We start from the raw sequence: 270,226 nt of genomic DNA on the forward strand, positions 1-270,226 counted from the left end.
GGGCAGGACAAAGCCTTGTTTTGTCACTTACCTGCAGTTTCCGCAGATGTTTCTCTATTTCACAGGGCAGAGAAATGACAGAAGAAATTCACACTCTTTTAAGATAACATGTAACACAGTTGGGATGAATCACACTAAGGAGATATCTCCTGCAAACAGGACAGAGACAGCCAGCTTATATTAAACACCCCATGTCTAGACAGAGATAGGCATGATGAATGTCATGTCACGTGTCAAACACTCAAACTAAAATTAGAGTGAAGCTGTGGAAAAACCTGTAGAAATTTTGATTTAATGATGGCATGGCAGTGCTGCAATAACGCTGTTTGCTCTTCCCAAAACCTTACAGGTTTTGAGTGATTGTCAAACACTACCAATTGCATGCTAACTGTGACTTCATACATCCTTACAGCTGTTTAAACAGGCCTGTGTGTGCTAAAACGGAGAAAAGATAGGCTAAAAAGAAAGAATCAGCGTGACCTCCAGTATGAGAGTAGAGAAAAAAAAGAGGATAAAGTGCCCAGCGCAACTTGGAGGTACTTTGTCCTTAACACATGTGACACCATAGGTAGGAAATATACTTTTTCTATAATGCAAAAGAAACAGTTCACACATCCAGGCACAATGGCTAGAAGTTATAGCTCTTCATCCATTTAGAGTTCATTTAGATATTTTCCTATTTTCTTTTTCTTTTTCTTTTTCTTTTTTTTTTTTTTTTCACTTGAAGAGACTGCAGAAGAGGCGGGGATTGGAACAAAGTGAGAAATCAGTATTTGATGTTAACAGTCAAGCCATATTCATGGATACTCTGTATGTATGTACACACAAAAATCCTCAATCCCTTTGCCAATAAGGGCTAATTGTATTAAACATCCAAAGGCTTTCCAGGCTTTTTGATAAACTGAATGTATCTCCTTCTTTTAATGGAATGGCTTCTAATTAGCAATATCAAAGGGAAAAAACCACTGGAAACACTAAAATATCCTTACTTAAACTATCACACCATTTTTCAAGGGATGTGAAAGAGACTTTTCAGTGGACATTTATTGCTTTAGGGAAAAAAAAGAAACACTTGTCAAATGTATATTTTTAAAAGCAATATGTTTAAGAAAAAATATAATTGGTCTTATTAATAGGGACATTTGTCAGTTATTAGCAACAATAAAGTACATTCCACATTAAAAAGAAAGTCCTACATTAGATGTTTCATTGAATTACTGCAATACCCTGGAAAAATCATGTCTACAGAAAGACTTCAGCTGTGAATCGTTTTATCATGAAAAGACAGAAAATAAAAATATATAGATAATGAAGCATTTAACATTTTTATTTTCATATTTTGATCAATCATTCCTACTAGAGGAATAATAATGTTTAATTTATTTACACTATACATTTATTCCATACTGGCTTCTGAATTTGTTAATGAAGTGGTAAAGATCCTACTATTTTAGCGTGCTTGGACCACGTTGGAAGTGAGATCTTGTATTTAAGAAGCTCCATCTTCTACAGTATTAAGATTCACTTGCAAAAAACTAGAGGACATTGCTTCCAAATAAATCATAAGAAGAGAAAGAAGAGATGATCTTCTAAAGGATGTCATAAAACAGGCTTTGACAGTCAGCTGATAAAGAGAGCTGAAGACAAGTGAAAACTAGGCCAAAAGATAAAATGTGCAAGGGGTTCACAGGAATACTGATGCAAAACAATATATTGAGAAGTCACTTAAACTGGAAGGAAACAGCATATGATGACAGAAACCATTAGAAAACCCCTTAGGCATACCAAAGACTTTCTGAAAAAGGAAATTAAATTTGCAAGTTATTGATGTTAAAGCCTAAAACTACTCAGGAGCTATCTCCAATTTTATATACAAAACCAACTGCTAGGGGTTATTTAATAATAATCTCTAACAGAGTATATGCTACTTTTGTGACTTTTTAGGGAGAAAATTCTATATATCATTAAGAAATGAGAAGAAAATTCTAGAAATAACAAACTTGCTAAAGCAATGTGAAACTTGGAAAGGAGTAACACAAAAGAAGTTCTCCTGAGTAAGACAAAGTATTCCTCTAGCCCAGTTTCTTGTCCCTGGCAATGACTAATGGTGAATGCCTAGGGAAGAGCAAAAAAGAGGACAAGCAAATAGTGATATCTCCTGTATATATTCTTCTCACATCCAAAAATAATGGATTAAAGGTTTCCTGAGCCAAAGGTGTGATGTATTTTATTGCTGTTTTTATTTAATAGTCCTGTGTAACTTTTTCTTCTGTGCATTTGTCTCACTTTTTTCTTTACCCAGCGTAAGCCTCTGCAAGTTGTGTTCCACTCTTTCTTGCACCAGAGGAATTTCACAGCTCTACCACTGCTGTATGAACAAACACTTCTCTTTGGCAATAATCACCTTCTGATTTCACTTCACTTTTCTTCAAAAATGCAGCAATTTTATTTTCTCTGTTTTTGTCATCTTTGTCACTTGTTATTTGAAAGAACCTAATTGTATTTTAACTTCCACACCTTTTACAAGGGGTAGAGTCTTAGTTGGTGAAGCTGTAGAAGCTTCTCTATAACTTTGATCATTCTTGTTCCCTCCTCTATGCTTTCACTAACAATAATTATTAACTTGAATCAAAGATGTCTTCACTATTGCTGAGCAACGAGCTAACCAAGGAAACCTTGAGGGAGTATTCAGTAAAAAGCCTGGCAAAACTCCAGAAACCTGTTTATTTTCAAGTAAATTTTAAAGTATTCTAAATAAAACAGTCCATAAATGGGTTTAATGGTATTATTATACTAGTGAAAAACAATTCTTATGAGAACCTACTGTTTTTGGATCCCTCATGCTACTGGGAAAAGCCTGAGACACTACTTGAAAAGGTCCTTTAATTAATCTCTCTGTTCAAAGACAAGGTGACATAATTTGGGATAAGAGATTTTAGTATAATCAATCATACCAAGTATATCAAGTACACCAAGCCAGCTCATCTGGTCCTACTGTGATTTGATTGCAAAAGAAAAGTTCTTGTAAACCAATAGGTTAGTCTGGAATTTCTCTAACCTGATTTAAATCATATTCTCAGAGTGCAGAAACCATGACTGAATCAAAATCATGAGGATCAGAAAAGGTAAGATCATATTGAATGATTATTAGAAACTTGCAGAATGACAGACCAAACAGAAATAATATTTTTTTCATAAATGAAGAAGCCATTTTTAAAAAGAGAGTTTTCTCAAGGACATTTTTTGCATTTACAGTCTCTTCAAAATTATTCCAGATAAAGCAAAGGATGCCATTGGGGTATTTAAAGGAAGACTGACACTGACTGAATAGAGAAGAGGATTTAAACACTATCTGACATTATCAAATCAACCACTTTCAAGCAATAGTGAATTGAAAGTACTTTAATCCATCTCTTAAATTTACAAGAAGAGAAAGGTTATGTAAAACTTGTAATATGAATTTTATTTTTTAAAACTGGATTCTTTGAATGTATCAACACATTATTAGACAAAAGTTATCTTTTCAATGTCAGTAAGGAATAGAGAGAAGAGTTATTATTCCAGGTGATTTACCTCAAGCTATAATTCCAGTATTTAAAAATGAGAGCAGGACAATAGCATGGGTTTGTGAGCAGTTCCAGGAGGAATACTGGGAGCAAAACAATTAATTCTGCTGTGGTAGAGGAGACATTTTTCTATCATTAGACATTTTTTGCTATTCCCTTGTCTGAGTTTTTGAGGTCAGTCTCAGTAGTCAAACTTCTCTTGGCATGGCCAAAATAAGGAAAAGATAAGCATTTTCTTGCCCTCAACTGATGCAGGACACCCAGGCATTCCCCTTCAGTCTCACCCTGTATGATCAGGCAATTTTGCAGCTGTAGCTGGTAGAAGTGAGTCTATGCCTGGCCACAACACATTCTCCTGGGGTGACAGAGGCCCAACAGTGTTTTCCAGGGCCAAGGGGAAACTCTGGCCTTTCAGTTTACATCTGCTTCTTTTCAGTGTGTCACTTCACCCAGCTTGGGGCTTGGGGTTCAACTGTGCCAAGTCTGTAGCTGGCTGCTCTTGGTGGCCTGCCCCACACCAAGGTCATCATTTCACTGTCTACTTGGTCTTTTAGACACCTCTTTTGTGTATCACCAAAGCAACTAGTTCAGCAGGAAGAGAAACAAGTCATAGAAATAATGCAGGTGTTTCTCACCTGTTATGGGGAAAATAATTGCCCATTCATATAATTAAATCACTATGGTTCTTGAGGTTGAGGTCAACAATTTGCTGGGGCAGATAAGCACATCATCAATGAAAGGAGATGTACTCATCAGTGTCAGCAAAGAATTTTCCTCTCAGTCTAGGAAGACAAAAATGGATCCAGCAAATAAGTGATAAGAAATGAAGAAAAAAGCTATCTATTACTAGAACAACCAAGAAATTAGTATAGAGGAGTTACATTATACTGCACCCTCTATTCAGCCTGATCCTTTATTATGCTGGGGTTCTCAATTACTGTTCACTTCAATAAGAATCTTGTAGCACATTCACAGCTCACAAAATCAGGATTGTGATAATGTGACTGGTATGCAAATTGGTGACGTGTGAGTATATTAAATATAAATTAAACTGTAAGGGGTTTAATCTTTGATTTGGAGGTGCAATGAGTGGAGGCACTTATTAATAGAGGCAAAATTCTTATCAGATACATACATGTATGCAAATACCTTCTTTTTTTCTTGCCTTGAGCCAATATAAGATTAAAAAATTCTATCAACCATTTTGTTTCCCAGAAGAGAGCTGGAGGAGCACAGTCTTCTCATCATCAAGTTTCCAAAGTGTTTCAGTAGGATTAAATGCTAGACAATGGGTAATGCTTGTCTTGCACAGAGTGGTGTTGCTACTCCCCACATGCATTGTGAGGCTGCAATGCCCAGCCTTTTCAGTCAACATTATTGCAACATTTCCAGACAAGAAGAAAACCTATGAATAATACTTTAGAATTAAGATAGATTTCGGAAATATTTTTTATGGTTAATGTAATTCAGAACATAAAGTGTTCACAAAATTAAAGTCTCCTGCTCTTGTGAGCTTCAGTGGACCTGACATTTCAAGCTCTGAGATGAAGAACTTTCTTGCTAGTTTTCAGTTTATTGAGCATAATGTGCTTTATTCCCTGCTATAGCCATGTGAGTAGGCACCCAAGTGGGCTTGTTAGAACAAATTCTGATAGAATGGAGATAACATTCATTCAGATTCCAGTGAGATCAGACTGAAAGTGCTACAGCTAATTCAGTCCTGATCCAGCTGAACATTTAGATGTTCAGTGTTCTTGTCCTTAAGACTTACAACCATGGACATAGGTGACTTTTTCTGGTCATGTGAGTGCCCTGGATTTGGAGTTCTCTAAGAAAATCCTGGAGAAAGACTTGTCTCAAGGCCAGACCATCTTTCTATTCTTTCTTAGCCATCTGGTCTACTGATGTAAGCATCAGTATTGTACTAAGACCACATCACTTAATGAGTCTTCCATATTTAACTGCAGTCACCCTCAGTTTTACATCTTCCTGCTGCACAAAAACTGACAACTTTGGCTGTTCATTTATCTTGGTGTAAATGTGAACTTTATAGTGTTACAGTTGTGAATATGGAAGTAAATACACACATCACCCAGAGCCATAAATTTTCTAGACCTTCAGCCACCAGCCAGCAAGGCTGCTCCCTAGGTTTACAGTGAAATTATAGAGTAATACCAGCCTGTTCTACTGAGAAAGGGAAGTACTGGGAAGTACTTAAAACCAGCCATTTCTTTGAGTCATCTTAGCTCTGTTACTGGTTTGCCATAAATATATTCAGTATTTAATTTCTACTGTGATTGCATCAGTGTTTATACTATAAAGCAAATCTTTGAGGAATGATGTTTAAATTACCTCTATGTCCATATGTGCAAGTAGAATAATCTTCACTTAAAGTTCCTCCAGCATTCTAACAGGTAAAAAGCAGAGTTACAAGCACTACAAGATTATTTACAAGGTAATACCTATTTTTGTTCTTTTGTCTTTTGGAAGTCCCTAACAACCAAATACCCTTATTTAGTGTTGAGAGAAAATTAGCAAGCCTTGGAGCAAGGAAGTAGCAGCAGCTTCTCTCTCTCCCTACTCCCTGTCCTTTGGCTTTTAAAGCCAACATGCCTGAATCACCTCCACTGCCTTTCCAGAGCTGGGCAGGTGACTCCAAGCCAGGTGTGCCTACAGCCCCTGGCAGCAGAGCCTAGGGTGGCATTTGGCTCTGCTTTGTACTCGAGCCACAACACTGTGCACTCACAGACTTTCACAGTACCTCCCACCACTGAGCACACACAACTGCACAGAAACATGGCACAGACCTGGCATCAGGAAAAAATGCACCAAGCCACTCTTCCTTTAAAGAAAAAACATATAGCTACTGTTCTGGTAATATGGCCATGCTGAAATAAGAGATAAAAGGGAAATGCAAGACAAAACAAGTTTCATGTGATGCCCCAAAAATAGCACCTGTATCCTCCAAAGTGACACAAAAAACCCCCAGAGATGTCAGAGGAAGCAGTTCCACCCACCTGGGAATGATTTTTCAATATTAAGAGGAGACGGAGACATAGAAATCAAAAGAGAAAATACAGAGATATGCAGAGGGACTTTGCTGAAAATCATTTAAAAATAAAAAAAATCTGTTTAGGAATTGGCTTAGCTTTATCTCAAGGAAATGTGGAGGCTGTAAATACATTGACTGGAAAAATACCCTGAATAAATCTACTTTTCCTGCTATTCTGGCTTGCTGAGAGTGACAAATCACTTGATATAACCCTTATTCAATTTAATACACCTTGAAGAATCTAATAAAGTCTTTTAAGCAGAGGAGAAGCTTTGAAACTTTTTCTCAAATTAAAGGGGAGGATGCCCCTATTACGCTTAGAGATGAGCTGGACAAGTTTAATTTCTCTTTATGATTAAGGAAAATACATGGATATGTGGCTGCAATGAGAGACTTCAAGTCTACTGTATATCACAATGGCATATTTATGAGTAACACAATGAGATGCTCTCATTCACTCACAAAGAGGATGACATATACAAGCCAACAGCAATCCCAAACTTCAGAGGAATCACACACTCCTTCAGCTTCCAGTTTGGTGAAAATAAATTATTTTAATCTGTAACAAGTGCTGCAAAAATTTAAATAAGTGAACAATAAATACATAATAGTAGGACTAATTATTCTTTTTCTCTGCCAAGATTCTCAGTTATGCTAGAATTCAATGAGGCTTTTAAAATAAAACTGTACTAAATACTTACTACCGTAATTTCCTTCAACAAACTAAAAAATAAAGAGGAGTAAAACCCATAGTGAAAATTAATGGGCCAGATACTATCTTTGATTCCAACCCTTTATACAATCCTGTCAAGTGTGTAAGGCTTGCCACCTGTGGAGTCCTTGTTCCCACATGATTCACTCAATCTGCTCTAGACGATTTCCTCAAACATCCCTTTCCTTATACACCTCCACCCCCTGAGCTGTACATCCTGTTCTCTCACTCTCACAAGAAGCAGCAGAGAATTTAATTCAATATTTCTTTGCTCCCTAACTTCTGATAAGAATAGGATTGATGACCCACTCAAGATTTTCCCTGCTTTCCCTTACTATCAACAATTCAATAAGTTACACTCAGAATGAAGGTTGGAATTGGCAAAGTTCCCATCCTAAAGCTCAGCCCAGCCAAGACTTGGCTGTCTGGCCTGGCGGGGCTTGCTGATGTTCAGCTCCTTAGGGCTCTGTCACCACTGTCTTCCTGTCCTCAAACAAGTACAGCCCATACTTTGGGTCATTTTATTGTGGTTTCAGCTCACATATCACAATTTAAATTCCCTTATATAACATGCATCCTCAAAGTAATAGATTTTACAATGGATAGGGCACTTGTAGACATCCTAACAGAGCACTCTATTTTTGCTATGATTGCTTTGGAGGACACCAGTGGATATGGGAAATGGAATGAAACACAGCTCTCAAAAAAGCAGTGAACTTCTGAAATCTGTTACCTTCACTTTGGAAATAAATTTCTTTGGAAAACTTGTCGAGGCCACTGCTTTTTAAAACTAATTTTCCACTTCTGTATCCTTGAAACACTTTAAAAATGTTTACTTGATTAAAAACTGACCACTCAAGCTTGTCAAATGCTTTTCCTGCATGTAAAGACAAAGGAATGCATTGAGCTAGTAAATTATAATAATCCCATAATCCTAAGAGCATGTTTACAGAGTTTTCATATTGCTAATTGCCAAGGGAGTTTGCATTTAATTACTTTCTACAATCTTCACACAATATTTCTCTTTTCTCCTAGCTTTTTAAAAAATGCAGCTTCTCTTTTTCTCAAATTACCTGAACGACCCTAAATAACAAAAGAATTTTTTTGTCCAGTGTGATGAAAGATTTTATTTGTCATATCTGAAATTTAAATACAGTTTTAATTTATTTTACATGTTGAGATTTCATACAAGTTTGCTCTTTGACAATCTTGTTTTTTATTTTGTATTTATTTTGTTTTCTTTCAAATTTATGCAAGAATAATAAATATATCTCTCACAGTATTGGCAGCTTTCCAGATAATTTTATTAATTTTCATTCTTACACTCCATAGTAGCAGAAAGTTCACCTTTTCTTTCCTCCTCCTTGGACCCTTGCCCAAATTTGTATTCAAACAAAACTCACATTAAAGCTAAGAAAGAATGACTGGAATATGATTTTAAAGATAAAGTCAAAACTCTTCAAGGCATAAATAAGCTGTCTGCACCAATATTGCTTCTCTGTTTACACATTTATTTGAAAACTAATGCTATGAAATATCTTTTCACATAAAATATGAGAAATACGAGAAACTGTTTAAATGGCTGAAAGGGGAAAGGAAGCCCCAACACTACATGAAAAGGTGTTCCCTGCACCATTTTGGAACATTTAAAATAAGCAAAAAGTAACTTTGCTGATGAAAAAGTATAGCATTTTATTTTCCAAATTAATGCTTGTGATATTTAATGAAAACACACAAACAAACAAACAAAACCACCAAACCACCTTTCAGTGTAGGGCCATACCAAGGAAAAAAATCTGTTTGGGAACTAATTCCTTACGATCCTGTGCTCTGTGTAAAGATTTTTATGACTTTACAAAGTGTTCAACAGATCTCAGCAAAATATTTGTTTGAAGTATACAACTAATAATTGTGTACAATTATATAAAGAGGAACCAAAAAATGTTACAAACAGTATTTGTTTAATATTTTCAGATTAAAAAAAAAAAAGGAAACATAGATACTTTAAAAATCTTAGCTGTTTTGTTTTGTATAATGTTTCTAATTTTGACATCAGCCTGACTAAGAAATTCTTTAAAGATAAGAATTTCAGGCTAAAGAATTTTTACTTCAACTCCTCACACAAAATATTTTTTGATCTTATTTTTGTTGTCTGTTGTTCATTTGTTTGTTTCTTTGGAGGGGGTTGTTCTTTTGTTGTTTTTTGTTGTTTTGTTTGGAGGGGGTTGTTCTTTTGTTGTTTTGTTTGGTCACAGAGCTGCAGATTCTGTCGTCTGCACAGCTCAACTGGCCACATGTTGCCTAAAGCAGTAGGGAAGCTGCAAAGAAAGCCAGCAGCATGTCCAATTCAGAATACTTTTGGTTTGATCTGTAATGGATAGGGCACATCTTTGATTAAAAACCTTCATGGCAGCAGTTAGTAAGATTCAATGACCAGGGAATATACACTATTCTCCTCAGAGAGTCTCCAAAAACTGTAGATGAAAATGAAAAACTTAAATGAAAATGAAATTTTACATTTTCATTCCATAACTTAACCCTCAATTAACTTCAATAAACCATAAAGCATTCATGGTTTGGAGGTGAATGATAACAAATAGCTATTTAATCTAATTGTGGTGTGTACATGTATAATCAGTTAACTCAAATTTTTGAATAGATCTTCTTTAAAGTAATTTTTCCAAATGACACTAGACAAAAAATTGGTAATCAAAATAGTATCTCTTCTTGCTATGATGTCATTTGGGAAAAAAAAATTTGTGCAACTGCCTCATCATTGAACACTGCAATGAACAATTCTCAGACAAATTACAATTTAAATTCCTTTTAAACTTTTCTCCCCTTCTTTAGTAACAGCCTTCTCAGCATGTAGAGCTTCAGCTGGCCGGTTCCTCACTCCCGAGCAGTTCCTGTCATCTACCTTGGAGCAAAGCAGAGCCATGGAGTACATTGGCAGTACCTGTGGCACTGATGTGACTTTGTCTCCAGACATCAGGGATGAGGGCCACCTTTATGAGCTAGCAATTTTTGAGTGAGACGGGCCACTTTTATAAAGAGGAGGTGAGAGCTCGAGGGCTTCTTCTCCTGGGCATCTCTGCAGGGATGAGATGCTGCTGGGGCAGCCCCTGTGTGCACTGCATCTCTCCTCACTGCAAGGATGGAAGAGAGATGAAGCCATCATCTTCCAGTATTTCCTTAGAAGTCTGATTTATTGATCTGTAATGATTTTCTGCTTCACAGGAACACGGAGCTGACGGCAATAACAGCTGTTGTTGTAGCAGATCACCAGAGATTTACAGAGTTCCTTATTTCCAAGGAGTATTGCTGCAGTGTGGAGGTCACAGGCCTGACAGAGAGCTGGCGCACAGTGTTATATGACTTTCACTGCTGTAAAACTTCGAATCTAAACAAATAAATGTGTCCAGGGCTCTTTTATGTCCTGGGCAAGACTGCAGTTTCCATGGTTACCAAGGGGCAGCCTAGTAGAGAAACAATCCACATTTTCTTTCAACAGATATTTTTTGGGAATATCCTTTTGAAAAGTTGCACAGAATAACTTTGTCGTAACACATATCCACAATACTTGGATTTGCTGTTAATTTAGAAATATATGCAAAAATCAATTGCACAATTTAAAACATACTACACAGGGCAACTTTGAATATTCCTTATTCAAAACCAGCATGTCTTATAATGTGCATAGTCTTTATTTACATGGTTTCTGTGTTGTTCCTTCTAGAACTTTTAAAAAATTACTATTGGTAATTTAATATTAATTTTAAATTTATTTAAATAAATCAAAACTATACTTTTGGAAATATTTCTGTCCATCAGGATCTGTCTTCATCTGAAAGCCAAATGTAATTACAAGTGCCCCCCACTCCCTTTTTTCTTAGTTTTTATTGCTGGGCAAATGCCATAAGTTGTGTAACATACCTAAGTACTTTGAGCTCACTATCCCATGTCTGTTTAACAGTCATATTGAATCAGAATCCTACTATACCAATAACAACAATAATGGTAATAGTGATGATGCAGGATGTTCATTTTACAAACACCAGGTATTGACACTGAATGTTGGGATCAAAGCTTATCAACAGCATTCAAATATATAATTCAAAGTGGCAACATTTTTACTGTTACAGGCGATCTCTCCAGTTTGGAATCTCAGACTGGGTTTTAGTCACATGTAGGTCCCAGTTTTGATTTCCCAATATATATTTTCCTTTTCATACGTATTACTTTTCTTTTTCTCTCAGATGCCCGTTTGAAAAAACTTTCTCCATCCTTAAAGAGCTCAGAGTGCTTCCCAATGTTCAGAGGGTTGTTGAGGGGTGACCAGGACAGAAAACCTTAGATTCTACCTCATCCCCATCCTAGTTCTTGCAAATCAGAGCAGGAGTAGTGCCCCCCATCAGATGAGAGCTGGTCTCACTAGATTAAGCTGTTTGTAGCAAAACATCCCAGACCTCTGGGCCAACCAATTAAATCTCACAGAGTCTTTGACCCCTTCTTTAACCCTCCCTAGTGGGAGAGGTGCTGGGCCCTGCCCTCTGCAGCACCATGTGCCAATTCAGCTGTCCAGTTTGGGGGAGCTACTAGCTGTGTCAGGTGCAGAGAACTGGAAAAGGAATTAATATTGTTCAGGAACCCAAAGGTATATTTTCCATGTGCAGCTGTCTGGAGCCCTTAAAAAGCCACATGCACAGATTCACATGTCTTACAGTGACCACATGTGGCTTTACTCCGCTGAGCCATAACCTAACACAGCACTGCAGATCCTGCCTCAGTAACCACCTGGCCAGCAAGAGCATAGTGAGTTCTTTCAGCAGCGCTCCTGTTGTAACAGCCTTTCCTCAAAGTTGTTTCTGAATTAATTTTAATTTTTTTACTTTACTCTTGTAAAGAAAGCCTCCAAAATAAAGTCAGAACTTGAGGAACTGCTCTAATGGAGCTGTGTAGCATGAGGCCATCAGCAGCTTACTGCAGGCTTAATGCAGCTGCACAGACAGTCTTCATCTATTTTCTTGCTGTATTGTGTTACAAATTAATATATCATTTGATGCCCTCTACTTCCTCTGCTTTTCATGTTTCTCTCATATTAACTATCACAGACAATTTTCAAGCAGATCTGTTAGCTCACATTTCTCTAATAAGAATTCTAGATTTTCATTTACTGAATATATTAGTACTTCTGTATTCTCATGTCATTTTTGCTTTCTTCTCTAAAAGTAAGAAAAGCTCTGAGATTGGTATCATCTTCACATTTAATTAATGAGATTTCTATTCCCTGAATAAGCTTCCCTGGCATATCTGCAGTTGATGCAAACTATATTCACATTGAGTAGACATTATTATTAATGTACTAAGTGACCATATACTCTTTTAATAATAGCACTAATAATTACTACACTGGTTCTGCCTACAAACATGGGTAACAGAAGAATATATTCAGTGTTTCCAATTCTTTAATACTGCCCAAAATATGTCTTCTTCTTTGCTTCTGAGAATTATTAGTTTTGACTGTTTTATTTTCATTACAATTGTCACTTTTAGCTCAGTCAAGAACGCCTTTACTCAAAAGCTCTGATAGCTACTTTTGAACTGTGAATCCAGTTAGGTGAAGAATATGAAGTTTGATTTTAAAGAACTCAAACTACTATTAAGTATTTATTTGGATCCATCTACAACAGATCTTATTACCACTGTTAACTTCATGGAAGTAAAACATTGATTTTAAAATTATAATGAACACCTAATAATGCAGTAAAAAAATAAAACCAACCAATATGGTATCAGATTTCAATGCCAAAATTTCTATGATCTCATTGTGAGCACTCAGGTATCAGAAACTTCTCTGAATCTTTTTCAGCCACTTTGAAATATCACCATTCCCTTCTTCCTGCCAGGAAAGCAGCTGAATGAACTGCCAGGTAAACTCTCCAAGCAAAGGGTATTTCCAGCATGTCTAGCAATGTAGGACATACTGCCTCATATTTTCATCAGGATGTTCACTTCTTTTGCTTTCTTGTGAAAACACAGAATGTACGCAGCACTGAGATCTGCAGAATATCAGTTGCTTTCTGATCACAGAAGAAGGCTACTATTCTTCTTTTTTTCCTGGAGTTTGTCAATTTTTAAATCAAGACTAATTTCAAGAGATGATGAAATTATTAAAACCTATTAAAAGGGCCCCAAATGGGTGTCTTTTGTTGGTGTCCAAGGCACCTCCAAAATTATATAGGGCTTCAGGGGTTTTGTGTCACCTTTTTGGACATGATCCCTACACAACATATTGAAGTAGAGGACACTTGACTATACTTTGTTTATGAGTGGGGTCAGCTGCAGGGGGGATGCTAGGGATACAGGACACTCTGGAGAGGGGCTGTGTGCCTGTGACAGCCTCACCTCCCTCAGTTCTCCCGTGAGCTAGGAGCTGGCTTAGCTCAGGCCTCCACTCGGTAAATGGCCACAGGGATCCAAGACATCTGCCAGGCTTGAAATTAGTTGCACATGTCACTTTCCAAGCAGCTATTTGAAGACATAAATGTTAGAGTTTAGATGTGGTACAACTCTCAGTCTGTGATCACAGAACAAAAGGTAAATTGCACCTTCAAGTTATACAGGACAGCATCTATTTTTTCCTGCCAACAATTAATATTTAATATTACTGATGGCAATATAATTAAAGGCCAAGCTAAGGCCCCTCTGGTATATTAGCTTATAAATTAACTTATGTATTTTGATCTGTGTAAGGATTTCAGGTTAAAATGTTTCTCTGCTGATAGACACAGCATAAAAAAGACACTATTTGGGATCCTCCCTTCAGCAAATAAAACCAACCCTTTTGGGGGGTTGGTTTTATGCCTGCAGTTTTTCTTTAGCAATGTATTACAATTAAAGGGCCAAGGGCCCTTAATTTTGAATTCTCTCAAAGATTTCTCAAAATGCCCTGTAAAATCTGAGATGGGACAAACTCTGGCAATTCCACTTGGATTAAATATCTAGAGCAGTGGGAGCATATTTTCCAAGTATTTAAACTCTGGAAATTTTTGTGAGATTTACCCAATATCCTCCTGAATTAAAAAAAAAATAATATTTTATTCTGCTGAGTTTAAGAGGAAACATGAAGAAAGGAAGCCTAGGGGTGATCTTATCATTGTGTACTGATACGTGTTGGGAGGGAATTAAGATAAGGGAGCTGGAATCTGCTCAGTAGTGCCCAGTGCCATTTCCCTCTGGATTCAAAACCCAACAAGGCACAGTCCTGGCAACCTAATTTATCTGACTCTGCTTGAGCAGGTGGGGATGGGCTAGACAATCTCAGGAGGTCCCTTCCAACCTCTACCACTTTGTGATTTTTGAAAACAATCTTTGGAATAAGCATCTTCTCCAAAGCGACTTCTCCTTATTCTGTTCTAAACATTGTGCAGGTTTTGAAGGAAACCCTAAAACCATAAAAGAAAAGCATGGGAGATTTAAGTAATTTAGGGAATTTCTTTATCAGATTTTAAAACTTCATTTTTGGCAGCTTATGATAACATCTTAATATATAAAAAATATTCTGTATTAGAGAGAACACTTTATTAGGCCAATACCAATTTCAATATCCGCATCTGACTATCAAATATATCTTTGCTTTAATGCTTCTTTGATAGATGTCTTTTAATGATGAGATAATTTGATCTGCAAGCTCACATTTCATTATACTTATAATGAAACTGTGAATTATAATTTTTTAAGATGATTCCACTGTTTTACAGGAAGACGGATTCCACAACTCTTTCTCATTTTATGACTAAAAGCTACTTATTCAATGAAAATTTTTTTTGTCATTCCTAGTCATTAACATAGAGTGTATTTACATTTTCTCTGAACTAAGGTTTCATTTTTAAACCTCTAACTCTACAAAAGAGAAAATTTTTTTAACCTTCAGCCTTAAAAGCTTTGTATAACTGTTCATTTCCCAGTTGTCCTGTTTACTTGTCCAAGTGATGCTGATGGATGTGCTGTCCCAGGTCAGGCTGTTGTTTCTGTTGCAATGATCTCTCTCTGTCTTTTCTCCTGACAGTTGTAAAGTGCTTCTATATTATAACTTACTATACTGCTAATACAATTACTAATGTAACTTTAATGTTCCAAGATTTTGATTTATTGCTCCACATTGCATTATCCTTGCCTCTCCTCATGACTGATATTTTTTGATCCTAAGATAACAGATGTTCATAGAGAAATATATTTTTTTATTTGATTGCTTTAGTAAGTATCATTTTTGCCAGCGTATTTGATGGTAATAGGATAAGCACATACCAGAACTGGCCTTAGCCTGGCTGAAGTGTTATTAATCAGGTCCACATAAAATAACTGTTTTTAAAGACCAGTGATCTGAAGCTGCTCATAGCCTTGAATCAGTCCCTCAAGGATAAGTTCTTGAATTGGTGCTCCTTGGGGTCATATATTAGTGATGCTGATTTGGTCTTTTTTAACTCAGGTCCCAAGTGTCATCTATCTGTACAAGAAACTTTTATTTATGGGTTCATGAATACCTTTAAACGACTTTGATCTTTTCCTCTCAGTATTGTTTTCAGAACTTTCGAGATTAGCTTAAAATTAATCTGGTAGCTATAATGTCACAAAAATACAGAGACTCAGTTTATCTCTGAAGAGCAATGTTTGGGTGCAGTGGCAGTTAGCACTTTTTTTGAAGGGCCTCACCCTGAGGCTGCTCTGTATCCTGAGTGCTAAGAGGATGTGTCTAAATGAAATCAATCTTTGACACTTGAACTTAGGTCTTGTGCTCCATTGTGGCAGGAGTACTCTGCAGCACTCAGATCTCCTTCTGTCTCTGACTCTGCAGTACATTGCTCATTGTGCAGCCCTGCAACTCAGTGGGAGAATTTTATTTATCCACAGGAGGAGCCTGGGCATCACATCCCACTGTGGAGCACACAGGAGCCTGAGTATCTCAGCAGTGATCACATTTTGCCTGCAAAGAGCACTCTGTCCTCATTAGCACAAAGGCTTTCAAGTGTTTCCAAATGCTTCTGTGATTTGAGATAGAGATATCCTGACACTTGATATTTTCCAGATTTGAATGCTACTTGCTGATACCACATAAGAAAAAAATTGGTCAGTACTTCTTTTAATGAATCACGTAGATCAAATTCTCAATGTACTCATCTAATAGGAAATGTCCAGAGTTTGTTTAAAGCTGGTTACTACATACAGTGGATAAAAATAAACAGAGAAAAAAACTCTGCTGGTGAACTTGATATACAATTTGCATTAAGTTTTGAATTAATTATTTTCCAGGAATGCCTACAAGCAAACTGGCAGTTTGTCTGTAGTTGATTGATTGATTGATGGATTAATTGATAACAACAGCATGAATGATAATAGTCCAATGGCAGTTACAGATTGTATTTTTTTATTATTTAGAAACATTATGTACATATTCACATTTCATATGTTTAAATCAGAAGCAGTTCTAGCAGAAATTTGTTGTGGTAAAGAGGAGTTGAACTGTTAACACCGGAGTTTCAAATGCACACAGAAACACACACCCTCTGCCTTTGGAGGAGCCTCAAACAGGCTTTGTCTGTGATTAGAAGTAAAATTTACATGCAGTTCTGTGATACTTGGTCCATGCATGCACAGAGCCTGAAATAACTACCTAGAGACATGTCCAGGTAGACAGAGACTAAGACTCAGCTGAACTCAACTCAATTTTCAAGGTAGTGTGAACACTTGGAGGTAAATGAGTTGTGTTGACTTCAATGGACGGGCCCACAGCTAACGCACCGTGCCGTACTTTGTAACCATGAAGTTTCAAATTGCTTTATCTTTCACTGCACAATCGTATCATTTTTCATTATATTTCTGTGCATTCCTTTCATGAGAATTATTACATTATCAAGCAGAGCAGAAAAATGAGACATCGGAGGTACAGTTTCCTGCAAAAGAAGTGCCAGATGTAATAGTTTTCTCTTTATCACATTCCCTTTCTTAGGCAGCCTGCCAGCTATTGTCTTTGAATGAACAAAGCTCTGGAAAGGTTTCAGTACCTGAATACTGAATACATCTTTTCCAAGCAACTTTGTTCATTTAAACTCTTTCTGAACATCATCTATTGCATTAACAATAATGCACTTTCAGATATTTGTCTGAGCATCTCATTAGGCTGTTCCTAAAAACTAGATGCTTGGTAAATGATCTAATTTTCCCCATATTCATAAGGCTACTAGTCCTTTAAGCATGATGCAAGACCTATATCACAGCTCCCGAGTGAAAAAAAGTAATTTGAAACAGACTTCTTCTCATTGGCTGTTTTAATCTGCTTGGTTTGGGGAAATTATTGCATCCACACACAACAGGCTACTTTTGCTCCACTAGAATATTTTTAGGATGTGAGGTTCTCATTGCTAGCTCTCTGCATGGACTTTTTCTTATTTATTAGATGTAGTAATGAATAAATTATCTCTACTTCCTTAATAGGATCAGTTTTTCATTTATCTGTTTAATGGGAGGAAACAAAGGCTCTAATAACACAGGTAAGCATCCTGTTAGAGATTTAGATACCTGGCTGCAGCAAAGCACATAATGCACTAGGCAGGATGTTTTTTGGATCGGCTAGACTGCAGATGACTAGCAAAATATTCCCAAACATCATCAAAATGCTTGGTCTCCCCACTTCTTGCTTTTCTCTGAGGCATCTGGCTCTGCTCTTTGTCCTCACAAAGCAGTTCTGAATACAGCAACACATTTGCTATGAGTTGAAAGCACCCAGACCTTCAGCAGCTGAAGCACTGATGTGAATGACAAGGGGAATGTGTGGCCCTTCACACCAGGTGCAAAGATGTCTTGGTAAAGCAGCTGTATCCATCCTTCCCTTGACTGTGGAGCTACAGAGATCTCTGCAGTTCCTGTGTTGATAGGCAGCCCATGAGGGAGAGGACTGTGAGGAGAAATAAAGGTCCTTTTTTATGGTTTTTTTTCAGATGATTAAGTTGCTTTAGCTGAATCTGGTAAAGCTGCATACATTCACAGCTGTTTAAGAGCACTTCACCATGGAGTCTGAAAGATCCCTTAGATGAGGCTGGTCTGAAACTTATATAGGTTTTCCGGCATGCATAATCAGATTCTTCTAAATTTTGATTGGTCTATAGAGGACAATGTCACTTCCAAACTGTCTTGAATTGTGAAAATTGCTCTATGCAGAAGAACTCTTAAGAATATGTAAAACAAAATTCAGGAATGATTGAAAAGAAGTCTTTACATAATAACTTGCATTGAATCACCTATTTCAAAGATGTGTTGTATTTTAATTTATAGCAATTGCTAGAGATCATTTGCAGCAACAAGAAAATACTTATTTCTTGTTTTGGAACATAAGAGTGTTACTTAAAACACTTGTTCTGAGAAAATATTTCTTGTTGAGTTGGATTTAAAACAAGAACACTGAGTAAAGAAATGCTCAGTATTAGTAAGGAATTATTTATCAGGCAGATTTTCAGAACCAGTCAGGCACAATCTGTTCCTTTGTGAATGCTTTTTATGTGTCTATTGGGTTTGCATGGCAAGGTTTTGGTAGTGGGTGGTTACAGGGGTGTCTTCTGTGAGAAGGTGCCAGAAGCTTCCCCCATACCCTACAGAGCCAATGCCAGCTGGCTCTGAGCCAGAACTGTCACAGACCAAGGCCAAAGCCATCAGTGATGGTGGTAGCACCTCTGGAATAACAGACTTAAGAAACGGTGGAGAAATAGCAGCAGAAGCTGGAGAGGGGAGTGAGAATATGGGAGGGAAACAGCCCTGCAGACATCAAGATCATGAATAAAGAGGGGCAGGAGGTGCTCCAGGCGCCAGAGCTGAGATTCCCCTGCAGCCCTTACTGCAGAACCATGGTGAGGCAGCTGTGCCCCTGCAGCCCATGGAAGACCATGGTGGAGAAGAGATCCACCTGCAGCCCATGGAGGATCCCATGCTGGAGCAAGTGGATGTCTGAAGGAAGCTGTGTCCCCATGGAAAGCTCACAATGGAGCAGGCTCTTGGTGGGACTTGTTAGCCTGTGGAAGGACCCACACTGGGGCAGCCTGCTCCTGAAGAGCCCACATTGGAGCAGTTAGTGAAGATCTGCAGCCTATGGGAAGGACTCAGGTGGGAGAAGTTCGTGGAGTTTGCAGTTTCCTGTGGGAGGGACTCCAGGCTGGAGTAGAGGACTGTGAGGAGTGCTTCCCTGAGGAGGAAGGAGCAGTGGAGACAACGTGATCAACTGACTGCAGCCACCACTCCCTGACCCCCATTCCCCCTGCACCACTGCTGGGAGGAGGCACAGAAGTCAGGAGTGAAGTCTGAGAATAAGGAAGGGGTGATGGAAAGATATAGTAAGATTTCATTTTGTTTCTCATTATCTTACTCTGACTTGATTGGTAATAAATCAAATTCATTTTCCCCAGTTCTGTCCATCATGGTAATTGGTGAGTGATCTCTTCTTGCCCTTATCTCAACCCATGAGATTTTTCTTTTATTTTCCCTCTCCGGTCCATCTGAGGAGGGCAGTGACAAGAGTGGCTTTGGTCAGCACCAGGCATCCAGTCAGGGTCAATCCGCCACACTGTGACTTCACAGTGTAGTGATTTGAATATCAGGCAAATGGATGTTTTATAGCCAGCATTGTGAAAGAACTGTAACTGAATTTGGGGCCCTAACACCCTATTTTGATAATTTCAGAGATATATTTGTTTCTTGCGTATTTGCATTTGAAAGCATTGTTTTTAATTAGTCAGGAATATAAAAATTAAATCATGTAGGTAAAAGTAATATTAATATTTAAACCCTTTAAGTGGACACTTTATTCCATTTATATTATACTTGAACCAAGTTTTTTTTTAACAAGGAGAAAGCTTTTTCTGTCAACACTTATTTTAATCTAAGCTATTTCATTAGTATAAACCGTATCAAGTTCTTTTTATTTTTGTGTTTTTTCTACTTTTGAGAGATCATTTTATTTTTGCAAACATCACCCCTGATTTTGGAACCTTAGGCTGATACTTACCTTCAAAGTATGCTGATGCTGCCACTGAGTGACATAATCAAGCATTTCATAATTATTTTCTCTTAACATATTTACAGGCTTCACTACTCCCTTTTTTATCCTTTTAGTTGATGATTCTTAGCACAAAGAAGACTCAAGTGGCATGAAATATTTCCAGAAATTCAGGCTGAAAAGAACAACACTTTGGGTATTCTGGTCTGAATGGCAAAAAGTGTCATTTTCCTCACATATCTACTTCATATGGAGCAAAACAACATACCTGGGCAGTGGGAGATGAGGCATCATAAGGAAATAATTTCACTACAAGAAGCACAGATAAAAGACAGTTTCTTTTCTAAACATTATAATGTACACAGGGCAACTTTGACATTCATCTTTACCAAAGTAGGTCAGGACTTAGAAGAGCACAGGACTACATTTTTAATCCTAAATACTTACTAGTATTTTCAAATAGTATTTTAGAGTGCATCCTAAAAGTGCATTGGACATGTTCAACTGGCCAGGAGAATAACGTGCCTGTGATCACCACAGAAGAAAGCACTATCCAGTAATCCACCTGAAAGAATTGTGTTTGCTTTTGTGTAGTATTCACCTGAAAACTAGATCCATTAATGTGGAGGTCATTCAATGTTGTTACATTTCTCTTCAGTGGTTGGTAGTTATATGGCCATTTCTAGTAATTTCTTACAGGTAGATGCTGCCTCTATTAAGCAGGACTGCTAGTCAGCAAGATGTTGGGCTGCAGTCTCAGGAAAAGCTATGTCTCAATGTGTGACCTTAGAGGGTTACTCAATTGCCACCCGCTCAGCATCAATCAGTCCCCCTGGAAAATGGACTGAATACCAGTCTCACAGAAAATCACATTTTGTAAGCACAGAATTTTCATGGACAAAATTACAGTATTTTTAGGAAGTAGAAAAGGATGTAATTTCAATTTTGTTGATTGTCCCTGTGTACAGTCAGTATTTTATTTTTGTACGTATATAAATATATATAAGTGATGGTTCCTCCAGGAAGAGAGGAATATAGCTCTAAGACCCAGGGTATGTCTATGCAAGTATCTAACTTTGCACTAAAGGGGTGGATTAATAGACAAAAAGAGGTAGTACTGAGACCCTTAATCCCACACAACCCACAGCTCACAGATATTACCTGGTTAGATATAATCTGGTCTACTGGATTGAACATGGCCATGAAAAATGCAACTTGAAGCTGCTTGAAGAGCTGTTTGAAGAGTTTGAAACTTCTGGTTTCATGTGCCTGTGAGCATTTGTGACTGCAGTGCATGTGACGTGCCCTGGATGGGAGATTCCCACTGAGTTTCCACCAAAAGACATCCAGTTCCCACTCCCAGAACTTCTTTGTAAGTTCTGAGCTGTGGGAAATGAGGATATTCAGGACTTCCCTAAAAACTCACACTGTAGTTCCAACCTGAAGCCCTAACGGAGACGAAGCCACATCATCTGAGTGGGATGGAGGCACTGGAAGTATCTCCCTTAGGTCTGAAAATAACAGAGACACTTTATTGGGTTATTACTCAGTGTGACAATACTATGTTTTGCTGTAAATCTTGAAAGTGTGAAAGATGCCATAGTCAAGAAATATGCTAGCACTACCCGTATGTCAAAGGTGAAAGGGAAGAATTAATCCAACCACCGAGAAATATTTCACAGACTGCAATATTTTTGCTGAAATGCTTTCCAATTTCTTGTATACAGACATCTACAGAGGAGGAATGCTGGGCTCCATGGCCCGGGAAAGGAGTCTGGTAATAAAACATTTCACGGTTAAATCCTACAGCCCTGATTCTTTCTTGTCATAGCAGACAAGCACATATATGGACCCTTCAACCCCTCCTCTGGTCCTCCACCCTTCCTTCTACAGCTTCTCAGCAAACACATGAAGGAGCCTAAGGCTGACTTTCTGCTGGGACAGATACTGAGACCTTCAATTACCACCATAGCTATTCCTCACCCATGGCTTAAAACATGAGACAGTATTTAAGACTATTCCTTTTCAACTGAGACTGAAAGGTTTGTTGAAAAGAATCAATTATTTTTTGCTTTTTAGATTGATTTTAGGAGTTATAATAATGTTTACCAGTGTTACAGTTCCCACGTAAGACTGCCAGGACAGTCATTATAACAAACAGTATGATACAATTTTAATGAAAATCGAGTTGCCAAAGGAAAAGGAGATTGGAGTTGAAGCTTCAGGGGCAGTTTTGTTCATGTGTTTATAGAGCAGGATTGACTGCATACCTTATTTTTTTCCCCCAAGTCTACTGTGCTTAAGGAAAATTACATATATTTGCATTGTAAATTACTATTCAGTGAGGTGAGACAATATAGCATTTTCCAGTGCTTCATATTAATTTTTCAGAGCAAAATGCCAGAAGGAATTAAATACTTACTCCATTGCTGGTTTTCTGTCTTTTCATGGTTATTTCACTAAAAAAAGTGATAGCCACTTTCTTAAAGAGTAGAAGAATTAATCTAGTATTTTAGATCACAAAATAAAGAATAAGACCAAGTTATAGTGGTACCAAACCTCTTGTTCCTGTGCAGACATAGGAAAGAGAGGGACACTACTTGACTTGAATGGTGTTCATGAGGCTACTTCTAGGTGTCAGAATTTAAATTTTCAAGCAGGATAAATCACCAGATCTTACTTATTTCACAGGCATTAGAGATAATCTCAAATTTGTCACTCTGAGTGTTTGAGTATCTTCTTTACAGAGCTTTCTCTTGCGCTTAAAAATAGAGGTATTAATTACAATTAAGTACTGTTTTGTTGGCAAAAGAAGATCAGTTACCTCTGAGGAGATTTTGTATTTAATCCTGAAGTTCCCCACTGGACTTGGACCATCTTTCTGTATTGTCAGTAGCCAAATGTGATTCAGTGACTGGACAGTAACACTTGCCCAGGTTTGTGGAGCATCCCAGCTACAAAGCCACTGAGACACACAACATCACACCCCACGTGCCTAAGGCAAACGATCAGGCCACCAGAAATAACTTTCCATTTAAAGCTGCTTCGCTATCAAGTTTCCCTGTCAAGGTATGTTGTGTCATTTGGAACTGCTGAGTCTAGAATTGTGCTTATTTGTGCGGATGACAAGTTACTGAACTTACCCTGTCTGTCATACATTGGTGGCTTGGCAGGTCTGGGCATTTGAAGGTCAGATGAGCCATCCAGAGCTGACCTCTCCAATACAGAAGATACATAGGTCAGTGCTGTATTTTTCTTGCCATCTCCCCTTCCCTGCAATAGTTGCTACAGACTACTACACTCAGCATAACACTACAATTAGTTTTAAGAGATTTTTGGGTTTGTACTTTGGTTATATTCAAGCAAATGAGAGTTTTCCTCATCTTAATCTGAGGAAATAGATCAATGAGAGTGGCTGTGCAGTGCAGGACCATAGTGACATTCTTGACAAAGGAAGTGGGGCCTAAGAAGTTGTTCTGGTGCTGCTGGGCAATTGCTGAATATTTGCATGGATCTGGGAGTGTGGCTTCCTTCTAGTGAAGAGGGTAAATTTTAATAAGAGGATATGCGCCGTTGCCCTGTACTTATGGAACAGTCTCTTGCAGCCCTCTGCCAAAGCTTCATCTATGTGTGGGTAAAATGGAGCAGGAACACAGCCATGGCCTTGACTGACATCTGGGACTTTGGGGAGGGTGAGGAGGAGCATGCCAGTGGGACCCCCACACCTTACTTCTGGGAGCAGGATGAGATCCCTGACTCCAGGAAGAAGCACAGTGCCTAACTCTCCCACTTGCTGTGAGAAGCAGAAGCTTCAAACAGTCCTGGTCCAAGAAAAGCTAGGCCTCAGCCTTCAGGAGCAGCTGGAGGCAGAAGGACATCAGTGAGGGATGAGGGACTGATTGTGTCAGGCTCACTCAGCCATGCATGGAGCACGCCAGTGCTACCACAGTGTGTGATGCAGACCTCTCAGGGGAGGGTCTGTTAAAAGGAACCAGAGTTGTCACGGCACAAGCACTACAGGGCAGACAAAGCAGAGACACCCACTCCTGTCATGTGTCACAGAAGCAAGCTGTACCTTCACCAAGCAGACCGAGGGTGTCAAGAGTGTACACAGAGAACACATCCAATGGCTTGTGAATGGCAGGACATCTCCCAAAGGCAGCACAGGGCAGTTTTCCCATATGTCATATTCACATCATGCCAGAAAACCCCAGAACTACACATGAAACTTATATCTCTGCTTGTGCATATTAGCTTTTAATAAAATTAAAGTTATTAGCTTTTAATAAAACAGCAATTTCAGTCCTGAGTTTGAGTTCCAGACAAGATGGAAGTTGTTGAACTAATGTCTTCTTTTCTGTGTCACTCTTATTCTATGCCAATGGATGGAGGATCAGTAACACAAACTATAGAGAATTGCTCCTGCTCTAAGGACAATACTTTAGCATCTCCTACATGTGTGCTGGTACTGGCAGAATAGTAATCTGTGCTCTTCATCCCAATGTATGCAGAGACAGCAAGTCTTCCCTTTATGTATACAGTCTTGGTAGTTAATCACTTTGTCTTCATATAACCTTGAGAGTATGTCAGATTCTCACTTTCTCATTTCTATACAGTTATTGCATTCTAGGAAAAGTCTATTTAGTGTTTATCCAGCTGTCAGAACCATCAAGGTATATATATTCTATGAGAAATACTGAGAAACTTAAAAAGCATTTTAAATATTCAGTTTACTGCCAGTGTTTATATATGAAACAGAAGTAAAAAATGCTGCCAGTATTAAAAGAGACAGGACATTTGCAGCTGGTTCCCCAGGAATAATCCAGAATGTAGAATCATGAAGCAGTATCTCATTTTCCAAGATGCCTCAAACTAATTTGATGGAATAGTCTTATAATTGTTAGTACAAACCCTTAAAAGAGTAAGTAGACAGCTTTGATATTTTCATTTCTTAATCCTTAAATATGATAATTTTTACCCATTTGTAATAAAAAAAAATTACCAAATTTTAGATAAACCATCATGTGAAAAGGTTACAAGCTGATAGATTGTAATCTTTGTATTAACACAAAACAAAAGTGTGAAAATGATAAATAAGGAACATGTTAGCAGTGAACTTACATGATCATAAGTACATATGGAAAGCTGCTTCTGAAAAAAATTGACTTTTCTACACTTGAAAATGCAGAAGGTATAAATTAGTAGTTCTTCATTGTATACAAAATGAGCCAACTACAAAAGATTTGTATTACGTGACTGACACTTTTTATATCCTTGAAAAGAATTTCAAAAATATCTAAATGACTTACATGAAGTCACTGGTAATTAACCTTCATCATTTCTTGCATGATTTTGAAAATACTTAAGGATTCAGGCTAGAATTTTTATGAGCTTAGAACTCATTCCTGGAGCTAGATTTTCTGAAGAGGTCAACATTCAACTCCCACTGAAATGCTAGAATAAACAACCATATATCAGGAGTTCAAGAGGACAGCAAGTCAAGCTCCGCTAGAGCTTTCAAAGGTTATTTGAAACAGTGGCAAATGTTTCTCAAATATTTTAATTAAAATAAAGCAAGGAAAAAGAAATTTGTTGAGAAGGTCAAGATTAAAGATAATCTTGAAAGGTCCTCAAAACTAAATGAACACTTGCTTCACTTGTCAACACAATTAATTATGTTGAATTTGGGGGCAAAGTAGGACCATAATGGGAATGGAAGTTATCTCAATGTAAGTGGAAACAAAACTCCAAGATACTAATGAATTTTGTCCAAAGCTTTGTTAGAGCTGCCATATCGACTTGCAGATTCTGCAGTCATGTTTCTCTAACATTGTATTTCTCACCTTGTTTAACAAATGTTTACTATGTTTAAAAAAAAAGGAAAACCCAGAAAATTAACAGTTTCATCTGAGTTGTTTTGTTGCACTTGAAAAACACTAACTTTTTGCCTCTACTGCAGGTTTTAACATTGTTATAGAGAATCATTCTGAGGAAGGGTGGTACAGATTGCATGGCCACAAGTGGAGCAACTGTTCTTCACGTCCTTCTGAAATGTGTCCCATGCTACTAACCAAAATTAGAAGTACTGATAGTGTTAACCATGTATCCCAGTGTTTCATATCCATTGTCTGGAGAGCGATGTCCCAGATGTCAGGAGGGCTGTAAAGGTACTACCCATACTTAAGAGAGAATTGCTCTCTAAACATGCCCCTCTCTGTCTCCTTGTATTGGCTCTGGGCAACAGAATTCCTCAGTAACTGAAGTGAGGTGCCTGAGCTGAAGGTGATAAATACACATCTGTGTGCATGGCACTCAGTCCATTCCCTGTGATCCTTACCACCGTATCACAGAATCAGCTAGGCTGGAAAAGATCTCTGAGGTCATTGAGTCCAACCTGTGGGTGAACACCGCCCTGTCAGCCAGACCACTGAGTGCTACATCCAGCCTTTCCTTAAACACCTCTAGGGATGATGACATCACCAACCCCCTGGAAGTCATTCCAGTGTCTAATGACCCTTTGTGTGAAGAAATTCTTCTTGATGTCAAACCTAAACCTCCTCTGGTGCAGCATGAGACTGTGTCCACTCATCCCATCACTTGTTACCTGGCAGAAGAGGCCAACCCCCACCCAGCTACACCCTCCTTTCAGGCAGTTGGAGAGAGCAGTGACGTCCTTCCTGAGCCTCCTTTTTTCCAGGATAAACAGTTTGGAGAAGCTCTCTCAAGAGGAACTTATGCTGTTAGAAGGTAATGAATTAAAATGATCATGAGAGGAGGTAAAAATTGTTCTTTTTTATTTATGAAACAACAAAATAGAACACCAGGAAGCATTAGCTGCACAGGTAGTGAAGCATCATCATTCCTGTTGTAGAAAGTGCTCATGACACTTTGTCTTTAATACGACACAAAACTTGTCCCCAATGCTCAAGAAGAGTGACTTTGACATGAAAAAAGTAAATAGCATCATCCAGAGTATGAAAGCCTTTTCTTGCTTGGTTTGACAAAATACAGGCTAATAAAATATATGGCTGCTAATAAATATGCGTTGGGTTAAATGCTAAGAGGAAATAAAACTGTTTATGCTAAAGAATAACACTTGAACAAGAACAACTGGAGGTAATAAACTGAACATGAGTATCTTTTGACTCTGATCCTACAGAAATAAACCTATCCACTGACCTGTCTGGAGCAACTTTCCAGAAAGGGTAACATGAACAAAATATTTTTTCATGTTTAGAATTGAATTGAAGAACTTTATAAAGGGTGTTTGTGCATCCTGTTTGCCTGCAAGGGCAGGGAGCTGTCTACAATGACTAAGGAGATCATACCTTTGGTGCTAAGCTCTTCTGAATGTCAGTGAACATGGGAATGAGGGTTGCTGGTTGCTGAAATATCTAGAAAATCTATTCCAGCTGAGTTGCTGAGCTGATTTTAAAAATCAGCCTGCAATTTAAAAATGAAAGTCTGTAATACTGAACTTTAATACTGAACTAATATCAGACAAAAATGACAGTAAAAAGCATAAAACCTCCTGTGTATGAAGCTCAGGATTTCTGTCTAGATTTGCCATTCTAGGGACTGCTTCTCATTCAAACTTGGGAACAGAAACAGTTTATCATGCCATTGCTGTATTGTCACTATCAGATGGCTAACCTGTGATTTGCTTTTGCAGATCTCTTTTTCAGGAGAAAACTTCCAATTCTTAAGTCTCTGGGAAGCGAATCATATCATCTAGGGATAACAAAAAATCTCCATCATTACAGGCAGCTCCTCTTTGCTTCCCATACCTATTGCCCTCCAAAAAGTCCATGTGTCCTTCATGGCATATGGCTACCATGTGAAGAAATGAGATTAATTTGAATTATTAGATGATAATATATTTTCCATGTTCAGAATAAAAATTAGTGTTGTGGTCTCTTTCTGATGGCGTTTTCTGGTTTTGCTTTTTTTTATTCAAAAGCCAGGACAATGTAGGGAAGATAGGATTTAAGGGAGTTGGAAAGCTGGGGATACATCTTGGAGAATAAGTCTGTGCTAGAAGAAGATGAGAGGTGCAGTCAAAAATATTTAGAATATATAAAAAAACAGGAAAAACTGGGAATCCACAGAAGAAACCATCATTACAGATATGAGTCATAGTGCTAATCACACAGAAATCTGCATGCTTTAATCCTCTTTGTAGTGTTCTGCCTTTTAGACCATAAACTCTTCAGGGCAGAACTTTGTATTTCTAGTGCTGCAGTCAGATTTTTCCAATCAGAGTACTGGAATGTATACAAAATAGGGAAAAGTAGCAGGAAACTTCATACTTGCCAAATAAATAGCACAGACAATAGATCTTTTATCATGACTTCATGATGTATGAGATCTCTCAACACTATTAAGGTGTATACTCTAATAATATGTTTCTTCTAACCTAACATTGTGTTCTATGTGTATTTGTTTGTCAACAAATTTTACTCCAACATTGATTTCATCTAGTAACTGCAGCATCAGAAAATTGAGAGCCTTTGTTGCATGAGTGAACAATTTAAAAAGAACAAACAAAATATTGTCCTGAGGTTTATTTGAAATAAGAGAAAATAAATATCTGTAATTTTTAAATTTGATAACTTTATAGCTAAAGTTTTGGCATTGAAGACTTTGTATCTATATTATGTTGCTATTTCATCGCAACGTCAAAACAAAAGCTCCTGTACTTATCTGGCCTTATGAGAAAACTTTGTGCTCTGCATATTTATTTTTTTCTGTATAAAATCCTGCCTAGGTCTGGTAGCTGAAGTGCCAAGCTAATCTCCCTTTTTCTGCAGAGATAATAACATGCTAATAGAAACTCCTGACAAGTGACTTGTATTATTTAGCAATTAGCAACTGCCACTGTAATAGAATTGAAACATCAGCAAGGACAAAATGTGAAAAACGGTCCTTTTTTTCTCCCTGGAACCATTGTTCTGTTGGAGTGTTGTGTTCCTGTGAAGTAAAACCTTTGCAGGGTTGATTTAATGAAGACATTTTGAAATATGAAATGCATTCATTTTATGTTTCCTCATCAGCAGCTTGAGATATTCCAGGAACATGACTGAATTTCTCCAAATTCTGTGCTGGTTAGGAAATACAACAAAGAAGATAATAAATATAACTTCGTGGCATAGAAAGCACTGTTTAGCTGCAAACTGTCTTTGTTTTGCTCAGCATGGAAATTCAGCAGTTTTCTCCCTTTTGCAGGTATGTTAGTTTAAATTAACCAGTACAAATGAATGGAGGGACAAGCACGGCACAAGAACACAATCCAAACGATGAATTTCCCTCACAAGTTCATCTCGTTTCCCAGAGCATTTTGTTTGTGCTGAAAGAAACATGACACACCAGCAGGGACTCGACAAGAATAGCAGAGACATCGTGGAGAAGGCTTCTACTTCAGCCAGTCACACAGAGAGGAGAAGCCGCTTCCTCCCAGCAGCTTTGTGCTGCCTTGGGACTGGGTATGAAGTACTAGATGCAAATGGCACAGAGCAGTACCACTGCACCAGAGTGCACCAAGCTGAGCAGGAACACTAGGTCAGCACAAGATAATGTGATAGAAGACTTTCATCTCTTCTTTTTAAATTGTCCAGCTGAATACATATGCCTTTTCTCAAATAACAATGAAGAATTTGGTGTCTATTGCTTATGTCAGCAGATGGATCACAACAAATGGGATCTTTGTCCCTATGGCTACTTAAATAATGACAGGTCAGTTCAACACTTCCCTTCAAAAAGATTAAGCCTTCTGATCAAGAAAAGAAAAAATCCTGTTAAACTCTCCATGTGTTTTTATCCTGACCCATCTGATCTACACAAATTTTTGCAAACTCTGCCACTATTTATGTATCCATGTATCTTAGACCTTACTTTAAATATTTCATAGTACCAGCAGATTTGCCCTTTGCTGATCAATGTGTTTTAAACTGGCTGCAGACTTTTGCAAGTGGAACATCTTGCTTTCTCCTACCTGGAAGGAGCTCCATGTAAAAAGCCACAAAATCACCTCCTTGTTCTCCAACAAATCCTCCCTTCAGTGCCATGTTTACACATTGAAAGTGCCAGACATGAGTTAGACTGCCAATGCACTTTGACCCCTGCTAAGGTCTATGATGAAGCAAGAGAACCTCAATGTTTCTATACTATCCTTTTAATTGCACTCATCTGCTGCCTTTCCTTCTATTCTCATAGAAATCTGGGGGTAGAGAGGAGATTTTTATTTTAATTTGTGTTTGCGGAAGGCCTAATATATGCAGGTGTCTGCTTATGGAGACAGATACTAAGTGGTACAGAAATAGAAGTAATTTATGGGATTAAAAATAATACTTGATATCAAACCATTTTTTTATCATTAATGAACGATTTCTATCCATAATTTCCAGTTTCATAAGCTAAAAAGGGTGCTCTGCTGTGAGGAAGGTAAATCCTCTGTTCTCTTCTATATAATCTAAAAGTATTATCTTCAGAGGCACAGGTTTACTGGTGCTTTCTGCACTGCCCTGGTTGGGAGCAAACACAGAGGTAACTGCTGAAATGAAGCAGAGCTTGAGTCACAGTGTCTCAAAGGATAGGGCTCATATATATATATATACACACACATATAAATAACCCCAAGAAGAGGCATTCTATCAGGTTTCACTAACACCAGCTGGAATGAGCCTCTCCAAATAAAGCTTGTAAAAAGGAAAGATGATGACAAGGCCTACGTACACTGAGACATCACTGCTGCTTATGGGAGTACTTATATAGAAAACTTCCAAACAAATGAACACCAGGGAAAACAAATTAGGCTCTTCTCCTTTTCTTATCCAAGCAGAGACATTAAAAAAGGAACCCCTGTGTTTTAGTTTGAGAGAAAGATTTTCCTAGTTACCCATTATTTAGTGCTGCCAAAGTAATGGCAAAAATGGAGATAAATGATGTGATATAAACTGACATGATATTAAAAACAGTGGATTACAAATAGGCAGAAAAAAAGGACTAAAGAGATCTTAAATCAATTAAATGCAATAGTTTGCAAACACATATAAAAGAGAAACAAATTTAACAGGTTTATTGTGTTGGCTCTTTGATTTTAAAAACAGGAAAAATGCTTCAATAATTATAACACATTTTGCTATCACTCCCTAATAATTTTAATATCAGTAATTTTTCCCAGTGGTTGAAATTATATGATGGTAGGGACACTAAAAATTTTCTTTACTAATAAGATACAAAAAAGATAATTGGAAAGGCAACAAGAAAGGAAAATATGTTATCTACAATGGTATATTTGGAATTTAAATTGCTCAGAATTAACTATGCCATAGACTACTCACTCATAAATGGAAAATAAATTTGCTAAGAAGTACAAAACTTCTTCTGGCTTGTGGATAACCAAGGGGGAAATCTCAGTATTTTCTTGAAATATTACATATCTGTAGGATTTTTATATTAGAAAATAATCAAATTTACACTGGAGCTTCATCTAGAGGAATTGTAGAAGTGATCAAGGAGAGACAAAACTGTATTGCATGTAGAAGTTCTAGGAGAAAAAAAGTGGAGAATCTGTTAATTAGAAAATGCCTCATCTATCCCAATGAATACAGATTATTTTGATGACTAAGTTGTTTTAAAGGAAAAGGCTGTTAATTCCCATATGACAACTATAAAAAGGGAATGATTTTGAGGAACTGTGCTGTCACAGCAATAGCCATCAGCTCAGAAAGTCTCAGATGCCCAAGTTTGTGGTGAGCAGGCTGGAATTTAATGTAGGTGGGACAGAATGAGTGACATTCACATTGCCCAACTTTAAATTGCTAAAACACTCACTTACTTCTGAACTACTTGCTGTTAGATCATTTAAAGTCATGAGGAAGAACTAAGGGCATTTAAATCACCCCAGATCAGCCAGGTCCATGTTTCTTCTTTGACAGTGAAGAAGGACCTCTGTGGCCAGCTCAGCTAGAGCCATCTGCATTTTATCACAGGAATCTGTCCTGTTCCGTGTCACTTTTACTTTGTTTTAAATCCATTTAAAACTCTGAGTCACATCTAAAAGTTCAAGTCACATCCTTTGGCAAGTAAACTTTCTTCAGTTTTGAGAATTCAGTGTAGTGCTCCATAGTTCCTAGGAAACCCATGCAGATGCTGATGTTAAGATTGCTAGCTCTACAACCAAGAAGAGGAGCCCAAATTTTTTGTAAGGTCAGATGGATTTCTGGATTTCTGTATCAACTGAAAGGGGTCCACTCGAGGGCTAGGAAGGATCTGGAGAAGGCAGCTGTCTAGTAGGAGAAAAGCTCTGTTCACCTATACAGCGGGAAAAGATAGCACAGATATCTCCTGGTGTATGAGTTTCCTTGCTAACAAAATTCTTGCCTTCCTTCTAGATCTCCAGTGAGTCAAGAAGAGCCACTGGGATGAATTATAGCTTAGCTACCGGTAAAGACAGCAACTGCATAACTTTCAAGCAGAGATGTGAAAACAAGCATCAAACTGTGACATGAAGTCAAAATTCCTTATTTAGAACTCTGAGGCTGCCCCCCACCATGCAATGAGGTTAAAACCAGCTATTTGTCTCTATATCCCATTTTAATATTCCATTATTATATTTGTATTTGCTTTTTTATTGTGTACATTAGTGTCTGATGAGTAGCATGACACATTGCTATCTTCTGAAATGTTGTTTATAATTTTATGTTGCTTTGTGTTATTTTTTGGACAGAAATACTGAAGTAGCACAAGACACTCAACAGTCTAGTGAAATAAAGGAGTTAATTTGTCACAGATCTTGAGCAACTAGACTAATCATCAAAGCAAATGAACGCAGAGATCACTCCACAGACCATTCCCCCACCCTGTGCTGTCCACGAAAAAATGAATATCAGGGGAAAAAAACACAAAGAAGCATCCTTTAGAAGAAGACTCTTGTCAAGCAAATAGATCACAGTACATAAAACTATCCTCTGCCACAGAGGAAACAGCAAGCCCGGCAGAGTCCCTCTGCTCCTGACTGTGATGTAGCGTTGTGAGGCATTTTCACAGAATAGACGGGGAAATTAACATATTGCCTAGGGTCACTCACGTTTAACACCTTACTTATTTCCCTATTGTAAATAAAGGATGGCAAGCACACACTGCAGCAGCGTGTGAACACATTCTCATATGTTTGTAAAAATTTTAAACTGTAGAAAGATCCTAAATTTCTGTTTCAAATTCCAATCAGTGTCACAGAAAGAGCACTGAGTCACAGGGCAGAGGACTCTGACTTTTAGGTCACTTTCCTCCTCTCAAGAAAATTTACACTGGCTGGCACAGGTTCTTCATCTCAGTGAGACCAGAAACAAATCAAGCAGTACAGGAGCAGTAAGGAAAATCTCCCCTTGTAGAGGTAGAAATAATGCTGTGTTTGCTAGACAATTTTTTAAAATCTTTTCCACATCAGTGTGAGAATATTATTTAGCAAAGATGAGCAATCCATGTTGAATACAATCAGTCCAACTTTCTCAGGTGGTTCTTCTTTTTTGGTTAACTTCTCTGATTCATTTTAGCCCCTCTTTACTTATCTTTGACAATTGCATTGATACTTTCTCCTTTGATTTTCCATTAAAAAGGAAATCTGCTTCACTTCTGGACCTCATTGTAAGAATACAGAAGACATGAAAAACTTTGTGACATGGTAATAAAATAAGATGTTGTTCATTCACTTCAACATCAGGGTCTTTGAAAATAGCAATGATATCAAAGCAGCATAGTGTGGAATTATAATTGGGAACAATTGATGACAATTCCAAACTTTCTTTCTTCTTTCTAGAAGAAGGACATTTATATAGAGGCATTGATACCTTAAAATAGCTCATTGTAAAAAATTTCATTCATAGAAGAATGATTGTGATGATAAGATAGATAAAGTATCTATTTTTTTGCCATTAAAACACATACACATTTTAAAATTTTATTTCTGATATCTGTAAATTTTTCTTTACTTGCCAATTTCTCTACTTGTAATGCAAAATAATTTTCAGGTCTTCAGCTTTTCTTAATCTCTACATGAAAGAAGGGGTTTTATAATTTGGATTTTTTTGCTGTTGCTAGTTAAACTGCCTGATAAACTGTTTTAGAGACCCATTCTGCAATTAATAATGTGTGAACAGACTGGTGCACCCTTACAGAGCTCCACAGATGTCTGCAGGACTTCTTGATGCTTTATCATTCTACAGCATGCTGTTAGATCAAGACCTTGAAAGGTTAAACTGCAGCCCAAACCATGTTATTTTGATAATGTGGACTACTTTAAAAACTGTGTTGAAAACCTGAAAAATGCTGAGTATGGGTCAGTTGCTGTATTTAATTGTCATTTAGAAGGGATACATATCAGTTTTGATTTCTTGGGGGTTTGGTTTGGTTTGGTTTGGTTTGGTTTGGTTTGGTTTGGTTTGGTTTGGTTTGGTTTGGTTTGGTGGAGGACTTGGTGTTCTTGTTGTTTTTTGTTTTATACTTTAAACATCAGAAGGAAAACCAAAATGCAGTATTGATAACACCTTGAATATGAAAAAGACTAAACTAAGAATATAGAATGCTAAATGTTCATACATTCACAGGAACCTTCCAAAAATGGAAAGGCTGCTACCAGAGCATTACAGTACTGCAAGAGGTAAGGCTAACCTTGAAGGTTACCAAGATTCCCTGGGTTTTGAAGTGGTGGGAAAACCTACAGTGTATGAAAAAATGAACAGATTTTATTGTTTCACTGAAGTTATTAGTCATTACTGCATTTGAAATCAGCAGCAAACTATTTTTTTGCTAGTAAAATTAATATATCTTTGATTTGTCTATGCTAAAGATCTGGAAACTTACTTGATTCTTGTAAAGAGGTGTTAAAACTTTTGGTTTTCTTCTGTTTAATTAAGACTGTAAGTTTGGACTCGTGTCTGTTGCAAAAGTTAGAACAGAAGATGACAGATTTTCTTTAGCAAAGGAAGAAAATTTAAAATCTATGATTAAAAAAATGTGAAGAAAAGGGAGATGAGGCTAGCACTTTCTATTATTGTATATTTTATAATTAATTAGTCCTATTTTGTTTACAAATATTTGATATTTCTTGCAGTATTTTCCTTGTCCAACTGGCATTCTTCTCTTTATTACTGAGCAACCCACCAGCTCTTTTAAAAAAACACTTTCTCACTTCATGAAACTTTCATCTGCTAACTGTAAATATAAATTCACATTATATGTAGCTATGATATTACAATCTGGCATTATTCTCTGGAGACCGTTTTCCCATATCTTGAACTTTAGAACACATTTCCAATATCTGTAATCCTACAGGAAGTCAAAATTACCTGAAGTGCAGAAAAAAATAACATTTTGACTTCCTTTGGGTTTTGCTCTTCACACATGACCAAAGCCTCAAATACTGACTGCAGACTTGCTTCCTATGTTATCAAACCTGAAAATAATTAACAAGTCTGAATAGGTGTTTTCAGGGGTGGGTCTCTGTTACTTGAATTTTGGAGATTGAAGCTGGTGATCTCTCTGGAAGGGATCTGTTTCCAATGAGAAATTATCAGTTTGAAGCAGGACTTGAGTTACAGCTTCAGAACTGCATGATGTGGGTTGGGCAGTCAGATCAGTGGAAAACATTCTCTTATTTGCCTTTGGATTCTATGGGGGAAACCCCAAACTTTATTAAAAAATATTCTGAGTTGTATACTATCTACTTAGCTTACTAAATCAGACAATTTAAAATATTTGAAAATTCTCTATTAAACTATTAATAAATTTTTTACTATTTATAAATCTCTTAATAGTACATAAGTTGCTCTGCTTTCAGTATGTGGTGTTATCAGTTTCAATATGCTTTGTCTGAATGACGAACTTAGCCACACTGCTTTGTTTTGCAATTGTACTAAATTAGCCTTATTTTCACAAGTGGTTCTGTGGAAGTCAGTTCTGACTCAGGTTATCTCATATGACATCAAGAAATTTAAGTCACAACTTCCTGCAAGAAGAATTATCACTTTTTCCTTGAGAACAAGGACATGCAGTGTTTGATTTCTCTTGTCTTTATTCATGCTCTATTTCTTAAGGAGTAGCAAAAGCTATTTATTTTTCTAACCCCTATGTAAGCAGCGTGATGATTCAAGTGTGGCTTCAGCTCAAGAAAACGAGGGAGAAAGAAAGGTGACAGGCCAGGTTCAGGGAAATACGCTGTTCTCTTGTATTTGTATTCTACTGATCCATCAGCAGACAACAATGCCACTCTCTTTGTGTGGACTTGAGGCAGTACAGCTGGCATCAATAAATGCTGTACTTCTAACAGCAAACAGAGCAGGAGGTAAGTATAGGTGAGAGAACACATTTAATCTGCAGAAGCAGAGCCAGAGACCCTTGGGAGATGCTACACAGAACACAATTTAAATTTTGAGGGATTCCAATAACTTCATGTAACTTTCTCATGCTAAACCTGCAGTTTCTGTTCTGTCCTACTCTGAGCAATATTCCTGGGCTCACTCTTGGCACATAGGAAGATAAGGGAGTACAAGGGCCAATCCTTATATTCTAGCCATGACAGCTGCCTAAAACATGTAGAAGGGATTCCCAATGCAGCCTTTCTACTCTACAGAAAGAGGCAGGACAACTATTTTAGGGTAGAATTGAAGGGCTAAGGAACTGGTCTCAAAACTCCCTGCTCCTAAGCACAGCTACATCTCAGAATGTAACTCTCTAGCTATGATTAATATAAACCTCACAGATGAAATGATAAAGAATCAGTAAGAACTGCAGTGAGAATAATTTAGCTATTTGAAAGCTTTGAAACAGTTTCCCTTCATCTTTGAAGTCTAAGGAAGCAAGACTATGTGAAGTCCTGCTTTTTAATTTAATTTTCTTTTTGTTCAATGAGTCATCTTTTCATAAGCCTTTACCATCATTCTGTAGCAAAAATAATGTATCAGACATCAACGTATGAGGTCAAAGATGAGCTTTGATGACATTTGAAATTTGAAAGCAGTCTTCAGTAATTACAGTTTCCATTTGGATTAGCAGTTTATTATATAATGCTTCATATTTCAGAAAAAAACTACACTTGGTAATTAATTTATTATATTTAGTGACAGCATATTTCAGAGAACTTTTAGCAAATTTTTCAAGCACATTTGTAACTTTCAAGTTTAAATCCCACAGAACATTATAGCTCTTATGCTACTAAATTAGAGATACTTCGTTTGAATTCCTCATGTTTAGTCCAATAGAAATTGAAAAACCCAGCTGGTTTTAGGTGACCACAGATCATGTATAGGGTATTTTGGTAATTTATTGTTGGGTGAGATATCCTTTCCAAATGCAAAGGTGTTTTCTGCTGAAGGCCAGCTAAGACCTATGCACCATGTTAAAAATCTCAAAATAGGATTGCTTTGGTAAAAGTATGACTTTCATCCAGAAATACTTTAACAGTTATTAGTTAGGATTTAGAATTAATGCAAGCAGCTTACAAAAATTCAGTAGGTCTAATAAAAAAGGAAAAAAAATCCCAATTATAATCCATTATTTCTCTACAGTCACATACATTAGGTGATCCACAGACATACAGCACGAAAGCAAAAGGCCAGTTCTGTCAGAAATGTGTTGGTAATTTGATAAATCAGACCATAAAAGGGAGTAAATGCAACTTCACTGGGATTATGCCAGAGGTAGCTTTTTGGGGGGATGAACCTTTCATTAGCTAAACAAAAATCAACACTTAAGCTTCTAAATAGACTCCTCTTAATAAGTTTTCTAAGTAGACCTGTCAAGGACGATTGTCTGGAATAAGGCTGGACTGGTCTCAGTTCAGTGGGTCACTCCCATCTCCTAACACAGCAATGTACTAACAATGATTCTTGCAGATTTTTCTGTCAGGTCCTCAGAGTATCCCTACTGATGACACAGCCTCCCACTGTAGTTTTTTATAATGATACTGTGAAATACTGCTCCTTTGCTGCTTGAGACTACAGCTCAGGCACTCAAACCACCTTTTCTGACATGCCCAGAGGAAAATGCACTATTTTTACAACTGTTTAGTTACACAATAATATCACAATTACCTTTTCCCCCCCTGAGACCATTGTACCTAAATCCTCCAAGCAACAGGCCTATTAGAATGAATCAGTTTCTTTTTAATGTGTAGCTAGCACACAAACCTAGACATAATGTAAAATTTGCTCTTAAAGTTGGATTCAAAATGATACCAAAGCTGCATAATTGAGTTGATTTTCTCTTCAGAGAATATTTTCAAACAAAGGGGTTTTTTTAATTTTAAATTATACAAACTAAAGCGAAGTCATTATGTAAAATTTCAGTGCACTGCACTAAGAAAAATAATCTTTTTCAGGAAAGAAGAAAAGCCACGACATTGTTCTGATGACTTTGAATATTGCAGACAAAGCCTTTGTATAAATCTACAGTCAGATAGTCAGAAAATGATTAGATAAATTAATAATAAAACACAAAAACTAATAGTGGTATTTTAAGAAAGTTACTGATTAATATGTTTACAGGATTATCTTGTTATATGGAAATATTTGGGGCCTGAAGAACCTGACCAGCACATGTAGACAAGGTCAACAAGAAAGAAGCAGTATTTTTTCTTGTTCAGTTCTTTGTACAGAATTGGGAACTGTTCCTCTGAGAGAAAGAGAATTGCTTACCAACAGTGCTAAAGAGATCTGGATGACCGCCCTATCTGACCTCCTGTAGAGGTCAGGCAGTAGAACCATGATTCTAGTGGGTATCATCAACAAAGGTAGAAATCATCCCCTGATTTCCCACCACACCTCTGCTCCCATTACACTCAGGAACTACACTCAGCCTCTATTTCTATGTGTTTCTTTTCCATTACCAAATTAGCACTTTGTACTCAAATATTTACATAATATTATGATTACGCAATCATTTCTGGAGGGAAAAAGCATTTATTTTTCTTACCAACTTTTTTGGTTTGGACTCTACCCATAGAACATCTTATTATAAACAAAAAAGCCGTGGCTGCTTTCCTTGTGGAATGCTGGCCATTTAATGGCAGTAAATTATTTTTTAAACAAGATCTATATTACCCTTTTTATCTGTTAGATAAAAGGGTCATATCTAAAGTCATAGAGTCAGTTTCCACACTTTCTTACAACTGATGATAAACTATGCAGTTGTATTGGGTTTGCATGGCCAAGCTTTAATTGCGGGGGTGGGCTTCAGGGGTGGCTTCTGTGAGAAGCTGCCAGAAGCTTCCTCCATGTGCAGAAGAGCCAATCCCTGTTAGTTCCAAAGACGGACCCGTTGCTGGTCAAGGCTGGGCTGATTAGAAATGGTGGTAATTCCTCATGAGATAACATATTTAGGAAGAAGAAGAAGAAGAAGGAAAAATGTTGCTGCACAGATGTAATTGCGGCCAGAGAAGAGCAGGGTGAGAACACGTGAGAGGGACAGCCCTGCAGACACCAAGGTCAGAGCAGAAGGAGAGGCAGGAGGTGCTCCAGGCATTGAGCTGAGATTCCCTTGCAGCCCTTGGTGAGGCAGCTGTGCCCCTGCCACCCATGGAGATCCACAGGGATGCAGAGATCCACCTGGAGCCCATGGAGGAGCCCATGTTGCAGCAGGTGATGAGAGGAGGCTGTGACCCCATGGGAAGCCCCTGGGGAGAGGAGCCCATGCTGGAACAGCCTGTCCTTGACGGGCTGCACCCCAGGGAAGAGTGACCCACGCTGCAGCAGTTTGAGGGGGACTTGCTCATGAGATGGACTCACATTGGAGAAGTTCATGGAGAACTGTCTCCCATGGGAGAGACCCCACGGTGCAGCAGGGGAACAACTACTCTCCCTGAGCAATGGCAGAAACAACATAACCCCATTCGCTGCACCACTGGGGGAGGAGGTAGAGCTCAGGAAGGAGGGAGGGGTAGGGACAAGGTGTTTTGAAGGTTTTATTTTACGTCTCATTATACTTCTCTGATTTTTTACCATTAAGATAAATTAATATCTCTAATTCAGGCCTGTTTTGCCCATGACAGAATTTGGTGAGTGAGCACTCCTAATCCTTAATCCATTAACCCTTTTTTTATATTTTCTCCCCACTGTCCAGCTGTGGACAGAAGCATTAGAAAGGCTTTAGGGGGTGCCTGGCATCCAGCCACAGTCAAGTCACTATAGCAGTTTATAATTTCCTGTTACATATCCTTAGGACACTTAATACATCGCTTGTGTTTGGACTTCTTCCAAAGTTCAGATATCCCTTCCTCCAAAATGGACATTGTCTCTTCCCAGAGAAGCCTTTTGTTCACTTTCAAAATCAAGATGAAGTACAAGCTAAGTTCCACAGAAAGTCTTGCAGGTTTTCCAAGGATACCAATAAGAGAATTCTTAGCAATAAGATTAAATTTGAATAATCCAAGAAAGTTCTGTATTACAATTCCTAAATAGCCTATTTAATCCTACTTAAAAGCACATAAATAAAATAAAAACTTATTTGCAAATTGTTTTCCGTAAAATATAAAGTAAGTATTTTATATATGTGTCTATATACATATATATGTTATCTAAAAAGGCTATGAATGTTTGAAGGTTTTTTCTCAACTCTCTGAGTTTTAAATGGAAAACTGTACACTCTATAAGCATGTATTTTGAAGTGTGAGGCACTGTCTTTTTCTTCCTGCTAAAAAAACATTCAAATTTGAAGCATTGGTTAAAAAATATCAAAAGAACAATATTCTAAATAGTCAAGGTATGAATGCAAAGTTTAGGAAGATATTATAAGCTAATTTATATTTTTCTACCTTGTTTAGATCTGACCTCTTGCAAGAATAATATGAAACTTCATTTTTCACCTGGGGTGGTCTTCCATGTCTGAACTAATCAGAAGGTTGAAAACTTGGTCATCACACTGATTTCTAACTTTGATTTCAGACAAAAGGGCACTGTCTACTGGGCCATTAATTTCATCCTATTTGGAAAGAGAAGTTTTCCTTGACACAGATACATACATTCCTAGGTTGTGTACCAATCAAATGTGAGTCCACCTATCAAAATGATAGGCAAGGCAAAACAGCCACAGGTAGCTCAGCAACTACATGGAAAACATCATTATATTAATAAAAGAAAGGGTTTGCCAAGTTCATACATTCTTACTGGTGATTGGCTTTAATTACTTTACTCCTTTAACTAGATAAAAACTGATGAAGAAAAAAGTGGTTCTTTGATTGGAGACTAAAAAAAATCATCAGAGACCTTTATTCTGAATTTCAGACTTTAACAAATTATATTTCACCTTCTTTTACACTACAACAAGAGATTATTATAATTTATGGTTAAAAAAAAAATAAAAAAATAAAAATAATTTCTTTTCTCTTCCTTAACCTGTACCACTGAGCTCATCCAGAATTGTGTTTCTTAGCCCTCCTGCGAGGTACCTGTGGGGTGGACAGGAGGACGACTGGAAAATGCATTCCAGCTCTGGTGTGGTCAAAACTGACAATGTAGGCATGCAAGGAGTATTACATACATTCAGAAAACTGCTGGTTTTTGTATTTGCTTTGCATTTATGACTCTTTAGCAGTAGTCAAGCTCCCTCACCGGGTTGTAAATTACTTTATTACAGTATTAACAAAGGCACTAGCATGTGCCAAATCCAGAGGTTTGTTTTCATTGTATGCTGTAATCAAATGAGAAATGCTTGCACACAGTTGAACAAAGCAGACAAGAAAATTTCGAGACCTTGAACAACTATGTTAGGTGATTTTTATAATGCAGGTAGCAAACAATTTAAAATTCTTTGACTACAGTAAGGACTTAGGGATGGTTATTATTTTATTGTCTCAAATTGTAAAGATTTAACATCTTATTCTAAAGCAAGATAATGGGAGTGAAAACACTGAAAGGCAAAAAACTATTTTTATCAATTACTTCTTCTCCTCTGAGTATGTAATCCTCATTTGAAAGAAACTCGTAAGTGGAAAATAAATCCTTCAAAACAATTTTCATAGCTACTCTCACTAGAATAATTTAGACTAAATACCTCATTATATTAATGCAAATTAGTTTTTATTATACAATGGATACCTTTAAATAAATCCTTGTCATTTAAATAAATTCAGGAACTATCAGACCACTTCAGGAATATATGAGTACCCTACACACAGGAAAGGAAAAATGAGCTTCATAAATAATTGGAACTGAGAAAAATATATACATAAGTGTAGCTTACATTTTGAATGAGGTTGTGTGTAGGTATCAATGCAGATAACAGGGAAATGGCTGTGGAGGTTCTGATATTTTCCTCAGCTCATGTTTTAACATGGATATTTAATAATAATTGCCAGTATAATTTTTAATTTCTATTTGACCATTAAAATATTCAAGGTCTGGTGTCACCTTAAATATATGTACAGTCCTGTTCTGAAGAGCTTGCTATAGAAGAGGTCTTGTTTGTCACTCATGTATTTTATCCCTAAATGAAATGCATTTGAAATGTTGATTTTTGTTCCAAGGGATTCTCATTTGTCTTCTGCTAAGGACTGATATCCATAAGAAACAAAATAACCTTGAACCCCTCAGGAATTTTCTTCTTGTATTGCACATGGGGATAATAGGAATAGCTTAAAGCCACTGCAATTATAATGTTTAATTTCAACACCATATCTATTCCCCTAGTTTATTACCTTTTTTTCAGTATTCCTGCTATATGATATAATCTTAAGTCTTTCATGAATTAGCCAAAGTACAATGTAAGTACTAAGTATACTGTCTTTTTTGTCTCCAAGATTAGACATCTTCTAATACAGTTAACATTCTTCCAATACTTTACAAATAATTACAAGCATAATTGAACTTGAGGAGCCATATAATACAGTTCTGTAAAAACAAACAGGCAAAGGAACTTTTTTGTTATTGCTTTAAGAGAGAGGATTCCTCCTGAGAAGAGGAAAATAGACAATTAGAAGACCACAGTCCTGGACTTCAGAAGAGCAGATTTTAATCCGTTCAGGAATTTGCTTGGAAGGATTCCCATGGCCATCCTGGAGACATGAGGGGTCCTGAAGAGCTGATTGAATTTCAAGAATCACCTCTTCCATGCTCAGAAGTGGTCCATCCACATGCACAAAATCTCACACAACTGCTGCAGGAGCAACTTGATCTCTTTGAAGAAGTCCCTGCTCACAGCAGGGGCATTGGGCTAAATGGCCTTGAAAGGTTCCTTCCAACCCAAACTATCCTATGGTTCTATGGGTCATTGATTGCAAAGACACTCGTGATCTTTGAATTGTGCTTAGATGAGGCTCATGTAAGAGAGGAAAAGTTGTTCCTGTCTTTGAGAGCAGCCTCAAATCCCTAGAAAAGTGATAGAATCGAATACTCCTGGCAGCCAGTTCCTGACATATGAAAGGCAAGATCACGACTGGGAGTAATCAGCATGGATTTGTGAAAGAAAAACATAGCTAACCAATATGAGAGCATTCTATCATAAAGTTTTGTCATAAAACATGCAGAATATATTTAACCTTGTCTTTAGCAAGCATTTTGTTGCTGTATGCTATAACATCCTCATGGATAATGAAGTACAGAATAGGGAAGTAGGCCATGAGGTGAACTGAAACCAGGCTCAACTGCCACTCTAAAAGCCTTGTGATCAGTGACAAAAAATCCATCTGGCTGCCAACCACTTACAGAGTACCCCAGGGGTCAGTGCTGAGCCAATGTTAACAGTTTCATTAATAAGCTAGAGAACAGGACAGAGTGCACTCTCAGGTATAAAACTGGGAGAAAATGTCAATACTCCAGATGGTTGTGCTGCTATTCAGAGGACCTCAACAGGCAGGAGAAATGGGCCATTGATGCTTCCTTTCATCAAAGCAGATAAGAAGTGTCCTGGCTGCCATTAGGGAGAATACCACCAGCAAGGTAACCACTGGTGAGGCCACCTGTGGAGTGCTGTGTCCACCTCTGGGTTCTCCAGCGCAAGGAAGGTGTGGCCATACTGGAGTGAGTCCCTTGATTCACCACAAAGACAGTTGAAGGCATTTTTAGCAACTGAAGCAACTAACACACAAGTGACTGAGAAAGGATGCTTAACTTCTAGAAGAGGGTGTTCATTGACAATCTTATCCATGTTTATAAGGACTTGATAGAGAGTAGTGAAAAAGGCAGAGCTCAGTGACAGGACAAGAACCAATGGGCATAAATTAAATTCAACAAAGTCCACTTGGACTTATGAAGAAGCTTTTTAATTATGAAAGTGGTCAAGTACTGGCACAGGTTGTCCAGAAAGGTTTTGGAGTCTACATCCTTGGAGATACTAAAAACCTGACTGGAGATGGCCCTGCTCTTGCTGACCCCTGTTGGACTAGATGTTCTCCAGAGGTCCCTTGCAACCTCAGCTATTCTGTGACTTGGTAACATTAACAAACACTGAGCCTCCTTTCAAACGCAATCACAAGTGTGAAAGAAAACCAAACTACATGGTCTATCTGAATATTTCACAGACTAAAATAAAGGGGAGTGAGTAGTCTCCTTTGTGAAAAGGAATAAAGTTCATCTGAAGTAAACTTGCAAACAAAAGTTCACAATTTGTTCTTTGTTCTATTCTTCTCAGCCTTGTTCTACCATTAAAAGGCAACAAAGCTGCCTGTTCAGATTTAAAATGTGATGTTCCTTTTGAAGGCTATTCACGAGCAGCAGCTGGTAAGGACAGTTTAGGGCTCAGTGAACATCAGGCAATATATATCACAGCTGTGAACCCTGGAAGACTATTGATCCAGTAGGCTCTTCTAATTGTTAATGGAGGTATGGATATCGTAACTGACATGACACTAAAACTAATAGCTTCAGGCACCTGGAAACCTCAGAGATTTCCACTTTAACTGTAGACTCAAAAATTTTATCACAAGCATGGGAGCAAATCAAATCTGTCATAAAAGTACTTAAAACCAGAAAGTGGCACTTGATTAACATATATATTATTATTTGTGGGACTTGCAGGTGCCTTTGAGAACCTAGAGAGGGCTCCTCTTCAGTAACACTTTACATTTTTCCATAATACTTTACAATCATAGACAATGGGGATAATCATGGATTAAAGAAAAAACAATTAGAAACTCAGTGCTTGGGTCTCCAGCTTTTCTCCCAAGGTCTTCATGCTACAATGGTTACTATGAGGATTAAAGATCAAGATTTCAAACTAATTTGGTTTGGGTTTCTTTTTGATAGTTGATTGATGGAAAACACTAAAATCTGGAGAGTTAATATATTGAGTCAACATTGTAAAGTACCCATGTTAATTGGAATACTAAGCCACGATTTTCTCAAAAGTGATTTAAGGCCAGATTTGCAAAGACATTTAGATAAAGACAGAGGCAGCCATAAGCGATTCATACATCAAATAATAAAATAGTATTAAATCCTCATTTACCACCCATAAATATTTTAGGTAATTATACAACTATTAAAATATGCTCCTCAGACATTTTGAAACAGAGATTTGGATACGATATCCAGACACATGCAAGGGATTCAAGAGCCTTAATTCCAACAACAGTCTCCAGGACTATGATTTTAAATCACTAAGTCACCTTGTAAAAATGGGACAGGCTTCAAAGTTACTTACATGCTTTTGAAAAGGCCACCCTTTTAGAAAATGAGTTAACATTTACCCAGCCTGGTCACAATAGCCTGGAGAACATTAGATTTCAGAACCACAAGGATAGTAGGATCTTATCTTAAAAATCTATTTAGATATAAAAATTAATGATTATATGTGGGGCTCAATCTAAACTCAATTTATGCAATTTCAAAGCAATGCTAAAAAATTAAAACATTAAGTCTGCAAAATCAACTATGCAGAGATTAGAAAATGTTAGATTTAAGATTTTGCTGTGTAACTTTACATTTGCTTTCAGGTGCTTGTGTGCCTTATTTAACTGTATGGTCATAAATACTTTTCTCTGAGGATCTACTTCATTCAGGGAATGACAGTGCCCACAAAACTAATCAAAGTTCTGTACTTAATGAGTCTATAACATGATTGCATGCAAATTTATATGCAAATGGCCAGTTGTGCATCTAAGTGGCTACTTGTATATGTCATTATCTGATTTGCATGCATAATCACTGTAATTAGACACAGATTTAAAATGTGAAACCATAGTGTGTGCTGCTGAAAAATATGACTTAATTCATGTATTAGTCATGCCTATTAATCAATCATTTACTTACAACATGTTTACATTAATCAGCTGCTCTATGCATAACTTACATTGCCTCCTTGCCTACAAGATTTATCCTGTTCCTTTTACCTAATCACTGTGCCTGTCATTCAGGAGGCAGACACTACAGACACCTCTGCCAAATAGCAACCTGCCTCTCTTATGGCTGCAGTCTGTGATCTATGGACTCCATACTCAGTTACCCCATATGAACTGAGAACAATCTTAAACTAGGACAGATCTATGCATCAGAATTAGGTAATATCCCCCTTTCCAATTAGTATGAGGTTCTATTCCTCCCACTGATGTCTAAGGAAATTTTCAAAAACTCTGTATCACATCTGAATTTGTATTCCTAACTGGCCCTTCCCCAGTGCAATCCAAGACTGAAACCACAAATTCTATAGGCCAGAAGCAGAAGAGTGCAAGAAAAGCATGAAGACATGTTACTCTTTATCAAGCAAACGTGTTGCATTCAATTTGGATGACCTGCTAACCTCATCTTATATTTTCCATTCCCTACATACTAAATCCTCAATATAGGCTAATCTATCTTCACTTTTATGTGAAATATTAATGGGAGGACCGGATGACCTCTATATTCTGCAGGGAACAGGCTGCTACTCTTTTGTGATCCATATGGCAGTCTGTTCTGCAATATTATGCACCATTACCTGTATAAACACCCACAGATGAAGGAAAATATATCAGCAAAACATACCATGCTCGTGATGTTCCTTAATCCAGGGAAGCAGATAAAGTCTGTTACATAGAGATTTTTGCCATAAGATAATTATTAGACATGCACGAATCAAAGGAAAACTGAAATGGAATAAAGATGTCAGCAGCAATTGGCACTATTTCAAGATCTCTGAAGGCACTGTGAAGCAGAAGAGTGTTCAGTGTTCCATTAGGAGTCTCACAAAAGAAGAGCTGTGCATTAAAATGGTTCCCTGAGGCCATGAAGCTCAGTAATCAGTCAGGTACTAGTTTTCATAATAAATTGAAGTTAATTTTTAAATTAATCTAGTCTCATATCAACAGACAGGTGGCAGCATGCTTCTTTGATGGCCTTTGGTGAGACACATCAGTGATACCACCGGACTGAAACTAACACTAAGAGAAAGACAAGGTGGTCTGGGAAAACAGGAGGCAACTGCACTGAGCACCACAGCTCCACAGTTCTCATAATTAAGCTGAGCCAACTTCAAAAAGAAACTATGGAGATGAGAGAGTTATTATGTGACCATTTGACTGTGACTATGCTTTTAGTGCATGTGTTTAATTAGATTGTTACAATTAATGGCATGCAGCTTCTGTCACCATAATTCTCATGATAAACCTTCTTCAGGATAACTGTATTAAGCTGAAACAGAGTTCTCTCCCTGTTCTTTTTAACCATTACTCAGAATGCCCAAATTACCTGACAATGCATATGTGGAAAAAACTCATCTGACTGAGAGCTTTCCTGTTCAATCATGGGAAAACAAAACTAGTGGGCTTGCAATGGGTCCCTTAAGCTAATACTGTTAGTACCACTAACATGATAATGTCAGCAATCTTAATCCCCACAAACTTTGTCTTGCTGGAAATGGGCATGACAGCACAAAATACTGTAATATGGTTTACACTTTTATGATACCTATGTAGGCCTTACAACATCAGTGTCTCACTGGCAGCAGCACTGCAAGTAAACACATTGAGGATTTGTTGTGGATGTCTTATGGAGCCACATGTTAACATACACACAAACTTCAGCCAGCATAAAAAGGTCTTGCTTTTTCAAATGTTACCACTCTAAACATTTTTTAAGAAAGCTTGACACGTTGCTTAGAATTCACATTTCCTTGTTTTATCCCCATTTATTAATCTATCCTTACTAAAAACCTTTATATAATCCAGGCCCTCTCTCTAATCAATGGAGAGAGATAATAATTTACAAAGCAGCAACTAATTCTGCCAGTTTAAGAAAAATGAACTATTTTGTATAATTCCACTTGTGCTGAGTCACAGCAAAATTTCAAACTGAAACCACAATAATAACCTGTTATTTCTGAATGATGGCTGTTTGCCACTCACCCTGAAATGACTGACTACATTACACACATCTACAGATTCTCTTGTATGCTGCTTTCACCCCTTTTTTATTGTTATTTCCTTTCATCTAAGTCATAAAGGAAACACAAACATTGTCTTTCTTCTCCACTCAAATTAATTTCCATTCCCATTATTCTATCACCAACCTGATGAAAACACTCCTTTAACTTGTGAAAAGATCTATGCAAAGCAGGAAGAAATAATAAATCTATTTGAAATTTAAAGATAAACTGAAATATACACATGGAAACCTCCAGGACTGATTCGTAAGGAACTGATGGAGGGACTGCCTAGCTTTTAACATCTATTATGTGAAATTAAATTTATTGTTTTATTCTTTACAAAGATATTCACAAATCCTGTAATGCAGAGAAACATCATGAACATACAGGTGAGCAGGGGGGCAGACAGACAGATCAAGAATAGCTATGTGTGTGTGTGTGTGTGTGATTCAGGGCTGCTGCCACTATTGAAAGCAGATGGGAAGCAAGGTGCAAGCATTGAAAGCAAGGTGTCTTTATCTGTCTGAACACTAAGAAGAAGTGTGTTCCTCTAACCACTTTTTCTGCAATCATCTATATTTGCATAAAGGCTTTTAAAATTTTTTTTCCTAAATGTTTCTTGAAAATGAACATTTCTTTCCTCTCCCAAAGATTAGAAATTTCCCAAGGAATTTTGAAAATGAAGTTCTAAAATACTACTGAATCCTGTTTTATATATCTTCCAAAAACAGCCTCCCCAAAAATTATTAATAAATCTAGCTGGTTTATTTTGCATAGATGTTTTATTAAGTTTATTCTGTTTTTTATAGATGTTTTTTATATTGTGAACACCTTAAGGTACTACTTGTATGTTTTACTACTCCACCAAACCAGGCGCCCTGGACAGACCCTTCTTACAAGAAAGTCTGCATCTTCTATTTGATTATGCTCCTAAAATATTGATCATAAAGCAAAATTAAAGAACCTTTTTCACTTTTCTAGAACATCATTAAGTATAGTTTGATTTTTGAATGCCCTAGTGTTATTGAAGACATCACCAGCTGAATGTTTTGCACTGAATGTTTTATAATTGTATGAATGTTTCCTCATGACAGTAAGAACTGTATTCATAATTATGCAGACTGAGGTGTGGCAGATTCCATTCCTTGATGAAATGAAGAAATAAACCTGTAAATGTTATCCACAGGCAATCAAGTTACAGTCAATCAACTAATGAACACTTTTCCTGTGAGCCTATTAAGTGCATCCCTGCATGAATGAGTATGAATAATACTGTATCTGAAGCAGATGACAGTTGAAGCAAGGGGAAAAAGTGAAGACAATTTCCCAAAAAAAGTATTTTCAGCTTCACAGTGCGTACTTTTAAAATAAACCAAGTGTGGTAGACAAACCTTGGTGAATTAAAACACAAGGTTCTTTACTTTTCCACAAATCATACAACAATGATAAGAATTTCATGTGGAGACCTTAAGGTGTGTTATGCCAGCTGAAGATTATTTATTTTAAATGAAGAATGATTTGAAATTATTTAAAATGAAGAATTTATTTTAAATGAAGGATTATGATAGGAATACATGAAAGGAAGGGTTTTCCTTTCTGGTTTAAGGTTCTATATCTACAGTCTATGGCTCACATTCTGAGCAGTGTCACCTCCAGTAGAAGAAAAAGATCCATGCCAGTTTATACCAAGTGATGATCTACTTCCTACTCTTCCTCCCAAAATGGTATTGGATATTTAGAAAGACTCACTCCATTTGCTTCTCCAAATAAATGCATTGTACAACACTTTCTATGCAATTTTCATGGTTTTAAATATCTCAATGCATATACTAAAAAAAATAGGTGGAGGTCAGACAAGGAATGTATTAAGTTACATCCCTTTACCTCATTGAAATACTATAAATTTATCCATTACTGTAATGCCTAAAGATTCAGCTTACCTTCCTTTAATAGTTAATATAAGTAACTATATCCTAGAACTCTATGTTCAGTTTGCTAAAATTAATTTGTTCTGTCACCAGGCTTTGATAAGATTGTCAGAACGTAATTTTTTTACTATACTTGCCATTGTTCACATCACTCTCGGAGGTTTGCACTCTCACCTCACCTACAGACCCTGATGAGAGCTGCATTAAAACCTTAATGCTCAATTAATATGTTGTTGCTAGTTGTAAACCACATTCTCAGATCAGGAAAGGGTTAAGAAGAGAGGCCTGCTTGCAGGCCAAGCAAGAGACAAACTAAGTTAGGCAGCACAAACTACAAGTAGGTAAGAGCATCCAAGCTCAGCCTTTCAGAAAGAATTAGGTGCCTCTAAGTCAGCTGAAGGAAAGCAGATGGGAAACAGCTTCAGATCAGCTCCTCTCTGATTTAAGTCACATATTTTATCCTCGTTCTACCACTAAAGAAAACACCTTATCCATAGTTAAATTACAGGTTAAGATCGAGAGCCATTAGTTCTTCGACTAAAAATGTCAGAATTTTTATGCTCTCCTGCCATATGAGACACAGAACTTTTGAATAACACTGTGTTTGTAACAGCCACAGAAACTACAAAAATTTTAGCTACCCTTGGGAAATGGAAAACAGGAAGGTTCAATCAAAAATGAAATCCCAGTAACGAGCTTACTACAAGATCCCAGCCTAGGACGTGAACCCCATGCAGACAGTACTCGTTTTACATGTATTTCTATTCTGCAATTATTCCCTTGCAAATTACTACATTTTGTGTGAAACCTCACATGCTCATTTGCACAGAAGCTGATAGGGAACACCACCAAACTCCAGGCAGTTGTGTGCATGCTGCAAGCACGCTGTGTACAGACTTCAGCTGGGGCTTTCGCTGCAAACTCAGACAGTGGTGGAGGAATAAGGATTCTGTTAACACCAGTGTGTTCCCCGAGTGTTTAAAGACAGCACCAAGGGCCTTCTTATACATGTAGCTTTTGCCTTTGTGGTTTTTACACTGGAAATGCAGATTCAGTAATGGCTGCATTCTCTTGCTCAGCATGGTGGCTGTTTTTCTCACATCACTGAGGGTTGGGTGTGGAGTGCTTGAAGTGAGCAAGCCTAATGTCCCTTCTGCCAACATTTTTTAAAATCCTCTCTATTGTGGTTATTATACACTACATGCAAGTATGTATTGCTGCAAGCAAGTGGTTAGTTTTCATTGTCTCCTACTATGTTTTTATTGTTCATAATTGTCTTGCTAATTCATGATGTTGTCTAATTGTTTTTGTATAACTGGAATGATTATGTAAAATGTTCCAACATGCATGAAATTTCCATGTTATAAAAATCTCACATAAAAAACAAAACCCAGATGTTAATTCAAAACTCAGTGTAGATTTCAGATATTTGCATTGCTTTTACTCTCTGAGCATATGGCCAAAACTTATTTTAATATACTCTGTTTCTCATACAAATTTTAGAAATTGAAAAGTAGCTATGATTAATAAAAACAATAAACAATTTTGAATGAAATTACGATGCCTGCTGAATGTCTTCTTGGGCATGTAGGCAATGACAAATCAATTTCTAGTATGCTTTGTGACAGCTGAAAGTAGCTGTGCAACCCTTAAGCTGAAGCAGTTTAATTAAACCTTGGCATTTTAACAGAATAAAAGAAAATTAGATATCCTATTTCATTTCCCTATAGTGTAAACAGAATGTATGACAGGCATCTGTGTAATATATAATTAATCCCACCAGTCAAAAAATTCTTTCAAGGATAGTTATGAAGACTTCAGCTCATGTATACAATAAAGTTTATATCCCAAAGTTGCTCATTATGTATTCTTCAAATTACTTAATGAGATGATTTATTGTTGTACCTACTGTGAAAGAGAAAATTATGGTTATATATAAAAGTAGATGCATTATACATTCATATTTGTAACTCCAAAGAAAGATAACTAGAAGCAACTGCACCTAACAAAACAAGAGAAAAAGATCTGCAAAGTACATTTCATGTGCTACAAAAACTTTCCATTACATTTTCATCACATTTTAATAAAATATATAATAAAATACTTATTCATTGGTTTGAAATAAGCATCAATGAAGTATGAAAAAAACATAGCATTTTTACTAATAACATTGGATGACATCAAAGTATATTATTGAACAGCAATTTATGTTTAAATTGATTTTAATAAGCATGCAATTCATAATCAAGCCAATTTTCAATTAAGTGATAATTGAACAGTGACAGCAGGGTGACATGCTGCTGCACAGTGGAGCAGAAGCAGCAGAAAGGGTAAAAAAGTTTCCACCTACATCCTGAAGGGAAGAAAGAAATAAGCACATAACAAGTTCTCAGCTAGCCAGAAAAGGTTTACTGCAATTTCAGATCCAGTAGGGTGTTTTAACTGGCTTCCAGCTGCTGCCCCAGAAGGACATTTGTCTCCTACAAATCCTATCTCACGCCATTTTGATCCCATTGCTGCTGTGGATATGCCAGAACACAGCTTGCCCGCTTGGTTGTGCAAGCAGGGGAGTCAAGTCCCAGGTCTCCCCTGACAATAATGGGAGTTTAAACCTTTATTCTATAGTTAGATATAGGTGGGAAGTTGTGTGAAGGTTTCTAAATCTCAAACTGAATCCTGTCCTTAGAGCAAGAGCCAAAAAACCTGCAATGGGGATAAGCATATATCCACATACAAGTGTCTAACGTCATTTGAGTTGTCTTACATTGTCCAAGAAACCCATATGGGACAAAGGACAAAGAGGGAAGGTGCACACTGCAGGGTGCCAAGTAGGATACCCTTAGGGCATATCAAAGAGCACTAGACCCTACAGATGATCAACTGACATGTTTTATAATATTTACATTGCTATAAGACAAAACTGCAGCTCAGTGGTGCACCTAATCTTACAGGGTTCCCGATTTGATGTAAAGCCCTCTATTCACAAGCAGTCCTGCACCTACACGAACTCAGAACAACTTGGCTTCCACAGCTCAGTGACACGATCCCAGCTGACCTGGAGGGAGACAGATCAAACAGCCCAAATGACCCAACATGCAAGCTCTGCACAGAGAAATACAAGTGCTTCTACTAGAGACACACAGAAAAAGTGGTGGCTCTGTTTCTCCCAGTAGCCTGTGGAAATAAATGGACTTCTGTCTCCCTCATCACTTAGGCATATATCCACTAATGCGTTTATGCAAGTCAAATTGAATTCACCAGTAGATACCATAAAGAGGGAGACATGCTCTTCTTGGAGGTGAACTGGGGTGGGAGGAGAGGAAACAGACACAGACTGGAACACAGAAAATTATGAGCAGATATTAAGGGGATAAAATTACCTTGAGAGTTATCCAAATTTTAAACAGAGAGGTTGTCTACAGACTCTGAGATGTTTAAGGCTCAGCCTGACATGACCCATACCAACCTGACCTAATTGGACCTGCTTTGAGCAAGGAATTAATGCAGATGGCATTCAGAACGCCTGTTAGAACAGAGCTACTCTATAAAGTAATAATTAATTAATTACTTCATTAAAAATAATGAATGAAGTAATTACTCTATGAAGGTAATTTTAAGAATATGGCTTCAGATATAGAGATACTTCATTGCCACTAGAATGCATCAGACTTCCGTTAATCTTCATAGCTAAAAGAGACTACATCTTGGACTGAAATACAGGAACTTGGCTTTTAGGTTCCACAAGACACACACAAATGTGCAATCAAAGACAGGATTCTCATAATGAAATCCAAAATTACACAGAGGTTAAGCAGAGAGCTAAGAAACACTGCCCACAGAAGGATATCTTTCATTCCTTCACTCTTCAGAAATTCTAAAGAATTAAACCATCATGCTCACAAACTCAGCAGTGGGAATGCTGATCCTAGAAATAAGAAGTTATTCAGGAACTACATTTATGCCTATGATAACACTGAGGATTGAAAAAGTGAACCAAAATTGGGAGTAGTGGGAGTTTATAGGAGATTTTAAAACACTTTTCCTACTTTATGTCTCTAGAAGCAACTCTCACCTCTATTACATTTATTCTAAGTGAATTTATATTTTGCAAAGAAAATTTATATCCTGCACTACTTACACAGAATCAGGATCTATTAGGTCATCTTTTCCAAAGCCATAACTGTGTTTTGTTTGAAAAAAAAAATTATATTTAATACTAAAATAAAGCCTGAGATAATTTTTTTCTTTTTTTTAACTGAGAAAATACACTAAAGAATTCTATGATTTCATAGTGCCTTTCTTCATGGCTATTTCATCTCAATTACTGTTCCTGAAAATTCTTGTATTTTCATGGAACTGGGCTTCAATTTTGCAAAGGTAGCCACAATTCCAAAGTAGCTATTTTATTTTGGTTGCCATTTACTATAATTCCCTCCTTTTCAATGCAAAATTATCTGTGCCTCTTCATCATGTTTCAGAATGGCAGAAACTCAGGACTGAGGGCTCTCAGAAGTCCTACGAGATCTGCCACACTGGTATCTTTTTCAGAATTCAGAATATTTCTGAACTTCTGTAAGAACATAGATTAGAAATTCTTCTATAAGCAGATAGGGGACAATTTGGGGTGCACTCTGTCACAACTCATGGAAGAATAGAGTTCCAAATATCATTATAGCCTCAAGACTGAAGAGTGAAATTTGCTTTAAATGGGAACAAGCAATTCTGAAAGACTCTAAATTGTTTGGGGATTTCATAACAGTCCAAATTTTTCTTTTTTGAGTTGGGACAGAAGCAGTGGCACAGCAAACAGGGTGTTATATCTACGTATATATATATCCATATATATACATATATATACACACATGTATATAATATATACATATTATACCACGTGTGAGATTGTGGAAAAAGACCTGAGCACTGATTTTCATGGACTATTCTAAATGGTTTTATCTATGGGTACTATTAAAGGACTTCCCTATGCATTACTGTACACAAAGTCCATGCTGTAAATATTTAGCCACATATAAAACTGAATATACCCAGTACAGCAGCTGAAATGGGTAGTATACATTCCTAACAGCCCACAAATAGGATAGAATTCATGGCCTGTTCATGATAGTGCTATTATATATTAATTTGTCTCTATATGGATGGTTGTAATTAGCATTATTTATTTCTTTATTGTTATTTACTTTCCTTGTGGTCCTTATTGGGACATGTGTTATCCATATTCTTAAAAGCAAAAAGTGAAACAAAGATACACATACTAATATAAACTAAACTTAAAATTTTATGAAAGATATAAGATGTGACAGCTGAGGTAATTCCAGCACAACTACTGCACAGTAAAAGAATGATGTAAAATAACATTTCAGTGTAGTAACACAGCTGAAGCACCAGATTTATTACTACCATTTCTTGGTACTCTTAAAAGACATACAGTGAGCATGAATTCATCTAGATGAAACAAGAACTAGTGGCTCAACAAAAATCATTCCTCTTCAGGGCTGTATGACATTCTTGCTAAAGTCTGAATAACAGCACTAAAGAAATTTCAAAAGTAATGATCACTATTACAAAGCTTCCAAGGAATTCACATTTCCATAGATAGTGTCATGAAAGGACATTATTCAGCTGACAGTAAAGATTTGAAAATAAAATTGTTATGCCGCATGCATGTTGATAGCAATTTGGCAAAAGATATAGTATAATTCAGGTAGAAGTAAAACCAGAAGCAAAGCAAAGCAGAAAACCCCTGTTAACAATATTCTAAACCCTTCTTTTCAGGAGGATATTAACACACTTGTTCATAACCCCTGCTAGAATATCTACAACAGAGATCCATCTTCTTTGTATGACTACAGAAAGAGATTCTGATAATTTCAGGAAATAGTCCTATTTTTTAAAAAAAAAGAAAAAAGACAAGTCTTAGTTGTCATTTTTAAAATATAATACACTATTTTAACATACACCATTGTGAGACAATTATGCTTATTAATTATGCTTATGAAACAAAGCTTCATGCTTATGAAACATCTTTATCATGATACTACCAAAACACTTATCCAGGAACATTGTATCACTGACTGATTTGAATTAAGCTGGTAAAATTAAAAAAAAAAATTTAAAAAATTGTTAAAATATTTACTTAGGGACAATGCATGGCCTACAAGACATTTTGTGACCAAATGGATCCTAATAAAAGGTTATTTTTAATGAGCAATACCTTATTTAGAACTGCAAGATGGCATTTAAAATCTAATTAGTTTAGCCCTTTCTCCACAGACAGAGGGGGAAAAAAAGAGATAAACTAGCAACTGAGAAGAAAATAATACAATATAAATTGGTACAGAACTGGTAGAAATTAGAACTGTGTTCATTCTGCTAAGAGTGCATTCATATTGGTCATATCTAAAGGGTACAAAAAGCCAAGCAAAATGTGTAGTCTGAATTAATTACAGTAAAATTGCATCGAAGCAAGAAATCTTTGGAAGTGTACATTCAAATATAAGAGGAAAAAAATCTTAACAGGGGTGAAGGAGAAAAAAGGAGGCACGGAAGGTATGGAAAAAAATACCAGCCAGGAAAGACCAAGGAAATTATCCTGTCTGTGTTTCCTCTTGGTTGGATCTAGCAGGTTCACACTGAAAAGAGCCTTGGACTGAACCAATACCAGCACTCTGGGACTCCTCAATGGAGAAGATGCCAGAAAAGGCTTCAGATCCCAGTTTACAAATGAATCCTGATATTATTGCCTAAGTGGCTGTAGAGTTATTAGGAGTAGCCAGAAATCTTCAAAACCAGTCTTCAGAATGCTCAGGATGCTTTCCATTGGCTATGTAAAGAGCATAAACAACTTTGAGACACAATCATGGATTCCAGATGCAGTACAAGGAATAAAATGGGCAACAGAAAAGCTGAAGAGGAACAGGTATGAATTTCTCAGGAGCTCAGGGTTCTAAGAGGCACAGCGTGCTTCACAACTGAAGGTTGCCCATGGGCTCCAGTTCTCTGGAGCTTATATGTAGGCTGGCCTCTTTTTGTGGACACTGAGTCTGAATGTGAAGAAAGGTCTTGTCAGTCTGTCCTTGGATTTCAATAAGGAAGCTATTACTGCTACCTGACCACAGAACTCAGATAAAGCCCTGGATTTCTTGAAGGGGCTAATAGGCTGTCAAGGGTTTGCTTTATGTTTTGTACAGATGCTCACAGAAAAAGCAGGTCATACAACGCATAGCCACAGAAAAGCTGTTGGATCCCTTAGCCCCGAGATAGACCACCTTCCATTTTCCAGACTTGAATTTACACAGTTGGATGGTGTCCAGGGAGATGGCCTCATAAAAAAAACTTAAAATTTTTCTTCTCAGAAGGAAGCTGAGAAGCTTCCTATCTCTCAGGCATAATCCCTGAAAATATTAAGAACTCAAGGGGGGGCTCTTTTGTTGTTAGGGGGTTTTTTGTTTGGCTTGTGGTGTTTCCTGGGGGGGAGGGGGGTGTCATTCCTCTTTTTTGAAGTGCTTAAACAATGGTATCAGACTTGCAGCTTGAGCCACAGAGATTTCCCAGAGACAACTGGGCTGCTTCACAATCCAGTACACAATTTTTGAAGGGTAGGGCTATGCTGGCAGATTTACATTTGTGTGGCACATGACAGCACAGTGAGAAGTCCCAGCATAACCCAAAGGATGCATCTTTGGAGAACAATGACTAAACTGCTATGAGCCAGCTCAGTACAGATGGATCCGTGCCGTCAGTATGAGCTATTCCCAACTCCGACCTTGAGTTTCTTTATTGGGAAAGCTTATTTAGCTTCTGCCACAGCTGAGTAGGAATCCAAAAAAAGACATAAGCAACACAGCCAGTGAAGGGTGGATGGGGGTGGGGACAGGTGAGGGAGGAGAAGGTGAACTCAACTGTTTACATGATGGCATAGATGCCACAAACCTGAAATTATCAACATGTTAGCCAGTTCACTACAAACCCAAATATCTTTACATTTATATCTCACTCACTGCTTATTCCACTGTACAAGCAATCTGTCTTCAAAAAGAAAAGAGAGAGTCACTCAAAATAAATGTGTTTTCTTCAGGGAGTTTATAGCTGGTATCCATAATACAATATTTCATTTTCTATGGAACAGATTCTTATGCAAAAGTTATTAATACCATTGAATCTAGGTGATCAACATATCCAATTCTAATGCTGTCTCAGTGATTAAAGCATACTGTTAGAATTTTACCCATACCAATAGATTTTAAATGATACTTTGAATTTACAAATCCATGTACATTATGGATTATGTTAACAAGTATAGAATTTGTTAACAAGTACATACTTTTAAGAAAATGACTGAATTTTCCACTAATTTTGATTAAATTTGCTAGTGTATCCAGGACAATAATTTGCAGTACATTATCTCAAATTCAGACACATAACAGTTCAGGAAACAAGAAGAGATTTGTTACACAAAATACAAACTGGTAGCAAACAGCACCTCTGAGAGTGGCTTTTCACAAAAGATTTCCTGATTAGCTACAGATTTTCACAATGAAAAAAAAAAAAAAACAAAAACAAACCAGAGATGAAAAACTCAGAAATAACTTGAAAATGCTGATCTCACCTTGTTTCATATATACAAGACTTTTACCAGTCCTGAGCAGCAGCTCCACAGGTAACTTCCAGAGAACTTTCAACTCCCATGAACAACCAGCTAAACATTTCTTTTTAACAATCTTTATTTTCTCCAATACTACAACAGCACCTGGAAGTCCAGACTGGCACACCATTTTTATGCAAGAGATGGCTACCAAAGTATCATTTGCTAGATCTCTGGTAACAACTCCCATAAAAATTTCTACATACATAAAATATGTAAAATTAGTTTTAGACATTAGTACAGTGGTAGGATTGATGAGCCACAAGAAGAAGGAAGATTCTGCACAATAAATGGCAGGAAGAAAAATGGAGAGAGAAAACCAAAGGGAAAGATATAGATTACACAGTCTTATCCCAAAGCAGGCTAGGATACTGTTTTCTTTTTTTTTTTTAATCCAGTCCATACTCTGACTAGCCTATTGTGCTTACAATATTTTGCTTATTGTAAATCGCTCATACAACACACGCCTTGTGCTGGACACTTAATTTACTACAGTTCACTACAGTTGTCTCACAATAGCTGAGATTCAAGGTGTTAAAATAGACCAGAATAAAAGTCTGACTTAAAAAAAACCCCAAATAACTACTTCAGAGTGTTGTAGGTCAAAAAGTTGGAGGAGGTCAATGAAGGAAAGTGTTATTCCAACAATAAATTGTCCTCTGAATGAAGAGGTTAATTTGATGTTCAACATTTTTTCCTCTCATTTCTAAAGTATATACTTCAATGACACATTTCAGTGTACACCCAGTAATTTCTACTCCAGTTGCACGTATCCCAGTTTATATCCCATCATATCTCAAGTCATTTTCCACATGAGAGGCAGTTAGACATTCCAGACACTAAAAGCAATGAATCTGCACGCCCATACATTCTTCAGACTGGACTGGCTAAAAGCTAAAGCTCAATTCAGTTCTCCAAGGACTAGGATGATATCACGTCTGTAGGGAATACTGCTTTTACTGCTAGTCCTAGTTGGTCAGGGTCCACTTTGCTACACTGGTTGTAAAGGTGAGTTTAGTTTGGAGAGCTTGAATCCAACTCTCCACCACCCATGTGGGACAGCACGATTTGCCAGAAAATGGTAAGATATACTGCACAATTCTTACAGAATAAGTTTTTGGACAGGGTGATTTCCATCCCATATAGAAGCAATACTCCCACTCATTTACCAAGAACTTTGTGCATTCTGCTCAGATGCACTAGCTGTTTCAGGCTGGGAATTGTTCTTTTGATCTCAGAGTTCCTTCTTACCCAGCAATTCCTGCAATACTTATTTCCTACTTTTCCAATGCTTCCACTTGAGAATATTTCCCCTAATTAAAATCCCTTCTAAGTTAAAATCATTCCTCAGTGACTCATATTTCTAACCTCTAGGATAAGGCTGCTAAACTTCTTCTCTGTACCCATCATCTAAGTGTCACATGTATTTCCAGCCAAGCCCAGTAAAATTTTGGCTTCGTCTGAATCTCTGTCTCCTTAGTCTCTTTGCCTCCCCGAAACCTGCCTTTGACTACTTACAGGACACATTTTCTCCTTTGTTGCCCGACAATCCTTTCCTACCCCTTTTTCCTCTTCAATTATCCCATTGGTATTCCCTCCTCCCTGTCCTTCTGAACACCCTCCCTGCAAAATTTATCAAGAAAAAGTGCATTTATCATTCATCTTCCCAATCTGCACATCACCCATCTCTGTCTCGATCAGTTCTCCTCTATTCCTCCCCGATCCCTTTTTCTGCTCCTGAACTGCGCAGACCTTATTCTCACGATCTCCTCCGGCATTCGCCCCCCAGCTCCTTTTGTGCTCTCCACCACGTCTGTTCTGCCCCGGCTCCTACCACACATCCCGAAGCCTCGCTAGCCCGTCCGCCCCACCCTGAGGCCGGCCCCAAACTCCATCCCCGGCAGCGGGCGAGGCGCGGCGCTGCCAGCCCAGCCCAGCCACCGACCCTGGAGCCGGCTCGCTCCGATAAAGCGCAGAGCTTTGGGATCGGGGCGCCCTCCAGAGGCACGACCGTGCCCGCCAGAGCCGGGGATACCCGGCAGGGACGCGGTGCAGCGAGGGCCAGGGGAGCCCTGGTGCTTCCCGCAGCAGGGGAGCGCGGCCCCTCCGCGGCTGCTCGATGTCCGCTCGGCGGCCGGGGCGGAGAGAGGGAGGGCACAGCTCGTCTCCCGCCCCCTGTTCGCCTTCTCCTTCTCCTCCTCCTGGCGCCCGCCCTCTGTTCCTCCTTCCCTCCCTGCAGCGCCGGCGAGACCGCGAGAGCGGCGCCCGCCCCGCCAGGGCGAGGGAAGGAGGCGCAGCCCGCGGGCAAGAAGCTGGATGAGGACGTGTGTGCGGGCAAGGCAGCCCCTCGGGCATGAAGGGGACCGCGGGGACGCTGCCCTGCCCTGCAGCCGAGCGGGGACATCAGGTAAGCGCCCCACACGCCTGCCCGGCCCGGCCCGAGCCGACATACTTCCAGTGCCGGGAGAGGGCAAGCGTCCCCTGGAAAGTTGTCCTGCCGCCGCCGGCCGAGGGGCGAAGGGCGGGGGAGGCGGGCGGGAGGCAGCCCGCGCTGTAGGGTGGCACATCGGGGTGTTCGGCAGGACCCGCTGGGTGCCCCGGTACCCCGGCGCCGTGCCCGAGGCTGTGCCGCCCCGCCGGGAGTGCGGCCCCGGCGTCCCGCGGCCCCAGCGGCTCGGCACTGGTGTCAGCGGCCGTGCCGCGCCCCGCGGAAAGTTTCCAGCGGGCTGAGGGCAGAGAGAAGCGGGAGAGGATCACCGCGGGACGGGAGCGTGGCGGGGGAGAAGCAGCCCGTGTTGCCGCGGGCAGTGGGTGCCGCAGCTTTCCCCGGGTGGCAGGAGCGGTGCTGCCGGCAGTTCGCTCAACTTGTTTCGTTGATTTCACTCTGGTTTGTTGCAGAGGAGTAGGATCAAGTATCCCTGCAAGTGTAATGTCGACATCTTTGATGGCTTACTCTTCTGTGAAATTTACGTACTTGCTTGTGTCAGTTTAGGTATGTTTAGGAAAAACAAACTGCAAAGTCTTACCAGAAAGAGACGCACAGCAGCGCGCCTGAGACTTCAGTAGGTTTGTTATGTTGCATGACGTAACAGTAAATGCAACTGCTGCTCTTTTTGATTCACATTTCATGGGGGCTTTTTAACTGAACATTTGTGGATTAAGCAGAAACTTTGAGTAAAATGTGTGACTCATCATAACGCTGTTGGAGATCAAATCCCAGTTTAAATGTTTTGCAATTATTTTCTTCCTCCTTTGCTCATAATTCATATAAAGGACAGACTCAAGTACTTTGCTTAGTTCTTCTGAAGTAACTTAAGGAATCAAAAGTGAGCAGAGTTCCACGCAGAGGTTCTAGGTATCTTTGCTGCAAAGCAAAACAAAACAACATTGAACCACTTTAAGGAAAAATAACTAATCAAAAAATCTGCACCTTGTGAAGCCTCCTTCCCTCCCAGCCTGAACAAAGAATACGTGCATTGCAGACTGCACTGAGAGTGGAAGGGTTCAAGCCATTTCAAATGAGGCAGTTTCCCCTTACAGAGAATGTTCCGCACTAACTCACTTGGTTTAACAATCAGAGACAGTCTAACTTAACTATCAGCTGCAGTTCTGTTTCACTTACATATTTTCAAATACGAGGCAATTCCACAATATTTGTTGCAAAATCTAAAAGGAAAACTTAAGTGCAGTGAACCTAATTTCATTAGATCAAAGAACTATGAGTAGCTTTTTGGTTTGGGGGTTTATTTTCTTGGTTTTGGGAGGTTTTTTTTGGTTGGTTGGTTTTTAATAAAACAAATTCGAAACCAAATTTAGGGGAGCATTCAAAAGTAGCATAGATTTCACAATGTACATCTGTTGCTGCAGGTAATGCCTGATTGTCGAACATTGATAAAGCACCATACTTAAGGTGATTTTCAGGTTGGGACTTTCCTTAATAGGCACATGGATATATCTCTTAAGAAGGTCTATCACAGTTAATGACCCAATGCAGCTCTAAGACTTCTTTGTATGTGCTCAGGCTTTTATTAATGGACTTTTATATCACATTAAGCTGAGAGAGGGCTGAAGAAATAAAAGAATAGACATGTATAAAACTTGAAATGCTTCCCACTTTTCTGCATTTTGTTCACTGGTTGTGTTTTTTGATTTTTTCTTTTTCATTGTCAGCTTCAAATACAGCAACTCTGGGCTTTCATGCAAGCGGCAGATTTTATTAAACACATGATACAATTTTCTATTGTAGAATGTTCTGTAGTTCTTACTTCCTTGGAAAGATAAGATATGACTAGGGAATTATCATTTTTCTTGACAGCATGACAGTTAAAACTTGGTTTGCATTGGAGTGAGCATGTGTAGTGTATTAAAGGAGATGTCATTCTAAACTATCTGACAAAGTTTTCAACGTTTCTTTTTTTATATGGAGGTGAATATATTGCTTGTAAAATCACTGCTGTGATGTAACTAAGATGTAAGGATGAATTGATGTAGTGATGTTGGGTAAAACTTAGGATTTTTAATATAGTTTTAATATTTAGAAGACTATGGATTTAGTGCTCAGTTCTGTAACCAGATATTTGAAGTAGTTTTATTCGTGTCAGAATCTTAGTTAAATTCACAGAGAAATACTGGTACTTAAGCTATGCAGAGGTAGACTATGGATAGAATATACTGAAGCAAAATTCTTTGTTTGCTAATAAGATATCTGTTCTGATAACATGTCCAAATGGTATATAGGAATTGCTATCAAAAGCTGAGCTCATGTTGGAAGTCAGAAGCTTAAATGTGGCTGGGTGTCCAACAAATCTTCTTTTACAGAATGCAAAATCTTAAGCAATGAAAATGGCCAGGTGAAGCAAGGAGAGCATATAAAATGCCATTAAGGTTTGGAAGTTTGGGAAGTTAGGTAAAAGGAGAAAAAAAAAAGAGGAGGAATTTAGGGTTTGGGGTTTTATTTGCTGTGGCTTTTTTTTGTTTGTTTGGGGGGGGGGCTTGATTGTTTGGTTTTTTAACACAAACATTTGCTCAAAAAACAGTTACCTCTTTTGAAGGTAATACACACCTTGAGGATTTTGGGTAAAGATGTACATGAAGAAACAGTTGAGGTATTTGCTTTTATCTGAAAATTGTGGTTGCATATACAGCTTTTTTTTCCTGTAGATCTGTTTGCAGACCTTGAACTGCTATATTTAAAGGCATCCCTTGAGCCATAATAGAAAACTTTTTACTTGGTTGTTAAACCCATCTGGTGTGCTTGGTGTAGATAATACCATTGTAAAACTAGTTAACTGTGTGTAGTGTTTTTACTACAAGAAGCAAGAAACTGATAAAAAGTGGAATATACTGGCTAAAGAAAATTGCATCTTAGTTACAAGTTGAATTCCCAAGCGCTGAGAAGTACATATGATAAACCTGTAAAAAGACAGGGCTAGATTTAGGTGAAGGATTCCTTCTGGTCACTACAAACAAGTAATATTCCTGCAGAATGTGCTTTCACTTCGCATGCACATTCTGGGTGTTGGTTTCCTCTCAACAGAAAGACTGAAAGACTTCCTCTCCTGAAAGACTCCTGATTATTTAATTTTTGCTTTCTTTGTCACATTTTTTAGACCTCTGGTAGTTAATATTTTCTGCTGAATTCCTCTAATTTCTTCCTTTATTCCATAGGTAGAGAATGTTCTGTATGGAAATTACAGCTGTAGCCTTACCAACAAGTAAACTGTAAAGATTAGCTTCAGTTCAAGGTAGCATGTTGTCTCTTATGCAAGAATATTGTATTCCTGATAATTTTTAGTCGTGGTAACTCTAACCACCAAAATACCAGAGTAGCTACACACTGCATCCTCATTCAGTATTTTCTCGCTTGATTATTTTCAGTTAAACTATTAACATTCTTTAGTAACATCTTAATTTTCTCCTAGATCATATTTTCAGTGTAACATAATTATTCTGAGCTTTAGTCCTGTATACCAAGATTTCTAGTCCTGGCTTCTAGATCTCCTTGGCCTAATGCCATGTTTAGATGTAAAAACTATACGCTGTCACTTCTCTTATTAATCAAGTGATTAATATTTATCAGGAAAGACTAGGGGAGCCTTCTCTTAATATGGTAATGTAACCTGTTTCCTACTTAACCAATAGAATGGGTTTCAGTCCACAGGTATTATAAGAGTGTATAAATATGGGTATTATTGTCTTTTACAAACTGTTATGAAGTCCAAAGCAGGAGTAGTATGTATTTGTTTAAGAAAGGTTTTGTTGCAAAACATCACAGCTTTCAAGGAAAGAAAGTGCCTTTTAATTTAGAAATTCTTTTTAATACAATAGTTTTACTGAGTAACCACATACCTTTTCCTGAATGTCAGGTCAGAATACTCCTGGGCAGTGTCCCTTGCAATCGTATCATGTATCCTATTTGCAATTAAAATGCTGTACACAAACCTCATGAAAATTAACAAGGTAACATAAGTGCTAGTTTTACTTTTTAGTTTTTGACAATGTTATGTAGTAATTCAGTCACCAAAAATGGGGAATAATATGTCAAATTATTGAGTTGTTTGGTTAACTGCTATGCTTTAGATAATTTCTAAGGGTCATTCAAGTTTCACATTTGTACATGTTCATGAAAACATTAGAGGAAAACTAAAATAGTATTATGAAAACTGATTTTCTTTTAGAGTCATATGGCATTGAAAACCTTAACAGTATTTCATGAAATTGCCATAATATAACATTTGTTGTAATATTTTCCTGTTTTCCACAAATATGTAGAGTCTTAGGTTTAACAGAGTGATTCTGAACGTATAATTATTTTTTATCCACTTCACTGAATTGACTCACTGTGATGTTCCAAATTAATATATTTGCCAATATTGCTGTCAAGTTGCATTATGTGTATCAACCTCTGAAATTGAAGAATTACTTTTGGAAACTTCAATATATGTGAGTCATACAAAAGTTCCTAAATAAATTCCTTGCTTGTGGTTGTGCATTAAGCATTCTATACTTCTGAGAACATATTTATTATAAATAATTCTGAAAACTTCATAATATCATGTCTGTATAAACCTGGAGAGATAACTTCTATTTGTTTTCTAAGAGTAGCACTCTGGAATTTGGATTTTTTGTATTGAACACCCTTGCTGTTATCAAAGATACTATAAAAACATGTTTTTCTATGTTGAAAAAAAGTAGATTGCTTTTCAAATTCGAGTTTTGAGGAAGAAGTTCCAAGATTCAAGATTGCGCAATGTACACCAAAACCCCTCTTGGTTAATCTAAAAATGACATAATAACATATATATATATATAGATTCTAAACCAGCAATTTATTTGATTTCGGAAACGAGGAATTTTTGTCCATAACTATCTGTCAGTTTCTGCAAATTATTTATTTGCTAATGAGGAATTGTAAACTAACATGCAACATTATTTGAGAAAAATGTTCTATGTGAAAAATCGTAACATGATACTGGTTCCCTGACTTAATTTTCTTGAACGCAGCACTTTCTCAGGTTGTGAAGATTTTTGCTCAGAAATTTGAAGACAGGAATATTTTTTACATATAGAGGTGCATATGCGCATAAATAAAAAGGACTCAGACTTTTCCTGGTGCTGACTTCAAAACTTGGAAGGACTTAAACAACCAAGGAAGGAGAAACAAAATGGAAAGATCTGGCTGATTAAATAAATTTTACTGGAATCTCTCCATCCATTCTCAAAAACAAACTTCCCCAGGTAATTTGAGAAAAATATTGTAACCTGTCTTAAAAAGACTGCAGTAGCAGCCATTGTGGAAGTTCAGAGACATTGTGCCTCCTCCCTGTTATCGAAACCAGCACTGGGTTCTGAAGCCTTCTATTATTTAGGAAGAAGATTCAGGTTTTAGTAAACCGTTTCCTATGTCTTGGCAATTGTCAGAGTTACTTTTATGTCTGAAGTGCAAGGTCAAATTACTTCTCTCAGGTCATTTAGTTGTCGGATGAGCAGTGTTCTTCACAGATCTGGAAGGAAGTCAAGAGGTCTTCTCTGGATCTTTTAAGGAATGTGATGAGCTACCAAGCCTTTAGGCGATGGGATCTTCTTCTTCTTCACTTGGTTCACTCGTTGGCTAATGCATGATCCCCAGCAGTAATAGAATTGTAGAATGGCTTGGGTTGGAAGGGACCTTAAAGATCATCCATTTCCAAACCCTCTGCCATGTGCAGGAACATCTCTTACTACACCAAATTGTAAAAAGCCTCATCCAAGTGGGCACTAGAATGTCCCAGAAAGAGTTAGGGATCATACAGGAATCTCTATTATTGCAGGTAATCATACTCATAGTTAGGGATTGGGATCTGCATAGAGGATTGTGCAGATACAGGCAGGAATCTGCGTTCCAGCAACTAATGTGCTAATGTGGAAATGGCTGTGACTGTGCTGCCAATGTAATTATTAGGTGCAGCAAGCACAGTGCTGTGGGAGGATGTGTGCACTCTCTTTGCTTATTGTTACTGACGTAGTTTTAGTGAGTGACACCAGGACAGAGCCTTCAGAGAGCCTTCTACTGTAGTCTAATTAAATAATCTTGTCAATTATGGTGTTTTCATTCCAGAATGTTTAATACTTTCTTCTTGTTCAGTCTGTGTAGAGAAAATAACAGTATGGCCTGAATCACTTATTACACCTTTGAACTTAAGCCTTGTTAAGTTGTGGTGCTACTTGGTCTAAATACCACTTTAAAAGGAAAAAAAAATAGTTGTGCTTTGGGGGATAAGTACACTCATTCATCATGACTTTTTCAAGGGTGGAATTACCATGAAATTTCAGTCAAGTTTTGCAACAATTGACCCAGGGTATCACTAAGGACTTTCTCTGTTCCAAAAGATTATTTCAGGTTAAGCATTGCAGATGTGCTGCAGTTCTTGATGCTCCTGAACATAGGTTTGAAAGCTGCAGCAATATTACAGTGTTGCACAGGTCTGTATTGGTTCTATTGCAAGGGAATACATTAAGAAATTGCAAATGCAACTAAAAGTACTGCATTTTAAGGAGTACAGTTGGTTTCATGTTACATTTGAGCATTGCATATTTAGGATACACTAGACTTGAGGAGACTGAAACTTTGAATTCTAACTTCTCAGTGGAAAGGCAAAGTCAACTTTACTTAGATCAACAGAGAAAATTTGTGCCTGTCCTCCAACCAAATTAACAGGGCTTCAAGAAAACTATATGTGTTTATGGGAAAAGGTATTTTTTATCTTCTTTAATAATACCCTTTTGTTAGCATATGCTGTCTTCTTAACAGCACATTTGACTGATAGCTTGGAGCAATGTAGCAGTCTCATCAGGCCTGCCTTTTTAGGGGAACTCATTATGCTACTTCTGAAGTGTGTGCAGTAACCCATCAACATGGGTTATTGGGTTCTTAATACTATATAATTAGAATATATGTATGATTCTGCTCTTTGTCCAGCTTGTATCTTGCCTTCCTAATCCTGTTTAAAGATTTGCCAAGAATAGGAATTGCTTGTATTTTTTTAAACACTAGCGTTTGAGTAATAAAGGAGGTAAGGAAGATTGTAAGGAAATTTTCACTATCATTGCTTTTTTTATTCCCATAAGTGAAGGTTAATCTTAAATCTGAAACAAATGAAATATCTGTGCTAAAAGGAAGCATCCCTCCATTTTTAAGTATGGTGCTGTGTATCTCTTTTATCTACTGGTTAAACTTAATGATGGCCAAACTGTTCTCAGTTTTGGGAGTGTTTTGTGGTAATCTCTCCAAAACACATCTTAATACTTTTTCTTGGGATTTTTACTGCCATACAATGTCTCATACACTACACATACTGAATTTCTTGGAATATTTTGAAATTATGTGTTAATTATGGCAAATTTTGTCAGAAGCTGTATTCAGATATTTTTGGGGGGTTTTTTGTTTTATTTTTTTGGGGTTTTTTTGTTGGTGATGATTTTTTTGGGGTTATTTTTTGGGTTTTTTCAGTGCTTAAGTGGTAGGTTAACTTGCAGCTGGTTGAATCAGTAACCCAAACTAAGCATCCATTGTTATTGTTTGCTCAGCTGAGTCCAAAAATATGCTAATAACAACTACATTCAGTCCTCCATTCCAACAAAAAATGCAAGTGTGCCTAAGCATGCCAGTGAGTTCTTGTCTCAGGTTGCTTGTATAGTTGACACCTCTGTTTGCACATATGTCTTTGAGCATGGCAGACCTTTATCTGTGATGAATGCAACACTGATTGAAGACATTCCAGTGGCAGATAATAAATTTTGGACGTTCATGCTGATCCATGTATTTTCTTTAGTTCTATCATCAAGCTGGTGAGCAAGGGCAGAAAATTTTGCCGTTTCTCCAGCAGATATTTGCTGTATCCACTATTGGCTGACAGGCTTACCTCAAGGTCCATGCCTATCCAGAAATCAGCCCTTCATGCAAATATCCAAGAGTTGAGGCCATCTGTAAAATCTGCTTCTCATCTATGTATCATTAGGGTTTATTGATTGTACTGTCATTTTCAGGTATAATCTCTGATCAGGGTCAGTCTCTTTCCCATGACTACTGCAGCTGTCAGCCCACTGTGTGGGCTGGACAATTATGAGCCTGGACCCAAGGAGTCTTTTTGCAGAGAGTGCAGAAAATCATAATTAACAGCAGAAGTGACTAGACTAAAATAATTTTTATGGCTGCATGTAAAATCTTGTTTTTATTTTAATTGCAGCTCCATAAGGTTTTGGAAAATTTCGTTGAGCTATGGGAATACACTTTTGGTTGAGTTCACTACACTCTTACCTTACAGCTGTGTCTACAATTCACTTCTTTTTCCAGGCAATTATTTTCTTATTCATATGGCAGAATATTTTTAAGAAGTTAGTATAGATTTAGTAGTTAGCACAAAATTACTTCTTGGCACTTGAATTTGTCTTGGAGGTTGAACTACTATGTGATTTTTCCATCTCTTACTGATGAGTTGTGGCAGTATTCTGCAAATACAATGCCTTCATGAAAGTAATAAGACAACTAAAACCATCAGCAATCATGCTTTTTCTACTTTATTGGGAGTTGTGAAAAAAGAAGAAAATGCATACCTGACAATAAGTAGCTTGACTAAAGTTGGTTGTAGTAACAAACTGTCTCTTCAATCAGCTGCAACAGACATCACCTAGAAGTATCCCAATGCTGCTACAAATCGCTTGATAGTTGACTTCGGAAAAGTCTGGAAAATGAATTCCTTCTTTCTGTTCATCCTTTTGAATAGCTTATTATTGCAGACATTATTGTAAAGGAGATGCTGGCATGTCTTTTCTTCTTGTTAGTTTTAGATGTAAACTCATTTGGTATCAAGTACATGAATTACATTTTTTCACAATCTAGGTCTTTGATGGGGAAAAAAAGTAATGAGGTAAAATTGTCGTGCTTTTTGTCACAAGAAACCAATTGGTACTGCATGAGGAATAGGAACAACTGATGATGTCTTCAATAGTCACAACAGACTATGGAAACAGGGTGATTTGAATGGAAATAAAATATTATCTCCTTTTTTTACCCCCTGTAAAACAGCCTTACACTGGATCATTATTCTTTAGGATCAGGTGACAGGAATAAATGAGAATCTTTAACTGAAACTGTATGTCAATGATAGCATGAAAACAAATGTAAACATGCCTGAAACATACTCAAAGCAATTTCATTTATCTGCTTGTAATGGGTATTGGTAAATGGGTAATGGTAAATCATAACCATTTTCTGGTAACAGTTCTGGGAAATGGTATACTCTTACAGAATGTGAAGTAAGTCTCCTGCAACATGGAAGGAGGTCTTTACATCACAGAAGAGAATCATAACATTGAGTTGGAAGGGATCTTAATGATCATCCAGTTCCAACCCTGTGCCACAGTCAGGGATGCCTTCCACTACACGATGCTTCTCAAAGTCCCATCCAGCCTGGCTCTGGACACCAGTACATCCGAAAAAGAGTTAGATCATACAGCAGCCAATTGGAGATTATCATATTGGTAGGTAGGGATTACTGTCTGCTTAGGGGAAAGTGCCCAATACATGCAGGAATCTGAGTTCCAGCAACTAATATGGAAATAGCTATGACTGTGCTGCCAACATGATTGTTAGATGCAGCAAGCACAGTGCTATGGGAAGATGTGTGCAGTCTCTTTACTTATTGTTACTGAAAGTTTTAGTGAATGTCACCAGTGCACTAATATACATTACTTTATTTGAAGGGAAATCTTCAAAGAGTTTATGAAATCACAAGAACTAATTAAACAACTGGTACAAAATTATTTATTTCTAAGCATACGTATTTGCCAATATACTTCAAACTTTCATCTGATACGTTCTTTATTCTGATACTTTATGTTCAAGAACTTCCTTGGGCTGAGAAATGCATGCATTGTTGTGAAAAGTAAGAGGTTCTAAAACTAGATTTTGAATTGTTAGTAGAGCAGCTAAAAATGGAAAAGTTTAACTTTATTTTTCCTGCATAGCTTAGGTATTTCATTATAAGTAATATTTAAAATAATCTATGAGGACCAGATGTTTAATTGAGTTATGATTCTGTATGAAAATTGCATTTACAATACTTATGAACATTACAAAGTTCTCAGATGCTAATCCAACAGAAAATGTTGAAATGCTTTTGTCTCCATGGAATAGCAGGATTCCATTTCCAGTTGGTAGACACAAGTGAGTTTACTGCTACAAACTTAGCAAAATAATAACTTTTGTTTCACAGTAGTCGAGTCTTACAATATGCACTATTCAGTTGAGAAAATAAATAATTTTGGTGATACTTCAGGTTAATGCTTAAGTGCTAACTGACTTGTTGTCATTACTTTCCAGTTGTCATTACTTTCCAGTTTGGAGGTAGCCCATTTGAGTTTTGGTAAGCAGTGTTGAAATTTCAGCAGTTGTTTCTACCCATTATAAAATCATGTAAATGAGCTAGCTTCTGTTCCAAACTCCTTCAGTTCTTAAGTGGAAAAGGTCACTAAGCTTACAACAATTGGTAGTAGCGAGTACTTTCCATCTATCCTATGAAATAAGGCTATTTTTGGTGGGACATTGCTGTTGCTCTCTGTCCTGTGGTTTACTGCTACAGATTGTTTTTGTTGTCTCCACCCTTTCTCAGTCCCTTTTATTTTGTTTGCTTCTCTCATATTTCTCAAATTCTTTTTTGCATGTCATTCCTATGTCTTCACATCTCTTACCTCCTATAAAGCCATCTTATCACTTCTCTTTAGTATAGATGACTCTTCCTTTCTTCCTGAGCATAAGCCTCTACTGAATTTTTAAAGTCCAGTGAAAAGCTGTCTGGCCTCATTGCACAGCAAAATTCCATAGTGAGCTCCAGGAACTGGAAGGAAAAAGAAAAGAGGAAGTTTTGATTAATCTGGTGAAAGAATTGTCTATAAGCAGTTCCAGGAGATCATGACAGATCAGTTTTAAGTAAAAGTATAGGGGAAACATTATTGATGTGAGTTTTTTTGAGCTTCAGCTTCCTGAGGAGTCACTAGTGTTGTTAGTGTACGTCGTCTTTCTCATCACATTTGTCAGAAGAAACCAGGTTTGTTTTCATGAGTTTGATAGTTCTAGTTTTATGTGTTCTCCATCATCATTATTGAATGATTGTCTGTCCTTCTAAGACATCTTTGGACTTTTACCATTACAGAAGTGCCTGAACAGACAAAGACAACATTTTACTCACTTGTGCTTCTTCACAGAATTAGACAAATATAATTAAAGCTATAGTACTGGTGACTTACTGTTCTTGAATAGCTCAGTTTTGTCTCTGGAAGTAACAACACCATTTTGTGCCATTAGGAGTGCCTCAGGATATTTGCCTTACATTTTAAAAGCAAATTTAATACGTGTTTTATGTAACTAGAGTAATGTGTTAGTGAGAACTAGTACTCTGTATTATTTTTATAATAAAATCATAGTGTTTAACTTCTGTAAGTAGCAGACTAAATAGGGCCCAACTTTCCAAGTGAATAAATCTCATAGCTTATTTAGTGACAGGCGACACATCCCATGCCAGGTAACCTTTTGTTCAGTGGCAGAAGGTACAGCCTTACTTAGATGTGTCACACTATACTGTAATCATGTAAGAATTCAATTATCTCTTTTTTAACTATTCCTACTTTCTTATTTTTTTTATGACCAGCCGTGCTGAAATTTTAATGAGAATTCTCAGGCTTACCTCAGCAGATAGATGGCAGAATGAACATTTTTATAACTGGAATAAAAGCTGTTACATTTTATCACAAGGCCTTCTTATTGTCTTGTTTCCTTTTTGGAAGACAAGTAAACATTGCCTCAGAAGAAACTTCAGGGAGCACCCCTAATTTTGTTATGTGTATACATAAAAATCTGCACACATACACTTTTTCAATATTACATCTGCATATATATGTCTCAGCTAGACTTACTGCTACATTCTGATTATGTAATATTTCCTGGCTACACAAATCACTTTTTCACATTTTCATTAAGCCTGAGTTCATAGTAACATTGAGGTCATCATGATTTTGTAACACAACCATGGGAGCACCTTATCAAAACTCCTTGTTGCTAAAGCAGCTTGACCTTGCATTTAATTTACTAACCAAAAGCAACCCTAGCAAGCAGTTCAAACGAAAGTACCATATCTTTGTTTTCCTTTGTAAGTAACAAACAAGGTCACAGAAACTGGACAAGGGGAGAGCATTTACCAAACTTCTTGGGCCTAAATTTCCCCCTTACATTGCTAAAAATACAATCTTAAAAGTAATTTTTAAAAACTCTTTTTTCCCCAAGCTGGAAATACTAGGCTTACTCTATATTCACTTTAGACTTTCTGTGTGCTATTCCAGGTAGTTTGGAGTGTGCTGCTGCTGTCAGAAACAAGTGATTAGCCCTAGTCCTGAACTCTTCCTAAAGTTCTTTGTGGGCCAGTAGGGAAAGGCTGTGGATCATTCTGTTATGGCTGTCCAGTGCCAGTCAATATTTTTTTCTGAAGATTTATGGATTCTGCTTTGGCATGAGATTGCATTTGCCACTGTCACAGGAAGTAGGCTGTTTGGTCTTTTGGAAATCAGCTCACTGGAAATGTGCCACCATCAGAAGGGCTTCTCCAGTATATTCCTTGTTCCTTGGTTTTTGTCCCAAGGATCCTGAAAAATAAAGTACTAGTAGTGGATTGGCCTGCTATTGCTGTTAAAGTTAGTTTATCCAATAGCCTGGCACTGAAAATTCACAGTAAAAGGGGGTCGCGGAGAGAAGGCTAAACCTGAAGTGAATTGTTGTGTGCTGCTAATGCACTCTACAAGAAATTGTAAAAGCAGATATGTAACACATGTTGCATAGGCAGAAAGACAGATTTTGTTTTGGAGTTCATTGGAAGTCAATCTTACTACAAATCCTATGGATTTGTAAGTATTGGATGTTTGGAACATTGCTATTCTTAAATGTATCCCACCTGTTTAAAGTACAAGTATGGGATACATACACAGATAATAATGGAGATCATAAATATTAGCAGATGTCAAGGACAGGTTAAATGCTACATCCAATGAGGGGAATTTGTGATCTTTGCAAATACCTCATGCACCCAAGCTGTCATCCTGAAAAATTATAGGTCATAACCTATACATCTCACAACCTGTAAGTCTCTTCACACTGATGTATTTTGACAGATTGTGTTCAGGATTTTATGTTAAGAATTTACATTGTATATGTGGGCTTTGTTTCTTAAAGTTCTTGAAAGATTTTAAAAGAATTGCAATTTACCTGCTGCACACTGAGTAAAAACAAGCTAAATATAATCTAATTCTTCTTAGATTATAAAAAAGGAAATACTGTTTGTAACACTGAGCTTTTGTATACAAACTTATAAAATGCACAAGACCAAATATAGTCTCATAAAGAGGGCTTACGTTTTCACAACAACTGGCAAGGGTACTTCTTATTGGGAATATTTTGGGAGGCATTTGCCTGTACTAAATATGACATACTATGCAATAGGTCTTTAAAATAATTTATGATTTGGTGTATAGTGCACATACAGTTAATGTAAAATAGTGCAGTGGCTATAAATTTTACAAGTCCAAAATTCTGTCTCTGGAGCAGTAGCAAAGGAGTTGTTTTACACAGGAGAGCCCTGAATTGTATTTAATGTAACTTGGAAAAAGTTATAGATGACCTAGCCACATTTTTGATTATAGACTAAAAAAGGGACAGGGAAGTGGGAAACCAAATTCAGAAAGTTACTAGCTATGGAAGCATACTGCTTCACCTTACAAGAGAATGCCTTAACAGCCAGACTGTAGATTAATATTAGATAGGTTCAGTCTCAAGCCAGTCTGTTTCATGTTGGAACATTGTGAAGCAAAGAATAATAGATTTAGATGTGAGAGAATAACAACAGGGGACATTGTAGTATAATCAGAAAAAGACTTCAGAGAAGAATGTGTCCACTGACTGTGTCTGTTCCCTGAGATGATTAGTGGATACTGGCTCATGTCCGTTCTTCCCAAGCCCGAGACTCTTCCGAAAGATAAGTTGCATCCCTGCTGCGTCTAAGCAGGAGTGTAGGTGGTGTAAGCAGCTACTTCAGAAGGCTTGGGATTTTCACAGCATAGGCTTCCTTGTTCTTGAGCTGCTTTATCTCTTGAATGTGTTGTGCTATTTATACAAGCCATTGGTTTGTGGTAATTGCCTAGATGTTGTGTTGCTGTAACTTCACCATTGGTGAAGCTGTGATCCCAGAGTGAGGGATTATATAGGGTTATATAGGGTTATCCTGTTTTATGGAATACAACTTCATGAGCTAACATGAAATGTTGTAGTTTGGCATCTGTGGTCCTACTATACTATGGAGTTTGAGAGAAGCTGCTGTCTTGTGAAGGATGATTCTTTGTGTGCTTGCTTTCATCAAGTGTTAGTCCTCACTACACAGAATGTTGGTTGAGAAAATTGAACTCAGTTGTCCTATTGAGCCGATATCAGGATTGGGTCTCAAATTTTACTGTCTAGACCCTGGGATATCTGACATCTGCTCTTCTGTTTTCTGGGCACTTGTCCTTATTGAGTAGGAGAATGATACTTTTCTTTAAAGTGAGCCAATCCCCAGCTCATACCTGAGGAACAACTTCAGCCTGAGTGAGTAATCTGAGTCTTTCCATGGTCAGTTGCAGAAGATATGACTGCAAATCATCCATATTGAGAACAACCAGGTTTATAGGGGATATGTTCAAGGGGAGTTCCCATTTGTCTCGGAGTAGTAGATGGGGTCTGTTTATGTGGCTTTGTCTATAATGTTTATAACTGGCAATTGCCTCACATGGGTGTCTACAGAGATTTGTGGATAACCAGGGAAGATTTGTGGTTTCCTTGACTTGTTCTAACAGCTAAATGTACATTGTGTAGGTCAGACTTGTTCTAATGATGTGTATAACATTCTTAACCTCTCCCATGATGCTGTCTGTATCAATCTCAGAGTATTAGTCTACATGGTGATGGTGCCACGCAAGCCCTGCTCCCCACTGCAAGTGACAATCATTCTTTGATAACAGAAGCCAGTACAGAGACAACAGCTCAGTCTTGAGTTCTTGCAAGTAGAAATGAATTATGCCTTTGCTCCCCTTAACATAAAAAAAGAAGACTTGAGAGGTGTTTGAGATGCTGGTATCTCCAGTGCTGTATTTATGATAAATTTTGGAAATACCTCAGCTCCATCTTGCCCAAAAGCTCACAATAAATGCCTAGGAAAGAATATAAGGACAGGAAACATCATCTTTTAGTGATATTTTCCAAAATATTTTCCTACTTTTTTTGAGTATTTCAAGATTTATCAGAGCCTGTTGTCAAGCCTTTGTATATGAGTTTTAGACAGATTTCCAGGAATGTGTCTACCTTACCCCTACAGTCTGGCAAAGTTCTTAGCATGTGAGCTGTCTAGAGGCATCATTGCATTTGATCTCTTTGCCCTGTACTGTAACATGTTTTCAGTAGTTTCGTATTCTAGGAAGTCCCTGTGAAAACAGGGAAGGAAGTCATGCCCAGTCCTTTTCTCCCTCCTTGCTCTGGACCTGGAGTTCTGTCAAAGAATCCTTCTTAGGCCCAGTAGATTTCCTACCATCCCCTGGAAGTCAAACTGTAATTCAGTCTGAAGTCATTGGCCAAGTATCTTCCCATTAGATGGATTAGCATATGGGCACTGGACGCTGGCCAGCCATTGTCTGAAGTGTGATCAGAGTCAGTGGAGGCAATAATATCAAACATTTTGGTAGCTGAACTCTCTTTCCCAGGCTTGACATCTTGAAGCACACATAGTGAAAGAAAAATGCTGCAGTTTTCCTTGTGGATATTTAGGCTGGAGTCATTCCATCTCAGGTCACACATGTAAAATAAGATAACCTGCATACCAGCTGGTGATAAATGAGAGTCTATATTCCTGATAGTGATGGCAGCAGCCATATTTTGATGGTTACAAGGGGAGGGTTAGGGATTGGGTTTTTGTTTTCATGAAGGTTTTTTGTTTGTTGTTTTTTTTCTGAAATTCTGTGTGTGAAGGAGGAAAAGAGACAGAAAGAACTAATTTCTGTCTTCTGCCTAAGAGGTGCTGGTCTAACAGCTGTCTGTGCTTTTGTAGTTTACCTTGTAAATCAAAAAGTTGTGTTCCTGTAGATGGATCGAGAAGATACCTAAAAGAAAGAAATGGAAAGAGCTCCTCTATATGCATGTATTCACTAGTCTTTTCTTTACCTCTTCTAAACAATTTCTTCTTGTAGAAGAGGTGGGTTTAGAAGGAATTGAGAATACAATGAAAATCACTGCTTCTTTTTTTTCTCCCTTTTTTAATTGTTCCTAGATCACCATGCATAGGTTGCCAAAACAGATTACAGAATTCCTTGCGCTGGTTCATTAAATAGGTAAATTAACCTTACCTGATTTAAATAGCATGTTTCTTTACATTATAATTCTAATTACATGGTTTTTCAATTCTATGGAATTTTGTTTGTTATCACAGCCTCTTCTGCCTTTCTCTAAGATTCAAGCTGTTTTTTCTTAAAAACTTTTTTCTTTGTATTTTAGTATGCATCTATCCCATGTAAACCTGAACATTTAGGCTGTTAATGTGCTCTTATTGACTTAAAAATATCTGACTAGTTTCTAACACTTTAAAAGTAATCTTTCTATCAAAAATTGACAGTTTTCAACCTTCATTTTAGTACTGTTACCCCTTTGATAGTTGTACTTTAATTTTCAGGAAATTGAATTCTAACTAAAAGCTTCTTTGCATTCTGTCATTCTTTAGCAGTGTTGCTTGTAATTTTGGTTCTTTGATGCATCTGAAAGCTTTAAATGCAGCTTTTTGACATTGATTTTGTTGTTCTTGTATCCTGAGAAGTTAAAAAATTAGATGAATTTTTAAGCTTCTGAAGTATGTGTCGTGAAGGCAAAGCAGATATGAAAAGAACCAGGTAAAGCAAATTATTTTGACTTGGGATTTGGCTAGATATTTTTGTTTTCATATTTTAGATTAGCCTTTTGAGCAATTCAAGTTTTAAATTTCATTCTAGCTGTGTGACATCATGTGTCCCTGCACATGGAGAATAGCATCAGTAAAAATTCTTTTGTTGATTCCTCAGATTTCCTCAGGAAACTTTCAAGATATTCCCTAACCAGAAATTTAAGAAGCTAAGCAGCTGTGGCACAAGTAGTAGGGTTATGGAAGGATAAACAGATGGCTAAAACTTGAAAAACAGGGAGTAAAAATGTATGCTGAATTTTTGCAGCAGCAACAGTTTATGTTGAGACCTGTCCACATAACGCAGATCTTGCACAATGCACATTGCATGTCTTTTTCATGATAGCACATATCAAAAGGGCTCTCTGTTGGGGTTTGGAGCCATGATGTTTGAAAAGAAGTTAGAAATAGGATCAGTTGAAAAGCTTCAGAAGAACCTTCTGATTCTGAGTGATGAGACAGTAGAATGGCCAATCCAGATAATGCAAATGTAAGGTATGCTAGAACAGACTGGAACAGAATACTTCAGTCGGACGGGACCTTCCATCTATTCCAGCTGTCAGGCTGTCCTTCTGAAAGACAGAAAATCCCTCAGTATGTTTCCTTGGTGCTTTCCTTGCTGCATCAAAATACTATTAAAGTTAATCTAGGTAGAGTCACCCCTTGGTGTTCTTCATTTGCCTTAAGCTTCTGAAGCTAGCTCTGTATTGTTACATGCTCAACATATAAAAAAGGATTTTCTTTCTTTACTTGTGCATGGGTAAGTCTTACAGAAAGTGTCCCTTACTTTTCATTCTCACAGTGGGAAGTGGGTTCTGTTGTTTCAGTGTAGCAATTTGTCCTCACGTATGTGGTGTTGTGTTTGGAACCAGTTCTGACACCAGCATATGGTCCAGCCCATGGTGGGATCTAGATGATTTTTAAGGTCTTTTCCAACCCAAATCAACCCATTGTAGGATTTTAGTGGTACTTAGTGGTCTCAGTACCTGTGTTCTTTAACATCTCACCTCAGACATCTTACTGTAAAGCCTCTTACCAAGCACAGCACCATTTTCAAAGTCTACAGTTGTGTTTTCAATTCACCATTGTTTAATTGGAGGTTGGGTAGCGCCATGACATCGGCTGTTGTTACAATACTTGTGTGAGCCCATCAAAGAAAGTGGGGTAAGGAAGGCAAGTTTTTCTGTGTATTCTCTGCATCTCAAGGAACTGATCAAAGTGGTATAAAAATGGCAGTGGGGTTGTTCTATCTTGTGCAATGTTAGTGGGGCAGGGATTAGAGCATTCCTCCCATGCAAGGGGAAACTTCATTCTTTCGTGATTATGATAAATTTGCCCTTTGTTAAAATGCATTTGGGATCTATCCAAGGAAGGAACGCTGTTACTGGTCAGGATAATTTCCCCCCCTTAGTTTTGAAAGCTGCATTCATGAGAAGGGGCTTCAAAATGCAGCTAAGCAAGAATATCAGGATAAAAGGGGGATTGGAGCTATAACAGCCCTTTCAGCTGAGAAGCTGTGGGAGGTGTTGGATGGCATTAACCAAACCATCAGACGCTTTGTTTCTCCTCCTAGCTATGTGTGGTGTTTTTGAATGCTGATAGGAGAATTCCCATATGTAATGCTGAATTAGAGTTTCACAGACAGGAGCTTGATGAAAAGAGAGTTTATTTTTGTGGCTTGAATTAAGTCCTGTGGTAAAAAGCTGTACAATGATCCACTTTAGTGACAGGTTTAGGGTAGATAGTGAATATTTTGGTTTTATGCTACACTTTTTCCATTTTTTTTTGTAAATTAGTTGAAGCAACTGGAAAATAAATATGATAAGAGAAAATTTTATCTCAATGGAGTTCAGTAGCTACTCATAAAATAAAATTCTAACATGGAAAGTAAAGATTTATAGACAGTAGAAGACAATTTCTTATTTAAAATTTGGGAAATTTTTTTTAAAAAAAAATTTAATTTTAAATTTTAAAAAAAGCTTTTCTAGGAAGTTGAATACTTTTCCAAAAGGACTGTTTGTTTTCTGATTGTTAAAAAAATTAATGTCATATTGTAACTATGTGTGGTCCTGCTGTTTTTTTAATTGTTCTTGTATTGGGACTTAGATTCTAGCCCCATGCTGAGTGGCTATTAAGACAGTAAGAGAACTCTGGCAGAGAGATTGATGTGGTACACCAGGATGCCATTTTTTTCCCCCGTAAGCTTGTATGTAGATACCTTTTTCTACTTTATAGGCTGACTGCAGTTTCTTTGTCCAAACACATTCACAGTTTTCTCTGTTTGGGCCCTCTTTAAGTCTGTTGCTGTGAGATTCTATGATTGTCTCACAGCCATAAAATCCTTTTCTGCTTTCACCTTGACTTCATATTGCTATAGAGAAAATGAGAAATGCAGCAAATGTTCTATAGCTGCTGAATTCTCTGCATTGTTATAGTTTGAGTTATTTACAAAAAAATTTTAGTTTCTGAAAATGTTTCAAAGCATCTAATTTATAAAACTTTCTTTTGGAAATTATTCTAGTGTGCATTTTCAGTGCCTTCATAAACATTCCTCTTTATGAAATCAGTAGCCTCCTTTTAAATATTATTTACTTTATTAGATGAGATTTTCATGTAGTTTATTCAAAAAAGGCTATTGTTCCTGATCATTAGCTTGGATTAACACAAATGTACCAGGAAGACATTTTTTAATTTCATTCTCAAAATTATACTTTACATTTTCATTATTAGAGTTATTCTTAATAAGAAGTATCTCAACAGTTCTGTAGAAGTCAAGATTTTCTAATGACTGCAAGCATTGTTCCTTAAATTCTGTCTTTCCTCTTAAGATTGAATCTTTGTTTCACAGTGACTAAAAAGAAGCAAGATGACAAAAGCATCCATCTTTAAGAAAAGTTACAGATACCTCCAAAGGCACATCACTGGGTCTATCTGAGGTGGACTCAACTCCCCAAAAAAGTTACACTATTCATACTCAGGAAAGCATTAATTTGTGGAATTTTATGTTCTCTCACAAGGATCCTCACAAGCAGGCGAAACCAAAAACTGTAATGAATTGCATGGCATTGGCTTAGGAATGAGGAGTGAGAGTTGTTAGTGCTTGACATTTTTTACAGATGTTGCATTGCAATCTACAGGAAATTGGGAAGCATCCTTCAGAGATAGCCAGTTTTCAGCAGTGCTGCTCCTGCATCAAGCACATTAAATATGTATCTCAAAGTTTGAAATTGTTGGTGATTCTGAGAAAGTGACACAAAACCTTCTCCGCATTGCTAATTATAATTACTCTTTCGACAGGAAAAAAAACCCCAGAAACAACCCGAAGCTCATTTATGCTTAGTTACCTTTTGGGAATGCAAAATAAGTATCAGGTCACTTTAGTTCAGAAGAACTTGACACACTATTAGTTACCATGTGTCCATCTGTTTGTCTTGCTATTTTTTTACCTCATCTTGCTAATCAGGGCCTTTGCCCTCTGCTGGATCAGTTCCCTGGGCCAACACAGAACAAGTAGTTGATTTTGTGTAGCATTTCCAGTAAAATAATTGAAAAAAAGTATTTTAAGGTAGTTATATTTTTCACAGAGGAATATAAGCATGTAAATTTTACTGTTTACTAAGCACGGAAGTTGGACTATGAATCTCTTTTTTTGTCATATTTAATTTCATAGTTTCTGAATATGCCATTTAAAAATTTATATAGCCCAAAATATTTTCTGTTATTTATGTTGATTTTTTAAAATTATAAATGAATGTATAACACTCATATAAATGTGAATTAGGTTGATATGTTTTCTCCAATTTTTAACCATACAACCATTAACAAATGCAAATTACCTGATTATCTGTACTGCTATAAGAAGATTTTAAATGGAGCTATTTGACAGTGTATAGACCATGTTGAAATCAACACTTTCAAATGTTGATTGCTTGAAAAGAAAGCAAGCTACCTAAGGTATAGACTTACTATAAGAATATGCTGTATGTGGAACTAATGGTATAAAGCATAGCCCAATCCGTTCTTTTTGCAGTGAAAGACAAGTTAAGACTTCATTTGCAATGAAGACAAGATTCTTGCAATTTATGAGGATATAAAATGGTACTTGAGCAAAGAGATACAATTTAATGTAGAAGAATCTCTTTTTCTCTTGACACCCCCCTCCCCACCCCTCCCCTCCATTCTGTAGAGGTTACATTGTATGATTCAAAGGGTATGCTAACTTCCTGTGTCATCTTGGGGAAGGTGCTGCTGGAAAATGATCAGTGTGTACAGTTTTGTTGCTCACAGAAGTAGTCTCTTACATCTGAAAGACTGTTCTCCTTAACCTCTAATTTGCACATTAAGCATCGAGAGCAGAAGTGGTATCTTTCTGTTGCAGATTGGGTACTAAACCAGGAGCCTCAAAGTGCTCCTTCTTTGTTCAGTGTCTGTCTTCTGTGGGATTTCCCCCATTAGTTTCTCTCAGAGTAAGGTCATACTTTCCTACAGTACTTTACCAGCTGCTCATCCTGGTCTCTCAATGCATGGCCTTTACATGAAGCGTTGTTAAAATCTGCTCCAAGGATTACACAACTTCCCTAGCAACGGTGCAAACACATTTTCATTCAACTCCTTCCAGTTCCTCAATGTGTAACCTGAATGTGAGTCATTGCCTTCACTTTTTCCCAGTCACTTGAGTATCCATATCACTGCAGGAAGAGAGTTCCTATGTGCTGTTGGATGCTAAATATCACAAATGCAGCACACAGTGTCTGTCTTCCCTGACTTTCCAGTCTTCAGCTAACAACATACCCAGGAAAGCTGTCATGAAAATCAGTATGGCTGGAGGCAACTTCTCTTCTAGCCTCAGGTGTCAAAGTGCCAATCCCTCCTTGATTCAGTCTTAAAAATGTAAGAAGAACACAAATATCCAAAAATATTGCTTTTCTTCCTATGCCATTCTCAGGAGAAAATCTGAATATAGTCTTGACCAGACCTTTTCTCCCCAAACTATTTCAGTAGCAAACAAAACTGCCATCCTTTCCATTTGCTCAGCCCTGTGGCAAGCAGTAGAGAATTGTGGGGGAATTTTGAGAGATACCTGTAAGTATTTTCACATGCACCCTTGAATGTATTAGGCTATGTATCTGTTTTTAAAATGCATTTTCATTGATTTTTTTCTTCTTTTGGGGGTATTATATAGAAGACAGACAAGGAGCACTGAAGTTTTGTATAAGAAATAGGAACTGGTAGCTATTGGTAGTAAAGCAAGATGCCCTTGACTTAAAAACAAGCTTAAAATCTAAGCACGTCAAGCAAAGTTAATGAGGAAAGAGAAGTACATCAAGTGTCTACTAGAACTTCCTTGAGAATATAAAAATGAAGTGCTCTGGTATTGATGGTTTTGCCAAGCCCAGAATCAGATTCTAAGGTTCCTATGAGGCAGGTAAAATCAGTTAATTATAAAGTCTAACCATGGCAATTAAAGTGAAAGAGCCCTAAAGGTATATGAACATTCTGAAAATCTGAAAGGCTTGTCACTGACTACTTGTATGTTGCTGGTTATCCTATAAGGCCTCTTCCTATCACTATTCTAGAAAATATCAAGGATACTTACTTAGAAAGTGCTAGAAAAAGTAGAGATGTTTCTAAGACATGGTTAAGCTGGATATGCAGCTAGTTATACTGTGCATAAAGGGGTCCATTCAGTTTGGTACAACAGCTGACTAGAACAATGCACTTTTAGACTGGTCTTGGTGCTTATCTGCTGAATTAATACACCATAACAGAGTAGGTGTGACAGCCACCCTTAAGGGGAATTGTGGGTCATCACAGTAGATAGTCAGATACCTTTACCTTGGGAAATGCATTTCTGGAAGTTGTTTTCTGCTGGAGGGGCTGATCTGTGCCTTGGCTTTGTGTTTAGCCATGCAACCATTTTCTAACAGTTGATGGGCTGGGTATTTGACTGCACAGCTGAAAATGAAGCAGCCTGTTTGTGTAGTTATCCAGACAGTAAATGAAATGATCATACCAACTAGGATGCAGCTGTTGTCACTTCAGCTGATGCAAAGCCAGTGAAGTGTGAGAAATAAAGATGTGACATTAAATGTTTTGAGTAAATAACATGGGAAAAGACTTTTAACCATACATTCTGATTATGGTTAAAATGAATATATTCCCTACTAGTCAATTACATTGACTAGTAATTGTGAAACTATTATGAATCACAGGTTCACTAGAGGAGAAACTTGGGCATTTGGTAATAATGTTTCTTACTAAAATAAAACAAATTGTGTCCTATTTTGCACAACTAGAGCAGCCAAGTAGAGCCTACTTCATTTTGTTGTCTATTTCCATACTAGTTTTTCCTTTAATATTTATTATTTTTCAAAATAGCCTGTTAGAATGGAATGCCATATTGTAATAAACATTGCTCCAGATAGCACTACTATATTTCTTGTTTAAACTGATGCAACACTTTATTTTGCAAGTATATTGAAACTCTGCTCAGTAAGTTGAGATGTCATATTCTTAAAGACTGCCAAAATTTATCAGTTTAAATCTGTCAATTTTAAGTCAACACTTCCACTATGGTTACTCTGCTTGCTGTGGTTGCCTACAGCTCAGCCTCGAGGATAACCCTTCAAAGTACTAGACAATTACACTATTCCCATAGTTAATTTAAGCATTTCAATCAAACGGGAAATAGCTTATAGTCTGTTCCCTGGTTGATTATAGTTTCTTCATATTAAAAGGGCGCCTCTTAACATTTGCTTGCTTATGCCAGATGGCAAGTTCCTAATTAAATTCACTTCTCATGTGCCTAATTTTTGTGCTTGTATTTTGGCAAAGCTAAAATCTCAGTAGGGCAAACAGATAGTCGAGGTATACTAACAACATTATTATTGTTATTTTTGTGGTCTTTCTTATGAATAGTAGCTCAAAAAAGATCTTATGGATCAGGAGCTGTGACTTAGCCTTTGGTACTAAGGCTCTGCTTCAATACAAGTTCAGAATGTCAAACCAAATTCTTAAAAATTATTTTCTCTAGCTTTCTACTGTTGCTCTTTAAGGGCTGTTCATTTTTTTTCTACAGAAAGCAGGAGCAGAAATTGCTATTTTGTTATGGTGGTTGATAAGAAAAATTGCTTGTCCATTTTCTGCTTCCTTTGGATTGGCCTCATTTTGTCTTCTTAGAAATGTTAGAAGATGTAAAAACTCCTGAGCTAAGTGCTGAGCTTCCTTTGTCCGCCTTATGAGGACAATCATCTTGATCCAGAAAAGTGACTCTGAGTTAAGTACTTTGGTCTTGCATTCTTAAATATGGTTGAGTACACATTCTTCATGTGTAATCTTCATGGAGTGATCTTGGGAAATCATCAATTAAGTTTTATTTTATAATATGTAGTGGGTTCACTCTGGCTGGATGCCCTGCACCCACCAAAGCTCCTCTATCTCTTCCCAGCTGGATCGGAGGGAGAAAATAAAATGAAGGTTTCATGGGTTGGGATAAGGACCAGGAAAGATCACTCACCAAATACCATCATGGGGAAAACAGACTTGATTTGGGGATATTACTGAATTTATTACTAATAAAATCAGAGCAGGATAATGAGAAGTAAAAACAAATGTTAAAAACACCTTCCCCTACCTCTCCCTCCTTCTCATCTCTACCTTCTCCTTCCTAGCAGTACAGGGAGATAGGGAATGGTTACAGTTAGTTCATCACATGCTGTTCCTGCCACTCCTCAGGGAGAATAGTCTCCCTTGCTCCAGTGTGAGGTCCCTCCCACCACAGGCAACAGTTCTCCATGAACTTCTCCAATGTGACTCCATCCCATGGGCAACAGTTCTTCACTAACTATTGCAGTGTGGGTCACTCTTCCATGGGGTGCAGTCCTTCTGGCCCAGCCTGCTCCGACATGGGTCTCCCACAGGGTCACAAGTCCTACCAGGAAACCTACTCCAGCATGGACGCCTCTCTCCATGGGTCTGCAGGTTGCTGCCAGGAGCCTGCTCCAGTATGGGTGTTCCATGGGGTCATACAGCCTCCTCTCAGGCATTCACCTGCTCTAGTGTGGGCTCCTCCGTGGGCTCCAGGTGGATCTCTGCATCGCTGTGGATCTCCATGGGTTGCAGGGGCACAGCTGCCTCACCACAGTCTGCACCAAGGGCTGCAGGGGAATCTCAGCTCAATGCCTGGAGCACCTCCTGCCCCTCCTTCTGCCCTGACCTTGGTGTCTGCAGGGCTGTTCCTTTCCCATATTCTCACTACACTACTCTTTGGCTGCAGTTACATCTGCCCAATGACTGTTTTTTCCTTCTTAAATATGTTATTCCAGAGGCATTACTGTCCTTCCTGATTGGCCCAGCCTTGGCCAGCAGCACATCTGTTTTGAAGCACGGGAGGAGCTTCTGGCAACTTCTCACAGAAGCCACCCCTGTAGCCCCTGTGCTATCAAAACCTGTCCATGCAAACCCAATGTGTAGCTGTGTTTGGTTAACCAAAGATTGCCCAGGACTTCAGGGTGTGAACTGTTTTGCTGGGCTGACTCTGTACCTGTACAGTGCATGTGTTAACTATTTCTTGAGAATTTAAAAGTGAGAAACTCAGTTTTGCAGTCAAAAATGGAAATGATATATTATGCTGCATACTTCTAGTTTCCAGAATAATAGCTCATATATCTGGGGCTTAGGCCCCAGATAATGCTACTCTGTAGCATGAAAAATGTTTTTTATTGTGCCTTTTCTCACCCTCCACCCCATTTTTGGCATTTTAGAATGCTAGGGCTTTTTTTCCCTGGCATTCTTTTAGTGAGTCATAGGGTGTAGTATGATTTTGATTGCAAAATTAATAGTAATCTGCTTCAGAACAGCTTTACAATGGGAACTTGTGAAGGAAAAATCATTAATCATTCAGCATTTTATAGCATAGTTTTAAGGGAAAAGTAAATGTTTTGGGAACATTGCTTTTTCTTGGCTACCAAAAAAAAAAAAACACAGGAGATAATCAGTGTTGGATAAAAGCTTTTCCTACATTGACTGCAAGACATTAATTCTTGGGAGCTTTTTTTGCAAGTACTTTTGGTACTTGCTGAAGTACTTTGTAAGCTGAACATGTGCAACGAAAGAATTTCAAGAAGTTCTCTTTAGGTCTCATAACAAATTGTTAAGAATGCGTTCATTTATTTATAATGAACAGCCAGTCTTACTTCTCCTTTGAGCATACATACTGATCTGTAGTATGACCATCCTAAAATAACTTTTCCCTCTGGTTTAACAAGGAAGAAGCACTGTTTTAATATTGTATTTTTACAGTATTAAATAGATTTCAATCTTTTAATCACTTTATTGAAGACTGAAGTTGCAAGAAAATTAAACTAATGCAGATTCCTTCCACAATTTAATAGTCAATTGCTCCAAATATAAAATTAGAATCCACTAAATTCTGATTGTTGGATCTGTCAGGGCACAAGTTCTGGGACAATGGTTCCTGTTATAGGGTTCTGGCCAGAGCACTGTAATTTCCATGGTTTGACTTCTCTTCTTCTAAATCTTTTGAAACTGGAGACATTTTTCTTGTGTGCCTTAACTTTTTTTTTCTTTTTAGGAAGATGCATGGTGGTACTGAATGGGAATACTATTCTAACTAATGAAGTAGACACTATATAACTGGATTTAAACAGAGTTTTATGTTCTTTATATGCTTTTGTTTTAAATGCAAATTACATAGAAGCTTTCTTTCTCAGAGTTAAATATATGCTATGTTACTGAAATGTAACATTTAATAATAAAATGGCAGACTTTTATATCTCTTGATCACCAGTACTTTTGCTCTGTCAGTGAATAGGGAAGGAAGCAAGAAAAATTAAAGACGTTAAAAGAAATAGGAAGAAAGCAAAAGATAGTATTAAAATAATTGTATTTTTTAGGGTTTGTATCTGTACAAGCCATTATGTGATATGAGAATATGGGTACAGAGGCAGGGCTTCAAAGACCTAGCAAACTTGTTCTACCATGGAGGGACAGTCATTCCATTTTCTGTTTCACCTGTACTGGGTGACAGCCATGTGTTTCACTTGAATGCCTCAGAATTCAGGTATCCCAAGGCAGACTAGACCATCCTGCTCTGGACATTTAGTGCATTTGGGGTTTTGGTTTTGTTTTTAGTAAAGACCAGATGATGTAAGAGGAAATGTTATGACCAGAGAACATGAAATGTGGTTCTCTGTTTCTTGTCAGTGCTGTTGACGTCTGTTGTAGAAGTGATTTGACATACTGTACAGAATAGAATTGTAAATACACTATTCTGCCTGTCACAGAGTGCTTGCTGGTGGAGCTGTGAGTAGGTGCACAATGAATCATGTCCTAAAATAAAAGTCCCAGTGCACGAAATAGCACACCTATTAAAAAGTGCTTTTCTCCACCCTCCTGTCCAGAATATTTGTGAGTTTCATATGAACCAAAGTATATGTTTCTATATGCTTTGGTAAGTATACCAAAGAAAAAACATTTCTGGTTTCCTTCCTGAGAAAAAGCTAACAATTAACTTCCTCAAGCTAACAGTATTTCTGCTTCATGCTTAGGAGAATGCTTGAATTATACCAACAACACAATGGGACAAAATCATTACAAATCTACTTGGATATGTAGTGTTTGGTGGGATTTTTCCTCCTTGATACTTAGTTAGGCAACTTTTTCTGCTTTTAAGGTTGTGCTATAGCAAGGTCACTCCATTGCGTCTTCCAGTCTGCATAAGCTGCAGACTCCAAATTAATCTTTTCAGCTGGCTCTTTGGAAGGGTCTACAATCATGAGCTGTCTTGTTTGCTCTTGAAATATAAATTTATCCCTACTTAGCTATATTCCAAGGCAGCTGTCAGGCTCATCTTTGCATGGAGTACAGTGGTGAGCACAGAGTACACATGCAGTTTTTCACTTGTTGCTTCACTACGTAATCTCTTTAAAGGTTCATGCAGAATTATACTCACAGAAATGAAATCTTTTTTTAATCAGAGTGTGTGAAGATGCAATCCAAGTAGAAGATACCATTTAACACATCCTTTCCCCGAAAAAAAAACCTTAACTAGCCCTCTGTGACAGTTTGAAACAGTTCTGTATAAATTAATTTTGTGTCTGCATTAATTTGAAAAGAGATTGAGTAGAGCTGGTGAACAACAAGTGAAAAAGATTCTTCTTCTGGACCCACTGAGTGTACTGGGGAGGAAAGGTGACAGAACACATCAAAAAATGGGATAGAGAAAAGCAGTGTGGCAGCAAGGAACAGAAGCCTAAGAGCTGAAGCAGCAATTGAAACACTGTTGGGGTGATCAGGCAAAAACTTCCTAGAAACCAGACCTGCCATGCACTGACACGAGGCAGTTGGATACTTACAAGTTCTTTAATTTTCATATTGTCATGCATACTACTTTTCAGATTTTTCTCTTTTAGTTTATTGTTGTTCATTCTCTAATGAAACATAGATATTCCAGCTTTCAAAGCTGTTTTGAACCTCCTTATAGATATCATGTAATCATGTAATGGAATGGTCTAAGCAGATCTCCCTTAAAGCCTTATATCTTTGGGTCGTACGTTGATATTTTAAAAGGTTCCTGTTGGAATATTTTCCACTTTGTAACTCTTTAAAACAATTGCATTTTTATAGATTTAATTGATGTAAGAGTAACTTTCAAGTGTTTCTCTCTGTTTATATGGGAAAGATATAAGGCTCTTTTAGCTCACTCTTTTGCTCAGGTTTAGCAGATTACATCCCATTTTAAATATTCACCATAGCCCTGTCCTTAGGAGGAGGCAAGGTCTCAATCTATCAGTAAATGATCATCTGTCTTATCCCATAAAAAGTTAAAAAGCACATTAAATATAGCAAATTTAAAATACTTTGGAAGGAAACAGTAGAAAAATTCTTTCCAACACTTCTTGCTTGATGTCACAGTGGAGTCTCTAACGTCGTGGGAAGTCAGGAGAACAGGAAAACATTGTTTTTGAAAAGGTGCTTTTTCTGTGGCATCAGTATTCAAGCTCATGAGTAACTAAAATGCCTGAGAACAAGAATAGAGGATACTTGGACATTTCTCCTCTGTTATTGGTAGTCCAGAGATTTCTGGTAAATAATTACTTTTTAATATTTTCTGGCCATTATTACATTTATCCCCCACTTCAGTTGTTTTAGAAATTGGTTAATTTTTGGTTTTGCATTCATACTTTTTTCCCCAAGGTTTCTGCCATTTTATCTTTAAATTTGCTTTTGCTATACTGCTTGACCTTTCTGAACCTTTACCAAAGTATCTTTTAATATTTCATATCTAAAAACTCCTGTTTCATATAATCTTTTAGGGTGAAAAAGATCTCTGCTATCATCTGGATTTACACATCTGTACAACCTAATTTTAGTTATTTTAAGTGTTTTCCACATTATCACAGTATTTCAGATAAATTCCATTTCCTATACAGGCTAGAATAGTCTTGTTTCCTAAATACCCTTTGCTTACCAAATCCTTATCACCACTTAAATACCCTCTGCTTTCCACTGCTTATCACAGTCTTTAAACATCTCACAGACTTGAAAAATATCTGACAGGACCAAATGTCTTCTATGTCCTTTCTAGTTGGATGAATTACTTAAACTGATACCTGATAGTGTCTTCTCCATCATTGTGTTGTTTTGTACTTTGAGAAATAAGCTGATGTTTTTGAAATCTTACAGGCATACATCAAACGTTTAGGAAAAAAAAAAAGAGAGGGAAAATATGTAGAATCAGTTAAAGTAGCAGAATATTGAAACCATCGTTTCTGTTGGGTTTTTTTCCTGAGATGAGTTTGCAAGTGCTTCTAGTTAGTCAGGTGCTGGTATGGGTGGACTCTGACAATGTGGAAGATAAATATGTCTGATTAATTACCTTTCCAGGACTAAGTCATGGACTTTCATTTACTTTCAAAATCTAATAGAAAAGAAGGTTTTCAGTTTTGGGCTGAAGAATGGGATATCAGCATTCTTGAACTGTGCAGAAAATTAGGGGGGAGAGGGAGAAAGATTTAGATTTTGTACAAATGCAATGTAGTCCCATAATTGAATTTATTGTTCATTATACTAATGGATTCCAATCTTATAGTTGCAACAGAAATATTTTGTATTATTTTGCACATAGATTTTTGACTAATGTTTATTTTGCATTTACTGTAAACTCTGCTGTCATGAACATTTGCAGTCCAAACAGCTCTTGGGTGTACAGTGTTTCATTTGTTTGTATCACAGTTTTAAGCCAAGTGAATTTTGGCCTATCACTTGTAAGATGTCAGTTGAAGTAGTGAGGAGGGCAGCTCATGAATATATGTTATTTTTTCTCCATATTCAAGCAAAATTTTGCTTTCTCTTTCCCTTCTGTGCATTTAAATAGGACGACAGCTGCCTTCAGATGGTACAGAACTCACTGACAGTTGCTCTTGCTTCAGTCCTACTTCATGAGAACTTCAGAAGTTACTAACTGAGGTATTTATTTGTTCTTTTCATTTTTTCAAGTATTAGCTTTGCAGAAATTAATTATGTGGGAGACTAGGACAAAGGAGACACCTAGACTAGTAAAGAGAAATCGTATATGGAAAATAGCACAAAGTTCTGTCATAAAGAGATAGGCTAGATCCTGAGCAGTAGGACCTCATCTTTCAATAGCTAGACACTATGATAGTCGATCTTTTTTATATGTTCAGAAATCAAATTACAAATATGTCAAAAGAAAGCATGTTATAAATGTAGCTAAAAGCTTTGGGGTTTTGAGGGTCATATACCCAGTTTTACCTGATCCTCTGATTATCTCCAAGAATGGGCAAAAGATTTTGCAGAAAATCCCTAGACATGAATTCCCAATTACCTAAATAATGACTAAATAATGAACCTTTCAAACCACTCCCATCATTTATAGGTTTCTTCCTCTAATATTTAAAAGGAATTTCAATTAAAGAAATGCTTTGGTATTAATACAACATACAAATGCTTTCCTCACACTTTCTTTCATACAACCCTGAGATTAAATACAAAATCTGTTTTAAAAAATATTGATAAATATTTTTACTGGAAATATTTGTCATTTTTGGCAGATACCAGTGAATTAATTTCTTAGCAGAGAAAAGAACACCATTTGTGTATGTAAACAGAGTCTGATAAAGGATTTATGGCCACAGAACTCATGAAGGGAAAAAAGTTTCTTGTAAGCCTGTGATCAGCTGGATTTGTGTCAGTCCTAAATTTATGATCTGCAGCTGTTAAATGTGTGATAGGAGCTTTGTCTTCTAAAGCGTGGTGACAGTGTGAGCACAAGGCTGAGAAAAAGGAAATGTAGTGCTTTGAGAAATGAGACTGTCCGAACGTGGGTGATGATTGCAATGCTTCATGTAGCACAGACCTTTTATTCTGTAAATCTTACGTATGTATATTATAATGCCTTTTAAATTGTGGAAAGCTACTGGCACAGATTCGAATATATCTGAGGTTGAACAAGAAGTCTGCTGGTCAATGTTTGTGTAGGTAGGCAGTGACACACTGAAATTCTTTTTCTGCGTTTGAGAGCTCAACGCTTTAATGATACTGGGGGAAAAAAAAGATATCTTATAACTCCTCTAATGTCTGAAATCTGAAAATATGTAATATAAGCAACTTTTTTATATAGCTCCTAGTATTTATGTGTGTGTCTATGCATATATATGCATCTGTGTTTTAGATACCAAGACAGGCTTAACTTCTTGGAAAGATTGGTAATTGTTAGTATGGTTCTTGTATAGAATTTATATGTGCTATTATAGGTATATTACAATACCTGTATTTCCTTTTTTAAAGAGACTTTTTAATATGCCAGCCAGTATATATTATAGCTAGAATAATGTTAACATTAAAAGGAAAAGTTTTCAGAAAATGAACTCTTAAAATTCAGTTGGGGTGTTACATACTGTTTCATAAAAGAAAGCAGAAGTCTTTTTTGTTTCTAATTTTCCATTGACTGCTGTTAGCAGCCAGCTCTGATAATTGTTTTTATGTGCAGGTTCTATGGAGTGCTCACATTCTCAGATTTTAATAAAGAAGTTGGCATTATGTGACAGGTTGAGCGATTTCAGTGCACATTATGGATTGGTTATGTCTTACCATAAGTTCATTTCTGGAGTCAGTACACAACTGTTTTAGCAGTAGAATTAACCGCTTATGTCACAGATTATAATTAGCTGTGTCTGTGTGCCAGAGCAACAGGATGGAATGCAAAACGTAGCCAAACATGTGAACGAATTTTCTTCCAGTGATATTTGGCCAGACCTAAAATATCTTCCACTCCAGATCTGAAAGTAGTGGAAAAGTTAGACAATTCTCTCTTGGAAAGAGACCGGTTGTAGTTTTTTCACAAGTCCACATTGTTTCAAATCTCCAAGGTAAGTAACAATTTTAAAAATTTATTTTTCTATCTGTATTAAAACATTAGCATGTTAACAAATTAGTTCTTTTTGTTTGTTCTTGACTTGTTACATGGTTGTATTGAGCTTCTCCCCTGTCCAAGTTTCTGTGCAACATTTCTGACTGATTTTGTCCGTATTTAAGGACATTTTGATGCTTATGTGATTTATTTTAGTGCCTAAATTATGTGTTCATTTTTAACTACAATTATTATTTTCAATTCAGATAGTTTATTTATACTTGTTTTTACAGTTAAAAGTTACATAGTTTAAACCTGCACTTCTGTAATATTAGAAGCTAAATTAGAAATTTTAAGTTTAGTAACTTTTAAATCTTTTACAGTATCATGTTACTGTACTTACATAAATATCTGATTTGCCGTAGTAAACCTTTGATGCTTGTAGCGATAGATTTCTCTCAGTTTATTTATCACATAGCAAAAGTTAAATTTAGTCAAGAATGGATCCATGGTTCTGCTGAACACTTCTTTTTGGCTTGATGGTGTAATAAAAACCTCCCACCTGAGGAATTGTTACCAAAATTGTTTCTAACTTCTGTGAAGCATACTTGAATTAATATAGGGCATATTATTATGTGTGTACAGAACTTGTTTTGCAAGTTGTAATCTCTTTGAATTCAAATACATTTTCTTGTGGATAATTTGCCTGAAAAAAAATCACCAACTAGTTATCAGTGGATTACTCACTCATTATCAAATGATTTATTGGATAATACTTGGTGTCTTGCCCACCAACAGGTGCTTGCAACTGCATACTTAATCATGAATCTGAATGAGCACATAAGTTCCTAAAACTGGATATTGCCAAAGTGTAGGAATGTGATTTTAGTACATCAACACCAGTCAGCTAGGCTCCTTTTACTGAGATATGGGTGTTTTTACTGTATCTGTCTAAAATCTCCTCTTACTTGAGGAGGACGTGAATCATGTCCTAGAAGTGTCTGTCTGTCTCCATTTTCTGTGGAGGGGGCCTAGGTAAGTGTGGCTGATCTTGTCTGTGTTTGGAGAGATTAATTTTGGTCTGCACAGCTACTTCCAAGTGAGTAGTCTATTCGAGTGAACTATAGGAACTTTGTACCATAACGTTCTGTAAGTTTGCCATGAGTTAAGATTTTGGAAGTTTTGTTTGTGATAGTCACAAATGATGCCACTTTGGCTGAGATGGATTTCTGTTTATCTTCTAAACAAATGTTGTTTTACATACACCCCTCCTTTCTACTATGTAATGAAGAAAAAATGCTCCTAGAATACCACCAAAGGCTAAGAACAAGTGTATGGGGTTAAATTAAAAATAAAAGAGTCTAAATTAAGCCCAGCATTAGAGGGAACCACTTTAAAATCTCTTTTCCAAACCTTCATGCTTTTGCTAACAGCATGCAGCTCTTTCCTGGTTGAAAACTCAATAGTTTAAAGCATGTTATACTTTGAGTTTTACTCATAATCATAAGGCAGATGAAGTTATGTGTACAAAGATCTTCTTGCTTGAATAGCCTCATGAGATTTTTTTCCTTCCTGTGGAAAGTAATGCCTTGTACATGAAATACAAATCCCAGGTCCTAACCTCTTACTGTTTTTAATTATTTTCATGACTTGGAATTAAGAAAGCTGGATTTCCTGTGGACTTATTTCTCAGAGTTGATTGTCTTACATGTTTAATGAGCAGTGACTGAAGGTTTTTTGTAACAGAGGCATTTACAAGGTCTTTTTCTCGCATCAGTTTTCTGATATTTTATAAGGTCTTCATGTCCATTGCAGTCCCTCGGTAAAGACATAAACGGGGGTTCTTATTTTCTCTGTTATCTCATTTTCAGAAATTTTGCAGGGATGTAGTATTTGAGGCATCTGCTTTGTGTTTAATTTTGTTGAAATTGGCCAAGAAACTCAAAAACTATTGAAGGAGGTAGGGAAAATGAATAGGAGACAGATGGTTTAGACATTGACATGGGGTTTGGTTGCTTTTTTTATTTATTAAACCAGGCTAAAAGCATCATGGCAGTTTGGATAACAGGTTGATTCAATATCCTGGTCAAATTTTCAGCTTGGGTAATAGTATTCTCACTATTTAATTCATCTTAGCTTTGGCTACCTGGGCCAGTCTTCTCATTAAACCTTTCTGTATATCTGCCAAAAGCTGTTAAACAGCTGCTGTATTTCATGCCATGGTTGGTTATGTTTCTATGGTGGATGAAGTCTGTATAAGACTGTGAAGAGAAATATAAACTAAAATACATATTTTTTAGTGGAGTGTGGTATGTACTGAAGTGTTGGATAGTGCTGGAGGCAGCCATAAAACACATGGTTTTCAATAAAGTGTATGTTTGTTTGTGTGTCTGTATATTCTGAAGGTTGCCTGTAAGAATCAGGTATATACATATTTTCAATAAAGGAATGTAGGGATAGAATCATCTTGTAGTAATGACTGCCAAAATTCTTCCGTTCCTCCCCTTTTATTTGCTGTGCTGTCAGTGTTCTGAGGAACAGAAATTTTAGTACCTTTACTTCACCTTACCTTTTCCCAGTATTCCAAGTGCCAGATACTAAATTTTATATAGACTTTTTGCATCTTTGCCTTATTAGTTGTGGATACTTGTGGCTTTCAGAAAAGGCTGACTGTGTAGAGTGCAACAGCCTGTTTCATGTTAAAGTTTCATGTAGGTCCTACCTTGAATTTCCAAGCTGTTAGACCTTTCTGAGAGAACCATGGAGGCTCCTGATGGAAGTAGACATGTCTGCAAAGTTCCACTGCACCAAATTTCCTGAGTTTTAAAGAAAAGGATTTTAAGTGAGAGACAGTAGTAATTAAATAAAAAACATGTTCTGGTGACTCCAGACTGCTGAAAACAGAATAAAATGGAAGAGTTTCTTAAAAAATAAATGCTCTGAAATCAAGCTGAGTCAGTAGAGCAAAGCTGTGGTAATGAACCCTAAGGTTCAGATCAGGCTACATTAGCAACGCTTTAGATGTCAAGCTTCTTCCAAAGGCCTCTTCCAGTCCAGTTTTGAACTGGAACAGATAATCTCCAGAGGTCCATTGCAGCCCAGTTTTTTCTAGGATTCTCAGAATTTGTTCAGATTTTCATTACTTTTCACTTTATTGTTATTATTAATTATTGTTATTATTAATTACTGGTTTTGTTTAGTCACCTGGCTGTATTACTAGCTGGTCCAATCGGCAGTGCTTCAGAGTTCATGGAAGAGAGCATCACAATTTAATAAATATGTGAGATTGGTGGCAGTATGTGAGATTGGTGAGCTGGCAGTATTCTCCAGCCACGTAAAGTTGCTGTAAGTCAATGAGAATTAACTTCAATATTTGACTTTTACTTGGGAATACAAGGAAGGAAATAGATGGATTCAGAACTTAAAGCCAAAAAACTAACAGTAAGTATTACTTTAATATGAGCATTCCCTATGGACAGAAAAGCCACAGGAGGATATTTGTACGCCTGGCAGAAAAGGTTGCTGTTATTGATTGCCTGAGTGACAGTTTTCACAATAGGGATAATAAAATAACAAGACAGATTTCAGTATGTGCAGGAAAAAGAGGTTGATTTGAGTTTGGCCAAAGAGAGAGTGCCAAACAAGAAAGTGAACATGGTGAACAATCCCAAAAGCCAGCACAGTTGAGGCTGACAAGGCAGTGTCAGGTTTGTTTCCTCCACATTTACGTGACAGTGTCCTGATACACATTGTGCCTTTGCAGTACACCCCAAGACTTCCAGCATATATTCTGGTGCTACAAAAAGTCATATTTGAGGGCTGAAGTGGTCCAAGTTTACCCAGAGGGTACCCAGAGCCAAGTTTATGTAATATGGATGAGTGTGGCATAGAATTTTATGGAGGTGGAGCCAAACCCTTTGTAGGGTGGGCAGCAAGGCCAAGAAAAGACCTAGTAGTCCTAGTAGTCCTGTGATGCCCATGCTACATTTTTCTAGTCTCAAATGCTCAAACAGACCTGATGTAGCCTGTACACCAAAAAACTTGCCAACTTTTTAGCCCTACTGTTTACTATAAGAAGAGATTTTTTTTTTCCTTAGCCCCAAAACTTTTATTCCCTGTAACATTCTACTTCTAGTTTTGTTCTGTTATGGTAGGTATTTCCCACTTAATGAGAATACTGATGACGTCTGCTGAGAACTGTTATCTTGCTTAAACACGGAACTGCATCACAAAATAGTTTATTCCATTTTGAATGATTTCATGAGTCATTTGATAATTATGTTCAATGCATGTGTGAAGATAGTGCTTCCAAAAACAGAAATGCAGTTCTTATATTGACAAAGTTGTATAAGACTATTAATGTATTGTCTTAAAAGAGAAAAAAGCATTTCTAAGCTATATTTGATAAAACCACTGTATTTATTTGAGTACCCTCCACTCTTTCTGAATTGAATAGTTTTTTGAAATTCTGTTAGTAACAACTTTCACAATCTGTGAGAGTACTTACTTTTTAAATATATATTCTATTTTTTTTATTTTCCTTTTAGTTAAACATCTGTTGAACTGATAGCATTGTGATTCACAGTTGGTGATTTGTTTTAACTGATTTTAGTCACATTTATGGAAGAAAAAAAAAAGCTCTATTCCCTTAGTCATATTGAAAACATCTAAAATACTATTTAAGTTGAGAACATTAATATGACTGTCTTCCTATATCAGAAGTCCTAAGGCACCTAATAACAAATGGCTTTAACTCAAGAAAAAATTCAAAGCTAGCATTCAAAAAATTATGTAGAAATAAGCTTTGATTTAGGATTGTTTGGTAAGCAAAGTGTATAAATGGCTAGAATGCAAAATAAGGTAAAGGCAGCAGAAAGCAAAATTAATCTATATTCCTTTAGATTATCAAAAGATTCCATCTTTTGGTACTTTTTTCTTAATTTCTTTTTTTACTTTCTTCAGCATCCCTAGGTACTTCCTCATTCTTCCCGTATTTTACAGTCTTCACTTACACATCTCATGTTAGTTTCCTGGGTGTACTCACTACTTAACCTTTTTCTCTTATCCTCAAGTGTCTACTCACAGTGTTTATTTTACTGTAATTAAAATGTGGAGACTTTTTTATGTATCTGATCACATATTTTTTTAATTCACAGATAAAAAGAAATAAAAACATTTTTAAGATCATTTTCCCCTACCAAAAGAGATCTCCACCTTGTGGTAGATGATGTTAAATTTCAGCTGAAGTTATCCAGCATTTTCTTTAAATTGAAATAATAGATTCTAAAGTTTTCAGGGCACTCTGCTTATGCACACCAGGGGCTGAAAGAAATCTCTAAGTTGTCCGTATATTGAACTTAAGCTTTTCTGAAAAGTGATTACCTTCCAGAAATGTGTGTGACATTGTTCTCCCGCTGCCAAGAAGGAAATCAAGATCTATCCTAGCCAAAGTTTAGTTACCCAGTTTGTGGAGAACAGTCCAAATCTCTGCAAACCTGAACTAGGCAAACCTGCAGGCACTAAAAGATATGGCATAGCTTATCTTTATCTTGCCATCAGAAAGTTGTATGTTTGTGCAGAATTTGAGTTTAGGGAAGCCTGATTTGCAGCTCTTGGTTCTCAATATCTCAGGCTACAGAAATTGATTGATGGGTCAAGCACTACTGTCCAAATCTGAGGAACAAACAGCCTCTAACTGAAGTTTAAAAAGACAAGTTATACTTGTGGTGTTTGAATGTCTTTTCCTATGTATGCCTAAAGAAACTTCAGACAGATTTTCTGGAGAAGGTAATGTGCTTGTTATTTGATGCTAATAAGAATTGTTTTCCAATTACACAAATTAGAATCTTTAAAATGAAGAAATCTTTAAAATAAAGAAAAATAATTTCTATATTTCAGATTGTACTACTTGATTTACATCAGTAAATCATCTCTGAGCTAAAGTTAAGGATTTTAGTAATACCTTCTGATTTCCATTTTGGATTAAATACTTTGTATGGAAGATTCTGCTTTGAAATGCAAGCAGTGTATTTGTTATGTCAAATAAGAGATCTTTTAGTTTATCTTGGAATGCCTACATACTTGAAAGGTAATTTGGGTTTTGTTGATGCTTCATTTGTTTTTACAGTTAACTGAAAGATCAACTATGTCTTTCTCATAGCTTTTAATCCAAGAACTGGTATACTGATCAAAACCAGTATTCATACACTTCTGCATGTTCTTCATTTTCTGTTTCTTGCATTGCGTTATTGCTTTGTTACAGTTGCTGAGACAGAAACTTAGAGATGGTTGCTGCCTAAACAGTTGGAGTCAACATCACCAAAAAAGGCTTCTGCAGTACAAGTCTTTTGGTGATGTCCTTATGAGTCTAATACACGTTTAATGGGTTTTCCCCGTGTAAGTAAAAATGAGTAATAAAGTTGTTATGACCAGGACTGCAAAGCAACGGGAACACATCATTTTGTAGTCATTGACATTTAAAATTCCTCAGAAAAGGGCAGAGGTTTAAAGTATGTAATGAGACACAGTATACATAGGAAAGCATTTTGCTTCCCTTGCTACTGAAAAATGAATTTTGAATCTTTAGTTTAGCTACATGTGACTTGTCAAAAAAGGTACAGTTGTTACTTTCCAGATGCAAGGTCAAATTATTCTATTTTATTTTTTAAAGTATGTATGTGATGAATCACTTGAACTAGGGGGGGAAGACTTGAGGATTAATTTTCATCTCTAGCCTCTACATCTAGTTTACATCTACTTCTCTTCCTCCTTTTGTCTATTTTTATTTCAATTAAAAAAAAAAAAAAGGCTTCACAGAATAGCAGTATAACTCCATTTACTACATGAAATGGTTTACCAAGGCTAAATGCAAATAAACTGCTTTTCAAGGTCCACGACCAACACAGGAAAGCATCACAAAAGGGAGTTATTTTGTAAATGTGCTGAAGTCTACTAAATGAACTGGAAGTATACTTCTCACGAGGTAACAGCATTCTACCTGGAAGTAGCGCTTTCATAAAAGCAGAAGCAAGACAAGGAAAAAGAGGGAAAAGTTATACCAACGTGTATGTCTTTATGTACTTAAATAGAGCTATTTGCTTTCACTCTCACCTCTTCCCACCTCTGACAACATGAAATACTTTTCCTGTAAACAACATTGAGGATAGCATTAAAGAGCTTTTGCTAAAAGCTCTCTAAAACAGGACTTGTTTTAGGAACACTATTTCTTTAAGATACATTTTGGCCTTGCTGCTCAAAATCATTGTGGTATAATAGGAAAGCTCTTCTATCCCACACGTTGAAAATAAAAAAAAATTGTTTTAGGTATTTTTAAACAGAAAAATACGCAACTGCTTTTTAAAAAAGTATCTAAATTTATTTTTTGTCTGGTAAATATGCATACAAGATTATGACACAAGAGATTCTTTCATGATTTGCCTCCATCAGAGGGATTATTTTAATTTTCTTCACATTTATTTGGGATTTCAGATCTTTTGATGTGTTTTCAATGACCCCAATGAAGATTATTTTCCCATTCCTTCCCAAGTTAGCTTTGCAATTCTGGTCACAGTGTCACAGTTCTAAGTGCAACAAATAACCAGAAAAAGCATGACTAATGACAACAAATTTTTTTAAAAAAATAGGCCTACAAGTGTTTTGAGATTTCTGATTGTCTCCAGTGAAGGAAAATTGAAGGCCACAAAACAACTCTTACTTGCATTTAATGGCGCTTGAGAAATTTTGTACACAGATTTTCCTATTATTTGCAGCAACTCAAACTGACTAGCTACCAGATCCTGTCTGCAAAGTTTAACTTCAGTGTGTGTGAAAGGAAAACTTTATGGTTCTCTCTTTTCTTATGAGACTGTACACTGATGATAAAGGAGGAATTAAAGGTAATTAAGAGCATCCAAGTCTCACAGTAACAAGACAGAGCAAAGAAACCTGATTTAGAGCAGCAATTTAAATGGCAGTAAAAAGACCATGGGATATATCCATTTTGTCCGATACTCAAATAAACTTCTTCTCTTAATGTCCGTGACATCCAGAGACAGGAAAACCACTCTAAAGTAGCTAGAATTCTGTTTAATAATCTAGGTTAAGAGTAGTACTGCTGACCTGATTTAATAAAAGTTTGAATGTGATAACTTAAGGGGAGTTCTTAGATGTTATTTCCAAATAAATAGTATGCTAAATAAGTACTCCTATTTATCAAGTGTTTCCACTTGCAAGAAAAGAAATTTTATTTTTAAATGTAATCTGTTTTTAAAAGCTGTGTAAAATGTTACTCTACAAATGGTTGCTGTCTATTGATATTTTATTCTGGTTGAATTTTCTTTTTTTTTTTTTTTTTAATTGAACTGACAGAATTCAACTTACTGTTGTTCACCTCAAAGTTGCTGCCATCCCAGTTTCCCCACTATCTTTTTGACTTTGCAGTCAATTTTGACTATGATGAAGTAAAAGCATAGTAAAGGCATTAAAAGTTTTTTCAAGTTTATTGAAAGTGTCTTGTGAGATAATGCCCTCATTAGAGGAAAACTCTGTTGTGGTACCTTCTGTTGACGTGTGAATAATATCTACTGGGTCAGAATACACAATTGAAGCTACCTAATTCTTGTGTATTATATATGGCTCAGGACGTTTTTATAAAGCACATGGATAGAGCAAAAGTAACGAGATTACTGTGTTGATGTGGGTGCTTGACCAAACATCCAAACCTGTACAGAATTAGTCCTCATCACTACTTTTGGTTATAGTACAAATTATTAATTCAGCTTTCACTGTTTCTTTGCTGCTTTTAAATGATTTTCTGACACAGTTGAAAGCAACAGCAAACACACACAGGTCCTGTACCCTAGTCTCTTTATTCCCTCTGTACTTTGCTACTAACTTTAGTTTCATCTTTGCTGCTGATTTAAGTGATGAGCACAAACTGGGCTTTGAGTTTGCCCTTTCTTAGCACTCTTCCCAGATGAAACCATTACCTCCCAACACAAATCCTGAATTTGTTTCAGAATATTACTGCTGCGTTCATAAAAGATGTCCTATATGTTCAAGTACCATGTGTGACCTGCTTCATGATCAGAGGTAGTGAGGACCAGTCCCTCATGTCTTGTGGCTTTTTGTAACATCTAAGAATTCCTGTGTTAGGACGCTCTAAATTATCACACGTCAACTTTGTAGGTGTTAAATTAGTATTTAGGCCATAGAGACAGAAACTCTGCTTTGTGGTACTTCCTGAATGACTTTGTATGTACCTAGACATACAGGAATCACGGTCTTGATAGTGATTTTTTTTCCCCTCCATGGCTTTTAGCAAAATGGTCAGAGAAGGTAGACTTGAATACCTTCCTACACAGAAGATGCACAGAGTTGGATAACAATCATTTACCATTGGTGTTAAAAATTATTAAATACAGTGAATAATATTTTTGGCGATTGATGTTGCAACCATCTAACCTGATACTTTACAAAGAGTGTGTTCATGTAGTCAGAAGTATTCATTCAGTTCCTTTGTGGGCTTGGGTTTTTTATAATTTACTTGTATTTGTTTTCGAGTATCAATACTGTATATTTGAGTACTGGATATACACTGAAGATTTGTGTTTTGAGTGTCTGAACAAAGATATCAAAAAGAAAATCCTAAAGGAGTTAACATCAATGTTCCCCTCTGAGGAGATCTGGAAAATTTATATACCTTTTCATTCTGGAGGATGGCTCTGAAGAAATGTCCCAAATGAGAAAAAAATCATTAGCAGATATTTTGGGACAAATCAATTCAATTGATAATAGTGAGTTTTCTGTCATCAGGATGTTACTCATTCCTGTTTAGAAGGTAAAAGTTTTACCTTTCTGGTAAAAGAAGCAAGATAGCACCAGACATGGCTTCATCTTAATTTTCAGCCCCAAGAACTTCCAATATATTTAGGTATTGCTAACTGCATGGTTTTAGCTTTACTACTACAATATATCCCCACTGTCCATTCTTCCAAGAGCTTGAGTACAGAGTAGAATAGTGATGAGAAACACAAATAAATCTTCAAATATTATGCAATTCCTATTAGTTTTTATATTCAAACAGGAAGAATTTTTTCATTGTCAGAGAATACTCCCAGGTAGATGATCCCTATCTTCACCTTTTGAATAGACAAAAGAGCAACAATTTAAATGGCAGTAAGTTTAAGCCAAAATGTAACCTTTGTTGTGTTTAGAAATGGTTATAAAGGGATTGTAAAGGAAGAGTCACTTATGAATAAGTAAAATGTAGAGTAAGCAAACAGAGACTATCAGATGTTCGCAAGCAATTGGGGAAGAATATTTTAAGTTACAGCCATTTAACAGAATAATTTCCAATAAGCTTAGAAATTCCAGAGGTATTGTGGACATCTCCATAGTCCATTGTAATGCAATGTGAAAAACAGTTTCTCTTAAAGAACAAAGGCAATGTCTTAAAAACATATATTTTCTGTATCTGTCTCTCAAGTGCTGTGATTTTCTGGACTTGCCGATGATATTGTAATTCTAAGTGAAAGAGTTTTTCTCTGGAGGACAGTAGAGAGTTTAATATACAATTGAGAATACAAGAAGACTTCTCTAGAGCAGTCCTGGAAATGAACAGCAGACTCACATATTATTTTGTGTCCAGCACTTTCTAGCAGGTCAGGATGTGTTGCTTTTGCAGGTACAACAGCTTGTGGTGTGAAAATATGGTATCAAGAGTAAAAATTTGATTTTCATTAAGTGTCTTCATTTGCCAGTCTTCAAATTTCAAATACAAAACAGAAATATATCTCTAAAGGGCACAATATGTTTTATTTTCACTAGAATTTTCTAATAATTTACCATTTAAAGTTGTTAATGAAAAGGCTATAGAAGGGAATTAAGAAAAATTAATCTATAAATATCAGTGCACATTCCAGATTTTTTTTCAGTTACAATGGCATCTTTTGTGCCCTACATGCAAATCTAAGTAAAAACATACATTTTCATTATATAGCCCTGTAGAGGTATGTCATGATATAAAACAGTTCACTTCTTCTGTACAAGCTGATAAAACATTTTATATTTCAAATGAGGAATTATCCCCTTTTATAAAGGCAATAAGTTTTCTCTGAGAAGGTGATTTGAAATTGTATAACGCATGGCATTCTTGTTCTCCACAGCGGGATTTTATAATCTTAGTAATTTCCTCAAGTATGATTGACCTCCTTGGGTAGGCAGATATACAGCAAGATGTTGCTAAGTCTTGGTCTGAGTAAATATGTGGTTTTAATTGTGATGTTTTAACTTCTTATTTCAACTGACTTTGTCTTGCCTTAATTAATTGTTTTTAGTAATAATAAAATATTGGAAGTCTGGGATAGATCACATAAGATAACACAATTTATATACTGTAGTCTGTAACCATCATGTCCTTTTTTGGTATTAGATTTGTGTATATGAAATTTTACAAAATTCTCTAATTCGATGTTTTATTCAAAATTTTGGTCACCAAGTTACTTGCCAATGACCTTCAGAATTCAATGCCAGACTTTTACAGTAATTAACTATAACAAGGACTGAATGGAAAGGCTTTATCTGCATACAGTGTAATGTGCACATCTCTTCTGAATAAGGAAATCATTTAGCTGTCACTGAATGAAAGAGCTAAAATGCTAGTGAACAAAAACTACCTGTGGTAGATTATAGCAAAAGTTCTGTAAATTTGACAGCCACCTTCTCTTCATTTCTCTCATTGAAGTGTCAGATTATACATGAATTGCTTTGTAAACCTTTATTACTTGCAAGGAATGACAACCCCAAGGGAAACCTTCAACTTCCACCTGAAGAAAAGCCCTTTGACACCTGGAAGGATCAAATTATCAGAATAAGAGAGGATGCAGTGTTAAGTAATTTTATAATTCTTTCAAACTATCATTTTATAAATTAGAGTAGGAAAATTTATTAAATCCTCAAGACATCCCTGTGTGTTTATTTTGTCCTTCCTAGTGAGAAAGCCCTTTATAAGGAGATTAAATGCACATGGTTCTTATTTTTCATAAAGACAGGATTTTTATTAAACTATAAGGAGACAAAGAAGGGTGATTCTACTAGCCTTTCCATAAGAAAAAGACGGCTCTCAGCATTCCTTTTACATAAGTATTTTCCTTTCTTCTACCTGAGCTGGTGCTACAGAGCTCATGCTACTTGTTTAAAGACTTGCCCATACAAACACAGGCAGTTAAAGTTCATACCTAGCCTGGTAAGAAACACTTTCTTAAATCCACAATTGAGGAAAAAGAGGGATCTAGAGGAATTAATCAACTCTGGCTTGTACTTCAGAAAGAGAAACCTCACAGCCAGAAGACTACAATGATTTCTGTTCTGATATTCATGGCAGTACGTTATGTATCTGGTGTACTTGCAGTCCTTTGAGGAAAAAATAAGTCATGTTGAAGAGCAGCTACTACGGGGGAAAAGTGTACTGGACTGTAGAGGGCAAAATCTATTTCACAATTAGGTTCATTAAAGCAAATTGTTCACTATCGCATTTTTTATCCTCTACTCAGGGCCCATGAGATGCCATCTTCTCAAAGGGATTGGAGAATAAAAACTGCATTAATAAGAAGAGATTAGTTACCTGTTGCGGGTTCAATGTTTTAAAATGCCTGTGGTAATAAACCCTATTGAAAAACACTGAATGACATTCAACAGGACAAAACAGGGTTTTACACACTGAAACTATGAAAGTTCATTACACAAAGAACAGTAGGTAAGGAAACACTTAGATGATTTTCACAACATTAATGGTTCTCAGTCTTTAATTGTTAAATGAAAACAAATGTTGTACAGACTGCTCTTTTGTCTCTTCTGTGTGGTCTTTTAATTCTGGTGGGAGTAACATGATTTTATTTTTTTTCTTATCGGATTAAATATTTTTGGCATTTTTAAAGGAGGAAAATAAATATAATTGAAAGATAGAAAACAAGGTTTAAAAAAATTACTGTAAATGAGATTCAAGAGTAGACATGTTAGACAAAGAATATTTTATATGGCATATTAATATTATGTTCTCATAGCAATGTGCATATATTTATATAATATTAATTATTATGTCATTAATATTTATATAATCTTGTGCTGTCAGTCACTGCCTTTCAGCTCTACTTAAAAATGTGCAAAGCCGTTAATTGTGTCTGTGTCATAGTTATTATGCAAATATGCATTGCAGGGTATGCAAACAGTTAACTAGCCCATATAAATTTCTTCGCTGGTTTCCTCAAATTACACTGCAGGGATCCAGCTTTTTTCAGCTGATGACACTAGTTTACAATTCAAACTGTAATATGCTAGATAACACAAAAATTTCAACAAAGCAAGGTTGGGCAAAATTAAATACAATATGATGGAAAGGCTGAAAGTAATTATAAAATTTTCACCTAATCATGAGAGTTTGATTTTTCCATGTCTTTCTGTTTTTTTTCTGAAAGCTTTTCCACATGGATTCCAAAGGTTTTTCATCTTTTTCTCTGAACAACAGGATTGCCTAAACTGTCTTTTTTCTTTCAGGAAGATACTTCAACAGCACCTCTTTGCTGTTGGTTAATCATTGGTGTGCTTCTGTGTTCACAAAGACAAAAGTGTGCATGCCTGAATGCACTGGCATGAAGCCTTGGTGTACTTCTGATGTTCATACTATAATAATACCCACCTAGCCCAATACAACACACACAAAAAATGAACATAATGTTCCAGGAAGATACTGTATGTAGATCGTAAAAGTAGTTCTCAGTTGCTTTAGCTGACAGGTTGTTTAATTTCAGTTTTCAGTTTGTATATAGAGGCACAAGAATTTGAAGACATTGAAATGGTCTTTTCACTGTACTGGTTTTTTTTAGCACTATCACCTCTTTCATGCCCACACATACTGTGAATTTTCTTGCACATGAATGAATATACTTCGTATAAAGTGATGTCATGGTTTAGGGTTGGTGGGTGTTCTTCAATTCAGTATTCCTATCAAAACCATGCTGCCACTTGCTCCCCCTCGCCTCCAATTGGAAGCACAAAAGGCAAGGATCATGGGTTGAGATAAGAACAGTTTGCTGGACACAGCAATGTGATAAGAAAACAAACAGTAACAGCAACAAGATTAACAAGAGAAGGTATAGCACCAAGAGATTACTTGCATGGAAAGCTTGCAGCAATAAGAAAATACCAATGAGTTCTTCCATGAAAGCAAATATATTATTTTCCACTGAAAGGAATGCCCTTTTCCTCAGAAGCCAGAGTCCCTTCTCCCCCACGCCTGGCGATGACCTGCTGGGCTGTAGAAAAACATTGGGGTCCTGGACACACCACTTCAACAATGTCTCCTTCCAGCTGCTGCAAAAAATTAATCTTGTCCTGGCCAAAACCAGAACAAGAGGGAAGAGTAGATGCACTGATGACTGTTCGTGAAGAACAAGCATAGTGCAAGCAGCAGTGGTGCAAATTTCATCGTGAAACCTCACCAGTTCTTCTGAACTCCAATCTGAAAAAGGTTTTATTGAATGCTAAGCTTTTTGCTAAAAATATAAAATGCTAATAATTACATAATTATTAATGGAATTACCACTGGTTATTAGTATTAATAACTAAGTAACTCTGTATTTAAATTATGTTTTCTCTTTGTATGTTATTATCAATTGCTTTATGACAACATGACAAAGTACTTTAGTAACACAGTTCAGAGCTATGTATAAAGGGGAATTTTATTTACATGAAAATAACAGCCATTTATGAACAAAAAGAATGAAAATATATTTTTGCAGTTGAAATGTACTGAGATTACTTGTCTTCAGTATTTCCTACAGATAAGTCCTTCCTGAAAGTAGTATCATGCTTTTACTCAGGCTTGCTTTCCTAAGCAGGCTAAAGGATAAGTTTTCAAATTACTTTTTAAAAACATGGCTGTCTTAAGTGAATATTTCAGAGCTATCAGAATAGATTTTGAACTTGATGCCCAAACTAATTTTAGTCCAACAGTAACATTCATGCTAGACAGTTTTTCAACATCTTTCATCAAATAATATTAATATAAAAATCTCCTGGACTTCAGAATCACTCAAATGACTGAGACCAGTTTCTAAGTCTTGCATCATGCATTATAGCCAGGGAAATGTTCTGTCATTATTATATATTTTTAGAGGACAATTATAAGTGTGAAGAGCTTACAGGTCCTTCATGGGCAGCTCATATGAATTATTACAGGCATGAATTTCATGTCTTACATGCAATGCATACAATGTCTGAACACATGGGAAATCTCACGAGATCAAAAACCTGCAGTGTTACTGGTTGTTCACAAGTTTGATCTATCATTTAAAATCTGTGAAAAATCTTTTGGCAGCTAATTAGCATTCAGTATCTAGTTTAAATCAGCAAATAGCCAAGAAGTAATTGGATTTAAATGGATCCCAGTAAAATAGATGTCGACAATTAGAAAATACTTCTAAATAACAAACTGTCATGATAGAGCTCAATCCCATGAATTATGGCCAAATCTACAAAAATCCATAGGGAGTGTGCTGATTGTGTTGGTCATTGAATAGAAACATCAGGAAATTCCACTTCCAATTAAGTAGGTTTTTTGTAGTGGCTTTTTTATTGTGGTACTGCTGACCTGATGCAAATAAGACGTTTTCATGGCCCATGTGAAGGATGTAAGAATTTTAATTCTGAAACTCAATTGCCATTTTATCTGCACTGTGGATTGCCAGTATTTCTTACTCTTAGTCACTGCGTGCTGCTTCCTTGTAAAATAGTTAACAGAAAAAAGATAACATTTACTAAAGTCATTGTGCATTCTCCAGGTTTCATGCTTTTCCTAACACAACTAACTTGTGTACATCCAAGTGTCTGAGTCACCACTTCCCTCTTGGTACCTGTTCAGAATGCTCCTACACAACCAGTTTCATGGTTATTCCTCTTACAAATCATGTTTCTCATCATAGTACTAATTACCTGTTGTTCTTCTTCTGTGGGTCTATCTTGAATCTCAGCTGACTTCACAACACAACTATGAGGTCTGCCTATCAAAGCCTTTCCTTTCAGCCCACGTTTCTGAAACATCCCAGACTTACAAAAAGTTTTCTTTCTGACTTCTCCAGACAGGTGGGAGATTATTTTCCTATGTGATTTTAGCTCGTGAACATACAAGTCAGTAATATGGAAATTTGATTCTCCCAAAAGAAACAGTCTAACAGTATCAGTTCTGAAAGGATTTCTGTAATTATGTGTTAGAAGGACACTAAATCTCCTAAAAATCATGAAATATTATATTAGGGAGAAAAACTTAATCCTTCTCAAAGCATTCATTTGTCTAGGCAGGCACTTCCTGTTTACTATGATGAAAGCAATTTTTGGCAGTATTAATAATGCTCAGAAACAACAGAACTGTTTTCTATCAGAAAAAAAATAATCCATGCAGGGAACAGTATTGTGCTGGGAGATGTCCCTGTGGAATTTCTGAAGGGCTGAAAACAATCACAAAACTCATAGGCTTTTTGCTGAAATGCATAATGGATTTTGACCTCACCTCATTAAACAGCAGTACATAATACATAATGTATAAAACACTCAACTCACTAAATAAACATTTTAAAACAGGGTAAAAATGGAACAGAGAAGAACAGGAATCAGAAAAATTGTATGTTATTATTAAATTATATGCTTTTGGAAATCATTCTGGTAGAAATGTCTACAACATATAGGCATACACATATGAAAAAGTCATTGCAGGCTCTCTTTCTTTCTCTTTTGATGGAGAGAAGATAAGCAGTTCATTGGATGTCTAAAATTCACATCTAACATGAGTCAGATAAATAATTCCCATCAGGGAGACCTATCTCCATTAACCATAAAGGGAGTCCAGGTTGACTGGCTCAGATATTTGAGGCTAAATTGTTCATATCTAATGTTGTGAGCTGAATTCCAACCTCAGAGACCACTGTAATGAGGCTGCGTAAGAACAGGAAGATGTGACCATTAATTAACTCTTTGGCAAGTGGTCTGTACTTCAAAATTTACCTTGCAAGTCTAGGGAGCAGCAATACAAGGAACAGGCAAAGCAGTCTGCCTTGTGAAGGAGGTGTAGAAGAGATGCAAACAAATTCACGTGTGAGTACTCGCCACACAGAAACCAGCAACACATGACTGCTCACCCATGTCCAGCAGGACCAGGGGGATCCCTTCTTCCCCTCCACCCCCTGCACATGGCAGGAGGCTGTATAGGATAACCTCAGAGTCCTAGCCATGCCACTCCTGCCTACTGCAAATGTTAACCATGTCCTGGCCAGAACCAGCATATAGTTGTACTACTTAGGGGCAAGAACTGCACAGCTTATTTCTCAACGTTTGTCTCTGGTTGTTACCAGATAAGAGTTACTGCATCCTGTTCTGTAAGTTATGTGTTGAGAAGAAATCTGTGTGGAAGTAAGGGTGAAGGTTTGTCTCATCATCTTATGGAACCCATCGTATGTATAAATGTCCGATTATCTTATGGCAGCATATGGTAACAGAGATTTCAGATAAGGGGCAACCGCTGTATCATTTACTATACAATAACTAGGTAGAAAACAGAAAAAAATAGTATCAACTTAAACAGCATTCTGTAATGAGTACTATGTGCTTGAGTAATACACAGAAAATAAAATACATAATCTGATATTTTTAAACAAACATAGTTCATCTGGTGAATATTAAGTAACATCTTGTAAATGTTTTGCACTAAGATTAAGCCAAGTTATTTCAAATCTAGAATTCCTCAATAATAAATTGTTATACTATTTTGAGCAATGAAAATATTTATATATATAGTCTATTAGCAACTGAGACTGATAGCAGAAAAAAAATAATATTATACCATAATGTCTGTAAGAAAATTACATTATGAACTGCCAATTATTTGGTCTCATTTTTGAATATAAATAAACAAGAAATTAATTTATTTTGGTGGAAGTGCAGAAATAAGATGACTGCTGCATATATGCAAATGGCTAATGCCTAGGCTTCTGTTCAGTTGTAAACTTACATGGCATTCTCTGTCCTGCTACGAAGAAAGGAAAGGAAAGATGACAAAGACAAAAAAAAAGACGTCTTCCTGAAGATGAGGGTTAGAACTGAAAGCCACAAGCATGTTATAGACACAGGATGGCTCTGCAGAAAACTTGAACAGAGGCAAGGATGTCTTTTGATCAAGTTTTGAAAGCTGTGTGAGCAGAGCATTGATAGGACTAAATTCAGAATTGAAAGTAGACCTTGTGCGAAACATTTCTGAAGGCACTCTCATTTGGGAGCATTGTATTAGAAGAAAGTGGACCGGTTTTTTGGATGTAAGATGCCTGTGGACATACCTGGCTCACGGAAAGGGCATGAATTTACAATACCAATTTTGTTTTTGACATCTGTGATTGGGTTGGGGGGTTTTTGCTTTATCTCAGTGTAAATGAGACACATAATTGCCCTTCGTTGTTCTTGATAAGCAGCTTCAGTTTTTATTCTTTTGGCAAAAATTGTAAGCTTTAATGAATGGCTTGAATTGTTGGTGATCTCTGTGCTGTAAAAGTGGAAGTTAGTGAGTATTCTCATGTTTTAAGGAAGTGCAAGCTTGTAAGACTCCTTTCAATTCAAACAATGCTTCTTTAAGAACTATAGTATAAAGTGAAGTTGTTTAAACCCAGTAGGCAATGTTTTTAATGTTGATATATCTTAAAATATGAATATCTGATTAACTGAGGAATCATTAGTTCTTGTAGATCATAAAGAATAATTTAATTTCTTTACATACATATTTTGAAGCCTAATATATATTGGCATTCCAACTGATACATACTTGTGAGCTGTAGATTATGATATGATCCCATGAAATATTATATGATGGGAGAATTAGAATATTATGACAAATGGCAGGAAAGTTTTGCCATTCTTTATAGGATGAAATAAATTTAAACCTCCTGAAAACAGCAGTTAATGCAATTCATATATTAAAACATCATGTTGAGTGAAGAAATAAGTTGAGCAGGTAATGCTTTCCAGGTAAAACTTCATAAGAGTTTCTTGATCCTAGCTATTACAATTATATCGTTAAATTTCCTTGGGGCTTTATATAAATATTGTCACTTAAATTAGGCAACTAAGCACTTCCCTTTCTTTTTTTTTCTTTACATAGCAGATGGTACGTGAACAATACATGACAACAACACCAGGCACGAGCCTAGAGAGGCCGAAGAATGAATATATCTACAAAATTGGAATTTATGGCTGGAGAAAGCGTTGTCTCTACCTGTTTGTTCTCCTCCTGCTTATCATCCTAGTTGTGAATTTTTCTTTGACAATTTGGATTCTTAAAGTGATGTGGTTTTCCCCAGTAAGTGTCCTCTTTAATTTTCCATTTTTGACTTCTCTTCCCTGCATCATCCCCTCACTTATTTTATATGTACACCAGCTTCTCTGTAGGTAATGGATGGTTCTTTTTTCTTTCTTCTCAACTGTGATTTGTACTTTGGCTGAAACTATGTTAGAAAAATTTATCTTTGAATGTACTTCCTCATATGTAATTTCTGCATTAGTAATAATTTTTGAAATACTGAGGTTGTTGATGCTTTAGACTGCAGTGAATTCTAACCATTCTATGAGAAAGTATTTTACTGTTGTCTCATAATCTCTGTTTAGTTGATAGTTTATAAATATGTTTGCTGTAATTTTATCTCATACAGAATTCCTTTGTTAAAATATTGCTGACAGCTGCTGTGGTTTTTTAGCTTCTTTATCCTATTTATCAGTATCTAAAATCTAACAATTTATTTGCCCAATTAATTACAGCTTGGAGGTAATTATCACTACTTCATGCTTGAGGCTAAGCAGCTATATAATTCAGAAATAAATTTAATAACTTTCCACTGTCATATGTATTTTAATATTTATAATGGAATTTTGCATGTAGTAGATTAAAGGGTAAGTTTCAGAAGTCTGCAAGATACGACTTTAGTCAGAATGTAATAAAATGCATCAGTGAATATTGAAGCTAAGCTAATTTGCTCCTAACATGCAGCTGTGATACACAGATGATTTGAATAGACTTGTAACAAGAAAAAACATAATAATAAATTTCTACAGCTCTGCCCTGGCTACTGAAGAAAATTTCTGTTTTCTATTGTTATTACACCTCTGTCACTAAGTGAAGACCACTTAATCTTAATATAAATATTTCTATGCTCACTAAAAAGAAAGTATGTTAATTTTCAGTCCTACTTACCAATACAGATTTTAGTGCTTGAATTCCTGTGAAAGGTCTTTCCCTACATGAATTCTTTACAGCACTGTTACTGCCATACAGATTACAGTGCAAAACATCTTAGATCACATATAATTTTTCTCTTATGCAGCTCACATGGAAGATAGGCTTTTAGTGTCTGCATGTCATAAATCACAGAGAACATGAAAAACTTATAATTGTTTTCTGTGTGGCTCTATTCTTCTATTTTTAGAGTTCTGTTTTTACGGAGTTTTAAAAAATATTTTATGTTGATTTGATTTCTACATATGAGCCTCAGTATTTCTTCTCTGATACCAATGAGGACCAAAAAAAAAAAAAATTACATTAGAAAGTCTACTTATAGGAATGCCCATCTCCTGTATGGAAGGTACCAAATTCCTTGATCTGCTGAGGGACAGTGTCCTTCTGCTTTCACAATAAGACCAGTGGAGTAACAGCTCTAGCAGTGTGGGTTTACATCCTTTCACAGTGTGAAAGGGCTGTGAATGCCACAATTACTAGGAATTTCCTAATTCTGTGTTAAAGAATCTGTATGCCTCACATGCCCAATTGGATAGTGACTTAAGTGTAATGCCTTCATTAATTTGGGATAATTTTAGGGAAATACTGAAATTCAGATAAATATCAACTATAAATACATTTGTGCAATGTGCACATGTATGTCACAATCCTCAGCAAAGGTACATGTGGTGTTAAGAGCAGAGAACTTCTTTTACTGGGTGTTGTTTTGATAGACTACATCTCTCAAGACAAAAAGTAACTCTGAGTATACCAGAAATATCACTCAGAGAATCACAGGGAAGCACTGCTAGCCATTGAGTCTAAGAAGGATATTTAGTGCACGTTCAAAGTCTGGAAGTATATAATTGAAGCATCACAGTTCTTTCCTGTGTCAAAGGAAACACCAATTATGAAGAATTAGTGTAATTAGTGTAGTTATAAGAAATTACCAATACTATCATAAAACCCTTTTCATGATGGAATTAAACATTTATTCCTCCAAGTATTTTGTTGCTGTTTGAAAAGAGAAATATCAGTATTGTGTCAGAATTAGATTTTTATGATTCATGAGTTCCAAGCTTGACAAGTATTTGCTGTTCAGGGAATTAGTAGATTGATGTATATTACACTTAACCAATTAAGCATTCCCATGATTGGGAAGAGTTTAAAAGTAATTGTGAAATATTATCCATGGAATCATTAGTTATTTTGCAAATATTAATCTGTAAAGTGTGATAACACTTATATTTATTAAATGTATTGTAGGTATAGTATGTAGATATTATAGGACTATGTTTAATATTCATAATAGATATTGTATTTTTAGCTAATACTTTAGGAGCATTTGGTCCTAGTTTTAAAAAAAATCTTTACGATCACTCTTAAAAATACCACTTTTAACAATATTTAAATATTCATACCTATAAGATACAACAGCTTTTTTCTCTGTAAGATAATACAAGAAATAAGTTTTATTCTCTTTAAGACTGATAAACATATTTAGAAAAAATGTTGCAAACATTTTAAAATATATTTTATAGTAGAGTCCTGAAAAGAGTTTATGCTGGAAGAAAACATAAGCATAATATGACTGCAGTATATAATTTTGTAAGGAAAACAGTTTTCAGTAATAGGGGTTTTGGTGCTTTAGTGATTGAGTGACATGATTCTATAGCACAACCCTTTCATAAGCCCACTCAGAGCTGACAGACTGGTTATTTAGACATCAAAGTTTCTTTAGTTCTATAAAAAGTGTTGTCTTTTTCTACAAAGTCAAATCCTTGACTCTTTCATTAAGTAATAACTTGAAGTATACAAAAATCACATGCTATGTCTATTCAGAGATCCAGATTAAAATAATACTGAAATTATGAACAGAGCTTGAAGAAGCTCTGGCACTGAATTAATCCATGTACACATGTCCTGCCTTAACCCCCATAAAACCAGACAGTGTGATAAATACTAGCAAAGCTGATAAAGGAGAACATGAACCAGACATAGGTATGCTGCAAGATGAATAGAGTTTGATCTCTTTTTACCAATTTGGAATGATGAAAGACAGAAACTTTTCTAAGGTCTATTGTTTGAGAGGCCTTTGGCATCAAATGTAGGTGACTAAATGAAACAGAACTTCATTGTTTCATTTCATTTCACTTCATTTCATTTCATAAAAGCTAGACTAAAAGAGAACAACCTGAAAAGAGAATATGTCCCTTTTCTGATGCTGCCCAATTAAAAAACATATGGCATCTCCAAATTGTGCACATTAATTCAAAGATATCAGCTGTGTCACATTCTTTTTTTTTTTCATTTCTCTCTTGGAGTTCAGAGGGACAGGGTCTCAAGTTTTTTTGTGGGAGTAAATGAAGAAACCTGTGAATTTATTATATTCAGCTGTTTCAGAGAAGACATTCAAATAATTATGCCTTGAGTTTGGTGAATATAGTGAAATAGAGTAATTTTAACAATACCATTATTTTTGCATGAAAATCAGTTTGAAAAAGGGTTGAGTTTTTTCCCCTGGACAATATATCACATTTTGCATATAATGGAAATTTCAGATTCTGTTTTTAACATAATGAGGCCTTCTGAGGACTAAAGGGGACTGCTAGTTTTAAGAGTTTAGAAAACTAAGAATCTTAAGGGGTTTAAGGCTGCAAGGATGTCAGAAGTCCTGTGGACAATGGATTCTGAAGGATCCATTAGGTCTGAAAGAGAGGACCTTCCAAGTCTCTGATATCTGCTGAAAGACAAGTGTGTGGCAGAATGGAAGCAGTGAATATTTCTAGAGGGTGTCAGCAACAACTTCTGAAGAGAACAATTAAAGGTGGCACACAGCTGGATCTGCTACTCACAGTATCCCATGGGAGCCAGATCTGAAGGTAAAGTTACCCAGAAAAGCTTGATCAAGTTTAAGGACAGTATCCTCCAAATGTAGGAAGGATCACTCCTGATACTTACTTAGATAAATATCCTGGCTTAGTTGGGCAGGTTACTTGTGATGGAGCTTCAGTGAAAAAGTAGTATAGAAGAGTTGGAAGCAGATAAAGGCTACAAAGAAGAAATTCTAAACAATGTCTGAGCCAGGAAATGTGTCCAGAACACCAAAGCTCAGCCTCAGTTAAGAATTACAAGGGGCAAATGGCAGCAAGATGGTGTGCATCCATTGGTGCAGAGAGAACTGATTCTCTTGCAGAGTCACCCTCTACAGTGGTTGAAAGATATTGGAGACTGGGGAGGTGCTTGGTGGCTGGGGGAATGCGAGTGTTGCATTTGTCTTTAGAAAAAGGGGCCATGGGTTTACCAAGAGTGAATGATGCCTGACCATTCTGATTGCCATTTTATGATAAAATGTCCGGAATTATAGATGATGGGAGGACACAGTACATAATTTACCTTGACTTCAGCAAGGCTTTTGACTCTCTCCCACAATATTCCTGTACCCTGGTTAGGATATTGCTGCCATGAGGAGTGGACAAACAGATAAGTATAAAAAGTAAACTGCCTGGGTAGATGGGCTCAGAAGGTAGATGCTAATGTATTGGGGTCTGCATGGAGGGCAGTAATAAGCATTGCAGTTGTCTTGTCCTGTGTCTTGTCCTTTGCAAAAACCTAATCAGCAACTTGGAGGAGGTGACAGAATGCTTGCTCACTGAATTAGCAGGTTATACCAGTTTGGGGGTACCATTCAAAACCTCCAAGGTTTAGGCTGCAGGTCACACTAGCTCTAGGCCAGGATTGTGGTGCTAGGTCTCTTGAACTCAGGTGGTGTCTTGAACTCAGGTGTGAAAAATGCGCCTGATCAGGTGATTACAATTCCTGATGCTCTAGCAAATCTTTTTCAGAAACCCCTCATTAATTCAGTTATTGCATTATTTAGATTTTGCCATGTTATCATAACACCAAGAACAGTTGTGTGCCAAAGATTATTTCTAAATTTTTTTGGCCTCTGATGGAGACACCCATGTTTTCCATGGATTTTAGTGGATACCCCAGCTATCATGGTCTCCTGGAATAAGAAAGGAAATTGCACTGTATTTCATTTTGATAAGGACAGATAGTAATGCAACTACAGTGTTTACCAGGATAACTAGTTGCCTTTCTTCAGTGTGGAGTTTCCTCTGACAGAGACAGTGTAAGAAAAGTAGACCGGTCTTAGTAGCTTTAGATGCACTGCTAATCAAATATAATTCAAATCTGCACTCAATCTCAAGTTCTCCTGCCATCCATATCAAACCTTACTTGGGTTTAAGTCTAACAAGAAGAAAGTCAAGTCCTAATACTAAGCCTTAGAATAACCCCCGGGTCACCCTATTATGACAAGGAGTAACTTGGTCTGTGGAGGGCCAAGTCAATCAGTGTCCAATGTCCAGTCCAACAGTGCCTATCCTAAGCATGCTTCTTCCTAAGAACAGGATAAATGTTTGGCTTGCTCTTGTGCCTGCACCTCAGCTGGACATAGAGACAAAGGCAATGAGAACTGGGAGGGTTTCTGCACATTTAAGAGAGATTGCAGGCTTTTACTTTCTCCGTTATGCACTTAAATTTCTGGCTCTGTAATAAATAGGGCGATTGCCACAGTTGTACAAAAACATGCAGGGTTTTCTAGATATTACTGACAGGTGTTTTCTTCTTTTGGCCTACTTTTAGTTAGGGAGTACTCTACCCATGTAGCCATTCCCAGAAACTTTTATCACAGCCATAGCACTCTTCTAAACTTCTGGGGTTCCCATTAAAAATTAATATAGGCAAAGCATCAAAATTATTTTTTTATTATTTTTCAAAGTTTTTTGTAAGGCAATAGTAATTTGTTGATAGTTCATTTAATAAGACATGTTGAAAAGCAAACTATATATAATCTTACTATATGTACATATTCGTTGTCTGATAATGGTACTGCTCTAAATCTATAAATGGAATATGTACTTTGAAATAAAAAAATGATTTTTGTAATAAAATACTTGGTAAACAACTATTCAAGCACTTGATAAACTCAGGCACTGAAGATGGAGGGAATTAAGGAAATACAGAAATATAAAACTAGGAATGTAATGAATTAAGAAAGCCAAATTTTAACTGAAAATCAGTTAATACTTTCTGACAGTGAGACTTAATAGACTGTGTAATAGCATACCTTATTAAATTGAAGATACTCAACCATTTGTATCACCTAAAACCAGAGCAGACAGCAATGAAAAGGTACAGTAAAGAACACTTACAGCAAGAGATCTCCTTCACTAAAGACATGCATTAGTGAACTTGTACAGCCTTCCCATGCATTTTGTGATTAACAGTGGGTCCTCCATGGAATTAGTTTCCATTTTGAGAATGTTGCGTTACCTTAATACCTAAATAAAATAAATTATTGAATTGTCATAAATTTTCATGTTGGAACATAAACATACCATAGTTTCTATTCTGAATAGTCCCAAACAGCTGTATTTCGCAACTTTTCTGTTAAGTTAAATACGATTTGCCTCCAGTCAGGCTAAAGTCATTCCCATCGTCTCTATCAGACAAATATTTAAATATTTTATGCAAAGAGTAATAATTGAATAGAAAGATACTGAGATGCTTACTGCAGAAAGCTGTTGCTGAAGAAAGAATTTTCAGTAGTGATACGTATTTTCATTTAAATATATTTTCTTAAAGCATTTGATTATTCTGAATTATGTTATGAATCAAATAATGTGTATGTAAAAGGGTGTGGAGGAACGCTTAAGTGTACTGTTGGAATAATTTATAATATTAATAAAGAGTTATAAAAATCTGAGTACAGTGAGATTAGAGTGTACATGCAAGTTTAAGAACTGGATTTAAGAAAACCCTTTTGACAACCTTTGCAAACAAAAGGAAAATATTTAATTCCATTTCTTTAGCTAAGTTGCATTATTACAAATGTTAATATAATAAAATTATTTACCCAACTTAAAAAACCTAATTCCTGAATAAATACATGTAGCAGTGGGAGTAGAAGTCTATTTCTTCATAGTCAGTTTTTCTAACACAGCAGATGTAATGCCAGATGTAATGGCATTTTTTAATATCTGTGCAGTACAGAGCCAAAGACAGAATATGGTCCTTGCTGAACAAAGAAATGAAGCTAAAACTGCATCTGTTTTGCGAATATATTCTTTTCTCTTGTGTAACACCTGTTTTAATTAATACTTAATTAAAGTTTCTTATTCTGTATATCAGGACAAAGATAAAAGAGGACCTGAAAATATCTTAAAAATATGCATCTTAAGTATGAATCCTATTTTATGAAAGAAATGTTATAAAAATAAGCAAACATCAGTGGTTTGATAATTTGCATAATTCACAGCTGTTTTCTTACAAATCTGTTGAATTCAAAGTGGCCATTTACTTTTCTAAATCTCGAAATATTATCTACCCACTTTTCACTCTTGTCCACAGATGCTGTTTGGGTTTGTATCCAGCCCTAAGCCAGGTGAGACTAACTTCTATACCAGGAGTGCTTGCTGTTGCCAAGGGCTCTGATTTGACCAATGTCTTTGACTGAAATTACTCCACTGTCATCTAAGCAGATGAGTCAGATAACCTCTGTCTGAGCCCTGCAAATAGAGTCCTTGCAACTGAAAATGAGATGAGGCATCAGTAATGTTATTATACCAAGCACGTACTTAGCTCCAAAATTGATATTGTAAGTCAAACAGTGAGTTTCATCAGATTCATTACCAATCCTGTTTTGCTGATTGCTGTTTAACAATCTCTACCCACAGTCCTATTATCTCCATGAAACAGTACACTCTTGTTTGCGAAGCAAGTTCTCTAAATAGTAATTGCTGCAAGAAGTACTGCAGAGCAAGCTGGATCTATAAAGCCATTAATTTAACTAGCTTTGGGGCACAACAAGTGATGTCTTGGTCTAAACTTGCCACGGTCTTTCCCTGATCTGGCCTGGAAGGAGAATGTAAGGTTCCTACAAGAAAGAAAAGGATTTAACTGAGTGGAAATGCTGCATCCTTTCTACTCTGAAGTTAATATCAGTACTGGTTTCATTCAGCCATACAGCGTGTGTGGACATTTAATATATGGAAAAGTTGAATATTCAGGGAACAGATACTGCAAATCAAACATATTTTTAACTCCTGAGACAGAAGCTACTTGATTTGCATTGAATATGTGTTAAAACTAATTTTGGAATCAACTTTGAGAATATTTTTGGTGTAACTGTGCTAACATATGGGTCAGCCTGTCTTTCCAGTATTTGATCTCTTCCCAAAAGGAGGAAATACACATCTTCCCTTGCAGCTATTAGCTGATCCATAGAGCAGAAGTTCAATTTCTCTTACTCAGAGGAGCCTGAGGACTGCATTTGAGTCTAATGCCGAGAAGGTACAGAAACAGTGATGATATGATGTGGTGTGTTACAGTACGACATACGATATGGAGAGTGGTTGACCAAATACAGTGAACCAATGTTTATCAGTTTTCAGTGTTGGTAGGAAAATAAAAACTATAGTTATTGATCAAATTTAGGTGACTGGAAGTACTCATTTTTAAACTGAATGAATGTTCCCCATGCCTCATGCTCTTTTCTAAGGGCCACATGCCTACAGCAGCAGACCTACATTGTCATACTCATGGGAGATAAATCCCAGATAAATCACCTGATGCTCTTTTGCTTCCATGTGCCATAGGCAGCATGAGGCTCAGCTTCCTGAGAGCTACTCGCTGTGAGTGCAAGAGCCCTAGAGCTGCATCTGCTTGTTTTTCACTCCTCTTAGTCTGGAGTCTGTGTTTAGAGTCTAAGAGAATGATAAGACATCCAAGATGGTTCTCCCATCCAGATGTTCCACAACACAGTGCATCTTACCTAGAATTCTGCAGTGGTGGCTACTCATTTCAGCTGGTTTGGAGTATCCCTATGTAGATAATGCACTGAAAAGCTAGATGTCAAATGTCTTTTAGACCAGGACTTCTCAATCAGGTAGTCTTGGTGAGCTTTTACAAAGATTCAGAGATTGAATTTTTGTGGTAGAAGGCTTTGTCTCTTTTTCTCCAAGCACTTACCTGCTTGGGAGCATTTTCAAATTATGAAAAAAATATTTCTGTTGTAGTTGAAGACATCCTGTTGCTGCAGTTAGAATAAGTCAGGCAGTTCTGAAATGAAAACTGGTCACACCTGTGTGAACACTAATGCTAAGTTGCATCTTTGGTACACAAGAGTTTGGCAGCTGCCAGCAGTTTCCACGCTAGTCAACTCCTTGCAGCAATAAAACCTGATTGCTGTCTACAGAGATGCCATTTCATCCTTCCCTGCTGTACAGCTACGTCCCTGCCTCGCTGAGGGCTTTGAGTAATTACAAAATGTGAGTCTCAGCTTTATCTGTATGTACAACAGTGTGTTACAGTTCAGGGCCAGCAAACTCAAGCAGTGGCAGTCACCAGCATCAGGATAACCAGAATCCAGATTTGCCATACATTTCCTGTCTTTATTGAAGCACTTGTTTTCTCCCCACCCTAAGCAATAGCTGGTTGTACAACTGCATCAAAGTCCACATCTAACTGATATTGGGTCCCTTTCCTGAAGTCAGTAGAAATATTTTTATTCAGTTATTTGAACAGGAACAGAACAAAATCCTTGAAACAGAAAGCATCATGTTTGTTCATCACTGAGGAATCCGCAGTACTCAGTAAAAAGCAATTGGTAATGTAAGAAGCAGAGTGGTTGTTGAGAGAACATTATGTGTAAATATTATGCTCTGCCTTTTCATAGAACTTAGCATTGGATCTCAGTGCATTGGGATGGTTGTTTATTCTAAATCCTTCTATTTTATATTCCATGTAACTTCAATTTGCCAGTTATAAAAGGGACATAATAGAATTCTCCTGTCTTGCTGTACTGCATAATTCAGTGTTTTTACGATCTTAAGATGCTCAAGTATCGTAGTACTAAGAACATAATAATTGTTTGTAGTCACAAAGGTAATAGAAGTGAGGGTCGTTATATAAAATCCACAGTTTTATTGTTTGTATGCATGTTACAAAGTTTATGTTACTCCTTACAGTCATTTATGCACATAACCCAAACCTAAATTTCCCTGAGTTTGCACTTCCCAAGCGGTCAGTGAGAATGGATAATGAGGCTGTTAGGCAAATATGTGAGAATGTGAGCTTTGTATCAATGCTTAAATTAAATATCTGATATAAGAAAATACGGCATACTGGAGGACATACTTATGCAAAGTAATCCTGAGGGGTATGACTGGATTTACTGAAAAAATAGGAACTTATAGATAAGTTGAAAGTGCTGAGTTTTGTCGCGTGACATACTATTCTTTTTGTCAAAGACATTTCTTTGTCTATATATCAATTTCACAATAGTCATTGCTGGGAAACTGGAATCCATTAGAAAGAGTGTGCTGACTAAATTGCGTATTTTTTTCCACATAATTTTTTTATTCTGTTTCTACTAAAAATTTCTTCCTGCCAAAGGCAGGACAGAGATTGGCCCCTAGGAGTTTGCTAATTTTCTCCAGTCTGCTTCAGAGCAAGAATTAATTGCTGGTTCTTCTCTGCCTTCTTAAATTTCAGATTTGTCAATGTCATTTTTTTGTACTTATTATGTAATATGCTACTTATTTAGTTCTCTGTATTATGTAAGAATGTAAAAACTCGTTTTAAACTTGATAACTAACATAAACTACTTTCACCTGATGGGAAAAGGTATGAGGTCAGAGCGAATCATCAGACCCTAAATTTGGTTAATAAAAGAGGAGATACTTGCTGGTGGTGTTTCTTTAGAATATCCTGATATTTCACATCAGATTTTCTTCCTTAAAATCTAAGAGTCTTTATAATGTTGGAGTGTTGCAACTTAGCATAGTCTTTGCTAGAAAAACATATTTTTAAATCAGTCAGTGCTGGCTAGGAATTGTCATTATAAAAGCTCATCATCGGTATTTTAGTTTTGCCTTATGGGATGTATCACTATATACTGGGTACTTTTTAAAAGCTTTGCAGTTGTGTAGAATTTGGAAGCTGTTTTCACTGAGAAAAGTCAGTACATTTTATATTTCAAAACAGTAAAATATTTGACCCTGAAAATCAGATTCCATCAATAGCTTTTCTAAAAGCCTCTTTCCTGAAGCAAATCTTGCTGAGGAAGAATTGTGGTTGTACTCTCCAGTGGAGTGAATGAACAGTTCTTACCCTATGGAATTTAAGCAAAACTTGTTTCTCTCTTTGTCTCCATTCAAGCCTGCTAGAAAAATAGCTATGATTTTTCATGGAAGGCTGGTTTGATATGTTATTTATATGTATATATACGCATATATAATCTGATTAGTCAGAACATATATTAGAAAGCAATTACCATCTCTTCAATTATAACTTTTCTCAGTGGCAAGCATAATTCATTAGATGAACAATTTATTGATGTGTCATCGGTGGCCTGTTATCTCTTCTGCTTACATGGAGAACTACCTGAAAACTGTTCAGAGTGAAAAAACTTTTTTGGGTTTACTTTTTTTTTATTTAGCCCCACCATCTGTTCCTTGCAGTTTGCAGCAGTTATCTTGAAATATTTTCATGTGGCCTAGCTGGAAGGCTGTTTTTTTGGGTTTGTTGGGTTTTTTTGGCAAGTTTTCTGTCACTCTTTATGTCTGGGAAGCCAGCGAATCCTTTAAAAATTAGCTAAATACCTGTGAAATACCTTGCAGCTGAAGCCTGCACACCCTCAGATGTACTTACTGAAGTGATTCCTCACTCATTTTTCACATTATCAATTCTATGATAATGATGAAGGGAAGTAAAAAGAAAGAAAGGAAGGAGATATCAGCTGGAAAGAATAATTGGGCTGAAAGCAGGAGGGACTGAGGAAGAAGGGACGAGAAAGCTGAGAAGCAGGTGATAGACAAAAAGGTATATGATAATGAGATATAGAGCCTTGACCTACAATTGAAGGGAAAAAACCAAAGCCAGTGAATTAAAACTTAATTAAAAAGAAGTTATTGCTGAAAATGAAAGCAAATAAAAATCCCTCTTTGTTCTGTAGGCTTACATTGTTGATAGAATGAACCCTGAGATGTTGTAATGTTTTTTATGTGAGTACTCATATGTAAAAGTTTATTGTTCATTACATTTTTAGAAGGCAAGTATAAAAGCTGTTTCAGCAAAGCCAATACAAATGCACTTTTTTTTTAATTTAATGACTATAAAACTGTATTTCCACTCCACACCCTTCCCCCCAAAAAAAACCAACCAAACAAACAAAAAAAACCAAAAACAAGCCAAGTTTAATAACTTCATGAAACCTGCAATTCCTCACAGAAAATTACTCCTGGGAAAAAATAAAGTATTCTCAAAATTTTAAATGCATTACTATTTGTATATTTATCAGTAGACTTGAGGCAGGCAGTTCTGAAAATGTTTAATTCATGAAAAGAACACAAAATAAATACAGCAACAATAGTAAATTGAGCATAATTCTCACATCTTCTCCTCAGACTGGAATGGGACACCTGCGTGTTACAAAAGAAGGCCTTCGACTGGAAGGGGAATCTGAATTCTTATTCCCTCTATATGCCAAAGAAATCCATTCAAGAGTGGTAAGTGGGTAATCTTGCAGAAATGCTAAATGAAATGAATGCACTTCTGAATAATTGAACTTTCTATGGTTTCTGTCATGTTAGGAAAAAAACCCATATATATTTATGTATGTACATGTATATCTGTATACACACATATTTCTGCACTCTTTACAAGGTCAGTGTTACGATGCTTTGTCAGAATTAGCATTTATCTCTTAGGCATGTGATAAGCAGCTCAAACAGGAATTATAATTGTTATCATATGTAAGTAATGCTAAAACTTGAGGAGTGTATAAAAAGGTTTTCATTATTTTTACTGAGATTATTTTTTAATATAGGCTTCCCTAGGAAACTGCTTGTTCTGTTTATTTATCGACTACAGAATAGTTTCAATATCTCTAAAATTAGTGGATCCCAATGGAAAAGTTACAATTTCTGTAAAATATATAGGTTTTTTCACTTCAAGGACAATGCCATGAGATGTCTGGCATGTTTATATATTTATGTATATAAAATTTACAAGTCTAAATGGAAAGACTTAGTGTAGTTCACCTAGACAGAAAAGTTTGTTGCTGTTATTACTAGTGAGGTAAAAAAGGGAATACCATACTTGGTCAAATGTTTATCAAAATTATTAACTTTAAAATGTCGCTGAGAATACCTGAGAATTCCTTTTCACTGGGAAAGGTATGGAAGTTGTGGGTTTAGAAAATGGAAGAGAGAATCTGATTTGGATTTTAATTATCCAGGGGGACTCTGAAACTTTTTGTAGCGAGATGTCTGCTTCTGCCCGATAAAAGAAATATTTTTCATAACTATTGTCCATAGTCCAGTGTCTCACAAAATTAAGTTTTATGTTTTGTAACATAAAAGTTTATTGTCAACCAATAAATCAACCAATGGGACATTTCATTGAATAAAGTACTATTCAGTGACAATAAAAGCCAAATATTGCTCTTTCATATCTTCAGACATGTAATTGAGAAGTAGCCAGCCATGAGAGTTTTTTGAACCTAGGAAAAAAGTTAGTGTGTATATATATTGCTATAGCAAAAGAAAATGTAAATAAATTTATCAGAATGAGGTTGTTAACATGCTTGATTACTAAAATTTAAGCAATGCCAACATATTTTACTTATACTGATCTTTTCCTTTTCTCTAAGTATTTCCAGTTTCAGGAACAGGTCTTAACTAAGACAGTGAAATTCCATTACTGTATCTGTATTTCCATTTAGCTTCTTATGCTGTATTCTTTTCTGCCTCACAGACAATGCGAAAACTATTTATGTGCTTTGGTGACTTTCCCTTGAGGTTGTTTATCCAGTAAGACATGTAACTTTTCACCACAGCTAATGTTTAAGAACTCCCTCTAGTCCCAAGGATCGTTATGCAGTGTTACGCTACCATTTGTGCTCTCTTAATATTCCTTTCAGCTCTTAATACCTTTAGTACAATAGAGGAAAAAGAGGTGTGGCAGCATCTAATATAAGCTTAGCTGTCCAATGAGCCGTCATGATCATTAGTAGCGTGCATTAATTAGAGCCTTCAGGCTACTGCTTCTCTCTGCCTGCTGATAATTCATCAGAGGTTTTTTGTTTGTATCCTTGCTTTTTTTAAATATTTGAACTCTCTAAAGGCTTAATTGCCTGCAGCTTGGTCTCCTGAGTTGCCATTTATGTGTTTATTCTCATAACATTACTTATTTGTTAAGCTTTCTTTTTCTAAGTTTGTCTTGGAGAACCAGGCCCCTCAGCTTTCAAAGCAGCTTGCTCCCTTGCCTTAATAGTTTTCTCCTTGCAGTCTCCTAACAGATTTTCTCACCTAATGAGGTTTCCAAAGTGCTAAGAAAATATATAGCAGAAAATCTACTTGCTGTGCATTATCTCTGGAGCCCATTACAAATTTATGCCTTCATTATGAGTCCGACGCAGAGCTGTGGGCAAGACCATTGCACCTTTGCTAAAACATCTTCATGGAAAGATAAAAGATGAGCATTTTTAAATATGTTACTAGATTTTATTTAGTCAAAACCATGTGTGTGGCAGCAGCAGGTCTAGAGTACAGTTTATTCACACTTTCATTCGATATCACAAATTACTAAATTATTTTTTAATCAACCAGTGGCAATGAAATAAATGTAGAAAAGATGCCCAGCTTTGTGGATCATTTAGCAGATTTACTTAAATGTGCTATATTTACCCAATCCCCAATCTTTGTTGGCCTTCCTTTTCCACGTCACACTAACTTACTACCATTAATGTTCAATCTAACACATGGCTTACTTTTTTCTTAAGACTTTAGATTATTTGTGTTAGTTCTGTGACCTTTTATGTTTTCCCAGTATAATTTACAAAGTGAGATTCATTTCTTCTGCTCTCTTAATGACTTATTTTGAAAGAGCCTTTCTACCTACTTGTAAGATACTGTTTGTTTTCTCTAAGAAATGTGTAAGTTTGAGTCCAAATTATGTGTTACTTCTATTTCATGACTTTTTAATTAAGTTTGTAGTTTTGTTACTAAATAAGTGTTTGTAGTAAAATTCATCACATAAAAAATGTTTAAAACTCTCAGGTTGTCTCATACTCTAAGCATTAAATTGAGATGAAAACATGCCTAGGGGTTATTTTCAGGGGTTAGGCCTTCAAGGTACTACATAGTCCCTGGTGAGTCCAGAAAAATAACTAGAAGGCATAGTTGTGAAAGAGGCTGATCTTTTAATAATATTCCAGTAGTTAGAAACTCATTTATTTGGGAATGGGTATCTCCACTGAGGTCACAAGCAGGCAGGGAATACATATCATGTATTCCCTGATGCTTTGGCAGCTGAGATCTGATAGGCACTTCTCATGACTTACTGAGTTCTTGTCCTTCAGAGACAAAGTGTGCTTTAGTATGAAAGCACCTGTACTGCAGAAAACTTCCTCCTCTTTTTTTAAAGTCTACCAGTGTATTTACAGTTTGCTGATCCAAATGAGTGATAAGATATGTGTACCCAGATAATTTTCTGATACTTAATGTCACGTAAAGACAGTGGCCACTGAGATTCCCCTGAAAATCACCTGTACTGTCATCTGTTAAAGTCAGCATTGATCTAGTCAGCCTGCCACTCTCTCCATCGAGAGTCAGTGCCAGGTGCCAAAATTAGACCACAGCCTAATTTTGTGGACTGTGTGGACCATTGAGGAAGCAGAATGCACATGCATGTTTCTCACCAAGTTAGTACAATGATATGAATTCTCAAAATGGAGTTCTCACACTCAATTGAATGGTTGTCTTCTAGAAGTCTCAGTTATGTACTGACAGGTACTAAATCTAAAACTAAAGCATTTTTTCCAAAAGATAAAATGTTAGCAGCCATGTTCATTGGTCCAGTAACACAGATTTTGTTCACCTGACGTACTCCCTTTAATTATTTTTCTTGCTTTAAATCTGATGTAGTTGTAGTAATCAGAAATATCTGCCCACAGTATTTGATGAGATCTGTGGATAGTTTTGCAGCTGCAAAGATCTTTCAGTGACTGAGTTGATAACAACACTAGACTAAATCTAGAAAATGGTTCACAATTCTAATTGTACTGTCCAACAGACTTTTTTTCTTTCTCCATACTTCAGGACTCATCACTGCTTCTCCAGTCTACTCACAATGTGACTGTGAATGCTCGCAATTCAAATGGGGAAGTCACAGGCAGATTAAATGTGGGTAAGTCTGAGTGATTATTCCTTGTCCACTGCTTTGGAAACATTGTAGTGAATATTTGTATAGAGATTTGAGAATATAAAGCACTAAACACATGATTATTTATTACTATTATGGTCATATTTGAATAGTCCACCTGCCATTCAGTAAAAAGCAGCAGTATATTTTCAGTTTCTCAGTTAAGCAATAATTCTTTAAATATTTGAAGCACTTCTTTGTTGCAGAGTTATGCAAGAAAGGTCTTGGCAAAAGTTACCCTTTTTCCTTGTGTAAATATCTATTGATAGTTGCAAATCAGTTTCTGAGAAAATTCAACATGTAAACATGGCTGGAGTCTCTCTTTATTTCCTAGTGTTCCAGAAACTAAACCATTTAAGCAGACATCCTAAAAAAATTCAAGTTCAAAACTCAGACATTTATATCTTTTACTATCTATGGTGGCAGTAAAATACATCAGTTTACTCAGTGAAATCAATAGATCTAGACAGATATAAGTGAGAGATCTTGGCAGCAAAAATAAGCTGACCTTACTCTTTTAGTCATATTTTTAAGGCAATAATGGCAACAATATGTGTGAGCTATGACAAAATTTTTCTTAGCTTTGTTACTATTTTTCAACCTTTATTTGACATTGGAGAAAAATGTAGCAAGTTATTAACGCATTTCTTACAAGGTCCTCAGGCAGCAAAGCATAAATTCCTGCTCATTTAACTGTAGCCTAACCTGATATGTTTAAGTAGTTTACTAAATTGGGATCCAGCAGAGCATTTATGAGCAACTTTTCAGTGCTGTTGAGACTGTGTAACTTCTGTGACAACTCCTGTTTGAAGAATTACCATTTCAATTCATATAATGTTTTGCAAGCTTCACTGTTTTCAAACAAAAGGAAAAAAACTTAATATATATAAAGGAGCCTGTTATTCCCCTTAAAAATGTATAATTACACAATTAATCACACTTCAGCCTTTAAGTGTTTTCAGATTCCCTTTTTTTAATTCAGTCAGTCATAAAGATCTGAATGACTTGTCTTAAGAAAATACTTCTAAGTATTTATCAAAAGGAGTGTGATAAATAGGTGAGTGGCATATTCACTTTATAGGCACAAGCCTTTGCTAAAGAGTTAGTATCTTCCACAATTGCCAATATGCTTGAATTATGTCTTAAAACTCTAGTCCTCTTATAAATAGGACTAGTTGCAATTGTGAAGGAGTCCTATAGATAAGCTTGGAATTGTTCCAGAGATGACAATATAATATAGCATTTCTCAGAAGATTATAACAAAAATACCTTTTAACTCATGGAAATTGTGATTCAAATGATCTGTTAAAAGAATTTAATAAGTTACTAAGAACGATTTAAATACCCAGTCTTCAGCAGAAGTAATTCACACGAGAGATGTGAAACAAATCTTTACTTGAGGTTCTGTGAAATTCCCCCTATGAAGATAATAGGCACATATTATGCATTCCTTCATGAATCACAGATATACAAAAAAGACATAAAATGTGAGCAAATTCCAACATGATTACTCTGGCTTTAAAGCTTCTGCATGGCCCTCAGTTCATCTGCATGAAATACCTCTTGGAGGAGTTGTCTGGACATTGTTTTTTAAATCAAAATGCTGTAGATGTTGAGTTTTGTACTGTGAGCCATAATTACACTGCTTTCAAAAGTCTCACTAAATGCAAATACTTCAAAAAGTACTTGCCAGAAAAATAATACTTTCAAAATAATAGGGATCATAATTAAAGAGAAAGAAAAAAAAAACAATTACGATCTATGCTTTTTTTACGTCAGTGGCTCCCTGGATGACAAAAACACCCATTTTGTTTTAATTACTTTTTACCAATAAACAAACAGGAACAAAACAAGGCATAAAAGGAAATAAGATTTTATTTAAGGGAAGTGATTGCTTTGTTAATATTTCTAGGAGAAATGGGACTCAGAAGAATGTTGGCCAACAGACAGCAAGGAAGGTATCTAAGCAAAGCATAGTTCTGGGAATGTACAGGCTTGATAGTCATAGGGAATTAAGAAGGTTGTGGAGAGAGTTGCTTATAGGCAAGGCAACAATGTGTACAGAACAGATAGTAAATATTTTCATTAGAATAGCTCCCGTCCTTAAAATCATGAACACAATTCAAGTGTCATTGTTTCGGCTTGCTTATCAACTTTCAAAGCTGCAATATCTAGAACGTCCTTTGGTAATCCACAAAGCTGCTAATTATGATTTCCAAGATTTCTGTTCTTAACCACTTCAAAGCATTATTCAATCCTAGAATAAAAGAGCAATGCAGCACTTTTGATTTATATCCTGAGCAATAATAAATCAACTTAGTGCAAAAAACTTATCAAACTTAATCAATAATGATTGGTGATAAATATGTTATGTATTAAAGAAACATGTAGACTATATAGTCTGTTATCATTAAGAGCAACATTGGTATCAAATGGTAAATGATGTTTTACCTAAGTAAACATAGGCTTCTATGTACAGCTTATCAGCAGATGAAAATAGTACAGTCAGCTTTTGCAGTTCTGTTCCAGTCATGGATAATAAGTAAATGAAGAGCAGCGTGTTTACAACTGTCTCTGCTGAAAAGTGGGATCAGATTTTTAAGATATCTGTCTTTCAAGGATTATGTAAGGAGGTTTCAACCTACCGAAGACCCTAAATTTTCCTTGTAATATGTCTTTTTCAGGAGAAAATTTCAGAAAAATATTAAAACTTCTTTTAAAAAAGAAAAAAAAAAAAAAAAGAGGTTTCTAAAGTCATGAAAGGTTTGTGAGAACAGATTCCAGTAGAATGGATTGCTGATCCTTGTCCTAGTTCAGTTTTTTTACACCAAGGAATAGTAACCATCAGTAGCTTAGGTCAGGGGTTCAGTTTAAAGTGTCTAAAACTTGTAGGAATTTATTTAGATAGTTGGATTATGAAGCTGTTCTGCATTGTTAAGCATGAAATCAGCTTCACTCAGAAGACATGGGAATATGGTGAAAGTCCAAATGGCTTATGCAGTGTGAAAACAGAATTACAGTCAAAATTCTGCTTAGAGACTCTTTTCATGTCTGTAACATTAATCTGAACAGCTGTTACAATGAGAGTATTTGTGGTATCTCTTTTTTCAGACTGGAACAACATTCTGAGGAAACAGATCAGTGTCAGTGCCTCATACATTGCTTTAGCACTGATAATTGCCATTTAGAAAACTACTGCTTTCCAAAGTCAAATCATGTAGAGGTTTCTTATCAGCACTTTATTATTTCTTTTCAAGTGATTGCATTTTTTCATAAGAGACATAGGAGGAAGAAAACAGTGCTAAGGAAGCATGATGACTCTAAGAAGAGTTTGATCTTGTTTCCACAGGGAAAACCCTGAAGCCAGTTTCATAAACTTAATGACATTGTAAAATCATTTAGCTTTTCCTTCTTTATTTTTCCCAGAAGTCCTTCATTAAAAATCCCATTTTTGTCCAAATAAATTCTTTCTTATCTTTAAGAAACTTATTCCTTGAAGATCTTTGTCTGCAAGATGATTATTTGCACAACTTTAATTGGTGACCAGCTGGGCTATAAGAAAGGAAGATACAACACAGGAGCAATTAATAGAAGGATAAATCTGAAAATTCATTGAAGTATTTTTGAGGTGATAAAGTATTTCTGTGATCAAGAATTTAGAATATTTATTCGAAGGGGTTTAAAGTAGGAATGTTTACTTCCTAGAGTATAAAAATTTTAGCTATCAGTGAATCTGATCACATAAAGACATACATGCTAGTTTATTTAAAAGCAAAATTTGGTTAGATGGATAAGATTTAGAGAGTGGCGGGTGGCTGCTAAAACCTTCTACAGACTTTTTAACCAATTCTCCTTTTTAAGAAAATACGCATTAAATGCACATGTTTTTTAATATGCATTAAATGAAAATGCTTTTATTCTTTTGTGACCATTGAGTATTCGAATACATTGAGTATTTGAATGTATATCATGTTGAAAAGAATTAAAACAAGTAGCAGAAAACAGTAAGAAATATTCAAGATGTGTTTAAATGAGAGCTAGCTAAGCAAATCAAACTGCAGTTTAATATTTAGACTCAAAGGAAAAGTATCCTCTTCTGAAAAAAAACACCATTGATGGTCTAAGCACCATGTAGAGTAAGATGCTTACCATAGCAAGGTATGCACACCCTGTCCCCAAATATGACAATCTTTATGAAGAAATTCATGATGATGTTCACAGTCAGACAGACTGACTTAAGCCAGAATTAAAACATCCTCTAGGAGTTAATCAGATAGTTAAGGTGAGGGTGGAAGAGCACTGGAACAGTGTGCCCAGAGAAGCTGTAGCTGCCCCATCCCTGGAAGTGTTCAAGGCCAGGCTTGGATGGAGCTTTGAGAAACCTTATCTAGTGGAAGATACCCCTTCCCATTTCAGGGGGTTGAAACTACACATTCTTTAAAGTCCCTTCCAACCTAGAGCATTCTGCGATTCTATGATAACGTGCATTGCTGACTTGTTAAACCTGACAGCATCACATTAAGGGAAAATTTAACCTGGCCCAGGGAACTTGAATCCTATGTTGTCACTTTTCTTCTCACTTAGTCTAGAAGAGGACATAATTCTGCAGAGTTTGGCTCTGGAAAAAAAAAAAAACCAAAAAAAAACAACCAAAAAACAAACTAATATTTGGGAAGCCATTTTTTATTTGGAAAATAACCATTTGGGGGATACTTGTCTCTTATCAGGGAGCAATCACTCATCTGAGTAGCTTCACTGTCTCTTTATTCCAATGGGAGGAAATAATTCAAAGTAAGTGAAAAAATGGGAATTATTATGGTTTTGTAACCTTCTCAGTTTTAACAGTTTTATTAAATTTCCAATCCCAAATATATTTTGGTTTCAGTGGTACAGTAATAATTAACATAAGTAATTGGGTGGTAATTGGAAGGTAATAGTTACTGCTAAAGGTGAGGACAGTTTCTACACCAAAAATAATAGAATTTTTGGCAGTGGCTAATGCTAAATGAATTTGTGAAGGTTAGCTTAAAGCAGCTGAAATTTACTGAGACTATAATCTAAGACTGATACTGAGACTAGAATCTAAGACAGTCTAAAATCCTAGTCACTTCAAATGCAACAGCAGTTTTGAACCCTGATGGCAGCTACTGCCCAAAGGAGGAGCCACACCCCGTCTTTGTGCAGCAGGTGTGCAGAAGACACCCCCAATCCTGATGGACAGCTTGAACATGCACTTGCAGTGTAGCCTTGTGGCAATGAGCACCAGGAGCACACTGGGCTGCACCATCCATCTCCTGGGAGGCTGTGGCTGGAATACTGTAGACTCTCTCCAGTGGGACAGAGCTACGAGCCAGTGGAGGCGGCACCCACAGGGAGCTGCTCAGCTGGCCAGGGAGTGGGAGCACATGAAGTGTAAGAGTCTGAAAAGGTTGTGTTTGTTTAACCTGCAAGAAGAGAAAGCTTAAGGAGAGTTTCTAACTGGCACCTGATACTAGGAGGGCTAGAGACAAAATAAATCATAGAATCATTAAGGTTGAAAAAGACCTCCAAGGTCAAGTCCAACCTTTGACCAAATACCACCATGCCAACTACAGCATATCACAAAGTGCCGCATCTACTTATTTTTTGAACATTTTTGAACTCACTTCCCTGGGTAGCCTGTTCCAGGGTTTAACCACTCCTCAGTGGAGAAACTTTTTCCTAATATCAAACCTGAACCTCGCTTGGTTGAGGCCATTTCCTGCTGTCCAATCATTAGCATGAATCCAGGCTTGATTTGCCCAGCAAGAGGGCAAAAGGCAATGGTCACAGGTTGCAGAGAGGCAAAATGCAACTGGATAGAAGGGGTGGGGGAGAATCACCACTGTTCCATCGATAACCATGGGAACAGACTGCTCAGGGAGGCTGATAAATCACCTTCCTCAGAGGTATTAAAATTTCACCTGGACAAGACCCGGAGCACCTTTATCTAACTTCCAACTGAGCTGACCCTGCTGTGATTAGGAGGTAGGACATAGAGAGGTGACCTCTGGCTTGCATTCTTCTGTGATTCCCAGTCTTCAGCTGACATGCTGGCAGGGCTCACGTTGCTTACAGACCCCATGTCAGACTTTCTGGTCTGATATAGAAGTCGTAGACACTCTAGGACATCTGAAATAAGCTGAAGGCCAGACAGAGAACACGAAAGAATGTATAACGATACTAGACAGCGATGTTGTGAAGTGAATCATGCCCCATCTGTTCAGCTGATCCTCTCATACTGTCCTCTGCCCAGATCCAGTAGGTATGCTTAGAATACTGCTGAAACACAGTGCACGAGTTGACCTTATGAAAATGCATTCATGACTTTCTTTTTTTTTAAAAAAAAGAGGAAAAGGGGAAGAAGAATATCCATTATACAGACGATAAAGTAAAGTACTCACTTAGGAATGAGAGGCTCGGATCAGTTATCCTCTCTGCATACACGGTTTCATATTATCATGCCTCATCTCCTTTAGTATTTTCCTTTTCACCTTATCTGTCTGAGGACTGTGTGTTTCAGCTTTTCCTGTTGAAGTTCTTCATCATGCAACAAAATTTAGATTCATTAAGCCTGTGAGAAAAGGTGACCAATTTTTCAAGATCTCTAAACTTGTGTTCAATCACAGATCACAACAAAGTATTAGCAGTGGTGACAGTAAGGCACTCTTACTTTGATCTGAGAGGACATAATTGTTTCATCCATTGCATAAAAGGAGAACTGAGAGAAAAAGGGAAAACAGGAGCAGCAAGTGTTCTATTAATGTATTAGAGTTGTTGTTCCAACCTATGAGAGATGTATGTTACATAGAATGTGTATGTGCAATGTGCTGCATATTCTCCATAATAATACCTTTGTTCTAATGAAATACCATACCCTTCCATATGAAAATTAACTAATTTTCTGAAAGTAAGGACTCTACATTTATTGGTATTGTATTCTATCATACATGGAATGAGAACTGAATCTGTAGGAGTATTACATTTTTAATACATTTTTAATGAGATCTTATTTTAAGTAAGGTGTTTTAGTTTAATAAAAATTAACTAAAAAAGGAAATTGCATGGGAATACCAAAGAGCACGCAGGATTTTGGTTCATACCCAATACTTCAGTGATTCTAGGTAGTAGAAGAAGAGCAAAGCATACAGAGTAGCTAACAGCCATAGGTTAATTAGAAATGGCAGACAAGAAAAGAAAATAAGAAAATAAAAGATATTAAATTACTTAATGATATAAGTAAATACAATGTTGGAAAGCCTTTTCTTCTGAAAGATCTAAAGACACACTAAAAATGCTTAGTATTTGGCAGAACTATTTGAAGAGTCTATCTGCTGGTGACATGTAGGCAGACTCTACAAATTTCAGACTCCTCAGATTTCATTGGCATTAAGCATTTGCAGATATTTATTTTATGGCTGGCCCTGTTTTTGACAGAAGATCCTTTGCTGTCTGGTACATCTATATTTGTATTGGCCTGGAATTCAAAGGTTGTGTAGCAGTAAAAGACAGTTTATTAAAATGCTTTTAACTGAAATGGAGTCACTAAACAAAAGAGCCTCCTTCCCTGGAAAATCTCTAGGGAAGTAAAGCATGAGGACAAATGAAAATAAAGACTCTTTAGCAGCATGTCAGTTTCTTTTAGGTAAAAAAATTCACCATTTAAAGCAGCATCCTCAGTGTCAAGAGATATGTGATATGAAGATCACATACAAGATCTGCTTCAGGGCTGCACGTTAAAGGAGAAAACACACAGAAACAATAGGCAGTGATCAGCCTGATTAACAAGGATAACCCATTGACCTAGAAATTCGTGTGGCGCATCTGACAGCAATCAGAAAATAAATACTTTCTACAACCTGCATTGTCAGATTGCATTTTTATTTGTAGGATTTTATCAGCAAATATGATTATATAGTATTAGTTGACTTATATGTAGTTAATACACTAGGGTGGTAAGCAACACACATTTAGGCATTAGAAGATTACACTTTCAGATACTGAGTTTGGCTGCTGTTTGTGAGTTGAAAATTAATCTCACTGGGATTATAATACAATTAGTGTTATTGCAATATAGCTAGTTTATGTGTATTGTGGAATACCATTAAGAGAAATTAATGGCTACTTTTCATTACATAAACTTATTCCCGTTTATGTAAAAGCCTATTATTTCTTTTTGAAACCCTGAGATCTCTCATCTCTAGCATGAATAAAACATATACTTGAATTTTGTTTATCCTAGCATTCTCTCTTAAGATTCAAAATACATCAGTTATTATTCATACCATTCTCTGATATTGAAGATTATCTATAGGACAGTCCTTGTCTCACATTAGTTAAGAAAACTGTGGACTTAAAGATTCTTGTTAAAGACTTCTTCAAGTGTGCAAGGTCCAGGATCAAACAGTCTGAATGCAAGTCCAGCATGGGCAAGGCCATGAGTTGGAGTTTCAAAGAGAGATGAGTTATAGTTCCTTTGGAACATATAGAATGTTCAGTGAGTGCTCTCACAATGCCTGCAGAGTTTCTCCTTAATTAAGCCAGCTTTTAAAATCATTGGGTTGGTTGAATGGGAAGGATGAGGGACCAGCCCCTGCAGCATTGGTAAAGTTAATAATATGCATTTTACTCAGGCCTTTGATTTCTTTGAAAACACAAGGATCTAGCTACACTACATAAAAGGCCAGTTTCATTATTGTTGCTGGGCACAAACAGGAACAATTAATCACTAAACCATAAAATGGCTTGAGTTGGAAGGATCTTAAATAAAACCTTAACCAAGATTCTCTAGGAAACTTTTGATAGGGATCCATACCTGTATCACTTACCCAGAACTGTTTCTTTTGCTGTAATTTTTTTTTTAATACTCCTTAAGGCCTTTTCAGTTGACAAAGATATTTTCCGTTCTCATTTTTTGTAACTCACTTCTCAGAAATAGTCACGGGCTTCAGAATCGCTTTAGAGAAGAGCCAAATTGGGGTCCATTAGGCTGTGCTTGGGTGCACATGTGCTGCAGAGCATAATGTAATGCAGAGCTCAGCCCTCTATCCTGACCATTTTCAGGTAGAATCAGTATTGGGTTTTATGCCTTAAAATTGTTGCCCTAGTTTAGGACATTTTGTCTTCTCTAACTATTTATTTGTGTTTAGTGGACAGTTAAAATCAATGTTTTGCATCTGCTGAGTGAAGCAATAAGCAATTTGTATGGAGCCTCATGGTGTACTTCTCTCATACAGCTACCAACCAGATTTTGTGAAATACCTGCATATATTTAATGCCCCTTTGACATAGGAGCTAAAAAAAAGAGAAAAAATCCTATTTCTTTTGAGAATTACTGCCTGGAATATATTTAACATTTATGGGAGCAGACATGGGAAAACAGGTTCTTAATGGGAAGGAAGCAGTTCAGTGCCTCTCAGTCCTGTGGATCATCTATGAAATGCATTTATTAAAAATCACTGAAAAGGAGTCTTAACTGCTTTGACCATTCTCTGTAATTTCAATTCTGAATATAGATTTATGATGACAACTCTATGTAATAGATATTCAGGCTCGATGTGGTGTGAATTTTAATTGATCAGGTTGTTAGAAGAGGGAATATTAAGGGTTTGATTTTTATCTGTTTACCAAGCCAATACTGTAGAATATGATGTTTTAGTGAATTTAGGATCTGGAACTATGCACAGACTCTCTTGCTCATATTATTTTCATTTTTGGAGTACCAGAATAAATTGCAAATATTCTCTTAGCTTCTTGAAACCCTTAAGAACATGATCAGTAGCATTTGTTAGATATGTGGAGCCAAACTGGCATCTCTTAGGAAGAGCTGAGATCCTGTTCTTACATGAGATGTTTGTAATTTTGCAGCATTTGAGCCTTCCTAATGAAAAGGGATGATGCTGCAAAGACTTTGATAATTAGTTTCTGTTAAAAAAAAAAAAAAAAAAAAAAGATAGATTCATTTGATCAAAACTGTTTCAACACCAAGGGGATGAATGTTAATCTGGATCAATTTGTGTGGGATTTTCTGGATTCCCTGGAAACCCAACTACAAAGGAAGATTCCAAGGCATGGTTTTGAACAACAAATTATATCATGTAAATATGTAAATAGACTTAACCAATTCCAGAACTTACAAGTTCAGTATCCTTAGAATATCTGAGTGCTTCGTGCCCTTCAATGTACTTAAATGAGTCACTGCATTGTTAACACACCAATTTAAATTATTAATTTATATATAAAATTGAAGAAATATGATTAAATTATTCCATTATTCTACTGTGTTTTGCAGGTCCTAAAATGGTAGAATTCCACAGTCAGCAATTTCAGATCAACTCAAAGGATGGAAAGCCACTTTTTACAGTGGATGAAAATGAAGTTGTAATTGGCACTGATAAGCTTCGAGTCACAGGTTTGTAATGGTTTAATAAATGCTCAGATAATACCCATATGAAAGGCACAATAAGAATGGCATTTTTAAATATGTTTTTATGTGTGAATGCAAGTTCTTGTTTTACCTCATTAGGAAACAGAAATATGAAGATAATCTGACTTTTTCCAATAAATAATCAGTAAGAATTTATATATATATATATGTAAAATGTGTAAATATTTTATAAAATGTGTAAATATGTGTGTGTTTTATTTTAAAGCCATTAATAGCTGGAACTGTAGTGGTCCATCTTTTTATGAATTATTTAATGTTTCTAGTGCATGCTGTCTAAAGCTGAAAAAATTCTAGATATTCCATTCTGAGTAGTAATGAGTCGGATCTGTGAAAACTTTAGGGAGAGAAATATCTCTCTGATATTTTTATATGGTTTTATCTTTCAAAGTGAAAGCTACTGTATTTCTGTTCTGTGAGTAGCACATATGTCACAGGAAGATATTTGTAGTATATCTTAAATGTCACCTGTCAAGAGAAAAGTTTGTCTTAGGCTGTTTCTTCAAATCACTGAAGTACTCATTTACAAAGTAATATGTCAAAGTTATCACATGAAAAGCTACTTCCTTTCATACAACCTGATAAAGTCAACCTTCATTTTCCAGGTGGCATTAAAATAGATACATCAAGGTGTGATTTCTCTTTGAGCAGAAGAATCCATCAAAGGAAATATTGAAATTATTCTGTAATTTCTTTTCAATTAATTTTTTAACATTTTTTTTTACCTGATTGCAACTGTCATGTTTGGCCTTCACTAACTACTGGTCCTCTGAAATCTTGAGGTCTTCATTTCAATGAGTAGATTCATATTATTTCACTGTCAAAACTATAAATATGGTAGTAACTATACAATTAGTGTTTCAAAGCCAAAGTTAAGTTATAATAATTGTGTTAATAAATTTTGTTTACGCCTGAGGGTCTTATCTTAAGGTTTTTTACTTTTTAACCTAATTGAAATTACAACTTTGTTTAACCAGGAAACCATATCAAATAATTATTGTTTGCCCAAGGGATGCTAAACTTTAATAGAAAGTGTGTTTAACAAAGATATGAAAAACTGCATAATTGTTAACTGATTTGGAAAAGGTCTGTCTCTGCTCAAAGTAAGTAAAAATCATTCATACACGAGTTGAAATTGTTATGCTAATATTAATGACTCACTCATCCAATATTAATCTTTACAGTGCATTGATAATTATTTACTTCAGCAGATATTGTACTAAGACACATTGCCTGTTTCTTTTTTATACTGTAGTAAAATTCAAAAGCAAATACATTAAAGTCAGTGAGGTTATTTCAGTGTAAAATTAATGTGAGAGGAGATTCATGCCTACTTTGCTTCAAATTAATTTATTAAAATTGTGATTTAAATGATACTATTAGCATGAAGGATAAATTATTGTGATTTAAATGATACTATTAGCATGAAGGATAAATTAGTAACACTAATATATACTGAGACTATTTTTAAACATTTTAGATAGAGAACAAGATCAATGTGAAATAAATTTTGGAAAGTTCATACCATAAAAAACAGATAATCCTTGGTTTAAAATACATAAAGAACATTTTGCAGTTTTTTATGTACAGTGTAGTGAGCTATTTCATTTTACTTCTCCTTATTTATGTGAATGATGAAAAGCTCAGTAATGATTTTTTAGAAAACCTGAAAGTTTTCAAGTAAAATATAATGTAGCAGAGAGCAAATGTGTATGATTTACGCTATTTCAAGACAAAGGAAAATGTCTAAGAGTAATATAATCCAATCCAACACCTCAAGAATTGTCATTTTCCTACAATTAGTATGTTTCAACATATACTATTTCAGTCAGACATTCTCGGGCCCCTGTGTAGAATGGAACAGTGCAAATCAAAGAAGAGCAAATGCCTGGGGAAGGCCTCAACCAGGAACGTGCCTCCAATACCCCACAGGGTCACTGGCAGATCTGGGTGGTCACATTTCCCTGGGGCACGGAGAGATGCCAGCACCTGCCCCAGGCAGAGCTCTTGTACCCACCAAATGCTCTTCTCTGCTTTGGGGAGGGCTCCAGGGCTTGTCATCTCCCTTGGGTATAGTGGATAGAGGCTGAGCTCACGTGCTCAAACATTAACATCCAGCTGCGTATGAAACACCCTAGGCTGTGTGAGACACCACATGGCATCACTTTATCTCCAAGAGACACTTCCTGTGATCGTGGCAGCTGGAGGCCAGGCAGGATGCCTGTGACAGTAAGGACATAGGAGGAGGCAAAGAAACACTGCCTCTGGTTCATCTGTGACATCTACATCACAGACACATCTCAGTGTATATGAAACTGAAGCTGGGTTTAACCCTTTGTGAAAATGATTGCTCCTGAAGGAGCATGGACAAAAACTGCATCCTCTTCAACATTATTTCAGTAAGGACCTGTGTTTTGCAGGCATTTATTATGTTGCTGTGGCAGTACTGAACATCTATGTTTTGTTCTGGGAAGGTTTTGTACATTCAGCTGGCACTGGTGACAGTGAAACCACCTTGTAACTGTATTGACTGGCTTTATAATGTCGTCATGGCAGGCTCATAGAAACATAGAAGATCTCTAATATAACATCCAACCATGAACCTAACACTGCTATGTTCACCTCTAAATCACATCACCGAGTGCCACACCTACACTTTTTTTTTTTCCTTAAAGAAAAGCTGGCAGGGCAGAGAGGATCAGGTTTTTTATGGAGAAGCATATTTATATCACCCTTTTTCCAGTTTACTACTTGCCCTTCTGCTTGTTTGTCTTTTATAAAAATCCCCTGGAGTCTTTGCTCTGTTCTGTGCAAAGGTTTTCAGTTTGCGTAGTTAATGCTGAAGTGCAGTGTGACAGTGTGTGTTTAATTTAAACACTTCCGCTCAGAAGGTAAGTTAAGTAGGAGGCAATCTGAGGGTATGAGTAAACATTCTGTTAGGCTTTGAGGAGGCAAATGGTCCTTGCCTGATAGGGTGCGTGGGGTGTTAATGAATCTTGCTGACTTCAGTCCTGTCATTGAGAAAATTAGTATCTTGTTCTTATGTATTTTAGGAATGAATTACAATATCTTTATAAACAGTAGCCTATAAAATAGTAAATATAGTAATAGTCTTATCACAGTTAAACTAAGAAACGAAGACAGGAAATCAATTTAGGACCATTTTCCAAAAAAGGTTGCCCTAAGATTTTTTTTTTCTTTTAGTGGCATACTGTTAATGCTGTTTGATGAAGAAGTTTTACTTACATTAAAGGCAAGGTTTTATTCTTGCTTAGAGGTGACAGCTCTAGAATATGGAAATAAGCCTTTTCATTCCACTTTACACCATCTGCCCACTGCCCAGAACATTAACACTGGTGTTTCCTGTTCTCTTTCTTCCATTAGCCTCTATTTCCATGAAACTGAGTCTCTGTAACCACTTACTTGTCTTTATAGAATCATGGGATCATAGAATCACTTAGGTTGGAAAAGAATTCTTAAGATCACCAAGCTGAACCATTAACCCAGCACTGCTAAGTCTACCACTAAATCTTGTCCCCAGATCTGCACTTTTAACGTATCAGAATATCCCTGCAAAATATCTTAGTTGTACCAAATTAGCATTTTCTGATAAACATTTTTAATTCCATAAGCTGCAGAATATTCTTAATGTTAATGAACATGAAATGAAATGTTAATGAAGCAGGGTTAAAGCTCTGTCTGAATTAATAAACTTTATATTTTCCAGTATTATATTCATGCCAGTTTGTAATTTACAGAAAGATTAATCTATTTAAATTTATGAGAAGAGTATCAACACTAAATAAAATTTAAATTCAAGCTTAGTAAATCAGTGATTTAATATGGTAATTTCTGTATCTTGTGTACTTCTCTTCCATCCAAGGAGATTTCATTCTAAGAAATCAGGATTTCAGCTAAAACTCTTCTCAAAAAGCAGCACATTTTATGCCTTCTCAGGACATCTGAGAATTTTCCTGCAACCCTCATGAAGAGACAGTCTTCCTATCAATTGTCTCAGCAATATATTAGTTTTAATGTTTTTTCTTGATTTTACTTCTTTTCCTTTTACCATGCTCTCTGAGGTTGCCCCAACCAATTTTTAATTCTCTTTTTCCCTTTATACCACATTTAATACAACCTAATACCACATTTATACAATCTGCACCACACTTCTTAATCATCCATTGCCATTCTCTGTCTAGACAGAGCCCAAATCCCTAATGTAGGAATTTCTACAGCCCAGAATTCTTTCCGGAGGATAATGGCATAAAGAGCAGCCAGACAAGCCACCTTGACTAATATCCTCACTATTAAAATATATTGCCTTGCTACATATTCACCTGGAAAGTGCTCAGGTATGTGAATCCTCAAAGCCGGAGAAGATCTCTCAACCTGAGACCTCTCCAATTTTTGATGAGTGTGTTCACAAAGCCAAGGAACAGAAACTGAAAGCCTCCACTCTTACTTTAGGCGGTGGTGTTCAGCTGCTTTTTTGAGCTTTCTCTGTTGCTGAGGGGCTTTTGTCCTACATCAGCTCATTTCCTGATCCTAGTGGAGCTTAGGTGGAAGGTGGTCACCGGGCTGGTGAAATAATGCTAATAACTCAGGAGAGCAGAAATGGAGGTCCTTGGAAGATTTTCAGGTCCAACAGGGAGGCTCCTGGTGAGGCTGGGTGCCCGCTGTTTCTTCCTCTTTGGAATGAAACTACTCATATATCAATCAAGGTGTAAACTATCTGATCCCATAATCATTAACATTTTGCATGCAGAAACACCATTTCATATTCAGCAAGTCTGCCTATAAATAGGGGAAAATCTTTGATAAAGCTATATGACAGAAATTGTGATATGCATGGAGCAGTCTAAAATAAATATGATTATTTAGGACTGTAGCATTTGCAAAGATTTTGTATGGGTTTAATTATCTCTATTAACTGTATTGAAAGTTACATTGTATAAATCTTATTTACTTATTGCCACAAGTAGTTTAAAATTTATCTGTCTTCAGACCACTTTAAGAATTTACAGCTGTATATTTACATTACTTCTATATTGTATTTGTCCAACCAATACTGCAATGGTAATAACATAGCTATATTTCAATTGTCTTTTAATTCCTAATGTGTTCTCTTGATGTCCAACATCAAAGTGGCCATATTAAAAAAAAACCACTCTTGATATTTTTGTGTTATATTTGAACTGTTACATTACAGTGTTTTTCTTCTTTTGTTTTTTGTTTTTTTGGGTTTTTTTTCAGGGCCTGAAGGGGCACTTTTTGAACATTCTGTAGAAACACCACTTGTAAAAGCAGAAGCTTTTAAACAGCTTAGGTAAGAATTTATACATAAATCTAATAAGTAAATGTTATTTTCTATAAATATTCACATTTTTTGAACACATGATTTTCAACACAGAATTGCTAATAACTTTTTTTCTGGTTTATGTGACAAGTTACTATTTCGAAGCAAAATCATATATATTGTTCTGCAATTTGAAATATACTATGAATTGTTAGTTGCTGATGGTGAATATATTTAAAACCCCTGTGGAAAGATTTTCTGTAAACTTCTATTTGCAGTTTTGAAAGACTTTGAAATACGACTTTTTCTACTTTGTTACAATGTAAGTTGCTTGTCTGAAGTAGGTCATCAACCTGTAATTAGTCAAGGTTTTTGAAAACCAGTATCGGAGGAAGCAGACTAATAAGAAAAGTTTGGAAATGTATGAAGCTCTAATATATGAATAGAATTAAAAATTGGTTGGGGCAGCCTCAGAGAAGATGGTAAAAAGAAAAGAAGTGAAATCAAGAAAAAACCATAAAAATCACTAAAAAGCAGTTTGGGCTGAGAAAATCATTATTAAATACTTTGTATGTTTCAGAGCTCGTTAATTCAAGGAAAGCCTTTTTTTGTGCATTATTCTATTTAATTTTGAATATCCCAAATTAGTTTATAATATTCTGGTTATGATGAGGTAATAAAGTCAAATTATATTCTCTTCATGAACATGTTATCTTTCATTTTATATGCTAGTTCAAAGAAAGGTTTGAAATGAAAGAGGATCTCTTTAACGATTGTATTTCTGTCCTTTCATACCTTGGCAGTTTGCTACTTTTTTGTCATAATTTCTCTTTTTAGTTTTTCTCTCCAATAGGGATAACTACTAGAGAGTAGTGGAGGCTGATGAAAGCTTTCAAAAACACTGTCTGTGTCTTGCTAATTGAATTTGCAAATTGAGAATGACAAATGAGAGAGACTGTTAAGATAATTATTTTGATTATCTCTTTTATATTTGAGATTTACTTTACGTTGTCCTTGCATTTGAAAACAGTATGAACTCAAGGCATAATTTTTAACATATTGATGTCCACTTTCAGAAATGTGTTTCTTCTGGTATGGTAGAATTTGAATGTGAGAGACTTTGACCAATATTCTGCATTTTAAGTGTACATTGTCTGGTTTTGTAGGAAGTGGATTCATTATGTTGTAAATTTGACATTTTCTGTGATCATCTTGACTTCAGTGACGAAGGAAATCAAATTTTTTAATTGCAAAATCAAGAAGCTCTCTGCAAATTTTGATTGAATACGTATCTATTATTTTCTGTGGTTGTTACATTGCTTCAAATGCATAATCAATTCATATTTTTATAGGCTTAATGTAGTTTTATTTTACATCTGTTATGCACTGTTACATTATAAGTTCTTATTTGCACTTTTGTTTAACAACAGTTACAATGTTCCTGACTATATACAACTATTGTTAGTATAATTTTTCTGCCTCTTTTTCAAATAGGATAACAGTAGGAAGGAAAACACTGAGCTTAATTCAAAGTGTTCCTTAAGTTTTCCTCCATGAATTAGTTTACCCCAGCGCTTACCTCTTTAGTGATTTTTACCATGTCAACTATAAATACATGTTTTGATCTAGAATGTTGCTATTTGTTGGCAGTGCTCAAATGTAATAAATAAAATCCCACTCAATTCTATCTTTGATTAACTTAAAATAGTGGGAAGTACAGACTTTTCGAGAATTAACAGAAGTTTGCTACTAATTATTGTGATGTCAGGGAACTAGCGACATGGCCACTGACACACTTGTGACTGTATTTGACATGAATACAGAGCTGATAAACACCTGTGCTAGAAACTGAGTTAGCTTCACCCTAAGAAAACTGATTTTGTGGGCATTGGGCTGTGCAATGTAGACACCACTCACTTGTACCAGCATAGAATAGCTTGGGCTGGAAGGGATCTTAAAGATCATCAAGGTCCAGCCCTTCCTGCCATGTGCACCTCCCGCCAGACCAGGTTGCTCAGAGTCCCACCCAACCTGGCCTTGGACACCTCCACCATCCACAGCTTTTCTGGGCGTCCTGTTCCAGTGCCCTACTATCTTCACAGCAAAGAATTTTTTCCCAATATCTAATCTAGATCTTTCCTCATTGCTCTATCACTATATGCCCTTGTAAAACATCCCTCTTTTCTCTCCTGTCCTGGTAGGCCTTTACCCAGAGAAGTTCAGGATGCCTCAGTCCTTTATTTTCTTTTTATGTCATAATCAGTGTCAAGTTTGAAAGCAGAGATGGCAATGATTTCATGTTTTCATGAAGGGCTTCTGGAAGGGTTTTAGAAGGAAATGTACTGGTCTGCAGTGCAGATGGTAAATAAAGATGTAGGCAGAGAATACCATTTTGTCAAGCTGGAAAAAGGTTACTTTGAAGGGTAATCTTAAATGTCAGCATAAGCAGAATTCATGCATTCTGTTGTGAAGGAGTTCAGACAAACTTACCAAAAAAATTATATTTTGTAATACTTCTTAAATATTCTGTTTCATTCCACATGGTTAAATACAGGTACCTACCCACTGAAAAGCACTTCAATATGAAAATTTTAAATGCAATTTTAAGTATGACTTTCCTATTTTAGATTTGAAAATACTTCCTTTCCAGACTAGGGTAGGAAGCACCGAGTTATAGTTAATATAACATATTTGCTTAACTTGAGCCTTATCTCCACACTTCCACCATCTATTAATCTTCTGCTATTTTTCCTTCAGTGGTTGTGCTGTGCCATGTGGATGTGATATGCTGGATGAATGTGTTATGAAGTGCCATGGTCTGCAGCATTAAATGTGGGGAATAGTGTTTTGAGAAACCCCATCCAATACAAATGGAGTTTCAGGTTTCAAGGAGCTGGAAAGCTATTAATTAATGCTCGTAATTTTTCAGCTCGTGTCATATGAACAGGGGCCACATTCTTTCTCTGTCATTCAGATTTAGAGTAGGATTTCAAACAAAGCTGACACAAATGGCCTCTGAATTACACATTCTGCTGGCTTTCTTGTCCAAATGCCCAATTTCAAGATAGACTGCTTTTTTGGAAACAAAGCGATGTGTGTGTTAGAACGTGTCTTTTTATAGCTAACTTACTGAGACAGAGCAATGCAATTATGCTGCGGTCAGTGACTGTCTTTTCATTTGCAACTTGAAGGGAAATTATAGAGCCCTTTTCAGTCTAAAAGATAACATTTTTTACTCACTCATAAAGAAAAGGAGATGTGCTCGCGCTTACTTCCAACTGGTAGGAATAATTACAACAACAAAACCTACATTTCAAGATTGTAGCTTTCCTGAGTCTAAAATAGCATTGCCTACTTTTTAATACCTTTAATGGACTTCCTATATCTAAATAAGATCCATAGTTTTAATTTACAAAATTTGTTAAGACTTTAGGACCAGGTGGACACCTCAAAATGGGGCCTGCATGTAAGAAGTGTCCGACAGACATCTCAAAGACGTGTTGAGAGTCACCAGGGAGGTTTGGATATATTCAGGAAATATCTGTCCCAGACAAACAGCACTGAGGAGGCACCTGGTTAAAAACAGCCAGTTGTCATGGTGAGAATGGAAATATGTCAGTGATTGCCAAGATCCAGCTCTTTATTCCTGCCAAGCTATTTTGTAGCCTTTTCCATAGCCCTTCATGAGGCCTTGGACTTTGGTATGTATTTGGCACCTTGAGAACTTGCCTCAGTCAGATCTCCTGGTGCTTCCCAAGAATTTATTTAGCTGACACCTGTAACTGGATCACAGCAAAGATTTAATGGAAAACAGGTCTCTTCCTTCCCAGAAAAACCTGAATTTAAACAGAATTAGGAAAGCTCATGTTCAGATACATACCTTGTGACCCAAAATGTAGGTCAAAAATCTGTAACAGTAACTACTGGAACTAGATGATGTAGACAGAGACATTTATAACAGTTCCCTAAAAGCCATCTTTTCCCCAGGTTCCATGTTAAGCTCTGGAAATAGCCTCTTCTGATATTATCCTGAGTTTCATGCCAGCACATACCTTTTTATATCTCCTGTTATCAAATAACATTCTCTGTAAAAACTGGTGTCTAAGTTTAGACATTTTTCCAGTCTGATGCTAACATATTTTTCTGATAACTTAAAACAGCTTAGAATATTATTTAGCCTATTCCTGTATTCCTCCTAAATTTTGTATCCTTAAATAACATGGAGTTCATACATAGTTTTGTCATTTTGATACTGTTTGCTTCTTGCAGTCTACATGGCTTGTGGTTTTCTGAGGGAACACAGTGGATCATCAATACTCTTTAAATCTCAAAACAATGTTTCTGAGCCAAGCATTTGCATTTCCCAAACTTACAAAAATGTGCTTACAAATGTGGCATTTTTCCATTTATCAACTAACTGTATACTATGAATAATGAATGTAACGCTTACAAATTAGTACTATCTTTGTTCTCATATTTGCTGTGTATGGCTGTCTGACTGCCATCAACTGTGCCTTCTGGGCACAAATCCTGTGGGAAATCACTTTTAGTACACTCAGCTTGTGGTATTTAGAGTGTCTTTTAACTAAGGTTTACATCCAAGTTCAGAGTGGTCCACATCATTCCACTGTTCTTGATTTTGGAAGGCTCTATAGCAGGAATGATATCACTGTTCCAGAGAGTCAAGTTTTGTCAGAGTATGATTATAAATTTATAGAGAGATATATGTTACCAGAATGTGGGTATTTAATAATTTATGGGTATATACTAAAAATATTTCAATATTCCCCAGGGAAATGGATGTATTTTAAACAAATATTTAATATTGGTATTAAATAAAACTTTAAATGTGTAATTAAGGAAGCATTGTTTTATATGTAACTGAAATATCTGTCCAACACTTAAAAGCATAAAAATATATATGTACAGGTATGTGACTGACAATTTACAGAATATTGATAATTTGAAGGCCAGTTGTATGGTTTCTAGGTATCTGTTTAGGGTAGATTACTGTACTAATGGTAGACTTTTCCCTGTCTATATATTCATAATTGACATATACCCTTTAATTTTACGTCTGTTCTGTGGCATCCAGTAACTCTACTGATGTAGTTATGGTTTCTACTTCTCTCAGATTCTTTCTGAAGTCTTATTTCATCCTTTCCAGTCCCCATTGATATTATTTTTTTCCTTTTGCACTTAAAGTATTTGCTATGGTTAAACTGTGTAATAAGGGAGAAAGCTGGAAACTGAATTTGTCGAGTTTTATGGCTGTATGAGTAAGAATTATGAAGGAAATGTAGAGAAATGCATAGAAGGCAACCAGGGGAAAAGCATTTGCCAAATAATTGTTTAATCATATTTGTAATACTAATGCTTGCATGCTAATTGCCTAAAAATACCATCCAACCAATTGAAGTAAAGTCATTTTGATTTGCATTCATTATGTAAATCAAAAGCCCAATCAGTCAGAAGAGAATGAATTACATAATGGAAAGTAGAAATAAGGTTATGATTCAGTGTTTTCAAGGCACCTCTGCTCCCTGACTAGTGAGATATTTCTACTGCAGTGTGATTTTATGAGCCCTGGCCTTAATTTGATAGATATAAATTTGCATTCATATTCTTTTCATAATCAGGTTAACTAAGAACACCATAAAATATATCTTTTGGAAGCTTTAAAGAATTTATTTCCATTTATCTGGTGGACTCAAATGTGTAAAAAGGTATCGTTTCAAAGAATTGGATAGTACAGGGCATCATGTTGATCATCTTTGCAGAAGCATTTCTGACTTGGATATTTTTAAAAAACTGTTTTAGCAAAGTCTTGTGTATTACATCATATCTGGTTGTCTTGTAAGCAGTGATTTTACCTGTAAATGTTAGTTCTACAGTGAAAAGAATTTTGCAAGCACTGTCATAAATGGCTTTCACTTGCTCCAGTCACATGGTGATGTTTTTCCTAAAGCCTCATTTTTTCAGAGATGTCATTCAACACATTAAAACCAATAAAAGTTGTTTCTGCTGCAGAAACAGAAACATAGGGCAGTCATTTAAGTATTTTCCATGGCTGCTTGTGTCAGTAGCACAAAGAGCAAAGCTGTAATGATTAATGCACCTGTTGAACTGGGTCCCTGACAATGTCAGACTGTGAGTTTGCTAAAGGAAACTTGTCATCAGTGATTACAGCATATTCCACCACAGCACAAGCCACTGTGAAAACTTTGTTAGAGATTGTCACAGTTTTAGACACCACCTTGCAGGTGACCACCTGGAGCCCTGTTTGTAAGCCTGATTGTGCTGTCACTGATCCAAGCTGTGATACTGAGTTGAGCAGATCATGCCTTACCCTATCTTTCACCTACATACATATCTGCACATATATCAAGAGAACTGAGGAGGAGGCAGGAAACAGGAGACACCCACCATAAGGATGTGGGTGTGGGAAGCACTGGGAAAAGAAAAGGGAGCGTTTCCTGCTAAAAGTAGCTTTTCCAAGATGCATTGCACATGTACACCATCACTACTCCCTCTTTCCCCTCTCCCTTGGACTGTGTGCACAGTTGTGATACTTCAGTTGTGAGGAATCTGATGACAGTGTGGCACATTCAGCCACTGTACTTACAATCACAAGAAGTCAAGGGTATGACCTGCTTTTCAGCAAAGCCTCTTCACTTGAGTCTTTGTTCTCATGGAGAACATGTGGACACTATGAACAGCATTTACTGAAGAACTCCAGTCATTTGAAATCTTGCTATGTTTCAGCAAATTAACTAAAAATTGCTTGAGATACATATAAGAGAAAGACATGGCAAATTTCAACATGGAAGGTAATTTTATGACACTACTCATAAGGAAAATGCTAGCCCCATTTCTTATACAACAATGATGCAAGTGCTGTTATTATATGGGATTAAAATTTTATAATACAAGACATTACTTTATAATATTATTAAAGTAATTTGAAAAAGATAGCTATGCTGGAAGCATCTGTGATGTGCCAGATTTAATCACATTCAGTGGGGCCTTGGTCATTTTTAATTACCTGGAGAGTCAGCACATCATAAAATTGAGGTCATCACAGAGACCTCTTTTGAATTAGCTTTTACCACTCTTCATCACAACCGTCAGTCTTGAAAGAGGCTTCTATTTTAATCATGTCTTAGTCTTATCTTTAGTCTTCATTCCTTCAGCGACTCTGCATTGACAGTGGGAAAACAGGAAAAAAACACCTCAATATTTAAAATGGATGAAGAGCTAGTAAACAAATAAGTACACTGTGATAATCATATCTGCTGTGTTTTGGAATATGTTATAAATGTTGTTTTAAATTGCTTTTAGAGCCTTTTCAAAGTACTATTAAAATTGGCAACTGTTTTATTCTTTTTTTAAGAGAACCTGTAAATGCATTTGTCCTAGAACTTTGAGCACTTCTTTTATGTGGCTTACATTAAAAAAAAGTCTGTTAACCAAAACCTTGGGAGCTGGAAACATCTGTTATTCAAATCTGGCTTTGTAATTGTGCTTGTGCACAGAGATCCCCCCTAAGCCATAAACAGTGTTAGTGCCTGCTGTGCTTATGCTGAGCAATTCCCTTGAATCCAGAATCTCATCACTGAGCTTTACTGGAATCATCTGCTGCCACGCATTTCAGATTTACAACATAAATACAGAACTAACTTGAAACACAGGCTATTTCATGAAATAAAACTATGCTAAGAATTTTTTATTTAAATTAAAGAAAAATATGCTGAAGAAAACACCAGCTGACACCTTCAAGAGCAGCAGGTACTCCCAATATTTAAGAATGGCGCCCCAAGGGAATGCAATGCTTTGGGGTTCTGCCCTTGATCATTATCCTTGATCATTTTTAGCATAAGGCAAAATGATCTTTAAAAAGCCCAGTAGATTTATTTATTTAAAAATGCTTCCTATGCATATGGAGTAGGACTAAAAAGTGAAAACGTACAAAAACCCCTTCATCTGCATGTGCCTAACATTTTTGCTGATTCTAAATGATTTCTTCATTGTTCATGTATGTGATTTAGCTGATGGTTCAGCACACACTCCTGGTTACCATTCATCACTTACATATTTAGGCTGCATTCCTGCAAATGAGTCCAAAGCTAAAGGACCTCTGTGTGCCCAGAATAAGCAGATGCATCTCAGATGTCCATCCAGGTTTCAAATACTCCTCTCTCTGCAAGCAAATTCATTCATTCATTCATTCATTCATTCATTTGCTGAAGTGGAAAGGAATCGTCCCACAAGCCACCCACGCGGAAGCTAATACTCCTGAGGCATGGCCCCGGGGGTTTACAACTGTTTGGGCAGATGTTCAGGTGGAGTTGATTCAATTTATTTGGACATCTAGGTGCAGATACCTGTACTGCATCTCATCACTTTTGGTGGAAGGCAACAGGTATTGTGAGGACATTTTACAGAGATATCTAAAACAGAGCAGATCATTTATGCTCTAGCACTAGTTCTTTCTTTCTATTAATTTTGAAGCATGAATGGGGGATCAATGGCATTTCTTTAGGAATTATGCACTTGCCAACTACACCATGTTTGGTTAAGGTCTGAGGAAATGAAAATTCATCATAAGAAATGAGTCACTGTGCTGGGAAATGTTCAAATTGCAGAATAAAGCTTTCCACTTGGAACCTAGTATTTCATAAATTCATCTAAATTGCTAGTCATAGCTTATATAACCTTGGGACTAGGATTAGAAATGGCTGCCAGTTACTGGTTCTTGTTTGATATCAGGTATGAGGTAATGAGTCCTTCCAAGCTAATCATTAGCTTGGAATGCTATGACTTTTTTCTTTCCAGGAAAGTCATGACACCATCATATTTACCTAAAGGAAGTATCCTTTCTTAGTTGGTAAAAATCCATGGTTGTCTTATACTCACTAAAGACTTGGAGAATTTCAAATACAGTATAAGTGTTTTCCTTGCTATCAAGTTTCTGAGTATCTTCTTCCTTCAAAACCTTCTCTATATCTTCTGCATCAAATTCAGATTTCTTTTTTATACCAGTCTTGATAATTGTGCATCCCATGTATTTACATTTATATTTATGATCTCCTACAGTTCTTCCCTTGGCTCCTGTAATTCTTGTTTTAAACATTTTTCTGGTTTTCTATCCTACACTGCTCACTCATCTCCAATGTCCTCCTTTAAATGACTTATTTCTTAAAGCTTATGATTATTCAAATATGAATCAGAAAAATAGCACAATCTCTCTTTTCTTCTAATCTGAGGTCATCAGATTGCCCACAGCCTGAAGCACAAGAGAGTATGAAAGCCTTGTATTGTTAGTACTTTTTTGTCATGGAGTCCTTAGCACAGGCATCATTAGAGGAACACAATCCAGGTTGGTTTCCTGGGTCCTGCATCTCTAATGTTGGAATACGTAAAAATTAGACACCCTGATGCAGCCCTGGGGCACATAACAGACTTGACTCCAAATCTAAGATTTTGGAGCTATAAGCTTATATTAAGTCCATGGATAAAATTATTTAAATATAGGCATAAATAAGGATAAATGGATTAATTTATCTACAGAAAATTAAGCCTACAATAGACTCCGATTAATTATTATTTTATTTTCTTACAGTGATTGTCTTAACGTAAAAAACATAAAGAGTCTAAGATCCATTACTGCCATGGCTCAATATTCCAAAAGGTCATTACAAGATTGTTTTAGCTTTAGAAAATGCATTCCCTATAGGTTGCTTATTTGAGCTTAGTGAGTATTTGTGATCTGATTTCTTGGTTTCTCCATTACATGATTTCATCATTTCACTGTGACTCCCCTTCATCCCAGCCAAGCTCAGTAAGCCCAGCTGTGTTGTGTATGATGAAAACTCCTTCCTGAGAGTTAGAAGAAAGGGAATTATGAAAGTGGTTCAGTGAGGTTTTTTTACCCTCCAGATATGAGAGCTCAGCCCTGAAATGGTTGAGTAATGAAGTGCTTCTAGGCCTTACCAACAGAGCCCTCTGGGAGGGGAATCTAATAAACATGAAAGAAAGGATCCTGCAGCAGTATTATACATGCCATACAGAAGTCCTGTACTACAATTAATAATGACTTGCTTGTGTTTCACATTTTAGGACTGACTATGTGCCTGAATGTGATTGTCCAGAGAAAAAAGACTACTAGGAAAAGCAGGGCCTACTACAGTATTTTGTAGTTATTTCAGGGTAGTTCTGCTGGTATGGAAGTATTTGGGATGTTTCAGTGCATTACAAGTTACATTTTTGTCTATTTTCAGAGGTCAGAGGTGTTACAGGCTGCCAGCAAAGCACAGCACATTTTGAGACTTCCCCAAGTGATTGGAGGCAAAATGATGGACCTTCCAAAATGACATTTTCATTAATGTATTTAAGCAATAAACAGAAGAACCAAAAAAAGAGGTTACTTTTAAAATCAAATTAGAACAGATTGCTCTATCATTTTATAGTCTTTAAGTTACAACATAGGGTCACTGAAGATTTTTTTTTTAAAGCTTCAGAATTCCTGAAAAAATGAGGTGCTTTATGAACAGCTGCTTATATTCCAGCCAAATAATTTTTCTTTAATGGAGTTCCTGTGTACATATACTTCATTCTAAACAGATATTTTCATAGTATGTTTCTCTGAATTCACTTGTACCCTATATGTTTTCTTAAAGTGTTATCAGACAACTTTTGCCTATTTTCACAAGAGACTGGTGAATGTTTTTATTATGGGCACGAAAACTTTATTTAAATTATAATTTTAGCATGGTTAAGTTGAAAGCACAGTTTTAATATTAAGCTGTATCTCATGCTACTCTTAAGTTTTTCTGTAGATTTTTCTGCAATGGAAGAGCCAGATCCACTTGATAGAAAACTATTAAGTGTTCTTTATTTTAGATTTTGAGATAATTGCTGTTAAATTTTGATTCATTAAAAATATACTGGTTTGAGTATTACATTTTATTGTAGCATAAATAATAAATTAACTTAGTGTTCAGTGTATAGGAGCTGTAGATATTGACATTGGTTTTACTAAAACATAATATGCTTCCTAGTTCAGGCAACTCCCAGAGGCAATAGTCCTTGGAAAATGATTTTTTTTAACTAAGCTACAAAAATTGGGAGATAGATTATAACCATTGACCAACTAATGGGCTTGACAAGGAAAAATGAATGCAGTTTTTCAGTCAATTTTTCTCATTATGTTTCATTTAGTTTAAGTCAGTGAAGTTCAGACTTAGAATATCAAAGTGAACGAAGGCAATATGGAAGACAATATCATCCAGGTGGGGAGTGATTATTCCACCTCTAACAGAAGGAATTCAATAGGTGTGATGCAAAATGGGACATTTTAGAAAGAAAAATCAGTCAGCATTTGAAAGATTTATAGAAGTTATATCGAATCAGAATTTTGTGCTAAGGCTTGACTAAGTAACTGCTATATTTTCATTACGCAGAAACTTATCGGGGAAGAAGATTTAATGAGTCATTAGTATTTTCTATTCTTTGACATTCAGTAAGAGCTATCACAGCTTACTCTTGAATACTGATACTTCCGTGTCCTTAAGATAGACACAGTTGATGGACTATGCTGTGAAACTCATTTTTCTTTTTTGCAAGGAGATGTAATTTTAGGAGCCGTTCCAAAGAAAATGCTTTTACAAAATACAGAAATGAGACTTATATCGAGACTGAGATCTCAGTCCTGTTGTTTTGTCCTTCTTTGCCCTTGGACCACCTGGCAAGCAACCAAAAGCCACAAGGCAGAACACCAAGATGCTCAAGTTTGGGTAATCATGTTCTTGCAACATCCCGATTTCCATCCCCACTCACCTGACCTCAAAACAGCAAGCTGCTGGGAGATTAGTGAATATGGGTGGGGATTGGCAGTAGGCATGACTCCGTGCCTGCTGCTCACTCTCCACCTCTAGAACTCCAGCCCAGTTTTGCTCAGCTCATGTCAGCAGGACTCCAGATTCCTCGTAAAGAAAGGATATGGTTTGAAACTGCGTGTACTGCACCATAAATAAATGCTGACTATCTCTTTTTGCTGTGTGACTAGTGCATGCTCTACCCATGGTTTACTCTCTTACAATGCCTAGCTGCATGGCTGGGGAATTAGACTGCTTTCAGACTAATCAAAAAGTCAATATACTCCTATTGCCTTTCAAAGGTTAACGTGCATTCAAAAAGCAGGGATCAAAGCAGACATCTACAGAGAACCAAGGCCAATTAAGCCCACAGAATCCTCTAGGTTGCTTTTTTGCCTCTCAAAATAGTAGTTCCTTGACAGGTTAAAGATTTCCCTTTTCCCTTATGAGTTTTTTTCCTCTTAATTTCTTGCCTTTTCTATTCATCCTTTGCTCCATGACCTCTAGTCATTTTTAATAAAAAATTACTATAATCATTTATTGTTTAATCATCATAATTTAATTTCTGTTCCCCTTAAACCTTTATAAAGTCAAATGAATTCTGGGGCAGGTGTTCATGGCAGGATTTCTTTTTGCACACCAAAGGTATATGAGGGTCTCTTCCTTACCTGATGATGTCAGAAAGATGTTTTGATTATAGAACCATAATAGAATGGTTTGGATTACAAGGGTACTTAAAGGTCATCTAGTTCCAGTCCCCTGTCATGAGCAGGTACACCTTTCACTAGACCAGGTTGCACAAGGCCCTGTCTAACCTGACCTTGGACACTTTGAGGAATGCACAGTTGTTGGGTTCACTACATTATTAGAGGTAGTGTTGATCCTGGACCTGTTGGGCATACAGATGGGCAGTTTCTGTCCAAGGTCATACCACGGAATTCTCTTCCCATTGAACTCAGGAGACATGATGACTCCTGACCTGGAAAGGTCAAAAAGTGGTCAGAAGGAAAGGATAAACAATTACCCAAGAGCAAGCTGGTTCCTCTGTCCTGCTCTAAGGGTCAAGCAACCCCAAACTGCAGTAGGAAACTTGTGGTAGTCTTTCTTCAGTGCTAGAACTAGCTTTCTAATACCTTGTGGTACTTAAAAGGTCTGTAAGGTATCCTTCTGCCTCTTGCCAGACCAGGATGAAAAAAGAGATCAATATTCCTGCAACATGCACAGACAGTGTCATCTTCATTACAAGAACTGCTGCAGGCTGTCCCTGCCCTCACATCCTCCCTAACAGCCAACTGAGCAATTTCTGGTGATCTGACATCTCCACGAGTTAGCAACATGCTTGTAGGAAAAGGGAAATCTCCAAGCCTTTCAGTTGTTGGGATGGTTTCAGATCCAGAGCCTGGATGCTGAGGTTCTGAGGTTCCCTCAGAATATTTTTTCACACAGTCCTTCATTAATTATTTAGCACAGTTCAGCACCAAATTTCTTTGGCTGCCAGACAAGACAGTATAGTTGACTCCTGGAACTCTTACCAAAAAGTAAATACTATCTTTGCTGTAATCAATTGCTTTAGTTGCAATGGACTATGGAGAACCAATATCCAGCAAATGACATCTGTACAATATTACCTGGGACCACCTATTCCCTCACCTTTCCCTGGCTTTCAGAAGCTGACATGGTGCAGTTTCTCAGGCTGCAGGGATCGAGGTGAAGGGGAGCAAGGCAAAGTAACTATTCTGCAAGTGGGCTCAGGTGTGGCTTGCATTGCCTTACAATCTGTGGGTATGTCTACTTGAGTGTCTTAATTCAAATTAGAAACATGCTTAGGAGAGAGATCTCCCAATGGCCTGAGCTCTCCACATCTTGATTTTCATTGTGGAACTGTTTGGGGTACATGGACAGGGTGACATTTGTGTTAAACTAATCTGAAAGCTGTGATCTCTTGGAGAACACCTAATGTGCTCCAACCTTTCTGGGCATCCAGTTGGCAACACCTAGTCCAGAGTTCTCCTTAGGACACACATAATGGGCTGTCAGGTCCTTGGCATCAAATGTTGTGCTGCCCAGATCAATTTCTCTTGCACCACACCCCTTGCTAATTGACCCTGGCAGCTACTGCAGTACCTAGAAGCTACTGATAAGTACAGAATCCATCTTCCCAAGTGAGATAGAGGCTGTGACAGATGTCACATTTAGGACAGCACATTACATAGATTAATTCCCCTAGATGGTAAAGATCATTCACTTCATCCTCTTAAATGTAATTTATGTGTCTATAAGTTAAAAAAAATATATATATAAAGTGACTGGTAACAATATATTCCCTCATCATTCTAATGCACAAAATCAAACATTATTAAGTGACCAAAAACTCTTAAGACAAATAATTTCTTCCCTCTTACTCTCCAAGCACCCTCCATCATTTGCAAATAAACTGAATTCTTGTTTTGCTGGGACACCTGAGAGATGCACATCAATGTGGGGACTGAAAAAGGACATTCCAAGTCAAGGTTCAACTTAGGCTGTTTCTACACTAGGTGCCCATTTCCCTTTGAGTTCATCTGGACTTCAGACACCAAACCTTTGAATACTGTACAAAGAAATGCATCATTAGTGTTACTGACTCTTGCCTTTGCTAGAATCTTACATATTACAGTTCACATCACTGATTCACAACAGTTTGCATTGCCAGGAAGCTTCAATGACATGCTTAATTAGGCAAATCCAGGCTGAGTTAATCCAGAAATAGGACCTGTATAAACAGCAGAAATTTAGGTTTGTGATTAATATAGCAAATGTAATTCTGCAATGTAATTTAAATTATGTGTATGTCATATAATAAATCTAAGTGCTTCCGAAGTCTGTAGGCTTCATGCCAGCATTAATTTTTGTGGAAAGTAAGAAATATTTCTCTCATGTTTGATTGCTTTTTAAACTCCAGGTCTGATATACTCTCAGAAGTTTGTCCCAGTCTGCTGTCCTGTCATATTTAATGGAGTTTAAAAATAAAAATTTATACCTACGTGTAGTTTGCTTATGTAGGTGAAATGCTTTACAAAAGAATATGAGGTATTTCAGACTTTAAAGCTTTTTGTTAAGACAAACTATGACAAAGTTATATTTAACTACTTTGACACTAATTTATGAAAATGCGTTAAATTTTAAAGATTGAAAATAGAAACTTTTTTTTTAATTTTTCAGTATATAATGCATACAAATGTGACACTGAAAAATATTCCCATGAAGCAGACCTCCCACATTAATCACTCAGGGAAGAACTGATTTTCTATTTCATAGAGGTATAAATTTGGAGATCTAAAGCAAAAATTCATACAAAAGTTGTTAAATTCCAAACACTGCTTAATAAAGATTACTAATACTATATTGGTTGTCTGATTCAGAACTCATTCTCATGACCGGGTACAGAGCATGATCATAGAAGTTTGTGCTATCTCAGATTCATGGAATGAGGCATCAAATTATTTTTGTGGGTATGGTCTCAATATGGGGCCATGATGCATTTACCCATTGTTAGTATTTTATTTATTTATCAGTCTGGAGTTTAAACTAATTGAAGGTGATGAACCCAGGAGGTGTCAGGGAGAGGCGGATCATAGAAACATAAAGTCATAGAATGGTTTGGGTTGGAAGGGACCTTTCAAGATCAGAGAAGATAGAATCTTCTGCTAACTCTGGCCAGCACTGATAAGCCAATATTGCTTGAGCTATTTTCAGATTTGAGGATAAAAAAATGAAGTTTCAGTGACTGTGCTTAGAGATCATGGATTTAGGTTTTAAGTTATCAGCTGGATTTAGCTTCTTCAGAACTCAAAGATACAGCTGAACTTTCTCACAAGCACAAACTGTCTTCTTTTACATTCTGGTTTTAATGAAGTAACAGGAAAACAAAAGGAAAATGAAGATTTGAATCTCAGTAAATTAGACAGCTAATTCCTGCCAATAATTGTCAGTCAGAGTCTGGACTCTCTACACAATGCATTCCCAGTAAAGGACCTGCTTGGGCACAACTTTCACTCACCTGGACTGGCAGCTGTGGAGCACCCGTGGAGCCAGCACAACATCTGCTGGGAGTGCATGCATACACACACACACGAGCCTCTGCATTTCTAGAAAACACAGTGTATGAGAACATGCAGGCTTGGGAACAAGTGTGTCTGTGTTCTGCAGTGTGGATGCAACCCATACATCTTTGGTATGTGTCCAGAGAATAGGAAAACCAGCACATGTAAACAGGGACCACAGTCGTCTCACTTTCTCTAGCCTTCATATTCACCTGTTTAGTGTTGGCTGGTGTCATCAGGAAGGGTGAGTGAATATTCATTATCAAATCCTAATAGGTATCAATTCTGATTCTGCAGTGCCTCCAGGTGAAGCAGTTCTAGGTAACAGTCAAAAGAAGCAACATAATCACTAGCTTGTTGCCAAGATTGGGCTTTTTATTTCCTTCTCATGATTTTTAATTAGTACTCCTATCCCTTCTACTTAGCATGGAAATGATACCAAAATTGTGAAGAAACAAAACCTTATCTCTTTGAAAAATAAAAATCATTATTCCTGCACAGCTGATCCAACGAGGTGATTACTCAGATAATACAGTGCCTTCCTGCCATCTTGTGGCACTGCTGGGGTTGCAACTCCCTGTTTGTTATGCTGTATAATTTTTTATTTCCAATTAACAGTTTTTAAGTTTCAGATGCCATCTAGTTAAATAACACACACACACACAAAGAGTGAAATCTTGGTCCAGCTAATTGCAGTGTCAAAAAACTCATTGATTAAAAAAAGTTCCAGACTATATTAATTGTATTAATTTCAATGTCTTATTATGTCAAAAATGAAAATAAATTGAAACTGACTGATGTAAAACTGGCTTCCAGGTTAATAGGTTAAGTTACTGTTATACTGAAATAATCTGCAGTTATGTATGAAATAATACCTTGTATTTGTATTATGAATGAAATTGTGTTTTTCATTTGGGATGCTTTGTTGGTTTTTGAAATAGCTGCCTCCTTTTTCAAGTCTGCCTGATGAAAAGGGAAAATGTATCTTTTATATGACTTCAGGCAAGAGCCTGCAAGGGCTTGTTCAATGTTTACTTGTTCTTCTAAAATGAAGGAACATATGAGATTGTGCTACTGTCCAATTTCCTGCTCCTGCTTTTAGGCTGGAATCACCAACTCGATCTTTGAGCATGGATGCACCACGAGGAATTAATATCAAAGCACAAGCTGGGAATATTGAAGCTCTTTCCCAGATGGATATCAAACTACACAGCAGTGATGGTGTGGTGAGTACAAGCCCTTCCTTTCTACAGCTGTGGTTGACCTTGTGTGTCACTACAACTTCAGGTCTTTTTTTCTGTTTCTGTTAATTTAATTCCTCAGGTTTTAGGTGTCAGGATATTAAAATTAATAGTGCCAATAATAAAACTTCTATTTATGTAAATAATACTACCAACAGACATAATGTTGTATTAGCTTAGAGAGAGGCTTTCTAATAAAACTTGGATACTGCTTAGCTCCCTACTAGTACAGTGATTCCCAGGCACCCCAGTGGGGAACCTTGGCTCAGAAGCAGATGCAGCCCCAGAGTGGTAAAATTAAGGAGTGAAGCTCTGCAGACATCATTAACAGCAGGCAACATGCAGCAGCCTATTTATCCCCTCTGCAAGGCTGTGCTGTGCCAGTTCTTCCACAGAGGAACTACAGACCAACCCACGTCCATCCTTAACCAGCTGGCTCCATGGTGAGGCCTCAGCACTCAGGCCAGGGTAGACTTGGGTCCAGCAGCAGTGCTTGTGTTCTGGGCACGGGCAGGGACTCTGTCACTTAGAATCATAGAGTGAGTTGTGCTGGAAAGGACCTTAAACATCATCCAGGTCCAACTTTCCTTGCCATGGTCAGGGACACCTTCAACTAGACCAGGCTGCTCAGAGCTCAATCCAGTCTGGCCTTGAACACTTCCAGGGATGGGTCATCCACAATTTCTGTGGGCAACCTGTTCCTGTGCCTCACCACTGAAAGAAATCCCTTTTTATATCTAATCTAAATCTATCTTCTTTCAGTTTAAAACCAGTATCCCTGATAAAATAAAGGGTCCCTCCCCAGCTTTCTTGTAGGCACCCTTTAAGTACTGTAAGGCTGCAATGAGGTCTCCCCAGAGCCTTCTCCTTTCCATGCTGAACAATCCCATTTCTCTCAGCCTTTCCTCATAGGAGAGGTGCTCCATCTCTCTGAGGATCTTCGTGACCCCCCTCTGAACTCACTTCAACAGACCCATGTCTTTTGTATTTTGGGGGCCACAGAGCTGATGCAGCACTGCAGGTGAGCTCTCACCAGAGCAGAGCAGAGGGGCAGAATCCCCTCCCTTGCCCCTACCCATGCTGCTCCTGTTGCACCCCAGGATGTGATTGATTTTCTGGGCTGTGAGCATGCATTGCTGGCTTTTCTTTTCATTTTCATTCATGGGTCTTTATTTGTCAATACCCCCACCTTTTTCTCCTCAGGACTTCTCTCAATCCATTTATCACCCTGCTTGTATCCGTTTTGGGGATTGCCCCAACACAGGTGCAGGACGTTGCACTTGGCCTTGTTGAACTTCATGAGTTCTCTGCTAAGAAGAGGGTGGGCACCTGCCTATTCCTGTCCTGTGGTTAGGTCTGCCAAGAGCCTAGGGCTCAGAGAAACTTTGTATATAAGAAGTCCTGTGTAAAAGGCAGTTCTTAAGCCTCTGCCTAGCCAAATTCAACTTGTCTTGTGGCACGTTATTGCTTTTCCATCTCTAAAAACCCCCTTTGTCCTGCTTTTTCCCACACAGCTTTTGCTCGATGCTGAAACTGTGCGACTGCCCAAGCTGCCTGAGGGTACAAGGGGTGGATCTGGCATTTCTCAGGGGCTCTATGAAATCTGTGTGTGTCCAGATGGAAAGCTCTACTTGTCAGTGGCCGGCGTGGGCTCCACTTGCCAAGAATACAGCCGAGTCTGCCAGTGAGGCACCCCAAAAGGCACACACCCCCTTGGGCATCTGAGTTTTGTATAACTCCTGAAGAGCATTACTGAAAGCATATTTTTCAGCATTTTAAAAACAAAGTACTTACAATTTAGGAAACAAATCCGCATCTACAGTTCTGGAATACAGGGTGTAAGGGGAAGAAGAGCACAAATGACATTTCCACTTCAGAAGAATAACTTGAATCAAATTACATGTTTTGTCAGTAACACTTGGAAAACAGCCTTACTGAGAGTATAAAAAATAAAACAAATATGTTTCCTTGCTGAACTATTATTCAATCAGATGATTATGTTGTTGTTCATATTTTTGAGATCTGTGGGTTTTTCCTCTCACTACATGTAAACACTTACTGTATTAGTGGGTGAAATGAAATTGAGGGAACTACTTGAATTATTTGTAAGACGAAGCATTATTTGGAAAATTCAGAAAGTGCCAGCAAATGGTCTATGCAATTTTGTTCTTGCAATAACACAAGATAGAAAAATGTGGTATTTGTATCAGTTCTGTGTAAAGATGTTAATTTGCTAATAGCTTTCTATTTTAATTTGGCAACATATATGCTGATTTGCTTCTTACTGAGATTCATATAAAAATAACTAATGCAAAAAGCTCCAGAAGTCATGAAGACCTGTCTGTGTCTCAAATCCATTCACTATACAACAGAGAAGTATGTTAGTATATTTTATAATAGCAATTGTTTGTTCTACTGCCTGTATCATCATATTCATTTAAATCCTTTTTTATTTTAGGACATGCTAATTCAACAAGGCAATCTGTTATGCCAGCTGGACTAGTAAAAAAAAAAAAGTGTCTTCAGATTGTCTGACACAAGGAACTATTTGGGCAGTGGGAAAAAAACCTTTTATGCAGCCCACAGATTTCAATTAAGAGGAATATTTCATTCCCATCTGCACCTGTTTACTGGTATTTCTGATCCTGTCAGACTGGGACTCCATCACAAACAGAGAGAGTAAAACTGTTATTATTTTTTACATTAGGATTTTGGATACAAAATAAATGCTCACCAGAGCTGACAAACTGTTTATTGGCCTTGTAAAGAAACACGACGGCAGACCCATTCTCCTGTACAGTGTTGCACTGAACACAAATAAATTGTTTGCACACCTCTGGGTAGCAAGATTTGTATTTAATAGTCTGTTGTTTAAACCTCATGGGTTTTTAATTCCTTTGATGCTGTTTTGTATATACTTTACGATCTTATTATCCAGGAAGGAGCTATCACATAGTGCCTTGGTGTCTATTTACAGAAGGATTTTAACCCATAGTGTTAGTAAACCACGAATGCCCACCTTTTGGAAAAAAATTAATCACCATCCTTAAAACAAAAGAATCAGGACAAAATAACTACTAACAAACTTGCTACTTCAGCTCTGGTGAACAAGGGAAGAAAACCAACACTTGGATGAGATCCCCAGGTACACACAAAAACCTGAGCCGAGAAAGAGTCCCTTGTTAATATTTTCCACTATTTTCCACTATTTTCCACTTTACCACCATTATTGTGGTAAAGCCCAGGGCAGTCCCCGCTTCAAGGGCTGCCTTTGCAATTTCTCCAAGAGTCTGATGTACAGAACTGAAACTGCCCTTCAGCAGCAGGGTGGGGCCTCAGCAATTAATGCAAACTCCAAGAACTTCAGTGGGGCAAGTAGGAAACACTAAAGGTGAGCTTAGGCGAGTGGAGCAAGGGTCCACATGTTATCTGAAGAGTGCTCCAACTGTTATTACACTGCCTACAGGAGAAGTAGGAAGCCACACATCTTCCATATCATTGCCTTTTCTTGGGCTTAGACTCATTCACTTACTCCTGTCTTCAGGAGTGAGTCCAAGGCTGTTGGCCATAAGGAGAGAAATGTTTATCTCCACAACTGTATCTCTTGACTATATCTGTCTCTAAGGCTAAGCCCTCAGCTGAGGCAGACTTTAACAGAAACCTGTCTTCAGTATTCCTTTAAAGTCAGTTTAGGTGGTTCCACAGCACGTGGTTCATGCACAAGCTTTTACAACCCAAAATACAAGCAGACTTCATTGGATAGAAAGTTCGAGTACTGCAGTAAAGGTCAGCAAATGCCCTTGCATGTGCCAGATACCTAAAAACTGCTGCTACCAGTAACTTGGAGAACTGTAATGTCACCAGCCTCTTACAGGTGTAGTCTTAACAGCAAAAACTGGGACATGAGTCCTTAGAAATTTCAGACGTTGTTCTTCTGACATCAAGGAACATATGCCTATTTCCATGGAGTGTCAAACAAATATAATCTAACCCCTAAACGTTAGCCAGATACTGCAAAATAGTTGAAATCTCCTTGTTCTGCTGGTAAAAGAAGCACAGCACTTCAACTTACACATTTTAAGTTTTTGTTTTGGAGGCACATTTTCAAATGTGATTTGCCAGTTAATTCACAGCAAGGGACTGAACTGAGGCTTTCCAGGAAAGAATAACCTGACCCCAAAAGAGCTAGGAAAATCAGGGTGCAGTCCCCTGGCTGGTAACACTATTAAGCAGGATGGCACTTCATTTAGACACTGCAGTAACTACCACCTTTCTTGTGGAGATAAATCTTCTGGACTTGCTTCATTTCACAGGTGGATTGTGAATAGTACCAAAATCTAAAGAGGTTTGCTGTATCCTCAGCACTGCCACCACACAAATCACCAACATGATCCTTTTCATTGTCTAATTTGATTCTTCTTTTCATTATGCTACAACACTGACATCAGAAGTATTGTTCCAGTATAGAAGTTATGCACCTAAAGCATGGCTGGCGACATCTTGTCACTGACTATTTTTTTTTCTTTTAGGTGTGGTTAGTAGAGAAACAAAATTTATGTTAACATTACCAGAGTATAATCAGCTGATGCTACAATTTGAATTGCTGTTAATCTCAACATAGGTCATACATCACTAAATTATAATTTCTGATATCTCCATGTGGATGTCTATTCCCCCCCCCTTTTTAATACTTCAAAATTACTGTTTCTACTTGAATCAAACTTCAGTAATTAGTTAGAGTAACAGAAAATTATGGCACAGGGAAGTGAGAGTATGCAGTTCTCTAGTTTATTTCCAAAAGCATTATCCAAATGGAGAAGAGAAAAAAATCACTACCAGCATAGTGAACTGATTTGTTTGCATATTTACTCCCTCAAAAAGAATTATTTACAGCTGTTCTTGCAACTGGTTGCAATTGTTACACAGTGGAAAAATGATAGAAAAACTTCACTGGTGATTGTGCAAACATGAGCTTTTTTTTTTTCCCATTTCACAGTCCTTTAGTATTTGCAGTTGTCTGTCTTTATATAGCTTTATGCAAAAGGAAATTGCAAGAATTGGAAACCGAGTTCTTGAATAAACTTTATACATTTTGAACAATCTGCTTCTGCTTTTGTATTCAAATGAAACACAGCTTAAATGAATGTTTTCATTTTTAAAACAAAATTGTTTTTCCAAGACTGTGAAATGTACTTTATTTAAAAATATGAACACAATTCTTGGTCCCAGCTAAAAATGTACTTAGCAGAATTTAGAAAATGCTTTACAATTAGATTTCATTGGACATGTAGAATTCCTGTGTCTTAATCAGAAATAGGTGAAAGTGAACAAAGAAATTATGGCAGTGCTACTGACTTAATCATCCAGAAAACAAACCAAAGAAAAGATAAACAGTTCTGATCAAAAATTCATTGACAAAACCGTTCATGTGACAAAAAATGCATGTCTTCTTCAAATGAAAACATTTACTTTGGCTGCCAGGTTTAGTTATTTTTGAACTATTAGTTCGCCTTTGCTCCCCAGGACCAATCCAGCCTTTCTCAAAGAGTTTAGATCCAGCAACAGAGCATCTCAAAGGTGGTACTACATTCCTCTACTTTAACTGGAGAAATTACAATAGATTTAATTACAGCTTTGTTTAAAGCATACCAGCACCAAGTGAATGTAATCCTTATAGTAAATTTTAAATCCCGTTTCACAAATCATTACAGTAACTTTACTGATAATGATTTGAGTACAAATATTGTAAAACTGCAATTTTTACACAATAAACCATTTATTCTTCCGGTAGTCAGCTACACAAAAATCTATGTCCTTAACAAAAACAACAACAACAAAAACAAAACAGAACAAAACTACAAACAAACAAACAAAAGGTATTTTTTCTTGTCACTAATTGCTGAGGCAAGTGTCCTGTGCTTTTTAGAATAGCTGTGTAACACTTCATTGTTTGAGAGGAAAACTTTTAAAGCACACGATAGCAACAAGCCTATCAAGGCTCATTCCAACTGCAGTTCCTTAGATTTAAGCTGCTCTATGTATAGTTGAAGTAGTCTCCTTTTTGTTAAACTCCACAACTGTAATTTTGGGAGACAAGAACTGAAGCTGCTTTTCCTAGATAAACTGCTGGTACCTGTGGAAGGCAGGAGATAGACCTGAATGAAAAGATATTTTCTCCAATGAGAACTCATTTAATGCGCAGAATTACTTGCTAAATGTATTTTTGTGGAACCTACATGCTAACATTTACTTCTACAGGCCCTTACTACAGGACCATCACATCCTAACTCTTCTAAGCCTCTACACCTGACTTAGACACATTGACAAGTCTCCCAGCTGAGCCAAAAGGAAGAATCAATTAAGCATTTGATTTATTTGTTTTTATTTTTAATCAGGAATTAAATGGCTCTTAAAAAAGCATGTTCTGTCAGGATATGGTTTCCTGGTCTCACAAAGCCTCTTTATTTATGTTAGCTGTTAGAGTGAGTTAAGCAAATAAGAAACTAAGAGACTTCCAACTGAGACGCCTCTCAGTGTCCCTCTGCAGCCATCTGTAAATTTTATTGTTAGTTTTAATTCAGGAATAACAAAATTAATTAGTTTTTCTGTGTTGTTACAGTTTTCTTTCTCAACTCAGCTCAGAGTTTAAAATTGTTTCAGACCATTAGCTTCTTAAGAATTGGGACCTTTTTCTTTCTCAGTGTCAGCACTCAACAAAATATACAAACTAAACAAAATTAGAATAGTTCAGTGGTTCTGCACAGCCATTTTAACAGTTCATAATAATAATACTGGTAAGGCAACATAAGTTGTTTATAAAACACAATTATACACTTAGAAGATTTTCTTCCTCAAGAGCTCACATAAAAACAGCAAAGTGTTCATGGTGCTCCTGTTACACTTTTGCATGCTTCCATGAGACCTGATGTTTTAGCTCCATTTAAAATGAAAAGCATGAGAACTGTTTCCTTTTCAAGTATTTTGCTTACCCTGAATACTATTTGTCTGACTTAATGCACAAAGCAAGAACCACAAATGAATCTATTTTTAAAACATAGGGAATTCACTAAACTGATTTATTTAATGGCACACCAGGATTTGTGTTTTACTTACATGCTATTTATTGCAAAAAAATCAGCAAAATGTACAATTTGTTTGAGAAAACTGCAAACATTTGTCATTGCAAAAAAAAAAAAGGGGGGGGGGCAAGTTTCCTTTTCAACAGTATTTAAATATTTGTACAATTATTTAGAATTAATCAAAAAGAACGTTGTGTATTTACCTATATAAAAGCTTCAAATAACAGGTAAAGTTAGCTAACATTACAAAACCAAAACACATCGGACTGAAATATATGTTTGCATTTTTCTTTATTAAATTTATGGCACTTAATTTAATAGCAGAAATAATAATAATCATGGCTCCACAATCAGAAGCAGTATCATTTTCCAACTGTCACATTTCTTTGAGAACAAGGCCTTTATAATTTACTCAAAACTGAGGCAGACTTCATTGTGATTTTTTGTTTTTGTATTACAGCACTATCACAGCTGTATCAGCAAGCTTGCTGTTGTTTATTTTCCTTTGTATTCTGTAAGTTAAATTGCAGTTTCACTGTGCTGTCAAGTAGACAAGTGTAACAGCATGCCACTGGAAAATGTTTGACATTTGTTTAATGTGGCTGATCCAACAAAAAAAAATCCTTTCATTTAGCATTTTCCTTCCATTTTTTATTTTTTTAAATTTTTTACAAAAAGCTAATGTTGAACATACTGCATGACATTACCAAAAGTATTACAAACTATAAAAGAAAGAGTGTGAACTAATAATCAGATTTCTCAAGGGCTGTAGTGAATAACAAAATAAAACCAGCATTACATTGCAGCACCTTTAAACAGGTAACAAAAAACAGTGCTCTGTGTACACCAAAAATGAGTTACTCAATTGTACTATTACTCATGTTTGTGGAAAAATATATATATATGTACACACACAAAGGCACACACACAGGGGAAAAAAAAGGAACTCAAGCATTTAGGAATCTGAAGACTGAGTTTTGGTGTTCCAAAAAAAAAAAATCATAAAACACCATATAATAATGTTCACAGATTTTATATCATCCACATGCTTTTTCATTAAACAAAAAATGACAGGCTCTAAAAAAAAAGTAAATTAAATACTTAATTATTTCATAATAACGTAAATGCAATCAATGCATGACATGATGTGGCATGTTAAATCAAGTATCATTATTCAGCATTAAAATAACTGTACCAGTTTACATGTACTAAACTATCCTTTAAATGTTTACAGTGTGATGCTGCAGCAAATTTATAATCAGATCCAGCTGATAAGAGTATTACTATGAATGACATGAATGTCCACAGAACGCAAAAGAATACAGATATGCTTTGGAGTAATATCTCCAAAGTTAATTTAACTTTCACCCCACTTCCCATTTCATTGTATGTCCAGTCTTAAGATTAGTACATTGAAAACTGACATTACCCTTTCAGAAACATTACATTAAATTCTAATAAGGAGTTATAATTACAGGCTTTATCTAACAGAAAGCTAAGCTTTGGTTATATAAAGTGCAGTTCAACAATATGCCAATTAATGTTGTGCATACATCTAATTTTTGCAGCTCAATTTCCTTGCAAATTCTAAAAAAATATTCAGGTTTTACAGTTTGCTTAACAGCAGGCTCAGTTAAGAAAAAAAAAATCCCATTTAAGTAAATTTCAGTTCTAAGTACCCCCGTACCATCCACCTTTGTGCATGACACTTCTAAGCTGCTTGGCACCATGCAACCTCTTGGATATTCCATAATCTGCACAATTGCATTTGTATGCCACCACTTGAAACACCTGATTCTTGACAAAACAGTCCCCTAACCTCTTCAAATAATTTATACTTTCTGTTGTATGAAGTTTTCAAGTTTTATTATAATGCAAGCAGTACATTCCATCACTCTCATAGCAACTTCTGAAGTAAACCTATCATTGGGAATCTGTGGAAAAGGAAGTAAGTCAGGATACCTAGTTTTTAAGCTATCTACTCCATAAGCCTCCAATGTCTGAACGTCATTTGAAAGTCCTTCAAGTTGCTGACTGTACTCCTCTATTTTTTGTGCAAGGGCTGCTGGTTTTATGTCTTTGTCTGACTTGCCCTTCACAGCGTAGTCAGCTGCAATCAAGGCTAGTTTAGTAGAAAGGTAGCACTTAAAGCACACCCATTCATTGGCATTTTTATGAAGGTCATTTCGTGCAGCTGAAAAGTTGGCTCGGGCCTGCCTAAGCCATCGACGTGCCTCCACAGGATTGCCAACGGACCTGAATGTGGGTGGGACGAAAAAGCGCTGGGAGCAAGAGGGCCCCGTGGAGGAGGGACACTTTTCTTTATACTGTTGCCTTTCAGATTTGTGGCTTGTAGCTTCCTGATTCCATGAAGTGTAAAATCTCTGAAATGAAAATTTATCTGACTGAAATCGAGAAGCAGAAGATGAAAATGGTCTCCTTGAGGCTCTGTCCATATTTTGATCCATAAAGGCCTGTTTTTCCATCCTGTTAATCTCATTCTGCAAATGTTTGAAAACCTCATTAGCTATATCAAGATTCTCTGCATTTTTATCTGGGTGCCATTTAAGATAGAGCCTCCTAATAATCTTTTTTCTTTCAGATTCTGGAAGCTTCCAAGCCTGTTCAATCACAGATGTCACTTCTCTTAATATTTCTGGCAACGAGTTTGACTTTATCTTTTTTGGAGAGTGGTGTTTTGAGGACATTGTTTTGTGGCTCTCTCTACCAGTGAAGATAGGTGGAATGGCCCTTGGTCCATGTGCTGGAAATTCTGTGGGACTGGTTGGGGTAGAAGGTGTGCTATCCCTGCCTTGAGAGCTTTCCTCTGGTCTAGAAAATTTGTACAAGTCAAGAGAGCTCACTATTTTATATTCACTATATCCAATATCAATCTGGTAAATCTTCCCTAGAAAACTGGGGCTTTCATCATCTTCTCTTTCTACTTCTTGAACAATGATTGCATAGGTGTAAGTAGGCTGATATGATCCATATATATCACCACCTTCAGAATCAACAAGGTAACCAACATATTCACCAGGATAAAATACATTCATTGGATCCATTAGAAGTGTATAGTGAATTTCAGCTGGTATAGGAGTGCCAGGTGTTGGTAGTTCAAGTTTTGATGGCTCAGAAGAGTCATACTTCACTCCTAAGCTGTCAAGCTTCTCACTGATCCGATAAATATCATTACAACCCAGCATGGCAATTAAATATGAGGTATCAGAAATCAGGTTGTCAGTTGCAGATTTTAAGGTCATGGCTAATGCTAAGAGGAAATTTATGTCCTTGCTGTCAGAATGCTGTATGTAAAGCAATATTACTGCATTTCCATATCTCTTCAAGAAAGCAAATGTTTCACTTTTGCTGTGGGGAATGGGAGCAAACCCTTTAACTCTTAATGTTGTTTGCAACTTCTCGAAACAGGAAACTTTCAAACCTTCTCGCAAAGCTTTGCAAAGTCTTATTGCTTTTTCTTCGTTAGCCAGAAAAGCATTGTCATTTTCATGCTTCATAATCCTAATGAGTCCTGTGATGAACTGCTCTGAAGACAACAGTAACTGTAACCTTCCCTGCAAAGAACATAACGCTCCAAACTGACAAATTTTGGGAGACTCTTCATCTAACTGCTCTTCAAGTATACTGCTAAGTAAGCGAGGCCTCAGCTTCTGAGGGAATAACATTATCAATTTAGTGTGAAAGCCATGGTCTTTGCCTAAGTAACACTGGCTGAGATCAACAAGCATCTGCACACCAATGTTACCTTGGATTCTGCTTTTGTAGTGGGGTGCATCATCAAAAACTAAGATACTAGACTTTACCAACCTACCATCTTGGCTGGGAAGGTAAAGGGCAAAATCTCTCATATTCTCAAGGTCATTCCTAACCTTTACAGAATCATTCTGAAGACTTTTGAACAGGCCTGAAACTACTCTTTTAACTGTGCGCATTTCATTAGGATCCAATTGCTTTCCTTCCGAGCTTTTATATATGCGACCTAGAACTTCAACATACTGCTTTGTTGAAATAATGTCTTCAGTGCCCAAATGTTTAAATAACTGATGGAAAGTACCAAGTTCTAAAGGAAGTTTGTAAAGATAAGGTTTAAAATCAGATTCATACTCAAGGTTTATTACCACCTCCTCAGGCTTAAGGAGCTTCCAACCTTCTTCCACCATCACAAAAGAAACTCCTCGAAGCTGAAAGCGGAATTCCCTCTTCTCTGTACTAAGAAACTCGTATATGCTTCTTAGGACCTTGGCCCTAGTTTTCACCATGTCCTCATCCAAAGTTGTTATATTGCATATGTTCCTGCAGTTATTGATAACTTTGTCCAGAGGAGGGTCCAAATTAACATTCAGCATGGCTAAAACTTGCTCAAGCTGTTCTTGCGCACCAAGACTACTCCCCTCTTGCTCTTTGATGCTTAAAGGTGTTGCTTTCTCGGGAAGAATAGGACATGATGTCCACAGCAACTGCAACACATCGGTCTGCTTGAATTTAGGGTTCACCTGTGCCCCGTTGAATCGTATAAGAGGAAGAGTTCCATTAACTTCTTGATACTGAGGATGAAATCTCACAAATTCTGCTGGAGCTCGCTCAGGGCACAGAAAAGGAATTAAAGACAATTCTTTCAGAAAATTTCCTGAAAAAAGGTCAGCTCTTTCTTGAAATATATGATGGAGAAGAACATCAACAGTATTCTGTAGTGTTTCTTTAGACCAGTTTTCTGTATTTGCTCGCATGCTGATTTCCTTAGCAAACTGCAGTAACTGCTGCTGTGAAATGATGAATTTCAATCCGATATGGCGCAGAAAAGTTACCCACGATGGAAGGAACGCTGCTTGATTTTTTGGTTTTGTAAGTTGCTCTAGCTTCTTAAAAAAATCTTGAGGTATAAAGAATTTTTCAGGCAGCATAACTTCAAAGACTTTTACAGTCCTGTCATAAAAGTACTTTGCAGGTTTTAACCTATTGCTTGCATCATGAATGATCAAAATGCTTTCAAGCTTTTCAAACAGCTGTTCTTTCATTTCTGAAGTTTCTTCAATGCTAGTTAGCCTATTCTTTAGGTAGATCAAATGTTCTAATTTTGCATCGTAAGACAGACTTTCAATTTTTGGCAAAAGATGTTTCAAGTACACTTCAAGATCATCCACAGAGACACAGCCAAGCATAGTGTACAAATCTTTCAAATGAACCTTCTCCTCAAGAAAAGCCGATGAAGTTGACTGTGTCCATCTGTCTACTTCTACTGATGGGATGCTTTTTGTGAGGACATAACATGTCCCATATTTTGCAATGCTGATGTATCGGCCACTGATTGATTTGTAACACGGAAGAGACTTTAAAATTTTAATCTCATCCTGAGATGTCAAATGACATAAATTGCAGTTGAAGTACATTAGGAGAGCCTCAAAGTCACTTTCTGCTAACTTTTCAGTCTTAAAAGTTGATGTCTGTACCATATATTGTATGGCTTTCAGAATGCTGGAGGGATTATCTATGTTTGCTGTACGTCCCGACAACAAAGGCACTAAAGCACTGTCTTTGGAGCAGATTTTGTTCAATGCCAGCTGAATACAGCCCGTTTTCATTAAAGCATGGAAGACTTTATCACTCTGAGCATTTGGAAAGACAGCTATATGCATGATGCTGAGTGGCAGCAAGACATCACACTCTGGCACAACCAGATGATTGGCTGAGACAGTAAACTTTACACCTGGAAGCAAAGTCCAGTCCTTCAAAGTTTCAATAACGCCATCGAATTTTGCTTGTGTATCTTCTTGCTCTTCCTTAATATTCAGAGACTCACTGATAAAATGCCAAGCACTTTTAAGCCAAGATTCACTTGCAAAGTTTTCCTTCCATTTCATACAATTTCTGGTTTTATACTCTCTAGGCAGCACAGATGATAACAATTCAGCAAAACTTCTGATATCAAAGACTTTTGCTACTTCGCTGCTGAGCAGAATATTGTTGTATCTCAAATACAATGTGTTCATAAAAAGATCCTTCCGTGATGGAATCAATTCATGGTATGTTGTCAAGAACTTTGGTCGTTTTGAATCAAAAACTTGCAAAACATTGTCAAGAGTAATGAGGAGTGGCAAACCCTCAATTTGGATTTCATTTTCTTCTGCATCTTTGAAACAGTAGTCAACCAGGAGTTTGAGGCTATGGAACAGTTTCAAATTTGTCTGCTGAAGACGACAGGGTAACTTTCCAATGTGGCAATTAGAGTCTGGAAAAGAAAATGTCATCAAAAACAATCGGACATCAGCAGGTGTCACATAGGAGACAGGAATATCTGCATCTACCAAACAGTGGTAGAGATTTGCAGTCTCGTCACAGTTGTATACCAAATTAAATCCAATTTCTAAGAGTAAATGCTTTAGTCTGTAAACATTTTCAGCCACTGTCTTCCGTGTTGTGATGTTGTATTCTGTGTTTTTGAGGTGCTGCAATTCATCTTGTAGCAAATTGTCAAAGAATGGTCTGCCTTTGTTCACAGTAGACATGTTAACCCATGTGATGATAACAGCAGAATGCAAATCAGAACCATCAACATTTGGAGCTCTCATAACAGGTAAAAGACGCTTCAAATCTTCATAAATGCAACTGTAAACTGCTTTCACTAAGCAATACCAGTCTGGTTGAATATCAAGTCTATTAACTGGGAAAAAGGATAAAAACTTTTTTAAAGTGTCTTTCACAGCATGAATAGGCGTGTTTTGCAGCACTGATACTGTAGGGTCAGTGCCTGGAAAATACCTCTTCTTCAGCTGAATCAGCAGTTCAACATAGGCTGGTGCTATCAGCGCTGTCATTAGACTACTATTCCAGTCACTTCTTACTCCAACACCGTTATCATCACGCCACAGATTTCTTCTTGCAGAGTCCAGAGCAAAGTGTCCATTCACATGAAAAGGTAATCCAGTTTCTAATGATAAGGGTAAGAAACAGAATGCTCTGTGGGGTTTTTTGTAATTGTGAGTAATGCAAGCCGCTACTCCACCACGAGGGAAAAGAGTAATGTCCTCATTCTTGTGGGCTGAGACCACACTTTTGGATACCTTTTCCATGGCAGAAAACCCTGACCTGTTACAAATTAACCAAGTGGTGAGATTTCCTTCAGAGTCTTCAGTATCCATTGTGTAAGTAATCTGCTGTACAGGTATTTCACTTAGCTGCTTCTTTTTAGTTACACTGTCGATCACAGATGCATGGAATTGCTTTCGTTTCAGTCTGTCTCCATCAGTGATTTTGCCTTGTACAGAATACAGGACATTCAGTGCTCCTGTTGTTTTCTCTATCTCACAAATAGAAATTTTCTCCATATGGTTCAAAAACATTAGGAGTTCTGCTCCATCTGTACGCAGCTTATCCAAAAGATTTTGGACCATTCTATCTGAGCAGGGAACCGATGAAATTTCTGATACTTTCGCCATTTCTCCATTTCGAAGAGGAAACCTAAACATCGTACAATTGTCCAGTTTAAAGTGATTTCCTAAGTAGAGATCCAGTACATCTGAGAACTGTGTTCTGAAATCTGCATCTAAATCTCTAAACATGCGGCCAGGACTTGTTGATGTTGAACCTGGTGCATATCTTGCATGAGGATCAAAAATGCAAAGTATATCATTGCCAGACAGGAAAGAAGGGCAATCTGTAATGTGATAAACAGAATTGAAACCTATACCATATTGTCCAGTTTTACAGGGATTTCCTACTTTTGTACCTTTTCCAAGGTTCTGGATTCCCCGAATATCATCTTCTGTAAAAGGCTGATTGTTGTAAACACACAGTGCTGGTCCTTGAAGTGGTGCCCATTTCTCATCAAATATTCTATCGGCTGGATGCTGTCTAGGATCAAACACAAAACAGATCTCTGTAGCTTTTGCATCATCTGCATTCTGAAGGAGCTCTTTCAGCATTTCTTTTTCTGAAGGGTAAGCATTCAGAATGCTTTTAATTCTACTAGTCAGTTTTTCTTTCTGGCCAAATTCTGTTCCAAGGGTAGTAAAACAGATATTTGATGCATATCTTTCTAAAGCTTTATGGCGTTTTGGTATTGCTCCAAGCTTCACAGCAACTTCTCTTGGAATATCGCCATGACAATATTTAACAGTTGTGTCTTTAACTTTTATCCACGGACAATCATTGTAACACAAAGATTTTGCAGGCAGAAGTGCAAGACGAGTATCTGGCAACAATATCTCACCATACTTTTTCTCACAAAATTCCTGCTTCTTCTCTCTAATGAGGCCCCATATTCCTTCGCTAATTATTCTCCTGCAGAGCTGAAAGTTGTCTTCTGTTAGTTGTTTGGTCGCTCTCTCTTGATTTATTAATTCCAGAACTACAGCAAAGTCTTCAACTGTGAAAGCCTGTCTTACACCCACACCTTCAAACAGCTCACGGAAATTATTTTTGTATTTGTTAGGCAATTGATAGAGATAGGGTGCTGCTTCAAAATTCAAATGAAAAGACACTTTTGATGGATCAGCATACACATTCTCAACCAAAATAAAACTACAGTTTGTTAGCTCTTCAATTATCATGGCTTTCGTTGATTCACTCTCTAACATCGCTTCATGCAGATATTTGTAACAAGCATTAGTGATGTTTTCTTGATACAACGTGATTCCATCAAATGACTTTGCAACTTCTTCTAACTGATTTATGACTAAATTAACAGCTGGTTTCTTCAGTAAACCCAAAAATTCTTTGACAGCTAATGACAAAGTACCACAACCTTTAAAAGAGTGGGAATTTTCATTAAGAATTGGTTGTATGAGGCAAACTATATCTTGATGATCAGCAGTGAAAAGATCATTTGCTGAAAACATTGCTTCAGGCTGAAAATCACTGCCTTTCCAGTGCAGTGAGAAGCCTGCTGGTTTGCTAAGGAAAGGAAGGAAAGGAATGCTTTGACATTTTGCAGCAAATTCTTTAGCTCTAGGATCTCTAGATTTTAATTTTTCATCAATAAGACTCAATATAATGCTGCTCCTGAGACAAGCTGCAGCATGATCAGTCTTGTTAATTTCAGCTACTGATTCTGCACGTTCTATCAGATCTTCCCATAAAATATCATCTTTAGCCATTCCCAACTGCACAAGTTTAACCAAAATAACAGGGTTAAGATAATCCTGAGTGGTACCATAAGGAAATCTTCCGTCCTCAGCATCATACAACTTTGCAACTCTTCCTTCAGGATGGATCAGTCTTGATGGTGTAACTAATGAGTGTCCATCCAATGAACAGGGAATACATGGAGTAGCACGAAGAATTCCTGAGAACTCCTCAACTTTTTCATTGAGAACATAACGCATCAGAGGATCACGTAGCTCTGGATCTATCTCCTGAATGTTAGGGAAAAATACCTCAGAAAAAAACTGTTTCTCAGAGAAAGTGTTCTCCAATAATATGTATTTGCATCCTGCTTCTTCAAATCCTGTCTTTACCCAGGATGGAAGATCTACAGCACACAGATTTTTGGAACCAGTTTTTTTAAGGTACTTCAGGAAGATCTTGAAAGCTGACGGCCCAACATCTGGCCGTTTCAGTATGGAGTCATCTAAAAACCTTACATTCTTCATGGAAACCCAAGACGAACCATCAGAAAACACTTTGATCCCTTCTTTGCTTTTCATGTGAGCTATGTCCTCATAAAACCCTTGACAAATAATAGAAAAATCATCGTGAACTGAATCAGGATCTGGCCACACTGCACAGTAACTGTAGTCAACCAGCTCACCATTGATTGCCATGTCACGTAAAACACAAAGGGCTTCTATGTAGGCTTTTACAATAACGTGCCTCATGAATACTGTATTCCATCTTCCTTTTGTGTCTGTTTTCCAGATCTCTTTCCGATTTGAAGTAACTGCAAAGCAGCCGTTTATGTGGACAGGTAAGCCTGTTTTTATTCGCAGAGGTAAGTAGCAGAATACTTCACCTATGTTGTTGCAATTAGGTTTCACAATCCATTTTTGATCCTGGGTTTCAGACAGCAAGACTCCTACACCACCACAGGGAACTAGGCCTAGTCTTCGTCCACTTTCATGCAAAGAAAATTTCAAAGCATCCCCAACATCCATGCAAGAACATATAAGCCACGTTGTTGAATCTACTGTTTTCTGTGGCAATTCATCACCTGATCTTTTCGTCTGTCCTGATTTAGCCATTTCAAAGAAAGCAGCTGGATCATCTTCAGTACCTCTGAAAAGTGGAGACTGTAAATCAGCAATCCGCCTGAACACGTGGTGAAATTCTTCTACTACTATCTGCAGGATACATGATGACTTTGGTGTTTCAGTGGGAAGCTTTTTAGTACTGCTGCTGCACACCTTCATGAGTTTAGCTGCTTCCTTTAAAACACTTACATTTGGTGCACTCAAGGCTTTGGAAGAACACAGATTTTTTCTGATAGTTACAACATCTTGTGCCACGCTGGGATCATCTGCTTCAATTTTCAAGTATTTCAAAACCATTGAATTTACACTCTGAGCAAATATTATCAGTCTGTGACCGCAAATGCTAAATTCATCCACAAGAGAGTAAATGTCTGCTGTGTTGTAGGATGCACTGCTGACTTCACTCACTTTAGCTTCCTGCTGAGTCCTAAAGGACAGCCTGAAAAGCGTTCCTTTGTAGCTATAGGGAGATTCTACTGTCAGTGGTAGCTGGCAACCAAAAACTCCTATAAATGGCTTAAACTGATTTGGAAATTTTCGCAGTCTCTTCTGTTGCTTGCTCCAGTTGATTTTGATGCCAGGGTTAGATTTATCTCTGATATGCTTACTTATATGGTTGACATTTGGATCAAACATAATCATGAACTCCCGGCTCAAAATAATAGGAACATCAGTGATATGATAAACAGAATTGAATCCCAGTCCAAATTTTCCTACTTTGTCAACTTCACTCCTTTTTAGAGACTCTCCTAATCGAGTTATATTTAGGAAATCAGAGTCAGAAAACTCAGAATTATTGAATGACCACAATGCTGGACCATGACATGCTGCCATTCCTGGATCCAGAAGGTTCTCTCTTATATCCATATTTCTTCTCATGTCAATCAGGAAATTACATTCCGTTGCATTAGCATCGTCAGCATTTTGAAGAAGTTCCTTAAAGATATCTGAAATGGAAGGGTATTCTTCCAATATGTTTTTAATTCTCACAGTCAGAGGCTCTCTTTGCCCAGATTGCTCAAACCCCATATTTTCTGGATTAATCAGTCTTGTGCTAAGGCATGGGACATTTAACCACTCAGCAGTTTTCATTGGTATGTCTTCATGCACCAAAATTATGGGTTCAACAGAATCCTCAAGCAGATCGTTTAAGTCATCAACTTTGATGTCACAGTAACAGCACTCATGAATTGGCTTCATTGCAAGTTTATAAGGAAGTTTGCCACTGTACAGCGGCATGGGCGTATGCAGACTCGCAGGGATCTGATTGCTGTACAGCCATCTTATGATGCTCAACATAATGTGAAGGCTTTGCTTACTCTCTTGTTCTGAGAGAGACTGCTCACTCTTCAGATATATTTTCTGAATGACCATAGAAACGTGGTCTGGTGTTAACTCCTCAATTGAACCACAACATTTAAACAACTGGTGAAACTTTGCCATAGTTTTTGGAACATAATGTAAATATGGCTGGAGATCAAGATCAGGAACTGACTTTATAACTGCTTGTGTGAGGGAACAAAATGTTTTACCAGTCCAAACCCAGGGAAACTTCAGGGCTTTAAAAGCTTCTTTCCCTTCTTCTAGATGATCATGCATAAATCCATAAATCTCAAGCAAGATATGCTGAAATTGATAGTAGTCCTCATCACTGAAGGTTTTAGAACTATGCCAATCAACTACCACCTTGAAATGTTTCAGGACTGCTTTTATGCTGGGCTTGGTGGGGATGCCAAGTGCTTTCTCTATATCCAACAGTACATTTTCCACAAGAGGAACTGAGGAACCAACCAAAATTGCGTGTGATATATCACACATTTCTGGTGGTGAACAAAGATTACAGTGATCTCCTTTCCAAACCAAGGACCCTGGATAATTTGGAGGCCTTTCCTTACTTGCAGGAATCCATTTTATCTTTTTCATCGCAGCTTTTGTTTCAGATGATTGAAGCAGCATATGGTTCTTGTTCAAAATTGTCAAGAGAGTTCTAGCTTTTCTTAACAGCAAATCATGATTGGTGTTAGAGTCAGCATGCAAACTTTCAATTTTTTTTGCCACTCTCAAGATATCATTTTCCTCAAGATTGGCTTCATTTTTTAAGCCTATTTGTCTCAGTGAATGAAGAATATCTGAGGATGTAAAAATAACAGGGGGGAAGCAACTTTCTTCCTCAGCATAAAACAAATGTTGCAGAAGTTCTACCTCAGGATCAAAGAGTTCGTTTGCTGACAGTATCTTTTCTGGTGAGATCTGAATAAACTTGAGTGGTGTCAGCCAATCTATCACATCTGTATTCTCATTTTTCAGAAAAGTCAGATTTTCAAGAACCCATTGCATTATCTGTGCTGTTTCATCATAGGAATAATAATCACTTCTTATGTCTTCTATAACAAACTTCAAGCAGTCTGTGCTCTTTAGCTGTTCTATTTTCAGCAAATTAGCTAAGCGAATAGTTGCTTCATCACTGCTGTCAATTATTGGAACAGAAAATCTTAGACCAGGAGGAATTTTGGCAGTGTGGTGTAATACCTTACTACCTTTTAGCCCAGTAAAAACAGGGACACTTTCATCAGATGATTTTTCAATTTTTCTAAATATTAGCAATTCCTGAATAATTCTCTTCTCTTTTTCATTTGCATCTGTTAAACTAGCTAAGAATGCCCTAAGAGCATCTTTATGTGTTGGCGGGAATGAGGCAACCTGATTGCATAGTTTCTGTAAGGACATTTTTTCCATTATTTGTAAAACAGCACTTGGCAATGGTGGATGCACGTATTTTTTTATAAGTGGATGTTGGATAGAAATATCCAGTTTCTTAAGTACAACTCCACCAATTTTCTGAATAATATCAGCTAAATATTCTGGGAGCTGAGTCTCAGATTCATCTTCCAGAATGATGGGTGATGGATTCCTAAATCTAACCAGTTCCACTGATGTTTGATTTTCCTCCAGCAGCGTCTTGGGGATAAGTGGCATTTCATCAAACACACTCAAGTCATCAGAAAAATGTATGTATAGATTCTTCCAGACCATCTTCAGCCAGGAAACTGATGGGTGCTTTTTTTCTTCCAAGCCTGGATACCACTGTACAACCACATCTCTCCCAGGCCACACGCTGTTCATAACTTCTTTAATGAGCCGGGCAAACCTTTCTGGGTTCAGGAGCTGCAGCTGAGTGCATGGCCTCCCTGAAATTACAGCACAAGGGAAAAGCTGTGAAAATCATAGAGCAGAGTTACTTAGCAAATGGCTTCAGGGGACAAAGAAATAAGAAAACAAGGGAAAAAAAGTCTACTCTGTGCCCTGTCTTTTTGTGGGAAAAAAAAAAAAATTGTTAACCACGACTGCAGATACCAGCTTCCTTTACTTTCAGGAGTTAATTAAAAGAAAATACATTCCATATTAGTATGAAAATATGAACAAATTGAAAATTATCAGTATGTTATTATATTTGTTAGTTTAGCACAAAGGTTCTCAGGCATACATAGCAACTAGAGATTTAAAATTGAACTACAAATGTATTTTTTTGTTTAGTTGATTCTTTATCTAACTTATTTCCCTAGTTGTAAATAAAAATCTAATCCTTTATTTGTCTATAATTGCAAATGTTCAAATAGATTTGAAAGATTATTTATTAGATACAGCAAAGTGGTTCAGGTGCAGCTGCTCTTACAACTAAAATTGACAATAAACTAGACTCAGGCAGGAAGTGTTGAAAGTCAATATGTTTTTATTCTTTTTATTTAAGTTCTCACTAAAAGAAATATGTCTTTACACTCACATCTTAATTATTATTAGGAAAGTTTATACTTAAAAACTACAGAACTTCTGAGAGTAAAACAGCACAGAATAAAAAAAATACTACTACCCTCCCAAAGCATCAGAAATAATGACAGAAGTGAAAGCAAGACATCTATTTGAATTTCAGATCTTTCATCACACATCTAGATAATATTGCCATTTTCTTGAAGGCAACAGCCCCAACAAAGATTGAGAGCAGTTACAGACATCCTTCAGAAAAAAATCTTTTTTCTTTCACTTCATGCCTACAGAGCTACAGACTCTGACAGCTCTACTGAACAGAAAAATAGGTAACACACTAGCCCTGCAAAAGTGAGGAAAACTTGCAGAAAGAGCCCATGGAAGACAAGAATCTACTCAAAAGCTAAACTTAAACCCCATTTTTTTTTTACTTTGAGAAGTTAAAAATACTGTTTTTAAAACTCTACAGGTAATCTTAAAGTACTAGAAATCTTCCCGCGTGTAAAATTATTAAATATATACAAATAAACCAATGAAAATATTGATAATTTCCATGTAACATAATTACAAGGTTTTCTTCATCAATATGCATTTTCCCCTCAGCTGTATTTAGAAATCTTTTCATAATTATGTTAGGTTGTTATCTCTTGGCAGCACTATTTGGCAAGATTTTTACAAGAAAGCTGGGGCAATGAGAAAAGCTAATCACCAAATTCACACAAATATCAAGCTTCAGTCCAAACCAGTACATCTTCAATTAATAACCATACCTGAAAATCCCCAGAGAAGCTGTTGGGCTAGAATATAATCAAATTCATTTTTAGAAAACATCCTCTGAACTACATATTAATACACTAAGTATAGAAACAGTTACTAACTAGACAAATACAGTTCACATTTTAAGAGAGTAAAAGTCAGATCTGTTTGTCTTTGAACAACACAATAAAAACAATTGCATCCCATCTCAGAGATTAAAATAATATTTAAAAGTTTAATTATTTAATATTAAAAGTTTCTATTTCTGCAATTGTAGCAGAAATCTCTCTGATGTAATTTCTATAGCTATATAAATAAAATTTTTGACAGATTAAGATTTCTAAACCTGTCAAAACCTCCTCTAATATTTATTATTTATTGTAACATACACATTTTATGGTAGTGCAGTTGTATAATTATGCAGAATCATTGACTGAATAATAATTTAGGAGGAGGGAGACTGAAAAGTAGGACACCTGAATCTTGTAAAGGATTATCTAATAGTATGTAATAATTCTGAGAACATTTAGAAGAATATTTGCCATATTTATTTACAAAAGTATGTTCTTCTAATGAATGAGAGGCATACTACCAAGAACAAATCCCTAGAAAAATATCATCCAAAATGCCAGAATAAAAGAGAGACAAAAGCAAGACTTAAATGTGACCCAGTAACTAAAAGGAGTAGAAATACTTCATTGCAATTCTGAGACCAAGCCTGCAAGAGAAGGAATGTCCTAGAACTCAGCAAGGGACTGGTTTAATAACATACAGGGGTTTTTCTGTTTCTGTCACCTCTGCATTTTCTGTCTAAGATGTATTCAAGCATATACTGTATTTTATTTTGGTTGTTTTGCTCTGTTTTTTAATTTGAACCTGCTTTTAGATTGCTTTGTGACATTCACTCAGAGGAAAAGTACATTTCTAGATGTACTTTTTCTACATGTCTAGAAAAGTACTTCTCAAAAATCAGCTCAAGATTTCATCACACAGAACAGGCATTTTTCAATACTAACATTGCTGTCTTATATAAAATCTTCATCCATCTAACCTCACTGTGGTTGTCTTGATACCTATATATACCCATTCCTTAAAAGGTACTATTAAACAGTAGCACCTTGGTCCTATGCTAGATCACAAATATTCCCTGTCTGGATACACAATTTAAAGTAGTCATTACTTTCAACTTTATATCCTGTTTAAAAATAGTGCAGAGGGAAATTACCAGTAGAGAAAAAAAAAATTAAGCATATTCTAATGCATTGACAGACACAGCATCCATCATCTAATAAGCTGATAGGACTTTGAAAATTCTGCTTTTTAAAATATGGGTTTTCTTTGTAATAATTTCAAACTTGATGTCCTTCGTATTCAATTAAAGTCACAGATTTAATATATTCAATATATTTTATATTAAATATTTACATGTTTTACTCTATGCAAAAAGTTACTCAATTATTTTAATTTTTTCATAGATGCTTTGCCATAGTTTAAAAATTTATCATCTTGCCTCAGGATTACCTTATTTTTCTTTTGTGTTTGATAAAAACATGGAGAAAGGAGAAGGTCTAGAACTCAACAAAAAGAACAATAAAGAGGAAAGATTTAAAGGATTGAAAGGGAAAAAAGGTCAAAACATAGAAGAAATAGAGACTAAATGACTGAAGGTTATAATAAAGGATACTAAGAAAAGCAAATCAAGACTGTGAATAACAATATTCTAGTTCTAACATCTTCAGTCTAAGAAAGAGTTCTGATGAATCAAGTAATAAAAAAAAAAAAAAAAGAGACAAGAATCTTGTCCTGAAAAGTACATTTTCTAGACATTGAAGAACCGCTTACTTTTAAATAGTATTAGCATATGGTGAACTAACAAGTGGCTTGACTTGTGAATTGTGTTTACATGAAAATATTTCTGAGATTTAGGCTTCAAATTTATCAGTCAAATGGTAAACACAAGGGTGGAAAGGTAAGTGCAGAAAAACTCTGAGAAGAATAGATACCAGAAAAAAAATTAATTGTGAAGACAGTTAAACATAGAGGTATATTATCTATAGATAAAACAAACTCCTTCACCATGTCTTTTGATCATGACTGGGAGTATTTCAGTAGGTCCACACTGACATAACCATAAACCATGAATTAAAAATCAGGAAACAAATGATAAAACTATTTGATCTACTGTATGCTTGAGGCTAGACACTTTAACTGATTTAACCTGGTTTAAAACAAATGTACTGAAGCGATCACCTGCAATTGTGAGTTAAAAGATGATCCACAGTACTAAAACCATGACACAGCTATTGCATATGCAAATACTATAAATATAAAACAGAATTAAGACTGTTTATGTGGAAGAATACTATTTGAATAAAATTCTTCATCCTTGAATACATTTTGCTAAATTTTATCACAAATTTTCATCTTTCTTCCTTTGCCTTTTTGTTCATTTATAATTTTCATTTGTGTCATTTCAATTCAAAAAAATCTATCATATCTTAATGGGGGTTTTTTTAGATGATTGTCTTATTTATGGGAACTCAACTTCAAGAGACATTACTTTGAACTTGGGGTTAGAGCTAGTCTGTTTGAACCATTAAAAGCTCTGTAAGAAAATACAAAAGACACATTACCTCGGCTTTTGGCAGCTTCTTTCAAAGCAGCAAGGACCTCAGGCTTCAGGTCATCAGACAGTAACCTTCCCTCCAGGCCAGGAAAGAGTGATCTAGCACACCATGAAAAAAGAGAAAAAAAATAAAAAAAAAGGTCCCCCACACTTAAGCAAAGCCTCATTTATTTGTGTTACTGTATAGACATCACCAGCGTGGTAATCATCATGGTAGAACAGAGTAGCATGCAAAGCAATCATGTGCGCATGCACTCTAGGGCTTTCAGTGGGTATTTTCTGACAAATAGAAAAGTTATACATTTAGAAGCAGAGAGTAGTAAGAAAGTAATTTTTTCCAACTACTTTTCAAAGCAGGTCTAAGGAAGTTTTCTTTGATAGAAAAACTGGGATTAAAAAACTACTTTCATCTATTTGTACTCTAACCAAAAAAAGAGTTAAAATAGCACCTACCATTCTATGTCTCTTAGAATTCTGCTTGAAAAGTTAACATAAAATAAAACACATAATTCTAGAATGTCACACAGACCTGTAGATTTGAAAAGATCTACAGATTTCAGAAGATCTGCAGTCAATACTTAAAATTATTGTGCCAAGAGTCAATCTCATCCTCCCCTTCTCTTACTTTGGCACTTAAAACTAAATCGGCTTTCAGGGCTTTGGTCTTTGTGAAATCAAAAATAAATAGCCAGTTTAATTCTGTTTGCAGGTGTGTTCATTAGACATAAACCAACATAGAATCTTGTTCTTCCACAGTTACTAGAAAGAAAATTTCAAAGAGCTTATTTTACCTTCTTAGGAGGCTGCAAATTTGATTAAGAACCAATCTCCTAAACTGAAAGGGTTTTGAAACATCTAACATACATAATTTATCATATTTAAAACATTAGAATTAAAGATACTTGATGTAGGCAATAATAGAGGCAAAGAAAGAATTACTATTTGAAATTCCTGTTTCATCACCACTAGCAAGGAGATTTATGCCTGTTATAATATGCTTTTGTATCAGTTTTACAAGACTAATCAAACCAGGTCCATTACCAATGGAACATGAACTGAATAAAAAATACTGGTATCCTTAAGTTTCAGAAAAAGTATCTTATGACTAGCCTGAAGCAGGGCTCTAATTTGTTATTCTCACCATGGGAATGTTTTCTGTATTAGTATACTGGCTGAACTTCTGGAAGGATTAACAAAATGAAAGAACAACAAAAGATAAATCATCTCACAGTAGATGCTAAAAAACTTTTTTTTTTTTTTTTTGGAAAAAGACACTAAGGCCCCAGTAGCTTTAATCCCCTGATAAATAACCTGAATTGTTTAGAACAAGAAAAGATTATGGGTTTTTGATTATGGGTTTAAATTTATGGAGCTGCTGAAGTGGGTCCAGCAGAGGGCTACAAAGATGATCAAGGCATTGGAGTATCTCTCTTATGAGGAAAGGCTGAGGGAGCTGGGCTTCATCAGCCTCGAGGAGACAGCTGAGAGGGGACCTCATCCATGGCTATATGTACCTGAAGGGAAGTTGTCACGAGGGTGGAGCCAGGCTCTTTTTTGTGGTGCCAAGGATTCAGGCAATAGGACAAGAGGCAATGGGCAGAAACTGATGCACAGGAAGTTCCAGCTGAATATGAGGAAGAACTTCTGCACTGTGCAATGACCTAGTACTAGAATGAGTACTGATTGCTCAGAGAGGCTGTGGAGCCTTCCTCACTAGAGAGACTCAAGAACCATCTAGACACAACCCTGTGCCATGTGCTCTGGGATGGCCCTGCTTGAGCGGGGAGGTTGGACCAGATGACGCCCAGTGGTCGCTTCCAACCTGACCCATTCTGTGATTCTGTTTAGAATATAGCAAACAAAGAGCAGCAGGCTTGAAGATATGCAAATTGTTTTCAAGAAACATGGAAAGAAAAGTTACTTGCATCCAACTACTTTTCGTTAAGATTGGCTGTCTATATGTATAGTCAAAACACAATTTACGTAAGGACCTAACTTGAAGCACTTTTTACTTTAATAATACCTATATGAGCACACTCCAACCCACCTCTCCTTCCCTTTTAAACAGTCCACAGAGCAGCAAAAGCAACAAAACATATGCCAAGTGTCACATTCTCTCAAGTTGAGGGTCTGGAAATTAGTGGAATTCTGAGGCAAAGGAGAAGAAGGGCTCATTGTAATCATGCATAGGGGTAGCACTTTGTAAGAGGAAACATCTGGCATGTCTGAGTGACTTCAAGCCTTATGTTTTTAGACACTGTGTGCAGAATGGTCCAGATTTAACAAGTATTTAATACACACATAATCCAGAACAGACACAAAAAGCAGTAGTCATGCTTTCTTCCCAGTGACCCCAGCTCATTCATTCCAGCTAGCCTGCTCTTTGCTATCCCCTCCCCAGTGTCAGTCAAGCTCTGTTGGCTGATGAAATGAGAACCAAACTGGAGCACTGATGCAGCTGGGAAATAAGCAAGGAAAAAAAACTAATTGGAGAGGGACTGGAGAGAACAAAGGGAGAGCAAAAGGTCTGAGATGCAAAAGACAGCTCATCGTAGTATCTGCTTATTTCCTGAAACCAGTTTTTAGTAGTACCTCACTGAAATTAAGTGTTGTGATAAAAAAACAGCCAGACATAATCTCAAGGCTTAAGTTTAATAAAAGCCCTTAGCATTACCTAATTTAATGAACTTCCTAGTATGCATGTTGCTAACTCTTCGTATTTGTAATTCCAAGAAGAAAATGAACTGGAAATGTATCCTGAGGTATTCTCTTAAAGTGTAGATCACACAATTCCTTTATAAAGGGTTAATGGCAAACGGGTGTCAAACTTTTCAAATGAGGCATATGCACACAGACATATACATATATACAGAAAATTGGGTTCTATCTATGCCTTATTTCATCCCAATGCAGGCTGCTGCATATCTTGTTCATTGACAAGCAAAGGAGTCTGAAGCTGTGTTTTAACATATAAATTAAAAAAAATAAAAAAACCTGACAAAAATCCTCCCCACAGTATTATAAATATTAAGCATACCTGGGATATTCTTCTGAGGTTATGTAAACTACATCCTGCTCTGACACAGATGAGGAAAAAGGAATAAAATTCCCATTCTGTAAAGGCAAAAGCTCCAATCCAATCAGTTCACTGTAGACTCCATCAGAAAGCACATATTCTAAAAGATGAAGCTTTTCTTCAGCAGGTCCACTGTGCCCAGATTTCCTTAGGACTTGCCGCACTACAGCAGGAGTCACTTTTTTCACAGCTTTAGCAGTAGAAATAGTAAGATGCACTGCACTAGCAATATTTGCTGGTACCTTAGCAATCTGCTTCCCTGAATTCTGGAGGTAGTTGAGAACAGACTGCGTGTACTCCAAACTCTCATCCATTTCAGAAAAGTGCACCTGTTCCACCTTTATCCACTGATTACTCACTGAGTAAATAACTGTATGCTGGAGCAGGTCTTTAAAGAGAGGTATTACTATTGGTTTCCAGGGTACCCTGATTTTATTCTCATCAGGCCATAACCTATAAATTCTTTCAGGTGACAATGGAAAATCAGAATTCTTCTCAGTCTCCATTCGTTTGATAGCTTCCAAAATAAGGGTGGTATATGCCTTAGGCACTATATTTACCACAAGAAGGTCATTCCACAAAGCTGCTGGATCTCTCCACTGATCCAACTCTCGCCATTTGATACTCCTCCTGTTGTCTGTGAGACCAAAAAAACCACTAACATGAACTGGAAGTCCAGTTTTGCTTTCTTCGCCGGGAGGCAAAGGCAGAAAACAAAATGCTCTTCCTGAAAAGTCTGCTACAGCTCCATTTTCCTCCTCGTTAGTTGCTAAAGACATGGCTATTCCAATAGTAGGAACAAATTTCAAGTCATCAGCTAAAGAATCCAGTTCTGTGCACATTCCTCGACCACCCACACAATTACACACTAACCAAGATGTTTTCTGTGCATCCTTAACACTCTCATCTTCTACAACTATATTTACATGGTATGTCACACATGTTATGCTATTGCTTGGAACTCCCTTACAATACTGATTTATTGCAGTTCCCAGGATTTTGATAGAATTGGGTCTTTCATGTTTCAAGGCCTTGTTCTCACTGGCAGTTACTCTAAAAACCAGCCTCTCTGTTCCATCAGCTTCCCGTACGTGCAATGAAACATCTTGAACACTCTTCAGGAAAAGCAATACTGTGTCCGCATCTGCTCTAAAGGATTCAAACAGCTCCAAGACCTTCTGCTTGTCATAAACATTGCTGCTCAGTTGGGAAGGCTGCAGACGAAGTGGGAAACGAAAAAATGTACCAGGAAAGTTTCCATTCTTAAAGGTTTCCTTAGTGCTGCCAAATACACCAATGAAAGGTGCAAATTGGTCTGTAAGTTCACTTATTTCCTTGCTATCTTCTTTTAGATTCCAGCACTGGCCCGACTCATGAGGTCCAAAGAGGGTTTGATGGGGATCAAGCATTCCAATCTGGTCACCACTGAAGATGCTAGGGACATCTGTATCCATAAAAACCAACAATTACTAATAATCCTAAAACAACATACTTTAAAAATACACTGTTAAGGAACAAATTTTTAAAAGGAAAGAATAAAATATTCTAAAACTGTGATGAACTGAGTACAATCCCTAGAGAAATGGCTGAGTCACCATCCCTAGAGCCATTAAAAGGATATGAAGACATGACCCTTAGGGACATGGCTTAGTGGACTTGGTACCAAAAGGCCTATGGTTGTGGTTGCACTCAATGTTCTTAAAGATCTTTTCCAACCTACATGATTCTGATAACATAATTCAGTGCTTACTAACAGGGAAGAAACAAGCATACATCTATTCTGCAACTGAATATATAAATATTCATTCAGCTATTTGAATTCTAGCTGACAGTGAGCAACAGAAAGTTGCTTTCAACTTCTTTCAACTACTTACTTTTATGTTTCCACTATTTTCAAGAAAAAAACCAACTAATTAATTTACTACATGTGTGTTCTACTAGATTCATACTTTGCAGATCTTGAAGGCTGGCAGACAGTAATTCTATACATTTAAAAGCACAAATTCACAGAATTATCAAATGACAGAATGTATTAATTTTATTCATGCTCAGCTAGGTAAAATATTTTTTTAAATATCATGTGTCTTACAAATTTACTTCACAAGGTAAATATTTTTACCCTTTTTTCCCTGCACTGTTATAATTGTGGAGACTGTAAGCATTATTTATGCTTCTTCTGTACCACAATAAAACAATCTGGGAGAATAATAGATTTCAAGACTAAATATTAAGAGTTTGCAAAACAGTATGTACTATCTCTTTCAAGTGTAGATGTGCATATTCTACTGTATTACAGGAGAGGTTCCAAGAAAAGTCCAGCCAAAAGATCAGCTCCCGGAGGATTATCGCAGAAGGGTGTTCCCATTGCCTCGGCCCGGCCGGTGCTATCCTCTCTGAGTTCCTCCACCCCTCCGCCTCTATTACATATCTTTTCTAGCAATAAATAAAAATCACTACTATCCAAAGAACCTGCAGAAGACTTTCAGTCTAGTGAATAGAACTTTCACACTTCTACTTGAATATCTACCCGATATTATGTGCCTCTATAAAATGAGCAGCAGTGTATAATTGAAACACCAGTGTAAAGGAATTTTCATTTCAATATAAAGAACTAAGTACGTAATGATGTTAATAGAAATACCTTCAAAAACCTTCAAAATCAAACAGATACCTTATAGGATTAGTGAAAAACAGGACTGCTTCATAAGAAAATCTAGCCATGAAGTAATTTTAAAACACATTACAGAGAAAATATTAAATGTTTATGAATATCTAAAATAAATTAACTATTTAAAACTTTAACATTTTCTTTTTAAAATAACTACTAAGATTACCTGTTATATGATAAACTGAATTAAAGCCAATTCCAAATCTTCCAACTTTCAGGGGATCATCCTTTTTCCTGCTTCTTGCTATTTCTTGTATACCATGCCAATCCTCAGGGGTGAAAATTGCATCATTATATGCATAAAATGCTGGCCCTATAATAAAAAGGCAATAATTAAAATGACAGAAGAAGAAAATTTTTAATGTTTAGAAGAAATATTTAATGTTTAAAATTTCTAGGAAATGAACTCACAGACCTGAGAAAGCATTTCTTTGAAGTATATGCATGTGCAAATTAAATGGGGAAGCTATGACTCTAAGCTCACATCAAATTATGCCTGGTAATGAAAAAAAAAAAACAAAATGCAAAAGCCAAAGCAAGGAGATGAATTTATCTCTGTAAATGGTACTTAGATTTATATTCTGATGTGTTATTTAATTCTTGCATCCTCATTTTAAAAGAATGATTCTGAAAAACTGAACAGAAAGCAGAAAACAACAAAACTTCTGGAAGAAGTGTCATGTGGCACAAGGCTTAAACTCAATCTGTTCACACTATCAAAAAGATGTTTGAAAACTGTACTAGTCACAGTCTGAAGATACCTCCACTGGAAGGGAATATAAGGCAAGATAAAACAATAACCTGTGTCTAGAAAGTAAGACAAATTCACATTAGAAGACATAATAAGGCTGATTAACAGCTGAAAAAAAGCCAGAAGAAAGAAGTAGTGGATCATCCATCACTGAAACTTCAAATCACAACTGAATGCCTTTTGGGATGACTATGCAAACTAATTTTTAAAATAATATTAATACTAATAATTGTTAAATACACAATTGACCTTTATCTCATAAAGCCATAATAAATAATGTAAAAACCTAAAAGTTTCAAGAAATTGGATTTGCAGTGTACAGACAACATGGAGCACAGTTGGGTGTAAGGTCAAGAGAAAAAGGGATGAGGAAGAAAAATGAACAACCTAGAGAATGCTGAAATGTAAAGGGCAAAGGTCCTTTTTACATTAAAAACTGGCTTGGGCTTCACGGTAGCTGGGGGCTGTGTTTTGGATTTATGCTGGAAACAGTGACAGTAACACAGGGCTGTTTTAGTTATCACTGAGCAGGGCTTGTGCAGAGCAAAGGCCTTTTCAGCTTCTCATGTGGCCCAAACAGCGAGTGGGCTGGGGCTGCTAAGGAGCTCAGAGGGGACACAGCTAGGACAGCTAACCCCAAACAACGTGCATATTGAAAAATAATGGCCAAATTCAATAAAATTTATACTTACCCTGATATTGTGCCATGTCCTTTGACCATAACGTTTCTGTTCCATACTGAGTTTCATCATATAGAAACCTAACCTCCGTGGCACCAGCATCTTCTGCATTCTGTATCAGTTCCTGAGGCCGACAAAATAAATCACAACAAAGTATAATGCAGTAATACATATTCTACCACTGGCTTAAACAGTAGAAAATAACAAGCAAATTTCTCAAGTATAACTGTCTTCATACGTTTCAACCAAAATGGTTTTATCCAGTTTACCTGCATGAGAATAGGTATCCTTATAAACAAATATTCAGACAAATACTATAAATATGATTTGAATTTGGAGCTCAAATACCATATAAAAGCAGTCAAACAAAGTTGAGAAATAAGCCACTAAACTGTTACTACTACATTATCCTAAGAATCAGAGCTGTAAAAGTCTCAAAATAAAGCAAATCTGAGAAGAGGAAAAAAAGAATTTTAAATTTATCAAAGTAGATTATGTAAGTCCTTACAAACAGTTGTACAATAACAGTGAGGCACAAAGGGGTAATGCACAGCACTCTTCTTTACATCAACTGAATTAGGTTCAAGTTAACATTTCACAGTATGAACCAACCATTCCTGGGCCATGGTGCTATTGCTTCTAATTTGCCAAAACAGTTGAAGATATGCTTATCTTGGGCATTCTCACTAAGCATAATCAGCTTCTACTTCCATGGTTGCAAACAAGACAACAGACATAAGGAACTGTCATCATCTGTCAACATTTGTGTTTGGGTGTTTTGGACGTATGCATGTATACATAGATAAGATATATCTCTATCAAATACCATTCGTTAGAACCTAGTATTCCCATACACTAAGAAAATTAAGTTCCCACCACCCGTGTGATGAAGCATGCTGGATGAGAAGTTTAACAACCAACTAATCTTAACCCCAGATGCTCTTAAAAAAATCGAACTGCCATTTTCATACATTAGCATAGGAAGCTATGATAAATCACACAATTTATGTTCTACTGAGCAAACTCAGAAATGTTTAAAGGAAAAAAACAAAAAAAAAAAAAAACAAAAAAAAACAACCCCACACAAAGCACACAACTCACTTTACCTTGTCTACAGAAATGGAAACATATATCTTCTATAGTACAGTGAATATAAGATAAAACAACCACAAGATTTGCTGGGAAGTGTTAAACTTTGGCATTATGTCATGCACATTAAATGAATGTTAAAAATACTATCTATTGTCTACCTTAAGAATCTGTCCTCCCTCTGGATATCTTCTTAATATATCCTTTAGAAAATCAACAAGTGGCGGAGTTGTTTGTCCAAAACGACCTAAAAACAAACAAGTCAATTTTTAAAAAATCCCTGTGTATTATGCTACTGTGCACTTAATTTCAGATTTTAAAAAATACTGAACAATTATTTGAAACAATAATTTCTTAAAATTAACTCAGGTCCTGTTATTGTAAAATCTTGTCTTTCCAGAATCAGCTGTGAAAATCCTACATTATAAATCTTTTAATTAAAAAAGTGAAATAGTAGTCTTGATGTTGAAGTCAATGAGATGTTTCATATCTAAATGAAATAAATTTGGGGGCTAAGTCTGTGCAACAGTTATGCCACAATTCCAACTACTTAATGCTCAAAAGTAACAATTTCTAAAGGACTACTGCTTTTTAAGTAGCAGGACAGTATTCCAAGGCAACAGTGGCTCTAACTCTTTTACAGCCAGTGATGATCCCTAGTGACAGCTACACACACAGGCACAGAAGTTTTTGGCTCTAGCATACACTTCCTTTTCTGACATACTCTGGGCATGGACCTGGTGCCAGCCTTGGTGTTGCCAGGGCCTAAAGCTGGAGGGGAAAGAGTCCAGGCATTATGGACATCTGCTCCAAGAGAAAAAGTCTATCACAAAATGAAAGGTTCAATATTCTCCATTTCAAACCCCAGTCTGAGATTAAAGGGCAGCTTCCTAAACCAAAGCTCTAAAACATGTGCTTAAAACAAACAGCAGTGATACAATCCTCACAAGGAAAACAGACCCTAATGATGCCCCATGTAAAGCTTCCTTTTAAAATTGTTAACAAGTAATTATTCTCTCCCTCTCTTCTGCATATACATGTTTATGAAGCACACAGATTCAAACCCGCATATAATGTATATTCTGGAATAAAACACTAGGATAAAAAAGAAAAGTGGAAAAAAAGGGGACAAATAACAGTTCTATTTGCTGAGAAAGCATCAAGCAAAAACATCAAATATTTTGTCTTTAAAATTTGCTTGAGTCACTTTATTTAAGGTAACTTAATAGCATCAATGAAAAAAAAGCAAGAAATTGCAACAGACAGCTGAATGTGTGAAGTACTTCATAACTTCTGTTACATTTGCAGTGTACAGAAGTATATGAAAGTCAATGTGCCATGTGCATACCTCCAAAATAAGGTGAACTGATCAACAGACATTACCTAAAATGAAGAAACTGATCTTCTCTAAGTTGGACAGACAAGTGCAAGTGTTTAAACAACACATTTCATTCACCATGGGAACCACCACAAAAACAGACAAATAACTTTTAGTGATAGGAATGAAGATTGACTTTATTCTCTTTAAAAGCAGAGCTCTGTGTATGTCACAACAATTACTCTGGCTATAGGTCATTATTTACTGCATCCTATGAAAGGCTAAACTGACATTTCTTCAGTATTAGAGCTAGTCGTATTTAACACAAAACTGGTACCACAAATTTAAAGGAGAATCTTGTTCTACTATAACAGTAGTCAAGCACTCAGGAGCCCAGAAAGTCTGTGCAGTCTCTCTCCTCTTTCCAAGCTCAACCATATCAACCCTCAAGTGACCCAGACTGACCTCAAAGCTGCCCACACTCTGAGCAGCAGGCTGGAGTAAAAACCTCCTCATGTCCCTTCCAACATGAATTATTTTGTGATCATGTGAAAAGATCATGCCTTATTTGATAGACACTAGCAATGAATGAACACAAAGAGGACATGGATAATCCTCAGAGTACTTCAGCAATCCATGTGCTTGGTCCTACTGACCATGCACTTCCAAGTTAGAAATTCAGGGCATTTCTTGATTCACCTGCTGTAAGGAAAAATCTGTGAACTGGAAGACTCCAGAATGAACACAGAAGGCTGATACTGAAGCCTTCAGATGTTTTAAACTGACTTGCCTCAGAACTGTGGGCCAGGAAAAGTTAAGCCCTTTATCTGGACATAGATTGCTTACAGTGACATCTCTTAAGAAAATCTCCAATCCTAGGTACAAAAATACAGCAACAGTTTCTCCTTCCCATGAAAGATTTCTTAGGGCCACTACACTTTATTCTCTATATAGTTGCATGGTGGAAAATAAGGCTCTTTTTATTTAGTCTACCACAGCCTACACACAGCAAAATATCAGAGCAAGCAGTCAGGAATGACAGAAAGAAAAACGTTTGATATCAGAACCATGAGGTCATAGAAATGAGGTCCATTTTCATAGGTGTTTCCTAATCACTTCAGGTTCTAGAGAATATGAACATGAACTTCTGGCTAATATACACACTTCCCTCTGTCACTAAAAATCCATAACCCAGTATATACATGCCTTGAACAGGCTAAGAAATACTATATTTTGTGAGACCAAATAAAATATCTGCATGAAAAGAAGGGTTTTCTTCTTCACCATGCCATCTGATTAGCATTTATTTCATTGCCTTACAATAAAGTTATTGTGAGAAGAATATTAATGCTAGTAGCCAAATAAAATAATTATGACAGATTTTAATTAGAGCATTTCTGAAGATATTCAGTTACCAAAATACAATATGAAAAGCCAGACCATCAGTTTTTTTTAATAAATATGTAAATAACAGACAGAACCAAAAGAAAACCAAGTTATCAAAGAAAAACCCTAAAAACAACAGAAGAAATCCAGAAATTTTTACCAGTATTATAATTTTTTACATGGTGGTTACTGAAAAGATGTCCTTTTAGTATCTGAATTGTTTTCAAGTGTCCAGCTTATTTTACATGAGACAAAGCAGCTACAACACTACTGAAAGGCAAGTATTATTGATTCCAAAGGACAGCAATAACCTAAATTCTACACATTATAGCACAGGAAAAAAATAAACACCAAGACACTTAAAAAGAGCAGTTTAATTTTTCTAGAGCAGAATGAAAAGAACAAGGGACAAACCTAGGACTTACATGAAAAATAATCACTTCCCATTTAAAGAAGATAAAAATTTCAATTAACTCCACATTGCATCAGAAAATGCTTTGAGCTTCCAGTTTATAAACAGAGACAAATATTTTCCATACCTCCTCCTTTCAACCCTTTTGACTGAAGCTCTAGAAAAACTTGATTTTGAGACTTCTGAAGATCCACAATCTTGATACCATCAGACAACTGAAGGAAAAAAATAAGACAGATCTTGGTCAGAAGTTTCAGTTTGATAATAACAGGACAAAACAAATCAGGTGGAAAAAATGCCTATAGAAGCACACTAAGAGCAAGCCATGGCCTCTTGTTTCTACAACTGAAAAAGTTTTGTATTCAGGGAAGTTCTGGAAGCATAAAACTAAAGCAGTTATTGTTTTAAGGTGCATGCCCACAAAAAAAAAAAATTAACATATTCAGGAAGTACGTGGTCTGTATACTCCACAAGTACATCTGGGTATGCAATTTCATCGGGGGCTTAAACTAAGCAATAGCAGCTCAAAGCAACTGGCAAGACACTGTGTAGAGGCAAAAGTCTGTCAGAGAAACACCCCTGAAGAGTTCGACGGCCTCATCCCCCATTACCTCTACATGCAGACCCATCAGAGCATGATCAAGGTTGAAAGGACCACTGAAAGTCACCTAATCCAACCTCCAGTGCCTCACCAGGAACATCATAGAGAAACTGAGGCAAACTAAGCAACACATACCTTAGCAGCCATTGGGAAAACTATTACATACTCATAGCACATAAAGGTTTTGTTGCAATTCTAGTTTCTTATGATATAAGTCATATACCAAGTGCTTTCAGTCATATACCAAGTGCTGCTAGAAGACTCATATATGACACATTATCCTGCATGCAACAACAAATGCAGATTTAGAAAGCCACTGTACTAATTAGAAACTAGATTAAAATATTGTTTTGTGAAATTATATTATTATATTAGTCTCAGTCTATAGTACATTTTGGGACTACTTCCTCACTTTGATGGGTAAAAACAAATCACTAGAAGCAGTTGGTGTTTACACAGACATACATGCACACAATCTCACTACACTTAATAAAGTCCAGAGTACATAATCATCATTTAACATCATTAGTAAGAAAAAAACTTACATTCTTTTTTACTTTTATCAGTTTTAAATACTGAGTAAAACAACAGTGGGTTTATCGTAAAACTGCAAAAATATTGTACATGAGTTGAACTTTCTCAAGACGTAAAATTGGATTATAACTATTCTGAAACCACTAAAATATAAAGAAATCCACAGAATGCTGGAAGCCATCACCGAGCATTAAAGGGATAGAGTAACCCAATATTATAAGCTAGGATTTTTGTATCAAGACACCACTAGAAACCTGGACATTGAATAGATCCAAATCAATAGTCTAATACAGTAAGGAACTACGACAGAAAAAGATACTGGACTTTACGTAACATCTATCAATTGCACATAAATGTCCTATTGCAAAAAAATCATTCACAGATTAATATTCTACTACTCAAAAAAATTTTAAATCATTTGATCCCACCCAATAAACAGGAGTTCAAAAGTTTATAAAGGATTTTCAAAATTGCTACAGTACACAATAAATATTCCCATATATATGCTAATGTATTATATTAAAAAACCCCAAACAAACAGAATAGCAATTACAGTCTGCTTACTGACTGTTCCCTGCAAAAGATAAGTTTTCTGTGGCAGTTAGATCTTTGCTTCCAGGCAAATTTTAGAAAGTGATACAGAGTTTGTCCTCCAAAAAGGAAGGCCTGGCAAGAACAACATCAAGGACACACACAAAAAGATAAACTACACAGGCAGTTTACTTCAAACCTGAGCCCTCAAAGCAACTTGTGTTGCCCAGGATCTTAAAAGCTTCCTAAGCAATACAACCAACATATGTATCTTTCCTTGTCTTACAGAATAGTTTGGGTTGGAATGGGACATTTGAAGACCATGTAGTTCAGCTCTCCCTCCTACCATCACCTTGCACAGGAACTAGATCTGGTCTCTCAAAGCCCCATCCTACCTGATCATCAACATTTCCATTCATGGGGAATCCCCAGCTTCTCTGGGCAACTTGTTTCAGTATCTTATCACCCTCATCCTAAAAAATTTCTTCCTTGTGCCAAATCTAAACTTACCTTTTTTTGGTTTAAAGCAATTTTCCCTTGTCTTATCACTTCAGGCCTTGGCAGAAAGTATCCTTCCATCTTTCTTATAAGCCCCCATAGTATTTAGAAAGGCCGCACTAAGGTTTCCCTAGAGCCCTCTCTTCTCTACACCTTTGCAAATCCCCTTGCCTTATTTAACACTAACTTCCAACCTCCTCTCTCTCCCCTTCTTGCCTCTATTCATCCCATCTCACCAGGTCTCCAGGTTCCCATTTCCCAATAGCACAGCTAGAAGCACAGTAAGCACAGTAAGCAGTACTGAAAGACTGACACCAGGCTGATGCCTTCAACAGAACAAGGTCATTCATTCATTCTTTCGACTCTCTCCTGTGCCCAGACCTCAATTTTCAACTTGTCACTTTCATCTCACCGCGATGTCAACTCTGCTCTTGAAACTGTCAACTCTGCTCTTGAAACTGGCCAGAAAGGCAAGAGGGCAGAACAAACACATCAGCACTCTCCGGTGATTTTCTGCTCTACCCAACAACTCCCCAGAGAAATTAGGCTAAAAAACACGTAGAACTTCACTGGGGGGGAAAAAAAAAATACACAAAAGCTCGGATGTTAAAAGCTGGAGCCATCAAGAGCGGTGTGAGGGTCGTCCAAACTATCTCCGTGCTTCCCACGGGAGGAACACCTAAGGACACGCACTACACAGGAGCACCCGGGTGGGGACTTCCCGCAGCCCGGCGGAGCGAGAGGCGCCGCGGAGGTTCCGCCGCCCGGCCCGGCCCTCACCTCTCTGCCGCGGTGCCACAGGCGCTGCTGGGCGGGAGGCAGCCCGGCCTCCTCCTCGATCCGCCTCTTCACGTCCCGCACGGCCGCGCACGGCGGCAGCTCGAAGGTCCTGCAGCCCAGGCAGTCATGGAGGACGGTCACCCGGGCCAGCCTGCGGCAACACGACAGACATCAGATGAGAAAAGGCTCGCTGCGCCGCCGCCCGCTCGCTTCCCCCTCGGGCACCGCGGAGGCCCGAGGCGGGCGCCGGAGCCCGCAGGGAGCAGCGATGGGCGGGCGGGCGGGCGCCTGTCCCGCGCTCCGAGGGGAAGCGGCGCAGCCGATCCCGCAGCCTCCCCGCCCGGCCCGGCCCGCACTCACATCCCGCCGGCGCCGCACACAAAGGACCGCTACTCGCGCCGCCGGCGGCGCTCCCCGCACGGGGAAGGGGTGGGGCCGCGCCGCCCTGAGGCCCGCGCCGCGGAGGAGGCCGAGGAGGAGGCGGGAGCGCTGGAAGTGCCGCCCTATGAGCGGCGGCCGTGGCTGCGGAGGTGCGGCGGGGTCCGGGCCGCTCCTCAGCCTCGGCACACGGAGGCGTTTCCCGGCTCCCCGCGGCCCGGTGTCCCCAGGGCCCTCGGGAGAGAGAGCCCGGTCGCCTGTGGCGAGGCAGAGGCTGCAGCCTCGCATGTACGGCGTCAGCCGTGACTGAGGGTGAGATCTAGAGATGGTACCGCAGGCGCAGCCCTCCTTCTGCGGAGAAGCACGCTGGTGTTTCACGTAATTCACGGCATTCAGGAACCACCGTATGGAGCACGTATAGTTACAGCTGATAAACTTCATTCTTTCTCAAGGATGCAAAATACACAAGGAAACATAACTTTTCTGCTCTCTGTCGGAGAGCCTGCCAAAGGTCATACATCCTGCCCTATCTCAAAAGGGCGTATCTTAAGTCCTCATGCCATTCAAGACTTAAGCAAAGTGCTCTCGCTCCTGAAAGGCTGAGCCTTAGCCTGCCTGTCCTGATCCCAATGAGTTGAGGAGGCACTTGGAGAACCCTATGGAGGGGGCCAACAGAAAGGCCACTGTTCATTGGGTACAAAGTTCTGCGTCCGGGACTATGGGCTGTGCATCAGTGAGGGGCTGGACAGCAGCCCTGCTCCAAAGCAGCTGAAAAATACCAGGGATACCAGGCTTTCCAGATCAAGGAAAGTCTACTCGGTACTGATGAAGGTACTGTGACCACAACATAGTGGTGGTTTGGACTTGCTTTGTTCCCTGGCAGAGGATTACTGACATGGTCAGAGGCCCAAAGCTCGTGACCTACAAGAAGTATATGAGGGGAGTCGGGCTGTTTAGTCTGAGGATGAGGAGACTATAGGGTGCAGTATGATAAAATCCTGCATACCCCTGAAGGGCAGTTTCAAAGGCCAGGGAACTGGGCTCTTCTTAGTAGTGCAAGACTAACAGTGGGCAATGGCAACAAAGTGTAGCTTGGGAGGTTCGTGTGAAACAGCAGGAAAAACCCTGTCACTAGGAGAGGAGCTGTCTAGAGGTATATTATTGACCTGAACCAATACTGATCCTCCTGCTTTGAGCAAAATATGGACTACAGACCTCCAGCCAACAGTTCCACTTTGTTCCAACAGGTCCTTAATTCCAATCCATGACCAAACTAAAAACATTTAAGACCTTAGTCAATGACAGGGAGCTAAAACTGAACTCACAGTTGAGTCTGTGAGTTGAGGCTGTCACTTGAAAGGAAACAGAGTTTCTGTGGAAGGCAAAAAAGACACAACTAACCTTTGCAGAAAGTATATCAAGCTAAGGAAAAAAAAAAAAAAAGAAAAAAAAAAGAAAAAAAAAAAAAGAAAAAAAAAAAAGAAAAAAAAGCCCACTAAAATTGATAGAAGCCTCAAAAAACCTGCAAAGATCAGGTGGATCAGGATCCAATCTGGTATCTAAGCAGGTAGGTACCAGTGCTACAACAACTGATTTTATTCATTAGCAATATTTGTATATTGAATTCTACATGGTTATAAGAAACTGTTGGAAATAATGTGGATCTGATCATGCTTTCACCAGAAATAATACAGAAACTATTTTAACATAAACAAGATGTCTCTGTTGGCTTTTGTTTAGGACTTTGTTCATTTTTCTATCATTTTCTATCGTTTTGTCCTTTTAACTTTCCATTTTGTGACATCCCCTACAGAGTTCTTCATAAGAGATTTTTTCCTGCTATGTCTAAAAGAATGAGAAGGCTGCTTTCTAATCTCTTAATGTTTATCTTTTTATGTCTTAATACCTGCAGAAGGGACACAAATGAGGGTGGCTGGAAAATTGAAGGAGTTGAAACCCCATGCTGTTCCATCCATATTAGCTACTAAAATACTCTCCAGACCTTGGTGAAACACCAAGCCACATTGGCAAAATCTAATTCTTCTTCTTTTCTAGGGATCACGGGAGTGATTTAGCATCTCATGAAGCATGCACAAGTGTTTGAATGGGACCCTGGAGAGTAACAAAGCTATCTCAAGTAACAGCCATCTCTCCTTGTGAAAATTTTTAAGTGGTGGGGCACATACAGGGCCATGAACCATCCAGCCATCAGTGCCAGGCTGAAGTTCCCCAACCTATGCCACACCATGTGACAAGATAATACAAATTATGTCCTGTGATGATGTAACATTAATATTAGACGAAAAACACTTTGAGTACCACAGATTCTGTCTAGTATGTAACCTCTTAGTAGAAGGAAAGGGTTGGGAAGAACTGGTAATATAGAAATAGAACCTTTCAAGGTTATGGACAAAGAAGTTGGACTCTTGAGCTATTGGAAGTTAGCCATGCCTGTTCTCAAAAATCTCATCCCCTTACTTTTACTTCATGTCTAAATAAAAATATCCTAGAAATTGATGAGACAGAAATCACAGTGACTGACTAAAAAAATATAATAGAGTACACAATTCAACTTGCAGATTTTTGCAATAACAACAACAAAAATAAATTTTAAAATCTCATCCATTTGAAAAGAGAACTTGGAAGCTGGGTAATCCTAGAAAATTTCAAGGTATCATGTACAAATTTGCTGTGCAGAACTACTAAAAATTATTTTACATGACAATGTTAAAAGAACACATATGACCTTAACAGCAAGGAATTGTTTGACTACCCATGGTAATTAAAAAAAAACCCACCAAACTTTTAGATATAAAAGGCTTGGTTCTGATTTGAGAGTTTTTAAATATTATATATAGTATTGCCTATGCTAACAATTTTATAACCACTTTTCCAAGCAGAACAGCACTTAGATTTAAAAATACATGTGGAAAATTCTCCTGTGGCTATAAATAAATTCTGTTTGGTTCAGAATGAAGTCATATAAGCCATACAAAAAGGTACATGCAGTAAAAAAAAAATTAAAATTTTAAAAACTCTCTGCAACATTAAATTATTTTTATAAAATGAAAGCCATTTTCATGGTAACATTCCCTTGATGACAGAAAATTCTGCATTGAAGAACCACCTCATATTTCCAATTATTTAAAATAAGACTGCAGTAGCAGAAAAAAGACGTATGCAAGTCCTTTCCATCCTGTCAGTATGATTAGAAAGATGGAATGGAGTCTACAAAGGGGTGTATGGTGTGATAAGAAACAGACATGACTAGGTCAGTCCTGCCAGAGGAAAACCGCTGCAGCACAGCAGCTTCCAGCAGAGCAAGTAACATTCTGCAGTGCTGGCAGGCAAGGAGCAGTGACTCAACAACTTCATCTGGGTTTGAGACAGAGCACACCAAACTTACAGCAAAGCTTTCTTTGACACAACAAGCACTGACCTTCATTCTTAAATCAACTCCTTTAGAGTTACCGACAGATGTTTTAAACATTGCACTGTATGTATTTCCCAGCATTCAGACATTACAGATTGCATTGGTCTACAATCACTCCCAGGATCTTGCTATACTCTTGTTTACTAATGCCTTTTCAAGAAGTTTGAAAATAGGCCTACCATTTGTTGATGACACGTGCTAGTCATTGGCAAACCACCCCTTACTGTACAGTTTCTGTTTCATTTGAATTACTCCTCTAACAGAAAACATCTACTCTCTCTAGCTAGAGTTCTATCTAGTACAAATGGCAAAAAAACCCCACCCCAATCTATGGCATATGAAGTGTTTGATTCAAACAAATATCTCATTTTTCCTCAGATCTATTACACAAATTGGATATTTTGATGAAACTATTTATTTTAGATTGGTGCAGTGAGTTTAAAGAAATACTCCTACTTTGCACCCCTCATGTGAAACCATTATTAGCAGTTTCTAAGCAAAATATCAACATGAGCATAGCTTAGTCAAACATTGAAGAACTGAAGTATTATCTTATTCCTTTTTCAAGCTGACATGTTTCTAAAAGTCAAATATCAACAGAACAGGATACTTTCGAATAGTACTAAAAATGAGCAAAACCTTTAAGGGCACAGAGACCAGGAATAGATATTTATTTTCATCTAATGATTTTGATCTCTCTGTGATTTGCTTTAATGTACAAGTGAGTTCCTTGATGGCACTAAGCAAATTCTAATGGAAAATAGTTTAAAAACCTATAAAAGTTGTTTCAGTTTATTCTTTACAAATAAGGAGCAAAGCAAGAAGGCAAAAATAAATTACAAGATTTCAAAATTTCAAATGCTGAAGTAAAATTTCCTCTTTGATCCACCTTTAAGAAAATACGACTTTAAGCTAAGTCCTTGAGGAGACAACTCAGCTATAGAGCAGTAGCTGTTACTCCACAAATTTGAATTGCTGAGAATCAGAGTTTATGATTCCAGATGGTACAAATAACAAAATACCAGTACAAAATATCTGACATTTCAAATTATGCAAAAGATTAAACCAAATGATAAAAATAAACTCCTCAATTGCTCTTTAGGGATTGCAATAGCAGGGACTGCAGTGTTGCAAGAGCTGCTGTTGGCATACATTTTTTAATAAGCAATATGTTAAATTACTGGTGGTATTTTCTTTTGGCCTTTGGTGCCAATAAAAGGGCCAGATTTAGAACACCCACTTTAACCTTGAAACATCAAAAGATCAGAGCCTAAATTTGCAAATTGATTTCAGGACCTAATGTAGGCTCCTAAACACCTTCATTAATGCAGGCCTAGGGTTTTTTCCTCCATTTAGGACACAGATTCATCAGTTTGTTAAAGCTGGGCTTTTTCCATACTACCTTAAGACATTTTTCCTATTTTAATTTAAGAGTTAATGAAGCTACTATCTTTCCACTGAGGAAAATCAACTCATTAACTAAAATGGTCCAGATTACACATGCATTAAACACTTTAAGTAGTATTTACTGATCTCTGTTTTTGCTGAATACTACATCTAATAATGCTTCAAAGTTTCATAACATTTTCTAGGCATCAGTGAACAGAGTCCTTTGTATTTAGAGAAAACTAGAACACAAAATAGAAGGAAATACAAGACAAGTAGTTTTAATAATTGTGAAAAACCACAAGTTCAAGCACTTCTGCAACTGTCTCTTCATCAGGTAGTGGATGATATCCAGCCATACCCTTCCAGATAATCCTAGCTCTTTTCCACCTCTGTATCAGTTCTGTCTCACTCATAACACAATTCCATAGAGAAATACAAGCTACCATTTTATTCTTCAGAAAACAGAAGGACAGGTGGCACACAAGAAGGAACATGAGTCACATGTAAGGCTAGTAAGAGGAAGGGAGGAAAAAGGGGAAGAAAGAACACAGGTCATCCTCTTCTGGGTAAACACAGAGAAGTGAAAAAATCCTCAGAGATGCCCAGATGTATAAGATTTGCGTTAGAAGGGCCTAGTTAACTAACCTACAAAAAAAGAGAGAGAGATTCAAAGCCCCAAATTTTCTATCCCACAGTCACCTGGCAATGAAGCTATATATCTTCCATGATTTTTCACAGAATTACCCAGGGAACCAGTGGGACAGATCCCAAAAGAGTAGTCAGCTATTGCTCACAACCACGGTCTAACACAATGCAAAGCCCACCTTCTCAACACACAGGAAAAAGCAGAGGCTGTACATTAAAGAACAGCTCATCAAGGGGGATTCTGCAGAGGCTGGGAGGGGAAGCTGGTCTTCTTCCTGCAGGCTCATTGACAGCAAATAAGAACAATTCTAATCACAACCTAACGTTTTGCAACTTACAGCAAGTAAACACTTACAACTTTGTTTAGACACCATTGACACAAAGAACTTGCTTTGCATCTTAGCCGCTGGCAAGATTATACATTCATCCCAGTGAAACAATATGTTGAATTCAGAGTTAGGCAAGCACAGGAAGGAAACTTTCACTTGTTTACAAAAAGTGCTATAGTGAATGGAGACTGTAAATTGAAAGTTAGACTATGAACCCTTTAATCACGGGAGTTTTTCCAAGTGGTTCTCATTAATTTCATGAAGACAATTCATAAGCAAATGCAGCAGAACCTGGCATCTATAGAATATTTTGTAATTTAAGAAAATAATTTCACCTTTAAAAATAGCAATTTTGTGCAAACACTAGCCAAATTTCAGACTTCTTTAAATTACTGACCATGGATGTTTGAGCAAGAACAGTAAATGCCAGCCTAACAGTAAATTTTTTCAGATTTTTTTGCTTGGTTGGTGTTTTTTTACCTGTTTTTATCCTTGATCTCCATTGTCTCTTTTTCTTTGATATCTTCTTGATAGGAACATGAAGCAGATATTTGATTTATAAATTAGAAAGTTATTTTTAATCCTTTTTGCTTATCATCTCTTCAGTGGACACCAGAAAGCCCAAGCATATGAAAGTATTCACTCCATCCCTTTTCTGCTCAAGATGTCTCTGCGCAACACCATTTGGTACTTCTCCAGTTTTCTTTCAAAGCTACTTGCTTAATTGTTCACAGAAGTTCTTGATTTTAAGAGAATGAACAGATCTCAGAAAGCAAGGAAGTCTTTTTCAGTTTCTTTAATATAGCCTGAATTCAGGCTATATCCTTGTGCAATTGATTTCTATTTATCTTCTAGAAAAGGTGTGGAATTCTGGAAGCTGCTATTTCTGCTTTGTCTTCCTTTTTTTCTGGAAGCAGGCACAGTTGGAAGAGTATTAGTAAAGCCCAAAGTCTGTCATATCTTCTCTGTCACACCTGCTAGAAGACACTTCTTAACATCAGCTCGGGAGTTCTGGAAGAAGGAACACAAGGGAAAAGGGGAGGGTCATTAATGCAGAACAGAGTTGAGCTGAGAGGTATGAAAAAGCCATTTCCTTTGAGGGCATAGTTGCAGTTACCAGTATGGAGTGAGTCATGATACTAATTATAAACGGCCTTGTGCGTTGCTTGTAGGCCCACAGAGGGAGAGCTGACACAGAGCAGTGAGGTTTCCTGCTTCTCCTCCAGTTTAATACCATACAGTCAGCTCAGTGACGAACACCACAGAGCTGCAAGTATGCTGACTGAATGGGTGTCATGGTCTAATGCCAACTGGCAACCAAGCATCCAGCAGCTGCTCACTCTCTCCCCAGTGGGATGGGGAGCAGAACCAGGCAAAAAGGTAAAATCTGTGGGTTGAGATAAGAACAGCTTTATGATTGAAAATATTATAATTAATTTTAATAAGAATGAAGTAATGCTAATGCAAAGAAATACAACCAAAAGAGCACCAGAAATTATACCCAAGAAAGAAAAGTGATGCACAAAACAATTTCTTACCACCACCTTACTGCCCAGCCCATCCCTGAGCAGAGATCCATCCCTCATGGCCAATACATTCCAGTTTATATAGTCAGTCTGGCATTCTATGGTCTGGAACATCCCTTCAGCCCCTTTGGGCTTAGCTGTCCTGGCTCTGTTCCCTCCCAGTTTCTTGTGCAGCTCCTTGCTGTCAAAGCACAGAAAACTGAAAAACCTTGATTTAGAGTAAGCACTACTGAGCAGCAATGGCAACATCAGCAGGTTTTCAACATTATTCTCATACTAAATTCAAAACAACAGTGCTGTACCAGATACTAGGAAGAAAATTAACTCTATCCCAGCCCAAACCAGTACAACTGGCAACTGTTCTAGGATATATATTCCTCTACACTAGGTGTAACAGTCTGGATATAAAACTATGCCATCAAGGAAAATAACAGTCTGGGCAGAGCATTCATGGGGAAGGATTTTGCCCTTCAATTCAAATGGCTTGCAGCTAGGGGAAGAGGTTAACTAGCTTGCACTGACTTTCCACTGGGAGGATTCAAACTCTTCCCAGCTAATCCCCAGTCTCAAGCTATATAGGTCAACATCTTCCCTATGCTACTTTTGGGAACTATTTCCACTGAATTTCTGTAGCACCAGAACTGTGCACAAGTGAGGCAAGATGTGTGCTGTCAAGCTGCAGAAAACAACATACTTCAATATTAAGTTATTACCCAAGGAAGATATGTTTTAGAGAGCTGGGAATACTAACAGTGGTGTTCCATCATTGTTCTGCATCTGTGCAAATGTAAATCCTTCTCTGAGTCTCTGTCAGTGTTGGCAAGTCTTTTCATAATATGCAGTTGCATATGTCCATCTTCAAACAGCAATGCACAGACATTCCTTCCTGACCCAGAAAGAAAAACAACTGTGGCTAAATTGCAAAAGATTAATTAGATGTAAGCATGATCCTGAAATACAAATGGTGTGAAAGAAAGGGGAGTAGAATCTGTGGCTTGAATACTGGCTTTTTTAAAATACTTAAGGATTTTACCTACTCAGTAAAAAAAAATATTGAAATGTATGACTCCTGAATGCGTATTTACTGTGACAAGCATTATGAAGAATTTAAGTTAGCATAATATGTTATTAAGTGGCCTCAATATAAATTTTTCTTTCTGTGGATGCTGAGACTTATATCTACCTTATAATCAAAAGAAAAGTCCACCCTTAAGTCACAAATAATAAGACTGAAGCAAATCCAGCCTCATTTCTCCAGATATGAATGATTTCAGAGAGAGCAAAACTATTGCAGCCCAGCTGCATAATGGGTTGCAGTTGAAGGGAAGTGCTAAGAGAAGGCTTTTTGGCTGCAGTGGAAAGCCAGGCTCAAGAGGCCCAGGCACTGTGTGTGCACCCATGGCTGGAAGATAAGGGTAGCTTATACCAGTCCCTTTGAAATGTCATTAAAAAAAATCACACATGAAAAGTATTTCAAGTTATTTGAGCAGCTTCAATTGCCTTGAGGAATGATAAAGGAAAAATACATTGTAATAGAAAGTAATAGAAAGCTAATTATTACTTTAGGAGACAGCCTCTCCATAATTAGTGAGTGACACACTTTCTCAGACTCCGTTCTATTTCTAGACTTGGTCTCTCAAAGATTGTCCTTTATTATGTCGCCCCCTTGATATGTTACTTTCCTTGATACTGACATATGCTAGGAAAACAAAAATATCTTCTAGGATTTTTGACCATGACAACTTGTTCAGAAAATTGAGAGGTCCAAATTACCTGAAAACAGCCTAAAATTATTGATAAAATAAATACTTTGCTTAGCAGAAAAGCACGTTCTAGCACACTGTGAACTGACATCTCTACACCAGCAAATAGTTCCAATAGTCCTCGAAGGTGCTTGGTCTTGCCAGCATAGATGTGACCAAAAGTTTGGTACCAGATCACATTACAATCCTAGAAAGATTTCAACACAGTCATGTCTATGTTGTCTCCCATGGAAAGAAAGAGAGCCAGCTTGGCTGCCAGATACCAGACCCAGATTTATCCTGGCACACTTAACTTACTGACCTTACACTTCCCCGGTGCCTGAGCTGGTCATAGAGGTTACCTTATACTTTTATGTGATACTGAGGTGCGGCATCTGAGAACACTCTCTAATTGAATTTATTGCTATAGCCAACCATTAATCTCTCCTGGAGGGAAAAAAAGCCAGTTACAATCAATGCCTTTGCCAATTTTCTGCTGTGAAATTTATTACCTTTTAGGATAAAACACCCTTTCTGGAGGATTTTATGTGTGCCTTTAATTGAATTTTGGGGGAGGAGGTTTAGCAGTCAAAGTGCAAAAACAATCTTCAACTTTGTGGCTGCCTGTGATTAGTTGTAGGTAGGAGCCACAGGTATTGCTACACAAATACCTAATTTTGCCTGCAACCCGGGTAGGTGGATATATATGTGTGTATGTGTATATATATATATATACTGCTACGGAAACTTTTGTTTTAAAAACCATTCATGGTTGTCTGATTATCTATCTGTTCACTCCTCCTCCGTCCTACTTAATATAAAGATCAGTCTAAATGAAATACACTGAGTTTCTTTCCACAATGGTAATGCCTAAATCAAAATTGTTAAGTCCATCCAGCAGCATGGGAAAAACATACAGAACCATCAGAATTACTGTACACCATCCAAAGTTTTGAGTAGGAAATCTGTGGACAAAGTACTGCGGTAGCTAATGCTTAATTTATGTTTTAGACAGTTTAAAAGCACAAATTGTTCTTGTCAAGACACAATTTATACTAGCTGAGTTCAAAACTAATTTCTATCAAATTAAATTCGAGACCATCACGCAACTGCAGGTACCACACAAATGTAAAGACTTGCTTCTCAGAGATAACTGTTCTGCAGAAATTTGAGACAGACCTGATACAGTGAAATACAATAATGTGACAGCAAGCTTTAAAAGCTGGGAATAAAGTATGTCCTTAATATGTTAATTGTCTGGCAGTTTTGGTGTAGCAACTTCAACTGCAATGAGTAGTCCATACCATCAGCAGATAGGAATCAGTGCCATCAGCAAAATATATGGCTCTGCATTTATTTTGTCATGAATTGCAGGAGCTTTCATGCTTTATCACATAGAATTTTAAGATTAAAAATATACTGAAAGCATTCCAAAGTGCCAATACTTTAATAATAATTATAGGGTTGATAATATTAATGCTACAAATTCCATATCATTAATGCTATTCATGATAAAATCCATAAAGATGCTGTATCCTTGTTGATTTTTATATAGAGAAGAGAGTGCTTGCAACTGTAACAGTGATTCTTTTTCTAGAGTGTGATGAATTTGATGCATTTGCACAGTAGGCATTGTTGCTTTTTGATGAAGCACCACAAACATACATACAAGAATAAAAATATTTAACAGATGAAAATCAGGACAAATGCTGCCGTCAGTTTTTGAAGCAAGTATTACTTGTGCCTACCCTTTCCAAGGCCACACCAGCACCAGGAAGAGCAGCAGTTATTCTTCTTAGGATGGCCATGAGCTGTCAGTGTGCTCTCACAGCCCGGAAAGCCAGTGGTGTCCTGGGCTGTATCCAATGGTGGGCAACAGGGCCAGGGAGGGGATTCTGCTCCTCTGCTCTGCTCAGACCCCACCTGCAGGGCTGCATCAGCTCTGGGGTCCCAGCACAGGGAGGACATGGACGTGTTGGAGCGAGTACAGAGGAGACCATCAAGATTATTAGGGATACTACACCTCCCTACAAGGAAAGGCTGAGAGAATAGGGATTGTTCAGCCTGGAAGAAGGAAGACTTCATGGTGCCCTAATCGTGGCCTGAAGGAAGCCTACAAGAAAGGTGGAGAGGGGCTTTTATAAGAGCCTGTAGAGACAGGATTCGAACTGAAGAGTAGCTTTAAATAAGAACTTCTGAAGAGATTTCTTTACTGTGAGGGTGGTGTGGCACAGAAACAGGCTGCTCAGGGAAACTGTGGATTCTCCATCTCTGGATGTCTTCAAGGCCACATTGGATGGGGCTCTGAGCAACCTGGTCTAGTGGAAGGTGTCCCTGACCATGGTACGTGATTGGAACTAGATGACCATAAAGGTCCCTTCCAACCCAGAACATTCTGTGATTCTATGACCTACAGCAAAGTTTTGTAGTTCCCTCAAGATGAGTGAAGGCCCTGTCGTGCTCTTTGCCTCACAGCATCGCTGTCACCTGACCATCACCAAAATGTATTCATTGTGAAAACTTCTTTGTTATTAAAGGAAAGAGGACAGCCTCCAGCAACAATCAGTGAAAGCATAGCAGTAAGTAGTAGTTCTGGTGTGGTTGCATTTGTAGCACATACTGGAAAAGATTTCAGAGTTCCTGAGCAAACAGAGCAGCCACTAGCTCCAAAACCAGAAGCAGCCTGGTGCTAACAATCCAGTGCTGCAGCAAGCAGAGCTGACTGCCCTATGGTTTCTCAAGATTAATCCAGTATCTCTTCACAGCTCAATGCTGCATGGATACATCAGCTGACCATTATCTTAAGCCATGGAGTTGAGGAAATTTGTCTCAGGCATAAAAGAACAAGTTAACTGAAACAAAAAATAGGTCTCATACCATCTTTATCTGTTTTTTTCTTAGAGGAACAAAAGCAACACAATTCTTAAAGTGTAAATGTGCTCAACACAAAGCCTGCCATACTTCACTTATGGAAAAGGTGACTCAAGAAGTATGATTACATGCAACATCCAGAAAACTCTAAAAATTACTTGGAATAGTATGAATAAGTTTGATTCTATGGTATTCAAATGACCACACAGTAACCATCTGGGACTGTGTGGTTGAATTATGCATAAAGAATGCTTTCATCAAATCCTGATGAAGTAAACTCAGATACCAAATGACAATATCTCAAAGTGATTTCTCAACAATGCATAGCAGCTGAAGGAAAAGTCTTTAAAAAAGCCACAAAACTAGGAGAAAGAGCCATGTGGTTAAGATCTCACTGCTGTTCTCCTGAAATGTGAGGATTTTAAGACCTTTTCTCTGAAATGATTGCCATAAAAAAGGACAAGCAGAAGGAGAACTATTTCTGCTTATGTTCGTTCTGAATCTTTTAATGGGCTTTCCAATGAAATGGGAAACTGACACTGCCTATGAACCATAATACAAAAGCCTAAAGAGCACTGCAGTCACAAAGATATAAACAATGGGCTATTAAGCTGAGGAAAAAATAGCGTATGAATTATGACTTGACTGCAGAATATGATGCCTTTAGAGATACACAGCTTAATAGATAAACTTTTCTTGCTCTAAAGCAGGGTACAATAAGTCTGAGCTGAACACTAATTTCTAGTGTCTGAACCAACCACCATAGCAACACACTGTTCTGTGCAGACTGGCCAATGCAAGAGTTTAAGAATTTTCCAGCAGCAGGGTGTCAGTCTCACAAATCCCTGATGAGAAACCAGACAAAGGACAAGATAAGATCTGAGCCCTTATACAGAATATACTTAAACTTCAGAATAATTACATAGTTTTTGTTGAACTCAGTCTCTGTACGTGATAGAGGAGTGGAAGGAAAAGTAGTTGGTCAAGTGCTCTGAAAATACAATTCCACAGGAAGGAAGGGAACTGAGTACTTTTGCAGATTTCCTTCTCTCTCGTTTTGTTTTTTTTTAATTTAGATTTTGTCTGGATTTAGCTAAAATAAATCTCCTTCAAGCACTTTTCTTCAAGAGTAACCTGGAAAATTCACACCTTAATTGTTGTTTTGCAACATTACTAGTGGCTGAAATATCAGAAAAACCAAACACCCTTCTTGCTTGCTTAAGGGCACTGTACTTTGCTGTACACAGAAAACCATTATAACAGATACAAGAAGTCTCAGAGTGCATCTGTAGTGCACTTTGCAGATAAGCATTTAAATTGAAACAATAACTGAACTTATTCCAAAGAGGAACTTAGAATAGCTATATACTATAAGGTCAGTTATGCTCTAAATGCTGAATACCTAATCTTGATATCCAAATTCCTTATGCATTGCCTCCTGCACTTTAAGCTAACAGGCAGCTCAGGCTTAGATATACTGAACTATACCAAATAAGAATACTTGATTTACTTGGTTTAGATGTACACAAACAACTCTTTGTTTACGTTCAAGTGTTTAAAGCAGAAAAAAAATACGCTTAGGAAATTTTATTCCTTACTAAGTAAATCAAACTCCAAGTAATTATAACAAGTAATCCACATATATGGAAAGTTATCCTTTCACACATTGTGTCTAAAATTATTTTTGTTTTTTACCCATAAGTGAAGGGTTTAGCTATATCCAAACATTGTTAGTGATCTAAATTCAGCATTTCAATGAAAGGTAGATGGGTTCAAATCTTGAAAAAAATTATCTTCAATGAAAAAAATGAATTGAAGTTTGACTTAGGCATTACTGTTCCCTGAATGCTATCAATATGATAGGTAGCCTCACTGCTTTCTCTGGCCTAGCATCTTCCCCTTTGGTCACTTTGCAGCACAGATGGCCAGGAAGTAAGTATGGCTGATGATAAGAGTAGTTGTGTTTTTAGTTGGACATTCTGTCTTCAAGGACAGTTCAGTGTCTCTTTTTTGTTGTTGTTGTTGTTTTTTGGGTTTTTTTGGGTTTTTTGTGGTTTGTTTTTTGTTGTTGTTGTTGGGTTTTTTTGCTTTCACCAAATGAGTATCTATTATTATATGGAAGTTCCTCCTTTTGTTTACAGTTATTTGAATTCAGGAAAGATTGATAGCCACAAAGCACTAACTTGTATCAGATATACATAAACATGATTGATTGATTGATTGATTGATCGATTTATTGTATGAATGTGTTTTGCAGTATCTCATTTGTTAAAGTTTGAGTTAGATGGAAATTCTTAGACTACATCTCAGAAATCTGCATTTGACTGACAAAAGCCTGATGAGAGAATTTCAAGTCTACAGTTACAGTATGTTCCCAATACTTTCATGAAGGGGAAAATATTAACAATTCTCAAAGGAACATTTATGAAGGCAAACATTCTCCCAATATTTCTCCTGGCCTCAATTATTCTTGTAAAGAACCTTTCTTCACATTGGGTTACTGGAAAGCTTATGATGAGGTAATCCTGATGACATCATGAGCCTGCAAAGCCAGTGCTTTGGGAGGGATGAGATATGCAGACAGCCCCAGTTTGAGGAATCTCCAGGTAAAACAAATGTGTAGTGCTGCCAGAAATACTTCTGACAAAACTGAGCTCTGATTCACCTTGTCAGGACAGCAGTTTTGGTCTGCTGGCTGTGTACAGTGCACTTGTTCATTGAACAATGCATCTCCTATCCTGCAATAGCTTCCAAGTGATTTCTGGGTACAAATTGAGGTATGGCCTTTTTACTTAGAAAGCCTCATTCACAAACTGTTATAGAGCAAGGTAGCAAAGGCAAGTAACATTCCCTGATATTTTTAGCATTCAACATGGGAGCCAAGATGATGGTAGTAGGAAAAAAAGGTGCAGAAACTGAAATTCCCTAACTGAGGTAAGAATTAAACTTAATTCACTCTAGTTGGAAGTAATTAGATTATCTCTGAAATTGCCATTTTTTGTAGGAAATATTTTTAATGAATCAGAAATTAGTACTATATACTGGGAAAAAGTGTTCTGGGCAGTTACAAATCCTTTGTGCATTGTGAGTAGTGCACTCATGCATCTCAGATCTGCTAAAGGTAGGCTATAAACCAAAAATTAATAGATACATTAAGGACAAAACACCTTAGTGTGCTCTCCTGAAATAGAAACTCACTGTTGTTCAGTCAGCTGGCAGAGAATTTCAGTGTTGATGTTGGTGATTTTGTTCTGTTTGCTTGCACCCGAGCATACCACAAGACCGTTCAGCTAAAGGTAGAAGAGCTAATCACATCAGTTTTGCCTTGCACCCAGACTTACCACAGGACTCTCTGACTTAGGCCAGGGAGCAAAATATTTTGTAACAACTGTTTGTTTGATACAGTAGCACTATGGTATCAAATCTAGAATAAAGGCCCCCAATCTGCAACTATTGGAAGGAATCACGTAGTTGAAACCTACAGATACATCACAGCCACCTGAACATACAGACCAGATCTGTGCAGAGAGGAAGGAAAACAAAACATTACTTTGGATCAGGCTGATCCTGACCAATGGAAAAGTGTATCAATACTCCCTTTTTTGCCCAGCTGGTGATGCTGTTTGATGCACCCTGGGATGGCGTTTGCCCTCCTGGCTGCCAGGGCTCACTGCTGACTCCCACTGGGCTGCTGCCCTCTAAGAACCCCAGATCCCTCTCTGCTGGGCTGCTCCCCAGCCCAGGTTTGCACATGTACATCTCTCGTGGTTTGTACAAGTGCCTGTCATTACCTGGTCCTGGGTGCAGAAACTGGCTTATCAGATACACACCATGCCCAGGGTCAGAACCAGGCTAGATCTGGGCCATGCATCCAGTGGGTAGCCCTGCTCCCAGGTCTCTGTGTCCCCTATGACATCCCAGTGATCTTGAGAGATTTGTGGGAACTTTGAAGAAATAGGGCTCATTTTAGGTCAAAAGACCAGAAATAATGACGGTTATATTGTGTAAAACTGGTACTGCTTTAGCGCCAAGTTCCTAGCCCAGACTTAACCCTGCATGTTTCCATGACTGGTGTTCAGGAGAAGGGCAGGTCCATGAGTAAGTGGGGAATATTTTGCAGGCTATAGTCTTTCTCTAAAACAATTCCACATGGTAACCAGCCAAATTTCCCTGCAAAGGACAGGGAGCTGTGTCGGAAACAAACACAAGACTGACATCAGCTCTGATGAGTTCTGTTCATATACCTGGCAAAGGGTATTCAGACCAACAGAAATATTTCTGAGGTGTTTGTTGCTTGGCTAATTTTTTTTTTTTTTAGTTGCTGATATTAATAAAAAAAAATTTTTCTCTTCATTTCCTCCAATTTTTTAATTAAAAAAATCAGGAAGATATTTTTATAATTACTATGTACTTGTACAAGTATGGATAGGGTTTGACAAACATGACCAGAAGTGTTTTTTCTTTACGTCATTTGTCCGCCACAATTGATGACAAATGGCATGGCATTTTCTGTCTATGATTAGTATGCTTTTAAGCAGGGAATCCATTTGTATTAATTTCTACTTCATAAGTGGGGGTAGCTTGTCTCTAAACTGGGACACATTATGGCAAAAACTTTCAGCTAAGAATGCCAAGTGCTGCAGAAGTAAGGAGATGAACACAGATCTGGCTTGACACAGTGCATACCAAGACAGCACAGAGGAAATATTTTAAGAGCTGAGGCTGCCCAAATCATTTACAGATGCTACCAAGTGTAAAAAGCACTGAAATGTCACCTGTTTATGTAGCAGGTGCCATTCATGAAAGCAACTGTTGCTAAAAAACATCTTTAAAACTCTGTCAAGATTTGCTGTGCCCATGACTTGACACCACATCCTTCTCTTCCGTTGCTTCACAACATACCCAATTCTACGTAGTACTTTCTAGAGGGACATTTTAATGCCCTTTTTCCTTTCCCCCACTCAAAAATGCTAAAAAGGTGGCCTAATACTGAAAGAAAATAACCAAGGGTCTGAACATAAACTTTTCAATGCATCAAACAGCCATAGCATTATTCATAGAGAGCTATATTAAGCATCAAGTGCTGCATAAATAAATAAAGCTGCATTCATGAGTGTATGCAGAGTGTTTTGAACTACTTGATTAAACTGCACCTCGTTAGTGAAAATTATGATTAATGATGAGCTTATAACAACAAAGCTCTCTCTGCAAGCACTACAATAAAAAGAAAGAAATGAGAAGCACACTTTAGATTGCAGTTGCTATGCTAATAAATAATAAATTAAGCCATGCTGAAAGGGTATGTGGAATATTTTTATATTATAGAGTTAAGGCTGACCAAAAACCAGTGCAATTTGTCATATTATTTTTGGCATTTTTTAGAAAACAGTAAGTAAAAATTGTACTGCTTTAGCACAAAGTTCCTAGCACAGACTTAACCCTGCATGTTTCATTGTTACTTGGATTTTACAACATGATGAGAGAGATGCCGAAGATCAAGATAAAGGGTCAAGCAGGAGGCCCTGGGATAAATACACTTAAGGGAGTCTAAGCAATTTTTTTGCTCCATTAAGTTCCACAAATTAAGCTGGTGGCTTTTCCATCCAGCTATAACATTAATCCATTAGCTGAAGAGGAGACAGGGTCCTTCACATTTATTATTTATGAGACAGGGCATGCACAACTTATCTGACATCATCCTTGTCACAGCTAATGAGAAACTGCAATAAATCCATCTTTATGGATCTCTCACAGAAGATACAAAAAATCTCACGTCTAATGATCCATTATTCTGTGGAAGGGAAGGGCTTGCTAACCTACACAACTAAATAGATTATTGTATATGATTGTGTATGTCCCAAAGGGATGAGCTTTCCACACCACTACTGCTGTTTGAGGGATGTCCCTGTGTCCATATGAGTACATTGCATAAACATCAAACAACAAGCATGAGTCAAAGAGATGTTTTTACCATTGACAGGAGTAACCAAAACAAGCCAGAAATTAATTTAAACAATTTAAGTTCTTCAGCTCTTAAATCTACTTTAGTGTGGTTCATCAACAGCATTAGGTTGAGATTCTGACTGGCACAGGGTGGGGAAACACAAGCCAATGCCAAGATCCAGGGAAGCATTTCCAAACACCAGTCCAACACGAGCATGAAGGTAGGGACCTGAAAAAATGCTGGCACCTGGAATGAGGCTCTACGTCACTCTATAGTGCAAAAGTCATCCACCAGTGCATATCTTTCTCTCACTCTTACCCATGGCCTACCCTAGATAGAGAGCCTGGCTCAGAACATGCAGGCAGGAGCTTGGCTGCACCTCTGAGCACAGAGAGCTAAGGACTTGAGTTGAATTTAGTTCCCTACCTCTTATTGAGCAGTACATGTGTGGCCTGGAGAGTAGGAGAAATGCAAGGTGCTGCTGTAGGATTGGGGCAGGCTGGGGACACTGCTGTTACAAAAAAAACTCATGAGAGTTGGCCAGAAGTGGTGGTTTGTGTAGGAATTGTCCCAGTATGAAGACAAACAATAATATGGAAGGAGAAATTTCAGAAGGAAGAGGAAGTTTTACAGGAGGCATTTCATGGGGAAAGTGCAGGTAGCACAAACAAGGATCGAGGGCACAATCCTGAAATTACCCTTCTCTCCCAGCAGGTCTCTAGACATCTGACATTAGCAATTTCTTTCATTATGTGAGTGATTTTATGGGATAGGATTTGGCAACAGCTGGTGTTTTCTTGTAAAGCTCATCAGACCACTCTGAAGCAACTATCACATTCCCCAGGATCTCAGTTTACATCATTTAAAATCTGACAATAATTTTGCTGTTACCTCTGCAGAGCTCCACGTTGCATCATATATGACTAACAAAAAGATAGGTAAATTATCCTCCCCTAAAATGAGAAAAAGTACAGGCTGTTCCTTTTGCTTCACTGAAGCTTTAACTGAAATTGTGTGGTGGTTTCATGCCAGCCAGCAACTAAGTACCACACAGATACTTTTCTCACCCATCTTCCCCCAGTGGGATGAGGAGGAGAATCAGAAAAAATATGAAACCCATTGGTTGAGATAAATATAGGTTAAAAAATGTAATTAAACAACAATAACAATAGCAATAACAACAATAATAATTTTCATGCAAAGGAATACAACAAAAAGAGAGACAGAAACAAAACCCAAGTGAAACAAGTGATGCACAACACAGTTGCTGACAATTGCCCAGCCCATCCCTGGGCAGCAGCAATCAGCCCCTCCCACCAGCTTATATACTGCACATGACATTCTATGGTATGGAATTTCCTTTTGGCTAGTTTGGCTCAGCTGTCCTTGCTGTGCTGCCTCCCAGCTTCCAGAGCACCTCCTTGTTGGCAGAGCAAGGGAAACTGAAATGTCCTTGATTTAGAGCAGGCACTACTTAGCAACAACTACATCAGTGTGTTATCAACATCCTTCTCATACTAAATCCAAAACACAGCACTGTGCCAGCTACCAGAAAGAAAATTAACTCTATCCCAGTCAGAACAGCAATTTAAATACTAACATTATTGTTTCCTTCCTCATGGGAGACCGAAGTGTTAAAGCTCTGACCTTTGCTATTTTCCACCAGCTGTCATATCTGAAATAGGTGGTGATTGGTATATGCAGCCAGCTGTAACATTCTCCTGAAAGAAAAGAGAAACCAAACCTCACCACGAAGAGGGGCCTGAGGCACATTCATGCACTCCTGTGATGTCACCAGAGGAGATCAAAACACCTGCCCCATCCTCTCATGAGTGTAATCATCACCCATAAGAAATAATGCCTTATTTTGGGTTCACTTGGGTGCAGAAAGTTTCTACAGGTAATTTTAGGGAAGACAACTAAGCTTCATTTATTTCTAGTCTGACCTTCATGGCTGCACATTTTTTTTGCACATAAACACATGTAGGTCTTCACAGACAATGTGAAACCTTCCTTTCTCACAGCTCTGGTGCACCTCCACCACAACCAACAACTTGCTAAAAGTTTCAAACAATGACCATCTTCTGCTAAACTGATCAAAAAGAAGACAAAAAATGCCAATGAACTAGATCATCCCATTTAAAGATTTGGCTCAAGACTGCTAAAGTGCAAATATATCCATTAAGTACACATTTAGAAGAAAAATGCCAGCCTACTGTACCAAATAATTGTATGAGTTGTTATATTTCTTAGCTGAGGCAGAAATAATTGCTGAATAATTGTGTGTATAACAAAAAATATTGCTGATGAATTAACACTTTTTTCAAAAAAGACTAAATCTTCCAAAATATCAAATATTTCAAAATCTGACATGCATGACATGTTTTCAATTCTGTGTTATTCCAAGGGTTGATACATACTGAGCAACTAGACACTGTTTAAACTCTTCAATAAAATGTTCTTTCGCCTTACAAAGCCTACACTTTTGTATATTTTAACATAAAAACTAATACTGTATTTTAGAAACTCCGCTTTTGAGAGTAGGATCTAAGGGCCCCCAAAAATTTGAGATCAGTGACCATGGGCTAGTTTTAAATATGTGATATATCTTTTTTTTTTCTGGAAGTGCTGCTATGCTTCCATTAATGGAAAGAAAATACAGTCCAAACCTGAGCATTTTAGGTCTTCTGTATTATACTTTATAAATCTGTGCCTGTTGCCCTGGAGGTCATAAAAAAAATACATTTGAGAAACAGGAAAACAATCAAGAAAGAAGGACAGATAAACAAAAGGTTTTTGACTGGGCCCCAGAAACACCAAATTCACCCCAGTGTAATTCTGCTGAAAACAGTGGAAGTATACAGGAGCTGAATTTTTCCCACTGTCTTTACACAACAGTAAGCAGCCTGTAAAACTACTTTATCCAATAGTCCTGCACATTTTCAGTAAGTGAACAGAACTTTTCTATGTAGGACTGAGGGCTTTTTTAATATTTTTGTATTCTTGCAAATGATTACTTTCTTAATATTTGGAAATCCTGTTTCCAACCAGAAATTCTGCTTGGTGTTGAGAGGATGACAATCTTGACACAGGGGAGGAAGGGACAAGGATGAACACTGGCAATACCAAGCCTCACCATTAACAATCACTGCCAGAGCACTCCCTAGGTAACAGTAATTTGGTATAAGCTCATTAAGGGATGAATTTGGCTTCTTATAATTCAGTTTCTGATAGCAAGAAGTAAGAAGTTGTTTTGCAAATAGACAGCTGATGGAGCTCTTATACCTCTGGGAATATAAGGTGAGGGCAACTTCCAAAGCAATGATGGTAAAACTTCCCTGTGGGTTCCTTGGTGTGAGGGAAGCTCTGCCTCACATCCCCACTGAGGTGATCAGTGTGATGGGGAAGAGGTGCATTACCTTGCAGCCCTCAGCATCAGGAGCTGTAGGTCTGCCAAGTCCCAAAAGAGATGCACAAAAAGCTCCTCCTTGCATCAGCTGCCCACCCTCCTTAACAGGTCCACACAGGCTGTTTGTCACCATTACCCCGCTGTCACCTCCCCGACATCAGAGGGAGATCTCCCAGCAGTTTCTGCAGGACCTGCATTAAGCACCAAGGTGCAGCCACAGAGGACATCAAATAGAGAGATTATATTCTCTGGCTTAGAGCAATTCACCACAGCTTTATGCAGTACTTATACAGATGAAAGCAAAATTAATATTCTCATGAAATAACAAGGAAATACTACTTGCATTTTTTCCACCCCGCTTATATGTGTAGTTTTAGCTACAATAAAAAATTTTGTGTGATTACAAACACACTCTGCTGAGAAATCCAGTGCGGGAAACTTGCCCTAGCTCTGCTTTTTCTCTTGTTTTTAAAGCTAGATCATTACTAGATCATTAGGGCATATGCAGAATAAAAAGCAGCAAATCATTTGCCAAGCAGAAAGACATTGGATTTCTGTAAGAAAAAGGCTTACATTTAAAAATATATACATCTACTTCAGCTAGCAACAGCCCAAATATATGAAAGTGTACATTCCTTTGAGTAATAAATCATCCTTGGCAGTCTCTTTGGGAGAGCTATGTTAAGAACTAGTCTCCTGATAGTAACACACAGAGCCATTGAAATTTCATAAGCTTTCTACAACTGCATACATGAGAAAAAAATTAAAATAAGGCACTTGGCATGAAGTAAGTTTGTTTAAGAAATAATTCTAGGGAATGTGTAAAAAATGTATCGTGCATCCCTGTGCTTGAAGGCAGAACTGAAATTCAGCAAGAGGCCTCTGCACAGGGAGGGTGGTGCTGCAGCAATCTGCCAGCACATCTATAGAGCAGAGCCCAGATAAGCCATCAGGAAAGGAGAATAAGCTCATGTGCATAGCTCATGTACTCTTCACCCACCCTACCGACACACTGCAGCCTGTGAGTCACTCAAAAATCCTGTAGAGACAGAGACAATGCAGTTATTTGCTTAAATACACTATGAAACGAGTCACAGTTCATGTTTTCTCGAGCTGTAAGTGCTAAAAGCATCAGGATATCCATAAAACATCTCCCACAAACAACTGCAGTGACCACGGGATCTGCTGTTGAGCTAGTACTTACATCACGGCATCAGCCGGGACGAAGCTGGGCATTTAACTATTTCTTTGTAAGCTGCTTCCACATGCTTGTCTGCTCGTTGTGCCATTCCTTCCATTGATTGCTTGTGTTTGGCAGCATCTGGACTGCAAAATGATCCTTTGCTCCCGCTTTTGCAAAATCAGCAGGCTGCGGAGGGATGCGTGACAACTGCTGCAGCCGATGTATCCAAACAGCCCAATGCAGCAGAAGCTTTGGCTCCCCCTTCCCAGCCTGGGCTTTTTCTTTCTTTGTCTGTGTGGGGTTTTTTTTAAAGAGATATGGTCCTGACTAACCTCAGGTTTCAGGAGCACAATACAAGCTCCAGACATGAGCCAGTCAAACAGATGTGGAAGGATACCAAGACAGAAGGCCAAAATAATACAATTTTAAGGGATGTTACTCAAGGTGTAACATTTGAATGGTTATTTGTATTTGAACGGTTTCCTGTAACAGAACAAACTTTGTGATTGGTTCTGTTTAATTAAAATTTTTCTTGATATTTTGCTGCTTTATTTCTTCCCTTTTTTCCTTTTTTCAGCTTATACAATGGAAATAATAGGTTTTCTGCTTATTTATTTCACTTTTAACTCTCCTTCTGTGTCAAAGAATGTTCACATTTAATTGTTCACAATTTGAAGAAGTCGTCTGTTAAAACTTCTGCCTATAAAGCAGTTTTAGCAAATATCTTTACTGTTCTGCCTCTGTTTTGCCAACATGGTATTCTCACACTCTTTAGGACTTCCTTAAATTAATTTTGTTGGTGCTGATTACATCAAGAGTCAGAAGTCTTTGGGCTGCCAGTAGCATCCCAAGCTTGGTTTTGTTTTTCAAGCTGGCACAGGTAACTGTTACCACTTCTACATTTTCAAACTCATCTCTTTATTAACTTCACATTCATATTCCTATTAATGTGACCAAGTGCATAAAGCAGATCTCAGCATTTAAGGCTGAGATCTAAGGTTTCTAAGATTTTTCATTCTCTCCCCTTGGTCACTCATGTTAACTTGTCAGGTTGTCCTCCAGGAAAACCAAGAAACCTTTCCTTTGGGAGCCCTTCTAATCTCACCAGTTGTGTTTCTTCAAATTCCACATGTAAGTGTAGAATGCTGTCCCTCCCCTTGATCCAGTAGCCCACTGCCAGAAACACATCATTCCAACCTGTCAGTCTCCATTTAAAATGCTGGACTAACACAGCACTTCTCAAGATCTTCAGGACTGGCTGAAAGGATGAGATTAGGGATTTCTCCTGAGTCTGGACCTCTCTTTTCCCTCTGCAATCCTGAGCTGCACAGGTGGTAGACTAGAAATAGCTGGTCTACAGGGTAATGTCATCAGAGACAGAAAAAACAAACACAAAGTGCTAATTCAGCTTTGTACAGACAGAGGACTCCTCCTTAGACAACTCCTGGACTTTACTACACCTCTGCTGTTTTTGGTTAAAAAAAGCCTGTTTTCTTGCCAAGGAGCGGAGGCTGGCTTCTGTCATGTTGAAGGTTAAAATAACATTGCAAATACTAAGACCCTACTGCTGCATTGTATAAAAGAAAATATTACTCCTCCAAGGAAAAGAAGTCTGTTCCATATTAAAGTGCATCTGATAGTAAGTGAAATTATTTGTGTTATCAGAAGCAATTTACCAGAAGAGGACAACATCCTTATATTTGGAATCCTGATCATGAAAGGTCATGAGGAACTGAGAAAGTAAGCAACCACACTGTCCCTACAATATTGCTTTTTGTTGCATGGAGATCAAGGAAAACACATTTTTCTGGTCATCACATCTCCGCTTAAACCACAGAAACAGTAAGAAATCCTGTCTGAGCTCAAGTAAACAAAAGGACTTTGTAACCAGGCAGAGCAGACTGTTTAGCCGGGAAAACATGTAGTGCCAGTCTCCAAAACATTGCCCCACTGGATAAGCTCCTGCAGCACAATGATCTCACACAGCTGTCGTGTTGCTCCTAAGTTTCACTGCCGAAAGGATTGGCCCCAATGCAGTGGCACTCCGAGAATGACCTTCCTGAGCAGCGCACGTGTGTCAGCTGCAACTGCCCGTGGCCACGCTGGCCACATAGGCCAGTACCATGGCATCATCCCTGTTTATCAATGTCACATTCTGAATGCAGGAAAAAATCCATATAGCGAGGTGGGAATGAAGCCATAGTTGACACAGGAAACATCACAAGGATAGGAGGCAATGGGGGAGAGAACATCGAAATAAAAATGCTTTAAAAGCACTCTCTCACAAAGTGCTCAAATCCTTTTTAAGCAGCAGGCATAAAGAGCCCTCCTTTGAAATTCCATTCCTAGAGTGAAAATAGATTATGAACGACTAGCATTATTAGCAATCTTCTTATAGAAGTATGTCAGCTGAGGGCAGCCCTGTGTCTGAAAACTGAGCCTGAAAAAGCAGCTGGGCTTCCCACGTGGGAAGCAGGTGAAGGGCAAATTTCTCCTCCAGGGACATTTTAAAACAAAGGCAAAAATAAGTATTTGATTGATGCATTCAGCATCCCAGCTGTGAAAATCAAGTAAAATTAGAGGGTTCATTTCTGCTGCTGTTGAGTTTGGTATGACTTTTATTGGTGCTGACATGGGTGAAGCGCAGCCAGCCAGCTACTCAAATTGGTGGCCTGCGAAGCTGATACCTTGGAAAGTTCACCTGCCTCCTCTTTTAGTCAGAAACATTTTTCTTATCTCTCTTCCTCTTTAATTTCACTCCCCCCCTCCTCAAATGGGACACCTACCCTCACACAGCACCCTCAGCATCAGCAGCTTCTGTATGTTGTCTATGAAGGGAGAGGCACAAAGTCACATCCCCTGATGCCTCTTGGGCATTCACTGTGGCAGTGGCAGAATGAGGAGAGCTGGGTTCCTACTGGGCAGCACTGGGCTGGAGGCAGCCAAAACCACCTCACTCACCCTGCCACATACAGGTACACTGTCACATTCCAGCACAAGCAAATGGTTTCATCATCCAGATGCAGCCCACAGCCACCCCTGTAATGAGAGGAGCTGAAATCTTCCTCAAGTGGCATCTAGGTAACAGACCCAGTTCAGAAGGTACAAGAGCACTCTGACTGCTTTAACTGTGGAAAATCTCATAAGAGCTGACCCAACCACTCTGAGAAATAAAAAACAAAATGAAAAATCTTAATGAAAATTAATTTTTATAGTAAGCTCTATTTCTTCCACAATTTTATTGAATTTTTCCGGGCATTGCAAGATCACACTCCTCAGTCGTAGGAGGAAGACTGGCAATTTTCTATTTAATTCCTCTCCCCAGCCCTCAGCATAGCCATCCTCTAATTAAAGGGAATAAAAAGGAAATTTAGCCATAAAACCTTCCTACAAAATCCATGTATAAGAGACCTGCACAATGTAACAGCAAAGATTAAGTGGAGTCTTTGGAGATGATGAATGTATAACAAATAACTAATAAGTGACATTTGAAGATAATCTGAATTGTTGACAACCTGAAATAATTTTTTTTAAATGTCAACAATAGTGACAGGTTTTTAATCATGTAAGGTTAAATATATGGAACTGCAATAGCTGGATCTTGTAGTAAGGTGTAATAGTTGAAACTGTAACTGTAATATTTGAAACAGCAGCTCTTTAGCACAACCTGCTTCAGCTGCATTAAGTGATTCACATGTGGTTTAAAGCTGCTACAAGGAAAAAGTTTTTAAAAAAGACTAAATATGAGGAAGAGGTGACCTAACTGAAAATTCTCCAGTATTGTAGTGCGGAGACACCTGATTTTCTTCTGTTTAGGTTAAAATTGTGATTTCTGCATTTTGTAACTGATCATATCTGCGGTAGACCTCTTCTTAACCTAGATAAAAAGACAAAAATGTTATAAATTAACATTTCTCGGCTGTGATCCAGGATGATTAAAATACTGTCTTGCCCAGGCTATTAGTGCATTAGTGCCGTAACAATTTTAATGCCAGCAAGGCCAGGCAATTAGCGTTTGTGTGATTAAAATACCAGCCGGGCCTTCTAGAGCCAAAGTGATTAGTGTGTTGCCAGTCCTAGCTATTAGTGCTAGCACCACCAATGGTGTGGAATTTTATAGTCTTTTGATAATTAATTTAGACTTATATTAGCTTGACATGATGTTTTTTCTTTACCTATACTTTACCTTATTGAAATATACATATGAATATTTCAAATATTTATGTAATCATAAGAAAAAATATTTTTTGTTTGCTTGTATCACTGTGATAATAGAACATGTAACATACTGTCTGTGTAGAAAGAGTCATGAAAAGACTGGATTATCAAGTAGGAATTCCAAGCAGGGAAATTAAAACAATGATGGAATTTGTTCACCCTCTGACTAAAACTTAAATGCCAGCTCAGTCAGTCCATGGCATGCAGCCAGAGACGTGCAGCCTGATTGACCCCATTTGCCCAGGGCAGTGAATGCATTAACCACTTCAGTGCAGTGCAGCCCTCTCTGTGGATGCAGAACATGTGGATGGGTTCATGGAGAGAGTTGGCTTTGACATCAAGTGTTCAAATTCAGGAGATGGGCTTCTTCTATGATAAATACTAGGAACACCAATGAGGGGCTGAAATATGGGTCTCCTTGAGCCAGGTTTCATAAGATCTTGGAGATCTATTTCACACTCAAGATAGCTCAGCTACCTTAGAAGGCATAAAATCAGCAGGATGGCTTCTGTGGTAGCGTTGGAAAAAAAAAAGGGTTTTAATAAAAGGCAAAATAACAAAGCTCTTTACAGAGGAAAACCAAGCCAGGTGCAAGAGGTCGTCCTGTCCCTGGTAAAACACCTCACAAAAGCGATTAGTTTCTTTGTTCTCTTCTTTTTCTAGTAAAGTGTTCAGGCAGGACTTTTTGGCTTCTGTCCAATTAGCTATCCTTAAGTTTAAGGTGAAGTCCCCCAGGTCCTATGAGATGTCTTTTCATCTAATTGAGGAGAGAAACTTCTGGGCTTATTTCCTTTTTAAGGGGACAAAGAATGGTTTTGTCACTCCGTCAACAGGGGGCACATTCCTATAAGGGGAAAAATTCAACATTAGGGACAAAAATGTCATGGCAGAGACCTTGGTTTAGGCTGTCCAGGAAAAGTGGGGCCATGAAGAATCACCTTTTTAGAAGCAGATACCTACAGAAGGCTGAAGCCATGTTACAGAAGATTGTTGGGCTATAGCACTCAGGCCATCAGAGTTCAACTCAGAATTGCACCTACACTGCATCTTGGAACCTGTGTAGCATTTTTATATGTGTATATCTATATACATTCCCTGTACTCTCTATATAATCATATATGCACATTGACCATTTACTGCGACTCCGAATTTTCTATTATTTAATCAACTCTCCAGATAGCCATGCAGTCTTATTCTGTGGCCACTTTGAATTCCTAAAAAACCTTCAGTGGTGGACTCAAATGCCTTAGGAACTCCAGGTAGACAGGATTTCTTATATCCCTTTATGCTGTTCCTCTCGGTTGAAGTAGGTATGTGAGGTGTGATTTGCACTCACAAAATTCATGCTTTCTCACAGTGTCATAGTTATTCATGTGTTCTCTAATTTTATTCCTTATTATAAATTTTGTGGAAGTGTCCTGTAGAGATAATGAACATACCAGTCTATAGTTCCTCAAATCCCTGTTGGAATCCTTTCTGAAAAATGGTCCCATCATTTGCTGTCCAGCACTGTGAGGAAAAAAGGGTTTTGAAGGAGAAGTTGCAAGCATGGACAGCCATTCAGGTATTTCCTTTACGAGTTGTTAAATTAACTGATTTTTGAAAATGTCTAGGTCCTGGTAATTTGTTATTCTTCATTTTCTCTACTGTTCTATGTATATTTCACTCCAAGGCAGAAACTCTGTGTAGTTTCCGTCTGGAAGGATGCCAGCATGGAGATTTTCCTGTGCTTTATTGTGGTGAACAAAGATACAAATAACTGAATCAGCTTTTCCTGTGATGGGCTTATGTGTTTTGTTTACCATGGAAGAGTTTGAAAAACTAGGTAGAATTTGTGTCGCACTTTTGCAGGTTGTTCATCAGCAATCAGCTCAGAGCTGTGCCACTTCCAGTCTCTGTTTATTTACTAATTCATCTCTCCTAAATGAGAAGATGTTTCGCATAAGCCCTAGTAGCTAATACCTTCTTCAACATGATATCACAGGGAGTGTAAGGTAGGCCTGAGCTAGCATGAGCCACAGTGTTCAACCATGCTTAACACATTATTTTCTACAATTTAAATACCAAAGAAAGTTACTCAGGAGGGAAAGATGAAGACCCATACATAATCATTTGCAGACCCCCAGTAGATGTCAGTCAAGCTTTTGGAAAATATTTTAGGGATCTCTCACCTTTCTCTCTTGTACTGCTCACTGGACATCATGGACAGAAGAGCAGGCTGTGTGAAATGAGGGGTAGCATGAGTCAGATTGCAGTGTCAACACAACACAACCCTGACTCCATCCAGCAAAGAAAATATTATTAATTATTGTAGTAATTAATAGTAAAAATATGATACAAAATACAGATATGTTATATTTTATGTGTATATTCAGTAGGTAAATAAATACAAAGGAATTTTTATGTATTTATTTATAAATATGTTTCTTTCCAAAAACTACAAACTTATTTGATAATCTTAATAATTGTTAAGAAGTTAAGAAGTATTTCCCTCCCAAAAAACCCTTCCTAGATCAGCTTTCAGAAACTTGTTGATAACCAGCTCTGCCTTTTATCTTCCAAGGGCATGTAGTGACAGAACAAGGGCCAGTGACTTTAAACTGAAAGAGGGCAGGTTTAGATTAGATATTGGGAAGAATATCTGCCATGGCAGTGGTGAGACACTGGAACAGGCTGCCCACAGAAGTTGTGGATGCTCTGCCCTCAGAAGTGTTCTTCAAGAGCAGGTTGGATAGGAGCTTGTGAGCAAGCTGGTCTAGTGGAAGGTGTCCCTGCCCACAGCATATGTGTCAGAACTGAATGATCTTTAAGGTCCCTTCTAACCCAAACCATTCTGTGATTCTGTGAGAATTGTTCCAGGGAGTCATACCAAGCTCATGAGGCACAAGATCAGCACTGTCAGTGCAGGGACTTTTGGTTAGAGCTCTAGGTTACACACCTGGCTCTCTCAGGTGCAGTTTCTGAAGGCCTTGGCACCCCTAGGATGAGCCTAAAGAAAATAGATCATCTGCACCATTCAGGGGTAGTGGCACCAAATGTCTGCTGGCAAGAGAAACTGAACTGCTTTAACAGTGCTGATACTCACAAGGCTTTTGGTCACCTGCAAGAGGAATGGGGCAGCTTGCCCCTCTCTGAGTCACCTTGAGTCCTTGAGCTTAGGAAACCTGCCTACAACAGTGGCAACAGTTCAGAATTTTTTTTCCTGGTATCTTTGTCAAAACAAATTTTGTTTGCTTTTTTGTGCATTCTGCGGGAATTGCTTGGCAATGACAGCTGGCTAGCAAGACTTTAAATGGTGCATAGGATCTTAGGGGGCAAAACTGGAGATTATAGCAAATGAACCACATCACTGCATCCATCAATTCACAGCCTTCACAGTAGAGTTATGGCTTCTGAGAATCCAGGACACTAAAACAGAGCAAATACTGACTATTTAGCTGTAATTAGCATAATCTTGATCCAAATCTATTAAACTCTGCTGAGAGGTAATGTATATTAGGTTAGGCGGGATGCCACATAAACACTTGGAGCAGGGAAGGTGTGAGCAGATGCTGGTCTGTAAAAAATCATGTAGCCGTATCATTTGACTACATGCACAGATCTACTTCTAATCAAATTTTGCAGATGACCCCAGTTTGGGGGGAAGTTAGTGAATGCGCTTGAGTACAAGCCGTTCAGAAGGATGTAGACAGGATGGAAGAATGGTCCAGCCCTGTGAAATTGAAGGACAAATGCAAAGCCTTGCTCCTGGAAAGGAAGAGCCTCTGGCACCTGTGCAGGCTGATCCTGCCTGGCTAGTAGCAGCTCTGTGGAGAAGCAAGATGAGCATGAGCCAGCAGTGCACTGGCACCAAAGAAGGCCAACAGATATTGTGCTGGGACAGAGCCAGAGACCAAAGGATGAGATTATTCCCCTCTACTCTGCTCTTATTTTATTACTGCCAAGTCCTAAATACAGGAGAAGCATTGACTAGAACTGGATCGAGTTCAGCAGAAGAGTTCAGCACCCCTTTGGTGGGGGATGGAGCACTGGCCCTATAAGGAAATGCTGGAGGAGTGGGGTTGTTCAGCCTGAGCCAAGATGGCTTGAGGAGATCTATCAGCTCCTGGTACCAACAGGGAGGTCACTGAGGAGGAGCCAGATTCTTCATAGCAATGCAGGACAGGAAGATGGGAACCAGCCAATAGACTTTGAAAGAATAAAAGTTTAAAATGATGTGCTGGTTTGGGCTGGAACAGAGTTAGTTTTCTTCATAGTAGCTGGTAGGGGCTGTATTTTGGACTTGTGCTGTAAAAAATGTTGATACCACAGAGATGCTTTTCCTTACTGCTGAGCAGGGCTTGCACAGGGTCAAGGCCTTTTCTTCCTCTCACTCCATGCCACCATCAAGGAGGCTGAGGGTGCACAAGGAATTGGGAAGGGACACAGCCACGATATCTGACTTCAACTGGCCAAAGGAATACTCCAGACCATATGGTATCATGCTCAGCAATAAAACAGTGAATGGAGGCTGGCAGGGATGCAGCTGCTCAGGGACTTGACTGTGCATTGTCAGTGGGTGATGAGAAACTCTTTTCATTTTCATACATAATTTTTTGTGTATGGGTTTTATTTTGCTTTCTCCTTGCTGTTTTGTTGTCCAAAGAGGTGATGCACTCTTCATCATTGAGTTTTTTCAAGCCCTGACTGAGTAAAGTCCTTGTCAGCCTGGTCTGACCCCAGAGCTGACTCTGCTGGGAGAGAAGGTTGGCCTCCTGTGGCCCCCCTTGCTTATATTGAAGGCCTATGATCCCATGATCCTTTGAATCCATCCTCTTGAAAATGTGTCCCTCTAGTCCATTAAAATTCTGGGCAGACATCACAGCAACAGCTCCACTTCTATCCTGGAAGCATGTGCAGAGCCTCCTCTTGCTATACCTTACCTTGTACCTGCCTGAGGTGCAATCTCAGCACTACAGCTGCCCTTCAGCAAACTGGTTGAAGCAGATTTCTTGGGTTGCTGAGTGGGAGAAGCTTATTCATCCCTCATTGTGGTGGTTCTCGGTGAAAAAATCCTGAACAAATAAAGAAATAAACAAAACACTGCACCTTCATCTTACTTTCATACATGCAAACAGGTAAAAAGTGATTGATGAGATCCCCTTTATTTCTCCATTAAGAAGCTTAAAAGGGGATCTGGGCAATCTGCCTTGAAGACGCACATGTAGGTACATTTCCATTAGATACTCCAGAAGGTGAGCAGTATGTGAGTTTACATTTGTATCTGGTTCTGTTCTCAGTTTATCTCATGCATAGTTCGGGTCACAGCTAAAGAGTTTTATTCCCAGATCAAATGCATTGTTCATCATTTTTTATGAAACTAGAATCTTCAAATTTCTTCCAACTTATAATTTAGGTATTTTTGATTGAAAAAAATCCAGAACGCATGAAAAAAACAAGAAATATTGAAATATATAAATGTACACCGACATTTCTTTTATTCTACAAAACTAATGCTACAGGAATAGATAAAAATTTGCAGCATTACTGCTGGAGGAAGGATGAAAGCATGTGCCTCAAACTGGGATGATAAAACTCTTCTGTTGGGACTGTGTGTCACTGAAAGGACTGAAAATTACATCTGCACAACGAACATAGGCACTAATTATTCATAAAACTGTGAACTTTCATGCTATATGCTTTTAAAATATAGGCAGGTTCTCACGTTTGCACCAACACTGGCATTGAGTAATATTCATAGACTCATAGACATAGAATCATAGTCCAAGAAAGCCAGTCATTCCCTGGGCTGCATCAGGAGAAGTGTGGCCAGCAGTTCAAGGGAGATGATTCTGCCCCTCTGCTCCTCTCTTGTAAGATCCCACTTTAGGTGCTGTGTCCAGGTCTGTGGCTCCCAATATGAGAAGGACGTGGATGTGTTGGAGCAAGTCCAGAGGAGGGCCGTGAAGATTATTAAAGGGCTGGAGCACCTCTCCTGTGAAAGCAGGCTGAGAGAGCTGGGGTTGTTCAGTCTACAGAAGAGGAGCCTCTGGGTAGACCTTAGAGCAGCCTTCAAATACCTAAAGGGATTTCAAATTTCAAATTCAGGAAAGACAGGGAGGGACTGTTTATCAAGAAGTGTAGTGATAGTACAAGAGCGAATGGTTTTAAACTGAAACAGAGTTGTTCTACATTAGAGTTAGGGAGAAATTCTTCCACTATTGAGGCAGTGGAACAGGTTTCACAGAGAAGCTGTTGCCCATCCCTGGATATGTTCAAGGCCAGGTTGGATGAGGCTTTAACCAGCCTCTCTCTCCTCATGACAGAGGGTTTGGAATGACATGCACATTAAGGTACCTTCCAACACAAACCGTTCTATGGTTCTATGATAATCATAGAATCGTGAAATTGTTAGATTGGAAAAAGATCGTTATGTCCAAGCTCTAGCCAAGCACAGCCAAGACCACCAAAACAAGGTGTGCCTAAGTGCCCCACCAACAAATTTGAACACTTCTAGAGAAGGTGATTTCACCACATCTCTGGCCAGTCTCTTCCAACGCATGACCAGCCTTTCAGTGAAGAAATTTTTCCTAATATCCAGACTAAACCATCCCTGATGCAACTTGAGGCCATTTCCTCTCATCCTGTCATTTGTTACTTCGCAGAAGAGATCAACCCCCACCTGGGTACAACTTCCTTTCAGGCAGCTGTAGAGAGGGACAAGGCTCCCCCATGAGCATTCCTTTCTCCAGGCTAAGGAACCCAATTCCCTCAGCTGCTCCTCACGGGAGCTGTGTCCCAGACACTGCGCCAGTTTTGCTGCTTTGCTTTGGACACACTCCAGCACCTCAACGTCTTGCGGTCACAGCGTTAATTTCTTCTCATTAATTTCCGCTTGCATTCCCTTTTTCACTTCCAGTCGGCTTCCCTGCGAGGGCAGCTTTGCTGTGGGTGTCCGGGAGCGGAGGAGCCCAGGGCTGCTCCCTCCGTTGCCACCACGAGAGGTCCCCCGAGCCCCGCCAGCCGGGGCTGCCGGCCGGGCTGCGCTGGAGCCGGGCAGGCACCGCTCGCAGCAGCCGCGGGCTCCTTGGGAAAGCCACTGCGTCAAACTTGAGCCCGTAAAATGAAGCACCTGGGTACGAAATTTATTTATGTTTGGTTTTTTTTTTAAATTTTTGTTTGTTTGTTTGTTTGTTTGTTTTCTCACACGATGGATGTATATGTATTGGGAATAAGAACAGGAATAGTAAGATCCAGCAGAGAGCAGAGTCTGCTCCTAGCTTATCCACCCAAAAGTGTAGTGGTGGATTTGTGGTTCTTTTACCTAAGAAGGTGTTTAAAATAATGAAATTTGCAGACTTCTACCTCGTAGTCTCATCTTCGCACTGATATGTGCTGGGTTTGAAAGACTGGAGCTACATGTGTTGGTCTTTTAATAGAGTAAGTTAGAAAAAAAGAACAAAACAAAATAATAAAACTAGACCTAGGAGGGGGAAAAGACATTGAGTAAATATTCAGAATAATTTAGAAAAATATTCTGTCTCTGGTAAGCCCTCAAATAAACCCAGTTATTGTCTCTTCTCTCCAAAGCTACTTTTAAATTTATAATGGGTGTGCAAACATTTTGCTGCCATGTGTGGGCCCCTGGCAAAACGATGTGCATTAAACTTTTTCACACAGCACTTGCCACTGAATCATATTTGGAGCTGCGTTTTGGTAGGCATCGAGATGACTTCAGGCAGGGGTGTGCTCTGAATTGTGAATATGAATAAAGGTCTGTGGTAGTACAAGTGACACATCTGCAATATTCATCAACATGAAAGGCAGGTGCAGGCAGCAGCAAATTAGCCATCCTGTTAGGTTTGGTCAATGCTGCATCTCAATGGTTGTCACTCATTTTTTAAAAAATTAATTAAAAATTATGTTAGAGACCAGCTCATTGCATATTAGTTGCTACTGCAAAAGGTAATGGGAGAGAAACAGATTGGCCTAGTTGTACAATTAGAAAGAACCAGGAGCTAAATTTGGTGAGATTGTGCCCCAGCCTTAATCCAACAAAGCATGCATTTAATTTTACATTTGTAAGCAATTCATTCACATCAGTATGACTATTCTCATGTTTGAAATTATGCACCTGTAAAAATGCCATAAAGGATGAGACCTCTCCCTCCAATACCCTGAGAGTGTTCACACAAAAATGTTCTTTGTAGTGTCTGAAAATCTGGTTCTTCAGCTTCCTTTGCCTGCAGTGATACAGCCTCATATGAGGAACAGGTCATTTTGGGCCCAGTCCTGCCATGAGCTCCCCTTAGGCAGATGTCAGAGCCATGAAGGGTTTCTATAGCCCAAACCTCTTAAAGCCTGTTTGCACTAACTACAATGATGAATCCATATGCTTGTTGCACTCTTTCCCCATCAAACTGAGTTTGGAAATATGGCAAAACAACTTTAGGTAATTCAAGATCATTGCTGCATTAGAGGAACAGCTTCAGCTTGCGTAAAAATTGGGCAGTGCCTTGTCTTGACAAAATGCCCTGTTCACTTACCACCTCAAAATTCTGTAAATGACTTGTGATTAGGACACTGCAAGAATACAGTCCAGTAGACTTAAATGTTTGTTTACCTAAGGTCCCCAGAACTCTTGCTTAACTCCCAGATAAAAAACGTTCAGTAAGTGTACAGCGGTGTTAACAAGTGAAACTGGGGAGTGAGGCTGTGCTGGAATGTGAAGAACACCTCAGATGCCTCAGGAACAAACCTCAGAGAGGCTCTGCAACACACAGAACACATGTGTGTTTGCATGCACTGTTCATAAATGCTTCTGCTTTAGCACTGGATGACCCAGGAGGGAATGAAGAAACCTTGGAAGTGGCTGATTAGGAGGGGAAAATGTTATCCTGTCGTTAAAGAGTGACTGAAGAGAGGAATAAATTTCCAATCTGAAGACATGAGCTGAAAGAATTTTAATTCCTTTCTGATGCTAAATATATCAGGCATTTGGACAGTGGCCATTGCTGCAAAGCTCCTGTGTGGTGAGCCAGGAGTCAAGTTCACCGCAGAACTGTCACCACGGAGGAGTGGGTGAGGACTGTCCTTCCCAAAAGGCACCGGCACACTGGTGGCATGAACTTGTGTTGGAGTTCAGTCACGCAGTGAGTTAGAAGCTTTACAAAGTGCCAGGTTGATGCCTTACTGTAGTGCCTTCAGCCATGGCACCAGCTTTCTATTTGGATATCAAAGAGACAGGAAAAATGTTTGTGTGAATGTGTATTTCTACAGGCATTATATTCCATTCAGAGAAAATAGAATCCGACCCTTTAAAGGTGCTGCTGCAGAGACTAGAGCACAAGTTTCAGAAGCAGTTGCCTTCAGTCTGCCAGCTTTGTACTTTAAAAATTTAAAATTTAAAATTTACTTTAACAATTTCAATTCTGAAATTTGTGTTTAGTGGATATTCCTGACATGAATGGAAAGTGCAAGACAGGGCTTATGATACCTTAAGTTTTAGCTTTCATATTTTTCAGAATCTGTGCTGCAGTGTATAACTCTGAGCTTAATTGTTAGCAAGTTCTCTTCATAGGGTAGGTAGACAAAACAATCCTTTTCCAACTTGAGACCAAGGACAAATGTTACCAGCTCAAGGCCAAAAAAGTATAAACAATGGTGAATTGAAGAGACAAAAACAAAGAGGGTGGAACTTCATAACCTAAATCTCTAATTGGACAATTAATTAACCCCAAATTGCAACTGGACCAAAACTTATGAAAGTGTGAGACCTTGTGACCGGTTGTCCATTTTGTGACCTTTTTGGGTTCATCTTGGGTACAGCCCTGGCCATACTCTTGTGCTGCCCAAGGCATATCCATTAAGACCATTAATTAAATACCTACTTTATCCTTTAACTCTGTCTAGCCTCTGTTATAGGGCAGCCTTCTCAAAGCATCATTTATATACAAATGTATATAAAAACACAGATATGGCTTTTGAAGCCAAGCGTCTTCTAAAAGGCTTAGCAATCATGTAGAAAGAACTTGAATAAACCCATATGGTTGCATAAGCTTTGAAGAAAGAAAACTTATGAAAAGCTTCTTCTTAGGGCACACATTTCTGCATGTTATTAAACTATTTATAATCACACATATTTGTATAGAAGGGCTTTTTCTTTTCTTTTTTTTCATATTTCAGTGTCTTACTTTACAATGGTTAATACCAGAATTACTATAGAAATGGGGAAACTATATCATATAAAGTGTATATATCAGCAAAAATTCATGCATGGAAGCACATGGAAAATGTATATAGATATAGAGGAAATGAGTAAAGTTTCTTGTAGCAGAGTGTGTGCCACACAGCACTGCTCTTGGGTGTCATGTTTTTCCCCCATCACTTCATTTCCTCTTTTTTTCTTGTCTTCCTTTCCATGACATGGAAAGGAAGACATGAACATGCATGGTTCCAGGATGCAGTTGCTGCCATGGGGTGCAGAAGGTGCCTTCTGTCCTTTCTCTTCACCTTCTGCACAACTTTGACTTCACATTAGAGAGTGACCCTCCTGCTGCTTTATGAGCTGAAGTGTAGGACTGACTTCTCCAAAACAGACGTTTCCAGAAATGCCCCATTATCTGCAAAAATCCCCAGGCCCCTGAATATGTTTTTTCATGTCATTGATATTAATTCAAATCCCATCACTGCAGTACAAATTACAGCTGAATTTGGCCTTTGCTGGCTTTGAAGCAGTAAGGGAAAACATGTGTGTAATCATTAACATCTGCGAATTTGCACATTTTGAGGCGCATTTTTAAATTAAACAAATGTGCTCTCTGAAGTTCTTATTAGTTGAGCAGGAATAAATCCAACAGCTATATTGAAGTCTGAGGTGCAAATAACAGTAAAGCTCTGTCTTCTCACAAGATTTTTCATAAAATATTCTGCATAAAAACTTTCAGAAAAGCCTACAGACCATTGTGCTGAGAGTAGGGCAGATCAGAAAGAAATACATAAAGACAGTGTTTTTAGGAAGAGATAATAAAGACCATATCTGGATAATATAGACCATATTGCCACTATTCATATACTACATCTTGCTTATGTCCTTAAATGGTCACTGCTACTGTAGTACTAGACACTGCCCACAGGCAGGATTCTCAGTTTGAAGTGCCCCTTCATTTTTTTTTCTTTAATACATTCAAGAAGTTTTGATACATCTAGGAGTTCACTAGTAACCCACCTGTGACATAACAGACATTTTATTTTTAAATAATCATCACACATTTGAAAATGCCTAATCAATCTGCTCTATGCCTCTGCTCATTGAAAAGTGGTGCTGCCCAGAAGTGTTGTTCCCAGAATCCAGCAAATGGTTCCCAACAATAGTGGAAATATTCCAACCATTTCCCCATCACCCTATTTAAAACTGTACCCACACACTGAGAAACATTTAAACATTTTAATCCTGTTAAATGTTTGGACCCATAGAGGACAAATTCATGCCTAAGCACTGGAGTTACCTTTGTAAAGTTTAGAGGGGTTTTTTGTTTGTTTGTTTGTTTTTGTTTGTTTGTTTGTTGTTTTTTGTGGCTCTGCCTGAAGCACAACTCGTTGCCAAGGTGCTTCATTGTCTGCATCCAGCTCCCTGACTGGCCAGGCCAGGCATCTCTTGGAGTTCACTGTACTTTAGCCGGGTTCACATCCCCAGATATCCTTCCCATAAAATTCAGGTATCCAAGGTGAGGTGACTGGCATGCACATGGGTTCACCCCAAAATGTGATCCAGACATGGCCTTTGTGCACATTCTGAGTCAGAAACTCAGATGTTTCCCAGGTTATGGTGTCTAGACTAAGGCTTAGTGCTTCGGGGACAATAATTTACGTTTTCCTGCACGTAGGTTTCTCATCTGCATGGTGGAGGTAAAATGGTGCTGTCCACGTTGCTTGCTATCAGAAGTAAGAATGGTCTCCTGAGTTCTTGTTGAGAGTTGAGACATGCACACTCTAATTTCTGTTTAAATCTCTAGACAGTATTATAATTAATACATGCACAATAATTTGTTGCAAAGTGTTGGAGCATCTATATAGAGCATATCATTCTTCATACTAGGAGAAATCAAAAGGGCCAATTAAATTGAAGTTTGATCTCTCAAGGATATGTAATGTGTGCTTCTCCACTACAACCTGACTGTGGTGATGCCACATACCACATAAATGCAGAATGCTTATAAAAAAAGGTATGTCACACCACCTGCTCTCATCCAGCTTTTCTTTTTTTAACTAAAGCAACTGCGAGTGAAGCACAGACTTTCAAGCCAAAGAAACACTTCAGCCAGCATCCAATTTCAAAGGGTTCATATTAAAATTGTATGAAGAGAAACGCAACAGGAATAACTCTGGGAATTCAAAAGCGCAAAACCTGGTAGTTTCAAATTCCATTCTGGAAGATGACTTATTTTTAGAGACAAATGAGAAGTTCTGCTTCACTTTAAAACTGTTCTATTTCTGGAGCTCCAGCAGCTGCCTTCTCAATAAAAATGAGTAATAATAATAACTACAACATGTGAACACTGGCCTTCTCACAAGGGCTTGCAACTTTTAAAAAAACATTATTGACAGTCACTGCAGCAATTGCATCCATGGCCACACTCACCATAAGTGAAGGTAACTTAAACTTTTGGTGGCAAATTTTGTCAGGAATTATGCCAGGTAAATAAATTCAATGCAAGCTGTCAGGAAAAGTGTGTGTCTGGACACCTGTTTTTCATTTATAACATTGGATTAAGTTCATCTCATCCCGAAGGCAGGAAAAGCATCATTGGAATCCATCTGTGAAAAACTGAATAAGTGATAACGTATGCAAGAATGCAGAAATTCCCTTTCAACTAGAAGTAAACAAACTGGGTCACTGGTAATTAAATTATTGATTAACTTGGCCTGCCACCCATTCCACAATGCTAACTGATGTTTATACATTTAGACAACACATCTCAGCACACATTTGAATAAAGGAGCCCTGACCATTTGAATGGATAGTTACCTCCCAGTTCATATACGTATATTGTTTTTAAAGATCAGTGCTTTCTGAGCCAGTAGGAGAAAGAGCAAAAAATGTTGAGTTTTAGTTCTGTAAACAGGGGGACTCTGTAACTATCTAAAGTCTTTTCTACCAGCAAATTTTCTAACCAAACTCCTTTGGCCCCGTATTCAGAAGGGCTTCATTACAGCTGAATCAATTATATACATATCAAACAAGATGGTAGTGCAGGGCCAGGCTGCCACACACACCTGTGCATCACACACTCATATACACACACAAAGCTGTGTGACAATTTTTCATCCTTCTCTGTATGAACATGCCATAGCTATTGCCTTCAGCTAGCATGCAGCATCCATGTTATGCTGATGTCCCCAATTCATGGCTGATGAATGTGCCTTCAACCAGTAAGTTTGGCAAAATAAGTAAATAAATACACGTATAAATACTTGCAAATTAGTATCAGTTTTGCCCAGGAGTTAATAAATTACATTCTTGCACAGGGAAAAAATAAAAGATCACAATTTCTACATCATCCAAATGATTTTTTCAACACAGGGTTACAACTCTCAAGTAAAAACTCATTGTTGTGAAAGATGACACAATTGTTTAAAAAAAAAGTAAAGCAAATCCATCTTTATGCAATTAAATATGTATTTCCTTAAACAGTTGCACTTGTGAAGAAGATATTAATTCTGTTTTTGGACAGAACAGCCTCAAATATACAAAAAGGATTGAATCTGAAATTAACTCTATCTCAGCCAAAATCAGGACAACCTCTGTTTCAGTGTGTTTGCACCTAAACTAGTTCTTTTCTTCCTCCCTAGTTCCTGTGTTGTTACTTGCCAGTACAGCAACTCATTTTCATTACAGAAATCAAAACTGTGAAACAAGTGCAGTATAATAGTTAATCAAATACTATACAAATAGAAGCATTTGTATCATGGCCTTAAGGGCATTGGCTGATTTTAGATTGGGGTTTTATCTTGCACATCATATCATCTACTCTAAAATTTGAATATAAATATGAGTGAAGACATTTAGGTAAGCAATACCAAGGCAACTTCAGCACTGTCTTGGTTTTGCAAAACAACTGCGTATAAGGCCACTTTTTTCTTTCTTTCTTTATTCATTATACGCTGATGTTACATAGACTTACCCATTTTGAGGTGTTTGTTCCAATTCCTTTTTTGGGAATAGGTCAAGGTGAGAAGCCAAATACAGCTTCTGACAAGAATAATTCAGCAAGATTGTTCTCAGAGAGAGACCCTTAGATGGGTTCATTATTTCATCCAAAGCAAAATTTGCAGCTGTTAGGTGCTGACTGAAGACCTTCCAAATTTTTCCTTTTTGTTGTGGATCTTTAGATATCATTAGTTTTGTATATGTCTGCCCAACATGTCTTGACAGCTACTTCATCTCTTACTATCTGATAAGAAAATGTAGAATAATTTACTGTTATTAGTTATAAACTCTCTTAAGTGCTACTTTGCAAACACAGGAGAAGCAAAGTGTACTCACATAAAATGAGCAACGTATGAGTGTGCCCTGACAAGTTTTGCCTTTATTCCCAGCAAAACCTCTTTTCCTTATGATTTCCCTCCAGCTGGTTCTGGGGAAGGAAAGATAAAAGGGTGCTGGGCTCCGCTGCACATGCTCTGCTCAGCCATAGGCACCTCTCTGAGCTCCCTCAAACCATGCAGACAACCCAGCTGTGGAGATGCTGAAGGCACTCTCTGCCTCCTGGTGTCACGCTTCCCAGCACCCACAGGGCTGGGAGCACCCTGCTCTAGGAATACAGCTGTAATAATAAAAGGGGGGGAATAAAATTTAAAATAAAAGTAGCTATTTAAAAAAATCAAAAGAAAGCCAAGCTTGCCACTCATTCTACAGTTGCACAGAGGCTTGCAAGCATGTCTCTGCGCTTTGCTACCAGTGGTTGCACATCTGCCAAACCCATCTCCCAAGCCTGGCCGACCTTCAAGGCATCTGTATAAACAGAGTCGTGAGTTTAAGGGAAAAAATTTTTCTGAGAAGAATTAAGTATCAAGTATCTCATGCTACACCAGCATGTTTGCATGGATGTCAGTCCTGATCTGGCCCTTGTCTGGCAGGTTCAAAATGCAAGTGCCCATGCCTGCCAATACAGACACAGAAAAAAGGTCTGTATTTTTCTGCTCTCCATATATATTTTCTTTCTGCTCTCCATATGTACATATATATGCAGATACATTCCTTCCCAGTCCCTCGGAACTATTTTTCCAATTAACTTTACATCACTAGCTGTAAGATAAAGCCTTCGCTTTTTTCTTTTTCATTAAACCAAATTCTCTCATGATGAATATAGATATAAACCTGCAAACCATTATTTCCTTTTCTAGTTTTTACCGGAGAAATTCAGCCCTGGCACAGATGACTGCATATATCATCTTGTCCTAGATGAAATGATTGCAGAAAAAGGGACTGCAGGATTATCCAAAGTAGCTCAAACTCTTAGGAGAAATCTCTCAGCTCCACTGCTTAGTTGCTGCATAGTGCTACAGCCCCCAGCAGAGAGTTTTGGGGTGTGTTGCTATGAAGTCAGGGATCCCCACAGCCGTGCAGTGTGCCTGGCAGCAAGACATGAAGGTCTAAGTCTGCAAATGCTAAACCACAGGCTGCGCTCTCCTAAACTCTCTGTGCTGTACCTCCAATACTGCTGCAGGAATATTTGTGATCCACCTGCTCCTGGCACATTGATCCTTAGACTTCAGTAACAGTGCTCACAAGAGCCTGTGAGCCCATAAAACAAAACAAAACAAAAAAAAACCCAATTATCAAGAGCTTTTATGATCTGATATTTCAATCTCTTCATGGATTAAGCTAACTAAATGGAAGTAAAAAGGGTTTTTGCTGCAATGCCAATTCAGCTATAAGGTTCCTGCGATTCAGCATGAAGGAGGTTTATCAAATCCTCTGTTAATACACTACAATACTGAGTCCCAGGCTAAGACTGATGGAATGAGATAGCTTTTGATTATGGAGCAGACTTTCAAATGAAGCCATAAGTGCCTAATTCTTTGCCTTGAGATTATATCTAAACATTTTTTTACAGATCTCAATCCCTCTGAACTTTAAAACTTTACAATAGCATAATTGATTTTAATATTTCCTAAGCACTTATCTGATATATGAAACTAGATACTTTATATTGTGATTCAGCCCTCAGGCCTTAAAATTTGTGGATACAGTTACTGTGAAAAATGAAATGTAAAATCAAAAATTGTATCTCTAATAAGAGTGTTAGATTTCTCAGTTCATTGTTTTAATACTGTGATTAATATACAGCCCTTGTGTTTGATGTAAAAGGAGCCCACAGTTGTGAGAACTTTTGTCCAGTGTAGCACAAATCAATATTAATAACTGACTTCACTAAAACATATTGTCGAGGACACTAACTCAGCTATGCAGCAATGTTTATAACAGGATTTACAGGATAATGTTTAGGATCTTTAGCACTTCTGCCATGACTATGTCATTTTAATGTCCAGCAATGTCAGACTCCACAGACTAATTAAATCCTTGGAGCACTGCTGTGGAGTGAGGCCACATGAACATCTAGGTGATGGGGTAAAAATCAAATTCATAACCAAAATTAGATATTGAAGTGTCCACACTACCTGCTGGAGTCTGAAGCATCTACGAATGGGATATTTGCAGGAGAGCATGCTGACTGTGTAGCCAAATACATGAACCAGTAGAAAATGGGGAAAGATGGGTAAGTCCCAGTGTCAGCACCCTGCTGCCAGATCTGCTTGCAGCCAGCTCCAACCAAAAACATGCATGGATGCCTTTTGGTTTAAAAATGGTTGTTCAGATTGCCTAAGAAAGTTGGATTAGATTATCCCATCTTTCAAGCAAATGGATTAAAAGGTGGATTGGTTGTATTCAGCCAGACTCACTGTTTCATCTACCATTAGTGAAGCAGAGCAGGACACTTTGGGAAACTGCTTGCAGCTTTTGGATTGTCTACCTAAATTTAGCCTGCTTAGACTTGCCCTCACCAGAGAACAACCATTGCTCATGAGATCCTCTGCAGTGTCAGGACCCTCTGCCCTTGGAGTGGCTGGAAAGCAAGGCTGGAAAGCAAGAAGCTTAGCCCTTTCATCAGTCTTTATGCACCGGAGGAATATTAAGGAGCTTTCACTAAATACAGCTGCACCCCTCATCCAGAAATTGTGAAGGCAGTTGGGGCAGTCAGGTGAATCCCTCCAGGGCTCACTTGGCTAATGCTGGCACAAGTAGCTGTAATTTCAATATCGCAGGTCAGCAGAGGTGAAGTGGTGAATGGGTGTCTCTCCTGCTTTTAGGGCAGTAAAAGTGTAAATTATAAACTGAATGTAACATCTACAAAAAGCTAGCTCAGGTATCTTCACATGATTTACATGTTGCTGACCTTAAAATTGTGCCTTAATACTGGTTGAAGGGGGGTGATGCATGCTTCATAAGAAAGCAATGGGAGCCAAACCTAGAAAACACACCAAAACATTAATTTGTTTGTTTTCTCAGTGTTTTTCTTTTTTCCTAGATTACTCACTTTATGGTTACACCACCAGGTGCCAGTCAAGAGTGGGATGAAAGGATACAAAAATAAAGCTGCAGTTTGTGCATTTGAGGAACCAGGTGCCACTCTAACATGAGATGTTGTATTCTGATTACAAAGAATCTCACAGTTTAGGACACAGAGAATAAACAGGACCAAGTGCAAACACTATGAGGACTAATTTTAGCCCTTAGCCTCTTATTTCACTGTCGTGAACTGGAACAGAAACTGCAGAAAAAAAATTCCTGTAAGCTAAACCTTCATCTTGGATACATGGATATTTCTCTATGTTATATGACACTCTCCAACCTGTCATGTTCTGCTATCACTCAAAACCATTTATAACTTGTTAACAAAGTGGTGAAAGGGAGCTGAATATAAGCCCAGAATGGTATTTACACATTTTAATAAAGAAAAATATCTTATCATTTTAAGGCCACATGAAATAGTATAGAAAAATAACCTTCTTTGACAACTGGGAACAAGTTCATTTGTTAGAAGGTGCTAGAATTTTACACAGAAATTACTTTAACCAAAATTAGGTTGATCATTGACAGGAACAAAACACATGCCACAGATTTCTTGTTAATTTCATAGCTATTATTGATATATTAGAAATAATATTGTAGGAAAAACTCTGTGAAAGCTAGGGAAAACTCTGGCTGGGGAAGAAAAAACTATTGTGGCCTCAATGTAGATTTCTCTAAGAAACAGGCATTGCTTGAATTCTGAAAGGAAATCAATTTATAATTTTTACAATACTCACATATTTTCATCATGCTTTTGGGAAACTGCCCCAAATTATGTATTCAGTTATTAGATATATATATATAATGTGAATGAATGAAGAAGGTAAATTTGGTATGTCTTGGTGAATTAATGCAGATCTAAGTCCTGTCACCAAGTATAGAAACTTAAGAAAGGTGTAATTAATAAAAACCCTGTGAAATAAAGTGATAAAAACACAAGATTTAATGAAAAATGTAATGAATGTTAACTTCATCTCTGCAGTCCAGGTATGAAAATGAAATCCTCCTTAAGAGCTTAACAATGCATCTATAACAGATTAGATCCTGAAGCCCTGAATTAGAAGAAACTTTGCATCTGTGCCAGCATCTGCTGAATCAAAGTTCACATTGAAATGAGGTTTCCCTCTTTCAAATGTTCAATTTCTTCGTCTCTTTCAGCCCTCCTTTCCCCTGCACCCACCATCACGCAGACTCTTTTTTCTCTGTTTGTTGCCAGAATGCAAAAAAAGTTCTTTAAGCATTTTTCCCAGCCCCATCTGAGGAGAAACATCAAACTAAGTGAGATGCAAATAAAAATGCCATCTGTTTTCACATCTTTTAAAGTGTCTGAATTTTTTGTTTATACTTTTTTAAATTACCTAATTTTAAAACCTCAGACTTTAAATTATATCTTCATTATGCCATGAAAACTAGCAAAAGAGCAAAGAATGAAGAAAACAGGTTTTAAATGAACATTTTCTCTTCCCCTGACAAGCCTTAACAGAAGCAGCTGCAAGAGTGAAATAGTTAGCTGTATGATATTTAACCCTTTGGATACCAACTCTAATCTACATTTCCAAAAGGAATCAACATGTTTTGTATGCTTGCCCTACTTACCTCCCAAGTTAAGCTTTTGAGATAAGTGCATTCTCCTCTCCTCAGCTGACCACCAAAAGGAAAGCTCCATGCTCCACTTTTACATGTGTTTTTCTACTAGTTACACTGCTGTTCCAGAAGAATAACTGAGAGAAGTTAACACCACTGAGTCACTGGCACTTCTGTGCCCAAAAACGCAATCTTTTTGAGAAAATAAATTGCTGAGATACTACCTGTGGGCACAACTGGGCACAATCAGAAATAAATAAAGAAAAAATGACAAACAAAAAAACTAAAAAAATCCCAAGGTTTTTTGGATTGTGTCTGTAACATTCCCAGAAGTCCAATCTTGAGAGGATGTATATCTGCAGGTGTATAAAACTAGGCTGTACAACAATCACATTTGGTGGAGAGGAGATACGGGTATAGAAAGTATCAGCCACTTTTCCAGTCCCTTTGTCCCAGGCTTCTTGATGGCCAAATTAATCCCCAGTACCACATATGAGTAAGTCTAATTCTACAGAGTTAGAGCAAAACCACAATGGAAGGTGCCACTCAGGCTGTCCCATGTCCTTGGGATCCCTGTCCCAATGGGCACACATTTCTTCATGGTACAGTGGTCTCCAGGTTTTTTTTGTTTTTTTTGAGCCTCATGTGCAACCCGCTAGCACACAGAGGCTGAAGTAAAGACCAAAGGAATTGACCTGATTTGGGTGAACATCACTCAGGCTCCCATCTGACTTCTTTAGGAGAAGGAAACTGCAGGTGGCTTGAGGCAGAGCAGGGTTGGGGCACAAAGAAGAAAGTGGCAGTGACAAGCAGCCACAAGCCTCCCCAGGTGCCACCTCCTTGCAGAGATGCCCCAGCTGCAGGAGCCACAGGCTGCTCTCAGAGCTCCAGCCACTGCTGCTGCTTGGGACTCTCATGGCACAAAAAGAAAAGCCACCCACCCTTACTTAAGAGGCATCCTGGTCATCTCCTGGGGCTAGGCTTCCTGCTGCAGTACGGTGCAACCTGCAGGGCTGCCTGTCATGTGAGACATAATTTGCTCTTCTTTGCAAAGCAGAAGTGCCTTTGATCCACAGCCTGGATTAAAATTCAACTTTAAAGGTTTTTTTAAGTGGTGCTACATTTAAAACTTTCCTATAAATTAATTTCAAGACCCAACAATTATCTTAGAAAAAGGACTTGCAAGCTCCACTGCTGTGTTGCTGTGACCTCTCACAGAAGCTTGGGTTGGACTAGGATATCCTTTCCAAATACAGCATCCCTCAATCCACATTTTACCTTGGGAACCACAGGTAGGCCCCAACATACAAGCTGAAAATTATTTCCCCGAGTGAATCCATCCTCCTCAGAAGAAGTGGGGTCAGATGGAAAAATGGATGGCATCGGTGAGTTCCAACTCACAAGCCTGATGCTAGTGAGATGGGCTAATCCCACTTCTCCATGAGCATCAAATATTGCCCAGGGTCCTACTCAGCTCTTTTACAGAACAAGGAATTAGCCAGTTGTATAAGAAATTTGATCCTTTACACTGCTTTGGAGTACTATTTTTTGGGGCTGTTTTTGACAGTCTGTTTGGTTAAAGACACTAAAAACAAATTAAGCTGCCTGATTTCATTACTGTGCTAGCACTGTATATCCTTGTTGGCTGAAAACTGTTACATTAATGGCAATCACTGGGAAGCAATCTGCCAAATTAGAATAAGGTCATTACAATTTACACCCAATAAAGAAGAAAGTGTATTAAAATACATTCCCAGGAAAACACATCATTAAATGGATGGCACACAAGATAATTCAAGGGTTGCATAACCTTACAATCTACCCAAGTACATATCCACTAAAAAAAAAAAAAATTTGCTGATCATCTAAGGAACCATTTGAGCATTTAGCAGCTTTTAAAAGCATGTTACTGTTATCTGTTAGTCCTCAGTAAATACCATTTGCAACACTTTATACACATCAGAGACTTGTGCCAAGCAAAAGATCGCTGCTGCTCCAAAATGCATCACTTAGTACTTTATATGTTTCAACACTAGTGCAACTAATTTTCACTTCATTCTGACAGGAACTGTGACTCAGATTAATATGATGGTTTCTTCCCCATTGTCACATAATGTAAACAATCTCTGACCATGCTATCTTCCTGTGTCTTCTATTTATCCTCTTCCTTCCACTCATTTCATATAAGCATGTGGGAAAACATGTTGGGTGGTTTGGGGGTTTATTGTTTGTTTGTCTGTTTGGGGGGCTCTTGGGTTTTTTGTTTGTTTGGTGGGGGGTGTTTGGTGGTTTTTTTGTTTGTTGGTTGGGGTTTGTGGTTTTTGTTTGATTTTTTTTTGTTTTGTTTTGTTTTGTTGTTGTTTTCTTTTTTCCAGAAGATACATACTTTTTATTCTTTTTCCATTTTAATTTTTGTTAGATTAATATTTAACCAGGCCAGTAACAACTGGGATCATCGAACCTAACTCTCTGAATAATACAGACCACAGGACTGCCTTGAGTTAACTTCCCTCTCAACTGGAAGAGACAACTAGAAACACATATGAACTTGATTTAAATTATTCCAGGGATGGTAAATCCACCACAACCCATGATAAACTCTTCCAGGGTTTAATTAACATCTCTATTAAAAATGTGTGCTTTATTTGCAGTTTGCATTTATCTGCTTCATCTTGCACCAACTGGAGGCTATTAAAGCCTAGTTCATTTTAGAGTTCAAAAAGCCTTTTCATAGGCAGTTTCTGGTTTTGATAGAGGTACTTAAGCATTCATTGAGTCTCACCCTGAGGCAAGTTTTTGAGGACTCTGGTCATTACTACAGCCCTTCACCTACTTGACATGTAGACATGAGACCCTGGGACAATTTTTTCTCTAAGATATTTTTTCTCTAAGTTCTGTGACCATCTAAATCCACAAACAATATTTCAGGTTGAGTTTTCTGTCTATACTCCACTGTTTGCACATCCAAGGATAGAAAGTTTTGTTTTCAACAAAGCATCATGTTCTGATGACAATTGTCTTGAAAATTTCCTGCACAGGAGACTGAGACAGGGAGACAAATATCACAGCCAACACCTATCAGGACACCATTTATGAATTGAAGCGTTACTACTGGTAGCATCAAGCTGTTCTTACTAATGGCAGGTAATGGTACACTCAAGTACCAAGGCACAGATGATCCTGCATTTACAATCTGTCTTTTTCATTATTTACTTCTTCCCCAAAGCATCTCAATATCAGAACTAAATTTCATATAGGAGCACTGAGAATCATTTTACATTATGTTTCACACAGATCATCCCAACAGGCTTATTAAAATATGTACGTATGTTTCAGTATTTAAAGAGAATTTTTTGATTTTAAATGTTCTTCCTCCCCTCAAAAGAACTTGAATTGAGCTTTACATATTCTGAGTCCATTACAGGTATTTAATCACTATATATCTTCATCTACTATGATAATCATGGGTGGAAAATAAATCACATTTTTCTACAACTCCTTGGAACTTCTAGAAGCTTTGACATTTGAAATGTATCAAAACTGTCTTTAAACAGTATATCATGGGTTTCTGAACTGGAAAATGTCGCTCACTCAGAATGTACTCTGTAGAATATTTTCAATTTTATTCTTTCATAGCTGTGCATCAAAGCAAAATTGAATTTAGAAACAAGAACATAAATATCCCAAGCAGTAACTTTCTGCTACTTCCATGAGTTGTAAACATTTTAGACAGGAACAGTTAAGACAAACCAGTTGCAGATCCTCAAAGTCTGCTGAAATCAGCAATAGAACTATCCACGACTTCAGTGTCTGTGAGCCAGTCCCTTAACACTCAGACTGGAATGCTTCATTCAAAGGTTTTGAAAAAAAATTCTTGAAAAAATAATTCACTGTTGTACAAAATAGCTAGTTTTCCTGATGATCAAAAGTTGTTAGTTTTAAAAAATAAATAAGTAAACGAAACAAAACCAAAAACAGAACAGCTGAGCTTGGGAAATAGAGAATACAGATACTCTTCTTAGAGAGTGCAGACTCCCCAACCCTGAGATCAGAACTGACTCCACCAAAAAACCTCTACTGCTCACCTTAATACACCAAACATTTCTTATATAACTTATCCCATATGTGCACATGTTTGAAATCAAACTATTTACTTCACTGAGGTGGAAAAGAATTTAATAATATTTCTGGAGTTTAGTGATGCCAATATAACATAAATTCTACATCCTGAGGCACTCAAATTGAACATGTTTCTTCTGATTGCCCGTGTAGGACTGAGTCACCTTTACCTACAGGTGTTCACCTGGGAGTGTTTGGGGGACATAAGGTTCTTATACAGAGCTGTAGTGGTTTGGGTTTGAGAGTGTGTGTAGTTTTACCCAATCTTCCTAGCAAGTCCTCAAGCATGATGTGCAGCTTCTTTTGGAGTTTTAGTGTGCCCGGCAGAAAGCTGGGTACTATTTATTTTTTCAGGAAAAATCCCAAATTTTGCAGTACATGAGAGAAAATTGCCAGAAATCTGTGACTTCAAGGATCCTTCAATTTTTTAAAATTTTCAAGAATTTTGAAGTTTTAGTATGATGATGAAGTATCCATTCTATTATCCTGCTTCTGTGCTATCTGATAGTAAGTTGTTTTTATTTCGTCTGTCTGTCATCTTTACTATTCTGTGGACTCGCCTTTTTAAGTTTAAACAAGCCTGGTACAGGGCAGTTCCCATCTCTCAGCTGTATTATTTCTGGCTTTCTCTGTGACCTCAGGAAGGCACTTATATTTCCTTACAACCATAGAAATAAACTCAAATAGTTTCTCAAAATTCAGGGCCAGAAATATTTTAAAACTAGGGCTGGGAGTTTCTCTGGAAATTTACCAACTTATTCTGGAATAATTACTTCAATGAATTCCAGTAGCTTCACAAGTGTGGGCACACCCTCGAAATGGAGACAACAATTCTCCAGTAAGGGGTAAATTCCACAACAAATCCTCTCCATAAATTACTGCCTCAGCAAGGACATAACAATTCCTCTACATCTACACATCTGGTCTTGTTATTAATATCTGCCAAAAGGTTTTGAATGGATATTTTTTGATATGAGGTGATTTTGTCCTCCTTTGTTATTGTTATGGTAATAATTCTGACCTATTTCTTTTTAAAACTATTTGAGAATCTTCACCTAGAAGGGTTCACCAGTTCAAGACATTATTAACATAGTTACTCTTGTATTACTTTGAAATTTTATTTCCTGTTTTCATGACATTAAGAACAAACTGGCTGTCTTTGCTATTTTTACATCGATAGTGGGCCCTTGTTCTACTCTAATTATTTTATTTTTCAACACTTCTATTACTTTGGAAGTGGTTTAGCTGTCTTTTGTGTAACTGGTTGCATTCCATGCCCAGTATGCTCACCTATCATAGCATTCATTTCTGGACTCCTTCTTGATGGTTTTCTAAGCATTTTTAGCAGATAAATAATTGTCGTAATACGACACGAAAAGATGACATGGACACTGCTGCTCTCCAGGTGAACAAGAAAGAGGGACCTTTATTTTCTGACTCCAACATTTATAGTTTTCCAAAAGTGACAGTGGATTGGAGGGTGACAGTGCCACCTCTCCCATGACACTGGACAGACCAAGAGTCCATCAATTCTCTCCTCCTCCATGAAAGAATGCAAAACATAAGTTGTTTACAGAACTGTGTGTGAGGAAGTTTGTTACAAGAATACAAACATTAGAAGGCTTAGCAAAGTCGTAGAAAATCAGGGTGACAAATAATATTAAAATATATACCATTTTTTTCGTCCTGAAATTTTCATAAGCATATTTAAGCATAACAATGTGACAAGTATGCAGTGAAATAAATGATAGCAAAATTTTGCCATGTGGTATTTATCCACAAGCATGCACGTGTATTTGCCAGTGTAAGCATGGTAAAAATGTAATTGTGACATTTTACCATCCCAAACGTTAGTTTAAAGGCAATTGCACACAGAGTGTCTCAAGAACATTTTCCTTTGATCAAAGTTGATATTTCAGTCAACCATTGAACCAAATGAAAATCATTTACACAGGGGATGACTTAGAGCAGTGGAAAAAAGTGCACGGTGTTGTTACTAAAATATGATCAAAAGTGAGAAGCGTTGGTAGCGCATTTAAAGAAGAACAACATGAGATCGCTTTTCATTTCTTTACCTAAAAGTACTTTAGAGACTTGCTATTAGAGCACCCATTCTTCTCCTGTAAGCACTCAGAATCTTCTCAGGAGCAAAGGCCAAATGTCACACGCTACATACCCTGAGATCTGAAGGACACAGGAAACTCCAGGCATATTTCAGAGGATGAGGGTGGTAGTAGGGCAGTGGGAGTTCATCTATCCTGCAGTAATTTGGGGAAGAGCAGAGCACGGAGCTTGGTGTTACATTTCCTGCTGATGCTGGGTCCCCCCACCTCCTGCTTGCTCGCCTCCTCCTGCAGCCAGAAGCTACAGCACTGCTGGCAGCCTTGTGCTGCGGTCTTATCATGAGAACTGCATCTGAATCACATGCAAGTCACTGCTGAAAGGCTACAAGCTTCCTCACCCCAGGCTATGAGATGTATGGAAGTGTTTAAACAAAGCTGATTTCAAAGGCCAGAGTAATTTTTGGCCTTGATCCTTTTGGCCTTAGTGCAACTCCAGAGAGCTGAGTAGTCATAAAGCAGAAGCAGCACAATGCATTTTGTTTATCTTATCCAGTTTTACCACTTAAAGCTGTAGAATTAAAAAGCAATCAACCAAAAAGTAGTTCTTAATCACTACTCCTTGGTAGGGTGGGAAAGGGCAAGAGGAATGAAACCACTATGAATATCAAACTAGCCAAGATCTCATTAAGTGAATATGATCTTCTACAATGCTTAAACAACTGGCCCACCTCAGTGCCTTCAGGGAGCTCCTCACATGTGGCTCCCGTCTCTCCACCCCCAAATCTGCCTCCTCTGGAAAAAGAGACATTTGAGGGTTTGTCTGCCACTAACCCTTCTCTCAGGCACCCCCAGGAGAATCTGTGACAGATGGTAGAAGGCAGGGCTTGCACAGCAAAAGTCAGGACTAAGAATCACACAGGGCTTCCTCCACAGGCCATGAAGCATTCCCCAAAAAAGAAGCGGTACAGCTGCAGGTCGTTCCTCTTTGTACAGGGTTGGGATGTCCTCAGAGAACAATGCACCACCAGGCTGCAGACTGATCTGTGCGAAGGAGATAACCTGTCTTGCTTACAGAGAACTGCTTTGGACCCCTTAGCACCGTCCAGGATAATTTGTTCTTCACCATGCTGTTCATTCAAACTGCTTCTCACCCTTGGCTTAGTCACACATTTCTGCAGTTACTTAGGATGAGCACTTGGCTGGACCCTGGAATAAACACAAGTGATAGGAACTGACATAATTCCCAATGAATCAGGGAGGATATGGGATATCTGCCCAGCTTGAGAGGGAGTCTCTGGGCTTACAGAATGGCAAACAAAATATCGTTTCCCTTAAAAGACCTTTACAGGAGATTTTCACACACATTTCCTAACCAAGAGTACATTGCATAAATTTTACCATGGGAAGGGGAAACCTGGGGAATTCTGATAACCCAGAAAAACCTGTTTAAAACTTCTGAGCTTAGGGCATCTACATATAAAATATTCTTAAAAGGTGGGTGTATGCATGGAACAACTACATCAGATTATACACACTTCCACCTCCTACAAAATTACATATGCAAAAGAGGCAGGTTACATTTAAAAGAGAGAACTACAATTGTCTGCATCAAGATAGACACAAGTTTCAGGAAATTACTTTGGCACGAGACTCGGAATACTAAATTGAAATGTAATGATAAAGCATAGAACAATGACACATCTTCAGTTTAGATAAGGCTGCACAGCATAAAACTGTAGAATGCTGTTTTTACGCCATGGCAGGTGGCTATAGATTCCTGCCAGACAAATGACAGCTGAGAGACAGCAGCACTTAGAGAACATAAATCACACTAACCAATCTTAATATTCAGAAATTCTAACTAGTAAGAGCTCAAGTTACTCTATGGGTGGGCAGAATGAAAAAGATTTTGAAATCCATCAGGAAGTACAAGACTTAAAATATGGGAACAGGGCTGATTTTTCATATTAATTGAAGGGCCCTCTAATTCTGCTCACGGTATCTTCTATCTTGCCCTCCTACTGAAAGGAGCAGCTACTTACTGGGAAACATGTGAAAACATGCTTCAGCACACTGTACACATGATACTTTGAAGTTAAAATTTACATTAGGAGGTCTTCAATTTAAAGTAGATAACTAAAAAGTTTCTTTCTAGTAAAGTGAATAGTTCTATTTATTTCAACCAGCAGATATGGCAAGCAAAAAAAAAAAAAACCAAAAATTCCCTGTGTTTTCCTTTTGTAAATTAAATACTTTCAAATGTCCCAAGTAATTAAATTTAAAACACTTATGCATATTATTTTCCAGCACCTGTGTTGCTTGTTCAGTGATAAGATTTTGTCACCCATCATAAACATAAGAATCTTCATTTTGTTTTACTGTCAGTCTGTGTCCCTCATGCATGAAGAGAAGCTTATAAGCCAAATAAGGATGTAATGCATTTTTCATAATTTTACTACATTTTCTGGAGAAAGAAAAAGGAAAGATTAAATTAAATTGAGGGATCACAATTAACTCAGAACTTACAGCGTACTGTATCTTTTGTTTGAGCAAGCACATTTTTACAAAAGAAGCCCCAGACATAATCCCTGCATTTAATAAAAATATGTCGAGATTCTACCTTAGACAGAACCCACTTCTTTATCTATGGACTATGAAACTGTTAGGATGTCAAGTGCAAGTCAACTTGTGGCTTTCAGGAATATTTGTGAGGATTTTATGTGCTGGAATTTTTGAACTGTTACAGAAACTTGTCTTTTCTTTTGAAGCTTATTTTGAGGCTTTGGGCTGTGCCACCTTGGCAGGATTTGTATAACATCAGGGCATATGAAGAGCAATTCAATGAGAAAGGAAGTGTCAGATTACTGAAAATTTGGGCTTGTTCTAGTTATCACCCATTTACACTTCCAGAGCAGTAAAAAGTCAGAGAAGGAACCTCTTTGAAGAAAACTTAGCAGTCACATCACTGTGAGGACAGTGCAATGTTCACAGTGTGATTTATAGGAAATGTAGAAAAATGTAGAAAAATAAGTCCTCCAGTAAAATCAAACAAGTACAGACTTGTCAAAACTTGTGTTTACTTTTGCAACTAATGGAGTTTTCAAATATTAGCATTTTTTTCCCAAGTAAAAAGGTCAAAAATGATTGTAGGGCAAATATAAGAACTATTTTTTGAGATTAATTATCCTTTATATAACTCCTTATGTCTCCACCTTCTATGCTATTGTAAAAATGCCAGAATCATTATCATGCAAGGAGCCTCCTTTGTTCCTTTTCTCCCTACTGTACTGAAAATTATTTCCAGATATCAAAAAAAAGGATATACTTCATATTAGTATCAACATAAAATTCTTACATATTTCCATACCTACTAGCTAGTTTTGACAGCTGTCCATTTTTGGGGACCAAAGAATTTATTAAGTAGAGCTGAGGATTTCTTTGATACAAAAATTGGGCAGGGTCTCAATACCCCGGCACAGCATAATTCAATCAATGGGAAATAGAGCAGAAATTCTGCACCAGTTAGCCCTTAACCTGAAAGCTTTTTACCAGATCTTTTTCTGCAGTGCTGGACCACAGTAGCCTTTATTCTATTCTGACTTTCTTCTGCCTATTTTAGAGTTTCTTCAGTATTTCTATTGTAGTGGTCATCAAAACACACATCCTCCTGTACATCCCCAGTGTTTTTCATACTGACAAACATCTGTAAGATGCTTTTGAGTCTTTCAGACAGCCAACTCAAAGGAGTTTATTTTCCTCTTCTGTTTACCTTGAAAGAAGGCTCTCATTGCACTAGGGGCTGAGGAAGGATGGAGGTTGCTGTGTCTCAAATAAGCTGTGGTAGCTGCTTATGCCTGTTCTAAATGCAAACTTCAACAGAACAAAATAGAATCTAAAAGTCCAAGTATGTAGTAATGCTATAATCTAGCAGTTTACACAGGGGAAATTACTTTGTTTCAACTGTCAACATAACAAGATGAAAAGTCCAAGCTACTGGTTTCAAATGTATTTAACCCATGATAGATACTACAGCTGCCACTGTTATGTGAACTGCGACAGCAACACCGTTAAATGTGATTAACCCTTACCAAGCATTTGTAACAGTTACTAGTACCAGTTACCAATATATTTGTAATTATTTGGAGGAAATGCCACAAACATTAAATAGAAATACTGGCCTTTTACACAGGAGATGTTGTGACAATTACAGGCAGTCCCACCCTCAGCACATCTGCTTGCAGCAGTCTCCTGTCTGTGGGCTGAGATTGCTCAGCTGGACAGGTGTGGAGAGCCCTTGGGAGCTGTGTCCTTCTGAAATTCCAAGGCACTTCTCTCCTCTGCAGCAGTTCTTTGAGGTACACCTGAGGCTCTCTGCAACTGCCAGAAAGAGAAGAGATGGGCTTTTGCTTCAGACCTCTGTGGGGTAGCATTGACTAACAGCAGCATCTAAGGCCAGCACAGACACCAAGAGGTCTGTTAGCTTGATGAAAGTCATCTCACCATGCCCACACATACTGCACTCACACTTCCCAATGGCAACCTGGGGATAACCTCACAAGTTATGTTATTAAAGACCCTTTTATTTTGTAAAAAAACTTACACAAAAGGGGTTGTTACTGTTTGCAGTAGTAGTAACATACTTGTTACTACTTAAGGTGAAGTCTGCCTGTACTAAGGATGGCAGAGCAATGGTGTGGCCTCATGGGAATACCCAAAACCTTTCTAGCTGATTCTGCTGAGGCAAACCCTCATCAAGGGAGAGGCTCTGGTCTTTTCAGAGAAAGTGTTATTTAAGTTTCTTTGCCCTCTTCAATCCTTCCAGAGTCACTATGCAACTGTACTTTTCTCATTCCTCATATTCAAGAAACCTTAAGAATGTAGGCAATCAGGACTAATAGCCCCACTTCCCCTGCCTGAAAACATTCAAAAAGGACCAGCCGCATCTGTCAAAAATGTTCAAAAATCAAGCTAGACAATATTACAAATATTAGTTTAAGTGTGACCTCAGCTGTAAACTTTATTGCCTTCTAAAATAGTGCTAGATAAAACATTGCTGTAACACAGTTTTTAAAGATTCTCAATGTCTCACAAAGCATATTTTACAAATCTTTTACAAAATAAATAATCAAGTCTTCCAAACTCAGTGAAAGTTATCCAGTCCTCAGTCCATCCCACAGGTTCAGCAAGCGACGTTTAATCCACACAGTCAGAACAGACTGATTTAGGTCCACTCTTTACAGCTGAGTTAAGGACCTTCTTTTCTTTCATTCTTGTGTTGTCTCCCACATATATCAGCATACTTCACGTGCAAAAAGAGCTCCTTCAAGATGGATTAACTCCCACATGAGATTATTATTAATATATACACATATGAAGCATAGAGATTAAATAGCAGAAAACTAAGAAATACCAATTCAGATTTATCCTCCTCTAACTAAGTAGCAAAGGAAAGTCATCACCCATAAACTGTTTTATGGGCTGGAATTTAAAACCTCCAGAGGTACGTAAAGTAAGTATATTGCTGAGCATTCATAGTTTGAAACAAGAGGAATGGCCAAGGTAAATTTTTCATTTATATGGTAGGAGGATATATTAAATTTTCAAATAGTGATAATTGTGAAAGAGTGGCCCTCACTCTCACTATTTCCTCCCTTTTATAAAGACACAATTAGCACAGATGCAGGAAAATTTCATTATGCCTGAGTATCCAATATAAAACAATCTTTTCAAGAAATATTCAGCCTTGACAAACCACAAAATAATTTCACATATACATGTTTGTCTATAGTACATATTGTTTCTAATCATGAGGATGCAAAGATGTTGTTCCCCAGTGCTCCGTTCTGCTTAAGAGTGCTGACAAAGTACTTTCAGTGCACATTGCTGGTGGCTTAGCAAAACTAGGAGCTCCAACTGTCTGTTCCACTTCTTTGAAAGAAGAGTCCTTCAAGGGGGATTGAAAACAAAGCCTCTGCCACTTTTGTGACAAGTCTAGCATTTTGATAACCCCTTTTTATGCCCAGCTTAAATCAAGTGGAAGAAGCTGTGTCTGGAGAGGTTTAGGTTGGGTATTAAAAATGGTTCTTCTCCCAGAGGGTGGTTGGGCACTGGCACAGGCTCCCCAGGGAAGCAGTCACAGCACCAGCCTGACAGAGCCCAAGAAGTGCTTGCACGATGTGCTCAGGCACATGGTGTAGTTCTTGGGCTGTCCTGTGCAGGGCCAGGAGTTGGACTCAGTGATCCCTGTGGCTCCCTTCCAACTCAGGATGTTCTATGATTCTATGCCTCTAAGAGGTAGGTCTGGACAGAAGCCCCTGATGCGCTGCTCCTGCTGTCTCCATTGGGAGAACACAAGCACTTAGCTGGGAATGATGTGGTGACCTCTTGGAAGTGGGTCTCAAGATCCGTGTGAGCTCATCTATGTGATTTTCAGTGTTACCTCTCTTCTCTTGCATCCAGTGAGCCTTCAACTTCTACCAGCTTGCTGCATTTTGTTTACATACCAAATTTCCTGGGGGTTATTATCTTTGTTCTCCATGCCAGAAGAGAGAGGGGGAGAAAAAACCTTCGGCTATTTTTGCTGCCCTCCTTTCTAGAACTCCTTGGTCATGAAATATTTAAACTTTTCCCCACAAGGTACCAAACAACATTATCATTATCTTTAATTACAAACTAACCTGGTGTATTTTTATAATTAAAGGGAAGTAAATAACATTTAGAGTTTAACTGTGAGCTTCTGTGGAAGGCAGTGGTTAAGTTAAATCACTTATTGGAAATGCAAAATACTATTCACAAAAGATGAAGGTGAAATGGACATAATGACAGACAAATTGAATCATATCCACAGTACTTTCTGTTTCAACATAAGTTTATGTATGTTTTCAGCATGAAGAGAAAGAGCCTAGCTCTAGAAAGTAGTTGGGGCAACCATACTATGACACTAAAATAAAGCTTTGAACAAAACTATGTTTCTTGTGAAATAGGGATGAAAATTACTGTTGGCACATCCTTAATTAAAAGGTAGCTATCAAAGCCTTTTAAACCACAGAGATTACCAGTCCCCAAAATGTAAACCTTATACTCTCCTTCTATACAGTCTTCCAACACGCATGTCTGTTTTCAAAGTGTGTATGCTGAGGAAGAGACACATGAAAGCTGCAGACATCAAAATGGCAAGACACATGTTAACATGATTTTCGAAGGATTAAAAATCCAGTAAGTAGTACAATTATTTATACTGATTCTGTCCCTTTTGAAGTGGTGTGACATGCTGCTCCCTACGTGTCAGGCAGAAGGAATCAAGGACCGCATGATGTGCTGCACACTGCTTGTCCCACAGGACGGCAGGCAGCATCTGTTCCCTGGCTCAGAGGGGATCTCTGCCCCACTAGAGAGCCCAAGCCAAAGGCAGCCCGTGCTCACTGACCAGCAACTCAGGGCAGCATCTGTCCCTGCAGGCAGGGCCTCAGGGAGCCTGCACAGGCTGTGTCCAGAGACAGGAGGATGAAGGGCTTTCTGCTGAGTAGGATATGAAGGCAAGCTGCTTTTCAACAAAGGAGTCAACATCTCCATAAAACCTTTGTGTGATCTGAGCCGGGCAACAGTGAGCTTTGGCCAGGCTGAACCAGCAGGGCTGAAGGAAGAGCAGATGTGCAGAGCTGACCTACACAGCATGTTGGTACTGCCCCAAACCACTGGCGATTCAGTCACTTTCTTATAGCTGGCTAAAAGGTAAGCTTTTAACAGTGAGAAAATGTTGTCGTAAATCATAGTGCCAATAACATACACAAACATATTTACAGCACTGAGGATCCTAAAAGGTTCATACATCAGAACCTTTCATTTTATGTTGCTAAAGATAGGGTCTTTATTACAGCACTTGCTATTTGAAATTCTATCTTTGAGTTACTGTAACATGATGCAAGGTCCCATACTTTTCAAGGCTGCTGTGCCGTAAGTCTTGCCTGAAAATGTAGCACTAATCTGTAAATCTCTGTGCATTTTCATAAATACCGCCGCAAACCTCTTAATTGCAGATTATCGTCGTAATGCAAATTTCAACACATTTTCATCCGTGTTCACCTGCCACTCTGCCCACTGATTTACTCTGCACTAGAGATCTTTTCCAGTGATTTAGCATCTTCCACTGGCTTTCATTCCTAAAGTAATGTGTGGGCCGTCATCAGGAAAAGACAGCTTTCATAGAGTTAAACTCTCTGTGTAATGGGATTTGGCCTGTGTCTGCACACTCCTATCAACATAATGAGTCCAGGAAATGAGTGTATTTGAAATCACACCACAATGCCTCAAATGACCAGCATTTGATACATCCGGACAGTAGTGGTGTTCTGAGGGTTCCTGAAGCCACACCTGTCATCAAGTATATCCTGAACCCACTGCTGGCTTAAGTTTTTTCCTGGCAGCATAAATAGCATGAACAGTACTGGGCATTTCACTATTCATACAGGTTTACAGAACAAAAGCCTCTTGTTTTCAATCAGCCAAAATTCTACCACCATCAAGCACCAAGTCTTTGAGTAATGAGATCTTCAGCCAGGTACAGCACACAGCTTTGTGATGCAGGGCACTGGAAACAGGTTGGGCTCTCTGCATGAACAATGAACAGTTGTCCTGTACATTTCTTGGGAGGTAGTAAGATCCCCCCTTGTCCCTTAGATATATGAGTCTCAGAGATATTGGATGTCCCATGACTGCCTCATCACCAGTGTTTGTTCATTCTTTTTTCTGTGGCTGATGAAGAGGTATAAAATGAAATAATACTTATTCCTTATTTTTTAATTATTTATGTATATTTGCCCCGTGGAGATATGAAGTGAAATAAAGAGCACACATATAAAATTGATTGTTCTAGCTGTTCCCTCATCCCAGTAAGGTGCTTGTTCATCAACCCTGCTCATGCAGGTTAGATAAATCACAGGAATAATTTTCTCACAAATGCCCAGCAACAAAAATTTTCTTTCTCCAACTGGACTATCTCCAAGTAGCACTTGACAGAAGTCCTTGCTGCTCAGCATGACAGAACTGACAGCAGCCAGCATGTAGCCTGACAACATGTAGTATCAGCCAACCTGCTTCCAATCACTGTTTAGCTCAGAAGATGATACAGCTAATTTAAATCAACACCTGGTGTCGATATAATGCCAAGATCATAGGCAAATCTGCACTTTGTCCCACCAACCCCTCACTGAATTCTCCAGAGGGAAAGCCAAAGCTCTTGAAATTGATGGCCTTTCTGCCTCCTACAAAAGGAGACACTGCAAAATAGTGCTGCTCTTTGGCTATGGCTGTAACTCAGGTCATACAGTGAAGTAAGACTGGGCATTGCCTTATGTGTTTTATTGAATTTAAATTGTTGGCATGTTACAAACACTTTCCAGCATGTGAAAGGGAAGGCCAAACAGGTTCTTTCATTAGACTCTCAATAAAGAAATTTGAATACTGGCACGATTTTGTTTGGCACAAAAGATACCTCTGTAGGATGCCCAGTGCTCAACCAAGGCTGGAGAAGCCAGTATAGCCACAGTTTACCAGAATGTGAGCACAGCATAGCTGTTCAGAACAGGTACTTATAGATGCTTTGAATTATTTATTTTTCCTTATCTGAACAAATTAAATATTGGGGACAGACATACAGAAGCGATGAAATAACAAGTTTTATTCCCTCTAAGTAAGCAAATACAGCAAAGATCAGCAAAGATCAGGAAATAAGAGCAAACCATTCCCAGTAATCCTTTCCTACATGCTCTTCCTGTAGTAGGGATGAGTAATACTTTGTAAACCTTTCACTGATAACAGTACCAAATAACTATCATGAAGTCATAAGCATTTTAGTCTTACTGCAATCTTTTGCAGAAGCAGTCAGTGCCATTCCAGAACTGTCACTTTTGTACCATGGAGGATACAGGATGCCTTCTTCTAAAATACTCTGCTCAGTTCTGATCCCCACTACATAATAAAAGAATTTTGAGACAGGTTGGAGAAGAGCCACACAGATGAAGGAAACCTGCCATTTGAGGAAAGACTGAGAGAACAGGGCTTGTCCAGCCTTGAGAAAAGAAGGCTTAGGGGAGACCTTATCATCATGTTCCAGTATTTGAAGTGTGGCTGCAAAGAAAATGGGGAGTGCCTTTCTACAAGGAGTCACATGGAAAAGATAAGAGGTAATGGGCACAAGTTACTCCTGGGGAGATTCCAATTGGACACAAGAGGATTCATGAGAAAAATTAATCACTGGAATAATATTTCCAGAGAAGCTGTGGATTACCCAACATTGGACAATTTTATGATTTGGCTGAACAAGGAGCTGAGCCATCTTTTCTAGGCCATGCTTTTGCCAGAAAAGGTTGGACCAGATGATCCTTGAAGTCCCTTCTAACCTGGTATTTTATGATTGACTCTATGATTGAGAATAACTTCTGACAGTGGGTGCCACAAAGCAGACTGGTTCTCAAAGGCCTGAGGTCTCCTCTGTGTTCACCTCTCCTGTCTCACAGGAGACCCACTTTGTCATCCTCTTCTTTTAGGACATAGGGATTCTCTGCTGAATACTCCAGTCTGCTCTGAGGCAGGTGTTTCAAAAGACAGAGAAAAAGATGTGAAAACACAGAGAATTTCAAGGCTCTGCCCCTTCTATTCCTAGAGAAGGGAGCTTCTGCAAGTAACATCTGTTCTGGCTTGCAGGAGAAAGGCAGGGGCAGTGTAGGGCCAGATGCTGCAGGTTCAGGAGGAACAGAATAAAAGATCACTGTAAACTGTTACACTGACATAGCTGCAGCCCCTAAAATTTCTGGAAACACTTGCTACCGATGATGGTGAGCATATAACCTAGAATTACCCTGTAGATCTACTCCCATTCTGCAGCTTCTTGTAGACTGCATCTTCACACAGTTCCTGTTTACAAAAGAGGCCCAACAAGACAGAGGGTTTAGTCTGGACATTTGCTGTAATCTTGTGGAACATATAGGAATCCATTACCTCATAGATCATGGCACTCTTCAATTGCTGGCTATTACTACTAAAACTTAAAACAAAATCCCAAGTGTTGGTATGGAACAAATTTTCTCTGTTTACTTCAGTATGAGAATTTGTGGGTATCAAATAAAACAAGTCATGAGGTCCAAACAAAAAAAAAAAAAGAAGGAATTGCTTCATCCAGCATGATGTGAAATTGCAGAACAATCAGGGCATTTTCATTTTACTGATGGTTTTGACCATGCTATAAAGTTCAGTTCATTCTTTGATAAAAGTGTGTGTTTAATAAACAAGTGCATAGAATAGATCAGAAGCTGGGACATATCACATAAATAATGGATCCACATTTCTATAGCTCAATGTTTTGAGAGCAAGCAAGTACATCACTCAAAAATAAATCAAGAAATAAACCACTTTGTCATGCAAGGGCATGCTCCACAGAATAAACAGGCATCTAAGGAATTAATTTTCTGTGTAAATTCAGTAAGGAATTTTTAAAAGTTGCCCTCTCATCACTTATAGTATGACTTTGAAGATATTATTAGAACTTATGATTGCTTTTCCTAAGTCAGCTTCACTTAGTGTTTATAGCCCCTTGTTTTTTCCATTGTTTTCAACTATCTTTTCATAGCTCATTGCTTTTCAGAAGAGTACAAAGAGCTATAAGGTGAGGAAGAGTGCAAAAATATGTCTAGGGAAAATAAACTGAAACTTTGCAAATCATGAGCTAGGAAATGTGTTAAAGTAGATACAGAACTCCAGACTGAAAACAGATGAATGTCAGAAGAAGAACATCTGCTTTGAAAAAAGTTGGCAGCAGATCAGCTGAGCCTGGCGTCTTTCATAACCTCTGCTCTTTTGTTTATATTTTTCCTTATTCATTTGGTATTTTTATGGCTGTAGCTAATATGGAAGATTTCTTAAGGACAGTAGGATAAAGCTGTGAATACTTCATACAGGAAAAGTATAGTTTATCATCTCTAACCAGGAAACAGGGAAAAAAAAAGAAAAAAAGCAAATCTATCAACTCTTTCAAAGTAGAATATGTGAAAAAAAATGATGTATTGCGAGTGGGACTGCAGACAGTTGCTTAGGGATTAGATCTAGTTACTATTTCTTCTGAGACATTGATTCTGTTCAGATGTCTTCTTAATGATAGTGCTATTTATCAAAGCTGCCTATTTAAGAGTGGTGACAACCTGTATATCTTCTTGTCTTTAATTTCTTCAAATAAACCTACTCTTCTCTGGGAGGTGAAACTCGGCCAAAAATTACACTAATGCTGCTCTATGAATCAGTTACTATATGTCATCATCTGAGGACAGATTCTTTATGTCTGAATATCCAAAAATAACATGCAGGCTAGGCCTTAGTTCAGAAATATGCATTTATTTATGTGCTATTGACTGTCTCCTACCTTAAGATATGGACATATAAGTGCTTTGCTATACGGATTTACAGATGGAATTAAAGAAATCTCAACTCTCTCCCCCTTTTGACTTTTGAATATGATTAGAAGTTTTTTACTGACTAAGATTAGGCTCTTGACTGCAAAGGGAATGAGTGCCTGCAGTTTGCAGTCATTTCATGAGGAACTTGAATTGCTCAGCACAGAAACTTGGATTTTTGTTTGCAGTATGTGTACTTTGGAATATAGGATTTAGGCAGTATGGGAATTTTCATTTGAACTACTGAAGTGAGCTCTCAAATGCCAAAGCAATGACAAACGAGGGACACTAGAATTGTATCATTAATGTCTGTACTACATAATTCACAGGAAACTACAAGTATTATTTGAGCATCTTGACTGCTGCATTCCTACAGGTTCATGTGTCAACTATATCAGCACTGAATCAAAGCTTTGGTATAAAAGAGCATTTTAGAACACAATTTCAAATAAAGCACTGTCAAAAAACCACTTTCAAATACAACACTGACCAAAAAGAAGTCAGTAAACTTGTTCTTTGTTTGTTCTTGAGTATTTGTGGGGAAAACAAAGACTGGGAGAGAGGGCCAATTCTGCTTAAGATTGGCAGAAAAAGGGGAAGAGGAAGGGAAAAGTCATATGAGATCTGTGAAATAGACTGAGAGCATTTTATTTAAATGGGGGAAATTCTGAACTATGAAGTGAGAATAAAGGGCAAAAATGAACAAATGTTTGAAGATAGATGCATGGTGATGTGATTGAAGTGTCTCTGTGATCAGATGTATGTATTTATAAACAACATTTTGTCTAAAATAAGAACATTCTTTCTAGTTGCAATTAACTTAATGATCTTTTAGAAATTATTCTGCTAGAGGTTTCTTAAAGGAATGCTTCTGAAACTCTGTGTTTTGATAACAACTAGGCAGGTGGCCACCTAGGATCTCTACTCCAGATCACTGAATTGCACACCTCAGATTTGTTTCTCCATTCCCTTTCTTTCCACTTAGCCTGATTTCATTGCATCTTCTGTAGAGAAGTTAGAATTGGATTTGGAGTTTTGGGGGGTTTATATTGTTTTCTGCAAAATATGACATCTCATGGGTGAAACCTCAGTATGTTTTAAGAGTAAAGGTTGGTTCATTAAGTGCTTTGAAGAAAAGGGTGTGCTTAAAGGTATGTAATTTTTTCTTTAAAGTAGGATGAGAATACTTCAAAAATATCTGCTGACTTCTGAAATACAAATTACAAAATCATTGAATCTCCCATTTCAGCTACATGAGCAATACTTCTAATCAAGCTTCAGCAGCCTTAGGGAAGTCAATTCACTGACACAACTCCACCAGCACCTCTGGAAAGAGTCCTAGGTTGTTAAAATTTTCAGGCTGGTGCAGAACTTCACCCACCCTAACACGCAGAAAATCACAGTGGACCATTTCAGTACAAGTGAAAAACTCTATGTAGAAGAGGGAAGAAACTTTGTGGTTTCATTTAGTGAAAAAATAAAGAATGAAGACATGTCAGAAGCTTCTTTCTTCACTTCTTGGATGTGTGTGAGGACAGGTAAGGGCTGTGAAACTGCAGTGCACATTAAAGTGATAAGCACACTGTTGCCCTAGGGATGCTTGTTATTCCTGTTAATCTTCAAGAACACTTTCAATACAGAAAGCGTTTCAGAACCTGATTATTTTGGGTTGGAATTCATGCAGAATTGCTTTGCATTATTTCAGGTATAGTATTACAAACAATTATTTTACATTATTCTAAAGGGATAGGAAAACATACTGAGGGAAACTGGATGGCCATACAGCATAAACCGACACTATTCCTTTGATTTAATTTTAGCTCAAACTTACACAACTGAGGATCTAACACAGTGAGAAAAAGTAACTTGCCTCCAGTCATAACCATGTAATGGAACCAGGAATAAAACCACAATTTCTGACTCCCAATCACAGGTAAATTAGCTATTACTTCCTACAGCATGCATCTACATTATCCTTGAGGACAACCTCAAAGCCAAATTCAAAACTTTCCATGTTATCTAGATGTGGCAATTCCCGTGAGGCTTCCCTTAGAGTGATCCACCTGATGAGCCAAGAACTGAAAATCTCCACTTTGCTTAGATCTCAAGGTACTCATAAGGGAACAAGTCAAAGCTGTCTCCTATGAAGACCCACGAGGGAAAAAAAAAAACCCACAGGCAAACTGCAATAAAAATTCAAGACCAAAGACAGGCAAAAAAAAAAGCTGTTTTCTCCACCCAAGTCATGAGGTCAGAGACCGGCTATTGCAGAACACTTAAATAGCAGACAGAATTTTTCTCCCTGAAAATCAAAAACTAATGGAACTTCATCCAAAGCTAGTATTAGCTAGAGCAAGTTGCACTGCAACTGACTGTGCAGAGTGTTGCAGATTAGGGTGAGTCTGATGACACACTAGGTGATAACAGTGAGCCAGTTTTTCAGGATATGCCAAAGGGTCTTGATTTTTCTGCCTAAAGGTGCTGAATCTGAAGTTCTTACACATTATGACTCTCAAGGAGCTTGCAAGTGCTGAAGCAGGAAGTGGGAGTAGGTATCAGCAACACCTGGCCTAACAACACCCGTGTGATACAGCAGAAGCAGGATGTCAGCTTTTATCAGGATGGCAATGCAGATAATGCAGGTGCTTGGATTTGGGTATTCTAAAGCATCTCTCCTGACCACAGGACTGACTTGCCTCATGGAACAATATCCCCCTAATGCTTTAGGAGAGCAATGATCAGCACTTCTGACATCAACTAGGACCAGGATATATAAGCATTGCTTCAGAGATAGTGCTGATTTGCCATAAAAGGTTCTGGAAATGGTCTTCCACCTCTATAAATCAGTATCTCACCACTTATCATCAGAAGACAGCCAGAGTAGATGTGCATGATGAAAGCTTGTAACTGCACCAATGCTGCTTGTGTGGTATTTATAATAGGATAGCCAGCATTTCTGCCACACTTAGAAAGGCTGCAGCTAGCATGAACAGTGGCTGCACGGCCAGTGAGTGGGCTGTAACAATGGCACTGCTTTTCCTGTGATGGTTCCTGATGATAGTTCTCCTCTCTGAATGTCTGTGGGAGCTCCTGTGTACTGAGGGAAAGCAAAGGGAAGAGGTGTAGACAGCGCTTGTATAAAGCAACATGATAAATCATTTGATGTATATGATACAAGTATATAAGGCATAGCTTGAATATTAGGTATATTAAGAATGGAGCAGGGGTACAAACCCCTTTATTGGCTTGATTGTTTCTTCCACAAATAATTTTTCCCAAGATTTAGTTATATTTAAGAAACATCTAGAGAAAGTTCTAATTTCTATCAACTGACAATCTTTTATGGCTTTGACCCAGTTAAGCACTGGCTATGAATAGCAGCCCTGGACTTTGTTCTGTTTCCCCAAAAATTCTTAAAGAGGAATCTAAGAACCTGAGATCCTCATGTGGTAAAAAGAGAAGGATAAACCCACTAAATATTTCTCAAGGAAAATTCTATCTAACTTTAGAAAAATTTAAGCAATTAATTAGGAAGAGAGCATCTCCCTCTGCAGGACTTCAGAGACACCTCTCTGGTACCACACAGGAATCACAAGTGCTTCTTACAGAAAATTTTTTTAGATACCTAGAGAGTGAGTAAAAGTCAAATCCCCAGTTTCTGTAATTTCTGTTTCTACCCCAGTAATTTCAGTGATTAGAATGAGGCATCTAGAGAGGAACCTAGAGAATTTCAGGCCACTTGTGCTTGGATGCCTTCCTAGGTTAGTAATTATGAGAGAAAGCATGAGCTGATGATCAAAAAGTGTAAAAGTGAAGTATCATCTTAGGCAGGTTCCGTTTCTGGCTCTAATCT

General features: G+C 37.6%; 2 protein-coding genes across 7 annotated transcripts; one reads left to right on the forward strand and one right to left on the reverse strand.

Moving 5' to 3' along the window:
• The first annotated feature begins 61,385 nt into the window (after positions 1 to 61,385).
• On the forward strand, positions 61,386 to 167,834 carry SGCG (sarcoglycan gamma). 5 transcript variants are annotated; one of them, XM_038159568.1, is made up of 10 exons: positions 61,386 to 61,689; positions 92,208 to 92,299; positions 94,093 to 94,221; positions 113,398 to 113,592; positions 125,976 to 126,077; positions 129,672 to 129,759; positions 140,084 to 140,203; positions 145,493 to 145,565; positions 162,596 to 162,719; positions 164,249 to 167,834. In XM_038159568.1, exons 4-10 carry the CDS (start codon positions 113,398 to 113,400, stop codon positions 164,420 to 164,422), a joined length of 876 nt encoding a protein of 291 aa, XP_038015496.1. In that variant the 5' UTR covers positions 61,386 to 61,689; positions 92,208 to 92,299; positions 94,093 to 94,221; the 3' UTR covers positions 164,423 to 167,834. The 5 variants fall into 5 exon arrangements, with proteins under 5 accessions (XP_038015496.1, XP_038015487.1, XP_038015478.1 ...); XM_038159550.1 differs by having other exon boundaries at positions 61,388 to 61,689; positions 113,395 to 113,592; XM_038159559.1 differs by lacking the exon at positions 94,093 to 94,221 and having other exon boundaries at positions 61,387 to 61,689.
• A 1,997-nt stretch (positions 167,835 to 169,831) lies between these two features.
• Positions 169,832 to 224,590, reverse strand: SACS (sacsin molecular chaperone). Of its 2 annotated transcripts, XM_038159518.1 has the most exons (10): positions 224,357 to 224,590; positions 208,141 to 208,671; positions 201,487 to 201,637; positions 198,670 to 198,757; positions 195,588 to 195,673; positions 194,350 to 194,461; positions 193,073 to 193,219; positions 190,200 to 191,682; positions 187,170 to 187,261; positions 169,832 to 183,206 (listed from the first exon to the last, which is right to left on the reverse strand). In XM_038159518.1, exons 2-10 carry the CDS (start codon positions 208,161 to 208,163, stop codon positions 171,646 to 171,648), a joined length of 13,743 nt encoding a protein of 4,580 aa, XP_038015446.1. In that variant the 5' UTR covers positions 208,164 to 208,671; positions 224,357 to 224,590; the 3' UTR covers positions 169,832 to 171,645. The 2 variants fall into 2 exon arrangements, with proteins under 2 accessions (XP_038015446.1, XP_038015455.1); XM_038159527.1 differs by lacking the exons at positions 208,141 to 208,671; positions 224,357 to 224,590 and adding an exon at positions 201,847 to 203,254.
• Positions 224,591 to 270,226: the final 45,636 nt, after the last annotated feature.

The sequence above is a fragment of the Motacilla alba genome, chromosome 1 (genome assembly GCF_015832195.1).
Source record: "Motacilla alba alba isolate MOTALB_02 chromosome 1, Motacilla_alba_V1.0_pri, whole genome shotgun sequence".
NCBI classification, from domain to species: Eukaryota; Metazoa; Chordata; class Aves; order Passeriformes; family Motacillidae; genus Motacilla; species Motacilla alba.

Coding starts and splice junctions, on each gene's coding strand:
- SGCG (XM_038159568.1), top strand. CDS start 113,398: ATGGTACGTGAACAATACATGACAACAACACCAGGCACGAGCCTAGAG. Junction 126,078..129,671: donor AAGAAATCCATTCAAGAGTG/GTAAGTGGGTAA, acceptor TCCATACTTCAG/GACTCATCACTGCTTCTCCA. Junction 140,204..145,492: donor TGATAAGCTTCGAGTCACAG/GTTTGTAATGGT, acceptor GTTTTTTTTCAG/GGCCTGAAGGGGCACTTTTT.
- SACS (XM_038159518.1), bottom strand. CDS start 208,163: ATGGAGATCAAGGATAAAAACAG. Junction 187,262..190,199: donor ACCTCAGAAGAATATCCCAG/GTATGCTTAATA, acceptor ATGGTGTGCTAG/ATCACTCTTTCCTGGCCTGG. Junction 183,207..187,169: donor AGAAGCTGCCAAAAGCCGAG/GTAATGTGTCTT, acceptor CTGTAATTTCAG/GGAGGCCATGCACTCAGCTG.